This window comes from Salminus brasiliensis, chromosome 2, assembly GCF_030463535.1.
Source record: "Salminus brasiliensis chromosome 2, fSalBra1.hap2, whole genome shotgun sequence".
In the NCBI taxonomy this organism is placed as follows: Eukaryota; Metazoa; Chordata; class Actinopteri; order Characiformes; family Bryconidae; genus Salminus; species Salminus brasiliensis.
The window spans coordinates 39,325,692-39,614,049 of NC_132879.1; the positions used below are offsets into that span (position 1 = coordinate 39,325,692).

At 38.7% G+C, this 288,358-nt stretch overlaps 8 protein-coding genes and 1 long non-coding RNA gene across 19 annotated transcripts; 6 read left to right on the plus strand and 3 right to left on the minus strand.

The window, feature by feature from the left end:
- Positions 1–14,241: 14,241 nt before the first annotated feature.
- Positions 14,242–47,010, plus strand: LOC140549222 (monocarboxylate transporter 2-like). Its single transcript, XM_072672639.1, has 5 exons — positions 14,242–14,471; positions 35,078–35,310; positions 40,496–40,639; positions 41,931–42,731; positions 43,148–47,010. Exons 2-5 carry the CDS (start codon positions 35,097–35,099, stop codon positions 43,423–43,425), a joined length of 1,437 nt encoding a protein of 478 aa, XP_072528740.1. The 5' UTR covers positions 14,242–14,471; positions 35,078–35,096; the 3' UTR covers positions 43,426–47,010.
- Positions 47,011–101,820: 54,810 nt separating this feature from the next.
- On the minus strand, positions 101,821–145,397 carry LOC140549228 (chemokine-like protein TAFA-2). Of its 4 annotated transcripts, none has more exons than XM_072672650.1 (9): positions 144,812–145,397; positions 143,989–144,218; positions 143,706–143,769; positions 143,136–143,362; positions 115,574–115,674; positions 109,926–110,081; positions 106,446–106,570; positions 104,816–104,865; positions 101,821–102,466 (listed from the first exon to the last, which is right to left on the minus strand). In XM_072672650.1, exons 5-8 carry the CDS (start codon positions 115,671–115,673, stop codon positions 104,836–104,838), a joined length of 411 nt encoding a protein of 136 aa, XP_072528751.1. In that variant the 5' UTR covers position 115,674; positions 143,136–143,362; positions 143,706–143,769; positions 143,989–144,218; positions 144,812–145,397; the 3' UTR covers positions 101,821–102,466; positions 104,816–104,835. The 4 variants fall into 4 exon arrangements, with proteins under 4 accessions (XP_072528751.1, XP_072528752.1, XP_072528754.1 ...); XM_072672651.1 differs by having other exon boundaries at positions 143,989–144,042; positions 144,812–144,826; XM_072672653.1 differs by lacking the exon at positions 144,812–145,397 and having other exon boundaries at positions 109,926–110,078; positions 143,989–144,774.
- Positions 145,398–145,627: 230 nt separating this feature from the next.
- Positions 145,628–160,363, plus strand: LOC140549225 (NACHT, LRR and PYD domains-containing protein 14-like). 3 transcript variants are annotated; one of them, XM_072672642.1, is made up of 12 exons: positions 145,628–145,734; positions 147,338–147,435; positions 147,638–149,380; positions 149,729–149,893; positions 151,967–152,146; positions 152,658–152,840; positions 154,274–154,498; positions 154,751–154,789; positions 156,892–157,059; positions 158,018–158,191; positions 158,946–158,992; positions 159,067–160,363. In XM_072672642.1, the coding sequence occupies exons 2-12, from the start codon at positions 147,368–147,370 to the stop codon at positions 159,705–159,707; spliced, it is 3,633 nt and encodes a 1,210-aa protein (XP_072528743.1). In that variant the 5' UTR covers positions 145,628–145,734; positions 147,338–147,367; the 3' UTR covers positions 159,708–160,363. The 3 variants fall into 3 exon arrangements, with proteins under 3 accessions (XP_072528743.1, XP_072528744.1, XP_072528745.1); XM_072672643.1 differs by having other exon boundaries at positions 158,946–158,996; positions 159,067–159,146; XM_072672644.1 differs by lacking the exon at positions 158,946–158,992 and having other exon boundaries at positions 159,067–159,141.
- A 4,062-nt stretch (positions 160,364–164,425) lies between these two features.
- On the plus strand, positions 164,426–182,929 carry LOC140549226 (NACHT, LRR and PYD domains-containing protein 12-like). Of its 3 annotated transcripts, XM_072672646.1 has the most exons (11): positions 164,426–164,674; positions 167,033–167,111; positions 167,444–169,195; positions 171,315–171,482; positions 171,752–171,931; positions 172,607–172,792; positions 174,309–174,533; positions 176,390–176,551; positions 176,725–176,898; positions 177,668–177,714; positions 177,794–182,929. In XM_072672646.1, exons 2-11 carry the CDS (start codon positions 167,080–167,082, stop codon positions 178,411–178,413), a joined length of 3,546 nt encoding a protein of 1,181 aa, XP_072528747.1. In that variant the 5' UTR covers positions 164,426–164,674; positions 167,033–167,079; the 3' UTR covers positions 178,414–182,929. The 3 variants fall into 3 exon arrangements, with proteins under 3 accessions (XP_072528747.1, XP_072528748.1, XP_072528749.1); XM_072672647.1 differs by having other exon boundaries at positions 164,426–167,111; positions 171,833–171,931; XM_072672648.1 differs by lacking the exon at positions 177,668–177,714 and having other exon boundaries at positions 164,426–167,111; positions 177,794–177,878.
- A 285-nt stretch (positions 182,930–183,214) lies between these two features.
- Positions 183,215–210,624, minus strand: etv6 (ETS variant transcription factor 6). Of its 2 annotated transcripts, none has more exons than XM_072672640.1 (8): positions 210,260–210,624; positions 204,868–204,997; positions 190,423–190,587; positions 189,001–189,135; positions 187,169–187,789; positions 185,905–186,047; positions 185,693–185,793; positions 183,215–183,710 (listed from the first exon to the last, which is right to left on the minus strand). In XM_072672640.1, exons 1-8 carry the CDS (start codon positions 210,290–210,292, stop codon positions 183,608–183,610), a joined length of 1,431 nt encoding a protein of 476 aa, XP_072528741.1. In that variant the 5' UTR covers positions 210,293–210,624; the 3' UTR covers positions 183,215–183,607. The 2 variants fall into 2 exon arrangements, with proteins under 2 accessions (XP_072528741.1, XP_072528742.1); XM_072672641.1 differs by having other exon boundaries at positions 204,868–204,993; positions 210,259–210,624.
- Positions 210,625–213,727: 3,103 nt separating this feature from the next.
- On the minus strand, positions 213,728–226,242 carry LOC140549229 (uncharacterized). The gene is made up of 3 exons (XR_011978967.1): positions 225,467–226,242; positions 214,257–214,368; positions 213,728–213,793 (listed from the first exon to the last, which is right to left on the minus strand). It is a non-coding gene; the product is annotated as an uncharacterized lncRNA (long non-coding RNA).
- On the plus strand, positions 214,352–228,912 carry LOC140549227 (protein mono-ADP-ribosyltransferase PARP12-like). Its single transcript, XM_072672649.1, has 12 exons — positions 214,352–214,692; positions 216,245–216,380; positions 221,295–221,673; positions 223,566–223,616; positions 223,762–223,888; positions 224,419–224,584; positions 225,496–225,616; positions 226,087–226,183; positions 226,307–226,379; positions 226,585–226,715; positions 226,947–227,098; positions 227,978–228,912. Exons 1-12 carry the CDS (start codon positions 214,403–214,405, stop codon positions 228,568–228,570), a joined length of 2,316 nt encoding a protein of 771 aa, XP_072528750.1. The 5' UTR covers positions 214,352–214,402; the 3' UTR covers positions 228,571–228,912.
- A 2,612-nt stretch (positions 228,913–231,524) lies between these two features.
- LOC140549230 (protein mono-ADP-ribosyltransferase PARP12-like) lies at positions 231,525–241,998 on the plus strand. Of its 2 annotated transcripts, none has more exons than XM_072672656.1 (12): positions 231,525–232,260; positions 232,456–232,591; positions 233,801–234,140; positions 234,338–234,385; positions 235,958–236,084; positions 236,256–236,421; positions 236,520–236,652; positions 237,214–237,310; positions 237,460–237,541; positions 237,648–237,778; positions 238,583–238,740; positions 238,839–241,998. In XM_072672656.1, exons 1-12 carry the CDS (start codon positions 231,989–231,991, stop codon positions 239,924–239,926), a joined length of 2,778 nt encoding a protein of 925 aa, XP_072528757.1. In that variant the 5' UTR covers positions 231,525–231,988; the 3' UTR covers positions 239,927–241,998. The 2 variants fall into 2 exon arrangements, with proteins under 2 accessions (XP_072528757.1, XP_072528758.1); XM_072672657.1 differs by having other exon boundaries at positions 237,463–237,541.
- A 5,652-nt stretch (positions 241,999–247,650) lies between these two features.
- Positions 247,651–257,842, plus strand: LOC140550062 (protein mono-ADP-ribosyltransferase PARP12-like). Of its 2 annotated transcripts, XM_072673862.1 has the most exons (12): positions 247,651–248,240; positions 248,365–248,500; positions 250,582–250,867; positions 251,129–251,179; positions 251,277–251,403; positions 252,190–252,355; positions 252,524–252,644; positions 252,909–253,005; positions 253,236–253,314; positions 253,574–253,704; positions 253,974–254,122; positions 256,308–257,842. In XM_072673862.1, exons 1-12 carry the CDS (start codon positions 247,870–247,872, stop codon positions 256,985–256,987), a joined length of 2,394 nt encoding a protein of 797 aa, XP_072529963.1. In that variant the 5' UTR covers positions 247,651–247,869; the 3' UTR covers positions 256,988–257,842. The 2 variants fall into 2 exon arrangements, with proteins under 2 accessions (XP_072529963.1, XP_072529964.1); XM_072673863.1 differs by lacking the exons at positions 253,236–253,314; positions 253,574–253,704 and having other exon boundaries at positions 247,653–248,240.
- Positions 257,843–288,358: the final 30,516 nt, after the last annotated feature.

The window sequence follows — 288,358 nt, forward strand, 5'->3', positions numbered from 1 at the left end:
AAATATACTCTAAAACAAAGAAAATATGGGATCCCATCCCAATGTCAAGCTTCCGTTCATGCTACAGTTCAGTTCAAAATCCAAATTCTGTTTTTGGATGAATGTAATAAATCTTCCAACATCTAGTGTAAAGATTTCTCAGAAGTCTAAAAGCTGATACTGCAGTAAATAAGCGAATAACTCCCTATTTATCTTATTGACTTCAGAAGACATCCTGGAAAAGTCAACAAACTATTGGACATACAGGTTATGGGGCTGATTTCCTAGATGCAGATTCCGTCTAGTCCTGGCTTACATTTTTCTTTCGATGGAGACTAGGCTTCATCCCTCTTCAGGAAATCGACTCAGTGTATCAAGATTAGCAAAAACAGTGATATATGACACTTTAATGAAACTTCCATTGGAGTATTTACATTGGCTAAAGGAATGTTATAGCATGCAAAAGTATAGATTTCACCTCAAATGCCAAACCAAAACTGCAATAACTGGGTAACTGGAGATATCCAAGATGGAAAAAACAAGACTGAATCCCAAGTATTTTTTTATAGTGTTGGGTCTACTATATTATATTCTCAGACACAAAAAACTGTTGCAGGTAGAAAAATGTCTTTAACATTAACAAGTGTTTCTAAAGTCCTCACCTCTCAGTTCAAACAAAGACATCCTACCTTCCTGCAGAGTGCCTGTCACCTAATAAAGGGGTATCTGTAACAGTCAAATTCATTGATAAGAGGAGGCCAGCTGTTAAAACACTTTGTGAGAACCAAGCCCCATGTGGGCCACTGGTCATGGGGTTAACCGGCGGGGGTTGTTTAGAAGTGTAAACACACAAACAGCTTTTCTCAGTCATTAATTATTTGTTTTAAAATGGGGCTAGAGCTGTCTGAAATAGTCAAACATAGCGTCATACACTTTGGAATGAAAATTAATATTGTAAGACTAATGTTATTCAAGCCAACCTACTCTTGAAATGTGGTCCTTTTACCCTAAAATCGAGATTACAGCGAAATGTATTTAAGATATTTTGACCAGTTTTTAAACCTGAGCTGAAGTGGACTGAACAGGTGGATATACACAGATCAGCCTTAATATAAAACCACCAGCCTGATATTCTGTAAGTCCAGATGTCTGAAGATGTCCTCTGGTATATGACACCAAGACATTAGCCTTAGATCCTTTAATCCTTTAAAGTAAGAGGTGGGGCTTCTATGACTTGCATCAATGAGCCTTGGACACCTACGACCCTGTCGCCAGTTCACCGAATGTCCTTCCTTTCAGCACTTTTGGTAGGTACTGACCACTGCATGCAAGAACTGCTGTTCTGACCCAGTCATCTAAGCTATTACATTTGGTCCTTGTCAAAGTGCCTCTGATTCCTACACTTACGCCCATTTTTTTCTGCTTTCAACAGAACACATCACAGCATCATCACAAAGACAATGAGTTTCACTTTATTTGAACGGGACACCATAGCCTCCTACTGTAGACTTCATAGAGAAACTAGGTTCGTTCTCAGCAGGACTAGGGTGAGGAAGGTTAAGATAAATGTTAAAGGTTTAGAAAGATTAGGAGAAAATTAGGAGAGTTGAATAGATATTTAGTTGAATGCAAATTAAAGATAGGTATGTCTACAAAACATCTTAAGTGGACTAACCCAGTAAAAAAACACCAGCTTAGTTTCCATAAATGGACTTCATCTGCATGTGTAAGACTACTTAGTGTAACAGCACCTAACTAGAAGCCACTAAAGGTCATTTCAGCATATGGACAGAGAATGCTGTTTTACTCGGGCTGTTTTGCTTGGGCTGGTGCAGAGCAGAGAGCCTCCAGGAGACTGACAGCTAAATGATGGATCATCCCTCCAGCTGGCTGTCAGCGCTTATGTGGTGTTAACTCAAACAAGGCCTTGCTGGCAAAGTTTGCCACAGCTCTGGAGAAAGTTAACACCTTAGAACTTAAGAGCCATTGCAGATAAAAACAAAAGCAGGATAAAGGAATTTCAATATGAATTCCTCCTTACTTAAAGCTCATTAGCACAAGCAAAGACATTCAGTTAAAAGAGTGGACCCTAAACTCTCAGTCAGTAGTGTCTGTAAGTGGATTAGGAGACATTTTATTATGATTTGAATCTGATAAAAAGTTACTGTTGTGTGCACAGTCCTGTTGTGCAAAAGATGTGTATTTGTCATTGTTTGACAATGAAACAAACAGAAAACGCTTGAAGTACAGACTGTTGATACAGAATGTTAATGAAGTCCCCAGTTTAATACATAACTGTCATTCATTTTGTAGCTATACGATACCATTTAAATTTAATGGCAAATACAGTGACATGCAAAGATTTGACCACTGGGCAAAGTTTCTGTTTCTTTAAATGACTAAGCAAGTGAAAGATTTTTCCAAATAATTTCCAAATAGCCTGAAGTTACAAATGACACAATTATTAAATATTTTAAATACTTTTGCATTTGCATATTTTCCCAGTGCCCAAACTTTTACATGCAATTGTATATAGAATAGCTTTAGGCTCATGAGAGTAAGTCATGAGAGTAAGAAGCCTGCTGTAGTTCAACGTAAAAAGATGTCATTTTCCAGCTAGAGATTCATTTCAGCCTCAAAGATCCACATTATTTGACTTACTGCATGCCAGAAACATTCAGAGTTTAACCACTGATGGATCATGCCAGGATCTGCGTACTGCAACACATCATATTTTTACATGGTCGTGATCAAGGGAAAAAATCGGGTGAGCTGTTAATGGGTGGCTGGAAAAAACATGTGTCACAGATCTTAGGAGGGATATCATAAGTGTTTGACCTTGCAGATTTGCATGTTTCATCTAACCTTAACCCCCTAAAAAAGTTAAAGTGTTTTTACAAACTTCTATGATTAAAGAATAGTTCCAGTTTGCACAGAAGTCTGTGTAGTTACTGAATAATATGCCTTAGTGTGTAATAAAGTTTGCTATGTTCTTCAATGTTCTATGTATAACAATGATGACTCAAAGTCCTATTTCAATGCTAAGAATGCATAAATAGCTGTTATGCTTGTTAAATGGTTCTTCCCGATGATGAAACATTGATAACAGTGGCATCTTTGTGAGTGAAAGCATCTTAAATTTAATGACAACACTGGCGGCTCAAAAAAAAAAAACAACAACTAATAATAAAACAAAACAAAATGTGGCAAATAGTGTCTTTTAATATGTTGTTGATCTTACTCTGGCATTCATGATCGCCTAACACAGCGTTGTTATTTTTCATATTTCATATTTTTTATTTCCCTAAAAACATCTAAATGAACGACTTCCACACATTATTCCCTGCTGTCCACACATTCTATAGCAGTTAGATTATTCTTCTCCACACGCTTCCCAACACAATCCCACAAGCTCTCAGTAGTGCTTAAGCATTTAGATGTTAATTGTCTTGTTCATGAATTCACCTGAATGCCCTTCCTCCTCAACCTACTACCTCACTTTATGAGCGGTATGGTATATTGCATTGTTTTGTTGGCAGAAAAAGTCATTTTTTTGGGCAAAAAAGGCGAGATAGATCCTTCAAACTAATCCAAAACAGCTGCTGAACATCAGTGACAAAACACTGAGACTCATGCATGTGAGCAACTCTTCTTGACTACCAGTGAACGTAATATTCCTCATTGCATGACTGTACATGACTGAAGAATATTGGGAGGGTATTCAACTTATTTATGTTGTTGCTTATTTTTTACTTTACAAGTTCATCAAGATCATAAGATTACAGTAGTGTAACTAAGAAATCTAGAACTAGGTTGAATAATTTAAAACATAATAATATTTATTGGCTGTAGGTCAGATTTTGCTATGTAGGAGGGGATGGGCACTGGAGGGAATGAAAGAATGGAAGGAAGAAAAACAGGAGGGACTAAGTAAGTTGTGTGGGGGAGGGTTGGTGGGTGTAGAGACAAAAAAGCCCACCACCTGAAGAGCAGGGGTAGGGTTGAGGGGGTAGTTTTATTTTACTGAGGCTGTGAGGTTGGGGGTTGTGGGTGTGAGAGGGTGGTTGGTGGTGCTTGACCCCTGTAGAGAACTGATTATAGGTCACCAGTCTTCCCCCACAAACTCCTGCTGACATTACACCCCTATCCCCAAGCTTTTGTTAAAGTGTGAAAATGATGTTGCTGAGCTGTAGTCCGCCAAATGAAGCTGTTAGCTCCTCTTTTGTGTTTAAATGGCAAACAAAGTTTAAAGATGATGAAATGTCAGTGCTGGATATGCAGTGTGTGTGTGTGTGTGCGCGTGCTTGAGGTGCTGGGGAAAAACACAGCTGCTGGCTGTCTCGTCTCCCACCCACCTTGAGGCAAGTGGTGAGAGGTTTGTCTGTGTGTGAGTGTGTGCACATGCATACATACATGATTGAGTGTGTGTGTGTGTGCCACAGTTCAAACCCAAACATGGCTGCAGATTTTCCAGAAGAACACCCACCCACCCATCCACACATGCATGCACTCACAGACACACACACACACTTTTCAAACATATGTGACCACACTGAAATATATAGAGAAATTATCAGTTTAAACTGATATAAAACATTTGCTTTGGGTTTGAAAGAGATTTGCACACATTATTCAAAATATCTGCATAAATCAGCTGCTGAGTTCGGGATAGGTTGATGTGGTTCTTTCTAGAAAAAGACTCAGATTTCTTTACAGTGGTGGTGAAAGAAGCCAGGGGTTATATGGTCTACAGCAGTGAACATACATGCTTGTTTAAAAAACTGTAAAACAATAATTATTTAATGTAATGTATTTGTGAGCTTATAGAGGCACTATGTCCTTCTGGTTACTATCAGCACCACTGTGAACATTTTTGATTCAGTATGTTTCTCTAAAATAAGGCATCTAAGCGATATAATTATGCATTTATTATTAACATTTAACTGCATACCAAATGTAACATTAAAGCAGTATTATGTGAGAATTGGTATTTCTTAAACCTGGGCTTCCCCTACATTCCGGAAGTGTAATTCATAATTTAGGCCAACCCCTAAATGACATGCATTTCTGGACAAGTTAAAAGTGAAAGTAGCATGTTGACTGTTGACTGACACGATACAGGATTGTACATAAATATGATTCGGTGATGCAGCATCACGCAGTTCTCGTGAGCGTTCCAGCTAGCTTCACCACAGTTACATAGTGAAGTTAGCAGCGTGCCGAGCCCAGAAATGCAACAATAGCCACACTGTTCTTCCTATTACAGATCAGTGGAGCATCAACATGATTCTAAAGCTCATATTTTAATGTACAAATTCTACATAATGTTGCTGAATAGAGACATAGACAAATACAATACAAAAAGCACATTTTAAACTTATTAAATAAAATCTGAAAAAACAATTTAAATCACAAAAAATAATTAAAAAATTTTATGTATTACAGTACTGTGTTGTGCATTTGCTACTGGCTGCTAAATGTTCTCTGGGATCGGATCAATAAAGTATCTACCTATCTATCTATCTATCTATCTATCTATCTATCCAATTATCATATCATTTGGTAACGCTGATTTAATAAATTACAAGCAAATCTCATGCAAAACTTCAACCATTGGCCAATTTTTGACCCTCTGTAGCCAAATATCCGAGGACATTTGTGGATAGATCTCAAAGAAGCTGTGCATGCAATATGATCCAGGAATATCTCAGAGGTTCAAAGAAGAATAGGACAAAAAAAAACAAAAAAAACAAGTACAAGAACTGAAAAACATGTAAATACTACAAAAAGCATTTACATGCTGTGATTACTGGGTGTTACTAAATGCGTAAGGTGTCCAAACGTCTGCACATGCCACACTGGTGATTTAGATTTTAGGTTTAGGTTTAGGTTTGATGTTGGAAAAGACTGAATAACTGTGCAGGTTTTTTTTCTGCAGCATTTTTTTTGCAGTTAGATAACTGGATTTACTATTTCATATGGATTTACTCAATTAAACACAACACAAATTAAACACAAAAACTAAATGTTTCATTTGGCCAAAGGTGCCCAAATATTTTTTTCACATATTCTACGGTAATAATAAATAATAATATAATGTTCTGAACTTCTATGAATGACTCTTTCACATAGTGTTGTAGCTTTACTGCCTTACCTCAGCAGCACAGCACAGCTTCCTGTCTTCAGTTAACAGAACGTCACATGAATAGTGCAGTCTCTTGAGCTTAGTGACAAATGCTGCCACCACGTGGCGGGCACTAACACAGTCGTCCAAAAGACATTAGTTGAACACAATATAAATATGATGATACATAGCACCTTTCTTTTATGTCTGTTCAAAAAGGTTTTGACACATTGCCATCATCTGTTTAAGATCTTTGCTGCATTTTTGTTTGGTATTAAAGCATGTGAAGTTCATACCAGACATGTGTCTGTGAGGTATTAATATTACATATTTGTATTATACTTATTTGTATAATATTATTTTATTATATGAAAGGCTGAAAAGCCTTTTTTGGGACAAATTCTACTGCACAAAGCTGAATGCTGTTTGTTAACTTGCAAGGCCCTTATTCTGAGTTGGATCTGAGAAATATATGTCCACAGATGTAGCTACTATTCTATTTACTGCATATATCTAGAACAGCAGAGGGCCTAGAATAATTTAACCATAAGATCATGATCAAAACTCCAAATGCAAAATGTTTGGGGTCAATGTGAAACATCAATAGAGTCAACAGATAGTTAGAAATGGTAATGCTGATCTAATATATAAGAGCGTTTGGAAGTCAGACATATATAATAATCAACAGGGCTATGAAATCAATATATTGGTTGCTAACCCTGCTCCTTTGTTGTCTGGTGCCAGTACACAATACCTAATTGCTAGATTTATTCACATTTAAGATTTAGGTTGGAGCTGCAGAAAGATCCATGGTCTGGAAGAAGTGTTTTCACCACTGCATTGTTATGAAAGATTAATGGATGAGGGTTTGCCTAAAGTGAGTCTTTAGGTCAGGACTGAAGCAATCCAGAGATGTAAGCTTGTTCCACTAACGAAGGACACTGAAGCAACTAAACCAAGGCTAATGGTCAAGTCAAGACCAAAAATAAATTCCAACCCCACTTCATTCCAAAAGATCTGCCAGGACATACTTGCCATTTTCTTTTTTAGATTTGTTCTGAAGTTATAAAATTAAATATACCTAACGAACAACAGCAGAATCACAAATAAGAAGAATGTGGTAACTACTTGCCTGTATTGTCACACCAAGCACCAGGAGTCAGAACACACTGGAATTACACTGGAAGGTGCTACTGACCTTAATGGTATAATGAAAATCATGAGCACTTTGACAGATGCCCAAGCAAGAAACCCTTTGCCTTTATTTTTCTTATCTTGCAAAGGATTTGCCCATATCAGAAGGCTTAGATACAAAGAAATAGCTATCTAGTCTCACATAATGCTTTTACTATACAACAATTATATTGAACAGTACTGAGAATCAAGGTCAGACAAACCCCTTGCATTCTTACTATTTAGCAATACAATAATGTGCATACAGCTATATTTTTTAATTACAGCAACAGTGTTGTTTATGTACTGTCACAATTATCCTTCACATTATCACAGTGTTCAGGACTGCAAAAATCCTTGGGGCTGTGACTTGAATGAGACATTTTAACTTCTGGATATCTCATTTAAATGGAATGCTTAGAGTAAAAGCATGAATATGGAACGTACTTCTGCCCAAGCAACACTCCCCTCATACTTGTGGTCAAATATGCTCTCTGCCCAGTCTGTTTACCTAGTAATCCCAGAAAGTTACAATATATTTTTGCCTTCCCTTTAATTTCTTGCTCCTTACCTTGATTTTCAATACATAAGATTTAAAATATAAGACCTATTATTTTTGATTAACTGCTATGATTTATTTAGTAATGGGCTATTGAAATAATTCCACATAATTATGAAAGTGTGATAAAATTAGTAAAAAAAAAATGATATTAAGAATTCCTGATATCAATCACTAATATAGATATTTTTACCATAAAAATGACAATATCTATGACATTTTCCCATGTGTAAACTGAGTTCCTGATATAAAGTAAATTAGGATTCAAGGCTAAAACAGCAAGCCATATTATACATCTTATTTGTTTTTTTATAAGGAATTTAATTTGGTGTGTGAAAATTTGTTGGTTTCCCTTTTCTATGACTAAATGACCTGCCAAAACTCCACTTATTAAAAAAAAAACCCAACAGAATCCACTGACTCTTCTAGTAGCTAGGTACATGCAAACTCAAGTCAAGTCAAGTGAAGTCAGAGGCTTTTATTGACATTTTAGCTCTGTAGTTAGCTCTAGTACACAGAGCTACAAACGAGAAAAAAAAAATACAGAACGGGACAGACTGCAGAAAGTGCAACATGCAGACATAGGTGACAACATTAAACTAGAAAAACAATACAATAAAGACGACTCATTTCTGAGTAGAGGTATTGAGCATAAGGTGCACAGATATTTATGACAGATCTGAAAGATACTTCATCATAATGCACAGCTTTACCCTGTACACAGAATGATAATTTTAACTCCAGAGAATCAACATACCTATGCAGCATTTCTTTGCTAGGAAATGCCAATGCAAGTCTTACAGAATAAATGTACCTGTGCTTAAATTATTTTGCTCCAGGATCAACATTACCCTTAATGCTAAATTCTAGTGCTAACCTTTTAGAATCAGTATGTTTTGGTTCAGTTGTTCTCCACAAGCATTTACCTGCATACATTAAAATAATAATTCTAGCCTTATAGACGTGCTATGTCTATGTCTCTCCTAGTCCCCAAACACTGTGGACATTAATTCAATTCAACTTTATTGTAATGATAATACACTGTTAAGACAATAAATGCAATAAATACAAATATGTGCACGAAGGCAGATGTGTCATTTAAGGTGTAGCCTATGTTACTATAACAATAAATAAACTGTAATGTTGCAATAGGGTGACATCACATATAATGTCATGTAAACAAAGTATACAGTGCAAGTAATGATTATAGCAGCATAGTGTTCTAGCATAGCAGCTTAGTGTTCAGGTATGCTGCTTACAGCAAAATGTTCTAGTATAGAGGGCATATTGCTTACAGGATACAGTACACAGCTTAGATACAGTAAAAGGTGTTCCAGTTAAAAGTGCAGAGTGCATGCAGTCCCTAAGCTAGTGGAGCTCAGTGTGAATATGATAAGTGAACTGAAAGGATCAGAGTGATCATTACCAGTCTGTCTGTATGGAACCGGGAGTGACTGGAATGTATGGGGTCAGAGGAGATGTTTCACTTACTATCTCTTGTTGTATAAGCATGGTTTACACAACAAGATCAGCACTCCCATGTATGCAATATCTAAATACACTGCCTGCCCTAAAAGCAGCATGATAGACTGATGCACTAAACTCAGTTACACTTTACCTACACTATGTTGCCAAAAGTATTCACTCACCCATCCAAACCGGATGCAGTGGTGTAAAGCACGCCACCACTGGACTCTAGAGCAGTGGAGTCGTGTTCTCTGGAGTGACAACTCACACTTCTTCGTTTGTTAATCAGTTTATTTTACAAAAAACATTTATTTTATTAATCTCATCATGTGGTCATGCTTTAATGCTTTGGCTCATGAATGTATATGGAAAATCTTTTGGTCAGTTGAAAGTTGTCAACAGATCATACTTTGTGCAATGTGTATTGTGTTTTGGCATTAAAAACAATTACTGGACTTGTCCATAAGAAACAAGGAAATGGCTGCATGATTATTAGAACTGTCCATTTTAGGAGATCTCACTATTTGTGTCTGTCTAATTCAGATGCTGTTCAGAGACTGGCCACAGTTAGTGTATAGCTTTATTATGGTAATTTAGCCTAGGCCAGAACACATAACACCATCAGGGTTAAACTAATAAATACTTAATAAATGCATCCAAACTTCACCTATAGCAAGAAGATACCATGCTATTATTAAAAAATAACTTCATTTGAAGATAAGAAAATTAAGAAAAATAAAGGCTATATATCACAAACCAAAAGAACTGTTAAGAATGTTTAGATGTCCTGCCTTCTAGTTGGTCTACTATTATACTGTCGAATGTAAAACCACTGTCAGTTAAGTGTCAATAAATAAATTCAAAGTATTATTGTTTTTTTTCCTTAAATCAACAAATCAGAAGTTTTGATAACAAAAAAATGAGAATAGTTTTACTTTAATATAATTTTTTTTTTTTTTTAGCTTTTTATATGTTATATATATATATATTATTGTAGTGTTAATTCAAGTCTTAATTCGACAGGCTAAAGATCAAGAATATTAGTGTGGATTGTTCTTGCTTTTTTGCATAACATTACTACACAAAACCTTCTTAGCATGCTAACCCGATTAAGAGTGTCTGGGACTCAAATGACTGTGTAAGTAACAGGTCACATAAGGCCATAAAAAGTGAAAAGGGAGTAGGAGTAGGTTGGGCCGCCATGCGGTAAACCCCATAAACAGATTGTTTGTCTATTTTCACCATAGACAGATTGCTTTTAACATCATGTCTAGGCCTGTCACAATTATGACATTTTTGCTGATAATTAACTGCATTGTAAATAATTGGGATGAACAATTTAATTGTCTTTTTATTTGCTCATTGTCTGCAACTGTTAAAGTATAAGCATAGAATGCTTAGCTATAAGTTCTATTTGGTACTAAAAGATGGGTTCTATGACTTGATCAATAGTGACAGCAGACCAACTGTAGCTCATATTTGAATAAATAAACATTAGTCACTGCTGCCCTGTTAATGCACCAGAAAGGAGAACTTGTGGGTGAGGGCCAGGGTTGGTGACCACTGCTCTAGAAGTACAATATACTCCACAACAAAAATGTGTATTATGGTGTAATTTATCACACTGTTAATGAAATATGATAGGTAATTATTATTGTGATAAACAATGCCATAATACACTTTTACAATTCCTGTCCCAACACTCAAAAATGCTGCTGCTAAGTGTTCTTTACAGAATACCACAAAAGAACAAACTGAGATTGAGAAGGATATTATGACAAATGTAAAGGTTCTAGGTTTTATTTTTTTTACATTTACATGCATTTGCTCTAAGGACTAGACTGAACAACTTGTGTCTACCTTACCATCAACATTATTATTATCTGTGTGCTGTCTACTTACTAAAACAAGTAAGCAGTACTGTTGTTTAGTGCCTGAGACAAAGAGTGCAACTCCATTGAAACTTCCTCACCTTATATAGAGTTGCAAAAAAATGAACCCTTTAGAATGTACTGGATTTATTACTTATAAAAAAGTCTGCTTAAAGTTGGTCAAACACAATCTAACACTAACGGAAATAATCATAGATATTTGTGGACTAATTGGAGAGGGGTAAGAACTTTTCAGAATTAAAGGACACTAGACCAGAGTTGTGAATTAAATATAGCTGATTTACAAGAAGAGCAAACACTCCTTAAGAACACTGCCATACTCATTTTTCTTACCTAGCTTGAGACGTCTGTTAAGTTCAAGCAGCATTGTGTAAGAATTGGTGTTTCTTGCTCCTGGGCTCCCCCTATAGTCAGCAAGTGTAATTTGGACTGATGTGGTACAGTAAAATGACAGGTATTTCACATAAGTATTTCACATAATTCTGAAATATGTATCGGGTTAACAGCACACCAAGCCTGAAGTACCAATAATAGTAGAGTCATAATAATACTACTCTCTCTATTACAAGTCTATTACAAGTGGATCATCACAGTGGGTTAGAAGCTGTTATTATAAGGTACAAATGCTACATAATGTTGCTTTAAGATAACAGATTGGTATCTAAGAGGTTCTACTTTTCAGACAAGGTTACCTGCAGGTCACAAAATGGTCTCCTGCAGGTAACCAAAAGAGGCTAAAACACAGAATAAAATGCAGTGTTTCCACAATATGTGTTTCCATACAAAGTAAGTAAGTGAAAATAAATGTCTCTTCATCCTGGAATGACTCTCCTCTGTACCCTACTATAATATTAATTCAAAAGGGCACTTTCCTCTCACAAATCTACAGTGCATTACTAAAACTGATGCCGGTAGTGCCTTCCTGTATCAGCAAAAAAGATACAAAATGTTACAGGAATTCTGCATGATTTTCTAGCCTGCACTGTGGAAGTTTACACAACATGCTTAATAAAAGACATGTACAGTACAACTGCTTGAGCGTGATTAGCTCAGTCAGATCGTGTTTGTTTATATTTGTAGTAAATTCAGAAAAACAGGTAATGGTAACCAAAAAATTACTAAAATCTTCTTGCAATTGGCATTTAAACAGTCCTCCTCATCATGCTGTTCACATGTTGACATCATGAGACCAAGACCACACCTAACAATTGATCAACACTACCATTCCATTGTGAGGCTTTAAACAGGATGTTCTCATACGGACATGTCATAAAGTGGCATCAGCACATTGCAACAGAGATACAGAGAGACTGCAATAGTCACAGAAAGGCATAGAAGTGGACGTCCTTTGGCCACACCCCACACTGATGACCGCTTCATTGTGAACAGTGCGCTGTGGAACCAGAGAATGAATGCCACACAACTCCAGGCACGTTTAAGGGAGATGAGAGGCACTCAAGTGTCATGTCAGACCATTCAAAACCATTTACATCAGTGTGGTCTGCGTGCCAGACGACCTGCAAGCATTTACACTGGACCATGGACCAGTGGGCCTCAGCGCTGTTCACTGATGAAAGTCATTTCACGTTGAGCTGAAATAATGGCCACCAGCGATGTGGGAGACATCAAGGAGAGCGCTATGCATCGGCCACTGTTGTCACCAGACGAGCCTTTGGTTATGGTGGTGTTACAGTGTAGGCAGGTGTGTTTAGTCAATACAGAACTGCCCTACACTTTGTGAATGGTACAGTGACAAGCCCATACTACTTAAAAAAAACATTATTAACACAGTCATTGTGCCTCTGCATGAACAACACAGGCCAAATTTCATCTTCATGGACGACAATGCTTCAGCTCATTGAGGTCGCATCATTAGGGAAACGGCTGCTGGAGACTGTGGTACCTCAAAAACCTTTTTTGAGATGAGGAAATCACCATTGCATGCTACTACTTAAGTGCACTACTATCATGATATACTATCACTGTAGCATCAACTTTTAACATTTTCCATTAATTTCGCCCGAAGGCTAATTATCCCTAACGTTTTGTGAGTAGTGTATGGTAATTAATTAATTATAATGTACTGTGCTAACCTCTAACTTACACATTCATGAACCCCCTTCCCTGAGCCAGAGTAGTTTTATTTTAAACTAAATCTATACTTTTACTGAAGTATAAGATTTGTGTGGAGTGCAGTGTATTTATGTTCTCTGGAGTGAGTCAATCCAACACCTTTCGGGTGAGCTGGAGTAGTGTTTGTCAGTACGTGATCAGCATCAGTGCCTGAACGACAACATACACACAGCAGATGTTTGTGCAGGTATCACTCAACAGCAGCAGTCCTATGAGGATTTCTCGTGGGGTTACATTTCTCAAAAGCTTCTTAGTGTTAAGATAATCATTACATGGTGGGGAGAGGATTCAGATGATGTGGTTGGTTGACCAGCTTAGCTCTTGACCAGCATTGGGTATGGTTTTGTTGGAGTGTGATAGTTTAGCTGGTCTATAACCACGATCAACTTGACCAAGCTCAACAACTAGTATCAAATGCAACATACAGTATGATGGTCAAGAGCTGGACTTCCAGCAGGGTGACTGTTTAAGAAATCTCTGTGTGCTGGTAAAAACCCAGACTGGTTGTAATTCCAATGTGTAGCCATGAGACATTTGCAGTTGTCTATAACAGGTATACTGCGGTTCTGCAGTAACACAGCACTGACCATTAAAATGATATTGTCATTTGGTTAAAGGCGCATATGCAAAACTGGACCGACGACGTATGTTTACGAGGCTTTAGGCAGGCTAACTTCAACCTAATCCGGGATAAGCCGAACTGACCTACTTCGATTGGCTCGCTCAGTGGGACCGCGAAAGCATCTCGGAGGAGAGGTGGTGGGTGGATGGGTGCTAATAGCCCACATAAGGATCCAGTAAAACCTCCAGAAGGAGAAACATCCTTGAGCTAACCGCCCCCACCCCGTCTCCACCCATCGCAGTGCTGCTCCGCTATTGGAGCAATGCGCCTGCCTCGACTCCATACGCCGTTTCTCGCCGCGCTCAAGCAGCAGGTCCCCGTATACACACACACACACACACACACTCAAACACGCATGCACACGTACACACACACCCTCCCCTCGTCCGACGACGTCATCCTTTCCGTCTCGAAAGCGACGAATTCAAACACTGTGTTTAAAGAGTCTTCCTGCAACAGTGGCAAGGTCAGTCAGCAAAGCGGCGGACCACGGCTATACGGTGTCTCTTAACGGTTCCCAAGGTAAAGTCACCATTTCTATTTACAAGGATTCAGCAATTCTTCAGTCACTTCATTCGCTGGCTGACACTTCAGTTTGTGGCTTGGCTCGCTCCTGCTCTTGAATGATACTGAGAACTGTAGACTATCCTGACATTAAATCCTCATAAGAATTCGTCCACAGTGATGAGATGTTACTGTGGACGTAGCTACACTTTTATACTGAGCTAGCGACTCTACTTCTACGCATACTGACTGGTGTCTAAGAGCGTCATTGGTGTTATAGTTTAAGGCATCACTGCTATTGCATCATTGGGACGGACACTGCATCCATCTCTTCTCTTGAGCTGTTCTTTCCTCTGGCCTTCTCTAACAGCGCCAGACAACCAGTCCACACACAGTGACATACAGCTATGCTGAATTGAAATGAATGGCACCGGGTGTATTCTATAAATAATCCGGGATCTGATCAGGAGGCTGTGCCCTAAGCAGGTTTGGCACTAGAAGAGGATGTTCCATCTGGGTCAGCTGGTGGTGGACTTGCATTATTATAATATGTCATGTGATCCTGACTGCACAAAAGGGGCCCAAGCACAGAAGCCCTGAGGCAGGGCAGCCCAGATGCACAGTGTGGTTAAGATGAGTGTCTTTTGCACAAACACAGCTCTCCCTAATGGATAGTTACACTTGAGCGTTATGTTAGGCCAGACTTGGACGTATTGCTGTGCTTCCACACAATGGAGGGATGGCTTGGTGCAGATTTATGTGACCACAGCCCATCCACTGCAGAGGACAGGAGTGAGTGCCCAGCTCTACATCCTTAATTATTGATGACATTTAGATGTATTGCCCTGCCTCAGAGAAACCTGTTTCGCATGGACTCCATGGCCCTGCTTGCAAATTGATCAGACAATCAAGCACATGTGGAATCATCCGAAGGGGGGTTCTGGTGCTGAAAATTGTCCAGCGTACAAAATACAAAATTTAAATACTTATATAATACAAAATACTACAATTACACTGGGCAGATTTTTTTTTACAAAACGGTATGTCATAAAAGTGAGCTTGCTAAACATCTAAGTGATGGTGTGAGGCAGGTGAGGCAGACACAAAGACACAAAGTTAGCACAATGGCAAAAAACGTCTTACTAGTTTGCTGTGCTAGCTTTATAGATTTGCAACAAACTTCAGACAGCAAGCATGAATTTGTTGAGTTACTACATTTTAGATAAATCATATAAATATGTGTCTTGCTATTACTTAAGTGTGTTAAAAGACATATTTTCTTACATCCCTTGTGACAGAACAAATTGTAATAGTATGTTTTACAATTACAATTTAGTGCCTTTGACCATAGACTTTTCTATGGAAGGCGGTGGATATAAATGTTGATGTCATATAAGTTATATGGTGCCCCACAACACTGTTGTGTGGAAAAGCTAGTTAGCTATGCTCTATATAATTCTGAATAGCCTGTTGAAATGTTGGGTTAGCATAGCTAGCTACTTTATAATCAGTGTCCACAGCAGTAGCCTACTTCAGCCTGTGTTCACTTTGCATACAATACAACCATAAACCATTTCACATAATTTTGTTCCTTTTGAGACATTCAAAGATTGACTAGCTTGTGTGCTTCAGATCATTGTCCTGGTTCATAACCCAACTGAGCTTAAACTTTAGGTCTTGAAATGAAGGACGGACATTCTACTTCATGATTTTCTGAAAGAAAGTACAATTCGTGGCTCATGTCCTTCAGAAGCAAAGCCGTCCCAGATCATCACACTACCACCACCATGTTTGGCTGCTGGTATAATGCAGAGTTAAAACCCATGTCTTCCAAAAAATCCACCCTTGTCTCATCAGTCCAAAGAATATGATCCCAAAAGATCCCAAAAATACCAAAAGGTATTTTTTCTTCAGCCTATTCTTAAAGACATGTCCTTCTGATGGAAGACAGCTGTAGAACTTTAGATTTAAAAACTATATGCTAAAAGTTGAACTTGTGTTAAATAGGTCAGTGTGTAGGTCAGGGCTGAATTTAATCTTTAGTGTAGCTTCGCCTGCAGTCCAGGTATCCCACACATGAGTTCAAGTTTCATATGGACCTTTGGGGTGAGGAGGAGTGTTTTTTTTCACCAGACATTTCAGTGCACTGGTCTTGCAGGTTTTACCTGCTAAATACCTGTCAAATACTGCTATTTATATAAAACAGAAACTGTGTTTTATTCACATTTTATACTGTTTCTTAGTCATACTTCTAAAAGTGCAACAAGTACTCAGTATCGTCCAACAACCTAAACTCCTTAGCTTAGTTAGACTCTCTATGAAAACAAGACAACTAAAACAGCTGTAGGCCAGTCATGCTGTTCACGTAGGTGCATTCTCTGTTTTCACACCAGAGTCAAAAGAAGGACTTGCTCATTGGCTAATGATAAGTCTCAGGTGCAGCGGAAACACAAATGAGAACAAGTGGGCTTCCAGGAATGTAGCTGCACAATACTGCACTAGTATGTAGTAATGGGAATGAACTGTGCCTAATATTTACCCTTAAGGGACCATTTTGACTGTGATCTAGTACTTATTTCCCCCCCCAAAAGCAACGTGTGCTGTGATTATGTAGGTTGAATGACAGCTCATGTGATGTGTACGGTCACATGCTGACTGAACACCTGGCCCATTTTTGTGCCTTAAAAGTCATAACGGAAAAGTCATGCGTGGTCAGGCATTGTCAGTGCACTTTTTATTTATAGGTTCAATAACAGCTTATGTGGTTGTACAAGGATAACAACCCGTTGTATTGTTAGTACTTAGACCTACAGTAGGTCGGTAGAATTAAAAACACCTACCTTATCTACAAACATTGGACATTGTTTTCAGGTACACCAACCAAATGTAGCACTTTATACATTTACAATTACTCTCTCAGTCAGTTCATCAGGCCCCTTCTACAGCATCTATCAGTGGAAAGGCATCCACTGTGGGACCAGTGCTGACCAAACATTACAACTAAATTGCACAGTACAGTACAAGTATACGCACCAAGTAGGGAAAAGGTCAGTGGGAAAGGATCAATAGTACATTGATTAGCACAAGGAAAAGTTACGCTCCTTTGGCTTTGAAGTCAGTATTTTCTGCTGCTGTCCTCAATGGTACTCATTGTTCATCTGAAGTCATTCTTTGAGTACTTGTTGTTACAATTTTGCTTCAAAGCGGCCTGTGAACCACCCATCTAGCTGCCTTTCGTATTTCATCAGCATGATATGTAATGATAAAAGCTATTGTTACAACCCAGCGTGCTGTTATTGACCTACAGAAAAAAACAGTGTGATGTTGTGGTTAATGTTAAACTACAGCAAACATTAATCATCACATTTGTACAGTAGTTCCATTATTAACCAAGGTCACTGCTGAAGGAATTACAAAAGCCAGATGTTTCTGGTTGTAGTTATGTTACACATACTGGATATACTGTGTTAATATACTGTATAAGCCTTGTTTTAGCCTGCATTGCCTAGCCCATATCCTGGGGTTGTAATCCTCGAGTTATGAAACATGTTCTAATTATTTAGGAATTCTACTTTCAGTTGAGAGGCACAGATATGACCCTTGCTTTGCTATGTGTCCATATACTATACAATCAATATACAGCTTATACAGAGTATTCTTCTGTAACTATGCTGAATCTCACAAGACTTTCCTTTCTTAATCTTCCGTGAATGTATTCTGCTCTTATCCAGTTTTCTCTGGCCCAGTGTTCCAGTGTTTCCACTTAAGATTTTTGTTCAGCAGCGGCAACAGTCCCACACTTATTCCCAGCTTCGGTCCGCTGTGCCACATTAACGCAAAGGAGTACTAAAATTGAAACTATCAAATTTGAGATCAAATACAGTAAAACTAGGCCGCAAAACAAACTGTAAACTTTGAAAATGTATTTACATCCGTTTTTACATATGGCATTTTTCACTCACTATGAACTGGCTGTTTTCAAGCGTTAGCTAGTTTAATCTACCCTGATCTCTTCTCTCCTCTCTCTCCTTTTCTCAGGTACTTAGAGACAGCAAGGGGGGGGGTCTCAATACAAAGTATGCCAAGTGTACTTCGTGGTACTGACTTGGCAAGTTTCACTTGCGAGGACGCTGTACGATCATTTTGCAATTGGAACAGCAGCGTGGTGCGTAATGCATTCTGGGGTATTTGGCTGGGCCAAGTGCACACAAGTCACATCCTGATGCATCCTAGATAACACTGGCAGAACAAAAACGCATCTGGGCATTGGGATGGAACTTGGCTATTTAGTGACCTTTTAAATGGAAAAGTACTCGGGCTGCAACTAATGACGTTTCACAAGCCCACAGGAACACGAGCACAGACAAGGAAGCAGATTGAGTATTAGCCTGGATTGGGCGTCATCACACGTCTCTGCTATCTGTATTTGTTGTTTCAGTTTCACAAAGTCTTCTGCGAGCTTTTCAGATTTGTTTTTATTATTTTAATTTTAAACATCAAACAGATTGAGCTGAACTTTGCACAACATGTTGCTAAAGGCTTACCACTTAAAGCAGAAGTTTTCAAGCTTTTTTACCCATGTCATATCATAACCTGTTTACACTATACAATTTTACGAAGTATACTGTTCTTTTATAAACAATAACATTATTCTTCTTCAGCTCTGTTCTGCAGTTTACACAGATTAATCCAGTATTTAGATTGTTCTGATCTGTGTTGTCAGCTGGGTTTCTGTCTTAGCACAAGGGAACAAATGAAAGTGTGAAATGGTAGAGCGAGCTTTACACAAAACACTGTCTACCATGTAAGATAATCTTAATCATGTGCAGCTGTAAAGTTTCTTATGGTCACTCTTGCTTTCAGAATTGATTTCACTGGTGTGTTACTAGGTAATAACCAGTTAATGTAGACAGAAGGGATTATTTCTGATCTGCGTCCTGCAGCAGAGAGTTTCCAGTGAACGCTTCAAACATAGTTGCATCTCGCGTTGCATGACGAAATGTTTTGGTAGTGCGCCAAACTGTTTTCTATAAGCTATAACCTATTTGTACCTTGTATTCTTCGTGAGTCTGCATGCACCTAACCTTGATTCTCGTACTGTGGCAGTTTGGTACGAATGCACGTACCCTTACACCCCTGCTATCCACATATCCATGTATATGCACTTCTGTTCAATTCATTAACCTTTTAAAAAAAAAGAGCTTTTCGGAGCAAGATACTGTAAAACTGTGATCGGCCGTGTTGTATTTCAGTCAAATGCGCTGTTCAGATATTTTAAACTGATATTGGATGATAATGTTTTAATTTAACTCCAGATGAGCTGAATAGATTTAGCACCAATTTCTACATTTTATAAATGTATTGGCATCAGCAGCCTACACTCAAAATTTGGTGCATGTCTGATTTACCAAACATGTGAATCCCTGTTTAAATCACTGCCTATTCCACAACAGTGGCTCTATTGAGTTTAGGGGAATGCCAGGCTCAATCTGTGTATCAGGTAGAAAAAAAAACACTTGTGTTTTGAAGAGTTAGGAGTAGTGTACTGACGTCTATTTGCACAGCCTTTTCATTCAAGTAACACTGCCAACTGGAACAACAAATACAATTCAGCAATCTGCTAGTGTATGCAAACAGTGTGATGTGGATGTAAGAGCACTAAGTACAAAGCTTTTTTAGCACCTGAAATATAAAAACTATTTAAAAATGTTTTTTGGCACATGGTCATTTCAGTTATGTTATAGATTTTGATACACTATAATGGTAATTTGAGATTATTTCTTGCACATATCAACTGTATGTGTAGTTTTTCAGTTGCCCTTTTTATCTGGGTTTCTGTGTCAAGTGTCAAGACTAATGTGTCAGAGAACGTGAATTTGACTTTCCCAATCTGCCTTCACCCAGAGATAGGCTAATCATTATCCAATATCACATTTTGGATCCAATCTTTTTTCTAACACTTGGTTTTGCATGTAATGGAGCCCCTATTTTTTACCTGCTTCAGTTGTTTTAGTTTTGTTTTTCTATGCTAGAAAATATGGATGACTTTTATGTGAGAAATGCCACACTCCTACAGACAGTTCTTACAAAAGATTCTTCAAAAGGTCCTTTGGTAAAGCCAGGGGTTCTGTGTAGAGTGGAGTACAGAACTTAAATAATCATTTGGATGCTTAAGTGGTTCTTTGCCTGGCTAAAGGATTCTTTGGATTAATGAAAAACATCCAGATGGTTCTATCTAAAACTATTAAGCACCAAAAATAACCCTTTTTTCAGTACAGTGCAAAGTAGTCAAGTCAAGTCAAGTCAAGTCAAATTTATTTGTATAGCGCTTTTTACAACTGTTGTCGTCACAAAGCAGCTTTACATAATTAGTACTTAATAAAGAACAGAGACAGAGAAGAAAGAAGGAATAACATGAAGTGTCAAAGACCCCCGTGAGCAAGCCAACGGCGACAGTGGCAAGGAAAAACTCCCTCAGAGCTGGAGGAAGAAACCTTGGGAGGAACCAAGGCCCACAAGGGGGACCCATCCTCCTCTGGCCAGACTGTTTTAAACATTAATGATAAAAGTATGCTGTAGAAATATCGCAATCAAAAGGAGAAGCATGACAGCTTTATTTCACCCTCTCAAACAACATAATCAAGTCCAGTTTGTGAAACACCACAATGAGTGCAGTTGTCTTATGTTTACATATATATATATATATATATATATATATATCACCTAGATACACAGGTAGTTATTTACTATTTAAATATACAGCATGATGTGTTTTGGGTGTTACAAATCAAAACTGATACTTTAACATTGTACTTTGTTAAGGATTTTCAACATATCGCATTATGTGTTGCAATTTCCCCGTAAGAATATCGAGATATGAGTTTTTCTGTCATATTGGCCATGTCATGCTGGCTAGTGTCATGATCCACTCGGTCTGACAATGACCATAGACAAAACAGAAATGCAGCACCAATTACAAGGGATAAGGAAGAACTAAACAAAACTGTGACAAACCATACTGGGCAAACAAAAGGAACACACCTGGGGCTGGTGAGGCAGTAGGGCAGTGCTAGCTGCCGGGGCTGAGCCAATACCATTATTCAGAAACATAAACCTCCAAGCCGAGCCTGGGAAAGCTATGAACTAGGACATAAAGAGTAGCGCTAGTCAGGCGCATTGAACTTACTAGACTTGAGAGCGTGAGGAGTCAGCCACCAAACCTAGACGACTGTTCCGGTCCGACGGTGAGGAGAGCTAACTGCTGAACCGAAGAAGCCTGGCGAGAGATCGCCGCAGACCTGCAGTAGCTCCCTAATGGACCCTGAGATGAGAGATGCCTAGCTAGTTAGCTTCCCCTGCTAAGCTAGCTAGGTAGAGAGAGAGTCCTCTTGTACAAGGAAGCACTCTACAGACCAGACCGGTGAATACTGAGTCTCTACCGTTAACTGAATAACCTGGGTGCATGTGGTGCACTAAGGGTAATCCTCGGCAACCAGCAGCTGGCACTAGCCCTACTTAAATACACCAGCCCACAGGTATAACACATTAACCAGACAATGAACAGTCACATGACAAACAAAACCCGAAACCAAAATGGCGACGAGGGGCGTCAACCCGAAAGTCCATTTCAACATAAAAGTCCTTCCATGAATAAACATGACATGGTACATTAACAAATAGTTCATTATTTCCTGTGAGCCATGGCCCGGGACCGCCTCTGGGGCGGGCACAGCGGCGCGGGCGTGACAGTACCCCCCCCCCGAGGCGGCCGGGTGGGTCCCCCGACGGGGATGCCCCGGGCGCTGAACCGAAACCAGTGTCTCCGAACTTCCCGCGGAGGGTCCCATCCGGTCCGACGAGGCTGACGGACACCTCTCCCGACGCGAGGGTCTCCCACGGACGGGGGCTTGCGACTTCCTGGGACGTCCGCGAGGCCTGGGAGCCGGCTTACTTGGGAACCTTTCGTGGAATTCCCGGACCAACGCAGGGTCCAGGACGTGATCGGCCGGTTCCCAGGAGCGTTCCTCTGGACCGAACCCCTCCCAGTCGAGCAGGTACTGCAAATGACCCCCACGCCTTCGAGAGTCCAGCACTCGTCGAACCGTGTAGGTGGGAGTCCCCTCAATCTCCACTGGTTCCGGCGGTGTGTCCGCCGGGGTGGCCTCGTCCAGGGGTCCAGGTACCACGGGCTTGAGCCGAGACACATGAAAAACCGGGTGAACACGTGACTGTGGGGGTAGTCGGATACGATAAGCAACTTCATTGATTCTTTTTTCTATGACATAAGGACCAGAGTACTTAACTTTCAGCTTGTGAGAAGGGAGACTAGTCCGGAGGTCCTTCGTGGCCAACCAGACCTGGTCACCTGGTTGGTATGTCGGAGTCTGTCCGGTCCGCTTGGGCCTTGTAGCGTCGCAGGAACGTCTGGATGTGCTGGTGGGCTCCGGTCCAGACCGCTTCGCTGCGACGCATCCAAGCATCCACTGCTGGGACTTGGGTCTCCGTGGCAGTCCAGGGGGCCAGCCGAGGCTGGTAGCCTAGGTAACACTGGTTTGGGGTCAGGCCAGTGGTTGCGCACCTCAGTGAGTTCTGGGCCATCTCGGCCCAGACCAGATACCGGGACCAGTCGCTGGGGTAGTCATGACAGTACAGCCGTAAGACTGCTGAGGGCAATGCAGAGAATGGTATGAACCTAACCCCTCGTGAGAAACGGTCCACTACAGTCATCACCACTGTGTGCCCCTCAGACTTAGGCAGGTCAGTAATGAAGTCAACAGCGAGGTGAGACCACGGACGTTCAGGAACGGGTAGCGGCATGAGCTTCCCCGACGGGAGCGTCTTCGGGGTCTTACATTGAGAACACTCACTGCATGATGCCACTACCCGATGTATATCTGCCCTCATCCCCTCCCACCAATATTTGGGAGAAAGCAGATAGTACGTGCGGGCCTCACCTGGATGAACCTGCCGGAGAAGCGTGAGCCCAACCGATGAGCTTCTCCCGGAAAGCCCCTGGGACGTAGACCTTGTCCACAGGGCATGATGGGGGCACGGTGGTGCATTTGAGGGCCTCGTCTATCTCTGTATCCAGGTCCCACCCGATGGCAGGATGGGTGCTGGAGTGGTCTCTCCCTCATCCACAGACTGGTGAATACGAGAGAGCGTCCGCTTTGGTGTTGCGGGAGCCCGGACGATACGAGATCGTACATCTGAACCTGGCGAAGAACAGGGACCACCTGGCTTGCCGGGGGTTCAGACACTTGGCATTTCTCAAAAACTCTAGATTCTTGTGATCTGTTAATACCAGGAAAGGGGTAGGCAGCACCCTCTAACCAATGACGTCACTCTCCGAGCGCCATTTTGACTGCCAGGAGCTCCCTATCCCCTACCCCGTAATTCCGTTCGGCCCCAGTGAGCTTCTTTGAGTAGAACGCCACCGGATGGAGTCTATCGTTCTCCCCGTGACGTTGGGAGAGAACCGCTCCTACCCCGGTGTTGGAGGCATCCACCTCGACCACGAGCGGCTTACGGGGATCGGGGTGGCGCAACAGCGGGGCCGACGTGAATGCGCGTTTGAACGCCTGGAAGGAGTCCTCCGCGGCCGACGTCCACGTGATGCGCCGGGGAGCTCCTTTGAGTAACGACGTTATCGGGGCTGCCAATCTGCTAAAATCCCGGATAAACCACCGATAAAAATTAGCGAAACCTAGGAACCGCTGGACCTCCTTCACGGAGCCAGGTGACGGCCAGTCCAAGACTGCCTGGACTTTGGTCTGATCCATCTGAACCCCCCGCTCGCTGATAATGTACCCCAGAAAAGGGATCTCATGAACATGGAACACGCACTTCTCTAATTTATGAAAGCCTGGAAGACGAAGGGGCGTTAGCTAACCCATATGGCATAACCCGGTACTGGAAATGCCCCCTGGTGGTCATGAATACCGTCTTCCATTCGTCCCCCTCCCTGATACGCACCAGGTTGTACGCACTGCGGAGATCCAATTTCGTGAATATCCGGGCTCCCCGCAGCTGCTCAAGAGCGGAAGGCACCAACAGCATAGGAAACGGGTACCTATTGGTGATTGCGTTGAGTGCCCGATAATCTATACATGGCCTTAACCCACCCCCCTTCTTCCTGATGAAAAAAAACCCAGAAGCCACCGGAGACTTGGATGGAGTGATGTATCCCTGAGATAAAGCCTCTGAAATGTAGTCCTCCATTGCCCTCTCTTCCTCCCCCGTAAGGGGGTAGATCCTGGCTTTAGGTAAAGTGGCCCCTTCAACCAGATCTATGGCGCAATCGTAAGGGCGATGGGGGGGGGGGGAGTTTAGCGGCACTGGACTTACTGAACACATCTCGCATATCGTTATACTCCGGTGGCAGGACTACCGTGTTTTCGGGCTCGGGGCTCTCTATGGAGGTAGACATGACCCTAAGGGGGGCTAGGGTGAGGCACTTGTCACGGCAATAAGGGGACCAGGATACAATCTCCCGTTCAGGCCAGGAGATATGAGGGTTATGCTGGCTCAACCAGGGCAGACCAAGGTATCATCTCATGCTTGGAGACAGGTAGAACCAGCAGAGACGCCACTTCCTGGTGGAGGAAGCTCACGGCGAGACGAAATCCCTCAGTACGGTGAGTGATGGGCCGAAGACCCATGGGCTGTCTGTCCAGGGCAGTGATGCGGAGGGGCTTCGGGAGCGGCACGGTCGGGATCCGCAGATGCTGCGCAATGTCAGCTCGCAGGAAGCTGCCCACCGCTCCACAGTCGATCAGTGCTGAAACGACAAGAGACTGGCTCTGGTAGGAAACCCTGACTGGCAACGTGATCGACCGGGAAACGAGTCCCTGGACGGGCAGACTCACCGCATTGGCACGAGGGGTCCTTTCCTCGCGCTCCTCGGTGAATAGGCAGGATTTCAATGGGAGTCGTCGAGGACAGGCCTTCCTTCCGTGCCCCACAGCCCCACAGTAGTAGCAGAGTCCCTCTCGGCTCCGTCTACTGCGTTCTTCCTGTGTAAGGCCCCGGGAACCCACTTCCATGGGCTCGCAGGTCGTTCATGCCGACGACATCGGGGCAGTTCGTGCGCAGCAGGAGATCGCCCTTAGTGAGCCCCTTTCGGGGGTGTTGGAACAGCGCCTTGAACTGCTTCAAATAGTCCGAGAAGGGCTTCTCACTGAGGTCCTCCCAGGTGGCTGTGGCCCAGTCCAGAGCTTTTCCAGCGAGTCGGGATACGAGAAAGGCGATCTTCGCCTGGTCAGTGCCGGTTGGGTGATTATTAAAGAAAACCGCACACTGTAGCAAGAACCCCTCGCAAAGCTCTGGATCGCCATGGTACGTATCCGGTCTTCCAACCGGATACGGGCTAGGGGAAGTCGTGACAGGGCTGGGAGGACTAGGGGGCTCCAACGAAGTCTGAACCAGATTCGTGAGCCCCTGGATGCCACCCACTAGTTGGGCGACTTGTTGCTGCTGATCAGCCTGTTGCTGCACCAGGCGACCAACCGTCTCTGACACACTCTGTAACGTGTGTTGCTGCTGCCCCAGGAATTGACCCTGGGCGCAAACAGCCTGACCCAAGGCCTCCATCCCCGCTGTTCGGAGGCGGTCGGCCGAGGATTCTGTCATGATCCACTCGGTCTGACAATGACGGGAGAACACTCGCAGGGGATGGACCGAAGCGAGGAGTTTATTGATAACAATGAACCATAGACAAAACAGAAATGCAGCACCAATTACAAGGGATAAGGAAGAACTAAACAAAACTGTGACAAACCATACTGGGCAAACAAAAGGAACACACCTGGGGCTGGTGAGGCAGTAGGGCAGTGCTAGCTGCCGGGGTTGAGCCAATACCATTACTCAGAAACATAAACCTCCAAGCCGAGCCTGGGAAAGCTATGAACTAGGACATATAGAGTAGCGCTAGTCAGGCGCATTGAACTTACTAGACTTGAGAGCGTGAGGAGTCAGCCACCAAACCTAGACGACTGTTCCGGTCCGACGGTGAGGAGAGCTAACTGCTGAAGCAAGCTGGAGAGTCGCTCACTCCTGGAGCTCCAGGACCCCAGCTTGCTGAACCGAAGAAGCCTGGCGAGAGATCGCCGCAGACCTGCAGTAGCTCCCTAATGGACCCTGAGATGAGAGATGCCTAGCTAGTTAGCTTCCCCTGCTAAGCTAGCTAGGTAGAGAGAGAGTCCTTGACTGCCAGGAGCTCCCGATCCCCTACCCCGTAGTTCCGCTCTGCTCCCGTGAGCTTCTTTGAGTAAAACGCGACGGGGTGCAAGCGGTCGCTTCCCTCCTGTCTTTGTGACAGGACGGCCCCCACCCCTGTACTGGAGGCATCCACCTCCACCACGAACGGTCTACGGGGATCGGGGTGGCGCAACAATGGGGCCGACGTGAAGGCACGCTTAAGTGCTTGAAACGAGTCCTCTGCGGCCTGCGTCCATGTGATGCGCCGCGGGGCTCCCTTGAGTAATGACGTGATGGGCGCTGCCAAACTACTGAAGTCTCTAATGAACCTCCTGTAGAAGTTTGCGAAGCCTAGAAAGCTCTGTACTTCCTTGACCGAGCCTGGTGACAGCCAATCCAGAACCGCCTGAACCTTTGCCTGATCCATAAGAACCCCCCGCTCGCTGATGATGTAACCCAGAAAAGGAATCTCCGGCACGTGGAACACACACTTCTCTAATTTAACAAACAGCAGGTGGGACCTGAGTCTCGCCAGGACCAGGCGGACGTGACGCACATGGGTGATCAGGTCGGGGGAGTACACCAGTATGTCGTCCAGAAAGACCACCACGAATCGTCCGAGGTAGTCCTTCAGGACGTCATTGATAAACGACTGGAAGACGGAGGGGGCGTTGGCTAGGCCATACGGCATGACCCGGTATTGGTAATGCCCCGTGGTGGTCATGAACGCTGTCTTCCACTCGTTGGCGGACGGGACCAACGGCATGAGATAGGGGAAGCGCCTGGTTATCACGTTAAGCGCCCTGTAATCTATACACGGCCTCAACCCCCCCCTTTCTTCTGAATAAAAAAAACCCTGACGCTACAGGAGACTTAGATGGCGTGATGTACCCCTGTGCTAAGGCTTCGTCTATGTACTCCTCCATCGCCCGTTCCTCCTCCCCAGTGAGGGAGCAAAACTCGTGCTTTGGGTAAGACCGCTCCCTCCACTAGGTCGCAGTCGACGCAGTCATACGGGCGGTGGGGGGGAAGCTTAGCAGCACCGGACTTAGAGAAGATGTCTACAAGGTCCGCATGGACGGAAGGCAGGACGACTAGGGACTCTGGCTCTGGACTCTCCACAGAAGTGGACCTGACTCTAAGGGGGGCGAGATTGAGGCAGTGTGTGCGGCAATACGAGGACCAAGACACTATCTCCCTGTCAGGCCAGGAAATATGAGGGTTGTGTTTACTCAGCCATGGCAGACCTAGTATCAGTTCATGCTCAGAGGCCGGGAGCACCAGCAGTGAGGCCTCCTCCTGGTGCAAGAAGCTAGCGGCTAGGTGGACCTCAGTCGTCACGTGGGTGATGGGCCGAGGACCCATGGGCTGCCCGTCCAGGTCCAGTCGATCAACGCTGCAACACACACAGACTGGGACTGGTAGGTCACTAATACCGGCAACGTGATCGACCGTGACACAAGCCCCTGAACGGGCAGACTCACCGCATTAGCGCGAGGAGCCCCCTCCCCGCGCCCATCGGTGTTTGAGCAGGAAGCCATCAGGATCCTCTTCCGGCAGTCCCTGCGACGATGCCCTGCGTCCCCGCAGTAGAAACACAGCCCCTCTCTGGTCCTTCGACTGCGTTCCTCCGGGGCCAAGCGGCCAATACCCACCTCCATGGGCTCACTCTCCGGCGTACTTGGTGAGGCGGAGGCCGCTGCTCCTGCAGAACTGGAAAGTAATATACTGGCTGGCCTGCTTCGTGGGACAGGCGACCGATCCCCCAGCTCCGTGGGGTCTGGGGTGAGTAGGGCGACCTAAGAGCTGGTCCAGCCGGATCGCGAGCGCGATGAAGTCATCCAGCTCCAACGTCTCGCCCCGACAGGCCAGCTCCCGCTGCAGACGGGGATTCAACCCATTGCGGAACAGGGCCAAGAGGGCCGGCTGATTCCATCCGCTCCCTGCCGCCAGAGTACGGAACTCGAGGGAGTATTGAGCAGCCGACCGGGAGCCCTGCTCCATCCGCAGCAGCAGGTCGCCCTTGGTGATCCTTCGCTTAGCTCCGTCCAGGTGGCAGTGGCCCAATCCAGAGCTTTCCCTGCGAGCCGGGATACTATAAAGGCGATCTTCACCTGGTCAGTGCCGGTCGGAGTGTTCTTAAAGAAGACCTCACACTGAAGCAAGAACCCCTCGCAAAGCTCCGGATTGCCACTGTACGTATCAGGCTTGCCTACCGGATACGCGCTATGGGGTGTGAAAACGGGACTGGGAGAGCTAGCAGGCTCCAACGAGAATTCTGTCATGCTGGCTAGCGAGACAAGGGAACACTCGCAGGGACAGAGCAAATGCAAGAATATGGTCTTTAATAATGAAACCAAACAAACAAATACAACAAAAACGAGGCAGCAAAGTACAGGGTCCAATAAACAGAAACAGAAAACAAACAGGTGACAACTGAAATGGGGCTTAACCTGGAAGACCACCTGAGGATGGAAAGTAGTCCGGGAGCTAAGCGAGAGGGGACAAATCAAATGGGGGGAGGAAGGCTAGAACACAAAGGAACCAATGAAACTAGCAAACAAAAGCCTCACCCCAAAACCGCGCTCGTCAGGCACTGATGAACTTACTTGACTAGGGTGCACGGGAACCGGACGCCAAATCTCCCTGGCGACCAACCGGTGAACCAGACAGTGAACTCCTGAACATGAAACCGCTCCGATAGAGCATATACTACTTGAACTCGTAGACCTCCCTAGAAGTCTCCTGAACGTGAAGCCAACCTCACAGCTTGGCATCGCAAGAGTAATTCTCGGTGACGAGGCATCCGCGTTTGCTCACTTTGTACTCCAGCTCTCAGGTGAAACGAATCAGAACTAAACAGAAAACATGGCGTCTTACTTCGACCGCTGTCAACATAAAAGTCCTTAGTGAGAAAACCAACGGGAGGAACAGAAAGTACATGAACATTGAAATCAACCCAACATCGACTGAAAAGTCCCAAGGAGCCTGTGGACCGCGGCCCAAAGCCGCCCCTGGGGGGGGGGGGTGCGGCGCCGCAGGGCTGACAGGCCAGCCCTTGTTTGTAGTAATGCTGGACGATATGACCTTAAACCTGTATTATGTATTACTTTACCTCGATTGTGATTAATGAACAATTATTTTAGCTGCTCAGTTGACCCGAGTTGCTTGTTTTTGAATTGTCCTCCATGTTGCTCCATGAGGTGGAGTCACGTGACTACACATACTGTAGTATGTTTTTAAGGGGACAGTCCATGAACACAGGGGAAAGTACAACTAATCAAAAGTACAAAACCAAAAAAGAATTTACAGAATAAGAAATCATCGACAGGGCCGTGGTCAAAATAACATTGATTAGAAGTCCTGAATGTCGGTTCAGTCCTAGTATGTAAACAGTGCATGCAGCTCACTTGTGGAACTACTTTACTACTTATAACTAGATTATCCCTCTTTAATGCGAAAGTTATAAGAATTATTCCATATATGGCTGCCAGAAAAAAGCTCATTTACATATACACCAAATGAATGTATTAGGACACCTGCTCATTCATTGTATTCAAAGGTATTAAAAAAGTGTTTGTTCTGCTTTTTTGAAGTCAGCATATTGGTTGATCACCACCTCACCTCATCCCCAACTCCCAAAATTATTGGATGGAGCATCACCATTCCACAGAACACAATTTTACTGCTCTACAGCTCAACACTGGGGGGCTTTATACCCCTCTAGTCCACGCCTGGCATAAGTTGCCAGCTAAATGTAGCTGTACATTTGAACATCTAGTGTATCTTAAAGGTATAGTAACAAAAACAGGTTTTATTTTAAAGTATAAAAGTTATGGGCCTCTAAAATGGACCCTACAATTAGGATATTATCACTGTCACACAAAAACATGCAGTTCTTTTCACCTATTGACTTAATTTGAATCTGGCAGCTGTTCATTACAATTTTATGCTGAATGAACCAATATAAATGATCCAAAATGCTTGAGAATAAAATCTTTTTACAGACTTCTATTGAAAGCTTAAGTTGCTGTTTTATCCGACAGGGACAATATGGACCCTTTAAAAAGCAGTCAGAATATTAACAATAAAAACATATTCACAGTAATGTTGACTCTATTGATATCAAAACAGTGTATAGCTGCTCATAGGTCACAGGCCACAGGTCACAGCTATATTTCAAATATTCAAATTCTGCCTATGGAGAGATTTCAGATGGGCTGTAGTTGTACTTTGAAGCACAACACGATACTCTGAATGTTAATTAAAAATGCATGATACACTATCTTTGGTGTGAGTGTAGGCACAGTTCCAGGTTGCAGTCTCTGTATGTGACCTTGAAAGAGGGTGAAGACTACACACACACACACACACACATACGTTTATATGCTGCCATGGCCTTAGTCACATGTCTCAACAGAGGATTAGTTGTTACTTACAACATACATGTACACATACTTGGTGACAAATGAAAGTCAAAAACAACATTAATGCTTTAGTCACTGACTCCATTAAAACACAGGCCAGTTTAGCAGTGCTTGTAAGTAAAGTTTCTTTATCCGTGGCCTAGAAATTTCTCTCAAAGTCACAGATCTTTTCCTTTTGTCATCAACTGAGCTTTCTCTGCATTTTGCTACACGCCTGTATGGAAGGATGCCAGTTGCTTACCTGTATCATTACACCTGTCCCTAATCATTTATTCAGTTTTATCCTTAAATGTATCATCTGTCTATATGTAAACTGTCCAATATACATACACATTAATTTATATTGTTTCAAATAAACGTATATGAAATTGGGTACCCGCAGTTGATATTGCTGTTTTAAAGGAATTTTTTATTAAGCTCTAAATGCATTAAAACAGTGTACATATTCAATAGTTTTCAAATACAATGTTGGAATCAAATGGAAATGTTGGGAAAGAAAATAATCATAATATATTTTTAAAAATAATAATAAAAAAATATTCTATATAGTTAATAATTTTTTTGACTTCTAACAAAGGTGCTTTATAGAACTAATTTTTCTAAAGTACTACACTCGGCAACAAAAATGTCAGCTTACTGACCTTGTCCACTATTATAATAATTAAAGTATATAGTAAGATTGCTTGTTTTAAACACTACATTTAAATAGTATTAGACATGTTCTCCATGTTAAAACTGATTTATTCTGATCATCTGATCATGTAACGTTAAAGTTACAAGAATAAAGATACACATGCACTCTCCTTAATTATCCCAGCCTGTGGAATTACTTGTTTGGCATGTCGACATGGAATGTCTCCCCATGTCATTTTGCAGTTTAGTGCTTCCTCTTACTGTTGTTTAATCTTGAGGCGGGGTTTGTTTCTCTGGGGTGTGTAGTGACCTCTGTCTCAGCGAGTCATGTAAGAAGAGCAGTCACTTGCGCTCTGATGGGCACACTGTAATTACTACTGGTTGCTTGAGAGGGTCAACAATGGCCACAAGCCCGCAGCCACAGGCATTTCCTGCAACCTGACGCACCCCTCTGAACAGAGCATTTCATTGGTTCGCAAATTTCAATTGATCTTACTGTACTCTCAGCAGGGGTGTTAGGATGCAGATAATGCTAGTTTATGTCTGTATGTGTACACTGACAGATCCTGGTTGGCAAGATGCCATTTCTTGGAGCAGGGCCGATGTTTTCCCATGGTGTGTGACGAGGGGGAATAGTGTTCTTAGGTGTGAGATTTGGTCCCTTGGGTTCTCTGTTGAGATATTTTAGACTCTTTATTATTTCATTTGTATCCGTTTCAGGATAGGGCAGGCAAGACTTTAGACCTCTTCCTTAACCTGATATTGTCTTGTGAAGAGGGGTGGGGAATATAGCATTCATTCATCTTTATTGTGTTGAATTGTGCCTCAGCATGCTTGTCCGAATATATCCTGAGGATAATCACTACTTCTGAAACACTGTGGGTGTGATTGTGGTCCATTTCAGAGCGGAGTAAAATAGCAGGATAAAACCAGGAAATATTCATTATTTCTCAGTGACATGAAGAGCGCACGCCCACTCCTCTTTTGTTGTAAACAATGAAGCACCTGCCATTTCCATCGCACAGCAGTACAGTGAAATTCAACCACCATATACTAACCCATTTATGGCAGTGAATATTCAAGGATTATGTGTCTCGTCTTAAGCCGGCTTCTCGAACCTATATGCCACAGCTGCCCCCTTGTTGCCTTATAGTACTAAGAAAGGAAGAAGCTGTATTTATATATTGTTGTTAAAAGCATAGTTGTTAGGAGCATAGTTAACAAACCCCTTATTGAAAACAGTAATTAAAACACTTTACACACTTTACAAGACAATAAACTGCATACTGAAACTCTTTGTTAAGTACGTAAATTATCATTTTCAATACCACCCTTTAAAAAGTTATTATACTTCCACTTCACAATTAACTACAACTTGGTTTGCAATGTATTAATTGCTGCAGTTCCGAATATACCCCAATAGTAACAATGTATTAATACTGTATACCAGTAATAGTGCAAATGAACTGAAATCAGCCATCAATGTTACAGTGTTCTGTCTTGTTGCAGTTTTTTTAAGTGACTGTTTTGTAAATGTTTCCACACTAGTGATTTCTTACATTTTAGCTTCACTTGCCATGCAGAAAGCCATGTGGAAAGTTTTGCGCATTGCTCACATGGATGCCAAGCATGTGATTATGCATTTAACCAGCTATAACTTATTTATTTTTCATAACTTACTTCTATTTTCCAAATATTAACATTACAATTGTCAGATTAGGCTTACAAAAGACAAAGCTTCTGAAAACTAAATAGAAAATCAAAACACAATGCAAGTAACAAAAATATATATATATATATTCAGAGCAGCCAGGGCTGCCTGACTATTTATTGACTATTGCCCAAACAAAGAACTATTAATATTACAAAATATTGAATAAAAAAAATTTAATAAATAAAATCTGTCCAAAGTAACTGCCATTTACTATATCAGTGTACATCACAGCACATTGAAAAGAATGTTTGGATTTGAGGCACATGACAAACTTACCCAACACCAGCCTTTTGTTCAGAGGGGTACTGAATAATATGAAATTAGAGGTGAGTGTGTGTGTGTGTGTGAATATCAGGGGTGCAAGCCTCTAATTTCACATTCTCACAAGAGGTGTTGTTTGGTTTGTAAATACAGTTGTGATTCGGTTACAGTTATTTTGCCAGCCCAGATTTCCATGAGCTCTCACACTTAGGAGTGGAAAGCAAGATAAGTCGGAGGTGAGAGTTATACTACGGATTAGTGTTTCCGATTGGCTGCCGAATGTAAACAGTGTCACTATGGTGATTACATTAGACTGACTGACCTCAGTCACTTAGTTCTGGCTTAGTGGACGTCTTTTCCAAGACACAAATAGGCAATACAGTTCTGAACAATAAGACATTAAGTGAGAGCTCAGTTTCTGACTCAGTATCATCATGACCTGGGCCAGTCTATTGATCTGCCAATAGCATGGCCTAAGACAAAGCGCCTTCTTACTTTTCTTTCTCTCTATTGTCAAGGTCTTCGTTGTCTGGTTTCTTTCTACTTTATCCTCAAAAGACTTAGTTGTTATGTACCAATAAACAGAGAAATAGAAATGGAAACTAGATATGTCTTAATCCAGGTTTTTTGTACCCTGATCCGAGTACTTAACCTTAATGTTTCTGCTGATATCCATCTGATCTTTGTGTTTTTATAAATAATACCACAGAATTTATATGACAATTTAAGTAACCATGAAATTACAGCTTTAAAATCATTTTGATGGTCCACTGACTGTTAATAGAGAGACAATATAGAGAATCTATCATTGCTACCCTGGGTTTAACATGCTGCGAACTGCACTAAGTAACTGTGGTGAAGCAGTCAGGAAAATGCTTGTGAGAACTACATAACACTGTGTAACTTTATAATTTCTGTCGCATCAGTCCACATGCTTCTTTCACTGTCAATGCTGGTTCTGTATCCCTCAGCCTGCAGATGTACTGGGGGAAGTGGGGCACTCAAACCATAATCTTCAGTGCAGTGAATCTCCACCTGTAGGGGGAGCCTGTAAGCCAAAAATACCAATTCCCACAAAATACTGCTTCAATACTGAAGTAAAATCTCTTTTTCTTAATCTCTAATTTATATAATGTGACATCCTTTACATTATAATTACAGATGTTATGCTTTCATGATCCACTGTAAAATACTACAAACATCTAAACTGCTGTTACCTTTTGACAACAAGACTTACTGCTGCAGGCAATGGTGTAGTGGTACAAAACATGGGATTGCATTGCCTGGATCAGCCCCCATCCCAATCTACTGGATCATATGAAGAAATCCCTACTGGAAACGCAAAGCACTTCTAACTGTTATGTTTCTTCCTTTTTGTTCCCTGTCTATAGCAATAGACCTGGGTTTAGAATGCCACCCCCAGTTGGATCACCAGTTGTGCCCCCTCCAGATGGAGGCTGGGGCTGGGCTGTGGTATGTGGAGCCTTTATCTCTATCGGCTTCTCCTATGCCTTCCCCAAAGCCACCACCGTCTTCTTCAAGGATATCCAGAGGATCTTTGATGCATCATACAGTCAAGTAGCCTGGATTTCCTCTATCATGCTGGCTGTCATGTATGCTGGAGGTAGGGATTGATGCTTCATTCCCTAAAGATAGAGATTTGGGTTATAAATGTCATAAATTAAGAAAATTGATTAAGAAGATTGCTTCTCTAACGGACCACAAGGCCTTTAGAGTTTATAAATAAGGCATTTAACTTTGGTCTAAGTTTCAGTTTAATGTCAGTATCTTAAGTGTAAATCCTACAACACTTATAAATCTCATGTCTTTTGTGTGTAAATACTCGCAAAGAGAAATCTTACAGGTTTAGGGTTAGAATAGTGCCAGGGTAAGAGTTAGGATTAGGACCAGGGTAAGATTCGAGATTAGGTTTTTGGGTTCAGATTAGGGTTATAGTTAGGATTAGAGTCACAGCGAGGTTAAGGTTGGTTTTAAGATTAGGGTCAGGGTGAAGGTGAAGATTAGGTTTTGGGTAGAGATTAAAGTCTTAGCGTTAAGGTCAGGGTCAGGGGTAGACTTTGCGTTAAGGTTAGGGTTAGGATTAGTGTTTGGGTTAGAATTAGGTTTTACATTGAAGTTTAGATTAAGGTTAGGATTAGGGTCAGGGTAAGTAAGAATTATGGTGAATCTGATAAATGGAAGTAACATCTACTTAATATGAACAACACATCTACTCAGTGTGAGCAATGTATCAACACTACATCTTCAACATTAAGCTGTTTCAACAAACCTATTCACTACAGCTGCATCACAGATATGCTGTTGACATGTTACTGATACTGTTATTGATCATCTACAGAAGGCCACTGAAAATAAACTGAAATCTAGTAAATTACAAGGGGATTTTTTGAAAGCACTGTAAGTTTTAATGGCTTTCAGGTAAACACTAGAAGGGTTGTTATACCACCACCTTCAGAAGAAGTGACAGATGGTACTGGACCCTAAAAGCCTCTAAGGTGTGAACAAAAGCAACTTGAGCAGCCTAATTCAATATGCAGACAATGTACCCTGGCCTTACTTGCTTAGTTGTCATTTCTAATTAGAGGCTAACTTGGCCATGACATCATCATTGCTTTGAGACTGGATGGATGCAGATCCACATCTAATTAATTTTGAAGGCTGCCTGGTTTCTTGAGAGATTACAGTAATGATTTTGCAGCACTTTCCCTAATCTGGGTCTGACTTGATTCATCAGTCAATGGTGTCAAGGCATTAGGGTCCTCATCTAGTGTTTTTATCAGGCACTTCACTAAGACCTTCAGATTCATTCAATGTCTAGTAATCTCAGGAAGTCAGCTGTCCCAGGTGTTATGTCTGTCTTTTATGTGGGAAGCTCTACATAGCATCCTATAGATAAAAGTATCACAGCCCAATAGGTATTGTGCATAATGCGTTTGTAGAAGCTACACTTTTGAGACCTAGGTAGGGCTTTATATAAGGAAGAAGGGGCAGATTCGAACAAAAACTAGTGCTAAAGGGTTGACGAGTTGCAGAGGACCATTTAAACTATCATAAAAATTAATCATGAAGTAAGTACTCCACTAAGTATATATATATATATATGTGTGTTTACCATTACTTTGGTAGAAGAAGTGCTGTTTAGCAGTGGCTCAAAGGAAACTTGTTGTCCCCACTATAGCACTGTAGATTGCATTATTTTGTTGCTAACAATATTCTTTAAGCACTGACGGAGTGTCAAGGCTCAGTCTAGATGCTGTCATTCAATTACTTTCTTTATTGCCAAAGATCACGCTTTGTTACTGCTGCTAATTTATGCCTGTTTTTAAAGTTTATTCAATAGCTGAATTTTCTCTGGGGAATAATTTAATACATTGCAGTATTAAAAAGTATTAAAGTATTAAAAGTATAAACTGTTAGTGTGGCAAAACTATATAAACTGTGACTTACTTAGGACTGGTCTATGCCATGAAAAGGACTTTCATATAATTAGTATTAGTTTTTTTTATTATTATTATTTTCACTGTGACTACCTGTATCATATTTGAGGGTTTTGATGCTAATGTACAATGTTGTGAGTGCCACTTTAGTGCCCATCAGCTTCAAATGGTTCAATTCATGCTGGATATATTGGTATTTTCTAAATCTTAATGCCAGCAACTTAGTGATGATATAAAGCCAAACTGACTAATACAATACACATTCAGTTTTGGAATTGTTTATTTTTGTCTTAACTCAGGATGTGATTTGCAAAGTTGTTCCACTAATGTGAGAGAGCTTTTCGCTGCTCTTGTAGTTATGGAAAACTTTCAAAGCAAATTTCCCTCTTAGATACACATGAATCATTGATTTAATCTTGTGTACCTACCTGATTATATGCTAAGACCAAGAGACAGATTAACACTGTTGTGCATCTTTAATGTCACCAGGCAACGGGCTTCTCCTAATGTTTATATTGCACCAGTCCTTCAGTGTGCAACGAGCCACATAATACACATTCATTAGCCCTAACTATTGTCACACATGCATTAACATGCTATTTTTCCTCATCTTAGTGCTGTATCCATAATTAAACCATCTAGATGTGAACAGAATTGAACCCCTGACTACAAATGTGAGCAGTAATTGTTCAGTGTCCATTTGGAAATGGGCTGAATCAGAAAAAAAAAACTTCTATATATTCTACATATCTGTCTTTGAAGCCCAGTACAGTTTGGTCCCACTTATAGATGCAGAAGTTATAAGGATTGTTTCAGCACAGACATCTTTCTAAATGAGGTACAATATATGGCAGCCAAGCAGAACAGACTTATGAACGCTGTGCAAAAACAGCCTGCTTAATAGGCAGTATGGGGTAAGGAGGCTGGTAAACGGATAACCAGAATTCAGGCCTATGGATCAACAGTATGTCTGGAGAAGGAAGAATAAAGCATACTTTGAAAAAAACACCCTGCCAACAAATAAATCATGGCAAAGTAAATCATGGCATAGGCCCAGTGATGCCCTGGGGCTACTGGCACTGGAAACCTGCAGTGTGTGGAGGGCAAGATGGATTTAATCAAGTATCAAGAAATTCTAGGAGAAAACGTCACGCATTTCGTAAGGAAACTGAAGCTTGGGTGTCATCAAACCTTAAAACAGAAGAATTATCCCATGCAAACCTCAAAGTCCACCAAGGCTTGGTTTCAGTCCTGGAAGACTTTAAAGTGGCCATCACAGTCGCCTGACTTAAACCCCATAGAAAATCTTTGGAGGGATTTGAAGAAGGCAGTGGCAACAGCAAATTTAAGAATGTTAGTGAACTGGAGGCCACTGCCCTTGAAGAATGGGCTAAGATTTCTCAGGAACAGCGCCATAAGCTGGTGTCTGGCTATGCTTCACATTTGGAGCAGGTCATAACAGCAAATGAATACACTATTTACGCTTGTCATGAACGGGTTAAATAATTCTTAGACTTCAGTAGTCAATAAACGTGTACTTTTGTGTTAAATGTTGAGAAAGTGCTTTTTTTATTGTTTTGTTGAGCTATTTAAATTGTTCTTGTTTGACTGGTTTATTGCAAACAGCTGAAAGTGTGCAAACCTAATTTTCAATGAGGGTAAAATAATTTCAATTGCAACTATGGGTAGGTAGGTAGGTAAATAAGTGGGTAAGTCAATAGATGGGTAGATGGGTAGTATAGTAGACCAATATCTGGTGTGAGATATGTATACATGCATAAGTCAAGTGGCGGTGCATGGTCAAATGAGCAGAGAAGATCTAGGTTGTTGGCATACATTTGTGAGAAATAATCATTTAGCTACACATAAATACCTATCATGTCTGCCTACCTATTCAATCTGAAATTAATTGCTTTATTTTATTCGCTGTCCGCAGTTATGTACTCCTCTGTGTGTTTGGTAGCATGGGTATTTGACTAAATGGACTGAATTATGCTTGGAGGAGCATTTCATGCAGAAAGCAATGGTCTGTTAGCATGGGTACCAAAATGAAAAGCAAGATGTTCTGCATTCCTTACACCACACAGATGTGGTACATGCTATTAGTACTTATTGTGCTATATTTTGGGTGCTATTTTTTTTTACTTTTTTAACGTATTTTTTTTACTACTCATTAATAATCATGAAATAATTGGACAAAGTAGCAAACAAATATTTTTAGCCCTAAGCCTTTCTACAGTTTCATTTATGTCATTTTGTGCCACAAGGATTTAATGACTACTTCACCCAGCCAAGTGCTTCATGCTAATTTTAGCTTCCGTGAGTTCTATTTAGTTATTAAGCCACAAAGGAGGGCCACCTACATTAAGTGCCTTCATCAAACTCCAGAGCACGAAAGAGTGTGACATTATAAGCCCTTTAAAGCAGAGATCATTTGAAGGCCTGAGTGTAATGGCTGCCAGCGAATCCTTACTCTCACTGGTAAAACTCTCCAGCTGCTCTGCATGCAAATAAGGTGTTCCTGGTAGCTTAAGGTCTAATGCAAATTTATATGGGACAAATTAAGCGAGGCAATGTCTCACCTAACCTCATTTTGAGTCACACACTTTTTTTTCAGCAGAGGTAATAACACTTCTCCTGACATTACTGGGACGGTGCAGATTATTTTTTTCATTACAGTAGGTCTCTCCTTATGGTCCCATGCTCATTTTACTTTGAAATGTGCTTCACAGCAATTGTATGCATAACTATTCATGATGATGTGACTTAGGACCAGCATTACTATATTGAATAGCTTTTAGAATTTAAATTAATCCTTTATTCTGCATCAACTGTAGTAAAATTACCCCTGTGTATGCCCAATAAGCCATCAATAAAAAGCAGGCTTTGTTGATATAGTTGAGTGAGTGTCTTGTTGAGCTGAGTGTCATTCCTTATTCAATACTAAAGTGTTATTGTTAGTGTGAAGAGGCTTTTGTCCATGTGCCGGCTGTGCTTAAGCCGTATTCCATTTAAATCTGTACTAAAAGGACACATACCCTCCAAGGACACTTTTGCTGAGATTGACCCCCTTTAATTCCAGACCACCTTATAACCACTCTTTGTGTGCTGCTCATATTTGAACATTACACTCAGCAAAGTCTGTCCCACTTATTATTGTCCTTAAACTTGACACAGACTCATTTGCACGATAAATCTAGCCGAAGTGATATAGGCTTGCTGAAATCTCATTTTAAGGAATAATGAGCTTATGTCATTAACAAACCATGTTGTTTTTCCTCCTTCATATTCACAGGCTGGTGCAGGAAAACATCTGATCCCCTTCTTAATCATTTCTGTTCTGCATTTTAGGCCCCATAAGCAGCATACTAGTAAACACATATGGCTGCCGTCCAGTGATGATAGTGGGGGGGGTCTTGTGTGCGCTGGGTATGATCGCCGCCTCTTTCTGCACCAGCGTCATGCAGCTCTACATCTGCATCGGAGTGATCGGGGGTGAGTGCATGTAAATTCCACCTAAGCTTATTGCTAATTTGATTAGAGTCAGTGCTTCAAGGAACCCGCTGTAAACAATGCGCTCTCAGTAATGCTCTGGCAAAGCTGCTGAGCTTTGGAAGATAATGTGTCTTTGAGTTTAAACTTTGATTGACACTTTGGGGGATATTGCAAGAGCTTTGTAAGACTTTGCCAAAGTTTTTGTACCTAATGCAGTAAAATCTTAATAATGACAACAGAACTGTTTGTAATTGAATCTTTGGTTTATCCCACACAAAGTGTTCTGAAGCAGTTCTTTTACAAATATTAATACAACTTATTTTATTATCGACATGTATTTCTCATGCCTCTCATGCCTCTGTTCAAACGATATTAAAGCTTGATCAGTTATTCTTAAGGCTAAAGAATGATGATTGATGAATTCTTGATGATAAAATGTCATAAAGGGATACTCCAGTGTTTTCCAGCTTAGTCTCCTGCATTTGTATCATACCATCTATTACCATAGACAGTCATTTTTAATGCATTTCTCTTAAAGGACAGTAATAGAACAGTATGGGGCAGTTGCTAAATTCCATGAATGAATGAAAATATGACATAGTGTGTGAAATACATTGCAGTAAAGGGATATTGTAAGTGTTTACTCACTATAGTGTTAATGATGCTAAGCTTCTAAAGGCCAACAGTTTTGTTTCATATAGAATATTTTCATCACTTAAAAAAGGCCTATATGGAAATATAAAAACTTTCAGAACTGATATTTGTCAGCTTGAATTGCTAAAATGACAATGAGGATTACTGTTGCTATACCTGATAAACTGGGCTATTACTGTTTTTCATTTTACCTTAAGGTGAATCAGGATGTTATGCTCTCTAAATCTACCTCTTTTACATCAACCCTCTAAATACACTGAGATAAACTGAAGAATTAGAATGAACTATCTATAGTTGCAAATTAGTTAGCTGATTTGTTATCTTGGATTTGTGAGGTAATGTGGCTTCTGTGTCCCTGTTTAATCCAAATCCAGCACATTTGTTTGTGTATTTTCTTTAGGAAATGTGTAGAATTTCACTGCCCCTTCAAATTTGTAAGATTTATGTTTCTTTGAAAAATGTACTTTTTTTAAATATGTTGTTCTTGAACATTTACAATGTGTGTTGTCTGCGCTAATTAGTTGAATGATACAAATGCTGACAGACTGGGGCAGAGTTTAGGTTAAAAATGCTGGAGAATTTCTTTAATTAATGTTGACTAGAACTGTGTTATTGATTCCACGTTATTCTCTTAAAGGTTTTGGTCTGGCCTTTAACCTTCAGCCAGCGTTGACCATGATTGGAAAATACTTTTACAAGAAACGTCCCATTGCTAATGGCTTGGCCATGGCGGGCAGTCCTGTTTTTCTGAGCACGCTAGCCCCTCTAAACCAGTACCTTATCAACGCTTTTGGCTGGAGGGGCAGCTTTCTTATTCTCGGGGGGCTCTTGCTCAACTGCTGTGTGGCTGGATCCCTCATGAGGCCTTTGCCTCAGCCCCCAAAGAAGACCAAGGACGAGGAAACAGCAGTTGTTCCAGCCACCAAGACAGAGAAGCTTACAGCCTGGCAGACAGTCAACAAATACCTAGACCTTTCACTTTTTAAACACAGAGGCTTCCTCATCTACCTGTCTGGAAATGTGATCATGTTCTTAGGTTTCTTTGCCCCCATTGTCTTCTTGTCTCCTTATGCCAGGGATAATGGCGTGGATGAATACTCGGCAGCCTTTCTTCTCTCCATTCTGGCCTTTGTAGACATGTTTGCCCGACCCTCCATGGGTTTGCTGGCGAACTCTCGCTGGGTGCGCCCAAAGATCCAGTATTTCTTCAGCTTTGCAGTTCTTTATAATGGGGTGTGCCACATACTGTGCCCGCTAGCCGAGGGGTACACAGGCATGGTGGTGTACGCAGTGTTTTTTGGCTTTGCATTTGGCATGGTGAGTGCAGTGCTGTTCGAGACACTAATGGACCTTGTAGGAGCTCAGAGGTTCTCCAGTGCGGTGGGACTCACCACCATTGTGGAATGCGGCCCTGTCCTGATCGGACCACCACTGGCAGGTAAGGGAAATTTAGAAGAACTTGGTTTGGTAATGTTTGTAGCTGTTAGTAATGCTTTGGGAATTTGGGAAATGGCTTTACAACTGTGTTAAGATTGGTTACATAATGCATAATTTGTTCTTCTTACACAAATACTGAATTTGGCTTGTGTGTAATTTGTCTGCTAAACATGCATAAACATCAGCATTTCTAATAACACACCTACCAATTTATTATTTATTACAACGTCCTAGAATTTGTTGAGTTGCTGAGCTAAAATTGTATTAAAATCACTTAAAAACTCGTGTTTTGGCAGAAAGACACAATACCCGCTTTACAGAAAAGTTGGCATGGTCACAGCTTTGCACTAATGACTAATGAGTTCAACAGCAGTTTGTCACTGAATGATATTATGTTCTGCATTTGATATTTTGCAGGGAAACTAGTTGATGTCACTAAAAGCTACAAGTACATGTACATCTGCTGTGGGTCCGTGGTGATCTTTGCCAGTATCTGGCTCTTCATTGGCAACTTTATTAACTACCGTCTGCTGGAGCAAGAGCGCAAAAAGGAGGAGATGTACAAACGAACTGAAACTGAGGATCCAGACAGGAACAAGGACCAGACAGAGGCTGAGCCTGATGCTGATGCACAGGCTTCTGAGGATCTCTTTGCAAAGGAAGAAGAAGCCATGCAGCGGGAAACTAATATTTAAACTTCTTTCAAGTCGACTCTGCACTCTTATCCCCAACCATGTGACCTCACAGGTGAGGAGGCGATCACACTGGGGTTCACAAAGCAACGCAACACTCAACTGCCAAAGCAAACCTTAATTCCTCTGAGGGATTACATGGTAGGAAAGACATAACACATGTATGTTAGCGTTCAGTTATAGGATGTAAACCAAGAAATGTGAATGGGAGCTTATGAGGGCTTAGTGACAAAAATCCTGCATAATGCTGTATGCATTAGAAACTGTGGATACACAAAATCCACTCTATTATGTTTTTTAACTAATACTTAACAATAGGGATACAGATCTTGACCTTTTCTCTATCTGGCACATTTGTTTTATATTGTTGATTACCATGGACAGAAATTCCAACACATTTCCTTTTACTGTTAAAAGGACAGAAAACATGTTGACCTGAAACTTGCTCATAATAGAGCCATCGAGAATTTGCTAAATACTATACATAAACATTATAATAAAATATAGTATAGTTATAGTAAAATATGTGACTGCAATATAGGTTATTTTTACTTTCCTGTGCAAAATCCTCCTACATCACTGTGCTGGTAAGAAATTATAGAAATTCTTCCCTCTAGAACACTTAATTACATCTGTGAAAGAACAAATTATAAAGATTCATAGCTTCATAAAAAAACTTAATTAAGAAATAATGAGCGTTCTACAACACAACTGTGTGTTTTACACAAGCATTTACTTGGAATTCAGCAGCTTTTCTAGGAACATTTTTTTCTGTGGCAATCAGCTGTACATTGTAGATGTGCCACGTAAATATTAGATAGACAAAAGTCTGTGGTATTCCTTAATTAAAGGGGAATTCCACTGATTTTACTAACTTTAGGCATAATTAAATGGTTAAGATGTAAACAGTCATTCAAAGTAGTTTGATGTGAAATACTCTATTCTAGAGAAACTTTCTGAGACAGAATTGTGCACAGTGGTAGTGACAGAAACCAAACATCTGAAGAGTTAGTGAAGCTACATTACAGAAATATATTACAAGAAAAAAACATAAATACTCTGCCTAATGTCTGAAAGGTAACACATGCTACAGCACAGAATTCAGACAGGTGTTCCAAATCAACCGTTTCTATGAAACCTGTTTTGATGTTTTCTAAAGCATCGTAAAGTAAATGCATCTGTTCCAGCCTTGTGCTTAATGCCTGTGTAACTAAAAGGAAAAAAGGCAGAAGGCATGGGTACAAAATTAAGTTATACTAAAGATTAATCCAAATGTATCTTTCATACAGTTATAGCTTCTTTATGTGAGGCGAATGTTCAACTTTCCTTTTGTAAGGCAGATTAAGGCATGTAAAATTTTGGTTAAATGAAGAGCCTCAAAATATATTTTTGGGGGCTCAGGGTAGCACAGTGGTCTAATGTGCCACCACTATGGCGTCCAAGAGAGCACAATTGTCCATGCTTTCTCCGCTCTCTCATCATTCTTATGCAATGTTGTCTGGCACTGGCCAACTGGTGTAGTGGTGCTGGAGACCGGGCACCTTCCTCCAAGCGCAGTTCAAATTGAGGCGTTGGTGGCTCCAAATCACCAAATTGGATGTATTCACATTGTAGACAATGCTGATCCCAATTGCCATTGTTGGAAAGGAATCTGCATTGTTAAGTTTCTCTATAGTGCACTGTTTCACATCAAAACACTCTGATTCACTTTGTCTCCTTCTTTAACATTTTAATTATGCATACATTATTTTTTAAATCAGTTGAGTTTCCTTCTAAGACAAGCATAACGCAAATAATTTAGCTCAGGAACCTGTCAGAAACACTTTCCACCATAAAAGAATTTCAGAGAAACAGAAATCCCTCTGCTGAGGATTGAAACTCACTGTTCTTTGAGCACTGTGTCTAGTTTGTGTTACATGCTCAACCTCTGTAGAAACAGAGCTGCGTTCACCAGCGACACATCAACCATCCACTGCTATAGGTTGCACGCCCATATCTGCTGCATTGTAATCTATGATCTAGTTGAAATTGTTCTAATGTTCCTTCAGGCCAATGTAATATGGTTGAATGTAAATCATCATGCTTGTGGTTTTATTAAGGGCCTTACAACATTCCTGACCAAAATCCTGGAGGAAAAATGAATATTGCTGTGGTGTTTACCAAATATAGAACCTAATCATATTTTCTATACACCAATTACCCAAAACATTATGACCATCTGCCTAATATGCTGTTGATACTTTGTGTGGCACCAAAACAGATCCAACCCGTTGAGGCATTGACTCTGCAAGACCATTATAAGTGCCTTGTGGTATCTGGCACCAAGACACACTAGCAGATTCTTTAAGTCCTGTAGGTTCTAAGGTGACTTGTTGTCACCCTGGACTCAGGGTCTCCCCACAGTACACTGCCCAGAGTATTACACTCCCTGTACTGGCTCTTACCACAGTGCATCCTGGTGCCGTAACTTCCCTAGGTAAATGACACACATACAAATCCGCCCATGTGATGTAAAATACTATGAAGCTTCTTCCACTTCCAAAGTTTCTATGTCATTTGTAAGCACTTTTGATGGTAAACAGGGATTAGCATGGACACTCTGACCGGTCCTCAGCTGTACAGCCTCATATGTAGCAGGGTCCAATACACTCCTCCTATAACCATCATTAAACATTTCTGTCACTTGTGCCACAGTAGCCCTTTATTTGGTTCGGACGAGACAGGATAGCCTTTGTGCCTCGATGAGCCTGGGATGCCCAACACCCCATCACTAGTTAATAGTTTGCCATTCCCTGGACCATTCTCAGTTGATACTCTTTACTGCTGCCCAGGAGCATTCCACAGGACTTACAATCTGGACATACTGATTTGGCTCCTGTTAAAGTCGTTCATTTCAATGAGTCAAGAGTCTTTCCATCTGCCAATTTCTCCCACATCCAACTACAAGAACTGACTGTTTGCTTATCATCACTTATCTTCGACCTTGACATGCACCATTGTTGTTTTTAGATAAGGTTTTTCGCTTCACCTGTGGTGGTCATAATGTTTTGGCTTAGCCCACATATAATATACCTTCCATGCTCTAAATGTAAATACTTTATGACATACAGGGATATTCCTGCTATTTTATGAGGAGCTTATTGTGTGAGAGAGAGAGACAAAAAGTGTAAATATGTAAAACTAAGTATTTACAACATGCCTTGCCTTAAAAAGCATAACTAACAACAGGTTATAAACAGTGTATAAAGATCTCTATATCTGATGTGTATAGAAACAATTATTAATGTTACATACTAATATACTTACTAAATACTATGAAATTAGGACATGTATTAAAGGTTTAATTGAAAAGACACTTATTTTTAATTAATGCATTATCTTTAGCTGTTAACTAATAAAAGCAATTCTGTACTTGAATGACATTTCAGCTGTTTTGTAATTCAGTTCATACTTGTCATGGCCAATAGAGTATTCCTTTTGTTTTTTGTTGTTGTTGTTCTTTATGACCTACTTTTTGTCCTGCACACTGTATATTTAAGGGATTCTTTAAAATAAGTATATCAACCCTATGCAAGGGGTATTTTTTAAGTGTTTGTCTTTTTGGTCTTTTCAGTCTACATACCACATACACCATTGTGTTTGAGACTTGTTGCTTACATATTGCAACAGTAACAGTAAGTTCAAGTGATGTGAAAACAAAGAATTGTGTATTACCCTTTGTATGTACTGAACACACAGAAAACAACATGTATTCCAAGCATTGTCCATGTGACCTGTATGTTTCCTTGAAGTGTTTATGTCTGCTATTTCCAAGCTTCTACACCACCAGGGGTCACTAAAGGGAAAAATACAAAAGTTCAGACTTGTCAGACAAACAAGAAACAGGGGTTTGTTCTAACCATTTATTATGCCAATTAATCAGCAAATGAATAAACAGCAAACATAAATAGTTTCATATTTTTTCTCAGAATCATATGAATCAAGAATCAACAGTTTATGAGCAAAGGAGCATGGGACTAATTTATGCTTGGCCAGTATTAAGATCCTACATGACTGTGCTGAGGTTTCCAGTTACGCTCCAGCCATCTGTAACACTGACAGTTTAATTACATGAATTAGCACCAAAATATAGACACTTATTATTATAAGTATGTGCATTATGATTTAGCTGATTTAGCGCATAATGTCTGTGAATTACATTAGTATATAATTCTTCATGGTTTTACATGCAGTTTTTAGTTCCAGTTCTCTTGTTTTAAGGTTAGGTGAAAGAGTAAAATTTAGACACTGACTTTCATGACGCAGTGAAAAGTATCCCACATGTGTTTTCAGATATAGTATTAAACAGTTTGTCAATTTGTCAGTCTCTGAATTTGACAATGCCATATATAAGTGTCAATGATGGACATGCTATAACAATGTCAAATAAACTCAACTAATGTGGCATCTCTAACTGCACCCTGCTATATGGCCATGTGTTCTGCTACTGATGTAGCTTGTGCTCTGAAGGACTTTTCCCTTTTTATTATAAAAGGTTATGGTATACCTTGCAAAGAAAATCTGATATACAGATATAGTTGCTGATCTTTAGAAATTCAGTATGTGTATGTAATGACAAATCTTATTTGTTAAGTTTTAATATGTCTGGATGCGGTTCTTTTTCTTAGCACTTATGAATCACCAAATTTATCTACTTCAAAAGTTTATATTTCTAAGACTAAAAAGCATTTGTTTATAGTTTTTTATCAGAATTCTGCTGCATACAATAAAAACACAGTTTGGTATAGCAATTGATGTGATAAACACCAACTAGCCTTATCTAATGAAATATGAAATTAGCTTATATGCATTCTATAGGGTGTATTCATGTTTTATTTTGGAAAATTTATGTAATTTTTATTTACATGTACAATAATGTCTTCATTAATAATAATAATAATAATTACTTTTTTGCATTTGAAATTAAACTGCATTGCAACTGGTAATCTGGACTATGTGCAGATGCAGTCGGCAACATACTTACAAACTGTGATACTGCCTATTACATCCCTGTGTAAATTTAGCCTCCACATCTAATTTAAGACAAACAGTACTGTTTAAAAAATAATCTGATCATTAAGTGTTACATGTTAAGCAAATACAAATTAAATATAGCCTAATTTATGTAATTTAGGATAATGCAGTTCTAAGAATATAGGTTTCTCAACCCAGTCCTAAGGGACCCCCATCAAAGCATGTTCTATTCCAGATTCCAGCACACCTGACCATCAGCGTTCTACCTTGAGTGAAAATTATTAAGCACATAAGTAATTCGGAATTAAGTGATTGACAGCCTTGGCTGGAAGAGACCCTCTGCGTGACCTTTCTATTATGTAGCTCTTTGTAGTCAAGCTGTTCGGTAACTAGCTAGTTAATCATACTATTATTTATCATGTTGTGTTGTGCTATTGGTCACATTACCATACACTCTGTACAAAGTTCTTTTGGTACAGTTTTTTTGGTATGTCTGAAGTGCAAAATCACCAGTGCAATTTAATTAGTTGTGACCCAGCCAGCTAAAGTTAGTTAGATATGCTGGACTTGGTGGTATTTGTACTCAGCCAGCACTCTTGCCAAATTTATTTTCTTTCTTTTTTAAATGTGGCTTTTAACGGAACCAAAAGAGATGTTAAACTGCCTGTTTCCATAAACCAGATTTTACTAATGTTCTTTATCAAACCTCCCTGTTGGATTCCAACAAGAATGGAACAAATGAAAACATGGAACAGGAACAGAAGGAGTGTTTTCAAGGAAACAGAAGGTATGGGCTTAATGTTGCAATCCTCTGACACTACCTCCAATTACAGAGACCTCTGTAAATGCAGTTGCACTGTTAGTCAACATACTCCAATAAAGCTACTATATATTAATGCTGGTGTCTGAAGTGTTCATTTTGTCAGAGTTCAGATCTTCTCTAATGTTAGCATTATTCCTCTGTTGACTCCTCTGCTTTCCAAATATTACAGGCATTAAGACACCAAGTTTTTGACCATTTAGCAGATAAAGAAATTGTTTTTATGAACGCATGCTTTTAGACCACATCCAGGCCAGAATGATTATTGTAAGACTCCATTACTGTTTGTTCAGAACAGTTCATGTGTTAACACCTACTACTCCACTATTCACTAATTCATGATTACTGTAAAGTGAACAGACTGAAAAATAAACCCAGAGTGATGAAAATATTTACAGTTGAAAATTTATACAACAAGGCTTACAGGCTATATACAGGGTTGGTTACTTTAAAAACATTCTGATTACTGACATCAGCAACAGCTGGATTTCACAAACACATGTTTACTCTCTCTCTCTCAAATCAGCCACTGCCATAATTCACTGTAGACAGGGTGTTCTTTTCAGTGTATGCTTCATTCCGTCTCTTCCAGACATACTGCTGATCCTTAGGCCCGAAAAGTTTTAGTTTTGTTTCGTCACTCAACAGGACAAAATCCAAAAACTTCTATGGCTTATTTGAATGCTCTTGAGCACATTGTAGATGGCTTTTCTTGAGCCTTTGGGTCTGTAGCGGTGTACAGGCATGAAGACCTTAAGCGTTTAGTATGCGCCACAGCACTGAGCCGTGGATCTGTGAAACTGTAATCTCTGAAATGATGTTGATGATGGTGCTCCATCCAGTACTTTTGGGATGAATTGAGAAGTTAGGAATGAAGTAGGGTTGTGATCAAACAACATTACAGAAACACAGAAACAACAGTTTTGTTCATGAAGAACAGTTTTTGTGCTGTGCATAGGCAAAAGTCAACAGAAATTGACGCAAAAAAGACACCTGTTTCTCTCTGTGTATTTCTTTATTTTATTTCATTTTCTTCATTGTATTTCATTTCATGTGGTGTGTATTTATTTAAAACAGTGTTTGTTTATTAAACTAATTCAGATAATTCCAAAGGGGCCACAAACTGTTTCATACAGTTCGGAGAGTAGATTCAGAGTACTTAATTCATCATTCAGAGGGCTTGTATTATGTCTTTCTGGTGTAAGATAGCACATTGCTTAGATTGTGGGGGACAGGCATTGAGCAGACCTCATACCCTGTTTGCATGCACTGGTATTTAACATCTATGTAGGAAGTCGCCAACAATGGCTGCACACCCTCTGGCTATGTTTCAGGCTACATTTTAATGGGCTGTTGAGGGTCGACCTCGAGCGCAAAGAGCAGAGTGGTCTAAGGGATTACCTTTGAACTGTATGACAATGCTGGAGGCATTAGTGAAACAACAGGGGGACTTAAATGCAAAAGGGACTGACATTCAAACAGTAAGGTGCATTCATAAGGAAGCAATGTCTGTAGTGTCCTGTTGTTATTGTGTGAAGTCGCTTATTCCTCACGTTGTGAGTGTGCCAGGCTGCTCGTTCTGTTATAACCCCACAGAGGAGGTACCAAGGCTAATTCTGTGCTTTTTATGAAGGCTATGGTCAGTATAGTAATAGCAAAAGATGTAGATTCTGGAAGAGCTGCATACTGTGGTTCAGAAATCTGCATTGTTGATTCAATTCAGATTCAATTACTTGTTCAGTAGTAGACTTGTTGAGAGAAAGGGAACAGGTAAACGTGAAGCAGTGCCATTTTGGGTCACATGGGTGTCAGAAATCAGTATGCAGGAAAACATCCCAGTATGCCAATGAGTATAAGACTTTGAGGACCATGTTGTACCTTTGACGGGGAAGTTACATTCTTTGTAACTAAATAGTAGTTGCACAGTGCCCTTTTTCTGACAGTTATGTGAGCTATCCATTTGTGGCCATTTGCAGAAAACATATCTCATTCCCAGATTGGGAAACCAAAGATGAAAAGCACAAAAAATGCCAAAGTGCCAAAAAATGTCTTTTTGCAGAATAGTGTGTTCAAGCTATCATTCGAATTACATTTAAGACTGGGAAAAGAAACAGTGCTGTACTGAGCCCACAGTTTAGTGGGAAAGGGTATCAGTATGCAGGAAGCTCACTACAGGACTGTAAAGGGAGCAGGCTTGCAGTGGCCAGCGAGCACAGGAGGTGTTTGATGTGTCTCCCTAGCCTTAGGACTGCAGGGCCTTGAGCGACAAGCTGCTCCAGCGCCCTGACAAGCCTCACATTAACCTTCTTTATTTGTCTGGAGTGATCGCTCGCTTTCAAACGCTCCCCATTTAACCATCGCTTTCGCTTCCCATCCATGGAGTACTCCCGAGCACTGTCGTTCATACGACACAGGCCTTTAGAACTCTGGGACAGGCCTGCAGGGCAGTCACTAGCGTATTCTGACCACAGACATCTGTCTGTACCCACAGCGTTTACATTGCCCAATCAATTTGCATACAGCTTGCACCCAGTAGAGGCCTATGTTCATTGTAAGTTTAAGTCTAGGGGCAAGTGGATTCGAGATGAAAGCTGGTTGTGTGCACACATACATACATACACTCTGGAATGACCTGTATAGTAACAGGGAGCAGAATATTGTCAGCTGCGTGAAGGTTTTATGTAAAATAATGACTTAAATGTAAATGTGATATAATGTAAATTATAGAGGCCCATTGCTCCATGTTATTCCATTACTGGACTGTAAAGGATGTTTTTAAGATGTTAAAATGTGTGGTTGTCTGAAATGATGAATGAATGATAATAAAGATATCAGGTAGGGGGAGCTCTTCTCTAACTCATTCATTCTCTCTCTCCCTCTCTCTGTCTCCTTAAGTGTCAAAGTTCTTTTTCTGAAGACCACCATCAATAGTCCAACTGGAGAATGTCATCCCTCTCTTGGGGAAAAAGTGAATCTTGGAATTGAAAGGATAATGGAATATGCAGGGGTGTTCTGCACCCAATGCAAATGCAGTCTCTGTAAAAAAAAACATTTAAACAACTTATACTTACAGGAGGAGCAGGGGGTTGTCCATTTTGGCAAAGGCGAGTGTTTTAGACTCAACAGTCATTTAAATACAGCCCCTCCCTTCAAAACTCACCCCAAAACACATGTACAGATCTTTACAGATAAGAAAAACTACCACTCATTAACTACAGAAATCTATGAGTGCAGTCCCTGTTGTTGCTGGTTTGCTTATTTATGAAGAGGTTAAGTGTATACTGAAGCTGTTTTTGCCTGGCTGCCATATGACCTGCCTAGCCGGACTTAGAGTGAAGCTGGCCAACTATCATGCTCAGCAGACAAGAACAGACCAACTCCTAGCACACAGACTGCCCCCTGAACTACTACATGTGATATGCATGTCTGCCCTTTGCGTCCACGCAAAAAGGCTACTATAGGACCACTGCTGGCCAAATATTATTCGGGTGGTGGACCACTCTCAGCACAGCAGAAAATACTGACATGTTAGCGATATGGTTGTGTATAATGGGCAGTATGAGTGTATCAGGCACAGCAGCATGCTATGTAAACTGTGTACACTTACTGGCTGCTTTATTCAGACACAGACTTCTTAGTCGACCTTGTAGTTTAATTAGAGACTGCAGATCTTGGTGCAGGAGATCCTACCACCCTGGAGAGAGTTCAGATCCAACACACCAGGCTGTAATATTCAGATGTCCCTGAAGGTCTTCATTACCTGGATCAGGAGTGTTAGATTAGGATCCAAGCTCTACAAGGTGATAGATCTCCAGAACCAGAATTGGGCACCACTGTTGTAAATCACCCTTTTTCCATGCAGAATTTCTATTAGTCATTCCGTTACCCTTGAACAATGGTTAGTTTAAACTCATACATATACATATAAGTGTGTCATGAGAGAGGTGTTTCACACTGAAGCTCAGTCAGAATATGCAAATAGGCATATAAGCTAAATTAACAACGAACTTGGCTGTTGTGCCCTTGTAAACATGTTTATTGTGCTCTTTAAAAACTCCAGCAGTAGAACCATGATGCATTCGCTCAAGTGCAAAACACACTACCATATCATTACTTTGTCAGGGTCATTGCTGTATTTAAACATTGTCCATGTCCAATTTAAAGCAGCCAAGGTTTCTGCATTTAAAATGCTCATGTAATTACATTCCAGGTACACACAGTCATGTAAGCAGGGATGTACTAAGTGGTTACACCTTACTATAACTTAAGTATTATTTTGAAAGACTCCTGGTTTAATCAGTTTGTGAGACACACTTGCTAGTTGAGGTGACAAAGAGCCTATTAAGCTTGAGCCTGGCATAATAACATTTTACCAGGCTTTTAACAGCATTTGTTTGTACCCATTATATGTGCCCATATGATACAGTGTTGCAACTAAAGCAATGCTACACAAAAGCATTAATGTAATGACGTCTGAGCAGTGCAGTAGACTTTACCTGAACTCCTGATACCTTTCATCTGGCAATCTAGCTGTGTTTGTAGCAATAGGAGGTGAAGGATGAGCGAATCCTCACCACAGGGCTAAGTCAGGTAAGATTCAGATGGTAGCAGGTTGCCAGCATCAGTCCACACTACCGTATCAGTTTCTGCGGACTGTCTCTTTCCTTCGTTAACCTCACATTGTTTGTGTTAGCATAGGCTACCTCGAAGTATGTGTACTTGACATGACAATGTAAATTATATGGCCCAGCGTTACACTCTCTCATCATTTGTCACTCATGCACACAAACACTAGTGACTTAGTTAGCATATGGCGTATTCATTTGTGACCAGTTTGTGTTGACACTTGTTCTGCTAAGCACAGCTCAGAAAAAAAGGAACTAAGAAAAGAAAGGGAACAGAAGTAAACACCCTATGACCAATAAGCATGGCAGGATGTCTTGTTAGGACTGTCGCCTCAGGATGTGCACACGACCCTCAGGATAGACAGGCACAGAAGGTGAAGAGACATGGTGTGGGGAGGGAAATGTATGCTCTTTGATATTCTCCTTCTTTCCCTCTGTCTCTCCCCCGTTCAGCCGTAAACACGATATGTCTACGGGCCTAAATAACACTGAATATCAAATAGACTCCTCAGAGAGAGGGAAGCCAAGCAGAAAATCTTTGCTCCAATGTACCAGAAAAAAGACAAAGCTTCCCTCTGCAACTGGGTATAGTATGGTGCAAAACCATGAATGGAGATGGCTTTCACCTCCATAATGGAATACAGATACTTCAGTATTATTCCCCTATGGAAGCAGGAGCTATTCCTGTTCGTGGTTTTGGAGCTTAATACAGAATAACCATTTGCGGAGGGAAGCTTTGCCTTTTTCCCAGTAGACAAGTATCTGTGACCTTCTTTTTGCCTCACTGGATATTTTATTATAATCATTTATTGGTTTTTCTGCTGTTTATAAGGTTACGGTATTATTGCCATAATTTGTGGACTAGCATTCGAGCTGCTTCAGGTTTTATGGAATAAAATACTTTCCTGGTTGTCTGATGCGTCAAGCCTGTCGATTTGTTAATGCACAAGCGCTGATGTAAAATCAATGTTATTAAGGCGTCTAGGAGACAACATTTTAAAGTCGAGGAAAAAAATATAATCACTTCTAGGACACAGAAACGCAGGAGTGTGGCTGGCACTCCTTGTGCAGCTGCATGCGCATCACACACACACACACACACACACACACACACACACACACACACACACACATAAACACAAACTCTCATGGGAGATGCTCATTCCGTCCTGTAATTACGGCCCCTGTCTCTGAGAACACGTAGTGCATTGACTAATAAGACTGTCGGTGAGGTTCCTTTCCTCTCTATCCAGCTCTCCTCTTTCCTTTCACTCTCCCTGTAATGATCCACACACTATGGTATCTAAACCATAAAAGCAGTGTCTTTGCTTAACTATTTTCCATTTTTGGCAAGCTATTTCTATTTGTTTTCAAGCGTGTAAATCTATTCGTTTTATCTAGCTGTGCATTTCAAATATTTATTGTAGCCTGTCACATTTCCAGACCTAATCATAGAACATTATGCTAATGTACTAATGTTCTAACTGGACATGGCATATCAGTATTGATGGATATCAGAATTGATATTGCTGAAGATATCAATATGCAATATCGGTATCAATGACTAACTGGTGAGTTAAATCAAGTGTGCTTTAGCTGAACTGGGCAAAATTCTGGCTCTCCAGGACCACAATCATTCATCTCTGAACTACTATTAATCCCTGATCTACTAATATAGCTAATGTAGGTACCTAATGGTAGAACAGAGGTTCCAAATCACAGTCCTGCGGTGGGTCTCAAAGAGCTCCCTAGCTCCCTAGTTATTGTGCAGCTCAGGGAATCAGTGATGGTGTCCCATTGTCAAAATGAAGTGCACTTGACCTTCTATTCCCTGAAATTTCCCAAACAATACTTCTCTATTGGAAATAATGTCAGGTCTCCAGCTCAACCTTCAGAAAGGTGGAGGATAAATGCCATGTTCCACTCAGGAGCTTGAGCCCAGTTTCTGGTCCTGGATTTTCAGATTACTGGTAGATAACTGAATTGTTGATGTACTGGATTTGTGTCACACCTGACAAATCAAGACTGGGAACGGCACTCAATGTTCTTTACCAATTAAAAGGTCCTTTCCACTTCTCTATTACAAACACGGTTCTTTATGGAACTGAAAGTGGTTCCTCAATGTCATTGCTCAAAGAACCATTTGAAGCACCTTTATTTTTAAGAGTGTATACTTAAAAATGTGGTACAACTGTACCTTTATGTATATGCTTGTGGACTATTCCAATCAAGGACACCAAGGACACAGCAATGACTTTGGGATCTATTCCACACACCCTAAGCTAAACTGATGAGAAATTAATTAGTAAGACATTACAACGCTTGATGCCACTTTCCTAGATTGTCAGCCATTTTTCCAAGGTTATTTTTCACACGTTAATCATGTCAATTGAGTATCAAGCCACTTTTCAATTTTGCAGATGCTACCAATACTCCATCAATGCTAAAGGAATGGCTCCTTATTTATATGCAGGTTTATTGCAGTAAATAATAAAGAGTGACAGATTCCTATCTTGCTATTGATTATGTGCAGATGATGCTTCGGTATGTTCACATAATGTTGTAATTCCAATATTTCTGTTCAAACCAGTTTACAATGCGACACATTGATTGATGTCTTTTTCATTCCTTTTTAGTATTAAAGGCCAAAACTTGCTAAATTAAAATATTAAATGCTAGTGACTGTAGGGTAGTAACTTAAAATGAATTTTGTCTTTTTCAGTTCCATGTGGGGTTAATTTTTTTTTAAAAACAAAATATGGTCTCCCTAAAGTAATGACCTGTTGCCTATTATAACCACCTAGACAAATGTCTTTACTTTAGCAGTAATAATGACTAACACTTGCTTTACTAGTGCAGTGCAGGGTGAATATATTTTTTTCTACGACTTCACTTCTGCTAGAAAACAAAAGCTAGGACAGGCATCATGTGTATATTGCACTCATAAACACCCTCACAGTCCAGATCAGATAGGTTTTTTTTTTGTTTTGATTTGTTTTTTAGTCTATGTGAATCAAGGTGCATACATTTTATTTGGATTTTAAATTCACGTTTGCAACTTTAATTCATGTAACATACCTTAAGAAAACTAAAAACATTTATGAGATGTATTTAATATTTGCAGTTGAGTTGACAGCCCTTTTAAAGATTAATCTCTGTGGTGAACCTCACTGCACAGAAAGGATGTTTGGTTCGAAAGGCAGCAGAGATTTTCTAAACTGAGATTTTGTGAGGCGCCAAGGCTGTGCTGCTATCAGCAGTGGCAATCTCTGTGCTGTGTGTTGCGGGACTGTGTCTGGGAAAGCGGAGGGCAAAGCAGAACTCTCCTATTGCATATCAGCACCAACCGCAAGAGACCAGCTCAGCACTGATAACACCTCTAGAGGTGAGAGACACTGATCGTAGACACTGATAGACGCCCATTGTACCTTCTCCCTCTCTCTCTCTCTCCCTCTCTCTCTCTCTCTCTCTCTCTCTCTCTCTCTCTCTTTCTCTCTTTGCCTCTCCGAGTCTCACTTTCTATCTCTTTCCATTTGTGTGTGCATTTGTGATTGCTCAGTATATCTCCATAAAATACACACCCTTTCAATTTGTGTCAACACAGAAATGTAATGACAGCTGGAGAGGGGGGGGGGGGGGGGGATAGGAGAAAGAGAGAGAGAAAGAAAGAGAGAGAAAGAGAGAGGGATGGAAAGGGATGGGGTTAAGGTTCTAATGCATCCTCTGTAAATATTAGATGAGGTTCAGCATTTAATGGATGTTAAAAGCTCAAAAGCACTAGTAATGGTTTTGGAAATGCTCCTCTGGAGAATACATGGCCCATGATCATATTTTGCTAAAACTCTGACACTGAAGATCAGCATCTTGAGACGACTTGCATTTCTGCTGTGAACACTATGATACTACCTATCCTAGTGCATCTCCTTTTGTTTAAATCATTCCTGTTGTCTTTGTGTAAATATGTGTTAATGACTTATATCTATACATATAGGGTGTAACAGAACACAAAAGCCACAGGAAAAAACAGTAGTACAGTACAACTGTAAAAAAAAAGACTAACTTGGTTTCTTTTCAATTAATTACAACCAATGACTGTAAAGTATATGGACCATGGTCCATCCCTTCTATAGAAATAAAGTCATAAATTGTCTGCCATGTTGTCAAATTTTCAACCAGTCTCTGTGCAATACAAAACAGAAGCAGAGCCAGACTTGCCTACTCATTTGGTAGATCTCAAACCGCCTTCATTAAGCTTACGGCACAGAAGCAGATAGCCAGTTTGTCCGGTAAGTGTAATGTTTCACCAGTAAAAGTGCAGTTTATGTAACTGCAGTGGCACAACAACAACTCCAATCCACAATGATTTCATGAGTTAAAACAAGATGTTAAAGCCATATCAGTGAAATACTTGATTTAAAAAAAAAATCATTTTAATACCAAAAGGTGAGAAAAGAGAGATAAAAAGTAATTTGTTCGGTGCAAATTTTCCACACATTGAACGAGACTGTGCTACCTCTTCTCAATCTACGAATCCTGTCGCACAGCCCACAGGTACTTACAGCCCAATTATCCTTGCACAACGCTAGCTGCAGGAGTCTGAAGTTAGAACCATTTTAAATCTCACCACAGCTCAATCAGATTACTTAAAAAGACTTTTTGTCATCGGCATGAGCTATCAATCAAAATCTCTATTTCTCTTTGTTGGGATCTTGTAATGGCCTTATATACTGGAATCAGGGAGTCAGAGTCATGAGCCTTATGAGTCCTTTTTCCAAATATCTCTGTTTTCCAGAACGCTGCCAAGTGAAATAATCTTAGTCTATGAACATAAAACATTAGGAAATTAAGCAGGCTTCATTAGTTCCTTGATGGGGACTTTGATTGCTTCTGTACTGAACGCCAAAAGCATGAACATTCCAAGTTGCCCGTTTGTGCGCTTTGAAGTATTAAAAGGAGCAATACAACAGTTTAACAGGGACCACTGTGGTATTGCCCTGATAGGAACAAGTGTGCCTTTTTGGTACATATGAACAAAGGAGAAAGTAGTATGCGAGAGATCTAATGCCTTTGCCATGGCTTTGACCATTGTCATTGTGTCCTTGTCTCTGAGCCCTTAGCTTCAGTGACAGCACTATAAATTACTTCTTTCTGCACTCCCATTTCACAATGAGGAAAAAATATATGAACAGCGACCAAGGTACTCTAAAACCCGCAGAGCTTAAATGAGACTTATTTCTATTCTTGGGCTTTAGATGAGGTCCTGCTGTCAGATGTCTTGCTTCAGAATGAATTTCTGGCTTTGATTAAGATGCAGAGCACCTCCACCTTTCTGCTGAACATTAATCAAATATTACACGTCAGATTCATTAGAAAGAGCATGATGAACTTAAAAGAGCAGGTAGTTAGAAAAAAAGCTTTGTGCCCATTACTCTGTTCATCCACTCCAGTGTCATTTCAGTTCAAATCTCTCCTCCATATTGTTTTATATTTGTATCTAAAAGAAGATGCTGTACAGAGCCCCTAAGGAATCAAGATAGAAAAATAATATAAAAAAATAAAGCTGTTCATAATAAAAATATTAAAATGATATGTTTTTGTTTAACAATTGTAAATTCATCCCTTAGCCTTGGGCATGTACCCCAAACCCTTAAAATAGCAGTTATAAAACCTTTAATCAAGAAACCAAATCTTGATCCTAGCGTATTATCTAATTATAGACCCATCTCCAACTTAACCAACTGCTAGTTAGTCGGCAGAGGAGTGTAAAAGGCTGCTGACAATCCAGAGCCGGGACCAGGCCGCAGACAGACAGGCTAAACCGACAGTCTGCGAGCTGCTTTGAGGCGTCACCCAGGTTTCACTGTATTGAGACTGTGTCTGTGCCCCGAATTAAAGCCAAACATAGAACATCTAGAACAGCCCGTTTTAATAATTTACTCAGTGTTAAAATCTCTCATTTCAACGATAACAGCAGCACCTCAGAACTAAAGCTTGGTCTACTTAACATTAGATCACTATCCTCGAAAGCAGTGATCGTAAATGAAATGATATGTGATCAGAAACTAGATGTTTTCTGCCTAACCGAAACCTGGATTAGACCTGATCAATATATAGCTCTAAATGAAGCCACCCCCACAGGCTATAAATATGTACATAGCCCTAGATTATCAGGCAGAGGAGGTGGAGTATGTATAATCTATCAGAATACACTAGAGATTATTCAACAGCACTGTAACACCTTCACTTCTTTTGAGCTTATCTACATTAATATATCAAATCCGGCCACAAATAAAAATGTTTTCTCACTGATTAATATGTATAGGCCTCCAGGGCCCTACTCTGAATTTTTTAAAGAATTTAGTAATTTTGCTGCAGACTTGGCAGTGTGCAGCAACAAAGTTATAATAGTAGGAGATTTTAATATTCACTTTGAAAAAGCAGACGATCCATTAACAAAGGCGTTTGTATCAATTTTAGATTCTGTTGGCATTATACAAAACGTAACTGGACCCACACATTACTGTAATCATACCCTAGATTTAATCCTGACCCTGGGTGTTAGCATTGATCAGCTAAATATTCTACCTCAAAGCTCAGTAATATCGGATCATTATCTAATCTCCTTTGAGCTACATCTAAGGCAAAATGTTAATTATTCTCCCCAACACTGTCTAAAGCGCACAATAACACCAATGACAGCTGTACAGTTTACTAAAAATCTCCCACCCCTATCGACCTTAGCTTACACTCCGTCAGACCAAACGGAGCTCGTTAAATTAACAAACGATCTAGATCAACATTAGACAAAGTAGCACCGTTTAAAAATAAAATGATGAAGCAAAAAAGGCTTGCACCGTGGTACAGTGATCAAACTCGTACCTTAAAACAAACAGTGCGGACGACCAAACTAGAGGTGTTTCACTCTGCGTGGAAGGACAGCCTTAGTCAATATAGAAAGGCACTCATTAAAGCTCGCTCAGTGTATTTGGCCTCGCTGATCGAGAAAAACAAAAACAATCCCAGAATTCTTTTTAATGAGATCTCTAAACTTACTAAAAGCCAAGCAGATACTCAACCCCAGATCTCAACATCTTTAACCAGTCACGTTTTTATGGACTATTTTAATAATAAAATAGAAAATATTAGACAACAAATCCAACCCTGCTTATTAAATCAAACATGGCCGTCACCTGATGCAGTTGCTTTAGAACATAACTTAGTTGTAGAACAAAGGCTGGAAGCCTTCTACCCACTTCCACAGCCTGAACTAGAAAAAATTATATCCTCAGCTAATTGTACAACATGTACACTCGACCCGATTCCCTCTAAATTGCTAAAAGAAATTCTCCCAATTATAATCAGACCTCTTTTAACAATTGTAAATTCATCCCTTAGCCTTGGGCATGTACCCCAAAACCTTAAAATAGCAGTTATAAAACCTTTAATCAAGAAACCAAATCTTGATCCTAGCATATTATCTAATTATAGACCCATCTCAAACTTAACATTCGTATCTAAGATATTAGAAAAAGCTGTGGCCCAACAACTCTGCTTATACCTGAGTAAAAATTACATGTATGAGAAATTCCAGTCTGGATTTAGACCCAATCACAGCACAGAGACAGCCCTAGTGAAGATTACGAATGATCTCCTTCTTGCCTCTGATCAAGGCTACGTATCTTTATTAGTCCTACTAGACCTTAGTGCAGCCTTTGATACAATAGATCATACTATATTACTAGAAAGATTAGAGAAAATGGTTGGAATCACAGGGACAGCCCTATCATGGTTCCAGTCATATCTAACGGGACGCTATCAATTCGTAAAGATAAAAGATTTATCTTCAAATTACACAGAAGTAAGATATGGAGTTCCGCAAGGCTCAATTTTAGGACCACTATTATTTACATTATACATGTTACCACTGGGCTCAGTTATAAGCAGACATGTGGTTAATTTTCATTTTTATGCAGATGACACACAGCTCTATATATCAGCCAAACCTGACGATAAATTTATGTAAAGGATATAAAACCCTTTTAGGTCTTTTAGGTCCAAAAGACTCTAGAAATAAACTATCAGACTTAATGTTAGACTTGGCTGATGCTTCCATCATTCCTGGTTTAGCAGCTAAAAATCTTGGCGTCACATTCGATTTATCATTTGAGCAACATATAGCTAATATTAGTAGAACAGCCTTTATGCAGCTTAGGAACATCTCCAAACTAAGAAACTCCTTATCACTACAAGACGCAGAAAAGTTAGTACATGCTTTTATTACCTCAAGGCTAGATTACTGTAATGCACTTTTGTCAGGTTGTTCCAGCAGGAACCTCAATAAACTTCAACCGGTGCAAAATGCTGCAGCCAGGGTCCTTACTAAAACTAGAAAATTTGACCATATCAGTCCAGTTCTATCAGCACTTCATTGGCTCCCAGTAAAATTCCGTATTGAATACAAAATTCTTCTATTAACATATAAGGCCCTACATGGCCTCGCTGCTGAGTACCTGCAGGATCTTATTGTATGTTATGAACCATCAAGACTACTTAGATCTCAGGGTGCTGGACTCTTACTCGTTCCCAAAATTCAGAAAACCTCAGCAGGGGAAAGAGCCTTTTCTTATAAAGCCCCCCAACTCTGGAATAACCTTCCAGATAATGTTCGGGACTCAGACACAGTCTCAATCTTTAAATCTAAGCTGAAAATGTATATGTTTAGTTTAGCTTTTGGTAATTAATGTTTCTTAGATAAGGGTTGCAGGTCCAGGGGTTCGCTGCTTACACGCGATCACTCAGGTTTGTTGACGGTGGAGCAGATAGATGCTGGTGTTCTCAGGGTGCTCCCATGTCCGTGTTACCTTCTGGCTCTCTCCTTTTAATTAGGCTGTTATAATCAGACCTGCCAGAGTCGTCAGACATACTCTGATGCTGATGCTCAACATTCTCTGCCCTCCAAAAAAATTCCTCTCAGAACTAGCTTTCTCTTTCTCTTTTTACCTTCTCCGAGTAAATGGCCACCCAACCCGACCTGCTGGAAGATTGCCAGCTGAGGTCCCCTCTACCTGCGTCAAACCAGCTTCCACCTACCAGTCCGGCCAGCGGGCCCCCCCACCCGCCACCACCCATGGCGGACCGGCGGCTCACCCGCCTGCCGCTGCTGCCTGTTTGGTGGCCGTGTTGAAACCTAGATGGACTCGTGGCTGTCTGCCACTATTAATATCACCACTATTAACTTTCTGTTGTATCTGGTTTGGTAAATTTTATAATTAATGTTTAAATAGTTCTGACCAGAGGAGGATGGGTCCCCCTTGTGAGTCTTGGTTCCTCCCAAGGTTTCTTCCTCCAGCTCTGAGGGAGTTTTTCCTTGCCACTGTCACCGTTGGCTTGCTCACGGGGGTCTTTGATCCTTCATGTTATTTCTTCTTTCTTCTCTGTCTCTGTCCTTTATTAAATACTAATTATGTAAAGCTGCTTTGTGACGACAACAGTTGTAAAAAGCGCTATACAAATAAATCTGACTTGACTTGACTTGACTTTTAATAGAGCTTCCAATAATAATGTAATAGCTTTATTGGTAGGAGTACAAATTCCCTGCTCTCAACTCAACTTTGCTAGCTAGCTCGTTGTCGGTACAGAGAGAACATGATTACAGAAGGACATCATTAGCTTTTGAGTGTTAATGGCATTAATTGTGGCCATTTCCTAGCATGTCTGTACAGTGTAACTTAACCCTCTCCTGTCGTGGATTTAAACTCAATACAGAGGAAGAGAACAAAGAAGGAACGGCAACATTAGAAACAAGCGATACGTCATTATACACTCACACACACACACACACACCGATGCATATTCATCTTTCACCCAGAGCCATGTACAAGACTGCCCATTTTTCAGTCTCTCCCTCTGTCTTTCTCTCTCTCTGTCTTTCAATCTGTCTCTTTCTTTCACACTCTGGTTACTATATCAGGCATCAGCTGCAGTTACAGAGAGCAGCTCCCGCTTAATGAGAGGATGCAACAGAAACCATGCAAATTGATTTTATCTGAGACCCAGGCTAAGCAGCGAGATAAACAAGCTGACTTATTCTTGTAATAGATGCTCGCTGCTTTGTTGCTGCTGCAAAGGTTTTGTTTGCCTGACTCTTGTGTGGAGGGCTATGCTTAGAAATCGTTTCGAAACGTGTAAGCCTTGACTGTAAAGCCTTGCATGCCTTAAATAGTGTACATTTCAAGTGTTTGTTTATTATAAATAAAACATCTCAAACAAAACTCCATTTAGTTTGCCATTGCTGCACTGTGGTGATGTTGTATTCTTGACTGGATTCCTACAGAAAATAAGACAATTGTTTCTATTCAATTAATGAATGTTTAATTCATTTTTTCAACTTTTTGATGACTCAGCAAAGACAGTGTCCTGCTAGTAAGGATATTTCTTTTCTATAATTTGGTTCAGGGGCGTCATTAGTTGCTGTTCCCGACTACAATCACAGTGGTAAAAAAGTCAATTTTAGGATTGCTGAGCAGAACTACAGGACACACCACGCAAAGCTACTACAGGTACTACATTCCCTATAATGCCCCAGTGTCTTACAGAAAGTGAGCTGTTAACATTTTTACACAACAATACATATTATACCACTAAAGCAAAGCCATTAATCTAGCTAGTGAAGCCATCCATTACATTAGCATAGACTTTATTTATGCTAGCTGATAAAAGGGGCTTTGATAACACAAGCTTGCAAAACGAGCATTGTGAAATAACCAGTATAGTGGAAAACTACTTGTTTTAAATACCTGTGTTAGCAAGCTTGCATAAATTGATGATGCAAAGACTTTTTAAGTGTTTACATTTTAAGTGTAGTTTTATGCCACAAAGAAAATATTTTATGCATGTATGTGACAGTAATATGTCACATAATATAAAGTAATTAGTCATAGTAGTACTAACATTACCATTAACATATTATTAATAAAAATATGAATAATATAAACATAGTAACATTATTAGGACCATCAAAAGGATATAGCATAGAATACAGGGTAATAGGGTAGAATAATAGACAAAGAGCTATAAATATGTAGACTTGTGAGATAACTGAAGTGAATGCAAGAAAAGTTTGCAATGATCACCAAATGTCCTTGGTGAGATTTTTTTTGTGATCAAACAGATTTTGAGCACCGCTGGAGGACAGGGGTGAGGTCAAGTGGTCAGGCAACTTGGACAGCTGCTGGAAAAGACAGCTGGCAGAGAAGCAACCTGGCTATACACACACATACACAAACCAGGTGAGTATGTTATTACAGCACTGCACACACAAATTCCTAAAATGCACACATGGATGCCTATAAAGTATAATCACAAATACAAAATGATTCCTGACAACTCAAGACATTCAAGACATTCAATTGTCACATGCCATTTGTCATAACATTTTTACTATCCAGTCTGACTGCGAATCAAAGCTTTAACATCACAATCATTAAGCCTGCAGGGTGACTGTATGAAGATTGTGTACCTCAACATTTTAGATCCATACTGAATCCATGCTAGTTTAACTCTGGATAAATGTGCAGTTGCAATCAAAATGATTCAACGGCTAATCGCAAATTAGGTTTGTTAGTGTAACCGAGCTTCACAAGGGTTCGCCTACCAAGCTTAATATTCTCTGAAATGAAAAACATAGACACAGTAGAGTGGAAAAAACACAACTACAACTTTATCTTCTTTTTTTCCTGCCTCAATTTACTCTACAGCGCCCCTAAAGGGGCATCCACTGCACAAACACATTCAGTAACATATTCTGCACAAAGGTCTGTTACACAAGCAAAGTGTACAAACTTTCAGCTATTTGCAATAAACCAATCAAACAAGACTAATTAATAGCTTAATAGCTCAACACAACTAAAATGTTTAAAAGTGTTTTTTACACATTTAACACTAAATTCCATTTTTAATGATGACTGCGCCTTAATGTGCAGGCAGTGCTTGCTGTCACTTAGTCTTACTGAGAGTGCAGTAGTTATTAAAAGTGACATTTTGTGTTGAATGGGTAGAATATTAGTTGGGAGTTATAACGCCAAACCCCAAAACATAAAACATTAAGCACATGGACACCACATGGGGAAACAATGGTAGAAAGACAAGCAAGCAATGCAGGACTAAATGTGATTAGTCAAATTCACAGTTTGGAAGTTGAGTTGAATGAACTAAAATCAATTACTGCTGGTGAATAGCTTACTTTTTTCATAACATTTTTGTATTAATAAAGTTTTTTACTCATGTTGTTAAATCCGGATTGTGGTTTGTTCCTGCATCAGAGGTTATAGTAACTGTGCCTCTGTTTGCTCTAAGTAGAAGCTAATAATATCCAAATGTCCTTGTGTATTAATTAATTAGTATTTCAAATAATTGGATGGAAAGGCTCGTAGTCTGATCTACAGCTTAAACAAGAAACAATGTCTACTTCTATTGTTGTGTAAACACAGACTTACTCTGCTCTGCCCTAAACTTTAGCTAATCTCGCATCTCAGGCCAGACACTTTTGCCAACAAATCTAATGGTTGGACATAGCAAAGGATTATTTTACTAAACTTTATTTACCATAATTTTTTTACCAAATATTCAAAGCTCCCCGAATTGCAGGTTGGACACATTTTTGTAATTGTTTTCTCAGGATCAGATCATTGTTTTAAGATTATAAAGTAATTACACATTTAAAATGCATTATACACTATTACACTTTATTAATTCAGAGTTGCCAGATGAGGGTGAGATTGAGGCCATTTTCTGCTGTAAAAATATCACACAGACCACTGAACTAGACCCTGAGCTTAACTGGCACTTTGTAAGTGACTCGATCCTGTAACAGCCTCCTCTGTTCGGGGCCCAGACATTTGACTGGCAGGTCACGATCTTTCGTATGCCTGATGTGAGCGAAGCACGGTGGAACGCAGAGTGTGTGAAAACCGAGCTGTGGAGGAGGAAGAATCTGAGGAAGGGACTGCAGTGTTTCAAGTCAAGAGAGGACAAAAAGAGACAGGCCATGAAAATAGATGCTAAGACCTGAATCAGGTAGAGATGCCTTGGTGAAGGTCAAAAGCTGAGCTGAGCAGTTCAGTTGCTACAACCTCTTTATTATTAACGACAGAGTTCCAGAAATCATGGTTAGCTAAAACCGTTTCTTAACATGCTTCACTGATGACATCCTTGAGAGTGATAATTGCCTTCATCTTGGTTTCCTCTGGTTTTATGTGTCTGTGACAGGTAGCACAATCCCAATTTATCCTTTCCGCCATATCAATTTTCTCTTTCCAAAGAGCTCGCTCTCCATCGATCTTGGTTTCTGAGGATTTCACACAGAGTCAGCGAGGTTAATTGAGCTGTTCCGATGTTTATCCGAGAGGAGGTGAACCAGGCATAAAACCGTTAACTGAAATAAGCACAATTACCCTGTTCTCGGTGCTCCGCGGCGCTTAAGTGGCAAATGGGGCAAGCATGGAATTTTCAGCTCATTATGTGCCGTTCAAGAACTAGTGGTTGAGTCAAGGGTTAATCTGCAGAGTGTGCATGGAAACTATAAAGCAGCAGAAGAGACACTTCTCTTATGCAATACACATCCCTCTAGTGACAGTGCAAAATAAGAGTAAGTGTGCCATGGGAAGGACACAAGAACTTTTTCACGGGTTTAATATATATATACATACATAGGTATGACCTAAACAGTGTAATTAAATAATATAATCTATGCACCATTTTATGTGAATTATCTCATTTCCTCAAGATATGACCTCCGCTTCAGACACATACAAATACATCTGTTCAGTTCTTTGTGGAATGGTTGAAAATGCTCATTTGACATTCCGTTCCGTGTTGACATGCTGTTTCAGTAACACGTCCATGCTGCAAATCTCTCATTCTCGGCCCAGTGACTGAGAAGTGCACTGAAGAACACTAAACTCATTGGCATGGCAGTAAAACCAGTTTGAGATGACATCTGCTTTGTGACATAGTAAAATGCAAATAGGCTGTGCCATTTTACTGTTAACACAAGGCAGGTTGGGACCATGAAGTCATGCTTTTGAATGCAAATTCTGACGTTTGATCAGTCTTTAACTGTCCAGTTATGGTGAGCCTGTGCCCTCTGTAGCCTCAGCTTTCTGTTCTTGGCTGACTGAAGTAGAACCCCACATTATCGTCTGCGTTTGTAAACCATACCAGGATGTTCTTGCTGCTCACTGCACAGAGTGAGTTCTGTGTTACTGAAGCTTTTCTGTCTGAGAAAACCCTGTAGTTGTGCCTGAAAATATACAGTGTGCAAGGTCATCAAATGAGCATTTATCCCATGACATTATGATGGATAAACACCACCTATTGCACCAAAGAGGGCATGAAGGAACCACCCTTGAGCAGACACTACTCCCTCTTCTGCTTTAATGGCCATCAGCAGAGGCCATGGTCATTCTCCCGAAGGATCCATCTTTCCTATTATGATGAGTTTTTAATTATCCCTTTGTCATATTAAAGTGCATGCACAGAGGCCTCAAGGTGACATAGGCCAGGTTCTCCCACTGACATCTCATCTGTCCTCCTGTTTTACATCATATACACCCTCAGATACACACAAAGGCTCACACATCACTCACACAGTTGCTCAATAGATGATGGTGTCAGTTTTTTTTTTATGTTCATATTTTGCTCTAAATAATCCTTCCATAAAACTTCCATTGCACCATTGGCAACTATGATTGAATTCTAGTTGTTAGCACTTAATAGGCAGTAATGAATAGATACTAGTAGTAGTAGTAGTAGTAGTATAGTAGCAAATCACATGGTTGTTACTAAATAATAAATAAGTGATTTTAATACAAACAGATAATAAAATGGCTGAATATTATATATATAAACACAGAAGATATTTTTTAGTTATAGTAAATAATAATGATCTGCAACTGAGGTGAGTAATACTAAACAAATTTATTTAGCCATTGTAACATAATTATTACATTATGAACAAGTTATGATATATATAAAATGTTATTTTACAGCATAATTTCTACATAATTTGCATATTACACAGTGTATGATATAACATTATTACCCTAAAACAATGAAGTAAAATGATGTGGAATTAGAGCTGTGAGATAGTAATTAAAGAATGGTTCTGTTTTCTGTTTTAGCTCTATAAATGATAATGTGCAGTATAGCATACAAACACAATTGCAATGAAAGTAAATGGTACTAGAGCTCTAAAACTGAAAATGAAATGTTTTTGTGTTATTACATTTCATAGCAGGTCATCACTTTTTGGATAGTTGTCTTGAAAAGATTACTAATTAGCTTTTTTAATATAAAAATGTTTCTTATTGGGTTGTTTCATTTGCATTTTGTATGCATTGTGCAAAAAGATTTGCTATAAAACTTTTTTTTTTTTTACAATTGTCTTTAAATGTAAAGTACAGTACACTGTTTGAGTAACTGTACACTATAAAAATCCTTAGAAAATGGTTGCCAAAATGGTAAAAAAAAATATTTTTCATAAATTATGACATTTTCAGTAATGTGGTGACACTACATTGTGGAACATTTACATTATGTGGGGGTTCTTTAAACTTTAAACTTCTTTTAGGAAACCAAAAGTGTTTTTTTATGCAGAGAACCAATTTTTGCACTTTTATTTTTTAAAAACTGGCTGAAGGATCTTCAGGCAAATGTGCAAACTGGATAGGGCTTGCGACAACACACTGTGAGAAGAACATCATCCTTTGCACGGCCATGTGCTTGTGTAATTCGACACGTGCAGATCCTGTCACTTCAGGATTCATCAGTAAGCTGCGAACTGTGCTCCGCCTTAGGGGCAATCTGGTGTGCAATTGCGATCGATGGAAACATACAAGCCCCTGGAGTGGGTCTCTTAATAAAAGCTTTAACTAAGATCTGTGGATTACACTTCTTTCTGTATAAGGCCTCCCTAAAACTGCCTGTTGATTACTACCTAAAATATGACTGATTGGGGAATTAGGTTTTATCATCTCATGTAGCAGTGGCTATAGAAAAAAATGCAAAGAAGACATGTTGTGTTGATTTCTTCATTTGCCTGGCCTTAAAAATAGTAGAGGGTAAAATAATGACAATGACAAAAATGAAACATAAGTGGTTATCAGAGGATTTACACAGAACATGTCATCTGTGCTAATAAAATGTTGTAATTGCAACTTTTTTAAATATTAAGTATCACACTTATTTCTCACCCTTTTACTTTATTTTTCTTTCTAGTCATTTAGCAGCTTTTTAAAACTTCCAATACAGTTCTGGGACTGAATGTTCAAAGCTTGATGGAGGTGACTAATGTCAGCTGTCCTCATGGCCTTTTGACTCTCCTAACAGGTCTTCTTTGTGAGTAGGTATCAAACCTCTCAGTGATTCATTCCTACAATGAGCTAAATCTTACAGGGAAGTTGGCACGCTTCAATTTGCTTAACACACTGTAAAAAGAAATGTACAGTAACTTGCTGGCAGCAATTAGCTAGCTAGTATGTTGCTGTAGTACATTTCATAAGTACAGTGGGGGAAAAAAGTATTTAGTCAGTCACCAATTGTGCAAGTTCTCCCACTTAAAAAGATGAGAGAGGCCTGTGATTGACATCATATGTAGACCTCAACTATGAGAGACAAAATGAAAAAAAAAAATCAGAAAATCACATTGTCTGAATTTATTTGTAGATAATGGTGGAAAATAAGTATTTGGTCAGTAACAAAAGTTCATCTCAATACTTTGTTATATATCCTTTGTTGGCAATGACAGAGGTCAAACGTTTTCTGTAAGGCTTCACAAGGTTGGCACACACCATTGCTGGTATGTTGGCCCATTCCTCCATGCAGATCTCCTCTAGAGCAGTGATGTTTTGGGGCTGTCGGTGGGCAACACAAACTTTCAACTCCCTCCAAAGGTTTTCTATGGGGTTGAGCTCTGGAGGCCACTCCAGGACCTTGAAATGCTTCTTACGAAGCCACTCCTTTGTTGCCCTGGCAGTGTGCTTGGGATCATTGTCATGCTGAAAGACCCAGCCACGTTTCATCTTCAATGCCCTTGCTGATGGAAGGAGGTTTACACCCAAAATCTCACAATACATGGCCCCATTCATTCCTTCATGTACACGGACCAGTCGTCCTAGTCCCTTTGCAGAAAAACAGCCCCAAAGCATGATGTTGCCACCCCCATGCTTCACAGTTGGTTTAGTGTTCTTTGGATGCAACTCAGCATTTACTCTCCTCCAAACGAAACGGTTCTACTTTGGTTTCATCTGACCATAAGACATTCTCCCAATACTCTCCCGGAACATCCAAATGCTCTCTAGCAAACTTCAGACGCGCCCGAATATGTACTGGCTTAAGCAGGGGAACACGTCTGGCACTGCAAGATCTGAGTCCCTGGCGGCGTAGTGTGTTACTGATGGTAGCCTTTGTAACATTGGTCCCAGCTTTCTGCAGGTCATTCACTAGGTCCCCCCGTGTGGTTCTGGGATTTTTGCTCACCGTTCTTGTGATCATTTTGACCCCACGGGCTGAGATCTTGCGTGGAGCCCCTGATCGAGGGAGATTAGCAGTGGTCTTGTAGGTCTCCCATTTTCAGGTTATTGCTCCCACAGTAGATTTCTTCACACCAAGCTGCTTGCCTATTGCAGATTCAGTCTTCCCAGCCTGGTCCAGGTCTACAATTTTGTTTCTGGTGTCCTTCAACAGCTCTTTGGTCTTCACCATAGTGGAGTTTGGAGTGTGACTGTTTGAGGTTGTGGGCAGGTGTCTTTTATACTGTTAACGAGTTCAAACAGATGCCATTAATACAGGTAATGAGTGGAGGACAGAGAAGCCTCTTAAAGAAAACGTTACAGGTCTGTGACAGCCAGAAATCTTGCTTGTTTGTAGGTGACCAAATACTTATTTTCCACCATTATTTGCAAATAAATTCTTTAAAAATCAGACAATGTGATTTTCTGATTTTTTTTTCTCATTTTGTCTCTCATAGTTGAGGTCTACCTATGATGTCAATTACAGGCCTCTCTCATCTTTTTAAGTGGGAGAACTTGCACAATTGGTGACTGACTAAATACTTTTTTTCCCCACTGTACATTTAATCAAGCTGGAAAAGGCTTGTAATTGTTAGTTGTGGCTAGTAATGTTAGCAAGCTGAGCTAACTACCATATGCCTGTTTATCTAAAAGACAGGGTACATTTCAGCTACTTATCATCAGACTGTAGGCTTATCATCAGACTATTAAGGAGGATATAAAGACTCCTTCTGTCTAAGTTGGAAATAATGGAAAATGTCCTGTTAGCAAAAATGATCCCTGTTCAAATTGCTAAAAAACAATTCCTCAAAAAAGATTATGATTTACAGGATAAATTATGTTTACTGTAGAATTTAATTACCCTGAATTTTGACCAGGGTGCTTTGATCTGCAGTAACAACCTGTATTTAGGCTCTGCAGTAAGAATTTGTTCATTATACAGTAGCAATGCTATAAAAACTGCAGAAATGTGTTACAGTGTGGTTAGTAAAGGTCTAACTGTAGAGAAATCCTGGCTCCTTTGTTTTCTTATGGAAGGTCACGGTCTGTGCTCAATTGTTCAATAACTTCACTTCATCTGGCCAGGTAATGATGTTTATCAAAATCCAATTCTTAGTCAAATGTAAGAAGCATTAAGTTCCCCCGTATTGACGACATTCATTATATGACTTAATGAATGAGAGCTGTCAAACCTGTAAAACAAGACTGATGCTTCTTCTTCTTCTTCTCTCTCTCTCTCTATCTCTCTCTCTCTCTCTCTCTCTCTCTCTCTCTCTCTCTCTTGCTCCCTCTCTCTCACTCTCTCTCTTGCTCTCTTTCTCCAATTCTACATTTGTAAATGAACTTTCATTGTCACTTTTCCACCCAACCACTGCCATTATGACTGTCACAGGAGAAGTTATGGACCCATACGAATATATTTCTGTCTTAAAATAGCCCAGATTTAATTTATATGTAAATGCCTTCCTTGTACATTATTTGTCAGCAAATTATTGGTTGAATTGAGCCATGAAGGAGGGGTATCGGGGCTGGCAATACTAAATGCAAGCTCCTCACCATCAGCAAAAAAGGAAGAAGAGGCAAAAGAAGAAGAAAAAAATCAACATAGACATCTATGGACAACATGGATATCTGAGGAATGTATCATGGCTTTGAAGTTTAAAACTAATCTCTCAGCCTCAAATTAAACATCCAAATTCCTTCAGCTTTGCAGAGGGTAGAGAGGGGGAAAGGAGGAGATTACCGGCACTATTGCCTTGTGCTTTTGAAAAGGAGAGACAATGGCATCATTATTGAGAGAAATGTGTTTGATTGTGTGGTCGGGATAGCACAGAGGTAAATGAGCACTTTTAAAGACTAAAAAAGAACAATAAGCTTTATAACTTTGCTTCACCTCAAGCCCTATAACTGTTCAGTCATTTTTGAGGACATGGTGTCTGGAAAAAGATATGCCACATATTAGCTCAAGTGAGACAAAAAGGTCCTTAAATCTATAGAAACAAAGCTCCCAATAATCTACAAAACAGCTTTATGTATATCTTAATTAGGGTACAAATTAGGCTATGACATTTAGCAAGGCCAGATCACTATGTCTTTTTTAAATCTGTAGTTTTAAACCACAGAACGAACAGAATAGACATAATATTTTGGAAGAATTTGGAAAATAAAACAAAAACATTCTGCATTTTTGCTAGGTCACTCATATATTGTATAGAAAGTGTATGCCCTTGCACAAAATAGATGTGGATTTTATCTACTCTTCTAAAGGCTGCAAGGAGGGGAACTGCTAAAAATAATCAAACATATATACAAATAACAAGAGCCCAGTGTTCTTGATCTTCTATACCTATGAATTCTATATGAATATCTATAATAGTCATGAACAGTTTAAGCTTACGCAGCATTTTCATTACAGTGATTCCAAACCTCTTCCCTCCTTAACTATAAGTCACTTTGGTGCATATAAACACTCGCAATTTAAAATTGAATCATTCCTGTATGTCTGTGTGTAATTGTAGATTTAAGATGATATGTCTCACAAGTGAAACTCGCATCTTAAAGGCAGATATTGGGAAAGTTTGTTTGTGTAATTAGGACTTGGCCTTCTACTTGAAATTTTCCACACTAGAGATGCAGAACATGGAATGTGGAATCAACTACTAATGGAATCAACTACTTCATGTTTTCTCTCAAGAAAAAGGTTTAATAACTAGATCAACTAATGGGATAGAAGGGGAAATGCAGGTTTCTAATTCTCATAGCTAATGCTAATGCTATTTACATTCACCTAACTAGGCATCATTGCTCTAACAACAGCAGAGTGTGCAGTGCCTGGATTTTAATCTGATTATCTAAATGAGCAGGCTCTGATTAATCGAGGTAAGTTTAAATGTCAACCACTGCAAGAGTCCCCAAATGTCAGTGTGCTGAGGTAGATTTCATTCATGTAGATGAAATGTCATAGGCCGGAGATACTTCAGTGTTAATTAAGGGTGTACATGCAAGGGTGTGCATGCAAGTGTGTGCGTATCTACATTATGATTGAAAAGTTTGAGATCAATATTTTCAATGAGGAAACTTTATATTTGGTTGCAGATAAATGTGTACAATTATTATAATGCATTTTTCTTTCACATCAAACTATTAAACTAGTAAGTTGTAGTTCATAAGTCTAAGTTATATGTGTCCAAAAAAAACTTAAAGTTAAATAAACTGAATATTCAGATATCCTTGAATTTTAGAAGTTATGATTACATCTTATGGCAGGTAAACCACTGAAAAAGATTCACTGGTTTTGGATTTTGCTTAAAAGAAAAATGTAATCTGATACAATTAGGAATTCATAGTTGAAGTTGTCTTGGCCATGAGACAAAAAGCTCCCTCAAAGCATAATACTCCCACCGCTATTCTTCACCGTAAACATAAATAGCAGCAGAACCAACTTTATAAGTGATAAAGTAACTGATTACAGAGAATTTACGTAGTTTAGTAAAAAAGTTCTCCTCACACGATTTCTTTCTGCATCTCAGTTTGGTTTGATTTGAGTCAACTTAAAAAAACACTGCAGGTGAAATTGTTTAAATATAAAGAATTGTAGTCTGTCACCTTTACTTTAATTTGTTTACTTACTTCTGTAGATTGCAACTTGCCCAATCACATGTACCCAGACTTGAAGGTTTTTTTCATAAGCAGACAGTTAGACTGCCACTCTAATGCTGTGAAATAACACTACATAAAAATAGTTCTCAGTAAATGTATCTTTATGTTCTTTCTTGGACACAGAAATGTACATAGCTTCACAGCTCTGGGGTGGTGCAACAAGCTAACTGCTGTTTGCAGAGACCATAAATTCAAATCACATCCACACTGCATAGCTCACCATATTGACCTGCTTTTACATTTTTTACAGTATATACAGGTGGACAGTTGTTTTCTTCAAATGCAATTAAACATTACACTCCTTTGAATAATCAGATGCACTGGTCTGGTTGTCCTGTTTTTCAGCTGGCATACTGCACTTGTACTTTCACGTTTCTTTAGAGAGCAAAGGCTTTTTTCAGACATCCTGTGTAGTTTTTTTCTTACATTTGACTCATGCTATCTGACATCGACTGCAGCTCAAGTCAAGTCAAGTCAAGTCAAGTGGGTTTTATTGTCATTTCAACTACATACAGAGTACACAGTGAAAAGAAACAATGTTCCTCCAGGACCATGGTGAAACATAGACACAGTGCATACAGAACACAAGTGCAACACAATACAAGTGCGGACAGACAACACAACACAGTACAGACAGAGAATAATAAATAAATAAAGCTGCAGTTGCTTGTAGATTCTTGATGTTGTAGCTTAAGATTATTGGAAATGTCTTTAAAACCATTCAGTCAGTTTTGAATGACTTTCTTGGGAATTCCAAAGATTTTCATAACAGCAATAAATGTTGTTTTTATTATTTGTAGATGTCATTTCAGACCTTGGAGCTACATCAATTTATTTTGAAAATGCTTAGAAACCAGGGGTCTACTCAGGTTTTTTTTGTTCCTTGATATATCAATAATTAATCTACCCACCCCAGGTTTGATTGGTTATGCAATAATGTCCTAATCAGTTGTACCTTTTGGAGTACCTATGTCTCGTTTCAGGCAGTAAATTAGGAAACAATGTAGATTTCCTTTTTTTATGTGTGTGGAAAAAAACACTTTTTCCCCAAATATAGATCATACCAATCAGACTGAAGTGATTAGACAGGTGTATGCTTGCTGTAGCACAGCACTGCAATAATGACCAATCCACTTAATGAACACTATGTGACTAAGCTTTTGTTGGTAACGGAATCATTAGAATTCATTTGGGAAACAATATAAGAGGTTACCAAGCCCTGATGCTTTTTTTGTTGCTTCAGCTTTTAATTGACAAAAATAACTCCAGTGAACACTTTGTTCCAGATAATGGGTCCAGAGACATTAAGCATATGTCTTAAATATATATTACTAATATTAATAATATTTCTAAAAACATTTTCATCTAGTCTAGAGGGAAATATTTGTCCAATTAAAGAACATAGTAGATACACACACCAGGAAAGAAAAATGTGATTATAGTAGACAGTCATATTCAACTTGGCTGTAAAAACAGACAATTCTATTATTAATGCCACCCAAACTTTACCAGTCCTGATTATACAAAACTGAAACATGGCTGTTACCTCCGTGACATCTTTGAAGTTTGACAAAATTTGTTTGGATGAGTGAAACCTGATTCTAACTATTAACTATTAACTATTAACTATTCAACTAAATATGCATTAAATTCTCATTCATTTTACCTAATACTAAACCTGATTCTATTCCTAATCTTTACTTAAACTCAAACCAAAACCTCGACCTAACCTGGTCCTAAATCCATTTTAGATAATCTAGATCCATCTAGATAATCTGTAAATAAAGAAATGTTTGCTATCCATATTCACATTCATAAATTGCTCATCTCAGAAAAGTCTAAAAAACATTGAAAAAACCCAAGTGAGAGAAAAGTCACAGAAACTACCAGTAAAATTGTACCCAAACATAGCCCTATCAATGCATTCTCTCTTTCTTTTCTAAAACAGAAAAACAATGATGATAGAAACAAAAAATAAACATTAGAAACTTTCTTTATTCTTCTTTTAAGACATTTTCAACATTTCTGTTTTAAAATCTTGCACTGCTTTGAGACAGGAAGTACAAGCCCCTAGAACAGTTAGTCAGAGTATTACACAGCATTGCAGAGAACAACTGTAATAGTGAAACAGATGGCAATGTAATAAAACATTGATTTTGTTGATGTGCACCTAGCGAACAGATGACTTTCATACTGAGCTCTCCTACGAGAACCCACCCTTTCACACAAAAGAATGCACTTCACTCAGGCTCAGGTGGATCGGCCACTCTAAATTCTGCCCAGTGCTGCCCACCTCTCCAAGCTGCAGTTGTCACATCTTTTCCCCCAGCTGGGGCAGAAATCTTGTTTGACTCTGGCTGTTTGGCCCCGTATTCCTCCAGGGTCCGTATTAAAAAGCCATTCCGCCTGCTGCTGACAGAAATACGTTTATCGGGAATCGGGTCGCGTTTCAAGCGACAGCTGGGGGACCTACGAGTCGCTTTGCCACCACCATCAGCATCAGATTGGCCAGGCATCCTGAAAGCCTGCTCTGCAGATGCGTAGGATGAAATTCAGACAGCCAGGTGACTGGCAACAACAGAACAATTACGTTTAGTCCAAGGTTGATTTTTCTTTCATTGGTAAGGGGGATGGGACAATGTGTTATTTATTTTACCCAAATTATTGGCTGTCCCTGTTCTAACATATGAATAGCACTACAATAGAAATGCTATTAGGGATAACTGTCAAAACGCTGAATCGGAATGTGGCATATCACCCAGGAATATAGTAGGAAAAGACTTATTTTTTTTGTAGTGTCTAAGCATGGTCATATGTGTGTCTGAGTCAGAATAAAGTGTGAGTGTGGAAGTGGGAGGTAGAAAAGGAGAAAGTAGAAAGTTTGAAAAAGCTTACTGTAGCTTAAGTGCACATTCCATGTGCTGCTCTACACCACACAACAATACACTTATCAGAAGACACTACTATACACAGTGCTAAAACTGTGTCTAAATACGATTTGTCTTGTTTATTTATTCATTTCAAAGCTAACTTTACCATTATTTAATCAGTTTCCATTAGAAAAAGAACCAGCAATAATGGTCAGGTTTACTCACTGAAACTTTCAGTAATTAATTTTATCAAAAACAAAAAATCTATTACAAGATTAATTCTCAATACAGCAAGGACACCAGTATGGCAGAGGTATGATGATGTGATAGGTGGTTGCCATGGTGTTGATAGGTGGTTGCTATGTGATTGCTATGGTGTTTCACATGGTTGCTATGGTGAAATGTTATGACTCAAATGTTTTTTTAAACAAAAACAACATCTTCCTCTTTAGTCTGTGTTATGTCCTTTATACCTTTATAAGCATTGTTAAGTGTCAGTTGTGTGCAATTTGCTTGCTCTCCTCAGTGTGCTAGGTCTCTAAGAGCAGAAACATAAGCACCCCTGGTCTAGCTCCTAATCTGTGGTCAGTTTTGGAATGGATGTTTTTGGTTGTCAGACTTCTTCGCCTAGCATGATAGCAACACTGCTGTGTGTGATACACTTGAAACAGGGCCACACACTGATTTTTTAAAATCCCTTCCCATACTCATTCCTTCCCAGGCTCTTTGGATATCAATATTGTAATAACACTTACTTTACCAAGAGAAAACAAATGATTTTTAGAAGACTTTAGTTTGATGTGTTTCGTTATCTTAACCTCCATCTCTCAATAGTGTTCATGGAACGTTAAAATGTCCATGTGTTTAAGTATATTTAAACAGACAAAGGTTTTCATGGTGTCCTAACTTTCTGAGCAGTTTGTAGATGTTCCCTGACCACTACCTTGCACCCATGGCTTATGCTAGCAATTGGGGTGCTCAGTCTGAAGCAAGAAAAAAAGAAAAAAATCCATTCATGTTACTCTACATACTTCACAGCAGTGGGCAGCACCTCACACATTTTGTTAATTGCATATTAGAGTCTATAACAGCCATTCATATGTTGTACTCCATGCAGATTTATATTAAGTTAACATTTGTTTATATTCAGTTACTTTTTATGTTCATCTGGATAATAATTATTAAATCATTATTTTTGCTTTATTTGGTTTCATTCATTTTCAGAAACTAGTGAATCTAGAGATGCATGGAGTGTCCAGACCTAGTTGATATAAGCTAATTGTCGTGAGAAAGAGGGCCAGGGAAACCTGAATAAATAACTGTGTTCCAGCCTGGATACTTACCAGAACAACTTGCCAAATTAAAGTCCCTCTGCTACCTGCAAATAAATGCTTTTTCCATGTGTTGCTTAAATAAACCTTGCGTTGAGCATAGCTTTTTAAATTAGCCGTTGACAGGCCTTATCAAGACAGTTTTGCCTTGTCAGTATCTAGTGTAAAAAGGGCTTTAAGGTAAAAAGACAGAGCAAGGGATATGCCTGTTGGACTTCACCAAAATGTCCAGATGGCCCCTGATCAGAACACCTCATCATTCTAATAAGGAATCACTATACTGGTCAACAAACACAGTCATGACAGAAAATTCCCATTTAAATGTATTCATATAGTGCTTTTCACAACAAATGTTGTCACAAAGCAGCTTTACAGAGATCCGGATTCAAGCCTTGAGCAAGCCAAGGGTGATAGTGGCAAGGGAAAACTCGAGAGGGAGAAACCTTGTTGAACCAAGACTCAAAAGGGGAACCAGTCCTCCTCTGGTGGATACTGGATAGTACAACAATTAACCAATACCAAAAAAAAAAACCTGACTGGTTCCATACTGGAAAAGATGTTACATAAGTCTGAATACTATCACCCTATTTTTTCAATCTGTACACTGAATGTGTTATTAGAGGTTATTAGAGAAGCAGGACTTGAGGAAGATGAACAAGGAGTTAAGATTTGTTGAAGAGACATAAATACCTTTTCATATGCAGATGAACCAGTGCTTATAGCAGAAAATCAGGCAGACCTAAAGGCCCTTAATTGTTAAAGAGTTAAAAGATGATATTTCACCTCAAATAAAAAAAACCCCAAAGATTACAGGTTACAGCTCACTTTACCATTAGTAGTGAAGACTTGGTGGACAGCTTTTACTTGCTTGGATTAATTATTAACATCTAAGGATCTGGCAGTCGGGAAACACAGCACAGACTGCCACTTAGTAGAGTGAGCTTGAAAGAATCCTTAAATAAAAAGACCACAAACAAAAGTCAGAATTGTCCTGACATTTTTCTGTGTTGTTTCTTTATGGTTGTGAACCATGTACACTAAAAAAGAGGGACAGGAAACATGTTGATGCCTTTTTAGCTCTGGTGTTAGTGAGGACTGTTAATAGTACCCTAGACAGCATGCAAAACCCTTTTCAAAGCCCAGATCATTATTCTGGAGCTATTATGAAAGAAGCACTTCATTAGAAAAGACTATTATGCTTGGAACAGTTGATGTTAAAAGAGATATATTGAGTAGCTTCCCCTTCTTTCCCTCTTGTGTCTATTGCCGCCTCCATACTGTTATGGGAATGTGTTTGTGGCAGCTTACACCCATTAAGTTAAGTGTCTGTGAGGTCATTGGATCAGAAGGCCTGGCTTGACATTCTAAATAAGCCCAGAGGTGTTCAATGTCGTTGAGCTGAGGGTGCATGCACCCTTGTATAGATCCTTCACACCAAACGTGCCAAACCATACCTTTATGAACTTGTGTAAATTATCTTTTTTGTTGTCTAAATTGAATGCTGTAGCATTAACACTACCCTTCACTGGATGTCAAGGTAAACCCTGAAACCCCTGAAACCCTGAAACCCTGAAAAGACCATTATCCCTCCTAGACCAAACTTAACTCTTGGCACTTCTCCTGATAACTAGCAGGGCAGAACTTTCATGAACTGAATTGATGAAAGGTGACATGTTTAAAAACGACATAGCTCTTTAATGTGACCTATTTTACTAACAATAGGGATGGAGAGTGCATGGCTAAAAATGAGAGGTTTGCATATTCTTTTAGCTATATAGTGTACATCACTGTAGAACATTATCAGATTATTTATGTTTACATTTATAACGTTAATGAACCCACACAGCAGTTAGTTAGTGTTACTGTCAGTGTTAAATTTAACATAGTGCAAACATGATATAGTTTATTTTGACTGGCCTGATAAAATTGCATAAAAAGGGAACCTAATACAGTATCATAAACATTAACCAGAGACAAACTAATGTTCTAGGAAAGAAGTTAACCTCACTTAAAAAAATAAAAATAAATCTAAAGTACTCAGCAAAGTACATCAGGATATTATGTGTCGAACATACTACATAGAGATAGAAATATGCCAAAAAAAATTTGATTACACAGCTGCTTTAAAGACATTGTATTACTGATGCAGTGATTGTTATGTATCAAACAGATTACTAAAAATAAGTGAAAAGCAATATCAGGGAGTGTCAGTATCATGATATTCTGGTGTAGACAATATTCTGCCTACTTGATGGCACTTAATTGTAATGATGAATATTTTTTTGGCTTAAACCTACAGTACTAGGAAGAACTGGTACAGAACGTTCTTCAACTTCTTAAACTCCACAAAACTGACAGCAGTTCCTGACTCTTAACACTTAAATTAGCTTGCATTAATTTCCATGTAATCACTAAATAATATTCCTTTGGATGTATTCAAAACTTTTAAGATGGTTTTACAGTCAGGGATTAAGCCCAGTGTTGAACTACACAGCATTCTGAATGGAAATTCATGATTGAAAATGTAGCTTAATCCCTGTTCAGGAAGCAGAGATTTGTGAATTTAAGGGGCTATACTTTCAACCCTTTTCGATGGCTTTACTTATAAGAGCATGAGGTGATTCTTTTGTTCATATGATCAAAAAAAAGTCTAAAGGAACTTTGCAAAGGTGCAAACAATGCAGCCCTGCACGCTTATTAGAGAGTGCATCAGTCTGGTTAATATTAACAATTAATGGGGGCTGTAAAAGAGAGGGCATCTCAAGATACGGCCTGATCCCTGTCCTACTGCAGGAATCGATATTACAAGCTCGTTACTGTGATTAATTTTCCCCTCATCCTGCTATCATCTCACCCGCCTTTGCCCAGCCATGAGATCACTATCATGGCCTGTGTTCTGATTATTTCTAATTACTTTTAAAAGGTGGCCATTTCGATAGATATTAATTACATCCCCAGACATTTCTCTCTCTCTCTCTCTCTCTCTCTCTCTCTCTCTCTCTCTCTCTCTCTCTCTCTTCTCTCTCCCATATCATATCTCACCCCCCCCAGCATGTCCCACAAGGCTCAATTTAACCCAGCACAATCGTGTTAGAGCATGGACATGGTAAAGGCTATTCAGAAAGAACATGTCTTATCTCCAAGATCACATTCAGTCCCAAAGGAATGAAGAAATCTATTGTGTGAATGGAAATATGGTAGAGTGATTTTGAGGTGTGTGCGTGAGGGTGAGCGCACATTTGGGTGTGTGTGCGTGTGCTCTCTCTTTTCTCTGCCTGAGTGGCTGCCAGATCTGACAGCGGAGCTTCCCAGAATTCCCTGGTGTAGGACTCCAGAGGTTGGAGGTTCTGGTTGCTATGCGAACCGCACGGAACAATCTGTGCGATGCAAAGGGCTATTACTCATCTCACTCGCTTTTCTCTGTGCAGCAGGGCAAATATATTAGGCATGAAGTGTACCACCAATGTACACCAAAAAATCGGTGGCATAATATCAGGACTTTGGACTTTGGCCATTGCACAAGAGTACACACATTAACATTTTCTTCTACTTATTTTGGGTAATTGCATTTATGACTAAACATTCACTTCTGATTAAGTCACAGCAATGAAATGAGCTCCCACCACACACTCTTAAATAGTAATGACACCCCTACGGACGTGGCGGGTGCTACTAAGGCTAAGTCAGATAAGACGTCAGCCTAAGAGCTAACCTAAGAGCCTAAGAATGTTGTTAGTGCATGTGTGAACAGGGCTAAAGTTGTGTTTTATTACCCTGAATAAGCAAATCAATAATAAGCACTTATCTGAACTGAGTTCTAAATTAGTGGGATATCATGGGTTGCCGTGTCTTATAACAGCTTTAACATAACATGTCAACACCAGCCCTGATACCCTTCTGCCTAAAGAAAGGGCCAGACATATACATAAACTAAATCTGATTGGACTATCTCAGTGCCCCTTTTCTGTCCCAAAATCTGTGTGGAAAAAATGATCACACAGAGTGTCCAGTGACCACTTATTTTGACTTATACTACTACCTTACCATGGAGGCTATTAAGCTGTTTGCCATTAACTAACAGTGTGGTCAAAATGCTCAGAGAATATCCTACTATTAGGTTGCATCTTCTCAGCCATACTATTATTTTTCTTTATCACTCTGAATCAAATATGTATCAACTTGTTCTCTTGTTCTCAGTGTCAGGGTGCAGATGGTATACCATATAGTTTCTGTAATTTCTTCAAGGCAGATGTGAAGCCATCATGGAGAGTCACTGTCTCTGAATCTATCACAGGTAGCTTAACTAAATAGCTAAAGTAATGTATGTGGGAAGTGGATGACATTTATAATAACAAATTCTCTGGGAATTGAGAATATCGACCTACTGGACACAAAATGTCTGCTGGACACATAGATGTGGATCTTGTCAGGACCCCAAAAAGTTCCATTACGTCCCTGTATGAACTCTTCTTATGGCCTTGTGGTAAGGGAGCTGTGCCATCTACTGACTCTAGGCCAACTCTGACATCTCTTTGGCTTCATTTTGCATCTTGGAATCCTGTAAAACCTTAAATCATTATCCTTGACATTATTCTTGACATTATTCTGCATGACAAATAAATCTTATTTGTCCTGCAACTCAATACCCAAAAGACATATTTTGACATATTTGGCATTTAAGTTTAAAACCAGTAATGAGAAATTTTCAAGACGAATAAACAGAGTTGTTTCTCCTACTGCATGGGTGTGGCCTAATCACTCTGTCTCTAAGCACATGTTCATATGAGTTGTGGTTCTTTCTGTAAGCTTTAAGCTAGGCATTTACTGTACAATTTTAGCCCGTTTTAAAGCCAGAACTAGTTGTAGCTAATTGAATTTCAAGATCATACAGAATTTCAGCTCGATGAGCTGACATTTGACATGCAGTATGAGAGAAGAAGCAATGCTCGATTAACTGCTCAAACAAGCTCAAAGTAAGCAGTCGGAAGACCGGATTGATTTCTTAAATGTCAGAAATTTTGGTTGCTTGTCTTGCAGTTTGAGGAATCTCTTAATTTCTTGACATCATGGTCTGTTGGGGGAATGGGGGGAAACAAGCTCCATTTTCCCATTCAGATCAAGAATCAACTTATCAAAATGTAAGTAGAGCAAGCAACTCATACTGAAAATTCATTTGCCAGCTGACAAAATTCTGTAAGTGAGTTAAAATGTTTTGGACACCCCTATGCAGTCATCCTGGCCATCTGTGGGTTCATGTTCTTCTCTTCTTTTTTTTCATAGAATTTCAGTGCACAGCATGGCACAAGTTATCAAAGCTATGCACTTTCTCAACATACTGGGCATTATATTGTAATGAACTGAGTAAATAGGGCTTTGACTAGGGGCTGCGTTTCATGCTGTGTGTGCACCCATGTCTAACGATTCAAACATGTGGTGTGAGTTATCACCAAAGAACAAGATTTCCAAAATTAAACACAATGTATGTCTAGCTTTAGTAATATTAAAACTCCCCATCCTGGGGCCCTAAGTGGTCCAGTGAAGTAAGGCACTGTCACTATGACCAGAGAATTGCAGTTCAAATCCTGATCATGCTGCTAGCTATCAGCAGCCGGGTTCCTAAGAGAGCACAATTGGCCTTGCTCTCTCCAGGGTGGGTAGATGACACTTTGTGACAGTGATGTTGAATTGGCGGCAGTTCAGTAAAAGAGGTGCATTCATGCTGACTGGCTGCACTTGTATCAGAGGAGGAGTGTGTCAGTATTCACCCTTCCAGTGTCTGGAGCATTGCATGTGACCATACGTAAGTGGAAGTATTCAACATGTTTTGTATTTCAATTTGTTTATTTTAAAATGTACTGAAAGTAAAAGTACAAGCATTGTGGTATGTATTTGTTACAGAAAGCAGTAAAAAGGAATGTATAAGACAGAGTGCATGAACATGCAGTCTTTAATTAACTCTCTAAACAAACTCGCCCAAAAGAAAGGCTAAACAGAATTGACTCAACCTGCCACAAGTGTTTTATATGTACAAACAAATGAGCAGCTTAAAACACTGAGCTTAACTCTGTAAATACAACTACAACTAAAATATCTCAGACCATTAGGCCACATACAAGTATTTGTTATGTAAAAATAAAAGTGAGTTGTGCCACGTTCACTGGAAGTGGAAGGTGGTGAAGATGGTGTTTCTTCTGGTGGTTCTGGTGTTTCACGCTGTGGACTGACCTTAGACCATTAATTTGTTTATGGTTAAATAAATGTTCCTTAGACAATTATTAAGTCAGCTTGTTGGCAAGTCAGGTAGGCAGTAGCATTTAGCTTTGGTTATCTTACAGTTACATGGTTCATAACAGTTACATTTTTAAAATTTGATGAAACCTGAAACCTCACAAAGGCAGCCATGTATACAAGCAAGGTAGATTTTGTTCTACCTTTAGAATCATGTACAAAGTCAACTCCCATGACATTTTCAGTCACAAAACTAAATATCTGCTTCTGTTAACACATTTCCCAGGTATCGTACTAGTTTCATATATCTTTGATTACCCCTTAATTCCAATTCCAGGAAAGCGGAACTCACTCATCTACTGTTGACATGGTTTGTGGCACTTCAGATATGCTTATTCATCCTTTATCATCTTAAGCATATTTATCCTATCATCTCTTAACATGGTTTGTTTTTGTTGCAGTTCAGATATGCTTATTTATCTGCTATCATCTTAGAAGGACCAATGTTTTGCAGTGATGTGATCAGGCTTTGTAATTGTAACATTTGCATGCTTTAGTGTGATCATGTTTCTAGACAAAGCACTGACATTTTCAATTAGCAGGAAGTTGTCAGAAAAATGTGCATGTATGAACAGGGCTACGATGACACATCAGTTATGTTTTATTACCCTGAATAAGCAAATCAATAATAACCACTTATCCAACCTGCGTACTGAATGAACTCGCACACTCACTAAAAAAGAATTCAATAAAATTGAATTGAAGATTCATAATTATTTCAAATTAGTCAAGACAGAGAAGACGTATTTTGTATCTGATGTGTGTGTCTTATTCAAAACTGTAGTAAACATTTTATTGTTAATATTATCTGTTAAATTGAAATGGGAAGACCTTATATAAGCCTTTTTATTAGCGCTTAAGTTACTCAAATGGCCGCTAGACCATTCAGCTATGCGGATACATGATTTTTGATTATTGGCAAAAGCGAGTCTTACTATGTCTTTAACATTTTTTACATCAATTTATCTGCATCAAATAAATGAGGATCTGAATCTGTTTTAATCTGGTTGACAGATGTTTTTCGGGCATGTATTTAGCATCTCCAGTTCTAAACTACTGAAATCATAGGGTAGAAAAAAGTCACTGAGCATATGGGGTTAAAGAACAGTTAATTGAAAACTTCTCCTATGGCATGAAGAACCCCTATTTTGGTACCTCTTTCTCGGTTCTACTGTTCAGTAGAACATCATCCTCCTCATTTGATACAGACTTTTCTGAACCTGGATTTTGTCAATAGACTTTAACCTTTACCATCACGTCAAGGTTTAATATTCCTGAGTGGGCTTGCTATAGCAGTTTAATGCCTCGGTGGCTTGTACACTCTTCACTGAGCTCAAATGGCATGAATAAATATATGCCTTTCATGCAAGCCAGGGCCCATGATCCAGGACCACTCACCTGTATAATTACAAATCGACAAAAGGCAAAATTGATTGTGAGAAGTGAAAATGTGCATACTAGGAAATCTTTTGTTTACTCCAGCTAAAATCAATATTCTTGATCATTCTGTTGTCAGTGAATGCTCACTAGAACATGTCTTCATTGTGTGACCTTTGTTCTTGTCTCCTATTGAATTATAGATTATTCTACCCACATATAGTCCTATTTGCTTCTGCCTTAAAAAACAAAAAGTCAAAGCAAGAGGAGTGCATTTGCATGGTGGGCTTTCTCTGATATCATTTGTCATTAATGTGATATGGCTAGCCAGTGTTTTCTTATCAGAAGTGTAAAAGTCTAATAAGTTCTATTGATAAGTTGATTGAGTATGTGTGAAAGTATTAATAAAAAAAAAAGAAGCATTTGAGTAAGAGTAAATCATTTGTTTAAGGAAAAAAACTACTTCTACTACTTAGATAAGGCTAAAGCAGGCATAATTATTGACAATATTAAAATGATTATGTAGAGAAACTAGCAGATTGAAGTTGAAATTTTCTTGCAGGCCCTTTAGTACATTCCTGTGGCATCCCAGTTGGACAACTGCTGCATTAGAGTGTATTCACACTAGGTGATCTTTACTGTGCTCATGCATGTTTGAACCCTTAAAGCCCGGTTCATTTGAATAGTGTGATTGCTCCGTACCCTGCCCAAGCACGGTGCAGTGAACCAGGCACTTGAACTCGCTAACTGTGCAGAATGAGGGCAGGCCAGTTGGGGGGTGAAGAGGAGGAACAATCGTGCTCGGGCCCAGTACAAGGCAACCTGGCCTAGTGTGAATACACCCTATACACCCTACACCCAGAGCCTAGTATTGCTTTATTATTACTATCATGATTGTGGCTGGCAAATCATTTATTTGAACTCAGTTTAATCACACTGTCCTTTAATTGTCCTTCATCAACAGTACTATTGAAAGATAGTAGAAACAGTCAATCTATTAGCTAACATAGTGACATTTGCGTCACTTACATCATGCTAACTAAAGCATCACAACAAATGGCATCCAAATAGTCTATGTCTTTCATTCAGATTTTCTTTTGTTCATTAATTAAAACCCTCAGCCTGCATTTATTTGTTGTGGTAAAGCAAGCTCGTTATCATCCCCTATTGTTCTTCAAGAAAGCTAAGCAGTCAAAGAGAGCAGAGAAAAACACTTAATAAATTCTGCATGGAGTGATTACATTTAAACAGTAGGGGTCAAGAACCCTCATTATTTTCTCTGAAATATTAAATACCTACTAATATTTCAAGGGCCAAAAATGTGGTGGTGAATTAATTCTGGGAGAAATGTGTTTGCACTGAAATAAATGCAGAATTTAAAAAAAATAGCCAGAGAGAGACAAAGAGTTCAGCATAAAAGTGCATCATAGATGTTTTATCAGTCTAAATCTTCTCCATCGACTCTACTGATCTTACGAAATGACTCATCACTCACAACAGCTGGATTGCCTGTGGTTGTGTTCACTCTTTCCTCTCCTCCCACCTCATACTGCCATATTTCCTATGATTTCACACTTGATTCAACAGGTAAACACACAATTTCTGGTGCTTTTGTGGGTCGTAAATGTACGTACAAATTGTATTAAATCTTTAAAAATAAAAATGTCCAGTGGTTTCAGTTCACTCTTCCATGAATCCATGTGGTGACAAGCAAGTTAACAGGTTTTTAGTTAAAAAAAAATAATGCAAAGCAAAATAAATATGTTAGATAAACAAAAGTGATGTTTACCATCAGTTCAAACCTTATAAACACTGCCAAGATACATACATTTTAGCAAGTATAGACTTGCACACATTGCACACTCTGATATTTGGCCATGATCTGACTAAAGAAGCATAATTATTAATAATCAATAAGCATCATTCTTCTTCTGTGAAGTGAGTGCATAAGATAAAGTCAGCCCACATTTCTTACAAAACTGTCAAGACAACATTGAAGATAGACACCATTGTTTGCTTGCAAACTTGACATTTTACAGACAGATCTGTATAGTGGTGTGGTGTCTGGTGAAAAGATCTTTACTAGCAAATTAACTTTAAAAACCAGAAGAAATGAATTACCCTTCTTGCTGGTAAACCGTTCTGAACCTTCCTGAAAGTTAGCTAGTACTGCCTCTCAATTAGAACTTAAAGTTTAGTGTAAGTGTAAACTGTCACCTGGGGTCAACAGAAATAAAGAACCTTTAAAACTTGTTCTTTACTTAAATGAATTACTAAATCACTCCTCCATCAGTCTTAAAGTGTCTATATTGTCAGGCATATTTCTTTCTACAGATTTTAATTATATGAGATTTTAAAAATTCACTTTGAAAAAGTTTATGACCAATTTAAAATTTGGCTGCTTTTGCTTTCACTCAGAATGGTGTAGGGCCCACTCTCCAGTGTAACAATACTTTATTAGTATAGTTAGTTCTCAATAATGATTCCAACTCTGACCATTACCTTATCATGTATGAAGCTGTTCTAAACCGGTGTAGGGCCCACTCTCCAGTATAACAATACTTTATTAGTATAGTTAGTTCTCAATAATGATTCCATCTCTGACCATTACCTTGTCATGTATGAAGCTGTTCTAAACCGCAATATCCATTAGCTGCACCGCTATATTAGCAAGTGTATAAAGACCTCAACAGCAGATATTTTCATCCTTATTGACAACCTAACAGTCTTAACTATTATCTCGCTTCCATTGCAAACTGAAAATCTCCAATCTGTGCACTGTTCAAAGTTAGATCATGTCAAGATTAAACCAATTACAGAGAAAATGCTGGCACTGTGTTAACTTGTCCAGCCTTGGATGCCTAAATCTAAGCAATCATTAAACAAATGATAAATACCCCCTCCTTGACCCTCATAATCCCTTATGAGAGTGCTAATTATATGCTAATATAAAATCTTATTTCCAAATATTTAAGGGGAATCTAAGTTACCCTTATTTCCAAAATCCTACAGGAAGTAGCATCACACAGCTTTGCAACAACCTTCAAAAAATTGTGTTTCTCAGTCTGGATTGAGACCCAATCAAAGCTGATAGATTCCTCATTAATTATAAAATACTCCTCCTGACATACAGTGCTCTCATTGGCTTTGTCCTGCAGTACATTGGTAAATCCTACAACCTCATCATGTACACTTTGCACACAAGAAGTTTCTAACATTACAAAATAAAATGCAGAGTGAGAGCATTCGCTCTCAAAGACTCCCTAACTTACTAAACGTTATTATTGTATACAAGCTATTGTTAATCGTAGTTGGCTATTTACACTAGTACTACTGTTTAACTGTCTCAGATACAGATTTTGATTCATTATTATTCATATTTGGAGACTATATTATCACAGTCTCACATGCATTTTCAGCTTTGCCCATGAATTTTCAATAGGATTGAGATCAGGGCTTTGTGATGGCCACTTGTGATGACTTTGTTATCCTTAAGCCACTTTGTAACCAGTTTGGCAGTATGCTTTGGGTCATTGTCCATTTGAAAAGACCCATTTGCGCCCAAGCTTTAACTTCCTGGCTGATGTCTTGAGGTCATCATTATTTCCACATAATGTTCTTTCCTTATGATGCTATCTATTTTGTGAAGTGCACCAGTCCCTCCTTCAGCAAAACAACCCTACAACCTGTACTGCCACCCTGTGTTTCACAGTTGGGATGGTGTTCTCAGGCTTGCAAGCTTCCCCCTTTTTCCTTCAAACGTAACAATGGTCAAAAATTAAGATCTTTGTCCCTGTGTGCATTTGCAAACATTAATCTGGCTTTTTTATGTTTCTTTATGAGTAATGGCTTATTCCTGGCAGAGTGGCCTTTCAGCTCATGTCGCTACAGTACTCACTGTGGATAATGACACACTCTTACCAGCTTCAGCCAGCATCTTCACAAGGTCTTTTGCGTTTGTTTTTGGGTTGATGCACATTTCGGACCAAAGCACATTCATCTCTGGGACACAGAACCTGTCTCCTTCCTGAGCGGTATGATGGCTGAACATTCCCATCTTGTTTGTACTTGCATATAATTGTTTGTACAGATGAACGAGGCACCTTCAGGCATCTGGAAATTGCATCCATGGATGAGCCAGACTTGTGCAAGTCCACAATTCTCTTCCTGATATCTTGGCTGATTTCTTTTGACTTTCCCATGATGTTACACAAAGAAGCAGTGCGTTTTAGGCGTGCCTTGAAATACATCCACTGCCTCTAAATAACTCAGATGTTGCCAATAAACCAATAAATCAGAAGCTTCCAAAGACATGGCATCATCATATGGGCTGTTCCAAATTGTTTAAAGTCATTGTAATCTTAGTGTATTTAAACTTTTGACTTTGAAGAAAGTGTACGTTATTAGTGAATTTTTAAAGGATATGTGTGGTGTGACTAATATTCAAATTTGTTTGTTTTCCTGTCTAGAAACACAGACGGAATACAAATCTATGAATGTTCAAATATTAGACCATTACATTTCATTACATATATATATAAACAAATTTAAATTGTAGCGTGGTCAAATTGGTTTTAGCCTTAACATCACATCCTGAACCAATTCCAATCATCAGCTTCAGAAACATGTTTACTTCTCCTCTCATCTTCCCACTGAGTGAATCATGGAGATGAACATAATGAGACAGGCAATGTCGAGAGATGGAGTGGAAGGAATGAGTTGGGAGGTGTGGGGGGTAGAGGGCAAGCACACAGAGGAGTGCACAGGTAAACAGATAGAAAAATAATCAACCTGGGTGAGAATAGCACCCTGTATACCTCTGCATGATCAAAACTTCATTGGTTCTACAACCAAACAGCACAAACTTTTAAACTCTTCTGAAAGCCATTTACTTTTTTTTTTTTTTACATTTTGGTACAGCACATAGAGATAAGGAACATTAAGTACCACAGAATCAGAGAATTGTTCTACCTGTAGTTCAGACATAGTTCACCACTGATTTGTGAAAAGCTACTCTATGCTCTGTGATGTATATATATATATATAAAAATATATATATATATAAAAATAAAAAATAAAAATAATCTGTTTATTCAGGATTTAGCTTAAAGCAATTCAATTACAGCTGCTTTTCTTCAGCTGCTTTTCTTCCTAAATGTTTTTTTTTCCAAAAAATCACAATATGCTTACACATTTTCTGTAATTAAGTGAGTATTGATAAGCTGCACTGAAACAAGGCAACACTTGTCAAGTGTACCATATTGGTCTCAGACAATGCTTTCGAAAATTACACATAGTCAAGCCCATCGAAAAGCTCCTGGGCAAGCATTACAAGCAGACCCACCGAAATGCTCAGTGCTCCAGAGTATTAACCGATTATATTTTCTTCTTCACACTGAAACAAGCATTTCAACATTTCAACAAGGATTTCTGCCCGCCATTACAAGCATACAATATGTAATCATCTCCAATTCTCCTCATCTCCTTTCCCCAGTCACAGCAGCTGATAAAACCACGTTTTTGTACTTGACCTCAAATTTCTCTTTCATTGTTGAATACCCGCACATGCTACGGCCAATAGATGATACATTCGCTTTTGCACTGCCAGCACCAAGTGATCCAAGACATCATTTTGGGGGCAGAACAAAAGACTGTCTATGACTTTGTGCCCCATTTCGATGCATATAAATGAGCTCCACACATGGAAAGTGCTGAAAATGTTGCTGACCTGATGATGGGAGGGGGCCTTAAGTTGGAGAGAAGATGAGTTGGCCAGTGTTTTATGGGCCCGTTGAACCACCATGGAATGAGCACCAAACACAGCGGGGCTGCATCTGGCCTAAGCATGCTATGCAGACACAGCATTACCACCTTTATGATAAATGACCAGGACCTCTTGTTCTTCACAGGAGATTCAAATTGGCTAACAGGAAACTGCCCAACCACCAGCAGCAGATCGGTGTTAGAGTGCAGGCAGTTTAACAACTCTGTCTGAATAACTTAATCTCTCTGGCAGTTCTTCTCCTAATCTTGCAGGTTTCTCTGGCATATCTCCTCACTGGCTTGCAAGTAGACCGACTTTCTGACCAACCACAAAACAACCACTTCCACACTTCATAGTCCTGTGAACTGGAGTAAGCGAAAACATGCTGAAAACATTGTTATTGCTGTTGTCTTCTTTTAAAAGAAAGCACAGTCAGAATCCATGCTGCGTCTCACTGTTATAACAAAGATGCATATTTTAAATCAACAGCTGTTTTAAATGAAACTTGAATGTAAAATGACACTTTGTAATTATGATAATTGCTTGTACTACATTTTATCCTGTGAGTCGGATTTAACATTTGGATGGATTTTCCAAATGTTAACTGAACTCAGTTACAGCCTTAATCAAATGAATTACTTCATTTAATAACCTAATTAGAAGTAAATCACTTTTTGCAATATGATTTAATGATTGTATGAAATCTTGGCATAAATGGGTACATATGGATCTTTACAATTCACTCAAATTAAATGAAAATGAACATCACAAGAGAAACTCCTTAGATTAGTAAGACAAAGCCTTAAGATTGAATGTGTTATGGGTTATATTCATAGATGATCACCAACAATTCTTTTTCTGCTAAATTAAACTTAACCTTACTCTAAACATAAACTAACCATTCACCCAAAAAAAGCCTAAGCCTAACCATAATGCTAGATTAAATCATAAACTGAGTGGAATGTCTGGAAATGTCCTAGTGGTACAACTGTCTAATACCTTGTCTTAACAGCAAGCCACTAAAGACCAAAGCAACATCAAAGTCACAACACTTTCATTGCAATTAGTGAAGCTGTCTAATCTGTAATGTAGTGCAGTATGATGTGACTTTTTTGATGGCCATTGTCAACACAATTGTAAGTTAGGGTGGTTTCACATCTTTATGTTCATGTTTTTTTGTAAGGTTGCATAAATAGATATCCAGTTAGATTTGGCTTCACATTGCAATTTAGCCATCCACTGAAGAACTTTACACAATATACATATGTCCCATTATCATCATCTACGTGGGCTGTGATTTCATATATTTGATATTGATTTGATATTAAAAGAAGATGTGTTTAAACAGTATTTTTCTTAACGGTGGCAACTCGAAAGGCTGTAAAGTTAAAAGAAATTAAGTCCATATTTCATCTGTAGTATTTCAAAGTTAAGTGTTCCTGATTGCCTCCCTAAGTTGCTGATTATAGAAAACATGCCATATTCAGACATGAGGTACAGGGCTATATGTGTATTCAAAGGTCTGAGTAATTAAAGCTAAATTGTTGTTATTGTTGTGCTTTTCAGTAGTGGCAAGTCAGTACAGGGGCTAGGTGATTTAGCCAGACATAATTCAACACTAATATCCCTTTCCTTTCCATGACAAAGGCTGTGCTGCTGCGAGTAAGCAATTATTCAGCAAATGAACATGGAAAGTGGGTAAAGCCTGTTATGTTCTGATAGCCAGTGCATAATTTGTGTAGTAATTAAAGATTGGAAGCTCTTGTCTTGACTGTGGACATAAATCACCCTTGCGTATGTGTCTCTGGGTATGTTTGATGTGCTCTAACTTAAAACTGCTTTTATCCTCTGCCTCCTATTTGGATTTCTCTGGTCAAGTCTGTTCCTTTTCTGTCCGCATTCAAATTGAAGGCCTGGGTTTACCCTGGCAAATGACATATATGCCTTTGTTTCATGTTCCTTGTATGTGATTCAATTTTTTATCTTCTCTGTAAAAGGAAATTCAATTAAATACAATTCCTGTACATTATTAGTTTACCAATATATCATAAACATAACAGCATTCTGATAACATTGTTTTGAGAATGAATGTGTGCACCATAAATTAAACATAACCAAAACAGTTCAGAAACACAGAGCCATAGATTCTCAGTTAAATTGTATATTTTAGCAGCATATGCTATGACTTAATGATGAAAAACAAGCTTTTTACCAGTAGAAGCTCCATAGGCATTTAGCCCTTACAGTTTTGTCAAGTTGCCTTGTGTGACCCCTTGTGCACATTTTATTAGGATGATAGTGTTCCAAAAAATAAAGCTTCCTAAATGGTCCTTAACTTGGACCATAAACAAAATTATATGTAAAGCCCTAACTGGACAGTGCAAGTTTATTTGTAGCAAAACCTTAAACAAATGAACAGTACATTGGCCATCATTTTCAAAGTTGCATAAAAAGAAGCTCCAGGATTTTGATCAGTTGTTGTCTGATCAAAAGGTTCAAGAGAACAAGAACATTGGAATAAAATCCGCCCATTGTTGTCTGTTATTGCTGGTATGGTCTTCACAGGGTCCTAAGCAAAACTAAGCTGTGCTTGGTTAGCTTTGCTGATTTTTTATGTTGACATCCACATCTTGTTTAACTTGTTTACAAGTTTAGCTTGTAATTTTACATGTCATTTTTAACTTTCAAACACTCAGCATTAGAATCTTAGCCAGGCAGTTAACTATTGTTATCAAACTGATAATAAGGTCTGTTTAAATAGTTCCCTTTAAAAAAAACTCTTTGGCACTACTTAGATCATTTCTACACACACATAATGCATTATATGTTGTAGACGGCTGTGTAGCTTAAACACAAATGGCTCTACATTTGGGATTTAGAATCATGATTAAATTACTTAAGTAGTTTGAAGTCTTTTCAGATTCCCCCAGATGTTAAATCATTAGCCAGAATAGTCTCACCGCATACTCTAGCATAAACAAGTGATCTTTCAAAGATTGTTAAAACATTCTCAGACTTTAGTTAAGGAAGAGATCACGATAATTATGTAATTACATAATAATTTCAATTCAAAATAATAAATAAAGTAAATAGTACTGGTAGAGGAACAAAAGACGAAAACAATACAAGTACAAAATTAGAAAGCCAATGATTAAACAAGACATTGGCAGGGCAGAGCAAAGATCAAACAAAACAAAACAAGACAACAAAGTGAAGCTGGAAAACTGGGGAATACAGAATTTATGTATAAGCATAAACACTTACAGACATCTGAGCAAAAACAAGACAAATACAAAGGGGTATAAATACACTGAACACAGACAATGTTGAGAGGTAGTGGATACAAACTACTTATAGGTGAGTAGAATGACAGGAATGCAATATAGGGAAGAAACTACAAATCAAAACAAACCCAGATGATTTAGCAAGGTCTATATACTAATTTATCAAATAATTTAATTTTAGATGTCACATTTTGCAGTTCTTTGATTTGCAAGATAAAGGCCTGTTGACCTGGAGAGGTGCAGCAGAAAAACCTTTCTATATACGAAGCCCTGCAGCATCAACGTTCTTCACTTTAAATTGTGGCCATGCTCAAATAAAGTCATATAATGAGGGAGGGCCAGGCTTAGAGAACAAAGCAAAGTCTGGAGGCCCATGAGAGAGCAGTCAAGTCAAAAAGATTAGGGTTGTCAATCCTCCCCACCTCCCTGCCTCTTGGGAGCATAGAGGAAAACGTAATTGAACGTGTGGTAACTTTTATTTTTGAATCCTGGTTGAAATCAGGGTGAAGAGAGAGATACCTTGTGATGGGATTATGTGACTGGCTCTGAGGAGGACAGAGTTGTGAGTGAGACAAGAACAAATAGTCATGCTTAGTGAACTTTTGCTATTTTATTCAGAGTGTTTTTGTAAAAGATAAGTGTCTTCTACAAGCAGCTGTCAGAGAAAACAAAAAAGATTCTCCCCAAAAATGTAGTGTAAATGAGAATTTTATGAATTTGGTTACCTGCAAGTATCCATCATTTACAGTATTGCTTTGAAATTAAAAATTGACCCAATTAACTGAAAATTAAATTAACATGAATAAGCAATGTAAAGGCTTATTGTTTATCCTAAATCTTAGTTATTGTCTCAACTGCAAATAACAGTTATTGATTACTTTATTACACCAAGTACACACAATAAAACTAATTATATATAAAACTAAGATATCTAATTTAGTCTAATTTCCACCTGAAAAAGAGAAAATTGATTATTGTAAAAAATACATTTAACAGTGCACATTGCAAATCACTGTAATCTCAAGTGTCAATGTAAAGTCAAAAGTTACTTGGAGTCACTTTAATGGCCCACAGACATTTATCAAGTAAACCTGAAGTTAATCTTGTAAATAATAGTGGAGTTGTCAAATTAGGGAAGCAAAATACAAACTGGCCAAAAAGACAGGTTCATAAAGTTGCTAAATTGATACATATATTGCATTTAAGACATAGGTTGATAATAATGACAAATCACTTATTTAAACAGAAAAAAAGCTTTTATTGTGCAACTCATGCAAGCATACAGTGTAGCTTGAAGTTTGAAAATCTTTTAGAATTCTATATAGGTCTGCATACGTTTGACCTAAAACTTAATCAGATTTTCACACAAGTCCTAAAAGTAGATAAGGAGAACCAGATAAAACAAATTAGACAAAAATATTGGACTTGGTCATTTATTAATTGAGAAAATGATCCAGTTTCCAGTAACTTATTAGTCCTGCACATAAGCTTGGAGGAATTTTAGCCCATCCTGTATATATATATATATATATATATATATATATATATATATATATATATATATATATACAAGCAAACAATCAATATTGTACTAACAATCAATAAAAACTATTAGAAATTGATTAAATCAACAAAAGAGCTTTGTAATTCCATTAGCCCTGTGGCTAATGTCCTACAATCACCTCCTTACCAGCTCTGAACAGCCTGGTAAGCCCTAAAGATCTGAGAGCTGTGAAGCCTCACAGACTGAACCCAAATCAAAAAGAACTCCCCCTCTATGGCTGGTATCTCTTTTATCTCTCAGCCCCTCCCTCTCTTTAGCTCAGGGACAAACCAATGTAATGTAATTAACTAGAATGTGCACAATGATAATTTAGACATGTCATTCCATGGTCATTTGGACCATGGTCACTTGGACACTGCATACAATGAAGTGTATTTGGATCACACTCTCTCTTTGGAGATTTTGAACCACCTGCACCCAGGACATTTCTTTCACTTAATACTAATAATACTATGTGTTTTGGGGTACAGTGTTTAAAACTAACTTAGTGATGAGGCAGATTAGTTATGAGACAGCTTTCTGACTTTATTGCAGTTCCATTATGAGCCATATTTGTGAAAGAGAAAATAAAGATTTAAAGGGACACCATAAATGAAGTTTCCTAGAATAGTTTCGCTGCCATTGCCAATCCGGGCCGTAATGCTGCTACTTTAATTTTGGTGGAGCTGTAGGAGATCACTCACGAGAACTGCATTTACCCTAGTCATATTTGCGTAAAATCCTGTACTTAGCGATCAACATTGTTCTTTCACTTTCAATGTTGTCTTTGCTGCTTCTGTATCTTTAGCTTGTCAACAAATGTATGTGCACAGCTGGGGAAATGTGATTTGTAGTTACGATAGTATCTAATTGAATAGTTGCGATACTTACGATAGCAAAGGGACTTGATGTAAAGGTTCTTTACCAACTTAAAGGTTCCCCTATAAGGACCAAATGGGTTTTTATTGATATAGCTTACAGAACCCTCTTAAATGTCACTTAAAAAGAGAAAATGTGAAGAAGCCACAGCTGGAATGTCTCTCTGTATTACTCCAGAAAAACTTGCTGAATAGCTGCTGATAGTCCAAATGATTTACCATTACAGTGTTGTACACATACTAATAACTAGGCCTGCATGTGCAAAGAGGCTTGTTTTGTGTCAAATTTAATAAAGCCTCAAAAAGAAAGGGATGAAAGAAGCTGCCATATCTAACAAAAGGGCCTATGATTCTTCACAAGCTTTTACATGGCAAATGTGATGTTTATTGAAATGCTTCCTTTTTGGATCTGCTCTCATTTCATGATCAGCTTGTCAATCTCAAAGTCGTTAAGCCATTGTCTCTTCTGTGTTGCACTGCAGGGTCGGTGGTGAGTCACACATTTTATTAACTGATAACAATAGGCAAGGGTTGTGACGGGTTTGAGGCCTGTTGGAAGGGCCAGAGGACTCCTCTGAAGAATTTTTAAACTGGACACCTGCATTGTAATAACTGTGCTTTCATTTCAGTAATGAAATGAATGTTGACATCTAATTACAGGGCGGTCCCAGAAGCAGTTTGAGCAAATAATGACTGCTGTAAACACTGCAATATCTCATGCAGGACTATGCAAGACAAACAGAATTGATTTACTCATCTGTTATCTGGGAAAGTGTGTACGATGGGTGTGCGGTTTTGCTTTTCTTCACGTCTCTTTGCTTTGTTCTGTGAGATCTTTGCAAGCTTGGCATGGTAATATGCCTTCCAATACAGAATAATGACTTCATTCTTTCGGAGTTTGCATTTGTACACAGGTTTACATATAGCTTCCTAAAGGGTTATTGACTTGGATGTATGGTTTGAGGAAAAATGAAGACTGCGCATTTCTGGTTTAAGCAACGGAAGAATGTTGCAATGCTATTGCTGACACTATATGACAAAGACTGCCCCTGTCAAATCAGAGTCATCTAAAATTGGCCCATGATCTGTTTAGGAATCCCTCTGTGTCTGATTAGTAATCTCAGGCCACACAGAGAATGCAAAGATACCCAGAGAGGCCATTAATAGTCAGGGAGACATCACAACATGTTAAATCCACAAACACACTAAACAGCTCCCTTGAGGCATGGATTTCTCTGGCTCAATGATCACACAGTGTACATTTGGTTGTGTGATGGCAAGCCTGGATTTCAGACCACTAATGAATGGTTTATAGTACATCTGATCTAGACAGAGCTGTATAGTTGTGCGCAAAGATTTGCACACCCCTAGTTAAATTACCTGTTCTGTAAACTCTACATGTAACTTCATTTCAACTTTCATTTCAACATGATAAATACAGCAAATAAACTGAATGACATGCACACCAATCAGCCGTAACATTAGCACAGGCTAAACTATTGATTATCTTGGTCTTCAGTGGCATCTGTCAAGGGTCTGACAAGCCTAAGAGGACACTTTGACAAGAACCAGTTTGTGATGGATAGACGACTGGGCCAGAGCATCTCCCATTCAAATGTTTATCGTAGAAAAGTATTTTCAGGAGAATAGAACTCTATGAAGCATGTAAACACAAACCTATTGGCATCATACCTGGAATTCGGAGGGGTATAAAGCCTCCCAGCAATGAACTGTGGAGCACTAGAAATTCTCTTTAACTTTTAAAAGGATTTGTTAACTTATTTTTTTCTTGATCATGTCACTTGAACAGGGGTGTGACTGTACTCTATTAGTATGATCAACAATTGTCTTATAATCACCCCCCACCCCATGTGAAGGTACTGACAAAACTCTCAGTGCTTCCATTGCTGTGAATTGGCCCAAAAATGTTTTTTTTTTTTTTGTTGGTTTTTTTTGCTCTATTTGTTCTGCCTGTGAAATATTTGAGGTAGCAACCTCATTAAGACCAGTGGTTCCTAACCCTGGCCCCGGAGGCCCACTGTCCAGCACATTTTTGTGCTTTCCATACTCTCAGTACACCTGACAAAACGAATTAACTGATTAACAGAACCTTACAGAGTTGAAGAGGATAGTGCAGGACAGTGGGCCTACAGGACCAGGTTTGGGAACCTATGGTGTAGAGGACAAGAATTTTATTTAATATTTAAAAAATAAAATTATAGCGAGTGTAGCTGAGCCACAAAAGTAAGTTTTAAAATTGAAAAATACTTTTTAAAAAGCTTTAATGATTTCTTTATTGTGCAAGCTAATCCTTATGGTACCTCTGTATTTGACAGCTAATGAAAAAAAAACTAAAAAGGTTTTTAGGAAACCCATAGTGGTTCTTTTTGACACCTGTATTTTCAGAGGACAGGATGAATGTTGCTTCAGATTTCTACAACAGCTGGAGTTCACAAGTTAGGTGCTGAGCGTAGGAAGCATTACATGATCATACAGCTGCCATTAATGACCATTTAGCATAAACCCAGAATGAGAGTTTAGAAAAGAACTGGAGCAAGAGGCCCTAAATGCATTGAGTTATTTCTAACATTTTCAGTTGGTTATTATGAGTTAATATTAAGTTTAAAATGAAGAGGCATACCATATCAGTTCTATTTTACTGTTGTGTTACATTGAACGGCTGCTCATAATTTTCTGAAATCATAGCTATGAAAACTGCATTGTAGCCTCACATTAGTACAGAATATCGTATTATTTAATTAGACAGATTAATTTTGCAATTGCGATAAAGTCAGAATCTCAAAACTCACTGGTAATCCTTTGATGTCACTTTGGTTAGACAATGGCCTGCATTACACTGATCCACATTATTTTTCTTTGTGGGGTAATGTGACTGCCAGAATTCATCAAAACACTCACATAACTTTGTTACATTACTTTTTTCTTCATATCTTGGGAAATTTTTGCAAAACAAACTTTGTGTGGATCAGTGAATGTGATTTTCAGCATGCTAGGCAGCTGTTTAGGGAAGCCCATGGCTGCTAATTGAAATGGTACTGCAGAACAGGTTAGACTTTCCCTCGCTTTTTACATGTATTTGATGTCTCTCTAAGCATAGACAGAATGAAGCCCATAAAGTTCCACCTTTCTTGAAAACCATCACATGGTTCCTGCCCCAAGTTCCTTCTTCAGTTCCAGAGCATTTCTATTGCCTTTATGTTGTGTGTTTGTTTACTGAGCTTTTTGACTTTTGTTGTCTTGTGATATGCTAAGGCACAAGGCTTTTGTGACACCAGTTGTTTAACCGAATCTGACAATAGACACAGTAAGCCTACTTCACAGGGACACAATTATTGTAGTCTAATAGACAAGAAGAAATTTAAAGACAATCATAGTTTATTGTATCATTTTTGTTACTTACACATATGGGGAAGTATTGGCATGAGTGTATATACCTGCAACTGTCTTAATGTCTTATTTAATGCAATAGAATTAATGTCATTAATGTTGCATAACGTAACATAAGGTTACATGTACATTCACATCGGAACTTCTAGACCCCTTTACCTACAAAAACAAAGCTCACAAATATTCTCCAATATACCTTAGCATCTCTACACTGTGCTTACATAGTAGTCCAATTGCCATTACTGGTGTCTCAGCTTGACTAAAAGACCTGTGTTTTGAGGCAAAATAGTTGTTGCACCCTGTTTTCACCCTGTTATGCTGTGGATCCACAGAAAGGAAAGTCTGGAGCTGGGTCTTATGTCCAAGCAAAACTGTAAGCACTATTCACTGCAGTAATCCACTACAAGCTGTACAAAGATGTGGGGGACAAAGCACACAGCAGCGTCCAAATGTGCCCACGGTAGATGCCGAGTCAGATGTGCAAGACAAAACATTCTCCACTGCAACTCGTGAATGTTGTGTCCGGTTCAACGCATCCCAGTGGCGATCAGTCTTCAACTCCTCATAGAACAAACCCAGTGGCAAGGATGAGGATACTGCACAGCTTTAATTCAACCTGGAACACATAATATTTTTCACTTAGTTAGAATAAGGCTAGATGTTTGTGACATCATTAGATATTGTGTAAAACATCTTATAATTAAAATCCAGTGCAATTAAAACAACAATGTTACCATTTTTTAATACATTTCACCAATCTTTTTATGACAACGGACGGACTTTAAAAGCAAAATCTGTGGTTTTATGAGGCTGCCAGTGGTACGGGTAAAGATGCACCCTTTGCTTGCACAGTCAGTCATTTGAGCATGCAAGGATTGTACAATCTAAATAGAAACGCACTGTCAACAGAACGGGACACTCTGGAGCAGCTTCACATGATCCTAAGGTTACCTCACAACAATTCCCACTTTTGGCTAAAGGAGTATACAGCACCCCAGCATTTGGCTGTGGAGCAGTGGAACTGCATTCTTTGGAGTGATAAAGCTCTATATAATACCACTGGGCAGAGTACATGTTAAATATGGTGGTTTAAGAAAAAAAACATCTATCTATTCACAAATAACTTTCTGTCCATGCTGTTTCTTCACCTTAACAAGCCAAAGTTTGATGAGTGAAGTCTATAAGCTGTCATCTGGGCAGAACACTGAACCTCTACTATCCTCCCTGCCAGGCTGCACTGAGCGATTCACAGCAGTGCACTCATCAAGAGGGGAAATATTAAATTGGTGACGGATTTTCCAGGCCTTGAACTGTGACTGGGAATGAGTTTTTTGGTTAGTGCCTTCTTGCGGCCTCCTGAGCGGCAGAGCCGCTGCCTGAGACGGTTCTGCATCGATAACGGATTTGAGTGGCTTACTTTTGCTGAAGTTTTCTACTCCTCTGGGCTGATGCAGATACTCCAGGCCTGGATACTGCCGGAGATTAAATGACCTGTCGAGATTTGTGGATGGCACACACCATCCTCCACCAGAATTGCTCTCTGAGAGATTTCACCTCAGCATAGGTCTGTGCATCATTCTCAAATGAGCCTGCTTGTGGCTTAAATTTTTTGTTGAAAATATTCATTAATTTGTGCACTTTCCACATTGGCTACAGAGCAATGGATATCTTACCACTGACAACAGGTTGACTAATTTGTTTTTTGTCCTGCCTAAATAAGAAGCAAGTCAATTTCATTTATTAGAATCAAGTCATAATTGTCTACAATAAAAAATACCTTTACATTTTTAATTATTTAAATTGAATCAATTCTGTAATTGAATAATTACATGTAAAACTATGCAGTAGCAGCTGTGGGAGGGGCAGTAGCCTGAAAGCACTAATAAATGACCACATGAACAAAAACACCACAAAGGATAGAGCAGTAAGACATAGCAGTACAATTTTAACTTTCCACATTTAGTATGACATAAGCAAAGGTGCTTAACATACAACACTATATTGTGAATATTGGAATATTGTAAGATGGATCTAGACTTTGCATATGTGGTCATGCATTTTCTGATATAAAAATATAACAATAATTTTAAATAGGTTTTGCTTGGTTAACAATATTACTTTATATACTACTGCATCTCACAAAATTGGAATGTTGTGAAAAGGTCAAAATCTCATGGAAATTAAAAATACAAATTCAAATTATTCTCAACATTCAAATCATTCTCAAATTATTAGAATATTTCATAAGATCAAACATAAAAGAATATACAATATAAAAATGTCCAACTTCTGTGTTCGTCTATACACTTAGTACTTGCTTGGAGCTCCTTTACCATGAATTACTGCTTCAATGCGGCATGGCATGGAGGCAATCGGGTTGGAGCTAGGTTGAGGGTTGGGAGGGCCTTAGGATTTGGATCTAGGGTAGGGGTAAATATAGGCTTAGGGATTGGAGCTAGGGTTAGATGCTAAGGTTAGAGTTATTATAGCCTTAGAGGTTGGAGCTAGGGTTAAGGTTAGTATAGGGTTAGGTGTTATCATTAGTAAAGCCTTAGGGGTCGAAGCTAAGGTTAAGGTTAGGAGAGCCTTAAGATTCAGAACACAACACACTTAGGTTGCAGGTGGTAAAACTTTTGGTGTTCTGAAATGTTCTGAATGTGTTGTTGCAGACCAATAGCACATAACTGCTGCTTGATTGGCTAAAATGCAGTGATTGTATTAAAAAATGTTGACTATATTATGTATGTCTAATAGTAGAATATACCACACAACAGAATATCAGCACATGTCTAGCATGCAGTCAATGCCATGCAGGTGCAGCTGGGGTGATTAAAGCTGGCCATGGGCGGGTGAGTAGATGAAGCTTTGTGGGCAGGGGCTGTTACTGCAGCTAGTAGCCTTGAAACATCAATCCCACCTAGACGTCACCAGCCATCTCTTAATGTATAGTGAAGTGCGGCCTGACCTGTATCTGGTTTCCAGCGGTTACCAAAGCTGGTCCCGGTCAGAAGAGATCTGCCCCGAAGGTTACATGGGAAATGAAAGGAGGAAACAGGATTAGTTTAATATTTCATAGAGAATGAAAGAAATACCTTCTTTTGAGGTTTATATGTTTTATAACCGGGTCGATATAAAACCACCACAAACAACAGCAGCTGTAGGAATGTGCTCTGTTTTAAGCCGCTTAAGACTCCTAGAATCAATAATTAGGCTCCAGACAGGTTTGGTGTGGCAGTTTAAATAATTGATAGAATGTGGATGGAGAAGAGCAGAAGTGAAGCCATATAGTCATCATAACTAGGACAAGGGCATTGGCATCAGCTTACTATTAAAAGGTTCTAATTAAAGCAACCAGTATGTTAAGCATATGGGTCATATGGGCAGCCATACATATAGTTCCAAATACTACATAAACTCACACAAAGAAAGCTTAAAATACAATGAAATGTTATTATATTATTAATTTAAAGAAATCAATTGACTCCATAATATCTCTAGACTCCTATAACCAGGTGTACATTTGGTCTGCAGGCCTTCTAATATTTACAGTTATTTTATTTTGTCGACTAGCTTATGCAGGGCAACTTACAACTTAATAACGTTATAAAGGTAGAAGAACATAATGTCTAGCTTTAGAAACAATCATAGCACAATGCTATCAAGTGCTAGTTCCCTGAGGCATAAGAAATTGATAGTGATAATAGTCTTAGAATGACAATGAAGGGCATACTAGTGACAAAGCTGCTGAGTAGACAGGCTGCTAAAAGAATGCCAATAAAGACTATATAATTGGCAATAACCAATGACCACTATTTTTAACAAGATGGCTGGATATAGTCTCATACACTATATGTCCAAATGTTTGAGGAAACACTTTCTAATGCATGCACGTGGCTACTTTAAGTTACACCCATTGCTGGCACAGATGTGCAAACGAACATACACAGCTTGTATAGTCCCTGTAGAGAAGTACTGCCAATAGAATAGCTGATAAACATTAACCTATTAGCATCATGCCTAATGCCAGGCATAGGCTAGAGAGGTAAAAAGCCCTTCAGCATCGAGCTGTGTTCTCTAGAATGGCGGTGCTCCATCCAGTACTTTTGGGATGATTTAAGGGAATTTGGGATGAGGTAGGGTGATCTTCTCACTTCCTGACCTAACTGACCCTCTTGTCGCTTAATGCAATCAAATCCTCACAAATCACAACTAAAAAACTAGTAGAAAGCCTTTTCTGGATGGTAACTCATGTCCAGTCTCACATCCTGTATTTTGCCATGCAGAAAAAATGTATGATACATTCACCATACAGCATAATGCCATTATTAGGTTGCTGAACCTACATTCATTTTAAACCAACTGGACATGTAGAAAGAACTAGTAATAAGCACAGCACAGCAATATCGCAAAATATATTTTTTTTTACATACTTACAAAATATTGATTAAATACTGCAACACTATTCAGATTCAGGCAGATATTTCACTAAATTGTAGTTGTGTAAAAGAATCACTTTGTGGAGAAAGAAGCTAGATGTAGTTTGACCATCTTTAGTATGACACAATTTCTTGACAAGGGGCAGTGGTCAAATGTACCTTTGTTGTCTTGATCTTGTTCCCTGTAGCACAACTCCAGCCTTTAAGGTCAGGCAGAACCTTACACTCTTCTCCATCAAGGCATGGGTGCATCTGACACCACCACTTTTGCTCTACAATGGAGGCTGTGGGGAGGAAACAAAAACAGTTTCAATCCAAATTTATACAATTAACATAAACATTATTGACATTAAGATCCATAATATACTGGTAATATATGGGCACACTTTTAGGTAACCAAAATATTTATTTCAATAGCAAGTGTGTTTTGCCTGTAAAACACATTAGTCTATTTTTGCTGTAAAAATTCTAGTAAATATAAATTCAGTATTCACACGGTCAAATTGTTTTCAAAGCAGTTATAAATATGTAAGGTAGACAAATACAGGTCAAAGAACACAGGTTGGCTGCTCACTTCAGTTCCATCAACAGCTCTCCTGATTTACTTTAAATTTACTTTAAACACCCCAGAATGTTTTTGCAGCTGTATGTACCAAAATAGTTGCAACTCCAAGTAACCATTTTTCCATGTCCCTAGCACTCTTTATCTATTTAATTTAAACAGGCTGTTTGTATTAGTGTTAAGACCAATATATGTAAATGTCTGCCTGCTCTAATACTGTGTCTCAGTCAAAAAGTAGTCAAGGCTACAACTGTCCTTGTAACTTCATGAATAGCATGAATAGGTGAAGACAAACTTCTGCAGACTAAAACAGCAGATACACAGCCATGGTCTGAAGTTTACATAGTATACTCATCATGCACATGAATGCCATGGTATTCTATTCTATTTTTAACAAAAACACTGACTTTTTGATAAACAGCTTTACATACAATTTTTTCAGAAAGGTTTTTGCAACATTCTGAGTAAAGAGAGCTTGCATGCTAAATGACTGTTACTGAGGTATATATTTTCATACCTGTTTTCTCATGCAAGTTATGGAAGTACTTCCACTTACTTGAGTTACTTTGCAAGAGATTGTCGTGGAGAATGTATTGCATGTATATTGCTGTACCTTTCAGCCATTTAAATGAGAGAACTGTATTCTGTGTAAGAGACCAGTATCCCACAAAGGTCTAAGAAAAGGTGTAATATCTAAATATGTACTAGGGATAATGAAAAGGTTAAGTACTGATCGTTTTTTCGAGATTACCTGTAGTGCACTCCTGACTGAGCACATTAGCGCTATGCTTTAATTTGCAGAGAATGTCAGAGACAAAATGTCAGTGAATAGGTCAGACGGCACTGAGGGGCTAAGGCCCATCTCAGTGTTCTCTGATAGCTTTATTACAGCTTGTGTTGTAGGGCAATCATGAGTCAAAGCAGTTCAAAGCAGTATGGTGGCAACTTCATCTGGCCTTTTAACAGTTTTAGACCTCTCAGAGTGGATTAAGAAGAGATATTGATATTAGGCTTCAGTCGTGATCTATTCACAAAGCTATTGTTCTGCTACTCTGATTGATTGAAGGATTACAGGTGCTTCATACTGTATTTTCTACAGGGGTGAAAATACTTGAGTAATTGTAGTTTATTGTATGTTAGTATTATTTAAGAACATTTTTAGTAGTATTACTTAATATTTGTTTCTTTACGGGCAGTCAAATTCCATTTCATTTAATCACCAAAAACCACTAAAAACAAACAAAAATATTAAATCACCCTTAAAAAGATTAGAATCATTGAACTGACATGGCTGCAGTACAAAAACAACGCTGCTCCTTTCCCTTCCATGTCATTTGACTTGCGACGTTTTTTGCAGAGGCTTCTTTCTTTTGACTGACATCTTTAACATTTTAGAGTTGTTTTGGAGGCTTAAAAATCTTTTTGCATGGTGACGAGCCATTAACACTGCTGAGGTTCAGAATCAGTAAACTCTTAATAATCTCTTTTAGGATATCTTAGAGTAATCATCAGAGCGATTTTAAATATTCAGTAAAAGTTGTTTTGTGCATGGGTTGAGTAATTTGTAGGCAGTCAACACCAAGGAAAAAGTACTTATACCCTCAGTGGTTGGCAGTGTTCAGTTTCTCCATACTTCCACTAACTTGTTGAGATTTTGATACATTAATTAAATTGAAGCAGTTTCTATTTACACTGCTACAAATAAGGCTTGAGAACCATTTTGAAGTTGTTCAGTTTATTACATATGACAATGTATGATGGGTACTTGATTATTTTAGACCTAGAAACTGCAATTATATTTAAACCCTTTAAGAACCCCCTTTCATTGAAGAGTATACAAACAAAACTGTGTTATAAACATAGTCAGGGGACATAGAGCATGCTCTTGCTGCTCATTAAATGTACAGTATGGAATGTTTCATACATTACAGCTGGAAATGGGTAATAGAAAGTCCTATTTGTGTATAAACAAAAACAAACAAACAAACAAGGAAACAAGCTTAAACTCTATATTTTGTACAGCATAAGGCTTGGAGACAAATTCTAGCAAGGAAAGAAAAGAGCAAAAAATGCACAAAATGTTCACACATATTTAATAAGTAAAGAATCCCAGGAGTGATGAGTAGACTTTTTAACATTCGTGCTCTACCCCCTAGTGAACATGTATGTATATGTAATTTCACACTTATTTCATGCTAGCACCTTCAGCTGTTACTGAAAATGAGAAGCTTGGCGCTAAACAAAATTATGTCATTTACATCCCTGATTCAACAGTAATTTCACAATGTAACCATATGGGATTATTGTGCCCTCCTGTTGAAAAGGGAAAATACTTTAACATGGGTTCTGAAAGTAGACTATTTTATGTGAGAAATATTAGAATAATGATTAAAGAATTTAAGTAATTTCAAACACATGCACATCCAATTTTTTATATTTAACTTAAGTACTAAATTTAAAGGAGAGTGATACTTTACAACACATATTTATTTCCAGAGTCACATATTAGAATCATCAAAAAAATACCCTTACAGGGGTGTCACGCCCATTTGAGATGGGAAAACACGTGCCCCACCAGATTTTTAATACTTGTGTTTTTATTTTTATTTTATTTACCTTAAAATTTGCTATCATTTTATGTTAATGCCAATCATAATGTATTTTGTACATAATGTACTTTTCTAATGATGTCACAGATCATATATCAAGAACTAGCACACCCAGACACAGAAAGTGATCTGATTTGGAGTCTTGAAGATAGATACAGTATTAGGCATGAGAATTTTACGTTTGGCTATTGTTGCATCTGTAGTTGTATTATAGGTCAGGATTATAGGTTATATGTACAAAGGCTTATGGTTCTTTTAAGGAGGCAGTGTTGGAATATTTATGTAAAATCGCAAAAAAAAAAAAAAACACTATATATTGTTTTTTTTTTGTGCACACACTTTCCTATAATGTCAAGGTTGTAGGAAGAATCATTTTATTGTTACAAAATATTTACATTATGTTTTATTAATGTGTAAGTAATGTACCACGATGTATCGAAAAATTGTAATGTCTTATTTGGAACATACCATCTACGCAGGAGGGTGCTGCTCTAGTGGTCCCAGCCACTTGTCCTGGAAAGCAGGAGCATTTGACTGTCTGAGAGCGTTCCTCAATCTTGTTCTTATTGCAGCATCGGTGTAATGCTACAACCTCACATGTTCCGGTTCTGACGTGGTGAACTGCTAAATGAGAGCACAGGTTAGATAATATAATAGATAGATATAAAAGAAGCTTTTTTAGCAATTGAAAACACTTCTAGCTCTACAATAAAAGCAGACAGACTATGACTTCAACATTTACAGCAAAGCCTTCAGCCAGGCATACCTGGCATACCAGGCATATGTATTGTTTTGAACTGTCAGCTGACAGGCTTCTATGAGCAACTGTCCAAAGTTCCAATGCTCAAAGCCCACAAAGCAGGGAAGGGCTATAAAAGAACAACAAGAACTCTCATATTCTGGTCACCCCCATGGAATACTGGCCCCCATTTTAAAAAGTTGTGTTCAAATTCACTGTTAAATTCACTTTAAGTGTTGTGTTTATGAATGAAATGCAGCCAAGTGACAAGTTAGTTTTGGATTTAAAAGACCAAAGCAGAATTTAGAAAAACACTGACATGTAAAGACATTCAAAACACAAATACCAGGGTAACAGGTGAGGTACTTGTAAGGGCCAAAGAATATACAGGAAAAAGTGGCCCCAGATTCTATACCAGTGTCTGGCACTATGTACACTTTCTTTCTCTGAGTAAAAAGTGCAGTGCTCAGTATTTTTAGCCAGTTCCCTGCTCCCCCAGCATTGTATGAATTATTTAAAGACAGCATGGCTCTGTGCACTTTTAATTGCTCGTGACATTACCATGAGGTGTCCTCCTCCTGTGCTTGCAGTTTTCTTTTTTTTCTTTTTTTTGACTAATGTGGTAAACAACTAATTAGGAGAGTTTGGACACCTGCCCTCACACTGTTCCATACCAGAGCAGACAAGCTTATCTAATTATACTGCATTTGCATGAACTACTGCGTTTGCAGATTTCTTTTGTACTAAATTAGTTGATTGTAAGGATTTTTGGCCAAGGTTTATCAGAATCAGAATCAGATTTATTGGCCAAGTATGTTCACACACACACACAAGGAATTTGTTCAGACTGTTAGCGACTCTCTAGTGTTAACACTATACAGCTAATCTACATATAATTTACAGACAATACACAACATACAGAGAACAATAGTATACACAGACTTTTTGAGGACATTTCTATACAGTGTGCTTTACAGTGTTATTCACAGAACAGCAGTAAGCAACACTTTACAGATTAAATATTGTGCAACCACAGCAGTGTAAACATGAAATGAGTAATGGTGCAGTAATAGAGTAAATGTAGGATAAGAGTGATAAGAGTTTATCAGTAGTATCGATGGCCTGTAGCTGATGATGGTGATCAGCTATGTATGAAGGTGATGGCCTGAGGGTAAAAACTGTTGTTGAGTCTGACAGTCTTAGTGGACATAGTTCTGTAGCGTCTGCCAGACAGGAGCTGAAAGAGGTTGTGACCAGGATGCGAGGAGTCTGTAAGGATTTTCTCTGCCCATATGCATGTAATTGTCGTAGGTAACTGTTTTCATAAGGATTTTCTACATTTTTGTTTGGTAAAATATTATGTGAACGCTCTAAATGCAACAATTTTGGATCTTACGTTCAACGTTCAATCTGTTTTAATACGTTTTCTTGTTATATATATACATAACGTTTTATATACATAATATAATGTTTATTGGTTTATTCCCACAACTGAATACAAGCTTTTCACATTTGGAAGGCACATTTCTAAAAGTGAGGCAAGTTTGTACATTTTATTATTAGTGTAAATTCAGAAAATGTTCATCTTCCATGTTTTATGTTTTAATAAATGCTTTAATTCCTAAGTATGAAAAACATTTTATGACACATTCACTATATGTTATTTATCAGTGTAATATTAATGTGATTATGTATTTATTGATGTTTTTATGAGTTTTTAGTTACTTCGTATATTTACATATAGGTTTTGTTTAACCATAATTACATCACATGTTTTCACAACATTCTCTGAAAGTTATTTCTAATCTTCCTGAAACCTTTTGAAAACATTGCTGCATGTTCCTACAACATTATTTGATAGCTGGGTTAAAAAAAGACAACAAATAATTTTAACGTACTACTGATTTATGACAGCCTATTGTGGGGTAATCGGGCACAATCTTCTCCTGAAGTGTAAATTTGCTTGGGTAGATATATGGATGGATAAACTACCAAAAATCGAATTTGCCATGCCATGTTTTGTCAGCTTTCTGAATTGTATAGTTCAGAGGTACTGAGGGAAGTAGACAAGTAAGACATTGCATAGTGTTATTTCAAGTCATGTTTTTCATTGCTGTGAAGATAAGGTCATGTCTCCGCCAGAGGCCCGAAGTGTTCGCAGGTATGACTTCCACCAAGATATTTGGATAAAGATGAAGAACATTTAGAGGCAGAACAACACTGTGAGAACCCCCCCTCCCCGCCCCCCAACCACTTTCTTATTCACACTTTTAAGGGAAGACAGAATTACACAGGTATACAACACACTTCTGAGATCCTAAAGGTTCTGGGTTTCATGCTTTGAAACAACTTTGTTTGGATTTTAGGACATGCATGTATGACATACAATTACACAGTAAATCACTAACTTATATCCAATTCACTTTTGTTTTAAGGAATGATGTTGAACTTCTTTTGAAATAGTAAAGTAAATAGGACTGTACACAGAGAGGTCTGTAGAAAATGAATGGAATTAGGTAATTAATGTAAGCATATGTCTAAAGTATCAAATGTTGCTAGAAGAGCGTTGTATAAAAAATTACAAAAAACTAATATTAAAAATATTAATAATAAATAAATAAATGTAAGTGATTACATTAATATTTAATTATTTAAAGTAACTGACCTAATTCAACAGAGGTCCAGGCAATTGGTGCTAGTAGTCTTACAATGGAGATCACCAAAGAGGTGTCAGTGTGTCTCAACTGATTGTAGTATAAGGACACCTGTCTGGAAGGTCCAGTCACTGGTTATTACTAGCTACAAAAACACCATAAAGGCAAAAGAACAGTCCACCCTACCCAGAGAGAAGGTTATTTAAGAGTATAAGTCAGGGGATGGATACAAAAAAAAGTTACTGACCACCCCTTTGAGTACAGTTAAATCCATCATGGAAGGAATATGGCTCATGTGTAAATCTGCCAAGTCCTCACAGGCTGAATGATCATGCAAGAAGCAGACTAGTGAAGGAGACCAGCAAGACATCTTTTTAGGTTTTCCAATTCTACATTCTGAACATGGTTAATTTAGTGTGGAAAATGAAGACAGTTAATATTGCATAGGATATACCTGGGGTTTGTTTTTGTCAATTGCTATAACTGAGAAAACCAACATTTCTGTGCTAGGTAAAGCAGTCTTTTATTTTGTTTGTGATTTGAAGTGCACATTTATTTACTTCCTTTCAATTTTGAGAGACAATTCCACTCTCCTCCTTATGCTGCACATTCTCCATGAGCTCAGCTTGCTATGAATGATAAAAGGTGTACAGTTCCAGAAATAAAACCCATGGGAAATTAGAGTGTACAGACATTTTCAGATGGAAATTGAACTCATGCAAGATAATTCTGATCTAGTCCCTGCTAAGATGATGAGCATCTTGAGTATAAGTGAGCCAGAGCTGCTGCCACTTCACCAAACTCATCCCTAAATGACAGAAAGCTGCCTCACACCTGGATGTGCAAAGGACTCCCTGCAAAGTAAGCAGACTTACATATTATCCAGGGGTTTGTTGTGTGTACGTATGAGGATTAAAAAGTTTTTGCATTTGTACTTTTAAATTCATACATGTAAACAAGGTACACATTGGTGACACTATATTTCCTTAATCTTTAGGATGCCAGGGGTAAAGTTGATCTGATGTAATGCCATTTCCAGGGGCAGGAAACCAACCAACTTCAAAATCAGGAGCACTGGAAACCATTGTAAGGGAAATGACATAACATAATAAGGACAATAAGGTAAAAGACATTAAGAGAATAAAAGGCTAAAGCTTGTTTTAGGGTTTTTCCATTTTAGACATATGAAACATCATTGTAAACTCGAACAGAAACTCTTAAAATTAAGTATTTGTCTTGTAAAATATTTCATTAGTCATTTTAAAGGGGGCAGGCTGTTATTGGTGAGGTGGGACAGCAAATAGAGAGAAGCTTTAAATCTATAAATATATAGAACTTTAAGAATATTGTAGACCTGCACCAGGCTGGGAAGAGCGAATCTACAATAGGCAGACTGGTGTGAATAAATCAGTTGCTGTGGGAGCAATTGTAAGAAAATGGAAGACATACAAGACCATTGATAATCTCCCTCAATCTGGGGTCCCACGCCAGGTGTGTCCCCCTGCCTAAGCCAGTACATGTCCAGGCCTGTCTGAAGTTTGCCAGAGAGCATATGGATGATCGATAAGAGGATTGGGAGAATATCATGTGGTCAGATTAAACCAAAATAGAACTTTTTGGTCAAAACTCAACTCGTTGTGTTTGGAGGAAGAAGAATGCTCAGTTGCATCCCACGTCCCCCACCTACCCCTCCTTAAACTCCTCTTCTTCGTCTTCACCTTCATCCCCCTCCTACCCCTCCTTAAACTCCTCTTCATTAACCTTTCCTCTCCCACAGTTCCCAATGTATATAAGGCCCTCCCGAAATATCCCTAACCAGACTGGATTGGTTCAGACTGAATTGGTTTAGACTGGAATCGATCAGACTGGATTAGTTTAGACTGGACTGGTTTAGACTGGATATGGTCTGACTAGACTAGACTGACCGTGATTGATCGAGTTGTACAATTCTGTGTGTATCAATAAACTCATCAACACTGAAAATCCAGTCTCCTTACTCCTGAATCTGCCTCCTGTTTGCCGGATTTCTAACAGGGTAGAAACATTATGCTTTGGGGCTGATTTTCTGCAAGGGGGACAGGACGACTGATCTGTGTTAAGGGAAGAATGAACGGGGCCATGTATCGTGAGATTTTAAGCCAAAACCTCCTTCCATCAGTGAGAGCATTGAAGATGGAACGTGGCTCGGCCTTCCAGCATGACAATGATCCCAAACACACCACTCAGGCAATGAAGTGGCTCTGCAAAAAGCATTTCAAGGTCCTGGAGTGGCCTAGCCAGTCTCCAGACCTCAGCCCCATAGAAAATTTGTGGAGGGAGTTGAATGTCCGTGTTGCCCAGCGACAGCCCCAAAACATCACTGCTTTAGAGGAGATCTGCATGGAAGAATGGGCCAAAATACCACCACAGTGTGCAAACCTGGTGAAGACTTTTGACCTGGTCTCTCACAGTTGAAGTGTACCTATAATGAAAATTACAGACCTCTCTCATCTTTCTAAGTAGGATAACTTGCACAATCAGTGGCTAACTAAATACTTTTTTTTCTTTGATTATTTGAATTTATTGCCCCAACAAAAGGCTTTAAACATCTAAATGCTCCAATAAATGATTCCCAAGTAAAGGTTTCTTGCAGCATTGTGAAGCTGGGACTATGAAGCATGAGTATAATTACAGTTTCATGTGATAATGTCCTCTTTCTCACAATATTAGTTTGCACAACTCACCATTATGTCCTGCAGTGTTTGTTGGTGATAGCAAAAGTGTGACCATGCAGATGAGCAGCAGTACTTGTGTGAAAGCCTTCTGCTTGTGTTTTTTAATCATCCTGGAAAGAGAGAAAGAGATCAGAAGCAAAAACATATGCTTTACTGTGTGCTTTCAGCATCTCAAACAATCACAACTACAGCTGAGTCACATACACATGTGAACAACAAAAAGTAAACATACTATGACTTAAGTATAAAATATTTTTAAAAATAACTTGCAATAACAACGTAATTCTGCATATAACTGCAGTGACACTTTTAGTATGTATGTATCAGTATAGGTTAGTCTCTATTTTTAGTTAGCACCCTGTTTAGTAAAAAATGTTAGTAGAGTAATATGACACATCATGTGTCAGCCGTGTTTAATTCTGTACAGTACAGATGCTGGCACTAATGTAACATGAAATTTTCCACAAAATGAATTAACAACTAGTAGTCTATTTATGGCCATTAACAGTATTTTTTAACGTACAACAGGGTTGTTCTAGTCCCCTGAATCTTATAAATACTACTAATTACTAACTAATTAATTAAATTAATCAACTAACTCTTAGTCATCACCTATTAAGCCATACCTGTCCATGATCAGAACCCAAAAATGATATGTTTTGATAAATCTTCTACAGAGAACATATTTCAGCACATTTAAATCATACATACATAACATATTTACAGAATTTACCATACTGAGAAAATAAAACATAATATCTGGAATATACAAATGCTATATATTTTGTTTTATCCCCAACTTAACAGAATCTGCGCTAAAAATAAATTATATAAATAAATAATGCATCATATATATAAAATAAATTGCATCATTTTAACAGGGGTGTCAAACTATAAATTGTGTATGACTACAGCTTTATTTCAGCTCAAATGAAGCTGAATCAAAAAGAGTTCTATCCAGTACTGAAAAGGGTTCTTTGACTCAAAAGCCTAGTGGAATGTTTTTTGGTGCTTTATAGAATAATGTTTTGAAAGAGTCTGTAAGAATCTTTTATCTGAAAAAAATGTTTAAGAATTGGAATTACAAAAAACATTTATGAATTTAAATGAACCCTTAAAGCGTGTAGCAATGATATACAGATACATAATTCAAACTGAATACACTAAAAAGGAAACATAATACTGCCTTGTTAACATAAACACCTAACCTGTATTTCAGTTGCTCGAATGGATTGCGTTGACTGTTAATTGCTATTATTAATAATAATAATTTTTTTATTTATCAACATCTGTATCATATTGTATTTTATCAACAAATAACCTATAACTATGGTAAAATCATTGTAACACATGGCCTGTTGTAGCTTATAACAAAACTGGACAATATCCACTAAATCATATACTGAATACCAGTTCTCTGACTGACCCCTTTAATCAGCTATAAGTGATCTGCATGTGAGTAGGCTTTGTTCCTGAGGTGCTAGTCTGCGCTACATTTCTCAAGAAATTATGATCAAGGAAAAACACATTACATTAAAGGAAAAACAAACACATGGTAATTACTGTAATGGTTGACAGTTACACACCAAGGTAATGCTTTCCTTTAACAACACATACAGTAAATTACATATTTCACAAGGGGGGTGAAGGTGATAAGACAAGACAAGACAAGAATTCAGGGGTGTGTTTCTGCGCACATCCATTTTAGGATATCTATCAGCTGACTATCAAGTACTGATTAGTCAGCCCCTCAGACATGTAAATGAAAATATATATGAAAACATTCTTTTGATGCGTTATTTAAAACAATTCCACTCATATTCATAGTATTAATATAATAATATAATATTCTAATATTCTTACCTTGTCATCAAGCATTTTAAACAACTTATATTTTGTTATTTTTACTCCATCCTAAATACTAATATTCACCAATTAAATGGAAATCATATTATTGTTAGGTCATTGGTAAGGACCAATAAATGCTCCTCTGAGTGGTGTGAGTACAGTAAGACAGTAAGAGTGTGAGTGAATATTGAATAGCATGGCTTCTTTTCTGCTGTAAGCATAGCAAGAATAGATGTTGTGGTGCAAGACAAAGTAGTTCTCATAATCACATTTATGCCAATAAAGATTGTTTTGCAGCTTTTTATTTTGTCAATCTGGCAACCATGTTCTTACATGTTCATATGTCAGTATTTAATCAGAGAAAAAAAACTTCTCTGATTAAGACTCTGAGACAGAACAATAGAGAATTGTAGCTGCTGATTTTATTTTAATATGTCTTCATGTTTAATGCATGTTTTTTTGTTGTACTGTAAATCCAATACATGCATATTTGATACAGTTGATTGATGTGGGAATATAATAAAGAATATCTGATATACAAAAGAGTGCTGCAAAAAATAATAACAAATAAACACAGCCACCATCACGCTAAATAACTAAAAGGATGTAGGGTTTAAAAAGGACTCGATATCTAAGATTTCTAAAGCACTGTCTGTGTTTTTCTCATTTGTTTTGTGCTGGATGGTCTCATTCATCTTCATTATGTATCTCATGTGAGAAATATCTGTCAGACTGGAGGGAATTAGACTGCAACTTTGCACACAGTTAATACTTTTTTCTTCCATTTGTGTGTGTGTGTTTTTTTTTAACCATGCCACATTTGCTTTCTGCTTTTAATCCAAGAGTGATTGCTGTAGCTGCAAAACAGTGAGCGAAGGAAAAAATGTCTAGGTTACTTTCTGAACTCTAGAGTTTCTTACCCCAGAAGTCCTTTCCTTTTCATCAGCTCCCTCGCTCTACAACAAATTGAATAGCCACAGGCCAATGAGCACAGTTTCAAACAGCTTGCTATGACCTTGGTGCCTATGCACATCAGCTGTGGCAGCAGGCTTAACACAGCAGCTTTGCAATAAAAGTCCTCGGCGGATGGATCAAAAGGTGCACTAAAGAAAAACACAGAGAACTTTTGGATTTTTTGAGATGGCCACTAGGGCAAGTCATTTCTCTATGTATTTGACATAAATGAGGATATTTGTGCAAGGGTTGAAAATAAATGTGACAAAGGTACAGGGAAATGTGCACCCACAGCAAATACTAATGACAAGAAATAACAACAAACAGAAGGTTACTGCAACTAAACCTAGCATTTTACATATTCACAAAAATGTATGCGAGCCATGACAGATATGTTAAACTGCAGATATAAATAGATTCAGTAATAAAGCTGCAGACAACTGGGAATTCTCTGCATAATGATCACCTTGAGGTACACATCCAATAGAGACCAACCCATATACTGATTTTAAGAAGCTGTGTGTAGCCAAAATTGTAAAAAATTGTAAACTGCAAATTATACAATATGATTATCAGTTCTTATCTCAAAGTTGACATAATATATATGTAGTGATTCAATTACATTATTTCAATTATATTAATGTTTGTTGAACTGATCTAAAGTTTTTTAGCAAAGTACTGCCGAAAATACCCATTAACCAACAGGTTCCCAACCCCTTGGGCATCCTGCAGAGTTTTTGTGTGAGAAAAATTCATTGCAAATCAATTTGGACTTATTTACGTAATATAATCAGATAAAACACTTTGCAGACAACTGTTCTGTGTTAATCAACTACAGCACTTCCTAGGGCGGGTGACATACAATAATTCTGTACTTCAGTAAAAGTAGACATACTCCTGGTAGATACTCTTGAATACTTAGCATTATATCTGTATTTTTTTTTTTACTTCAGTAAAAATATACACCTATTATGTTTTATGTAACATTTTATGTAACCCTGTTTGGTAAAGGACTTAAGTCATGCTCTCAGAGTCTAAAGATAAAGATGTAGAGGCTGACAGCTGACACAGAAATGGTGCCTGCTGAAGTAGTTATGCTAACATGACCACAGCAATGCTAACACTGCAATAGCAATGCTAATATTGTGATGCCGATGGTAATGGGATGGTAGTGATGCTGGTGGTAGGTGTGGCACAACAGATAACACCACTACCATCCACTGCGCTACCACACCATGTGTCAGTAGTACACCAGGAGACGTGGAGGAGGCCGTAGGAGGGCAACAACCCAGCAGCAGGACCGCTACCTCCGCCTTTGTGCAAGGAGGAACAGGAGGAGCACTGCCAGAGCCCTGCAAAATGATCTCCAGCAGGCCACAAATGTGCATGTGTCTGCACAAACGGTTAGAAACCGACTCCATGAGGATGGTATGAGGGCCCGACGTCCACAGATGGAGGTTGTGCTCACAGCCCAACACTGTGCAGGACGCTTAGCATTTGCCAGAAAACACCAGGATTGTGCCCTGTGCTCTTCACAGATGAAAGCAAGTTCACACTGAGCACATGTGACAGACATGACAGAGTCTGGAGATGCCGTGGAGAGCGATCTGCTGCCTGCAACATCCTTCAGCATGACCAGTTTGGCAGTGGGTCAGTAATGGTGTGGGGTGGTATTTCTTTGGAGGGCGGCACAGCCCTCCATGCGCTCGCCAGAGGTAGCCTGAGTGCCATTAGGTACTGAGATGAGATACTAAGACCCCTTGTGAGACCATATGCTGGTGCGGTTGGCCCTGGGTTCCTCCTAATGCAGGACAATGCTAGATCTCATGTGGCTGGAGTGTGTCAGCAGTTTCTGCAAGATGAAGGCATTGAAGCTATGGACTAGCCCGCCCGTTCCCCAGACCTGAATCCGATTGAGCACATCTGGGACATCATGTCTCGCTCCATCCACCAACGTCACGTTGCACCACAGACTGTCCAGGAGTTGGCGTATGCTTTAGTCCAGGTCTGGGAGGAGATCCTCATCAGAAGCATGCCCAGTCATTGTAGGGAGGTCATACAGACACGTGGAGGCCACACACAAAACTGAGCCTAATTTTTACTTGTTTTAAGGACATTACATCAAAGTTGGATCAGCCTGTAGTGTGTTTTTCCACTTTAATTTTGTGTGTGACTCCAAATCCAGGCCTCCATTGGTTAATAAATTTGATTTCCATTGATGATTTTTGTGTCATTTTGTTGTCAGCACATCAACAACTTTGTACAGAACAAAGTATTCAATGAGAATATTTCATTCATTCAGATCTAGGATGTGTTATTTGAGTGTTCCCTTTATTTTTTTGAGCAGTGTATATATGGCATTTAGCTAATGCTCTTATCCAGAGCAAAGTTTACCCCAAGTACTCTTATTGGTGTAGCGCAGCATAGTCACCCAGACCGGTAATCGAACACCAGTCTTCCACATGGTGTGGTAGCTCACTGGCAGGTAGTGGTGTTATCTGTTGTATTATCTGTTGCAGTTACCACCCAGTAAGCAAAAACATCTGTTTTATTCAAGTACCGAAGTGCTGTACTTCCTCCACCTCTGCCACTTCCGCTGTGTTTTGAACGTTATGCCTTATGGTCCTTTTTCCACACCTGAGGAATGGTTTCTTTTTCTTATTATCTCTATGTTAATAAGAATGTTTCTCTATGTCTCAAAAGTCTGCAGGCTCTTCTGTCTAGATGTATGGTGATGCACTGTTCGCTAGCCTTTTATAATCTGGCCTGTGTACAAGGTTGCTACTCTAGAGACTGTAAGTGATTTCCATTACATTTTTCTTTGAAGTCTTTTAAGTCACATTGAACCTGCTCATCACTGAAACTTTTTTTTTTTTTACTTACTTTGTTTTACTTGTGGAGGATACTTTAGGTTATTTGTTTGGCTCTCGCTTCCTTCGTTCCCTGAGTGTCAGTCCAACTCCAAACTTGGCCCGTATCAAGGCAGAAAAAGCTCCTTGCCTCCTACAAGACTGATTAAAAATGTGCTCATCAGTGCTCAGGAAGCTGACTCTAGCTGAACGCTGAACCTCTGACATCCTGACAGAGCTACCTCCCCGCTTCTGGAGCTGATACTTGCATGGGTTAGCACTCAGGCAGCTGCAAAGAAATACAGGGGAGAACGAAGAGGTCTGGCAGTTGAATGCTGTAATTCAGCTAGAGCAACACAGCAGACCTCAACGTCTTTCGCATAAATTGGATTACTTCTATTTGTGCAGCTTGGTGTTGGTACATGTTTTAAAAGGTGATAGAATAACCAGACCTATGTTATTTCAATTGCATCACATACAAAATTATGTACAAAACATTTGACACAAATGTTGGTTTTACATAACAGAAGTTACATAATGTACGAGCTAGGGTGGTAATGAGTCAACTATAGGAGGCCTTAATACCTGTACTGATTGGTTAAAAACTCATATTCTAGTATTTATATCTCTCTCCCCTTCTTTTAATGTGACTGTCACATCAGACAGCTGTGAAGTTACTATTTTAGTGAAGCAAGCCAGATGACAACAACATTTGTCTATTTGTGTTTTCATGTGCCTGCACTTTGGATGGGCTGACTAGTGAAAGCAGTGATGCTATAAAACCTTTTCTTCCAGGCTCAGGATGTTGAAAACTAGTGGTGAAAACTGCCCCTCTGAGTAAAGGTTATGGCATCTCCGTCAAACCACTAAGTGCTTATTATAGCTTATTGGTCATGTTGTTAAAATGCTCCCTTTCATTTTTGATGTATGGTCAGCTATTTTTTCATGCATTGGATTTCTTAACAGTTATTTGCCTATAAAGTATCAACTATTTACCACAAAAACTGGCAACACAAAACCAAAAACAAGAACAAACAAAAAATCAAATATTAATGTTTGATGTCTCAGAAGACATTTGTAATCTCACTTACGTTTTATTTAGACATATAAACTTTATCAAAGATGTTTCTCCTAAAATTGCTTTGGAGAAATATTATTATACAAAAATGATATCTCATTGATGATGTCTCTTTCAAGACTTTTTTCTATTAAAATGAACAGGAGTTACACAGTAAAGCAGTAAAAATCTGCTAAATCAATCAAGTTAAGGACTAAAGCTTTGTAACTCTACATTTAGAGTGGCATTGTCCTGTAGTTTGTGATTTCCTGGATGCCCTGCCACATGCGCCGTGTGTCACTTTAAGGACACCGGTGACACACGGTGCATGTGGCAGGGCATCCAGGAAATCACAAACTACAGGACAATGCCACCGTCCTGTGACAGTGATGCCTTCCTCCCAGATGCCCTGAACGACTTTTATGCACGGTTTGAGGCACAGAACAACACGTTGGTGAGAAAGACCACACCCAAGCCGGACGAGCAGGTGTTGTGCCTGACTGCAGTGGACGTGAGGAAAACTCTGCGCAGAGTCAACCCACGAAAAGCTGCAGGACCAGACAACATCCCCGGCAGAGTGCTCAGAGAGTGTGCAGACCAGTTGACAGATGTTCTCACGGACATCTTCAACGTCTCCCTGCGCAGCTCCACTGTCCCAACGTGCCTCAAGACCACCACCATCGTCCCCGTGCCGAAGAAGTCCACGGTGTCCTGCCTCAATGACTACCGTCCCGTAGCTCTCACGCCCATCATCATGAAGTGCTTCGAGAGGTTAGTCATGAGGAACATCAAGAACCAACTGCCCTCTTCATTGGACCCCCTGCAATTTGCATATCGTCCCAACCGCTCCACGGACGATGCCATCACCACCACCCTTCATCTCTCCCTTACCCACCTGGAGAAGAAGGACACCTACGTCAGAATGCTGTTCATAGACTTCAGTTCAGCATTCAACACCATCATCCCACAGAACCTCACGAGGAAGTTAAGCCTGCTGGGCCTCAACACCCCCCTCTGCAACTGGATCCTGGACTTCCTGACAGGAAGGCCCCAGTTAGTCCGGTTCGGGGACAGCAGCTCCAGCACCATCACCATGAACACTGAGGCACCTCAGGGCAGTGTACTGAGTCCTCTGCTGTTCACCCTGCTGACTCATGACTGTGTTGCGAAACACAGTTCTAACAGCATCATAAAGTTCGCCGATGATACAACTGTGCTGGGTCTCATCAGCAAAGGCGACGAGTCAGCATACAGAGAGGAGGTGCAGCAGCTGACAGACTGGTGTACAGTCAACAACCTTCACTGGAATGTAGAGAAGACCAAGGAAATGGTTGTTGACTTCAGGAAATCAAGACCGGACCACTCTCCGCTTAACATCAACGGCTCCTCTGTGGAGATCGTTAAGAGCACCAAGTTCCTTGGTGTCCACCTAGCGGAGAACCTCACCTGGTCCCTGAACACCAGCTCTACAGCCAAGAAAGCCCAACAGCGTCTCTACTTCCTCCGGAAGCTGAGAAAGGCCCGTCTCCCTCCACCCATCCTCACCCTCTTCTATAGGGGAACCATAGAGAGCATTCTAAGCAGCTGCATCACTGCCTGGTTTGGGACCTGCACAGCCTCTGACCGCAAGTCCCTCCAACGCATTGTGAGGACAGCTGAGAAGATCATCGGAGTCTCTCTCCCCTCCGTCATGGACATTTACACCACCCGCTGCATCCGCAAAGCAACCAGCATTGTGGATGACTCCACCCACCCTTCACACAGTCTGTTCTCCCTCCTGCCATCAGGAAGAAGGTACCGCAGCATCCGGTCCAACACGACCAGACTCTGCAATAGCTTCTTCCCCCAAGCCATCAGACTCCTCAACACAACTCAACTTCTGAACTGATATCTTACACTCTCCCTCTCTCTCTCTTTCCAACCATTTATCCCAGATAACATGGGAAGCATTTTTTGCACAAGCATTTGCACTGATAACTTTACTACCTCATTGGACTCTATTTATCGCACATTGCACAACTTGCACACTACAGTCATTATTTATTATCCTCTGTCTGTACTGTGTTGTCTGTCCGCACTTGTTTGTTTGTGTTGCACTTGTGTCTTGTATGCACTGTCTATGTTGCACCATGGTCCGGGAGGAACGTTGTTTCGTTTCACTGTGTACTCTGTATGTAGTTGAAATGACAATAAACCCACTTGACTTGACTTGACTTGACTTGATTTAGTTCCATTAACACAAACAATTGTCTCAAAAAAAATTTACATAGTTAAAAATCTTATGAATAAAGTTTTTTTTCAGAACATCTTGTCCTCTATTTGTATCTTCAGATTTACTAATAACTCATTGATGATTCCTCTGTTTATATCCTTTCATCTTGTAGCTGATCATCCCCTTCCTCTTTTACGTTCAGCTGTTCTGAGCATAATTTCCAGTGAACTGGTTTTTCTCATAATGTGCCCAAAATTAAAGAGCTTAAGTGTGGTTATCTGGGCTTCCAGTGAGAGGTTTATTTGATTAAGGATCAGGGATACTGCAGAATTGCTGGATTGTTCTAATAAAATGTGAATTCATATATTTGTTGGATGTTCAGCTGTTAAGATGAGTAAAATCACCCAATTAAAACAGTAATTCACAGCATGAGAACTGAACAGGCTCTTAGTTTTGAGTTGAAAATGAATTCATTTTGAGACTCTTGTCTTTAGTAAATGAGTGTTATTATTGTTATTATTATGAGGTGAACCTTCATACAACCCACCACCTCCACCACTGAATTCATGCAATTAGCAACCACTGAAAGCACTGACTTCTCATATCTTTAATAGCTAATAGCTAACAGCCATGCACTTAACTTCAGCAAATTTTAATAAGCTATGCTAACATATTTATTAGCATGTGCTTTAGGCATGTGAAGTCACCTTGACTGCACTGAGCAAGCTCTGCGGATGTGGTAGGCAAAAGACTGGCAAGTGATATGACTGAGGACAGGTGACGGAGTCTTGTAACATGTACCTGCTGTCTCTGTAGGTTTTGCACAGCCGTTGCATCCTTTACTAGAGCAGACTGACAGAAGATAAGCCCCCAAGCTTTCACTTTTGAAGAGTGAAAAGACTTTCAGAGACTTAGCCTTTTCAGGTACTGGGTATTGGTTCAAGCAGTTTAGTCTGGCTTAACACTGCTCACAATTACAGCTCACACATAGTTGTGCTGAAGTCATTTGTATAACTTGTATAAGATTTATTTTATGATTTTTTGTGCATTGAGGCTTCCACCGATTTATTGATATTAATTTACAATCTGTGACTGCTCAGTCAAAAAGGGCATCAAATGTTTTTTTTTTATTTTAATGTTGTTTACACTGACATCCACACATGCCAACAGTGTTTAATGCAGAAACCTCACAATTCATTTGGCAAATAGCTTTTTTATCCTCACTAGCATGAAGCTGATTTCCATTGCATTAAGTTGATCCCTATTAATGCTATCCCTACAATGCTTTAATTTAATTTTATTTTTTCCTTGTGTTATGTTCGTGCCAGGCTATCAGCTGACATTAATTCTAAGCTATAGCTTACAAACCTGTAACAACAATTCAGGAAATATTTGTTCTAATAATAAGTGTAACAAGTCTAAGTGTAACATCTATAGCATGTGATACTGGATGATAAGCAGTATTAGATGTGTTACCAAAAATAACATGGCTAAGACTGTCTATTGTGAGACAAAATGGTGAAATAATGTGGTTATGACACAAAATGAAATAAAAGGTAAATGAAAATGAAAAGGTGATAACACAGACACACATAATGTTTTGTGTATGCACGGCCACATTCATCTTAATGAAAAAAATAGATTATGGTAGCCAACAACATGGTAGGTTGGTAGTTTTACAAAAAAGTCATTCTGAGGGCAACTAGCAGAGATGACCTTAGAGGACACTCAGCAGTTCCGCAATAGCAAAGTGTTAAGAACAACAATTAAGACTGAAGGGCCTTATTCATCTGATTCTGATCTCACTGTTCTGCCTTCCGTGAGCAGAGATACAGCTGTAATCACACTCCATAATGATGATCTGTCTCTGTTTTTTAACATCTGAGCCACTTGAGCTGGGAAGCTTTCAAGCCTTCCGTAACTTTTCTTTTGATCAAAGCTTTCTCCTTTCCCTTGCCTTCCCCCACCCCTTCTCTCCCTCTCTCGTTGCACCTAATACCAGTGTGATGTTTCAATCAATGTCCCTAAAATTCCGCCCGGCACCATTAGCTGTTCACCTCATTCACACCAATCAATCTGAATCCCTCACTTTCTTCTCACTTTTATGTTCCTATCCTCTTCAATCTGGGCTCGTAATACGGACAATCTATTTTTGATCTGGTTTTAATTGCTCTTTTCGCGACGGCCGCATCAATTATGAATATGTCTTAGAAATGCATCCTATGTCTCAATTTTTTTGTCAATCAACTTTTAAGACCAACAGCCAAACTCATTAAATCTACTGTCTGCTAGAGTTCTACAGTTTAAAGGTAATGTGGTTTGTGATGTGATTTTCCTTTCCATTTGTCATGCTTTCCTTGTGTTTCCTGTCCAATATAAGTGTAACAATTTCAGCAGAGAAGTGCCAGAAACAGAGCTCAAACCTTGGTTTCCTCTTGGTTCATCAAGCATTACACAATGTTTTTGAGCACAACACTGTTCCTCACATTAAGTTTATGGATTCCTTGAAGCCCTGGGGATTGAGATTTACTGCTGTAACATGCACACTAGTACATACTGACCTCAAACGCCCAGAAATACAAAAAGCTGTTTCCTTTCTTTACTTTGGTCCATCACACTGTCAATCTCATTGTTCAATTTACTTTTGCCTTTTACTCAGAGTGTGCAAGATGTAATGTACTGTACTGTAATTGTGCCATTATACCTGTAAAATTCAATTTCTCAAAGCTAAAACTAAACCCTCACTCAGTATCAGAGGAGAAGCTGCTAAAAATATATTAACTTTAGCAATGTGTTTTAGCTCCTGTCTCACAGAAAGTGTCTAAAGTTAGCTGTTTTCTTTTTTTTTTTCAGGGCATGTCAGAAAAGGAAATGAAAAAAAGATGTGTCTGACAAGTATTTTTCAAAGGTAGTCTCACTTTCATTAAGTTTAGACAGCTATTTCCTTGCCATAATGTTCGATAGGTTTTTAATTCTTAGTCTTAAAGTCTTCTGCTCTGTGTTTTGAATGTTTGATAACTTTCCTGATCCATGTAAAAATATACTTTTTGTCATTTATGCTTACCCTACAAAAGCCCTATTCGGAATGAAATAGTTTTATGTGATTTTACTACAGGATGTTTGTAAAATTTCTGAATGATTCACAATGGATTCGAAATCTCTGCAGTCAGTTTGTATGTAGGCTATAGGCTATGCTACACAATGACCAACCTAAAGCTGCCAGAAGTCTGTGTGTACAGTGTACAACACTTGAGGTTTGTAACTTAAATGACACAAGGTATCTGTGCCATGCAAAACAAAGCTAAATGCCACCTTGAGCTCCTCCATACTTGCTGTGAAAAATGTCTTTTGCATAGGATTAATATAACCTTACATTATTTTTAAGGCTAAGGTAAAAGGCATCGGAATCTTTACTGACATGGGAGTGCATAGTCCCTGAAAATGATAGACAAGGCACATTCATATGGTCCTAAAAACTGAGAAACTTTGGTAATAATTACATTACCCCCCTCCCCATGTAAAACAAATTCTCCCTGAACAGGGAGTTCATATCTCACTTCATCACAAATTACTGCATCAATGCAGCGTAGAATGGAGGCAATCAGCTTGTGGCACTGCTGAGACATTATTGAAGTCCAGGTTGCTTTGATAGTGGCCTTCCGCCCATCTGCATCTGAATGCTAGGTTGGGTGTTTTTCATCTTTCTCTTGACAATACTCCATAGATTTTCTATGAAAAAAAGTACATTTTCACCCTCCTTGACAATCCTCTCAAGGCTGCAATCCATGTTGCTTGTGCATCTTTTCCTACCACATTTCCACCACATTTTTCAGACAACTTTCATACACTTTGATACTGCACTCTGCAAACAGCCAGCCATCTCAGCAATGACCTTCTGATGACCATCTTCTGGACACCTGTCAAGTCAGCAGTCTTCCCCATGATTGTGGTTGCTTGTGCTGAACTACAGTGTGTGCAGAATTATTAGGCAAGTTGTATTTGAGAGGATTCTTTTTATTATTGAACAACAACTATGTTCTCAATCAACCCAAAAGACTCATTAATATCAAAGCTTAATAGTTGGAGTGGGTTTTTTTAGATTTGGCTATCTTAGGAGGATATTCGTTTGTGCAGGTAACTATTACTGTGCAGAATTATTAGGCAACTTAATAAAAAACAAATATATACCCATCTCACTTGTTTATTTTCACTAGGTAAACCAATATAACAACACAAAATTTAGATATAAACATTTCTGACATCCAAAAACAAAACCAAAAACAAATCAGTGACCAATATAGCCACCTTTCTTTACGATGGCACTCAAAAGCCTTCCATCCATAGATTTTGTCAGTTGCTTGATCTGTTTATGATCAACATTGCGTGCAGCAGACACCACAGCCTCCCAGACACTGTTCAGAGAGGTGTACTGGTTTCCCTCCCTGTAGATCTCACATTTTATGAGGGAACACAGGTTCTCTATGGGGTTCAGATCAGGTGAACAAGGGGGCCATGTCATAATTTTTTCAAAGGTGGTCGTTTTTCAGCCTTCCTTACCTTGGCCATGTCCCTGAGTATCGCACACCTTGTGCTTTTTGATACTCCAGTAACGTTGCAGCTCTGAAATATGGCAAAACTGGTGGCAAATGGCATCTTGGCAGCTTCACGCTTGATTTTTCTCAATTCATGGGCACTTATTTTGCGCCTTTTTTTTTCAACACGTTTCTTGCGACCCTGTTGGCTATTTGCCATGAAACACTTGATTGGTCGGTGATCACGCTTTAAAAGTTTTCAGAGTCCGTCAAATCTCTCTTCTGACCCATTTTGCCAAAGGAAAGGAAGTTGCCTAATAATTAAGCACACCTTATATAGGGTGTTGATGTCATTAGACCACACCCCTTCTCATTACAGAGATGGACATCACCTGATTTACTTGATTGGTAGTTGGCTTTCAAGCCTATAGAGCTTGGAGTAGGACAACATGTATAAAAAGGATGATGTGATCAAAATACTCATTTGCCTAATAATTCTGCACACAGTGTAGAGTAAAAGAGTCATGATATTCATACGGTTTAAATAGTAATTTGCTCAAACTCCAAATGAAATATTCTAATCATTTAAGTGAATTTCTGCCATTCTGATGAACACGTGTCTTAAAATGTGCCACTTTATGTGTAATGAATATAAAATAGGACAAGTTACCTTTTTAAAATAAATGATCAACAAAAAGGAACTGTTATACAATATAATATTCTAATTTTGAGATGCAGTTGTTTTTGTAATCAGGTTGTTCTAGTTCTAACAATTATTTTGAATATTAATTGAGGTTCCAAAAAAAGACAAAACAATAACAGAGTGACAAAGCCTTTCAATGGTTCCAAAATATCTATGTGCAATAGAAGAAACTAAAAGAAGGTATTAAAAAGACTCAAAAATGCTATGGCACAAAATGCATATATAATGGGTGTGCATTTCTTGTTTTAAATGTGTCATCCTCAACAAGTGTTTAAATGTTTAAAATGTTTTAGTAACCAAGGACATCCATCCATTAATATTTAGTGTTTGTTAAGTTATAGTCTTATAGCAGATTATTGTATCCTTACAGCCCATTAGTGATCTGGGTTCCTTCTGCAATAGCCAACCAGCAAAAGGAAACAGTAATTCAAACAGCACACCTCCAAAATCTACTCAAAATTGGTTGTATGTTTTTTTAAATGCCTCTCACCTTCAAAATTCCTCATTACAAGGGGCATTTCCTAGTCTGTAAACTGGTAAATCTCAATCCAAACACTATCCTGGAACCACTGCAGGAGGCAAGTACGCTCAAAAACTTTATGGCTCTATATATGGGATTATGTTTAAAAGGTACTTTAAATAATTATTTAAATAGTTATTTAAATTTAAATTAATGGGTTTTTGTTGATTCTGATTAGAGCTGTTTCAGGTTAGCACTCTACACAGTACTTCATGAACAGAACACTATTCTAACACTCTAAATGCTGAAAATTGAATATATGATGTGACATTCACAGCACTGGCTTGAAGCAATGACGAGTTAGCTTTGTAATTTGTGTCAAAGCATCAAAACAAAATCTAATTGCAACCTTGGAACTGGATTAGAAGCTCAGAAGTTGAGAAAAAAACACTTAGCCACCGAGCAGATCTTCAACCTGTACAATGCTGCAGAGGCAGGAATAAAGCATGCTCCGAAATTCGAGGCAGATGCTTGTTCTCTGACAGCAAGGACGAGGTGCGATGTGAGGTGTCAAAATGGGTTTCTATTTTTAGGGCCTGCACTGGAGCACTCTCATTCGCCAGCAAGGCCAGGCCCAGATGTGACAGTTGATTATGCAATGTTTTTAATTAACCACTGTGACTGATATACCTGTTAGGCAATTATCTGCGCAATGCTAGCCTCCACAGCTTCCATTTATGAGCAACACTCATAAATGGAAACCCACTTTGAGATATACATTAGGCCAGATGAGTTGTTTGATTTTAATTTCAGTTGACATCTTTTATAAATGTAGCAATTAATTATATTTTCATCCATTATGGTCAGTTTGTGAATTTCTTGGTATTTAAGCCATTCTTGGTGTAGTATCCTGAGTTTCTGAGAATGTCAGTACTTGCTATGTACAATTAAGCAGTTGGTCCAGCAGATGGTTTTGTTGGAAATCCATGTGATACATCTGGAAATACAGTGTGGTCTGATGCTATGATTGTATGTTGTGCTGGTCTGTTTTCTAATTCATAAAAAGTCTGTTTAGCCAAATAACATTTTTGTTATACTGTGCAAAAGTAAGAAATGCAGAATCATATCATTAACAAAAATGACACAGAAGCCTCCACAACTACATGTAATAGTAAGTATTAAATAAATCATAAACTGAACATCTCAACATCTCAACATAAACATCTCTTGCTCTTGTTGTTTGCAGTTTAGAGACAATGGGCAGGACAGGCCCACCAATTGAGGGCCTAAAATCATTTTTCCACCCTGACAATGTCCACCATACATTTGGGAGCCCAAATACACCAGACAATGCTGAGAGAGCAGTGCAGTGCAACTTTTCAAACAAGCTTTGGATTCTGCATTTCAGAATAAAAGCATACTTTGAAAATGTGATGATCAGGACAGCCATAGGGCCATTTGTTTCTTCAATCACTGGCAATGCTGAGAATCATGTGACTTATGGCATAATGCATTATTGTTTATTTGAAAAACATTTTTCTATGACCTTTTTAGTATTTTGTTATTTGTAATATCTTATCCTAGTGATTACCTTATTGGTGATTACCTTATCCTAGCGTAAATATCTTTTTGTGATTTTTGGGTAGTATGTTTTTGGGCTTCTTCATTTAGGTTTTTTGCATTTTAAAAATTTACAAAAACCTGGTGGATGGAAAATATTACTCACAATACACTATTTTTATCCTTTAAAGACATACTAACATTCCCAAAAGCAACTACTCCAACACACCTTAGCTGTCTTGCAGATTTCCTTCTCATGTGCATGTACTATGGCTAAAGGAGATACTCAAAAATGGTGTTCCAAAAAAAAAAAAAAAACAGCTTTCTTTCATTTTTTGCACTAGAACACTGGGGACCTGCGATGTGTTATAAGGTTTGTTGAGTGCAATTGTAAGAACTTAAAATTAAGAACATTACTGAATGTGTTTGGGATTATTTGGATGGTGCAAACAAATATTCCAACTTTGGAGGTGAAGACAAATCTCCCTGTAAAATATATATACATATTATACTGTATATTGAGGTTTTTGTGTAATTCACTGTTAAATATATTGCATATTTATCTTGGGTTTGTTCCAGACACTGCAAAAAATTTTCTTACTGTGTTACACAGCAGTTTATTCTGGAATTTGGATGTTGGAATTGAGCTTCTAAGTACATACATACAGAAAAAAAGAACAGATGACTTATAGGCTCTTCTATTTATATTTTACAGGTTTATACCATTTGAAACGGTACATATATTTCCTGGCCGTGCTCGCTGCTTTAGGAAAAGCTTGTGAGAGTGTATTTCAAGGCCTCTTTTTCTCACCTACCCGACCCAACCTTCCCCTCACCCAAAGAAGTGTGCTGAGAGCACATGCAGGGGGATTAAGGGGAAAGTCAAGGTGAAGTGCTGTTTATGCAGATGCTTGTTCCTAAAAATAAATTTTAAATCATGAGAGGCTTTGATTTTGATATTTGTACTCTGACTGTAATCATACATACTTTTGAATACATTTTGAATCAAGTAATATTGAAATAAGTAAAGACAACAAAGAATTTTTTTAATAACTCCATGTTTATGTTGGGTCCTTCAACTATTGAATCTGATTAGGTCAGCCTAGAGTGTATAGATCAGTGAATTCATATGGACGTACCAAGGTTATAATCTGAGGGGAGGGGGGGGTTGTGGTGGTTTAAAAAAATGATCTAATTACACCAGCTCCACTGGCAATTCAGTAGAGGTGTGTGCACACAAGCATTAAATGAAATTGCACCTCTTTTTCCCTTCTTGCCTTTTTTTTCCAACAATTGCTAAGGCAAGAGCAGCTAAGTTATTCCATACTCAATCTCCGGCGGGGGACTTAATCCCTGTTAAATGACAGGCTAATTTGTGAGATAGGATTACACTGGAGGCTCATTTATGCCACCTTTAGACACATGGGTCATGTGAGGCCGCTATGCTCCACTCGCCACAAAGACACTCTCTCCTTGTTAGCAGAGTGAATGTGTGTGCGCATGTGTGTAATATTAACCCCTTAAACTGCAAGAACCATTGATTTCTAACTGTTAAAGGAATGGTTTTGTAAAAAAAAAAAAAAGCAAATGAACATGATTCATTACTTATCCCATATGCAATTAATCATCCAAGATATGTTTAGTCCCTGAAGTTTGCTTCTGTAGTTTAGAATGGGAGATGATTGGCTAATGTTGCTAATAAAAAATTACTTAAGACTGCAAACAATCTCATCTCCATAAATACACATGTCAAAAATCTCAGATTTCTCTGAAAGTGATGTGGTTATGAATGCAATGTGACTTACTGACTAGTCAATAAAACAGAAAACCCTAAAAACAATTAAATAAATAAATAGAAATAAACCCACAGAGCTGAATTGTGTGGCGACAATTTTGAGTAACCAGAACCTGATGTTCCTCAACACAATATGGAGTGTCATTCCACGTATTACAGTCTGTTTGGAAGCAAAATAGTACTGCAGTCATACTTGTTTAGGTAGCTTTTTTGAATGAAACAAATGTAATTATTTGCAGAGATGAAATTGGTATGATTCTTATAAACTGAAGAAGTGTATGTTATAAAACAAATTTTGGCTGATTGACTGGACTAAGAGATAAAAAAAATATAAACCAAGTTTTGTTTTATTTTTTTGCAATACTGTTCTTTTTATGAACGACATAACATGCTCAAAAAAGAAATGACTGTGCTGATAGTTTTAATGAATTTACACAGTGTTAGGATGCCTTCCTTCTAGCCAGACTCAACTTGGACTCCCCATTAAGGAAAGATTCATTCCAGCTCTACCCCCACCCTGGCACCGCCTCTTTATTATCAGACACACTTGCAGCTAATTAATCTATCATAGTCTATTCTACTGTATATTTTCATGGCCACAAATAACCTTGTCTCTCAATTTTTGCCATTTTGACATGTAAATCATTCACCTTATATTCTGTTAAATTATCATGGTGAAGGGACCAACAACAGTTATCATGTTATCATGCAAATCTAAGCCTGAGGAAAGTATTGTTGTTAATCATTATTGATATAAGAATAGATAGAATCCTAGTCATTGCGGTAATGAGATTTCCATTAATATTCTGAAGGTAAGCCCTATTTTTACGATTGATACTTCCTGATTTAATAAGGAAAAACACCACAGTCACCAGTTAAAGATGACCATATAAGCTCATTGCGAATGCTTTCATCAAGCCGAGCATCTGTCCTCTAGGTCAAGGTCAGTTTAATAAAGAACAGCAACTTGTTCGACTATTTTGCCTTTCTTGGTGGTATCTAATTTGGAATTCCTCTCACTCTCCATCTATCTGTGTTTACACACACACAAACACACACTTTGGGAAATCACATCCCTCAATACAGAGTCAAGTCACTTCTGCTGCACTGCGTGTCAGGGGCCACAGCAAGTAATTAAAGCCAATAGAGAAACGAAGGATTAGTTTAAATTAATCCACAACTTTCCCCATTTTCGTGGACAGACAGATGCAGGGATGGAGGGGATATGGAAATGTAGCGGAGCGTGGCGGAACTAATGGCAGCGGTTTTCCAGCCGAAGCGAAAGGTGCCTAATGGGTCCACGGCTCTGACTAAGATGGCTGATGGAGATTTTGTGTGATTTTCTTCCTTTTTTCTTCTCTCTCTCTTTTTTAATGTGATCTCAAATCCATCTACCTTCTCACGAATTTGAGTAATGTATGAAAATATATGTTAAAATATGACGGCCCACACTTATGCAGTGCATCTCTGGAGCTTGTCAAAATGTAGGAAGGAATAGGAAAATGTTGATATGAAGTTTCTCATATGCAAATTTTGTTTCCATGTCCACTTAGTGTCCTCCAATGTAGATTGCTGCACAGTATCAAGTCTCAACCTCTCTCTCTCTCTCTCTCTCTTACTCTCTCTCTCTTTTACTGCTTCTGAGAAATATGAAATTACATTCTGCATTTGTTATTGCTGATAAAGAGCCTTTATTATTGAAAGATAAGTGTGTAAGTCAAAATATCATCCACATTCCTGCCTTCCACAGACATTGAGCCCCAAAGCCACTGATCTTTGATTATGATAATGATAATTAATGAATTATCATTAATTTCTGATGAAGAAACCTAAAGCAGTAGTATGCGAGCCACATGTGAAGAAAAAGACAAGTGTTGAGGAATAATTGGCTGGGTTGCCCAGTGGAAACAAGTTACAGCGATCTACTGCTACTCATTATGTTAGCTCTTGTGGAGCATGTCGAACTTCCCTGTCATATAGAGCACCATTCATGTCATCATTCACACAGTGAATACCATCAGGAGTGGTAACGACTAAAGGACTGTGATGTGATGTGGTAACGGCTGCTTGACTGTCCCCGATTTAGGAACCTGAACGAAATACAAATGTTAGAGTATGCTCTTAAAAGTAAGATAAGGTTCAATAAGAGTGATATCTCAGTACAGTGGTCAACCCTGGCCCTTGAGGTCCATTTTCCTGTAGACTTCAGCTCTGATTCTAACTGAGCCCATCTGATCATCATACTACTTTCTTCATGAGTGCTTGTTCAGCTGAAATAGGCATTAGATTTGGATAGGAAAAGGAACTTGGGTACAGGGTAGATCTCCCCGAGGATGACTGGTGACCATTAACATAGATGAACCATTTTTGAAAGAAGCGATGAGGCTGATGAAAATATAGAGAACCTTACACACATTCCAGTTATAAAAGACAGAGGCCATTCATGCATGGTCTTAAGATCCAATCGAGTGCAAGGACTTTATTTTCACATATTATTTTTTTCCAATGAGTGCACAGCTATGTAAAGTGAAAGTGCATTTTAAACCAGAAGCATCCACCACACCACACACACAGCACACTCCAGAGTACCTGTGTTTTGCAGCACACATTCAAAAATGCTGCTTGCCTTTGGAGGCTGTAGAAAAAATCTAAAAAAAATCTCACTCTCATAAAGTAACTGGTTGTAAAAAAGTCATTTTACTGCCATGCTATGTGGGTTTTATTAAGATTAATTCACGCTGTTAACAGCATTCATACAGTTTGATCATAAACAGCCTCAGTATGCAAGCTAGATATTAACTAATTTAGTCTAAGGCAAATATAAAGGTAAAGGTGCACGTATTTGTCACTGTACACTGTACAGCGAAATGTGTCCTCCGCATTTAACCCATCTGGTAGTGAACACACACTCACACACACACGTGTTAGGGGCAGTGAGTACACACACACACCCAGAGCGGTGGGCAGCCAACTCCAGCGCCCAGGGAGCAGAGAGGGTAAAGGGCTTTGCTCAAGGGCCCAACAGTGGCAGCTTGCCAAGCCTGGGAATCGAACCCACAACCCTGTTATCGATATCGATATATATATAACCATTTTCTTTTTAGTTATTTTAAATTCTTTTTTTTTATATTTTAGCATGTTATTGCTTTCATGCAAAACCCTTGTATATTCAAAATGTTTACAGGTTTAAGAAAAAAAACCTTCTTAACTTTCAATGGAAGCCAATGTAAAATATTTCATTTTGAGTCATTTTGGAGCATTTCTATTGGTCTAGTCATCATCACATGTTTAATACAACCTAGCAGCTGTCAGATTCACATTATGTCAAAAATGGACATCAGCAGCAGCAGTTTTTTTCAGTAGCAGTTTTTTTTTTTACCACTTTTGGTAGTTACGGACTACTGCATACCGGGAACACCCCACAAGATGCCACACAATTTGTTCCTTGTGAAAGTCAGTCAGATCCTTATGCTTGCCCTTTTTTACTGCATCTAACACATCAACAACTGACCATTTACTTGTTAACTAATATATACACCACCTTGGCAGGTGCCACTGTGAGGTGTAATGAGATGATCTATGTTATTTACTTACTCACATTCATAGTTTTCAAATTATGGCTGATCAGTGTATAAGTATGAATGCTAACATCATGCTAAACTGGAATCATTTCCATTCCTGAGCAAGATACAAGAACGGAAAGACTAACTGGCGCTAACTCATGCATTTGTCATGCTAAATGAATATTCTATGAATCTGGCAACCAGCAACCAGTCTTCCAGCTGCAGTGCTTCTTTAGACTTACACACCTGCTGCCAACAATGGTTAAAATACATAGTTCATAGTTCAAATGAACTCCTTTCAAATTATCTTCAAATCTTCCAAGGAGGATGAGTGAGCCTTGGGCACTCATGACCTCGTTGCCCGTACTGGTTGTCCTTTCTTGGACCAAATCCTCTGAGGAGGATTTGACAGTAATCCAACCATACTTCCTATTCCTTATATATCAAAACACACAATTCATCTTCCTATTCATTAAGATCAAAATCTTTTTCATGCCACTCTCCTTCACAAAGGTGATAAATCTAATGGCTTGAACATTTACGGTTCCCATTCTGCATAAATATTACAATCTCATCATTTGGTGGGGTGGGGGAAACATTGAAAGCATAGTTCATGTGGGTGTGAAGAGGAACACACTCTCTCTTTACAGTAATGACTCTATCAAATCTATACATTATTGATGTTGATACATTCCAAATTGTCCTTTTTTCAGCAATAACTTGTGATTCCTCCTTGAGATGTAACCAATCAGCATTAATCTACCGAACTGTCAATCAAACACTCACTCAGTGTGCTTGGAAAAGAGTGCTAATTGTAAGATGTGAACTGTAACAGGATCCCATCGCTAACTTTCTAAGTACATCTTCTGACATAAGTCTGACATGTTTTTTTCAGCCTTTAAAACTATTGTTTTCACAGTTATCTACTGCCTTTTTTTTTAGTATTATTCTTGTGGTGGTTCATACTGGGAAAAAAATTGTAATTGGAGAACTCAGCAACTGAATACACTTAAACAGGATTATAGAGATTAACTGGTATATTTTACTAATTTCACCGTAATGTGTTATACATAAGCTGCCGAACAAAAGCTAGTTCTTACCACATATTTAGAAAACAATAAGCTTCAGTTCTGTTGCTGAACTTGGGGAAAAAGCATTAGTACAATTACTATGGCTTTATAATGATCAGTAAGAATACAAGCGCTACAATATTTGCTTAATCTTTTTATAACACATCGTTTTCTCTAACATTACTCGTTGTACCCAGATTTAACAATAGAGTGCAGCTTATCATTTTTAAATCCATTCCTCATACACTTCTGCCCTGTATATTTTATATCTCTGCCCTGCTTCAGGTATCACTGCAGTCAGATAACATACTCAGGTTAAGAGCCACTTGGGCTGAGTAGGAGCTTTGAACTGTCGCTCTAGCTTTTCCTCTCGCTCCCTTTCTCTCAGATGAGAATTAGGGCCTGGATAACACTTAACTGCAATACTTAGATAGAAATCATCTCTGTACTTTTATAGATGGGAATGATGAACACATCTCTTAGAACAAAAAATGTATTTGTTAACAAAACAATGTATTGTTATGTATTATTTCTAGTAGAGATGAACGCAGTATGAGCACTACAGCAACAGCATAAATATCAACACCTACAATGCCAATTCTGCCTCACAGGTTTGCCTCACAGAATTCCTACAATCACATTGGTTGCCATAGCAATTTATTGAGAACACTGATTAAGGCGGAGCAGCGAAGCTTAGTTAACCAGTCAAATATTTATTCTTTTAGGTGTTGATGTGGAGCATTGCTTAATGACCATAGCGAGCTAACAGCACAATCACACTGCATTAGCTAGAATTGTCATCCTAAGAACTCAAGAAGCAACAAGCGAGGGACAGAGTGCTTTCAAACATTTTGATCGCTAAGTCACATTTTAATGAGACGAGAGACGACAATGATTCATGCAAGACTTATTATGCAACATGTAATCTGTATTGTGTTGTTTCCTCTCACTGTCAGCAACGTTTGTTTATTGTTTTGCTTTTTTTATTTTCAGCCTCCAATGGATAATGCTTCAAACCCATCCTGTCATGCCTGCCGCTGCTCTGTATGTACGGAAGTATAAAAAATAAAATTGTTCATTGTTGTTATAACTGACATGACTTAATTTGTAAACAGCCAAAAATGCTTGTTTGAATACTCTGCTCTCTTCAGCGGGTTAGGATTGTACTATGGGCTTATTTAATAAATAACAATAAAATAGAAGGCTATGTCAGCAGGCATAATATGAAGGCTTAATAGGCAAAAAACAATCTGCACAACTGCAAAAAAAATACTTTTCCACCAAGAAATTTAATTTGTTTAAGGCATGCTACTGTTGCCAAGACCTTAAATAAGAACAAAGACTGTAGAATACTGCAATAAAATGTAAAACTTATATTTTGAAATAAAATAAAGAGCATAAGCCATGTTAAATAAACAACCCTTTGCCTTAATTTTAGCACTTTTTAAACAACTTAATAAGTGTAAAAGGTTGATAGAATGAGTCAGTCCACCTGATGGTTCGTATAAGCAGCATAAACATCTATTACCAGCACAACTGATAATCATGTGACACATTAATCCAGAATTTAGCTGTTGTGAGGGAGTCATAGGTGAACATCGAACACCACCCAGCTAGGGTAGATTTTAGAACTGGATCAGATTTCTAAAGCGTACAATACCACAAGTCCAGGGTCCCTGACTTACTTCTGAGAAATTGCTGCATTGTACGTTTTGACGTAACGCCACCTTCTAGCACACTGTTTTTTATTGATTTAAAAAGAGTTAAAAGGGTTGTAGAAAGCAAATGTTTTAAATGGCTTTCATTGGTGGGTGTCCACTCCATTAATGCCGCAACTGAACTAAATTAAATAGTGTTTACATCATAGTTCGGGCAAAGCTACACAGATGAAAATGATTCTTATGACGCAGAGAAACCTGCTGCCTCGGATGAAAGAAGAAAGACCTGAGGTGTTAAAAAGAGCTTCACAATAATAAGAGCTTCTGTAATCCTCCCTCTCTGCTGGATTAGGAAACACTGACACGCTGTAATTAGAGTTTCCTGTCCTAAACCGTGTGGTGATTTCCAGGCACTGACAGTCATATCGTGCTCTTGCTGAGGCTGCCATCCAACTCTCAACTCTAGCCAAAGTGAGAGCAGCATGGTGTACCATTTAAACCATCATTCTTTTTATCTTGGGTATACTGTATAAGTGTAATCACCTGTAATCGCCTATCATTGTACTTTTATAGTACATGCCAGTATTTTTCTGCATATGAAGACTAGGCTAAGAACAGTGTGCAGGCCTACATTTTTAACTGCATGGATATTATAAAAATGATCAGTTACATGATCCAAAAATAATTAATAATAAATCTAATAATTTAAAAACAACAATTGTTTATTGTTACATTGTTCAAAACATATCCTGGGCACATTGAATTGGGGCTTATCCAGATGCTGCTAATGTACTGAATTATTGTGTTCACTCACAAAAATGGATCTGGAAATGTAACATGGATTTTTTTGGCCTCGTTTAATCTCTTTGGCATCATCTGCAATCTATGACTTGTGTCTTGGAAAGTCACCAAGTACACAGTCCTGTGTGTATATGTGTCACTCGGCCACAGACTGAAGGGGTGAAAGGATGGGTCAGTAGAAGACTGCTTATCTGCATCACCTCATCAGAGGCATTTGACAACTCCTTTCTGTATACAGGTGTTAACATGTCACAATTTGTAAATCGTAAAATGAAATAAATAAATAAATGCCACAGTTTCATTGTTAATCAGAGAATCAAACATTACAGGACCAGGAACGTCAGGCTATCCTTAGAGTAGCATATATATATATATATATATATATATATATATATATTAAAGTGTTGCTTTATGCCATGAATGCATAAAAACACCTGGTCTATTCTGAGGATATATACGAGGATATATGTTTAGCAATTTCGTACAGTTTGCTACATTTTCATTCATTTTTCATTTTACTCAGTCATAAACAGGGGAGAGTGAAACTTTCAAGTAGTTAAACAGGTCCTGGGTTTGTGGTCACCTAATATTCTCAATGTAATGTTTTCTGTAAATTCATCCTACCAGTGTCTCTGATTACTGATCCTGAAAAATCTGAACCTGTATTATTTTAGTCCCTCTTTTGGTGGCTGCAATACGGCATAATTTCTAAGCATGTACATACGTAACTCACAGTGAGATGCAGCCAAGCTCCCCTCTATACAGCAGGGTTCATTTTAACACTGTTACAACTAAGTCTCTCTATAGAAACAAATCAAATTTGTACTATGGCTGTCATAAAAAGCTGCCTGTCTCATTGTGCTGATCTTGCTGTTCTACCTTGTTTAAATGTCTAAGTAGGTTAGTTCTCCAAACTACATTGATGGAGTATTTCCGTGGTGCAGTTGCTGCTGTGTTTTAAAGAGATCCACTCACACATCTACTTGCACCAATTAGCAATGACAGTAAAACCTCTGACAGGTGAAGTGAATAACAGTGATTATCTTGTTACAATGGCACCTGTCAGGGGGGAGGGGGTATTTTAAACAAAAAGTGAACAGTCAGTTCTTGAAGGTAGTGTGTTGGAGGTAGGAAAAATGAGCAAGCATAAGGATCTGAGCCACTTTAACAAGAGATAATTTGTGATCAGATGATTTGGTCAGTGCATCTCCAAAAAATGTGGCAGGTCTTGTGGGGTGTTCCAGATATGCAGTGGTCAGTACTTACCAAAAGTGCTCTAAGGAAAAACAAATGGTGAAGCGGCAACAAGGTCATGGGCTCCCCAGGCTTACTGATGTGATCAGTGGAGGCCCTAACTTGTAACTTAACAGAATTGTAATGTTAAGGATTTAATGTTGTGGCTGATTTGTGTATGTATATACCTCATAAATTGTTATTGCACATATTTTATCTCTCAATATTACTACTAAGTCTTGTGTGCTGACATGTTTTGCATGCTGTATGTTGCACCCTGGCCTAGAGCTTTCACTGTCAAAAGGGACCAAATAGGTTCTTAGAAGCGAAGCCATCAAATAACCACTGTTGGTTTCACAAGTAGTCTTTTAATAGATAGTTCTTCCTTAAGCCGCTGATGTCCATGTTTTCCATATTGTTCTTCTTCACAGCAAAACGCAATTCACAGCAAGTTTATAGACCCAATGATTAAAGGTCAGTACCTTTAAGTTTATAGTTAGCAAGTTTATAGACCCAATGATTAAAGGTCAGTACCTTTAATCATTGGGTCTATAAACTTGCTGTGAATTGCATTTTGCTGTGAAGATCTGAGGTTTAACGGAAAACAAAAGTCCCTATTCTGAATATACTCACAGCTTTCACATTGATTGTACACCACATGATGGACTGCAGGACTTACTGCCACACCAATCAGAAATGTAGTCCTTCAGACACTAATGTGTGCATCACCAACTGATTAAACAACCAGGTGAATTCCAGGTTTTTTTTAGCATTTCAGTGCTTTACAAATGTTTTTACAGTCACGTGACACAATTATACTATAGCTAAAGTAGTCCTGTCTGTGACACACCGTGGTTATTTTTGTTAGGCGTGTCTAGTTGTTTAAACTAAGTAACAAGCAATACGCTATAAGGAAACCAAAGTGGCTCTTCTATGGCTTTACTCCAAAGAAACCTCTTTGGCACCCTTATTATGCGTGCGCCTGTCAGTAACTTTCCCTGGGAGCCCCTGTCTGATTTTTCATACTGCTGGTGTTGGAATAGCCCTGCCCTACCCAACCCAACCCAGTGCTTCTCATTCTGCAAATACACTTGATTTAGCTCATCAGCTCATAGAGCTGGGTGTGTTGGTAGGGGGGAAACTAGAATATGCACCCTTAGCGAGCTAAAATCCCACTAGCTTAAAAAAAACAAAAACACAGCACTGCTAGAAGTTAGACGCGTTAGGAACTTTTTTCCTCCGCGTTTCCTTAGTTCAGATGAAGCTGGAACCGTACCTGTGCGCTCCCGGTGCCTAGTCCATTGGATCCACCAAAGCCTGGCCAGTCTTCTGCGGCGATGTTCTACTCAGCATAGTCCGTCTGGGTCAGGGGCGCATCGCCGCGGCTCACATCGCCCTCTCAATCCGGACATGCGTTTATCCAGCAGAGGTGCTCGCAGCACGAACCAGCAGTGTTTTCCCTCAACGGCGTGTGTGTGTGTGTGTGTGTGCAGTGTATGTCGCCTGTTAAAAAAAACAGCAGTTACGAGCGCAATCGAGAGCAGCCCAGCAGAGCGCTCAGGAGGCAAGACAGCTCTGAATAAGGGTCACGCTGTTGTTGGGGGTAACAGATCCGCAAGCAGTGATAGGCTAGACTCGGTTAGACTCTAGCCCCTGCCTGCCCACCACTGACAACCTCCACACACACACACACACACACACTCAGAACTTCTGTCTGCGCTAGGCACATTACATTGCACTGCACTCCCTCATCTTAGAGGTTAAGAGGTCCACATCACCATTAATAATAACAATAAGAATAATATTATTTAATAATAAAATTATTTTAAAAATATCTTAAGCTTACCAGACACTTCATTAGGAACATTCCGGATAGGGCTTCTGTTTGCTCTCAAAAAAGCTTCAATTATCTGTGGATTCCACAAGATGTTGGAAACATTTTTCAGGTTTTTATTCTTAATAATTTCAAAGCAGATATTTAGTTTTATATTTATGTGTACTTTTACATTCAAAACTCTAGAATTAGTCATTCTCAATCCAAGTCTATGTAAACTTGTTTTATTAAATCAAACATATTGTGTAGTCTTTTTTGTGTTGAAAGATTTGGCATGTTGCACCTCTGATAGTACCCGATTAATGATGTCAAAAAAACAGATTTTTCCTGAATTGCTTCCATCAAACACCTGCAAAAAAGTGACAGCATTAAAGGTTATGCAAATCATTGGGGTACCTGTAGAGTTTGTTTGTGCAATAACATTTCTATATAAAACTTACATGTTTCCAATTGGCTCTTGGCATCATCTATTTGCATACTGGGCGTGCCCTACAGTCATCTACACTTACATCAATATGTTGTAAGCTGTAAGAGCAAGTTACAGTTTTCTGTGTTACAAAGTGTGACTCTGTGCTGGCTGTGCACTGTAGTGTTCACTCTTGTGCTGTCACAGGACAGATAAGTTTGGCTGCAGAACTTTGTGTTATTATTCTATTTAATGTGATTGATAATAGTAGAAAATAGAAATAGAAAATCTGCAAAATAATGGTCTCTAAAGAATATTTAATGAAAAGTTCTGTGAATGTTGTGCAATTTTCTACTAAATATGAATTACAATACATTAGAATTCCTGAGGTTTTGTTTGGCAGTCATTGTTACCAGACATTTGATCGACATTTCAGCGGTTAGAGCGCCGGGATATCGATAACAGGGTTGTGGGTTCGATTCCCGGGCTCGGCAAGCTGCCACTGTTGGGCCCTTGAGCAAGGCCCTTTACCCTCTCTGCTCCCCGGGCGCTGGAGTTGGCTGCCCACCGCTCTGGGTGTGTGTGTGTACTCACTGCCCCTAACACGTGTGAGTGTGTGTGAGTGTGTGTTCACTACCAGATGGGTTAAATGCGGAGGACACATTTCGCTGTACAGTGTACACTGTACAGTGACAAATACATGCACCTTTACCTTTACTTTATCTTTATCAGTGTGGTCTTTTTGTCAGCTCCAGCCACTCTGGCCATTCTTTATCGACCTCTTTCATTAAAAAGGCATTTCCCTCTGCAGAACTGCTGCGTACTGAGATCATCCTGATAGTTGGTGTGAAGGTTACCTGGAACTGCAGGATTGTTTCTGCGTGATTTTTTCTGCTGCCAAATCTATTTATGCAGTATCATTTTATTTCATGTCAGTAAAGAACTATTCCTGGAACGTGTTAAAGACATTGCTGAGCGTTCTTATAAATTCCTAAATATGCTACAGTGCTACAGTAACTATGTAATATAATCTGTCATAAATCACAGTCACATAGCGGCGATCATCTTGTCCTGGAACAGGCTATAGATTATTTATGTTCCGGTGGCGCCATCGTGTGGTCATAGTTTTTACTCATTTTTATGGTCATGTTTTATTACTCACTGAAGGTTGCACTACTTATCCCTAAACAAATACTTTTTATGCCGTTTTAAAATAAGTCCACGCCTTAAGTATTTCCACCTTTAGACAGTTTAGACAGATTTAGTTAGTTAGAATAGTTTTAATAATAATAGCAATACTACTGATAATAATAATAATAATAATAATAATAATAATAATAGGAAGAAGAAGAAGAAGAAGAAGAATTGAAAGTATTTTTTAAATTATTATTTAATTATTGAAACTTCCTATCAAACGTTACTTGATTTTACCTGATCTGTAGCTCACGGTCAGCTAAATGTACCGGCAGAGATTGCTTGCATGTAAATCCATAAGGCTAACAATCAGACAAAATCACAGGAGGTAGGAAATAAGGAAGTTTAACATCTCCTATTTAGGCGTAGCTCTAGTGACACACACTTACCACACAACCCAACGTTACATCTTTATTCTAGGGCTAAAAGACGATTTCTGAGGTAGGCAACATTTGCAGTTGTTTTCGGGTTAAACGATGTGTTCTAGTTTAGCGCTACATCCGTTTTAATGCCGTTGTCTGTAGTTCGCCGTCAACAAAACCACCCATGAAATAACTCGTTAAATTGTATGTAGCTCTGCCACCTGCAGACATTATCGCTTTATCCTTCCAATGTTTCTGCCTGTGTCCTGAAAACGTTGTGGGGTGCTTATGTCTGACTATTGAATAACTCGTTCATTTGAATCGACTCTTTTCCTGTCGTGTGCGAACGTGTGCGTTGTGTGTAACCGTGTGATTTCGACTCGTTTCTGAAGCGAGGACGAAATTGCGTGCTGATTGTCTTTCTGTGTGCCTTTTCTCGTTTTTGCCTGATGCGTAGCTCGTTTCATTAAATACACAGGTAAAGAGAAAGGGTGTCCATGCTACAACATAAAAAAACAAACTCAACGAAGGCAGTAGATGCAGCGTAGGTGTTTGACTTAAACCTGTAGCTGTGTGCCTAGTATATTATCGATCTCCAATCTAGATCTACAAACATCTACATCTACAAACGGCAAAAATGTGCTACGTTTTGTGTGTGTGTGTGTGTGTGGAGTTTCGCGAACAGTGACTCGAAGCCTTCCTGACACTGCTGTGTCGAATCAGTTGTCTGAAGAACTCCCTGCTCTGTAGCAGTCATTATAGTGTCCAGGGAATCGACCATTTTCCAGTCCATACATGGTCAAAATCTAAATTCAAACTGCGCCAGCCCTCAATCATACATCTATGTTGTAAAGAAGACGTTATTGTAACAGCTCAGCATCGGCAATCTTTGCCAGAGATGGCCCAACGTTTACATTTCGGATGTGTGTGCCACTTTGCCACGGTCAGTAGTCATAAAACCAATCAATCAGACGCAACTTTGTCTGGATTAGTGCCAGAGTCTGGACTTTAGGAGCCACTCTTGTTTGTATGTGGTCGAAGGGAGTACTAGGAGAAGATAAAGCAAATCCTAAAAACGTTCATATAAATATACGACCGTTTCCTGAACGTTATAAGAACGCTCAGTAATGTCTTTAAAACGTTCCAGGATAGTTCGCATGTAACGTTGGAGAAAAAACGTAAAAAATGTGAAAACACGTGACGTGATAGTGATTTACCTCACAAAGTTATTAGTTAGACAAACACAAACATCGGAAACGTTTCCTATATAAAAAAAAAACATCAGTTTTTTATACAATACAATCACACTGATATCATACTGATACATAATATATAGTAAATGTCATTTACTAGAAAATATTATTTTCAGAATTTACACAGATAATAAAACAGCTCAAATGAAGAACTTATATCACTTTTTAAAACATAACTACCAAATACAAACATTCTAGTGAACACTTGACAGATTGTCAATTGTGTTTATCCAGCATTAAGCCTAACATAAAATAAAATAATAATAAATAAAAATCAAGTGAACAATTATCCTAGTGGTGATGTAAGACAACACTTGCACTGCATGTAGACACCTTAAGAATGAGAAATAGCTCCTTAATTCTTTCTTTTTCTTGTGATGAAGGAATAGTCAAGGCCACAGTGTTTGATTCTTCTTCTGGTGTGAACAGGTGCAGTATGGGCCCAACCATACATCTTTAATGATAAAGCAGCAAGCACCAACAATGGCAGGAGGTCAATCTGATGAGCCTCTATGTGTCCATATAAGGTAAGACTGCATCACATACCTCAGAGAAGACTTTAGAACTATGACCTGCAATAGGTTAAAACATTTATGAGCACAGCTGGTGGTGTGGACACAATCTGTTAAAACCTACCAGGATACTTTCTTAGCTGGACTGTGTTCAGAAAGGATGAGTATAATGAACAGTTTCCAACATATTAATCTTAATGTTTTCCTTGCCTGCTAGTGAGGACTGCCTTGGTGAACGGACCCACGTACTCCGATCTTTGTTGAGAGACAGACTGAAGAAGAAGTACCAAAACACAGATGACTATGTTCCAATGAAACTTTATTTATCCCAGGGAAAGAATAAAAGAATCCAGACTGAACAAGTGCCTGAAGGCCTGAAAGTCACTGTAAAGGATTTTCTTAAAGATGAGAATGTAATTGAGTATGATGACCTCTTCAAACCATGCCCCGTCACAAATGAAGATGTCAGGACTGTTTTGATGAAAGGGATACATAGGGTAGGTAAAACAACTGCTTTGAAGATGTTTATGTTAGACTGGGCGGAAGGCAGAACACATCAGGACATCACTTTCGTTCTACCCCTCAGTCTCACAGAGCTGAGCTCGCTGAGGACAAAGAAATGCAGCTTCATGGAACTTTTAGGGTTGATCTTTCCAGAGCTGATGGACAGCGATATTCTGAAACATGCCAGAGTCCTCTTTGTGCTGGATGACCTGAAGAGCTGCAGGGTCAAACTGAACTTCTGGCACACAAAATCTTGTGGTGATCCAGCCAAGAAGCTGACGCTGAGCGCACTGCTCGTAAACCTTATGAGAGGGGACTTCTTCCCGAAAGCCCAGATCTGGGTAGCGTCAAGTTCAGAGGGATCTGATTTCATCCCGTCTAAATATGTGCAGCGAGTTGTTGAGATTCAAGGCTTGGATGATGTTCAGTGGGAAGAATATGTTAGAAGAGCTGTGCGTGACAGTAACGTAGCTGCAACAGCAATCGTCCATGTCAAGTCATCAAATAATCTCTACTTCATGCGTTCTCAGCCAGGCTTTTGTCAGATTGCTGCCACTGTGGTAGAAGAAGTTATCACAAAGATGTCGAACACGGAGCTACCACTGACTTTAACAGAGATGTACACACATTTCCTACTTATTCAGATGAGAAGAAAGGCTTCAAATGGAAACGCTGAGGCAAACCACATGAAGACTGATGCTGAGGAGATCCTAAAGTTAGGCAAACTAGCATGGCACACACTTGAGAATGACTATTTGACTGTGTTTAAAGAGGATCTGAGAAATAATGATATGGCTCCATCATTTGCAGCTGAACTCTCACAGAAATGGCCTGCATTTCTTAAAGAGGAAGAACTAACTCAAGAGAAGGCATATCACTTCACCCATCAAAGCACTCAGGCGTACCTTTCTGCATTGTATGTGGCTGTGAATTATGAACCCAGCCAAGGTAATGTGCTCCACTATACACTGACAGAGAGAGCAAAACATCTGTTAAAATCAAGTGATGCTCCCCGTGATATGCACAAAAGAGCCGTGGATAAAGCTTTGCAGAGCAAAGAAGGCACATTTGATTCCTTCCTCATCTTCCTCCTTGGAATATCTGCAGGTCCAAGCTTCAGGGATTTGTCATGTTTTCTTCCTGATTCTTTTAAAAGAGGGAGCTCAGAGACGATTGTCCCTTACATACTAAGGAAAATTAAGAAGAGCTCATCGCTTGATGTATCTAATACTCTCATCCGCTGTCTTGATGAACTGAATGTGTCTTACACTGTGGGTAAAAGTAAAAGCCAGAGAAAAGTCCAAGACAACTTAACACCCTCAGAGTGGTCTGCATTGTCAAAGACCTTGCTAAACTCTGAGGATCAGCAGCGAATATTTAATCTTAAAGAATATCTTAACCCAGAAATGGCTTTTGTGAGAATGTTGCCGGTTATCAAGGCCTCGAGAATTCTAAGGTAGGCAGAATTCTTTGAAAGACTGCTTTGAAAGTCCAGCAAACATTGTGAATGTTTTCCAGCAACCATGCAAAACTGTAAAAACTGAGCTTTGAATAGTTTTTAGTTGCAAAATGTCAACTATCATCTGTGCATATGATTCAAATGCAAATGATTTGAAAGAAACAATATATAGATAGTGGGTTTTATGTGGTTGCATAGTCCTAGATAGTCAAACTGTATATGTTGATTTACACAATTCACTTATTTCTGTTGGTTAGCATGGCTAGTAGGTGCTAGAATTCTCCATTCTAACATTTGTTTAAAACTTTTGATAAATCATGTCTCAACAATGTTTCTCTGGTTTAGACTCTGTGAATGCACAGATCTGTGCTGGATGTTACTAGCCTCTGCTCTGAGATCACCATCCAACAGCGTAAGAGAAATTGACATACAGGATACCATCTGTGAAAAAGGAAATATTTGGTTATCTGAAGCACTGAAAAGTCCCAACTGCAAAGTAGAGATCCTAAGGTGAGGTTATGAATATATATATATATTTAATATCACAATTTCAAAGGATGTTTACAGGGGCAATTCTGAAAATAATATTTATATTAATACATAATAATACATAATAATAAAGTACCATAGCACCTTTGCTTAACATAATGAAATGAAGTCTACACACCTAAAATAGTAGTTGTACTGTTGTTGTAGTTGTAATGTAGTTTGTAGTAGTACTAAAAATCGTGCCCAAAATTTTGTGCCAATTAACTGGTTATTTATACATGCAAAAACAATATATCATAGATGTATATACAGTGGGGAAAAAGTATTTAGTCAGTCACCAATTGTGCAAGTTCTCCCACTTAAAAAAAATTAAAAAAATTTGTCTGATTTTTAAAGAATTTATTTGCAAATAATGCTGGAAAATAAGTATTTGGTCACCTACAAACAAGCAAGATTTCTGGCTGTCACAGACCTGTAACTTCTTAAGAGGCTTCTCTGTCCTCCACCTATTACCTGTATTAATGGCACCTGTTTGAACTCATTAACAGTATAAAAGACACCTGCCCACAACCTCAAACAGTCACACTCCAAACTCCACTATGGTGAAGACCAAAGAGCTGTCGAAGGACACCAGAAACAAAATTGTAGACCTGCACCAGGCTGGGAAGACTGAATCTGCAATAGGCAAGCAGCTTGGTGTGAAGAAATCTACTGTGGGAGCAATAATCAGAAAATGGGAGACCTACAAGACCACTGCTAATCTCCCTCGATCAGGGGCTCCACGCAAGATCTCAGCCCGTAAGGGTCAAAATGATCACAAGAACGGTGAGCAAAAATCCCAGAACCACACGGGGGGATCTAGTGAATGACCTGCAGGAAGCTGGGACCAACGGTACAAAGGCTACTGTTAGTAACACACTACGCTGCCAGGGACTCAGATCTTGCAGTGCCAGACGTGTTCCCCTGCTTAAGCTAGTACATATCCGGGCACGTCTGAAGTTTGCTAGAGAGCATTTGGATGTTCCGGAAGAATATTGGGAGAATGTCTTCTGGTGAGGTGAAACCAAAGTAGAACTGTTTGGTACAAACACAACTCGTTGGGTTTGGAGGAGAGTGAATGCTGAGTTGCATCCAAAGAACACCATACCAACTGTGAAGCATGGGGGTGGCAACATCATGCTTTGGGGGTGTTTCTCTGCAAAGGGACTAGGACGACTGGTCCGTGTACGTGAAGGAATGAATGGGGCCATGTATTGTAAGATTTTGAGTGCAAACCTCCTTCCATCAGCAAGGGCATTTAAGGTGAAACATGGCTGGGTCTTTCAGCATGACAATGCTCTCAAGCAGACTGCCAGGGCTACAAAGGAGTGGAGTTTTGTTATTGACCAAATACTTAATTTCCACCATTATTTGCAAATAAATTCTTTAAAAATCAGACAATGTGATTTTCAGAATATTTTTTCTCATTTTGTCTCTCGTAGTTGAGGTCTACCTATGATGTCAATTACAGGCGTCTCTCATCTTTTTAAGTGGGAGAACTTGCACAATTGGTGACTGACTAAATACTTTTTTTTTTCCCCACTGTAACTTTTACCTTTAATTGTCTTTCACTATTAGGCGGATTGCTAATTTTGAGATACACTCATTATTTTGAGATGCTAAGTAATTTCTTTTGAGATACTAAGTTATACTTTTCTAACTGGTATGGGCTTTCATACGTTTGGTATAATTGTCCTGCTGGTATAATTGTTACTGTATGTCCTTCATAGCAATTGTTGGCCTATCTGCAGCTTTCCTCACAAGTCTACCTTAGCTGAGATGATGAGTTTTGAAGGGTGGCCTTTATAGACAGATATCTAGGTGGGGTATTTCAATCCTTTTAAGAGGTTCAAGGTATTGTGCAAATGTTTCCTGCAATTGAATGACTCAATGAATGAATCAAATGATAGTATAGCACTTAGTAATAAAGGCTATAGGGAACTGTGTTTATTCTACATTTGACTAAACATAATACAGGTGAGTTGCTATTAAAAAAAATGAATTAATTTGTTAATTTTTGATGCTAAAACACAATCATTTATGTGTTACTTTTAGAACACCACACTGTCCTAAACATGATGATTCAGAGACGTACCCTCCGATTTTGGCTCTTTTATCTAACCCATCACATCTAAGAGAGCTGGACTTGAACTTCAATATGATTGTTAATGACAAGACACAGGAAGACCTGGCAACATTATTAGTGGTGCCTGGAGCTCATCTGGAGAAACTTGTGTAAGTAAAGTTAAAGGCAGTGTACACTATTCTGAACTTGACAGCAAAACAAAAACACCCCCCTCCCCTTCAGTACTGCTTCAGAAGCTCCATCTTAAATTCATGAACATGCATTGCCAAGGTAACAAATGTATAATAAAAAAAATTGGGTAAAAAAAAAAGTAGGTTTAAATGATAAAGAGTCTGTAATATTTTAAAAAGGTCCTCATAAGGTACTGTGAGATGTTAAGAGTAGGTTTTTCCAGTGTGTAATATTAATGGAATTCCTGGTCTTCCAGTGATTAAGGATACTTTTCTTGGCCATGGCAAGTGCATTCAGTATGGGGGTGGTGCATTTGGTCGCTATTGTTTGTCATTAGGAAATTATGAATTTGAATATTAGGAGTGCCAGATGACTGATTTGACACATAGATGCCCTCTTACATATAATGTAAGATATAATTCAATACAAACTTATTTTACTTTGCATGTAAATCTAAATGGCTTGTTTATGTTGCTATGTTCTCCTCAGGGTTCATTACAGCAAGCTTTCAGCAAACTTCTTCAAGAACTTGGCCACAGCTCTCCGTAGCGATACATGCTGTCTGAATGAACTAGATTTGAGGCTCCACTACGGCTTTGTTGGTGATGAGCGTGTAATTCCACTACTGTCGGAAGGATTGGGAGACAGCTGCTGCCAACTTAGGGTTCTGAGGTAAAGTAAAAAAACAAGTAGGAAAGGTCATGTGCTTTCCATATTTTAAACACATGTTTTCAGATATTTGTTGTCACTACAACATGGTGAAACCTAGTGGCTCCAGAGAACCATCACACTGGGTCTGCAGAAGTGGGTGTTCTTATTAACCTACACACAGCTTCAGTGCGCAGGCACAGTCATCATCTGTGGTGTAGATGTAAGAAGTGTCTGAAGTCTGAAATATACTCATATGCATTTGTTTGCTTGTTTAAAAAAAATCACATCTCCTAACTTGCTTTACAGGCATTCATATCTAGTAATTTGTTTCACACAGACAAATCAATACAGTTTAAAGACAGTGGGACCATTATGAATAACTAGAAGCACTTTTATCCCAGTAAGTGTTATCACTCTAAATAATGCTAGAATGTTGTAATTTAGTTCCAACTTAAATGTTTAAGTAAGGTCTATCCATGTTTTTTTTTTTATTTGTTCATATAATTAATGCCATCATTAGTTGCCAATGATGCCAATGCCATGACCTCTTAAATGCCATCATTAGTTCCCGGCTTTTTCCCTCCCTGGTATAACTTAAGAACAACTCAGCTAGTTTGCACTGCTTCCCATGTAGTTACTGATAGTAGTCCTTAGGGTGTAATATGGAGATGAGACTGGTGACAATGTTACGTGCAGATAGCTGTCACAATTTGTCACGAGACAGAGGCGGACATACTTGCAGGATAATTGTTTTAATACAAGACAAGAAAACAGAAACCAAACAAGCACAAAGTTTAGCAAAATAAAGAACACAAGACTAACAGAAACACATGCACAACCGACCACATGCACAACCGAACACATGCGCAAGACCAGACAAGGAATGACTGAAACAAAGGGGTACCTTGGGAGCACATGGCAAAACCAAACAAAGGCAGACATGACAACTGGGGCAGGCATGGCAATAGCAAACATGCCTTGACTGATTAACTGCATCTGGTGTTAGTAATAAGTCTAATAGTAAGTAATAGTTAATTTGCCTTTGTTGGCTGGAACTGTACCTTTAAAATATGTTCATGACCATAGATATATATCACTGCTGTCCAAATAATAACATGAATCTCCAAAATGTAACCTTTACAGAAGAATGCTAAAACATTCTTAACTTTTAAGAATGTAAAGTGTCTTTATTCCAGTAATTTTAGATCATGTCTCATTTATATATTATATATATATATATATATATATATATATATATATATATATATACATTGAAAAAATGGAAGTGCTTATTTTTTGTGAACAGCAATGATCTGAACGTTTGACTTGGCTGGATCATATTATTTTTCACTTTAAAAATATTTCACATTTACAGCATTTAGCAGACACGCTTATCCAGAGCAAAGATTTGTCCTTTCATTCATTTGCCTTTTTTGTCTTCACGGTCTCTCCAGACTGGCAGATGGGTCTATAAGACAAACAGGATTTACTGCACTGGTCTCTGCTTTTTCCTCAAACCCTTCACACCTAAAGGAGCTGGACCTGAGTTATAGCACACCTGGACTTGAGGCTTTTCTTCAGCTTTGCTCTTTGCTGGGGGACTCGCGATTCAAACTGGAGACGCTGATACTGATTAACTTGGAATGGTGGGACCATACAAACCCAACTTTTACCTTCAGGTTAGTTTGCACACATTAATCTGTAATTTCATAGCACATTTCACCACTTAGTATTACTGCACTCTACCATTAGACCATCTTCATCAGCTGTTGACAGTAGCTGTTTAATCATATAAGTTATTTGTCTTCAAAGACAGAACATTTTTATGCTAACTGAAATATAAGTTTGGGATGGTTGTAATATGATGTAAAAAGGAACTCTACAATGAATGGATCCTTACCATGGTGTTTCACCTTTCCCGTTTCATCCAGGAAACCAGTGAGCACTCCCCATTTTGGAGGATTGCAGAGGTAAATGATCAACTTCCCATAGTATTTAACAAAGCCTAAGACTAAGACAATAAGACTGGCTTTACACAGTGCAATTTTGCAATTACACTCTTACACAAAAGTTGTGAGCTCCTGAACTTCATAAAATATATGTTTCATGAAACAATCAAAATGTGGTAATGCATCATGTGATCAAGTCAAACATTATTGTGTGAAACATTATTGCATAACATGGAAAAAGACAAAGGTTTTTAAAGATCCGGAAGCGGAGTTCACAAGTTCAAAGTTAAAGGAACACTGGCTACACTACCTGGACGTGACAGAAAGAGGAAGCTATCACAGGCTGCCTCCAGATTCCTGAGGAGGCAGGTGGTCAAAAACCCTTGAGTGACTACAAAAGACCTGCAGATTAGGTTGCAGTGAGCACTAAGGTTTCAGTTTGCACATTCAGTTCAGTTCCATATGTGTCGGAGGAAACAGGTTCTAGTCTTGGGGCTTTGCTAGTAATTGGCCTTCCTAATTTGGTAGAAAATGGAGATTGCATCTGTGTATATGTAAAATAGAATTTCAATCCTAAAATGCTTCTTTAATTACAGTGCTTGTAACACAAAGCATGCATTGTTATCCACTGGCTTCTTCTCCTTTTTATTTTTTCAGGATCAATAAGTCAGTGACTTACTGTATTTTCTATGTTTAATGCTTTTTAACAATATTAAAGACATGTTTCCTTTTCTCTTTAATATAACTGTAATGCTAGGGTCTCCAGAACCTCGTTCTGTGTGTCTGTGTATCTATTCCTCTCCAGCTCTTTGTCTGGCTGTCTATCCCTCTACAGCTCTATGTCTATCTCTCTATCTTTCTCTCTGCAACTCTATCTGCCTGTCTACACCCTACAACCAGTATTTCCTTCAGGAAATGAATATCTAGTTTGTATTTGTGGAAAGTAGCAGGTGCTAGCAATATAGAAATCACACTTTCGACCAGCTTAATTAAATAAACGTTTACACAGTCTTTGTGTCTGTGTAGCACACTGAGCATGGAGAATAAAGCAGAGCAAAACTTGTCTGAGGATGTGAGAACCAAAATTGTAATACAGTATGGATAATCCCAAGATTTTAAGTTTATTTCCAGAGAACTGAATGTTCTAGTGTCCACTATTCACAACATCAATAAAAAGTTTACAACCCATGGCACTTACCTAGCTAAACTCACCTGGATGTGGACAGAATTGATGATTGCAATCAAGCAGACCTGCACACAAGGTACAACAGTGTCAGCTCACATTATTGGTTGCCCTTTTAAATGAAATATGATGCTATGGTATGAGACTGTTGACACTGGCTGGAGTTTGCAGAATCTACCAGAAGAAGCCACAGTCCTTCTGGAAGAATTCCTTGACAAAAATAGCTTATTGGTAAAGCACATCATTGTACCATTTACAAGGTAAAACAAGGCCAGTCCATACAGTTAAACATGGTGGATATTCAAAGATGTTTTGGGGATGTTTTTAGTTTGTTCGATCAATCAGCATGCAAAAAGTAAAATATTTTAAACAGGCCAGCATTATGATATAATACAATAAAACATGACATCCTGTAACACAGTACAGTAATATGCACTGTGTTGTTGCAGCCAAACTAGTGTACTGTTTTTTTTTTTTTTTAAATGGGTTTGAGTAAATGGCAGGTTAAAATTATGTGGCATGCAACAACTGCTTGCATGAATGTGTGTGTATACCCATACATTTCTATAGAAATTGAATGAATGTGTAGAGGATATAATGTAATCCTTTTAAAATTATTGTGCACAATTATACTATTGCCACTATATGCATGCTTGATGACACCCTGAACACCACTAGCAGCAGCGAACAAAATCCTGGAAAGTATTTTTATGAACTACCACCTGAAAGACTGGTTTTTAGGATTATCTGTTCTTTAACCCATATACACTCTGTCGTTGTGCTGAATAAATTAAATGGTGATCCAATTAAGTAAACATTTTGTAAACATTGGTATTTGAAAATGTATGTATTATGTGTTTTACAAAATTCAAGAGAGACATTTTTTTTTAGAACAACTTTGATATTTATGCATTCTTTTGTGTTTTTGTGCTGCTGTTAGACAAAGCACTGTTGTCCTGATGAGTGAAGCATATAAAGCCCTGGCCTTAGCCCTTTGCTCATCAAACCTCAGAGTTCTGGACCTCAGTAATAACTGCTTTGAAAATTCCATAGTGGAGCTGCTTTCAGCAGGACTGGCCAATCCTGCATGTAAACTGGAGGTTCTCAGGTGAGTTTGAATGAAATGCAAAAAATAATTTGTGTCTTGAGGCAGATGGGCTACAACAGCAGAAGACAGTGACAGGTTCCACTTCTATCAGCCAAGATCTGAAAACTAAGGCTGTGGAATGCACAGGCTAACCAAAACTGGACAGTTGAAGGCTAGAGAAATGTATGGGTCAAATAGGGTCAAACCTGCCTTGTGTCAAAAGTCCATTTGCTTGCCATTTTTTTTCCCCAAGTGTTTTTTTGTCGGGAACACCCTGGGAATTTTTTTTTTGGTTTACTTGCTTTTCTTTTGCCAACAGAAAGCAAGTTACTGCAAACAAAAACAAAGAGTATTAACACATAGGTAATCAATATTTTCATCCAGAAAGAAGTATCAGTACCATACATCAGGGTTGTTTGTGGACTGATTGCTTTTTTCACTCAAATACCTACATGCGCTGTTGTGCTCTTTCTGCCTTTTTTGTATTTTTTCTGACAAGGGCCCCATTATGCTTTTCAAAGTAGCAGTTTTGTGATCATGGTTTGTGGATGGCTTGCTGCCACTGAAGGAACTTTGAATTCACTGTGAATTAAATGCACCGTATCAGAATTCCTCAAAAGAATGTCAGGTCACCTCTCCTTGATCTGAAATTTAGCCTCATATGTCACTATGCTGAGGCAGTTTTGTCAGAAGGAGTAGGTCAAAACAGAGTTGTCACATTGTTTTGTGTTTAGTTATATTACTTTCATTTCTCAATAATGTTAAAATGAAGTTCAAATGTTTATATGTTTAACACAAAGGTGTTCTCAGGGTGTGCAGGTTTTTTTTACATGACTGTATATGAACACAGTCGCTACTGGGTTCGGTTAATACAGTATTTAGCAGTAAACACTTCTAAATTGACATGAAAATAACTCGTTACTTAAAAAGTAACTTAAGTTCTAATTTGTCACTGATTGTAGTTGTGTGTCTTTTTAAGAATGGCACGATGCAACGTCTCAGGGGTGGGAGCTGCTACACTGGCAAATGCTTTGCTTTTGAATCCATCCCACCTGCGAGAATTAAACCTGAGCTACAATCCAGTAGAAGGAACTGGCTTTGAGCAGCTCAACTCTCTTGGAAATGACCCAGCAATCAAACTGGAGAAAATAATGTGAGTATGAGGAAGATTGTCAATTGTGTAGCTTGGAGGCAAAATAAATAACATTTATTAGCAGAAAAAAAAAAAAAAAAAACAGGAGGCAAAAACAAAGACCAGCAAAACTACAAAACTAAAACAAGAAACAGACTGAATACAAAGAAACCAAGCCGCCATGATGAACTATCATGACACATGCACACAGAGAGACTGACAAGGTACACATGGGGATGGGACCTGAGACACAATGATAAACTGAATAGAAGACTGGACCAGGGACACAACAGGAGCTGATTCAGGAGCCTTGAAAGGGGGCCTGACGAGGTTATACAGGAGGTTGGGCAGGGGGTCGAAAAGGTGACTGGACCAAACCAGACAGGGGAACAGGGACAGAGACAAAACCAGAAACGGGCACAGGAACACACACTGAGATGGGAACCAGCACAGGAACAGGTACAGAAACAAACATAGACAAGAGCCCAGGACTGGCAGTAGTCTGAGGTAAAGCCTGAGAGATGGGACGACCTAGGAGTCAGCACAGGAGCGGATGACCTGGCTGGGTCGTGGGTCTTTGCTACAGAGGCCCTGCTGGTTTAAGAAACCAAAGTCAGGATCTGCTTTGATCTGGAATTTCACTTCCTGTTTCTTTATATAAAGTTTCATTGTAAACTATAAGTCATTGTAGTGTTTGTTGTAATAAAACAGTGTAATTAACCAACAAGGCAATTTTGGGATAGCTTACTAAAGTGTTCTTGTCTGTCTCCTACAGTGTAGAGGGGTTTGGAGAACGTCGCAGCATAGAAGAGCTTTGCCGATGTAGGTGTGCATTTATATGGATTGTAGTTGTGATCTAAGCCATTTAAAACACATTGTCTCCTTCCTCTGCTTAGATGATTGCTCACTGACTCTGGATCAGAACACAGCCTCACAGAATGTGCAGGTGTCCAATGGGGACAAAGAAGCGTGGCACTACCAGCCCTACCATTTCTTATATGACCTCCATCCCTTTGACCTGCCTCTCCCAGAAAGCCCAGAGACGTTTAATGTGTTGTCCCAAGTGATGTGCAGAGAAGGGCTTGCTGGTCGCCACTTCTGTCAAGTGGAGTGGTTTGGAAGGTTTGCCACTATTGGGATGGCCTACAGTGACATGAGTAGGAAGGGATGTTTGTCAGCCTGCACACCAGGATACAACAAGAAGTCCTGGGCAATTTCAGTCAGCACACCCTATCCGTTATTGCAGGCACTTCATGATGGTGTGAAAACTCGAATTCCCGATCGCTCACCCTGGAGAGTCGGGTTGTACCTCGATTGGTCTGCAGGCATTCTGTCCTTCTATGACATCACACGAGACGAGGCTGAACTCATCCACACATTTTATGCCAAGTTTACCAGGCCACTCTACTTGGTGTTCCACATTTCTGCTGGGATACGCCTGCTGCCGCCAAACCCTGGCCCCGTCTGCATCCATGATCACGATCCCTGGGGTATGTTACGAGAGTGCAAGGGCTGCAATGGATCAAAGGCAGGATAACTATCACCAATAATGGAGTCCTACTCCTACTATTGTTCTTTACTCTTCTTCTGTTGTACAATATGTAGTAGGGATGGTGATAAATACTTCTGAAGAACAGATTTAAAATATTTGATACCATAACATTACTATGTCAGAAACATAAGGTGTGAAGTCCTATGTCCTATGCACTTATTCAGTAATCTTAACTGATCACACATAGGAGCACACACCTGGTATTAGAATAGTTACAGTACAACTAAAATGTACTGTACTAGCTATTTTGACAAAATTAATAAATGCCTTAAGTTCATTAGTTATTGTCATGATCCACTTGGTCTGACAGTGACCAGAGAACACTCGCAGGGGATGGACCAAAGCGAGGAGTTTGATAGCAATAAGCCATAAACAAAACAAATACAGCAACAATTACCAGGGATAAGGAATAACTTAACAAAATCGTGACAAACAATACTGGGCAAAACAAAAGAGCACACCTGGGGCTGGCGAGGCACTAGGGCTGTGCTAGCTGCCGGGGCTGAGCCAATACCGCTACTCCGAAACATAACCTTCCAAGCCGAGCCTGGGGAAACTATGAACTAGGCCTGTCACGATAACAATTTTCTGGACGATTAATCATCTCCTAAATTATCGCAATAAACAATAATATTGTAATATGCAGAGTAAAATGCGATGTCTTTTATCTCCTTCAGAATGCCGTCTTTCACTTCATTATATAAAGCTGGAATGGCAGAGAGATGCATGTTTTCTTTGGTAATTCGTACTGCCTGTCAAACGTTTTCAGCACGTTTTTGAATGCTGGTTTTTCCACCGTATTTAACGGCAGCATCTCTTTGGCTATATAGTCAGTTACACCATTTGTAAACGTGCGCCATTTTACGCCATCACGTTTATATTTACACTGTCGAGCAAAGGCATCCGTGATAGTCATCTGCTTGGACGCCCCCTCTCCAACCGGGTTCTTTGTTTCCAGCTCGGAAAATTGAACTGGATGGTTGTGCTTTAAATGTGCTCTTAGGTTAGTTGTATTACCACCTTTTGTTGCCACTGTTTTTAGACAAAGACGACATACCGCCTCGTTAAAGCTGATGGGCTCTCCGCGCTCATTTGTCTTAAAGCCAAAGTCAAGTGGGTTTATTGTCATTTCAACTACATACAGAGTACACAGTGAAACGAAACAACGTTCCTCCAGGACCATGGTGCAACATAGACCGTGCATACAAGACACAAGTGCAACACAAACAAACAAGTGCGGACAGACAACACAGTACAGACAGAGGATAATAAATAATGACGGTAGTGTGCAAGTTGTGCAATGTGCAATAAATAGAGTCCAGTGAGGTAGTAACGTTATTAGTGCAAATGCTTGTGCAAAAAATGCTTCCCATGTTATCTGGGATAAATGGTTGGAAAGAGAGAGAGAGGGGGAGAGAGAGAGAGAGGGAGAGTGTAAGATATCAGTTCAGAAGTTGAGTTGTGTTGAGGAGTCTGATGGCTTGGGGGAAGAAGCTATTGCAGAGTCTGGTCGTGTTGGACCGGATGCTGCGGTACCTTCTTCCTGATGGCAGGAGGGAGAAAAGTGTTCCCACACTGGAGCAGTGCAATGTGGCTTTATAACCAAGTCCATCTTGAATTACTTCTCCAAACTTTCTTTCTGGATCTGTGTAACTTTTTTGCAAATTCCTATTAGCCTCGAATATGTTCGCCAGCCAACACGCCTCCTCCTGCGTCTGCCTCCTCTGTGTGCAACGCACGCGTTTCCTAACCGATAGATGTCGCTGTCTGGCCCAGACACGTCTTCGCCTTAGATAGGGAGCCGGCGAGAGAGCAGCACTGTGCGCCTTGCAGAAATCTTGCTGCGTTTTATTTCTAATGTAAACAAACTCGCGCGAAAACCAATTGGCTATTATCGGCATCTGCTAAACTTATCGTGGACACGTCCATTTATCGTACGAGAAGTCGATAATGTAATTATCGCGGCAGGCCTACTATGAACTAAGACATAAAGATTAGCGCTAGTCAGGCGCGTTGAACTTACAAGACTTGAAGGCGTGAGGAATCAGCCGCCAAACCTAGACGACTGATCCGGTCCGACGGTGAGGAGAGCTAACTGCTGAAACGAGCTGGAGTGTCGCTCACTCCCGGAGCTCCTGGACCCAAGCTCGCTGAACCTATAAAGCCTGGCGAGAGATCGCCGCAGACCTGCAGTAGTTCCCTAATGGACCCTGAGACGAGAACTGCCTAGCTAGTTAGCTTTCCCTGCTAAGCTAGCTAGGTTGAAAGAGTCCTCTGTACGAATATGGACTCTACAGACTAGACCGGTGAATCCTGAGTCGTTTACTGAATAACCAGGGTGCATGTGGTGCACTAAGAGTAATCCTCGGAAACCAGCAGCTGCCACTAGCCCTACTTAAATACACCAGCCCACAGGTGTAACACATTAACCAAACAATGAACAGTCACATGACAAACATATCCAGAAACCAAAATGGCGACGAGGGGCGTCAACCCAAAAGTCCCTTTCAACATAAAAGTCCTTCCTTAGACTAAACATGACATGGTTCATTAACATAGAGTTCATTTTCGCCTGTGAGCCGCGGCCCGGGACCGCCTTTGGGGCGGGCGCGGCGGCGCGGGCGTGACAGTTAGCTATATTCCATAAGGAAATAAATTAATGAATTTATTACTTGTGTCTTGTAAAGAGTAAGACACACAAATGACTGGGCCAGTATGGCCAAAATATTACTCATTTTTGGTGGTATACGATCTAATGTTAAGCAAGCAAGTTAAGAATGGAAGAATATGAACAGTTCATTTTCACTTTATAAAAAAATGATACTGATTCTATGTTGCTCTTTTTGAGAGTTGTCACATTTCACTGTTATTCTTTTTCACCTAGATAAAAAGTTCCAGTTCAAGAAAAAATGATTTGTCATGTTCTGGTGTAAGACAATAATATCAGGAAAGGTATAGGATCTAGCAAAAAAAGGAAAAAGTGCAGTTAAAAAAAGTGAACTTACTGTTAAACATACAGATGTAATTTGCACACAGTTTATATCTGTTTAAATGTTCATTTTATATTCTTTTTTGTGTATTTTATCTCTCTCTCAGTATGTGTATTCATATCAAACCTTCACAGTACAATGTGCTTGCCACCCCGAGACCTTAAGCCGTAAACAATTGAATTTGCATAGTATTATGAAAACTGTAGTAGATGTAGGAGTAGTACTTCATGCTCCAATGCGTAGACAGAGAATCCATGTTCTCAACAGCAACTGGTTAATTGAGTTCAGATTAATTGAAATACACTACTCCTAAACCGCACTGACACTGACCTACTGGCATAAACAGGGAGACAAACTCAGCATAACAATTTAGAATCTTAGCTGTGGGTTGGACAAAGTCAAATTCAGCAGCATAACCAATCGTAATCGTTTCAGCTGTTGGCGGGACAGCAGAGAGTGAAACTCAAAATCAATCAGAATTTCCATTTTTGAAAGGGGTGGAACTTCTCAAAGTTCAGAGTGGCCTTTATTATCATTTACCCCATTCCGGTGCCATAAGCCCCGTGGTCCTGCTCCAAGTGCGCACTCGTGACATTACCAACACTCTTTGAGAGCGCCAGTTTTAAAAGCATTCAAGTAGAGCTGACTAGACACTCATACAGCTTTTTTATATGTATAACATACAACAACCAACAGCCAAGTGGTACCTACACATTAAACTAATCAAAATGTCAAAGTCCTTTTTGCCTTCTGGTTTTATATATTTCTTGAATATGAAATGTGCTATATTTCTTAATCCTCAAAATTAGTAAAATTTGGCCTATATTTGTCTTGTATGTAAATTACATTTACTCATAATAATTAAGAAAGGAAATACTTTAACATCTAATGTGTCCAAAGATCCAAACCCGTTAGTATAAGTACACTAAAGTACACAATTAGACTTCTAGAAGCAATTCTTGCCTGGAAGCAAAATTAATTTCATTAACAAGCCACAAAATACGCCGGAAGTCCATAACCATGTAACCAATAAAGCTACTCTCCTTCACACTATGGCATTTGGCATGTCCAAATGCAAGTACTTCTTTTGCCAATCATCTGCTTTGCGACCTGCATTCCAGCTGCACACACGCAGGTATTAACAGCTTAATCATTCTCATGCAACTCCATGAGGCCTGAAGGTACACACAAGGTGTCCACTTTCTGTGAATCCTATAAACTTCATTTCACTTCTTAAATATCACTGTGTTCGTCTGCTATATGATATATTTAACTGAAACTGCTGATCTGAACTGCCAATGATTTATGAAGGAAAATCATCAAAATTATCAGGGATGCCCAAACCTTTTCATACCACTGTAAACACACACACACACACAAACATCATTGTATTATAATAAATACTACATAGGTACCATGTCTTCTGTAGCTTAGAAATGTAGTGTTTCATGCTAAATGTAAGTATAAAATGTAGTATTTTCTCAATATGTCTATGATGAAAAGGAAAGACAAAATGTGCACTGGATAAAAAAGCTTGTCTTTGTAAGAGACCTTTTATTAATGATAATATATTATTATTATTATTATTATTCAATTGCGTCAGAGTGATCAGCACTTTCTGGGAGTTTGCCTCCCAGTTGATTGTATAACAGTGCTCTCTACTGGTCATGTTTTGTCATCGTAATAAAATGTTTGTAGAGTTCAGTGGAAACACTGGATTTGTTGCGCGTGCACGCGAAGGGGAGTCGGATTCGGCAGAACACCGGAAGGATCGTTACACGGTGCCTCTAGTTTTCTGATGCTACGGAACAAGCCAGTTATAGCTTCGTGCACGCTCTTGTCTTGGTTGTCACTGAAGTTCAACATTCACATACAAGGGCGGAACTCTGCTCACACACTCTCAGCACACAGCCCACCGTCATCACGTCTCTTCTCTGGGGCTAGAAGACGATTTCTGAGGAGGTATGCTGACTTTAAGCCGCACTTTTCACGGTTTTCAGAATAGTCGGGGATGTATTTCGGTTAACAGCTGTTCTTATGTTGTCACTGTCAACAAAACAGACTCTTGTGAAATACTTGCGTAGCGACTGTCTGCGGACACTAGCTAGCCCACTTTACCCCGACTAATGAACGAGCTGTTATTTTGAATGGAGGTTATTAAGCTAGCTAATAATAAGCTAGCTAGCTTATTATTTGCTTGAGTGTTACAAAAGTTTAGATTGGGAATAATATTCAATTAAAAAAACGTTTTCTTATCACTTCAAGCTGACCTTATCATTATCCTCTGATACAGAAATTTTACCTAGCTAGCTAATGGTTTATTTAGGCAGCTGTACTGATAAAGAAACACTATGTTAGCATGCTTTGGCTCTTCCCAGTGAATCCAACTGAACAAATGACTGTAATATCATATTTATATTAACATATTCATATTAAATCATATTAATATAATCATAGGTATTGTAAATTCCAAAGACAGATGGAGTATTTGTTTTAATGGATGAATACAGTTCTCAGGAAATTGAAAAATATGTCAGAATTCAGCTGACAGGGCTCCACACTGCGACTAAAATTGTGAGCCAAAATATTTACATTGCTAACATTTAAGGCATTTAGCAGACGCTTTTAAACAGAGCGACTTACAAAAGTGCTTTGCTATTTACCCAAGAATAACCTCAGCTAGTTTGAATAGGCAAAAAATTCAAAGATACCTCTAAGTTTAGATACTACTAAAGACAAGTCAATAAGGTGACCATAGTACTCTACTATTCGCCTATGTGTTCTCGGAAGTGGTGGGTCTTCAGTCAGCGTTTGAAGACAGCGAGCGACTCTGCCGTTCCGACACCCAGGGGAAGTTTGTTCCACCACTTTGGTGCCAGGACAGAAAAAAGCCTGGATGCTTGTCTTCCGTGGATGGGGATCAGGGATGGCGGGTCAAGCTGGGCCGTACTTGAAGCAAAAACAAAAATGTAGCAGCAAAGTAGAGAAAGATGAAGAAGTAAGAGAAGGAACTTTGATTCAGCTTTTTGAACACAGCCAGTGTTTGAGTGATCGTGTGACGAAACGTGACGAAACAATTAAAATGCCACATTTTAACACGCACACACGTTTTTCCAATGAGGTGATGACGCAGCTGTAACTGGTCCCACTCGTAAACGCAAACATGATTGGTTAATTTCTCTGTCAGTTTCTGTTTATGGATAATACAATGCATTAGGACTTAACCCTCATTTGTGAACAAATTGTCACAAATGGAAACCAAAGGGAGAGCTCAATTCACAGTATTCGCCTAGATGCCCCTGAAGAAAAAAATCTGTTTCGACTGTTTTGACTTTTTATCCATAGAGATATCTAAATGGCTTTGGATATTTGGCTACATAGACAAGCACAAGGGACATGTGATAAAAATGTATTATCACCCAGTAATATAACAACATAGCTTCTTTCGCCCACTTACAGCACCAACCATCATCAAGCAAGAAAGCCTGTCATTATCTCTGTTCCCATCTCCCTCTTCTCCTCTTCCGTCAGTATTTCCTTTCCTGCAGTACAGGTGCAGGTGTGGCGCAGCAGGAGGCGGGTTTTCCTCCATAGCTGACGGCAGACTAGCGTCCCGCTGTGACTCCATGTTTATTTGGAAACACTTGCTTTTCTCCATCCAAACAAATCAGTCAGTGACATGTCATGTTAAGGAAGGAAAATGTGTTCTGTTTGTGTTTCACTTTAACTTTAGATTTAAGCATGATGTGAAGACCATGTTTTTTCCCCACAGTCAGGAGCAAGTCAGGTGTTTACAGGGGTTTGGTTGGTGATGGTAAACGTCATATAATGGGACAGTCTCATTGTATAAACATTATATAATGGGAGTCCCAGTGTCCTTGATTTGTTAGGGCTGTATCCACATACCACTGACAAAACATCTATTTAAAGCTAATGCACTGTGGTAGACTGAAGTCTATGTTTACTTTTGTATTAATATATTTTATTAATGTATTATTATTTTATATAAGGGTTTAAATTCTTCAAATCATTTTGTTAGTGTGTTTATGTTAATACTGTGACACACTGGTATATAAAGCTACATTCTGTCCTTATTTTTAGGCAACATGGTATTGCATACAATCAGTTTTTCCTCAATCTTGACTTGATTGCCTGATTGATCTTATGCACATTGCCATTGGCTGGTGTACTTCTATGGCATAAATTGTTGAATAGCTTGCTGCATACTTGTTCTCTGTTGGTTTAGATTTGGATTCTTGACTAGTTTCAGAATAGTCAAGACCACAATGTGTGATTTGTCTTTCTGACTGATATGAACAGGTACATTAGGATACCAGACACCACTCTTCATTAATGATTAAACAAGAATGGCAAGTGGCCAGTCAGATGTCCCTAAGAGGTAAGACTCCATCACATACCTCAGAGTTTAGAAGTATGACCTCAAATAAAAGCAGTTGTACTTGTAAAAGGTGTGACAGTATGACCTGCATTTCTCAATTTAACAGTATTCAGGAATGAATATAATGGACATAGCTGTGGCTGTAATGCAAAAACAGTTTTTTGAAAGCATCTTGGCACAACCAACAATTCTTAAATGGTCAAGCAGGCATTACCCTAAAGACTCCCTCAACCATTTAAAATGATTGTGAGTCTAAGATACGGTCCGGAATGTTAATCTTGATTAACACTGCGGTTATTTTTATTTATGAATTCTTTTTTTTTCCTTGCTAGTGAGGACTGCCTTGTTGAACACACCCACTTACTCAGATCTTTGTTGAGAGACAGACTAAAAAAGAAGTATCAAAGTCTTGACATCACTGACTATGTTCCAGTGAAACTCCATTTATCCAAAACAAAAGAAATCCAGAATCCAGTGCTTGAAGGCCTGAAAGTCACTGTAAAGGATTTTCTTAAAGATGAGAATGTAATCGAGTATGATGACCTCTTCAAACCATGTCCTGTCACAAATGAAGATGTCAGGACTGTTTTGATGAAAGGGATACCTGGGGTGGGTAAAACAACTGCTTTGAAGAGGTTTATGTTAGACTGGGCGGAAGGCAGAACACATCAGGACATCACTTTCGTTCTACCCCTCAGTCTCACAGAGCTGAGCTCGCTGAGGACAAAGAAATGCAGCTTCATGGAACTTTTAGGGTTGATCTTTCCAGAGCTGATGGACACCGATATTCTGAAACATGCCAGAGTCCTCTTTGTGCTGGATGACCTGAAGAGCTGCAGGGTCAAACTGAACTTCTGGCACACAAAATCTTGTGGTGATCCAGCCAGAAGGCTGACGCTGAGCGCACTGCTCGTAAACCTTATGAGAGGGAACTTCTTCCCGAAAGCCCAGATCTGGATAGCGTCAAGTTCAGAGGGATCTGATTTCATCCCGTCTAAATATGTGCAGCGAGTTGTTGAGATTCAAGGCTTGGATGATGTTCAGTGGGAAGAATATGTTAGAAGAGCTGTGCGTGACAGTAATGTAGCTGCAACAGCAATCGTCCATGTCAAGTCATCAAATAATCTCTACTTCATGCGTTCTCAGCCAGGCTTTTGTCAGATTGCTGCCACTGTGGTAGAAGAAGTTATCACAAAGATGTCGAACACGGAGCTACCACTGACTTTAACAGAGATGTACACACATTTCCTACTTATTCAGATGAGAAGAAAAGCTTTAAATGGAAACGCTGAGGCAAACCACATGAAGACTGATGCTGAGGAGATCCTAAAGTTAGGCAAACTAGCATGGCACACACTTGAGAATGACTATTTGACTGTGTTTAAAGAGGATCTGAGAAATAATGATATGGCTCCATCATTTGCAGCTGAACTCTCACAGAAATGGCCTGCATTTCTTAAAGAGGAAGAACTAACTCAAGAGAAGGCATATCACTTCACCCATCAAAGCACTCAGGCGTACCTTTCTGCATTGTATGTGGCTGTGAATTATGAACCCAGCCAAGGTAATGTGCTCCACTATACACTGGCAGAGAGAGCAAAACATCTGTTAAAATCAAGTGATGCTCCCCGTGATATGCACAAAAGAGCCGTGGATAAAGCTTTGCAGAGCAAAAAGGGCACATTTGATTCCTTCCTCATCTTCCTCCTTGGAATATCTGCAGGCCCAAGCTTCAGGGATTTGTCATGTTTTCTTTCTGATTCTTTTAAAAGAGGGAGCTCAGAGACGATTGTCCCTTACATACTGAAGTTGATTAAGAACAGCTCATCGCTAAACATATCGATTTCTCTTGTCCGGTGTCTTGATGAATTGAATGTGTCTTACACTGTGGGTGAAAGTAAAAGCCAGACAGACTGTCAGAGAAAAGTACAACAGGACTTCACACCCTCAGAGTGGTCTGCTTTGGCAAAGAACTTGCTAAATTCTGAGGATCAGCAAAGAATGTTCGATCTCAGGGAGTTTCGTAACCCTGAAATGGCTTTTGTGAGACTGCTCCCAGCTATCAAGAACTCAAGAGTTCTCAAGTAAGTAATATTCTTTGAAAGGGATTAGAGGTTCTTTTTGCCTGTCCCATTAGCATATGAGCAGTTGTCTTTGTCTTCTGGAACATTTCTTGACTTCCACTGTTTCTTAATGTAGTTTTCTTAATGACTGGAAGCACTTAAATTAACATGTAAAACCTTTGAAAACAAGTTGATAACATTAAAGCTGCATAAACTAATGACAACCAAGTGATTGAACTTCTTCAAGCTAATGAGTGATTCTGTCATGTGTTGTATTGTTAGAAAACACAATGTACAAACCATGTATTTTCGTTGGGGACAAAACTAATCTAAACTACAGCTTTTCTGGATTCTGTTTGAGAAAGTGTGCATTTTGATTAGTTTAGTTAAGTATAGTTGTTTGTATGTTGCAGACAATGGAAAGCTAGAAATGTATAATACAACATGTGCATCAGAATCAAATAAATTTAATGTGAAAGAAATCTAAATAAATAGTGTGTTGCATGCTGTCTTATAGTCATATGCATGTCTTATTAGTCAAAGTGTAAATATGTATTTTCAGTGTTGACTTGCATTGCTAGTGTGTGCCACAAGTTTTTAGATGTTGCTAGTTGCAAAGTCAAGGGGTGCAAATTTCTGTCTGGCGATTCGATTTAGATTTTTGGGTCACAATCCGATTTAGAAATGTGAAAGGAATGATTTTTCTATTCAAATGGTCCATACATTGTGGTTTAATTATGTGATTGACAAGATGAAACAACAATGTAAACAATTTTTAGTATAATTTAAAACAATACTTTTAGGTTCCATACTGTCAAATATTTTAGCATCATTTTAAATGTATACCAAAAATAGGATTTTGCATAACATTCTGTAACTTAAATTACTAGTATTAGGTTAGCTTTGCTGCCTGTCTTTTTCTTCCCAAAAAAAAAAAGAAAAAATCCATCAATGAACAAATAGTTTAAAATATATTAATACAAAAGAAAACAGACTTCAGTCTACCATAGTGCATTAACCTTTAACTGAAAATAAAATTCAAGACTTTAAAGTCATAGTTTATCTCTGCCTTTAAGTTTTAAAACGTAGCGCTAGCCTTAAAAATAAAATACATATTTCACAGACTTTTAAACCATATTGCATATTTATACGACATACTTTGTGTCCAGCCTATTAACCATACAATTAAACCCCTCGCCTTCAACTGAATAATCCTTTGTGATATAGCTAGCAGGCGATGGAGTGGGAAATCTTCACAGCCCATTGGGAATTGGCTGGAGATTTGTTGCATTGCTCCAGAGGTCGCTGGTCTGCTGCTTTTGGCCGGTTTTAAAAACTTCTTTTAGTTTAGGATGATGTGGAGCCAAATGGGCCTGCGCATTTGTCGTATTTCCGAAGTGCATCAACTTAATTTTACACTCCTTGCGAACAATTAGGCTCATATCAAGCTCTCTCTTCCCCGGGACGTTGTAGAATCCGAATTGTGCCCAAGCACTGGCTTTTAGCGACGACGGGGCAGGTTGAAGCACGCTTGCTGTACGGTGGCATAGACGGCCACCTTCTGCGGTGGCCAAATGGACACGTAATGCGGTATGCAATGCGCTTGGGAGTAGGGGGGGAAATAGCGGCAAAAAATAAAACTTAAACGCATTTGAAATCAATTTTTACAACACCCCTACAAAAGTCACAGTTTGGTTTAGGCTGGTACAACGGGAAAGCAAACTCCACTAAATGCACAAACCCATTTGCATTATGGTTTTCTTTCTTTTCGAGTTTGTTCCAGCCTAATGTGGTTTTGTTCCCCCTGAGGTAGTTAGTACAACCTGTATTGTGTTAACTATTAGAGACAACAAAACTACCATAGCATTACCATAGCATTACTGGTAAAACCTCTGCACTTTCCACAATACTATGAAACATAATGTTTACTTGCTAATGGCTTAGAGCGGAAAATTTGTGGGATTTTTTTGGTACAAATTGGTTTACACATTACATTAATCAGTTGTAAACGTACTTGTATTTTTCATGCAACTGTGTGCTCAGCACAGTAACATCTGTACCATGACGGCACAAATACACGGATCGTTACACCCCTATTGTTAACCCCTGTCTCAAGGATGATGTTGTTTCTCTGGTTTAGACTCTGTGAATGCACAGATCTGTGCTGGATGTTACTAGCCTCTGCTCTGAGATCACCATCCAACAGCATCAGAGAAATTGACATAGAGCATCACTTTATATATAAAAAAGCAATTGATTTGTTATCTGAAGGACTGAAAAGTCCCAACTGCAAAGTGGAGATCCTCAGGTGAGATTTTCTACTAGATTAAAGTTACTTTTTGTTTTTCTGTGCAAAGTTTGAAGTTAATGAAGTTAGTGCTGTTTTGATTTCATAAACCTTCTAGTAGTTACTGTAGCTTTCAGTTGCCTCAGTTCTCTGATGCAATATATACCAGCCTGTACACTATTTTGGCTCTGTAGAGGTGCGTTTCTCTACTTAAAAAAGGAAGGTAAAAAAAAGTTAATTTTTGATACATACTTCCACTAAATGTATTACCTATATACATATGTTTTTAGAACACCACATTGCCGCTTTTGTGGCAATTCAGAGCCTGACTCTCTGATTTTGGCTCTTTCATCTAACCCATCACACCTAAGAGAACTGGACTTAAGTAATGCTCACAGCGTTCCTGACAAGGCACAGGAAGATCTGGGGAAATTATTGGTGGATCCTGGAGCTCATCTGGAGAAGCTTGTGTAAGTAAAGACATAAAGCATTATACCATATAAGTTTATGTTCTAAACTACCAAGAAGGACACCCGGGTTGTGTAAGTTCAGTAGTTTTATATCTCTCACTTCTAATTCAGTGTGAAATAATGTATATGGGTGTGCCAATATGGGAATAAGCTAATATTCTGTACTATACTGTGCATAGCTACCATCAATGCCAGTACATAAACATGTTTTAGAACTTTGGATGAAATCCACCTGGATTAGTAGTACAGAGAAATCTACCATTTACAAATGCAGTTAAATGAATAAAACACAGGTACAATGGCACAGTAGCCCAGCATCTACTAAACATTCTGCTTTTCTGGTGTACACCACATGCATCATCAGGATAATAAAATGAAATATTGGCCAAACTGAATCATTTGTCCAGTGATTTTTTTTAAAGCAATTATCTGATACTGATATGATTACAATATTATGCTACATTCCTATGACATATGTGTAATAAAAAGGATGATGGCCATTCCTAATACTAGGAAATTGTCTAGAAAAAATATTTGGAACAAAGAACTTTCAGAAAGAAACACATGACTGATTTGACACACATTATGTTCTCTAATTTAATTTTGCAAAGATGGAAAGATTGACATGATCCGTCTGAATGTCTTTTTTCTGTTGATATGTTTGGTCTTCCTCAGGCTACGCACCCATGGAAGACTCGAAGTAAGCTTCAGCAAGATCTTGGCCACAGCTCTCCATAGCAGCACTTGCAATCTGAAAGAACTAGACTTGAACCACGCATACAGCAATTGTGATGACGAGAGTGCAATTTCACTGCTGTCGGCGGGACTGGGAGACCAATGCTGCCAAATTAGGGTCCTGAGGTACATAAATTAGGATTCTGGGGTAGATACTTCTTATAATTTCCACAGATATTCCAAAAGAACCATAACAGTGTGTGTGGATGTCAAATTGAATGTATAAATGTGAATTGATCTTCAAAGTGCAGGGCACTCTGATGGTGTAGATGACTGCATTTATATTTTAAGTCATATGTCTGTTTTGCAATAAATGATTTAAACAGAAGCAGTAATAATAAAGGATTTTAAAGTGATAACAGTGATAATAAAGGACTAATAAATGATTATCTTATAAAACTGCCAGAAATGCAGATTCTGACTTTTAGTATAGATGTTTTAAATATATTCAATCAGAATAATGGTTGGGTGACTTGCTTTGGGTGTAGGTGATTTACTTGCTGAAATGAATAGTTCTGCATTAAAAAAAATGAGCTATTTTAGTTTAAAGTGGGCTATTCTTTGCTAACATTGCTAACAAATACTGGAGTGTAATCTTTGTAAATACAAGCTTAAAAATGGCTCAACACAGATCCAGATCTTCATTTATTGCATGCAAATCAATGTGGTTTAGACTTACTGTAGTTGATCAAAACAAAAAGTTCTCAGCAGAGTTGAATGGGGGTGCAACCAGTTTAAGTAACCAGAACCAGTTCTACCTCAGCACAATATGTGGTATCATTCTGCAAATCACGGCTCAGTATAAAAGCTGAATTGGACTACTAAATAGCACATTATGTGGAAGATTTTGTAGATTTAAACATTTAGACTGAAGTCTGTTTGTTTATATGTCTATATGTTTGTTTATGTTTTGTCTGTATAGGTTTTAGCGTTTTGATAAATCAGCATTTGGGATAAAATGATGTCATTGTTTATCAGCATTTGCCTAGCACCTTTTATTGAAAACTACACTCAAAATGACTGCATTTGTGGTAAATGATATGCTATATGTCTGTCCATATTTGTGGACACCTCTTCTAACTTTAAGTTGCTCCCACAGATGTGCAAATGCGCACACACACAGTTTGTCTAGTCCCTGTAGAGTACTGTCATTAGAATAGGAATCTCTGGAGCAGATAAACATGAACCTAATGCCGGGCGTAAGCTAGGGAGGTCTAAAACCTCCCAAGAGCTATGGAGCTGTGCTCTCTGGAACGATGGTGCTCCATTGAATATTTTTGATGAGTTGGGCAGTTGAGGATAAGGTGGGGTAGTGATCATCCAACATCCTGACTTCGCTAATGCTCTTGTTGCTGAATGCAATCAAATCCTTACCCAATATTTCAAACTCACAACAAAATCAGGATAAACTTTAATGACCTTGATTTCAGATGAAACAATGAATAAGCAGGTGTCCCAATACTTTTGAACACCCTTTACTACTTTCCAAAACAGTTATTTTTTGCAATTAAAAAAATATAAATGAGAAGTTTAAAATAAGTTAAAAATAATAATAAGTTAATTAAAAAGAGGGTTGCAGTCTCAGTCCTGTGACATTTAATGACTTTTATCCATCTTCCTTATTTTTTCACTGTCTCTCCAGACTGGCAGATTGTTCTGTAAGACAAACAGGATTTACTGCACTGGTCTCTGCTTTTTCTTCGAACCCTTCACACCTGAAGGAGCTCGACCTGAGTTACAGCACACCTGGACTAGAGGCTTTTCGTCAGCTTTGCTCTTTGCTGGAGGACTCTCATTTCAAACTGGAGACGCTAATACTAAATAAACTGGATTGGTGGGACTTCAGAACCCCCATGTTGGCCGTTAGGTTGGTGTGCACACATTCACCAATGCCATTTTAGAGCATATCTCACCACTTAGTGTTACTTCACCATATTTATCAGCTGTGAGGGAAGTCAATAAACAATAGGTCTGCCTATAACTGTAACCACCAGTGTGAAAATTATATTAGAGCAGGTCTTAAACACATAAAACACATTCCTTGCCACTGTCGCTTGCTCAAAAGAGGCTTGGACCCGGATCTCTGTAAAGCTGCTTTGTGACATTTGTTGTTGCTTCTAGTTCCCGATCTAGTCTAGTATCTACTGACAGACTTTAATTACAGAATATCTTTTTTCTGCAAACTATTATAACTATAATTTAAATAACTATAAACTAAGTATTAGTTTTTAGGTTTTGTTGAAATATGGTGTCATACCCCTGAATAAGGAACTTTTTCCCCCACTTCTCCTGTTTTATCAATGAGAAAACCAGGAATCAAATGAGAGCACCCCTTTCTGGAAGTTTATAGACATAAGTGGGTTCTTATAGTATTCTTTAGTTTTTTAACACAACTTTCAACTTGAAATGTACACAAAACTACATTTCTATTGAGCTGTGTAGTGTTCCCAGCTCACTCTGCTGCAACATTCGCAAGCCCCTCTGCTTTATTATGTCAAACACCTTATTTCAAATGACTGAATAAAACTAAAGATGTCGTATTGGACGAGATCCTCTTGATCCACATAATTCATGGTTAACAGTCATAGCTGCTTGTGCCAACATCTTTATTTGTTATTATGATCTACATAGCTAAATTAATTTTTTCCTCTGTTAATGTCCAAGGACAACAACTATTTTGATCTGGTTCTTTGTGTATACCTGGCACAGGATGATTGAGGCATCAAGTTCAACAGTTAGTAACATTGCGCCTCATTCATAAAACGCAAGCAAAACTAATTTACACGTAAACCGTGCATAAAATCTTTTTAGCGAAAGACCAAATCCATTTAAGCATTCGTAGTCTTCAGAAGTGAAGACTACAACCAAAATTTACACACAAAGTGTCATTTGATGTGATTCAAGCACTTTAATTTAAGTACGTACGATTTGAGTATCAATAATTAATAATAATTGTTCTGTTGGTTGGTCTGCACAAGCAGGCATGTCTGTGATCCATGCAATAACTAGTGGGATAAAATTAAAATAAAACCCTTTAAATCTAACCTCTGGATCCTTAAACCTGGCCCTTTAAATAACATTGTCTTCAGGATTAAAACGTTAAAGCTTTGAATGGTGCCTGGGTTTGAAACACTGTAGAGATTGGTTTTGGGACAGACAGAACAGAAGCAGAAGCGTCAGACAGAAGCTAAAGCAGAAAAGTGTTGGTAGGTCAGACGCTGTATCATTGGTGGGGCAAGCAGGCAGTGTTGATACTACATATAGCGGGCCGTGACCGTACCCAACTGCATTTGGTTTACTTGCAGTTTGCTCATGTTTCGAGGGGTTTATGAATGAAGGACAGATTAGAAAAGCCTAATATATCGTAAAGCGTCATATATATACACAAATTCACATAAGTTGTAACTAAATTATCTTCTGAGTTAATATAGTGTCTCAATTTTAAAACAGTAAAAATAAGGAGTAACTGAAAATATACCTTTCAAAAATATACCTTTTGAAACAAAAAACTAGCATTCTAACCATGTGCTAATATATTAGCACCAGGCTTACACACTAACCACAAGCTAACATGCTAGTCACCATACCATGATACATACAGTTATGCAAGACATGCTGTCACACAGTCCTGTACATTGGATTTAAGAGAATGTCAAGGCTACAGCTTTGATATCCATGTAACATTTTTTGTGTTTATTTTTTAAATGCTGCTGTTGGACAAAGCATTGCTGATCTGGTGAGTGAAGCTTACAAAGCACTGGCTTCAGCCCTCTGCTCGTCAAACCTCAGAGTGCTGGACCTCAGTATTAACCGCTTGAGAGATTGCTCAGTGGAGTTGCTGTCAGTTGGACTGGGCCATCCTGCATGCAAACTGGAGGTTCTCAGGTGAGTTCAAAAAGTTACATGGGATCAGCACAGAACTAATAGCTCTGTGTTGACCCTTATCAAAGTTATTTAAAGTTATTTAGTTGTCACTATTTGTGATGAGTGTTCTTGAATTGACAAGGAATTCACTTCTCTGTTTAAAATGCAATTTGTCACTGATTTTCTTTTTTAAGAATGTCGCAGTGCAAAATCACAGAGGTGGGAGCCGCTACACTTGCAAATGCTCTGTGTCTAAATCCGTCCCACCTGCAAGAATTAGACTTGAGCTACAATCCAGTAGAAGGTACTGGCTTTGACCAGCTCAACTCTCTTGTAAAGGATCCAGCATTCAAAATGGAGAAAGTAATGTGAGTATGGGGAAGATGTTCTGAAGCTGATAATAAGCAACTGTAGCCTTGAATATTTTAAAGACACTGGCTTATTGTTCTGCTAGGTTTCTGCAAAAAAGTACTGATCCTCATTTAAGGTTTTATAATAGATACCTACCCAGTAATTATATCAATTTTTAAATTCATTTGAAATGATCCAATAATAAACATTAAGCAAATTCTTTGAACCAAAAGTTCTCTTTGCGCTCCTCTGATCTTGGTTTTGTCATTGCCTGGTGGTGGACTCATGAACACTGTGCAACACATTAGCCAGTTTTTTGTGATCTCCAAGAATATTGTTCAGTTTGCTCTTTGAGTGCTTTTCGCTGGATGACTACTTCTGGCAAAGGTAACAGTACTTCTACACCCAACAGTGGTTTGGTTCAGCCAACTATTTAGAAATGGCTTTGTAATGTCTTGTAACTTTGTAAATACCAGCAGCTGAGCTGTGCTCTGAAATCTTAGACAGACCAGAGTTTTGATAGTGAAGGTGTTTTTGAAATAGGACAGGGCCATCCAAACTCACCCCCCAAATGTTTTGAAAGCAAACATGATCTGATCACACATTAGGTCAGATTTAGGCAGATATTATTTGGCATTATTGTGCCATACAGAAATGTGATAGATATAAAGTTTCATTGTAGACTGTAAGTCATGGTAGTGTTTGTTGTAATAAAACATTAGTGAAATTAACAAACAAGGCAATTTTGGAATTGTTTACTAAAAAGTTCTTGTGTATCTCCTACAGTGTAGAGGGGTTTGGAGAACGTCGCAGCATAGAAGAGCTTCGCCTATGTAGGTGTGCATTTATATGGTTTGTAGTTGTGATCTGAGCCATTAAACATTAACATTATTGTCTCATTTTTCTGCTTAGATGATTGCTCACTGACTCTGGACCAGAACACAGCCTCACTGAATGTGCAGGTGTCCAGTGGGGACAAAGAAGCGTGGTACTGCCGTGAACAAAAGCAGCCTCTCCGAGAAAACTCTGAGAGGTTTAAAGTGTCCCAAGTGATGTGCCGAGAAGGGCTTGCTGGTCGTCACTTCTGTCAAGTGGAGTGGTTTGGAAGGTTTGCCACTATTGGGATGGCCTACAGTGACATGAGTAGGAAGGGATGTTTGTCAGCCTGCACACCAGGATACAACAAGAAGTCCTGGGCAATTTCAGTCAGCACACCCTATCCGTTAATGCAGGCACTTCATGATGGTGTGAAAACTCGAATTCCCGATCGCTCACCCTGGAGAGTCGGGTTGTATCTCGATTGGTCTGCAGGCATTCTGTCCTTCTATGACATCACACAAGACGAGGCTGAACTCATCCACACATTTTATGCCAAGTTTACCAGGCCACTCTACCTGGTGTTTCACATTTCTTCTGGGATACGCCTGCTGCCGCCAAACCCTGGCCCCGTCTGCTGCCATGATCACGATCCCTGGGGTATGTTACGAGGTTTTAAAGAGTGTAAGGGCTGCAATGGATCAAAAGCAGGATAAATATCACCAATAATGGCCACATGCTTGTCAGAGACATATGCAGTGTCTATAAAGTTATTCACCCCACCATTCACCCACCATATATTGGATGGTTTCCCTCTTTGTTGCTTTAAAACAGTGTGTGCAGAATTATTAGGCAAGTTGTATTTGAGAGGAATCTTTTTTTTCAACCCAAAAGACAGATAAATATCAAGGCTTAATATTTTTGGAAGTTGGAGTGTTTTTTTTTTTTAGATTTGGTTATCTTAGGAGGATATCTGTTTGTGCAGGTAACTATTACTGTGCAGAATTATTAGACAACTTAATAAAAACAAATATATACCCATCTCACTTGTTTATTTTCACCAATATAATTTCAACCAATATAACACAATTTAGAAATAAACATTTCTGACATTCAAAAACAAAACCAAAAACAAATCAGTGACCAATATAGCCACCTTTCTTTAAAGGTGCACGTATTTGTCACTGTACAGTGAAATGTGTCCTCCGCATTTAACCCATCTGGTAGTGAACACACACTCACATGTGTTAGGGGCAGTGAGTACACACACACACACACACACCCAGAGCTGTGGGCAGCCAACTCCAGCGCCCGGGGAGCAGAGAGGGTAAAGGGCCTTGCTCAAGGACCCAACAGTGGCAGCTTGCCGAGTCCGGGAATCGAACCCACAACCCTGTTATCGATATCCCGGTGCTCTAACCGCTGAGCCACCACTGCCCCACTACGATGACACTCAAAAGCCTTCCATCCATAGATTCTGTCAGCTGCTTGATCTGTTTACGATCAACATTGCGTGCAGCAGACACCACAGCCTCCCAGACACTGTTCAGAGAGGTGTACTGTTTTCCCTCCCTGTAGATCTCACATCTGGGGTTCAGATCAGGTGAACAAGGGGGCCATGTCATCATTTTTTCTTCTTTTAGACCCTTACTGGCCAGCCACGCTGTGGAGTATTTGGATGCATGTGATGGAGCATTGTCCTGCATGAAAATCATGTTTTTCTTGAACGATACCGACTTCTTTCTGTACCACTGCTTGAAGAAGGTGTCTTCCAGAAACTGGCAGTAGGTCTGGGAGTTGAGCTTCACTCCATCCTCAACTCGAAAAGGTCCCACAAATTCATCTTTGATGATACCAGCCCACACCAGTACCCCACCTCCACCTTGCTGGCATCTGAGTCGGAGTGGAGCTCTCTGCCCTTTACTGATCCAGCCTCGGGCCCATCCATCTGGCCCATCAAGAATCACTCGCATTTCATCAGTCCATAAAACCTTAGAAAAATCAGTCTTAAGATATTTCTTGGCCCAGTCTTGACGTTTTATCTTATGTTTCTTGTTCAAAGGTGGTCGTTTTTCAGCCTTCCTTACCTTGGCCATGTCCCTGAGTATCGCACACCTTGTGCTTTTTGATACTCCAGTAACATTGCAGCTCTGAAATATGGCAAAACTGGTGGCAAATGGCATCTTGGCAGCTTCATGCTTGATTTTCCTCAATTCATGGGCACTTATTTTGCGCCTTTTTTTTTTCCAACACGTTTCTTGCGACCCTGTTGGCTATTTGCCATGAAACGCTTGATTGTTCGGTGATCACGCTTCAAAAGTTTGGCAATTTCAAGACTGCTGCATCCCTTTGCAAGACATCTCACAATTTTTGACTTTTCAGAGTCCGTCAAATCTCTCTTCTGACCCATTTTGCCAAAGGAAAAGAAGTTGCCTAATAATTAAGCACACCTTATATAGGGTGTTGATGTCATTAGACCACACCCCTCCTCATTACAGAGATGCACATCACCTGATTTACTTGATTGATAGTTGGCTTTAGAGTAGCCTATAGAGCTTGGAGTAGGACAACATGCATAAAAAGAATGATGTGATCAAAATACTCATTTGCCTAATAATTCTGCCCACAGTGTATATGGAATCATGGTCAGTATAATTTTCTTTGTATACATGATTTTTTTAAAATGTATCTTTAATGTCACAGTGGAAACTTCTACAATTTCTACAAAGTAATGCCAATTAAATTAAAATCTATAATGTAAAATAGATTTTAATATTCACCCTGACCTAATTTAACAGAGGTCCAGGCAGTTGGTAACTGGTCTTACAGTTAGCGAAATGGAGATCACCTGACCTCCAGTCACTGGTTAATCCTGGCTACAAATACTGTCAACATTTAATTGTGGACAATTACGACAAAAAACATTTAATGTATTTTAATAATAATCCTGACCACCTTACACCAAATGGGACTGTTGGGTATACTGTCTGTGACAGTAAAATTGCTTGAAAAGTAATTTGATGTTTTTATTGACTGAACTAAATTAACAATGCTTCGGTTCAGACTACTTTACACTCTTGTATTCTCTTAATCATGTTTCTTTTGTATGGGCATAAATATTTCAAAGTTTTAAAAGCTGTGTCTGGTTGAGTGATACTTTATATTTATTTAAGCGTTCCTTGATGTGACCTGATCTGTAGCTCATGGTCAAGTGAGGTTGAAGCTAAGGAAGTTTAACATTAACCAATCCTCATCTCACACACACACTAGAAGACATTTGTCATTGCAAAACTCATGAAATAACACGTGTGTAGCGAGTAAATCAGTCAAACTTGTAAAGGGGTCCTTCTGCCAACAGAGCATGCACCATTAAACAGCCTGATTAACTGCAACGGTTTGCTCTGCGCCAAGTCTTGAGTTTTATTCTATGCGAATCAGATAGCACTGGTAAATGGTATTGGTCCCATCCTAAATACTTTTTGTGTAGCAAGTTTGTGTTCCGATGACATTTACTGTGCTGCCCTTGAAAATTGCGACCCAACCAGAGAGCGCTGCATCTATTGTCACCACCTTTCATGAAAGCACCACACCGAGAGGAATGGCGATTTCAAGAACTAATGGATTTCTCCACCGTCTCAAGGTCACTAAGCACTCTGCTCATACTGAAACAATGGCGCAAATGGTGGGGTAGGAATAAGTGTAGATCTTGAACCCAGCCCTAAAAATCGAAGGGAATCAATGACAGAGTGAATGCCATCAGGACCAATAGACAGAGACTCTGATCACTGTGAAGGAGGGATGTGTAGAATGATAGAGTATGGTACACTTCTGGTACTTTGGCATAATTTGCATTAAATCCCAAGTTGAAAGGTAGGACACCTCCTGTGCCTGAGAGCCCTCTGCGAACTTACAGGACTTCTTAAAAGATCTGCTGCTATCGTTAGTCCTAATGCCAAATACCACAGGACACCTTCAAAGGTCTTGTGGAGTCCATGCCTCAGTGGACCCAAGATTCTTTGATCTTTTTGGCCACCAGACTAGACATTATGTTCACAAGCACACCATATCTACGGTGAAGCATGGTGGTGGCATTATCATGATGTGGGGAGGGTTATAAGATAAATGGTAAAATGGATGCATGGAAATATAACAAAAATCCTAGGGGACAATCTGCTTCAATGTGCAAGAGAACTGAGACTTGGGGAGAGATTTATTTTCTAACAAGACAATGCCCTAAAGCACCCAGCGATAGCTATACAGAAATAGTTTAAAAACAAGTTGAATGTTCTGGAGTGGCCAAATCAGCTTCTGACTTCAGTCTAATAGAGAATTTGTGGCTGGGCTTTAAAAATACTGTTCATGCAGAAGAGGATGGAGTAAAATTGCAGTGTCCAGATGTGCAAGCCTGGTTAAGACCTACCCACACAGACTTAGTGCTGTGATTGTGGCCAAAGGTAAATTTACTAAATAATAAGATGAAGGGGGTGATTATTTATGCAAACATTATATTTTGGATTGGTTTTATACTACTTTGTAGAAGTCTGCTTTCACTTTGGCCTTAAATAGTTTTTTATATTCCATTTTTTAGGCAATGTATGGGCAAAAGTATTGGGACACATGCTCATTCATTGTTTATTTAAAAATCAAGGGTACTAAAATAGGGGGTTACCTTTTGTTGGAGTTACTGTATCCATTGTTCAAAGAAGGCTTTCTACTAGATTTTGGAGCATTGCTGTGAGGATGTGATTGCATTCAGTGACAAGAACGTTGGTGAGGTCAGGATGTTTAAAAATCATGACACCACCTTATCCCTAACTCCCCAACTCATCCCAAAAGTATTGGATGGATCACCATCATTCCACAGTTCCACTGCTCCACAGCTCAATGCTGGCTGGCTTACCCCTCTAGCCATCTCTTGGCATTAGGCATTATGCCAATAGGTTCACATAGAGTCCCATTCAATTGGGAATACTCTCTACAGGGACTATACTAGCTGTGTGTGTGTGTGCGCATTTGTGCATCTGTGTCAGCAGTTGATACAATTTCATGTAGCTAAATACATTCATTAGAAGGTTACCACTAACACATAGTGTAATACAAACGTTAAACTCCTAGGAACAAAAGAGATAATCATCACTATTTCTGTTGTTAGGTAATGACCTCTTGGTGTTTACAATCATCAGTGTAAAAGTGTCAATATTGTTATTATTATTATTATTGTTGTTGTTGTTGTTGTTATAACATCATAAACAATAGAACAGTAATAATACTATGTAATATATTCATTAATAGTAAAGATTTGCTAATATACCCTACATACTTGGTGTCTGTCTGAGGACCATCACTGTGTATTTAGTGCCCATGTGAGAGCTTTAAATGTAGTGTGCAGTCCGGTTGGGGAAATTAAACAATGTCAACAATGTCTGTTACATCGAGGACCGCAGTGCTACTTTGTCATGCCAAACTATACGAATATCTGAAATAAATTACTGTCGCAGTCATTAAAATTTATTCTTGAATTAATCTCTTGGATGACTTTACACAAATTGCAAAATGTGTGTGCACAATACACACTTAACAAAAAAACAAGAAAACAAAAATCTTACAGAAAAGCTCAAAATCATTCATTGTGCCAGAAAGTTTAGGAGACAATTTAAAAAGGAATATTTATCAATAAAATGATTGTCATATTGAAGTTTGCTTTTTTAAGCATAGACCATCAGATAAAAGAAAGAAACTGAATTAGATTATCAAGAATCAGCATAGAAAACAGTGCAGTAAATATTCATGTCTCTTGCTCCCCAGTTAATCTATGCAAAATGTCTAGGCCTGCTTGGTTGATGCTGAAGTCAGCGAAACATTGGCGAGGCATCTACGGCTTTAAAAGTTCATCTCAATGTGCAGCATGACTCAGCACTCCTCTTTTACATATATCTGTTCATCTGTGTCCGACTCGAGATGTTCCAAACGGTCTGTCTGTCCACTCATGATCTCATCTGGGGTTTTCATGAACCTGTGGTAAATTTATACACACAAACAGACAAAGCGGATGAGTAATATAAAACATTCAGTATTTTAACACCATAGCCCCAAATATTCTATGCAACAAAATAATCCATCAGATTGAAACTAGACATGCTGAAAGTAGTACTTGCCTGTCTTAAGCAATAAGACTGATTCAAGATGAAAGTTTCTGCTGTGCACATGACTATAAACTCTAGCAGTTACACTGTACAATGAAATTCTTAGTTTGCAGTTCCTCCATTTACCGACATATTCTGTTTCTCTCTTTTTAGATTGATATTTATAAGAATATGTATAATACATTGTGTATAATACAAATATGTATACATACACACACACTTAAGTATGATAAAGTAAAGCCAAGTAAAAGAAAAACACAAAGTAAAGAAAGTTAAGAGTACAGTACAGTACAGTATGGATGCATATTCTGAACATCATTTATCACTAACCCCAGACGCAGTCAAGACATGTTTCAGCATATGTGAAATGCTTTTTTAGATCTTCATCCAGAGCTTTATTTTACATATCAATTTGGTTTAGAACAGTACCAACCAAACAAAAGTAAACTCCACAGAACCAAATAATGGGGCAGCCATATTGAGTAACCGGAGCCACTTTTACCTCAGCTTACTGTGATATTATTCCACACAAGATGACCAAAGACCTCATGTTTGGGAGTTTTTTCATTATTTAAGATGCAAATTCCAGCTAACTGTTTTACAGTCATGAAGGTTTAGCTATGCTTGCAAACAAGTGAAATAATACTACAAAGCAGGAAGGGTCCAGTCCATATTTGTTTGTCCATATGTATGCAATCTCCATAGAGAAATACTGCCCGTGTTACACTGAAAACCCCTGAGCTCACTTAAACCTTCTAGTTACTAGTATTTGAAGAGTGAAATCACTAGAGTGGTAGAAATTCCCTGAGTCTTGTCTTGTCAACAACTCTGAGAAACTCTGAGAACATATGGTCCAACATAAGTGCCCTACTCAAGTTCTTGTGGCTGAATAGAATCCCCACAGTGATGTTTCAACATCTATTATTGACCGTTACAGCAGCAGACTCATTATTAATGCCCATGATCATAATTTTCTGAATTCCTTGTTATTTGTATTTGTTCTTCTTTTATTATTAAAAATAAAAAAAGGCACACTTAAGTTGTATGGTTTCCAGAACTTCCAACCAAAATGGTGACTGTAGCCTGAGCTTGAGCCTTAGTGGAAGAGAAAGAGTCAGAACAAATCTGATCCTTTTGTACCTAATATGGTCAATGTCCCAATTCTTATTCCATTATTAATAATTCATTATTATTATTTGTGTGAAAGTCTTCACAGATGCACAGTCAAACGCCTAATATACTCAAATATGGTCAAAAACAACCAAATGCTGTATTAATGCATCAACACTCAAATCCATCCATCTTCTTATATGCTTCTTGCGAGTCAGGGTCACGGAAAGTCGGGAGCCTACCTGGAATCATTGGGCGTAAGGCAGAAATACTCTCTGGACCATCCACACCCACACTTACACCCAGGGATTTATCTACCATGTTTTTTATTGGGAGGCGGAAAAAAAACGTGGTGTACCCAGTGAAAACCCACACGAGAACACACCAAATTCCAGACCTAATTCCACACAGACCGTGACCAGAGCAAATACAAAACCACAACCCCAGGGCCCTGGAGCTGTGCCGCCATGGAGCATTATGCTGCTTTGCCACTAAAGCCTCCTTTTGCGTAATTATTATAATCAATAATTATACTACTTAGTGAACACTTGTGTATTTTTTCAACATTGCATCAGTACTAGTAAAACCTCTTAAATGCTGTGAATTATTTTCTAACAATAAATTTAAAACAAAATTTTAACTAATTCTATGAATTTAACATGTTTTTCATCTGTACAAAGACAGGGAAGTGTTGGGACAAGAAGAAGAAGTGAAATACAGCGCTCATCTTATTTCTCCTCACCTGAACAGCAGTCTCTGGCCTGGTTCTTTCCTGATGATGTTCAGTTTGTAGTAGTGTCTTAGTGCTCTTGACATTTTCTCATACGTCATGTTGGTCCTGTTCTGTAAGCACAGCACAGAGGATATTTCATGACACAGCCATATTCTGCTGAAGATCTCAATATCAAGGACAAATACATACAAATATAGGCAATGACTTATATAGTGCGATACCTTATGGTTCCCCCATAATCGAGCCAGGCCATTGGGATCAAGGATTCTGAAAACTTTGGTTTCACGGTCCTCCCAGCGGATATAGTTCTCATAGCGGCTGTCGGAGAGTAGCTGATACACATAGTCCCACAGCAGTCTGCAATCTAAAATGAAGGGGTCATTATTCTCACCTGAAAGTATCAGAAAGCATGTCTCTGTCTCATGAGAATTGCAAAGAGCGCATTGTGAGTCCTATGTGAAAGTCTGCTTCCATATATTACAGACACCATATATGTTGATATGGTGCTTCTGTGCATGTTTCAAAGTTAAACAGAAGCTGTTGTAAACTGTGAGGCAGAGGCTTTGTCTGATGCGTCAAGTTGTGCACAGCCTCCTGCATTCAGGATGAGGCAGTCCTAGGAAAGTCTAGTTTAAAGAAAGCCTCAGCTACCTTTTATTTTGTGAATATTTCAAAACAAGAGCCGATTTAGTTTTTTTTTCTAAAAACATTTTGTTAACAGATATTACCCTGAGGTTTTGTAAGGTTTTCTTAATACAACACAAAATAATTAATTACAATACAAAAACTCTCGCCAAAGCTTATTTAAGCAAAGGATGGTGGCATGAAGTAACCTCAGACAGGCCCAGAAAGTAGAAGTACTTTATCTGGGGTTCACCAACATTTTGCAGGGACCCCTTCCTGTGTGCAAACAATTCCAGTGTCTCATAGATTCCACAGATTCACAACATAAGTCAACTGTTTAAACTGTACTTTAGGCAAGTCATTGGAGCATGTTCTCCTCACCACTGACATGTGGCTTTTGACTTTTAGCAATTTTCTGATTCTTCTGACCTAACTTGTAGGAACCATCTATTAGCAGCTGCTATATCATTTGCTATTTCATAGAAAACTATTCCTTTAAATGTAGTGGCTAACCCTCATCTCACAAACAGGGATGATTTCCAGTGCAGCCAAGCATAGCTCTGGTATACTAAAAACAGTAATTGGGCAGATATGAGTGTCGGCTTAATTATTTAAACTGTTTACAAAAAGCATTTTTAAATCTTTACACTAACTTTCTATAACATTGTTAATCATTTAAATTAATGAATCATTTTTAGGAGTAGATCAGAGAATAGAGTGAGCTTTTTTGTTTCATTCTAAAAAAACTATATTAATGGTATTGGCCACAAAATTGTAATTACTGGTTTTTGCATCAGCAGAATTTTCTTTTGTGCACCCCTACCAGAACGTTTTAGTACCATTCACTGAGTGTGGTCTTACCAGCGATGCGTCCAATAGGCATGCCTTGCTCCTCTGGTGGAGAGACGGGCATGATGATCTGGTTGCGATAGCGGGTATCTTCCTGCTGGTGGAGCTGATGGGGCTGCTGGTGACTCGCCAAGCTCAGTGGGTGGTGAGAAGAATGATGGTGCGCATGGTGGTGATTGTGGTGGTGATGGCCTTTACCCTCACGGCCATTTTCCTGGGGCGCCACTCTGCCGTGCCTGTAGTCCCCTGGCACACCTCCTCTTCCGGGGCTGAGAAGCAGCGGGTGCATGATGGCACTGGGCATCAGCTGGATGACCCGTGGTGGTGCCGACTCTTCCTGGCAGGGGCTGCCTGGTCGCGGGCCCTCACGAGGAGCAGGACAATGACCATTTGGGGCATTGGGAGACACAGAAAGTGAGTACAGGTCCTCAGTGAGGTGATTGTTGCTGTCGGGCAGTTGGGAGGACGCTTGCTGAAGGTCCTCCCCTGAAGTGAGGGGATGGGGTTGTGTTGGATCTGCGGGCGAGCGTCTTGGTGCAGAGTGGTGGGGTGAGCGTGAGCGGTGCCGGAGCTCAATAGTTGGGGGGTGGAGGGGCAGGGCATCTGTTCCACGTGGGGTCCGTAGTACCGTTTCTAATGGACAGAAAGAGAAGGACTGCAATTATGCATAGGTGGTTACTTATGTACATACAGTCTTATTAAACAGCTTGGTCACCTTGGCCAAATCACACTTAAGCATACAAAACAATATTTTTAAACAAATATTATTGCACAGTTACTCTGTCTTTCATTACATAAAAACCTTAAAACGTGAACAAATCAATTGAACTGGTTTGAAAATGTTTTTTTTTTATTTATATAAATCACTACAATAACTGTGCAGTTCATGTGTATTCATCCTGGGTTTCCATAACCAGGGCTGCTGGTTAACACGTGCATTCAAATATCCACCAGAGGGCCCCATAAGCACTTATCAGTTTTTACCCAGTTCATACAAAAGTAAAGATGTTTCCTTAATAAAGTTAATTACTTATTTTACTTAATTACTTATTATATATACCATGTTTCACTAACAGGTCATTAAAGGTTGGGTCATTAGGATGACAGCAGAGTGTAAGCGAATGTATACGAACTCTAATGGCCTTCACTTGCCAATTCCTCCACATTTTACCATGCAATATTTCTACATGGGGTAATGTCAGTTTGTGTGAGAGGTCATAGTTTTAACACTGAATAAATGAAATGCTATATTTGGTACAGCTCTTAACTGACTTGTTTTGCCGTATTCATTAATTTGCATCAAATCCTATTTCATGCACTCTTTAACTTGGCAATAACCAGACGTGGTAGCTTTTCACCTACCTTCTGAGTAAAACATGAAAGACTACAACCTTGTGACATTCTATTTAAATATAGGTGCATTTCCTTGTGTAACAGGTTTTCCTGTCAACATTCCAAACCGCCACTTCCTCCCAGTACACCTGTTGATTCAAGCTACGCCCAGGGTTATATGCGGTGTCTCCAAAGCCCTCAATGATAGAGAGTTCAAAGTCAATTTGCTACACAGGGAAATGGGCAAATTCCGTATTTATAGTCCCTGGACAGCAAGAGATTAGGTTGGCTGCTAACTACTCGTGTTTACTACAATTGCGCCTAGTGTACAACATATTGAAGCACAGACTGTGAACAACAGAATATGATACATTAAATTTTATTTAGCTTATTAAACACCATGGTAATTCTGATACTAGTATAGGACCCAACACAAAACACCCATCACATCTGTTCTGCATTTTAATGAGACACTATAGATGTAGATATGTGACATTAATAAACACACTCACCCTCAAGTTTGTGTTGTTGAAGTGCTGCTTCAGGCAGTGAGTGGAAGGGGTTTCCGGGGTAATATGTGGAAGGGAAGGATGAGTGAGTCTTTCTCTGCTTCAGAATGTGTTGCAAGAGTTCATACAGGACATCTCCTGTGAAAGACCAGTAAAAAGCAAGACACAAAAACAGACATTTAGTACCAAGTGCCCATAAAGTATTAGGCAAACCTAGTGCTTCCCATAAAAAAGGTCAAATGCACCAAAACAAAGCCACTTTATCTGTGCATGGCTGCTTATTCTCTGACATTAGGCCTAAACCAGAAAAAGAAATAAAATAAAGCACAATAAGGACATCAGGACAATGACAGATTTAAATGTCTATGACCTCTACTTGTCATTTTAAGGACAGTATAAAGGACAAACTGATACAGTTTAAGGAACTTCCTCCCACATGATATCTTACGAAAATCTGTATTTTGAGCCACTTCCAGCAAGAATTTCAAGGAAATGACTCTCGTAAAGGAAGTCAGGCACACACAAACACACATAAACAAAGCAAGATACCTTTCAGTTCTCAGTTTCTGGTCAGCTTGATGCTGGGAGGGAAATTCCTAGTTCTACCAGGTGACAGTTGTGGCTAGCTTAACACTTCCTTATCAAACGTTCACCTAATTTTTTTTTACTTCCTCCCATGTACTATGCAGACAGAAAAAAGCCCCTGCTTCAATTCTATTGTAACCTTCTATTGTGTCTTCAATCCTGCACTTAGTTAATAATTTCACAAACACATACTTTAACAACTTGTGTACAAGTGTTCCCTACAGAAATTGTTGAACTTTAAATGTTCTAAAGTATCTACAATCAACAAGTGTAAAAGACCAGTAATTGCGGCCAGTAATTGCGAGTTTTGTACAATGTCAGACCAAAAATGTCTCAAATGTGTAGGAAACTATAAAAAACAGGGAAAATCTACATGATCAACTGACTAAGTGGTTGTTGTTTTTTTACACTTGTGATTCTACAATGATTCTTTTTTGGTTACTAAGATTCAGGATTGGGTTACTAGGCTTAGAAGTAGTTTTAGGCTTATAAAAGTATTGTTACATGAAGTGCCTAAAATGTATTAGTAAATATAGGCACCTGTAAAGCTATTAAATCATTATTCATTTTTCAATAACAACTCCAACATTAGTAAGAATGAAAATAAACAAATAAATAGTAATGTCATTTGAAACTCCATTATTGCATTTCTATTTCCATACCATTTCCAACTCTCTCTTTAAGGAAGGCCAGTATTTCAGTCTATTCTAATGTTAAAAAGTGGCAAAAACACACTCACTGCTGAGACGAAAAAATATTTGAACAATTGTTGTAACTGTGGAGTATTGCAGAGTACTGTAAAACAACATACAGTATATGGATGGCATAAGTATAGGTCACCTGAATGGGGTGAGCGGTAGCGGAAGTCTTCCTTAGTGAGCAGCAGGAGAGCTTTGCCATTCATCTGGAAGCTTCCACTCGAGATGGGCCGCAGTGCAAACTCTCTCTCTGCCCATCGGAGCCATTGCCCAACATCCTCTCTGCTCCAGAACACAGGCTGCAGGCCTGCAGGTATTGGCAGAGGCAGGGGAGAGAAAACGTTAATTACAAGGCACAACAGTGGGCCCAAATACTGAGTGAAGCAACAGTAAAATCAAATGGTGAGTGATAGTAGTGAAGCATGTGGAATGAAAAAGAAACGAAACAACATTTAAGTATTTTTATGTACCATACTCTTTAAAAACAGTAAGAATAATAATGAGTCAGGGGGTTCTCAATCATACCAACAGTACTGTGCAAATGTTGCAGGCACATAAGGTCATTATTGAACAGTTTAACATTTCGGTGTTCGGTGCAATTTTGTGTGCATTTTTCCTGGTAAAAGCTACATATATGGTTAGAATAGCCAAACATACACTCATTGTAATAGCTTGTTAGTCAGTTAGTCAGCTAAACAAAAGTTTGATTCCTCCTGAACATCCCCAGCCTTTGCACTGAATTTGTTAAATTTTGTCACCAGCAGCAGAACACCTAATTTAACAAGCTAAAGCATCAATTAGCCAAACCAAGTACGGTATGATAATTAAAATACATACTGGGCTTTCTTAAAAAGAGGTTTGGAAATGGGTAAACTTACTCACAAAACCACAACCACTTGTTCTAAACTCTTTTACTGATCAGCCCTTAAGGAGTTTTTCAATTCCTAGGTTCCTACATTTATTTATGTTGTCAAAATCTATTGCAGTATGTTTTCAGTGTTTTCAGTGGGCAACACCCCAAACACTGGTGTAATCACTTCGACTTGCAACATCCACCAGAAACAAAAGACCAAAACTGTGCAAATGAATCAGAGGTCCTGACCATAAATGCAAAAGATACATGTAAGTCGCTCAACGTACACTGACTGCACACCCACTGCACGGTCATATTCTCAATCGCCAGAGCACTTGGTTGCCTGTGTGTAAGCCTAGCTTCCTCTCCCAAAACTGAACTGCTGAACTTGCTCCATAGCATACATTAAAATTGTGTAGTGTATACAGGAACAGTTAGAACTGGGCAAAATTACCACTACTATGAGACACTTACAAGAATAGATCACACATGCCTATTATCCTGTTAGCTATTTATCTACAGAGAACAGAAAAGGCTGCGTTTAGCCGTGGCTTGGCTAAACTAGTCTTGCCTAGTCTTGTTCTGGAGGTTTTGTAAAATAATCACAGCTCAGAGTGACACAAACGCTTCCAGTAATTCCAGTAATTCTGCTTTTATGATGAGTATGGTATATGACACAGGATATGGCTAAGAATGGAAAATATATTTCACAACATGATGGTGTTATACGTGTATTTGTTTCTAGGGAAATCACAGAAGGGTGTACTGTATTTTAATGTAATCTTTTTTGTCTTATTGGCAGCATGCAACTCAGATCTCAATAATCACTGTTACAATTTATTTGGGGAGTAGATAATAGTAGGGCCAATATGGTAAGTAATCAAATAGGTGCAAGTATACCCGCAAGCAAGTGTTGCCAAACCCAACTCCTGGAGATTTACATTTATGCAGACTTCAGCTCCAACCCTAATTCAGGGCCCACCTTAACTGTTAAACTAATGCATTCAGAAGGGGGTTGGAGTAAACACTGCGGGAATGATAGATTTTCAGGAGGATTCAGCATTACTAATACTACTAAGAATATCAATGATTATATCAGTACATCTGTGCAAAACAACAGACCTATGCAGTGTGGTGATGCAACAATCCGACTTTATCTGTTTCTATATCAATACATAAATGCAGCCAAAACTCTATACAGATCCGATCCCATAGCTAAATTAATAAACCATATATCTCACCATGTGGAAGAGGCTTAAGGCATTGAATGATCAGGATTGACTTAAACATCACTTTACTAACTTTGTTAAACAAAAACAAAACAAATGAAAGAAATTAACAGAATTTCTATTAATTAATCACAAAAATAAATACTTTCTTGACCTTGACACAGTGTTGTCTGGGCTCAGGACTTTTACTCTGCAATTCAAATGTCCAAAGAAGCTAGCAGCTCCTCTGTTTTCAGTTATCCTTATATGGAAGATCAGCTGTGGCAGTGACATCATTATGCAAGTCTCAGATTGAACAGTTCAGCTCTAATTTCTCTCTTTCGCTAAAAAAACGTGAGAAACAGCATAGCTGTGGCTTTTAAAAACAGCAACAATTTCAATCTGACTAGACTGATACATCACTAATGTTGCCTTAGGGTGACTTTATACTTACATTATTATTATTTTGTGGTTTTGACCAGTTGAGAATGGGTCCCCCTTTGTGAGTCTTGTTTTCTCCCAAGGGTTCTTCCTTCAGCTTTGAGAGAGTTTTTCCTTGCCATGGTCACCTTTGGCTTGCTCACTTGGGATTACATGCTTTGTTGTTTCGTTTATTTTGTCTTATTTCTGTTTTTCTGTAAAGCTGTCTTGTGACACCAGGTTGTAAAAGTGCTATGCAAATAAATCTGACTTGTTATGAAGTAAGAAACCATTAATGCATCTCAAGTTTTAATAATTTATTTCTAATCTAGCTCTGATACAACAGCTACTAGGTGCCTGTGCTGACTAAAATTTTAACTGGAAGTGATGTGGGGAGGAAGTGCTATCAACCCCCTCTAAAAGAGCAAGGCCAATTGTGCTCTCTTGGACACTCTCTGGCTGCTGATGATCGAACCAGCGATCCTCAGTTCCTCAGATCATAGTGGTAGTGCCTTAATCCACTGGACCACTTGGAGCCCATGTTTTAAAGGTTTTTAATAGAGCATCCTCTCTTTCATCTGTAACGTGAAACATAGGACTGATTGGAAAAAAAACTTGCTGTTAGAAGGGAGTCCCACTCTCAAAAGACTGATCATTTTTTTGCAGAAAAAATCAGAACAAAGCAATCCTTAAATACTACCAAAATATAAAAACACTGCACATTAAACTTTACTTGCCAAGTGACATGACTCTATGACCGCTATTTTATTTGTGTTGTTTTTTTAGGTCTCTCTGGAATGCTTGTTTTTTTAAGTGTTTACTCCCCCCCCCCCGCATCTACATTTCAGTCAGTGTGGGAACATGACAGACAAAACATCTGCACTGGGGCATCGCCCAGAATTTTCAAGCACAATGACTTTCAAAACTCTGCATCCATGCAAATGAGAAACTCAGTCATAAACACTGCAGCATGCTTCGTAAAGCATAGCGTTCTACGGCATAAAAATATATTTTATTCATGTAAAATACAGGCTACACATGTACCGAAGCGTTCCCTGTTATGATGTATACATAACTATCTGAATTCCAAATGTTTACTCGATCTAATTTTGGTCGATGCAGCTGCTGTCCGAGTGGAACTGTGAGTGTGTGGACTGTCTTGGCATGCGGCTCGCTTATCGGTGGCAGCACTCCCACACTTCCTCCCTTGGTCCGACAGCTGGTATCTTTGACCCACAGCATGCATGTACTGTTATCATCATTAAAGGAATCAGAACCTCCCCACCCCCTTAAAAAAAAACCTTATGTTGGAACCATAACCCTTACCTACTATTGCCCCCATACCCCCTTCAAACTAGCAGTACTGTTCATGCACTTCATATTAATGAGACTTCATTTAGATAATGCAAGACGCACTGCAATCTTTAGTTAAAAAATAAAGGTTAATAAACATTGCCCCCATATATCTACATTGGAATAGGACAAAAAAATTAAAAATAAAAATAAAATGATGACTGATGCAGCATTTTACAATGTGATTAACAATCCAATGCTGCACTGTATTCTGCCTATAAACAGCTAAAATAAAAAAAAAAAACATGATCATTTGACTTGCAGCTATTATTGTATGAAAACATAGTCCAAAGAAACAATATATGCTCATATATGCTTCCATCAGTTCAAATAAGGAACAGCACATTTAGCACAGTTGTCAAGGTTGCATATCCTCTTTTTTCAGTATTAATTAAACGTGACTTATAACTTATAACTTATAACATCCTTCATTTTTATGTTACTATGTCCAACTTCTTCATCTTTCACAATTAAACTGTCTTTGTTGCTGTGTCTTAAAACTAGGATATGTTAATAAGCTTTGCTGCAATTGGTTACTTCTTGTGCCTTACTCTAAAAGTAGTCCGGGCTGAAACACTTGAGGGCGGGCCTAAGCTGCTGTTTTAATAGTTTCTGAGACCGTGAACTCAAAATGCTTTACAGTTTAGTTAACATATATGGACTATATGGAACACACAGTGAATTGTGTTGAGGAACGTTTGAAGGTTTTTCAATTTTCAAACTGTGAGGAAACCTCTTAAGAAAAGGTTTTTAGAAGAAACAGGTTCCTCAACAGAAACATCCTCCACAGTTTCCAGTTTAAGAACTTCCAAAAATTCCTTAATGACTTTTAACAGTGTACTTTTTGGAATAATGTTAACATACTACATTAAACTGCTTAATTAAAAAAAAAAAGTGAAGAAAGCTGAAGAAAGTATGATGAATGTCAGCCTGTAATTGCTCATTTCACTGTTCATTTTGTCTTAACAGTAATGAATGGGGCCAGGTTGAACCAATAAGTAATTATTCTACTGATAAGATACTACATTTAAACAGAGAGGTGTCAACACAGAGTTATTTGGCCTTCCAAAACTTCATAAACGTCATTTCAATTCCATATCTAGTGTATACAGCTGTATGTGTGTGTGTGTGTGTGTGTGTGTGTGTGTGTGTGTGTGTGTGTGTGTGTGTGAGAGAGAGAGAGTGTACAGTCAATGCAGAAAGCAATTCACAGTCCTGTTAAAGTCATAGGTCATGTGGTTAGCAGACCTATGAGATCCTGTCCCCGGGACTGGATCCAGCTCACAGCAGCGACCATCTGCACAGAGCCTTCAGAGAGACAGTTAGCCACAGGAGGAAGGAGAGGAAGACAGCCCAAACTTAACTTCCCACAACACACTCGAACAGGAAGCCACCCCCCTTCTTCCCCTGCCCCTGCACAAGCACACACAGACACACACACACACACACACACACACACACACACACACACACAGGCTCAGTTTCAGAACAGGAAGTCTCCTGCGGTAATGCTGGGGTGATGCAGAGGGTTTTATCAACAGTCAGCAATGAGGGAGCAAGCAGACAAGAAAGGAGGAAGGAACGGGGAGGTGGAGATGGAGAGTCAGCTTGAGAAGGCCACATCAGCCGAGACAGACTCAAGTTCAGATAGAAAAGAAAACATTTCAGCTTTGTACTTTGTAGGACACAACCAATACCAATATAGATTTAAGGAGCCAGAACTCAAGATTACCAATAAGATCAGTGAATATAATTTGTCAAAAATTAAGCATCCCCTAATAGTTTACAGATGAAGCATGCTTTACTTACATGATTGTGTATTGTCAGATATGATTACCAATTCTTAATGGTCATATTTCTTAAACTAAATAACCAAAAACTGTTACATAAAGATAGAGTAACATCTACATGACTGAACAGCTAAATGCACCTGCAGGAGAACACAAACTGGCAGTTCTAATGCATCAGCAGCATCAGCAACATACGCCCAGCATAGACTAACATTCTGTTTGGAGGTGGGGGGGCAGGGGGTGCTTGTGTTACACATCATTTTTGCCTCTTTTTCTTTCTGTCATGTTCTAGCGTATTATTTTATGATTACATTCCTCCTCCTACCTGCAAACTTGAAAAAGTGAGGTCAGTTGTGCTGTCTGGAACTCCCAGCCACGAATGGCTGTAACATCACTGGGGTTTAAACTTGATTGTCAAATCTTAAATTTTCAAATTTCTCAAACTAAGCAACACAAACTTTTAAATAAGGCAGAGCTTCCCAGCATTCTTAGCAGTTTTGTTAGTGTTTATTAATTAGCTCCTATGGTCAGTTCTTTTTATTTGCATTTTTATTTTTAAATGTTTTAACTAATGCTGTCAAAGTTAACACATAATAAAGCAATAAATTATTAATGGCACTAATGCTTTAAGTTGTTAATGCATTTTCTTTTTTTAACCCTGCAAACAATTTGCAGTCGCACAGGCTGAAGCCCAGTTCTGTTACTTCAGCAAACAGACATCCAGCACAGAATAACATTATGATAAGTGGTAGGGGGAGAGGAAGTGCTATCCCTGCCCTGCCTGGATTGCGTCCTTGTCCTCATGTTTTCTAAATGTCGTATGCACCACTGCACATGGCCGGTCGGTCGCATTGCTGTTTGTGTTTATATTTGTATTAGTGCTGCTGTAGTGCTGTAATAAATTATTATATATATATATATTATAATATATATAATATTATTATACTAAAAATCAAGCATCTTCTAAACACCAAATGGCATTTCAATACAGGCAAAACCATAAAATACAACTGGTTGAGCCAGAGTATGCTTTTCTGCTCTATATTCATTTTTGCAGAAACAACAAAGCAAGATGGAAGATACATCTCTCAGAACCTGCACCCCCTACCCCCCTCACCTACGTAGGTATCTAATCTGGTCTGATGGCATAATTCTCGCCCCACGGAATCATGGGAGCTCCAAACACAGAGCGCTCTTGACTCAAGGAGGTGCATGGTGTTGCCCAGGCAACCCCCAGGCTCTAAGGATGAATGGAGGAGAGTGGAGATGAGATCACTGCTATCTAGTTTCATTGTTGCTCTTGCAACTCCCCCTCCAAGAGTCTATTCACAGAGCACACTATGTGTTACACACATATATACACACACTATTTGACAGTGGATTGCCTATGCATGCATCATGTGTGTATGTGGGTAGCGGTATATGCTTTTTTTGGGCTACACTGCAACAGCATTGACTTAATATTTATTAAGATATTTTAAATAAGTTTTTATAAGTTATATATATAGTTATTAAGAATAACTTGATGTACATCAGACCTTACATACATCCAATCTCTTCCAAACACCTACTACACTGCAGAACTGCAGGCAATTCTACTCAAGAAACAAGACAAAGACTTTTTTACACAGTGCCACAGGACTGACTGTATGAATGAGTTTGTAAGTCGAGTGCAGGACCAGACATGTTGAATGGGAAAAAAAAAAAAAAATGGGACAGGCACAGTCAAATACATTCAGAAAAAAAAACTGGTTTTTGTAATAAATCAAAACTGCCTATGTTCAGAACCTAAATTACATCACAAAACTTTCATTACATGTAGCTGACACATTGTAACTATTTGGCCAAAGTCTACATAGCAAGGTTAATAAATAATAGTCTCTCTTCATTAAACTTCCTGTCATTACTATCATCTGACCTGACCAATGAAAATATTCTAACGTCAAATGCTCGTGAGATAGTGATTCAAATTCTGAAAGCTCACTGCACACAGACTGGGCGTTTAAGTGGATAAGGGGTTAACAACTATGAATCACGATCCCTCCTCTTCTGGTAAAAAACATTTCAGAACATATGCATGCACCATATGATCTGCCTGTTTCTACATTGCAGACAATGCACTTCCAGCTGGTAAAATGTTTTTTGCAGATGAATCTCACAAGATTCTATCAAATGAATGACCTTATAATCAATGCAAGTCAAGGACATTATAAAGTGTGGAACAAATTGGGTTGGAAATTACTTCAAATTACTGTTAGCCTTAGCCAAGGCTCTACACTCATGAAGATACATGTAAAGTTTAAATATCTGAAAAAGAATCATTACTTTCATGTTATATTCATGTTATATTCATGCATAAGCAGTCCTGTCTTACAAACAGTTAGGAGCATATTTTTTTATTATGAATATCCATTATTTAAAGCTTACATGTACATTACTTCTCAAAAGTCTGGTGCGACAGAAAATGATATTGTTTATTTGTGGTTTCATTGTTGATAATTCATTGTTAGATAGTTTCATTAATGCTATTATAGTATGCTTTTTCCTTTGTCTCTTAATTGTTTTACTTGTTATGACCATTTCACTACTAACTATGCAACAAATCCTGAATAAGAAGTAAGTATTTTCAGTTACAAAGCAGTCCTGCTTTACAGTAAGAAACTGTGTGTTGCGAAAGCACACTGTGCAGGAAGGAAGTGGACACCTGCCACTTAAGCTAAACGACTACACCTGCAACATTCTGCAACTGCTTTTCCTTCAGCATGAACAAATACTTGTTTAATAATAGTTCCATAACTATGACTATCAAACACAACTACTTGATGTACAGTAATACTGCTGGAAGAGCTCAGCTACTCATGTTGGATGTTTGGTCATTTACTTCATCCTAAAGGTATTGGATAGAGCTTCATCACAAAGAAAGTTCCATTGCTCAACACTGCGAGGGCTTACTACCCTTCTGGCTGCCACTTGCCATTGGTCACAGTGACCTTAGGCTCATTTGTGTGTAAAGTGCATTTCATTCTATTGGCAATGTTCTTCCATGGACAATATGCAGGCTGCATGTGTGTGCAACTGAAAACCTGTGTTTTATGAATGTGGCTTCCCATGTACTTTTGGACATTTTCTATCCATGTGTTTAGAATGTTAGATATGTAATCAGGATCATAGCTCTCCTGTCATGATACTCTCAGTTCTTCTCAGTTCAATTGTGGCACATAGAACAATCAAGAGCCCTTAAACAACCTTATAATATTCTCTCTCTTTCTTGCTCTCCCCCTCTTCCTCCCTAATGACATGTGGAGCCGGTTTGGAGCAGGAAGAGAAAAGGCTGCGCTCATTTTCTGGCCGTTGGCATGTGAGAACAGTTTCCCTTTCAGAGCAAGGGGGAGGGAAAGAAAAAAAAAAAATACACACAGCACTCAGGCAGGAAGCACAGTCTGCCCACTCAGGAAATTCCTGAGGATGAGAGTGGCTTCCAGGCGCAGGAAATTTCCCCTCTGAAAAGAGTGTGCTCATATAAACACACACACACATGCGTGAGCACACAAAGACAGAGAATGAGACATAGGCAGGCAGATACATTCATACTCATGCCCTATTCAAAATACCCTTCAATATCTAGAATTAGATAGAATCTTTCATACATTAAAACATCTCAATTACAATCTTAATTGTAACAGTGACTGGAATCAAACTAACTCCACTTATAATACTGAGTACTGTATGGGAGTGTACTGTGTTCTGTGCAGAGCACACAGACAACATCTTACATTTCTCATCACTGCTGTAACAAAATCTGGAATTCTGGAAACTCTGAAAATCTGGAAACAGAAACTTCACAGGAACAAGAAAACATCAACAAGTCCTGGCTAGCTGTACAACAAGATCTCAAAAGTTGCACATATACGATTAAAGTGTATTCCAATAATTGTTACATTTGCACAAAAGATATTCCATACATATTTTACAACTCATCCACCAACTCCCATTCACTAATTTAGCCAAATACACACATTCTATCTGAAAACATTGTCGCTACAGGTATATTCATGCTACTTTTCTGCAGAAAACTGTAAGAACTTTACATTCTACAATGGTTCAGTTAGGCTTAGGGCGAATGTCCAGTTATGTTTAGGTTAGGTTAAGGTAGGTTAAGTTTAGGTTTAGGCTGAGGTAATACTATTACACAGGCTAGGGTAAGGTTTAGAATAGGTTTGGGCTAGGTTAAGGGAGGTTAAGGTTTAGGCTGTAAAGACAGAGCTGCTGTACATTCCGGGAACTGCAGGACTTCACAAAAAAATCTTACCATTTACAGTATTTACATTTACATTAATGAAATGAGCTTCACTTTTACTGGTCCATTCATCATTAAATGTCCACACAACAAGTAAATAAAGAATTGCATAAATAATTGCAATTAAAAATGCTTGCAAAGGTGCTGACCAAGCCTACTGTCCGAACACTGGCCTCTTACAGTACTGCATTTGGGCCCTAGAAATTGTGTTATTTTAGTCCATGCTGATGACTTTAGCTGTCTTTTATGGCTCTTAAATTTTTTCCCCCCGTTTAGTCATTTTCCTTTTTAGCATTAGCATTTAGCTTTTAGCATTAGCATTTTATATGGATTCAAAGACAAAGACACCACAATTACCATTTCTGTAAATAAGTACAAATTAGCAGTGCATTGCAGATGGCATTTTAGGCTAAAACAGCTTGCCATATATAGGAAGTGTTGTTCTGTTAGCACTAGACTACTCTAATTTTTAAGGATGTCACATTACTAACTTTATAAAGCTGAAACAAAAGTTATTTGTCCACTGTAGCTGTGTATGTGTGTGTCTCAGCGTACAGAGGGTGCTGTAGTGTGGTTGTGGAGGGGTTAAGAGTGAGTGGCATTCTTTTAGAGTGAGGAACAAACTGCTGCTCTCCTCTCATCTAATCCACTTCCTCTCCAGGAAGCCAAGCAGGCCCACTTCTGCCCACTCTGCAATTTCCTTTCTCTTTCTATCTTTTTTCAACCTTCCTTCCTTTCCTTCCCCCAACAAAATTCCTCCTGACCGGTGGATTGATGGGAGTTTGCACTTAGCCACACACACACACACACACACACACACACACACACACACACACACACACACGTTCTCTCTTTTGCTCTCTTCCTTTCTTACCCTCCCTCTCCTTCTCCCTCCCCCCCCCCCTCTCTTTCCCTCTCTTTCCCTCTCTCCTTCCCTCTCTCTGTCTCCATCTCCATCTCCATCTCTCTCTCTCACACACAAACTTTGAATTTTCTCAAAAAGGAGATTTGCACATGAGCAATTTGATCAAATTTTGTGGGCATCACACACACACACACATACATTCGTACACAACAGTCACTGGTGACTGACATGTTTTCAGTTGAAATTCGTGCAGAAGCCTGCCGAGAAAAAGAAGAAAAAAAAATTCTATTGGTGTCAGGAAGGGAGATGGCCTACAGCCAAAATAGCTTCTCAACATCTCGCACTTCTTGCCCCCCCTCCTTACTTTCTCTCTATTTCTTACTGTTTCTCTCCCTCTGGGTAAAGCCTGGAGGTAACACAGGTGAAGGTGGAGTGGTAAAAAAGGATCAAATAGATGAAATGGATGGGAAAATGCTGAATGGCATAAAACAGTCCACATCAACACACCTGTGACAGCGGTGCATGGAGGAGGTCTTACATAGACGAGCGTTTTATTGAGAAGGCTGGTCTTTTACCCCTTGAAATCAATCAGTTAGTAATTTTGTCAACCACAATTTCATTACACTTATTATACAGAGTTGCATATAATATCTGAGGTAACTGCACACTGACTTACACTTACATTTAATTAGTGTTCTGCGGTTATGTGAAACAACCACTTCTACTAGCAAACACCTAAAAGTGTAGAAAGTTTTGAATCCACACATTACATTAATTTCTCTGCTTGTTCTTAGAAGTCATAGTTAAAAAATCATTCATATTGATTTACATTATGTGATTATTCACTCATCACTGAAAAATAAACACATAATATAGCTATATCAATTACAATTAATTACTTTTTAATTCTATCATTCCAAAATACTCTTTCAGATTGGTGCATTTTCACATCTCTACAAAAAAATAAATGCAATCAATGTTGTATTAATATTTCTTTAAAGAATTACAGCAGAAATCAACATATTACCAGTGGGGAACCCTCTCAGCCTTCTAGAGCTTCAGAGAAAGTACAAAAGATATGTGTATGTAAACTTAGTAAGTATTACAGTAGTAGTCTTATTCTATTGTTTACTTTAAACTTATATTAGAATATTGTTCAATAACAATTATGTTTTTGGGGTTACCTGGGGTAGAACACATAGGGCTTCAGTTTTACCACTGCGTTCTTAATGTTATAAATAAGTGACATTAATTAACCAATAACATTCTCATTTCCAGTGAGTGGGAGAAATTTCATGAGAAAATGTTGCTTTGGGTCTTTTGGCAGTCTTAAAGAAATGTCACTGGCTGTGGCTACAAGTGGTAGTCTAACCAGGATTCAGCCAGTTTATGCTAAAATACAACTAGGACACAAATTAGCATTATTCGAGAGGTGCTTCAAAATAATCCACATTTTTTCTGAGCATTCATCAATAAAAAGGCAGAAGTGATTATTGAGGATTTCCCTCTTCCTTTCACTGTGATGCTGTCTTACCGTAAAGTTAAACACACATAGGTTCTGCTTCCTTTACTTATTAACTTGGCAAAAACACAGATATGTCTCTTTTACACAATTGGGATGCTTTCCCCTTTCCATGTCTAAAATCTTGACACTTGGGTTGTACTGAGTCTCCTTTCAAAGTCAAAGTTTGATGATCTAGATGATCTGGTTCTTTTTTACCAGCCCTCTTTTCTCCCTGATTGTGCCGGTTGATGGGTGCTGTGGGTTCTTCGGGGACAGGTTAAAGTGACGGGAAAAAAATATTTTGAATAATCCCCCCACACTAATTCCCTTATAACTTCCCTTCTAACTAGAAATTTGATGGTATACCTTCAAAACCTTGCTATACACACAGAACTTTATAATGGTCTAAAGAGCTAGGCCATAAAATTTGAACACACACACACACACACACACACACACACACACACCAGATACTTTCTCTGATACTACTGTACAGATGACAGGTATAACAAACACACTTGGTTAAATATTGATGAGGTTTAGGGCAAGACACACACTTCAGTACACTTTCACCACAGAACGCTTTCCTGGCTCTCAGCCAGCTCCACCCTTTCTTTTATTGGCTCTGTCAAGGGCTGGTTCAGACCTGCACTCCAATTCCAACACAGACACACACTTCCTCTATATCGCTAACCTATGAACTGTGCGCTGACACACTGCTGAATGCTGCAAACACACAAAAACGCACAAACATGCATATGTGCACAGACATATACACACACGCACACATACAGAGCACCAGAAGGACTGTCTCAAGGTGGTCTCCAACCAAGTCTGTTTCAGTGACGTCAAGACTGAACGAAGGCCTACTAAGGTACATCATCCACAGCTCAAAAGCCATGGGAAGCAATGTGCTTGTGTACACCTCCGTGCACCTGTGTATGTGTGTGTTTTTGCTAAAACCCTGCTGGATATGTGTAGTTTCTGTAGCTGCTATATTACTCACTCTTTTTGCGTAAGCTGTGTCTGTGAGATGGCACTGCACCGTGACAGTTGATGAGAAAAGGTGTGTGAGGGACTTGTGTGACGGCGAACATGGGTGTGACTGTGTATAAGGAGTACTGTGTGTCAACACATAAAAAGAATCAGTGGAATCAGAGTTGATAAGAGACAATTTAACCACACACACGCACACACAAACACAGTGCAATGTGAAAGTCTTCGACACCAAATCAAAATGCTATAAAAGACATCTGGTCAATAAAGGTGTTTTTTCTTGTAACAAAACATACAGCCGTGAACTGAATCCAGAGAAACATTCTTATAGAAGGAAGTATGAAGGACATCTTGATTGTGACATATTAGTTGCACCAAATTAATAATTATTTACATGTGCAGATTGGCAGTAGGTATGCAAATGAATGCAGTAGGTAATAATAATGTGTTGTTTTTAGTAAAAAAAAACAAAAAAAAAACAGATTTGGTGCCAGATTTCTCTTCAACACCTCTAGCCATCCCAATACCATGCTTGACTTGAGTAAAAGTACTGTGATTAAATCACATATTTACCTGCTGTTTCTAGGTCAGTGGACGAGAGAGAGAGAGAGAGAGAGAGCAAAAATACCACCTTACTCATGCAGAAATGTATTGTCTATTTTTAACAATACGCATTTTAGTTTATTCTGCCTTAGTATGCAACATATTTAAAGAAAATAGGATACTGAACCCCATATTAGGGCTTAGACGTTGTGACAGTCAGGAATTTCCACAGACAATCCTCTCAGATGCATCCAGGATTTGCTGGCCTTTTGTGGAATCCATTTTTCTCCCATTGCCAATGCTACTGGCAGCAACACATCGATCCCCATGTTTTACAGTTGGCAAGGCGTTCTTATCAAGAAGTGCAATAACAGTGCAAGTAAACGGTGCATCACCACTAATCTATGAATCTTCCTGCAGAGTTTTGGCAGTCCTACAGTGCTTTTGTTGTATTTTTTTTTCCCCAGCATACAAGCTCTCAGTGGTCTTTGAGACGTCATCTTGACCTACACAGTTCCCCTGAACTGCTTTCAGACAGTTCCTTGGTAGGAGTTAGCACAAGGTTTGAAGAGTAAGAGAATTTGAAGACAGTGTCATAGAATTGCTTACAATGTCCAGAATGTTATTTATTTATACTGTTGTGTGAGAAAATGACAAATCAAAAATAACACGTGACAGACAGAGAAAAATAACAAGTGACAGACAGAGAAAAACAGAGAGAGTGTGTGTGTGTGTGTGTGTGTGTGTGTGTTACTCACGCAGGTGTCCAGGCAGTCTGCTTGGCTCTTCGTCTGTCCTAGCGTTAGCCACTGGGGGAGGGGCATGGGCAGGAGAGGAAGTGGAGTTTGGCAGTGGACTGGCAGAGGGACTAAACGCACTCCTCTCATGCTGAACACAAACAGACACACACAGGATAATGTACACACATAAATACAGACAAATGAATGAATTACAGACACAGACTTACTACCAAACCCTGACTCAACAAACCAAAGCCAAACTTTTATGATGACCTCTGTTTTAATAAATTAAACAAAGGTAAGACACATCTCTATCATGACATCAAGGTAAAACTGATCCCGTGGTGCCACGCTGGGATGTGCCTACAAGAGATGAACACGTTTCAGAACAAGTCTGAGTAAAAGTGTGAGGAAAAGGCCCATGTCTTATACAGCCTTATTTGTAATGCAGAGGCAGGTTTACAAAACACTGATTTAGCTAATATCTGCTGTGCTGATTAGTGAGAGCGTTACTGTTAGCGTCTTGCTATTGCTTACTTTCCTGGCAATGACAACAAGCAGGCTTCGCCTTCTAGGAACCCAGATTACTCTCCAACAGCTCAGGAGTCACACAGGGGTCAAAGGACACATGGCACTGTATAAGCAGTGTGGAAAGACCTAAAAGGACATTTCTGGTGGACAGTTATGCTACAGGGCTCCTGCTGTTGGGATTAGTGTTTGAGCATGCATCATGGAAAAACATTAAGCAGGAAAGCATGGCCTCCTCCCAACACAGGCAGCAATGACAGATAAAGTTCAAGAGTGATCAGAGTACTGTGGTCACATGCATGCAAACTGAATGGTGAGCAAAATGTCAAAACTAGTGACTATAATACTAACAACAATGGACAAATTAATTTTTACATATAATATTGTGGTAATTATGTGAGCATACCACCACAGCCCTGTAGCTACAGTAGATGTTGTATGTATTCTCGCCCCCCCCACCACCACCACAAGATGCTGGTGGGGATTAATTTCTGCTAAGCAAGGCTTTGAGGTAAGCCAGTTTTCACTAGGCTCTTTAACACTTTTTCTACAGTAGTCTTTTAAAGGTTCCTAAATGGTTTTTGGTTTGGACATTTAGCTCTAGGAGCTTTTATTGGCCTTTACAGAAAATACAATACACTGCCCTTGTAATTAATCTTTCCCCCAAGGTCCATGACATTTATGTGGGCATATGTAGTGAAGGCTAGCTCATTTAGTCCAATCAAACAGAAGTGCTACCATAACTCAAACTGCTTAAAAAAACAAAAAACTTAATGGCTGGCTATGTAGAGCCCATGTCCCAATGGGTTGATGGAACCTTGACAGTATTAGGCAGGTGGTTTAATTGGTGTGTGTATATGCAATGGTTTTAGTTACATGAGATGCTGATTTTACAGCTTACTTTATGTCTGCGGACTGTTTGCGCTGTGAAATGAATGGTAAATTTTGAAACTTTGACATATTTGTGAGCCGTTTTTAAACTAAGCACTTTTCATAAGATAAGCATCTAAACTGATCAGAGAATTACCACCTCTCCCAAACACACAAGGCAGACAGAGGTCTATTCAAATTCTGTTCAATTTCCACCAGCTCTTTGGAGCATTTATGCAAAATCAAAGCATGCAAAATCAAAACCAAGAAAACCACTTTTCTATGAAAGCAATTTGACTGCACTCTTGTAGCTAGACAGGTGGTCTAGCTCTCATCTCCGCTGTGCACTACTCTTACCTAACAATCAATAACACAATAACAATAGCAATAACAACAGTGGTAAATATGGGAAAAACCTATATCGCATGATCATCTGGCGGGTGTCCATTTTAATGTACTTTGTCAAGAATTGTCCTATGCATGTTGAACTGTTATTGCTTCTTTCATCCTCATCTGTTTAGTTTTATTACACTTATATATTTGCCTATCTGCTCATCTCATGCAGTACTTTAAGGAATGGTGGATTTTAAATGTGCCCTAGAGGGATGTAGTCATATCAGTATCCTACTAGTACAAAGAAAATGTATACTGCCTTGAAACAAGGGTTTGAAACTGATTTGCTATGATACAATAGTGTATCTAATACAGCATAAATGAGTGCCTGAGTCATTGTGTTCAAGTGATGGTGTTGAAATGGTAATATTCTTACCATTTGCACTTTTTGCATACTTGCGCACTATATAGTTAAATATGAAACATTTAAGCAAGGTTAATGTATTATGTTTGTTCTGTACAATTTTAGAATTAAATGGAAAGGTGCACCATGCAAAACCTTGGATCTCAGACCTTAATTAGCTTGTTAGGGCAACGTCTTGTTTAAGATTATTATAGGAAAGGCCAGGTAATGCAAATTGCAAAGCCTAATAAATATTCCACAAACCACTCAGCAGTCTTGGGTTCCTCTAAGCAGTTGTGTTTCACTCTGAAAATGAAAATAATCAACATCTACAAAGTACAAGAAGGTACATTAAGGTTTTTGGGTAGCTAATTCCTCAGTTGGGGCAGCGGTGGCTCAGCGGTTAGAGCGCCGGGATATTGATAACAGGGTTGTGGGTTCAATTCCCGGGCTCGGCAAGCTGCCACTGTTGGGCCCTTGAGCAAGGCCCTTTACCCTCTCTGCTGGAGTTGGCTGCCCACCGCTGTGTGTGTGTGTGTGTGTGTGTGTGTGTGTGTGTGTACTCACTGCCCCTAACACATGTGTGTGTGTGAGTGTGTGTTCACTACCAGATGGGTTAAATGCGGAGGACACATTTTGCTGTACAGTGTACACTGTACAGTGTCAAATACGTGCACCTTTACCTTTAGTTGGTAGTGTAAGGATGGTTACAGAAACCTACACAAGCAGAATAAGTGAAAAACAAATGTGAGAAAACTGTAGAATCTAGGTCCTTTAATGCATTTGACAAAAACAAAGACACCTGGTATGCCCATCTGCTCCACAGTTTAAAATTTTAAATCAAACCAATCAGACATGATTAAAATCCACATTCCAGACTCTAATGTACGGGTATTTGCATATGTCTCCATTTCAGCATGTGGACACTTCGAACCCTTTATAACACAGCTCTCCTCATTTCAGGACACTATAATGATTTGGACATAGCAATGATAGGTAAAGCAGTCTTGTATAGTACTCTGTTGAAGGTAGTGAGTATACTTCTTTGCTGATGCTCTGCCCAGACTAATGCACTCATCTTCAGCTTGTGGGACCTTGTTTCCTTAGGTTTTCTCTTCAGCATATGGAACGCAAATTGAGTGACCGGCAAGAACTTTTTAGAGGTTTCAGTTTGCACAGTAAGGCGCAAACTAAACTCTTTAGGTTACCATGCCTGCGCACCTCTACTGACCCAAAAGCACAAGAAAATGTGTTCAAACACATTACAATAAGCCACAGGCATTTTTGGGATTTTGTTCTGTGGAGTAATGAAACAAATGGAACTTTTCAGGTCTTTAGATCAGTGGTATGTCTGGAGGAGGACGAATGAAGCATGCCCTGCCTAAAGTGAACAATAATGGTGATGCTATGGAGCTGCTTTGCGTCATCTGGCACTGGAAATGTGCAGCATGATAAATTTTAATCAAGTATCCGGAAATCTTAAGAGAAAATGTCATGGTGTGTTCCTTCTGCGAGGAAGTTGGAGTTTGGGACAGTGATCCCAAGCATACATCAAAGACCACCAAAGCTTGGTTTCAGAAGTCCTGGAAGATTCTGGAGTTGCCGACACAGCCGAGTACCCCATTAATAAAATGGGTGGGATTTGATGAAGGTGGTTGCAGCACACAAAACAAAGAACAGAATTATTGTAGCACTTTGCAGTCCCTTAAATTACAAATGATTTGTTTCTCTGCATACTTTGTTTGGCTTCTTTCACCCTCTTCTTCAATGCTCAGGGCCACCACAGAGCAGATATTATTTGGGTGGTGTGTTAGTGTGTGTGTGCTGGTACTACTGGATCAGACACAGCAGTGCTGCTGGAGTTTTTGAACATCTCAGCATCACTGCTGGACTAAAAACAGTCCACCAACCATACCCTGCCAATAAAGTCCTGTCAAAGGTGTCCTGTAACCACTGATGAATGACTAGAGGATTACCAGGATCAATAGTGCAGCTACAGATGAGCTTCTTTCTAATTTTACATCTACAATGCAGTGCTGAGAATGACCAAATAATACCTTCTCTGTGGTGGTCCTGTGGGGTCCTGACCATAATAGAAAGACAGTGGTAGCAATGCAGTATTTCATGTCAGTAAGTAAACATCAAATGTTACCTGCAGTTGTGTCTAGTAACAGGTGTAGGGTGTGAAATGTACTCAGATGTTTTTGATGGTATTATTTTAATAGTCTTATTAGATGTCAGAATAAATCAATATTATGACAAACTCCTGAATTATCATGATATATATTTTGTCCTACGTGAGCAATATTGTACATTTACAGTACTTTAATGGTACATAACTGCCAGTAACTTGCTGTAGGCATTTCGCTTTACAAAATTCAACTCTAAGTCAAAAGGAGCGTTTCAGCCGGGACTGAGATGAGAGACATTTCTGACTGAGATGCAGAACAGAACAGAACAGAGCTCTATGTAAGGGTGAAGTGTCACAGGAACTTAACTGGCCGCTTGCATTCTAAGAGATAAAGAGAAACCTTTCCATTTTTGGTACAAAAGGCCACAAAAACATCAAGAAATATAAGAAAACTTAAAAACGTGGGCCCTTTAAACCTAGGGGTTCGCAATCCCCTGTCCTGGAACCACCACCCACATTGATGTGCTGTACTATATCCAGTTCACAAATAACACACTGCAAAATGTACAGTAAAATGTATGTTATTGCAGTGTTTTACAAGTGAAGCATGATGGGATCCCCAGAACTGACTTTGGAGGCCAGTGGCTTAATTTTGTTGTTTTTTTAAGCCATTAAAATGGGGGAACCAAATACAATGATTAAGTTAGCTCTTACGCTCAGTTCCTCAACCGTCCCTACATGTCGACTAGTTCTGCTGCTTAACCGAGATAGACCCTAATATGCAATGCAGTGCGTAGGAAGAAGTGTGTATCTGCGGCTGCTGCACAGGACGCAAACCTTCACTGTACCCGAATGAATGGGAACCTAAGCCTTTCGGCTTTAACCAGGTGGTATCTTTCCCTCGCACACAAGTAAAAGGCCCGCACTGTGACAGGAAAGCCTAGGTTAACTAGTGCTACCACAACAGACTACGGCACTCAGGACTCGCCACAGTGCTCTCAGCAACAGATGATGAGCCGAAAAGCAGCGAGTTTCTGTTGGTGACCAACGTGACAATAACAACAACAACAACACAGCCTGCCCTTCATATCTACCACTACACTCAACTTTAACAGCACGGTGGTGGAAGAAAAAGGCATAAATACCTTAACATTGACCTGCGAAGGGGAACTGGACATGTCTCGTTCAAATTCAGGAAGTTCTCCCGTTTCCACTTTCCTTTTCCCCCCTCCTCCTTTCTTTATTTTCCGCGAAACAGAGCTGTGAAGAAGCAGAGAGCATCCGACCTCAGTGTTTGTAGACCCGCCAGCGCGCCGCTGCTCATCACTCGGCCTCTGAATCCATCGTTGGCGCCGGTCCCGAAAATTACTACTAATAAAGGTTTCGTCCAACTTCGCTGTTCTGCTGTCCTTCTGCAGCAGCGCTACATTTTGGCGAGGCGATGGTTAACACCTTCCTGGAAGACTTGCGCTGCGCTCATTGATTCGGTCGTGTTTGGTGGCGAAATGACGTGAATTCCTAGCAGTGAGGCGCAGCCCCCTTAAAGGGAAACCCGACTCAGGAAATAAGACTGTTTGTGTTTGAGCTGCTGTGTTGTTTTTTCTACCTGTATTGAGACAGGTCCCGCCTCCTGCGCCTGAATTGGCCAACTGACCATAGTAATATGTGCGGACCATAGTAATATGGCTATATGTGCGGTCACTAAAGTGTACTTTCAGCTCCAAACATCCAAATTGAGCAAGCTTACAATGTGAGATACTATGCTCAGACATTCATTTTTGCACAGTTTAGCTGTACTTTTTTATTATTATTATTTTATTTTTTTACATAAAGTGAATCTGCCAGTGTTTTACATGTCCATATGGTTCCCGTATGGGTAGCCCAACTGGGAAACAGAATGTTTTGTCCTCTGCTTCCATGTTGGTCCCACATATAACTGCCCACCAGAGTCAGTGATGGGACCAGGGGGGTTAGGCATGGGCCTCATCTGGGATGTACACTGCACATGGGGCCTAAATGTGACCCATGGGAGATTAAGGTGGGCTGTAACAATAAGGTCCCATATATGTCTCAGTGCCAGTACCACCCATTAATTACCCTCCCACTCTGACTATACTACATAGACATTAATTTATTATTTACCGTACAGTGAGTCTGTTCAAATGTAAATAAATTTTTCTTCCAAAGTTAAAAGCTTGTAAATGCAAATGTCGTTGTGTAAACGAAAGCTGTTTTGTTACTTACATGTAGCCACTAAAGAAAACAAGAAGAAACAAAAACTAAAACCTACAAACGGAAAAAGTGATAAGATAAAGACCCACTCCTGCTTAATTTAGAATTTCTTTATGCTACATGAGTTTAAAATAAGATTTTTAATACTTGAGTCATTATTTCACAGTAGTAACACTTACTTTTGTATAGTTTCAGACTCCTCTCCCCACCTCTGCAGGCTCGTAGTGCCTCGTCTCCTGCGCTGCGATTGGCTGTTGATTGACATTCACAAGCAGTTGGCCAATCCTAGCGCATGGGGGCGGGCCTTGTCGCAATACGGGTGGGGGAAAGTTACGCGTCGTGTGCAGCGTTTGTGGGCGTGGTTAAGTCAGTAGCCTCTTTAAAGCTGTATCTGGATCAGCCTGATGGTTCACACGGCGTATTACCATGCTGTACTGCACCCACAACACTGCTCCCAGGCCAGCATTTACCCACAAATATCTTGTCTTCCCAGCATGTATGGAAAAGAAACTGGGAATTCAAGCCGTTGCACACTCTTGACACTCTAGAGTGAAAGGTTGCTTAATCGACTTTTTTAAAACAGTAAAAACCTGAAAACGGTGCATTGTTGCTAGAAAGCCACTTTTACACTATCACTGATGGCAGCTCAGGAGAAATGATGATCATATTATTAGTAGTAAGGCGGTGGTAAGGGCAGCTGTTCATTAGCGTCCTGGTGACAGTAAGCCAAAAGTAATAGTACACAGTCTTCAAGAGAACACTGACTATTAAGACATTTAAATAAGCTTTGGTATGGCGACATGTTCAATACTGTTAAGAAAATGTTGTATAAACCAAAGAAAATACTTTATTATTAAAAATTGACATCAGAGATCTGGCATTTTGTTTCAGCAAAAAGTGGTTGCCTTCTCTCTTGGCCACTGAGAGAAGAAAGAGTGGTTAAATATGTAATTCAGCATTTTCTATTCTTTGATAATCTTATGTTCCGTTGGATTGAGATCACAGTGTGACAATAACATCCTACTAGTAGTCATTTTGAAAGGATTTATACTCACATATTGTAATAGCAGGCATAGGGTACACTATTTTAAGGTATACATCTTAACATTTAGGAATTCTTTTATGAAACTGAGTTTCTGTCTTATTAAAAAAGAAATTCTACAGGAAATGAATTCAATGCTGGTGGAAGCTGGTTTATGCTGGTCTGATGCTAGTGCTGGTTGACCAGCATACCAGTGTCGAAAAGTTGCTAGTGATCACTATACCAGTGTTCAAAACACAGTATAGTTTCAACATAAGAAAAGCAATTCAAGAATGCGTGTCAGCAGATTCCAAAAAAAAAAAAAAAAACATGTGTTACATAACTGGAATGATTACAGTCTATGTTTAGAAATTGTTTAGTTTTGGTGAAGTTAATCTGATTATAAAATCTGGGCAAGCAAGTGCAACATTTGTGATCTTGTGAACTTTCTTGGACTTCCAACCACAGATGGTATTGGGGACCTAACTCACAGTATCCAAATGATGAGAGCAACACTTGGGAGTCACAAAATAAAATTCCAAATGTCTTGAAAAACAATAAAAGAATTTTCTAATTAAATAAACTTAAAAATAATGAATTTGACTTGCATGTACCATACGGATCTTTAAATACTTTTGTAATAGCTACTTTGCAACGTCCAGGACTCCAAGCTCTCTATTGAAAAATAGATTGGTTCGAAAGGTTTATAAATGGAGCCCTCTAGTGGCCTGGGGTCCGAAAGAGGGCAAAACGTATGCAGCCCATAAGGTGCAAACAAGAAGCTCTGTTTGTTAGCAATAACTAGTCATTAATAATGCCTGTCAGGATGTGTCTGTGTACATTTGGCATAAGTGATTACACCTGCTTCAGTATGACGAAGTGGAAACAGCCTTAATGTGGGTCTTCCTCATGCCTTACATTCTGTTTCAGGTGTTGTTAAACAGGTCTTGGGTATTTTTATCACTGTCGAGTCATTTTGGGGCATTTCTATTGCTCCACTCTTTAAGACATTCTAACACAATATCAAGAACAACTTGAAGATTGTCAAAAAGTTAAAAATCGATACAGGGTTTGGCATGACTCTTTTTTGGCCAACAATCAAATCAAATCATAATCAGAGAGTAAAGTCAAGTGAAAAGTGTTAGCTGATTTATTAGTGTGGTAGGGCCATTCATTCACATTGATTTATCAACGTTCAACAACATATTATTATGGGCATTTTCCTAGATTTTAGGGGCAAAACATATTTAATATTTGAGGCATTTTTGAATGATGAACCTGTTTGCTGCTTACAACAGCTGCAATAAACACAGGGTGAGCATTATTATAAACTACATACATACATAAATTACATCCTTACTTTCTCCGTATATCATGATCCTCCATCCCTCGCATCAACAGTGCTGCAGCCAATACATGCAATTGACTGGAACGGAAATTCAGACACCGGTCAAATTCCCGTAAAGCAAGAAACCTTTATTATTTTTATTATTTTTATGATGATGATGATGATGATTATTATTATTATTATTATTATTATTGTTGTTGTTGTTGTTGTTGTTATACTATCATCCACCTGCTGGTTACAACTGGTAGTGTATGTGCAATAAGAACATAAAATGATCATATAAAATAAAATAAATAGCGGTAAATACATACTGAATTTTGGCAACATTACGCATGACTTAGACGATCCAAAGAACCATAGACACTTGTGATTTTTTCACAAAATCGCAGTATATATATATATTAATATTACTTTTCATATTGTATTTCATTTGACATTAGCTACTGATACTGAATAAAAATATTACTCTTTTCCTTTATGTCACATTAAGACAAAAAAACAACAACAACAACAACAACAAAAAAACAATTCTACAATTCACCCGAAAATGAGGGATTTTGCCAACATGGCAACAGCGCTGTTTACCCTTCCCAGTCCTCATGGTTAGGTTTCGTTTTCCTTTCGTCAGTAGTGCTCTTGTACTCCATGTAAGTCTGAAAGCAACCAGATCTAACTTCAACTTCCAACATGACGGAGTCTGACTGTATGAAGCTGATATGTGCTCGAAACGGAGCTATGAGCTACGACGAGCTGATACCCCAGTTCAGAAACAATCCCGTTTCTCTGATGTTCGGCGACAGCGTTGAGAGCATTATAGAAGACAGTGAATCGCTGGTTACCGTTTTTCTCAACGGACAGAAAACCGTCGTCGCTAAAAGCCCAGTGAAGCTGTGCAGAGCAAAGGACTGCTGTGGCTGCACGAATTTACACCTGTGTAAATTTTTCCTGTTTGGGGACTGTCCTTTCAGCAGAGGAAGGTAAGGACACGGTGAGATACAGTCGAGGTTAGCGTCCGTGAACGAGGAACGTGTTCCTGTTTGTAAAAGGCTCGTCTCTGTGTTCATGGTGAGATTAGACTAGGTATCAGGCCATAGGTCTACCGTCTTCGGCCTACATTTCAGATAGGAAGTTCAATATGTTCAATAAAGCTTTGGTTTTCTGTTAAGGATCTATTGAAACTGAGAATTATTCACAATTTAACCCATTTAACCACATTATTGAATACTACTACTACTGACTACTTCTGACATTACTTGTTTTCACTGTACAAATCCTACTTGTTATTTTACAGTAATGCAGAAGTCTGACCACCCCTGTTCATATGACGTTTGTCCTCTACAGAGAACACACTTATGCACATTTAGTGCACAATTACTGTTTATTTGCTTAATTGACCATATTGAATGAAAACAATAATACACATGAAATCAGATGAGGCATAAACAATGGTTATGACACTTTTCATATACATTTAAATATGTTTAATTCAGAAGAAAAATAAAAACTGCTTGAGGTTGAGGATGTGTAACTTTGTAATTTGTTTTACTTAGAAACAAGACTTTTTAACAGGTTTAGGGTTCCAGACATTTGCATATTACTGTATATGCACAGACAAATGCAAAGATTTTTGTAAACTAGCCATAGTACTGCCCTACTCGAGCTTCATTTGCTGGAGCAGGTTGTGAAAGTTGATATATGGCATATGAGTGATATATTTGACAGTGATTCCTAAAACCTGTGGAATCACCACTCAAAAACCATGAACAGAATTGAAGTTCTTCTGTTGCGTCAGAGAAATGCTCTAAATGATCTCCAGTCCTATGTTCACAGGGCTCGTGAATAACTGTGAACCACATGTTCATGATTTCACTGCTGGTTCTTTCATCAAGATCAGCTGGACTGTTGAGATAAAGGTGGATAAAGTGTGCCAGAGACCGTGTTATAATGTACGTGTCTTGTCGCTGTGGCATGTTCTCTGGTCTAAACTTTATTTTTATTTGAAAACTTGTTAGTCTTATTCTTATACTCTTATTACTCTTAAGAGTAGACTAATGCCAGGTGGAATAAAAACACTTTCAAATTATGGTTATTTGTCTTAGCTTAGCTTATTGTATTTACTCAGTTGCATGCTCCTCCACTTCTCAATCTGACATGCTATAAACTTAATATCTCTACCTACCATGTCACATGACAAAGTTTCCACACCCCACCACCACTCTCTCTTGCCCTTAATTTACTCTTATCTCAGGCACGGCTCCATTTATTATGTGTGTGTGGTTGGGGGGGGGGGCATAGTAGCAGAACTCCAGTCTAAGTTCCCTCCCTCTTACAGTCGTTCTTTGTGTCTGCTGTACCATGTCCTCACTCTTACAGCCATACTTTCTTCTCCCATCATATGACATCCCATCGTAAACCTTTCAGAATGTTTTCTCCTTCTGCAAAGCAACCAGTCTGGAGATACAACAGTGACATCTTTCAAAATTAAACACTGTCAAAATAACTCCTAAAATAACTTGTATTGCTCTGCAGGCGAAGATGCCGATTTTGCCATGACCTGCACTCAGAACAGAACAGCCACGTCCTGCTGAATAACGGCTTGAGCCAGTTGGACAAGAGAGAGCTTTGCATCCTTCTTCTCCAGAGTGACACCAGCCTCCTACCTCCTGTAAACATCATACACCTTCACTTCAATCATACTTCTCAGTCATAATTAGCTTTCTTTAAATGTTCAGCTTGGGGTACACTTTTTGAACAGCCATTCTGAACTGTTCTAACTTGCATGTTGTATGCTTCTAAGGAAGTGATTTGGCATGGGAAAAAGCCCCAGCAACAAGGTGGAAATGATTATTGCTTTTAAAACTAATACACTACAACTCAGTATACCGTTAAAAATATGTAATACGTTTGGCATTTCTGCTGTTCCACTGTTCGTGGTCTGCAGCAAAAAAAGCACAGAACATGTCCAAAATGTCTTGGTACACTGAAGCATTAAGAGTTCCCCTCACTAAAACTAAGAGGCCTATAGGCCAGCCCTTGAAAAATAAAGTTAGACTTCATAGCTGGCACAGTTCATTCAAACATTTTCCTGACATTCTTTAAACCCAGACTCGTCCACTGTAACTTTACGTGTTCTGAGTTGTTGTGGTACCTAAGCGCCTCCACTCTTTAATAATACGACTTACAGTTGAAGGGAAGAAATTTCATAGAGTTACTTGTTGCCACGGTGGCATCCTATTACAACACCGAGCTGAAATTCAGTGAGCTCTTTAGAAATACCCAATCTTTAGGACACAACATGGGTTACTGTGAAAGGTAAAAATGAACAAAACTTCACTGTGTGGCCAGTAGCAGCCATTTTAGACATTTAGTATTTTACTGAATTTCTTTTTGTGAGCATGGATGTCACACAGGCATATGCACTTATACACTGTGTGCAGAATTATTAGGCAAATGAGTATTTTGATCACATCATCCTTTTTATACATGTTGTCCTACTCCAAGCTCTATAGGCTTGAAAGCCAACTATCAATCAAGTAAATCAGGTGATGTGCATCTCTGTAATGATAAGGGGTGTGGTCTAATGACATCAACACCCTATATAAGGTGTGCTTAATTATTAGGCAACTTCCTTTCCTTTCGGCAAAATGGGTCAGAAGAGAGATTTGACGGACTCTGAAAAGTCAAAAATTGTGAGATGTCTTGCAGAGGGATGCAGCAGTCTTGAAATTGCCAAACTTTTGAAGCGCGATCGCCAAACAATCAAGCGTTTAATGGCAAATAGCCAACAGGGTCGCAAGAAATGTGTTGGAAAAAAAAGCTGCAAAATAAGTGCCCATGAATTGAGGAAAATCAAGTGTGAAGCTGCGAAGATGCCATTTGCCACCAGTTTTGCCATATTTCAGAGCTGCAACGTTACTGGAGTATCAAAAAGCACAAGGTGTGCGATACTCAGGGACATGGCCAAGGTAAGGAAGGCTGAAAAACGACCACCTTTGAACAAGAAACATAAGATAAAATGTCAAGACTGGGCCAAGAAATATCTTAAGACTGATTTTTCTAAGGTTTTATGGACTGATGAAATGCGAGTGACTCTTGATGGGCCAGATGGATGGGCCCGAGGCTGGATCAGTAAAGGGAAGAGAGCTCCACTCCGACTCAGACGCCAGCAAGGTGGAGGTGGGGTACTGGTATGGGCTGGTATCATCAAAGATGAACTTGTGGGACCTTTTCGGGTTGAGGATGGAGTGAAGCTCAACTCCCAGACCTACTGCCAGTTTCTGGAAGACACCTTCTTCAAGCAGTGGTACAGAAAGAAGTCGGTATCGTTCAAGAAAAACATGATTTTCATGCAGGACAATGCTCCATCACATGCATCCAAATACTCCACAGCGTGGCTGGCCAGTAAGGGTCTAATAGAAGAAACAATGATGACATGGCCCCCTTGTTTACCTGATCTGAACCCCATAGAGAACCTGTGGTCCCTCATAAAATGTGAGATCTACAGGGAGGAAAAACAGTACACCTCTCTGAGTGTCTGGGAGGCTGTGGTGTCTGCTGCACGCAATGTTGATCGTAAACAGATCAAGCAGCTGACAGTATCTATGGATGGAAGGCTTTTGAGTGTCATTGTAAAGAAAGGTGGCTATATTGGTCACTGATTTGTTTTTGGTTTTGTTTTTGAATGTCAGAAATGTTTATTTCTAAATTTTGTGTTATATTGGTTTACCTGGTGAAAATAAACAAGTGAGATGGGTATATACAGTGGGGAAAAAAGTATTTAGTCAGTCACCAATTGTCCAAAAGTTCTCCCACTTAAAAAATGAGAGAGGCCTGCAATTGACATCATAGGTAGACCTCTACTATGAGAGACAAAATCAGAAAAAAAATCAGAAAACCACATTGTCTGATTTTTAAAGAATTTATTTGGAAATAATGGTGGAAAATAAGTATTTGGTCACCTACAAACAAGCAAGATTTCTGGCTGTCACAGACCTGTAACTTCTTCTTTAAGAGGCTTCTCTGTCCTCCACTCATTACCTGTATTAATGGCACCTGTTTGAACTCGTTAACAGTATAAAAGACACCTGCCCACAACCTCAAACAGTCACACTCCAAACTCCACTATGGGGAAGACCAAAGAGCTGTCGAAGGACTCCAGAAACAAAATTGTAGACCTGCACCAGGCTGGGAAGACTGAATCTGCAATAGGCAAGCAGCTTGTGTGAAGAAATCTACTGTGGGAGCAATAATCAGAAAATGGGAGACCTACAAGACCACTGCTAATCTCCCTTGATCAGGGGCTCCACGCAAGATCTCAGCCCGTTGGGTCAAAATGATCACAAGAACAGTGAGCAAAAATCCCAGAACCACACGGGGGGGACCTAATGAATGACCTGCAGAAAGCTGGGACCAACGTTACAAAGGCTACCGTCAGTAACACACTACGCCGTCAGGGACTCAGATCTTGCAGTGCCAGACGTGTTCCCCTGCTTAAGCCAGTACATATCCGGGCGTGTCTGAAGTTTGCTAGAGAGCATTTGGATGTTCCGAAGAGAATGTCTTATGGTCAGATGAAACCAAAGTAGAACTGTTTGGTACAAACACAACTCGTTGTGTTTGGAGGAGAGCGAATGCTGAGTTGCATCCAAAGAACACCATACCAACTGTGAAGCATGCTTTGGGGCTGTTTCTCTGCAAAGGGACCAGGGCGACAGGTCAGTGTACATGAAAGAATGAATGTGGCTATGTATTGTGAGATTTTGAGTGCAAACCTCCTTCCATCAGCAAGGGCATTGAAGATGAAACATGGCTGGGTCTTTTAGCATGACAATGATCCCAAGCACAATGCCAGGGCAACAAAGAAGTGGCTTCGTAAGAAGCATTTTAAGGTCCTGGAGTGGCCTAGCCAGTCTCCAGATCTCAACCCCATAGAAAACCTTTGGAGGGAGTTGAAAGTCCGTGTTGCCCGCCGACAGCCCCAAAACATCACTGCTCTAGAGGAGATCTGCATGGAGGAATGGGCCAACCAGCATTGTGGATGACTCCACCCACCCTTCACACAGACTGTTCTCCCTCCTGCCATCAGGAAGAAGGTACCACAGCATCCGGTCCAACACGACCAGACTCTGCAACGGCTTCTTCCCCCAAGCCATCAGACTCCTCAACACAACTCAACTTCTGAACTGATATCTTTCTGGTACATGTACACTCTCCCTCTCTCTCTCTCTCTCTCTCTCTCTCTCCAACCATTTACCCCAGGAAAAAAGGGGAAGCATTTTTGCACAAAGCATTGCACTAATAACTTTACTACCTCACTGGACTCTATTTATTACACATTGCACAATTTGCACACTACCGGCAATTATTTATTATTCTCTGGTCTGTACTGTGTTGTGTTGTCTGTCCGCACTTGTTTGTTTGTGTTGCACTTGTGTCTTGTATGCACTGTCTATGTTGCACCATGGTCCTGGAGGAACGTTGTTTCATTTCACTGTGTACTCTGTATGTAGTTGAAATGACAATAAAACCCACTTGACTTGACTTACCAGCAACGGTGTGTGCCAACCTTGTGAAGACTTACAGAAAACGTTTGACCTCTGTCATTGCCAACAAAGGATATATAACAACATATTGAGATGAACTTTGAGATGAATTTTCCACTATTATTTGCTAATAAATTCTTTAAAAATCAGACAATGTGATTTTCTGATTTTTTCCCCTTATTCTGATTATTTTTCCCCTCTCATAGTTGAGGTCTACCTATGATGTCAATTACAGGCCTCTATCATCTTTTTAAGTGGGAGAACTTGCACAATTGGTGACTGACTAAATATTTTTTTTCCCCACTGTATTTGTTTTTTATTAAGTTGCCTAATAATTCTGCACAGTAATAGTTACCTGCACAAATAGATATCCTCCTAAGATAGCCAAATCTAAAAAAAAAACCCACTCCAACTTCCAAAAATATTAAGCTTTGATGTGAGTCTTTTGGGTTGATTGAGAACATAGTTGTTCAATAATAAAAAGAATCCTCTCAAATACAACTTGCCTAATAATTCTGCACACACTGTAAACAGATTACATTAGACGCTTCATTTCAAAACACATTTCACACGACACGAAGGGGCTCCAAAGTCAGCACCACGTTGATCTAAAATGCTAGCCACTGTAAAGTGCATTTTTATAGCCCACAGTACATCATATTGTATCCTAAACCACACTGACTAGTCTGCACAACGGTAATGATGACCTGGATCTGGTTTGAGTGGGCTAAGAAAAGTCTTTAACAATTTGAGTGACTATTGACATCTAGTGTTTGTCACCTATAATAGCCTAATAGCTCCAGTGCTGTCTCCAAGATGCCAATTTTCTGTCTTGTCTGGTCGACTACATCTGTGTTAGAGACCTTTTTGCAAGTTTTAACTCCAACTCAAATATAACATTTCCCATTCAGCCAATCAAGACTAGTAAATTGATGTATCAGGTGGGGTTGGATCTAAGGTCTGTGGGAATGTAGCTCTCTAGGAGCACTGATGTAAACTCTCAGGTGTTATCATCTCTCTGTTTCTTTCTCACTCAGGTGTGCCATTCCTACAACAATGGCACAGGTCCGTACGGGCGATGTCAGGATGGTGACAACTGTAAGAGGCTGCACATCTGTGAGAAATACCTCAGAGAGCCGTGCCAGTGTCCACGCTCACACGACTTCTATGAGCCTCATCCTCTGAGAACACTGCAGGAGAGGGGTGTGCCCCATGAGCTCCTGCCATGTATGAAGGATGTGTACGCTCACATTGAAGTCTTAAGGAGCCAGAACAAAAACAGACCACCTCGAAACAGTTGGCAGAGAACCAACAAAGGCTCTAGCCAACCACAGCAGGCATCAGCCAATGCTAATATTAACGCAGAGCAGAGAGCCAGTGTGAGTTCAAACTCCAGAGCTCCTCAGTACTCAGCAGGTAAAGTTACAGTCTATTTATTAGCTTCCATCTTATTAAATTATGAGGCTGTTCCTAAACAAGTGGGAGCCAGGATGGGCTCTGTAATATTCACAAGTTTGGCATCAAGTGTAAATGTTGATACAGTGAGCTATGTAGTGTAGCATATCGCACATGAGTTTGCATCCTGAAAAAGCAAGTATACCAAGGCTCTTAGAGCAACGGCAAAAAAAACCTGACTATTTGCCTTTTTCTGCAAGCTCCCTAGAGCACATACTGCTGGCAGATTAGAAATTGACTGGAAATTGACAGAATATTTTCTTACTGGTTTAAACGCTGCCAGAGGTGCAACATTGCATGCATGTTTACACTGCACATAGTAAAATTTGTAAAATTGTTCATGAGTGAGCATGCAAGCTGTTTCTGAGTGCACTCTGAATCAGTAAGCCCTTATTATTCTGTATTTTAATTAGAGTACCCTTAAAACATTTTTATTAATGTGTTTTCATATTCAACCTAAGAGTTTCTGACAGGTTATTAATAGTGGAAAGTAGATTCAAATGCAGAAATAGTGGTGAGACAAAACAGCGAGACTGACCAGCTATGTGTGACAACCTAAACCCAACAGGCACTTTACCCAACATCCTTTACTAAATGCATGTGTCCACTGACAACAGGAACAACTTTCGCCAAGTGAAGACTACTAACGGCATCCAAATAGAACAGTGAAGTTTTGGAAAAACAACAAAAAAAGCTTAAACTCAAAAAATCTCAGCCTAACAGGCTAGCTACTGCCATGGTAGGCAAGTGACATAACTACAATAGCTCTAACTTTCATTCCCAGTGATGAGACTTCTAATGTTAATATCTGTTTTTAGTAGTTAAGTTTAAGTAAGTTTGTGACATAGCCCCACTTCTGTTTATTTATTTATTTGTTTAATTACTGTGTATGCATTAGTTATTTCCGTATTCTATGCTTTTGCTGATATTTGTTTTGTTGTCCGGTGTCGATCAGGAAAGGATCCCCTTTGGAGTCTTGGTTCCTCTTAAGCTTTCTTCTTCTCGTTCTGAGGAAGTTTTTTCTTGCCACTGTCACCAACTTATTGACAGTAACCAACCTATTTTATCTGTAGTATTACCAAATTTAAGAGCTTTGTGTCCTTATGTGCCAGTCTGTATGATGAACCTGGCATGATAATCAGTTTGCTTTCCAGTGAGTTTTTAGATTTCAAAGTAAACAGTGCCTATGTAAAGTGCATCATGCATGCAAAACAAGCTTTTTGCTTGAATGGGAATTCTACATACTAATTTAACTAAATATCCAAAATAATGAAATGGTTAAGATGTCAACAAAGTCAATAAAAGTGTTTTCCAGTGTGAAAGATTTTGATCTAGAGAAACCTCAAAGTACCGCCTGATGTCTAAGACATGATTCTACAAAAAGATTTTAGACATAATGTATTTTTAAGTGAATGCATGTCAGAAAGGACAGTAAGGTTAATATTATTAAAACTCATCACTTGTAGGTTCACTAGTGGATGTGAATTGTGAGTAAAATACACTTGCTTTGAAGACACAGAGACCCCAAGGTCCTATCATCATCACTGTATTTTCTCTCTAAAAACAAAAAAACACATTTCACATCAAATCAGTCACAATGACTTTGTTAACATCTCACTGATTTATTTATGTACAGGTTTTGAAAACATGATAAATATGAGGATTTTTTGTAGCAGCTATATTGAATACCATCTCTATGGAATATGTCATACAGGAATCACTGCCCTTTTTATATGATTATAGAGAGGGTAGTTTCCCAGTTAAGCTCTAGATTTTGGAATGTAGCTGACCTTTACATGATTCTAGGTTTAATCTCATTGAATGAAAAATTACACCTCTTTCTGTTTCCCCAGAAAAAAAAGAGATCTGCATGTACTTTGTCAAAGGAAGCTGCAAGCATAGTGGTAAGTCCAACATCTATTTTTTAAATTATGGTCTGAATAGAATGTAAACTTTTTTTTAAAAAGTTCATGTTTGAATTCAAAATGGATGATAAAATCTCTCAAAAAATAAGTTCATAATCAGATCTTAATATTTACTTTCCTGCAGATAGGTGTATAAGGGAGCACTCAAAACTGCCCTACAAGTGGGAGTTTAAAAATGGGGATGCCTGGGCAGCTCTTCCTAACAATGAAGAGATTGAAAAAGATTACTGCAACCCAGCAAAGACATACAGGTAGGATGCGTTTGGACTGTTAAACCTCACACAATACTTTAAAGGAATAGTTTGGGGGAAAATCTGATTTATTACTATTACTTACTCCAAATGCTGTTGATCAGCCACAACATGTTAGTGTGTTAGTATAGTATAGAAAGGGAGATGCTAAGGTAACGTGGCTAACCAATACTGGACTTATCTATCTCATACCAATCTAATTTCCATAACTACACCGCCTAAACGTCTCTCTCCCGTTTAACACACAATAGTAGCATTGGTTAGACTCATTCTCAGCCAGTTAACCGACACAACGGTGATAATACTTGTGTTGGGAGTCCACAAGCTTGAGTATAAAATATGTAAAAGTGTATCCACCTTTCCATTCTCTGTGTGTTTTGCAACCTGTACTTATATTACTCAGCTATGCTGTTACTGTACCTTTAAGATTTAAAACATGCTGCAAAATTGCTGAGAAATCAATTTATCCTATACATTTTCAAGACTCAGACCCTGAGGTAAAAAAAATCATAATTTGCTCTTTGTTAAAGCTCTGGCCCTGATCCAGTGTATTTCGATACAATGACCCGTGGATCTTACACCGTGAGGCGTCTCTCTACAGTCTCCTCAGTTGTCCAACCCCACTTCATCCTCACCACCACCTGGACCTGGTATTGGGAGGATGAGTTTGGGAACTGGATCCAGTACGCATCAGCAGTAAGTTACAGTGTTAAGATATTAATTGGGGTTCAGTGCCAGCAAAAGATAGCAATAAATAACAACATTGTCTCACATAGAAATATGATCATATAGGTTGATTGTTTCAGTTCAAAAATACAGCCTATTTGGTCCTATTTCTGTCCATCCTCTAGTAGCGAACACAAACACATGGATGAAGAACAAGTGATAAAACAGGAGATTGTGTCGAAGAAATTCCTGCTATTTATGAATGTTTTAATGGACCAAACGTACTAGAGAAATAGTATGGATTCATCAGTTGAGTGTGGTTAAGGTTAGAATAAAGGTTTAGAATAAGTGTTAAGATTAGGTTCAGATTAAGTGTAGGTGTGGACATATAGATGTGAGTCCCTTGTAATTTTTTCTTTGTTGCCAGAGGTCACGTTTCCCCTTAACGTAAACATGGGTCATTTTACAAGATGAAACAAACGATTAATGTGGACATACATAGTACTGTGCGAAAGTCTTGGGCAATGACAACAATTGTAAAAACTGCTGTGTTAGCAGTTTTGACTGTAAAAATACCATTACAGTAAATGTCAACATTAGAAAAACACAGTTAGAAGAGTTTGGTTGCTGCCTTATCTGTTCACTTAGTACTATTTATTGGATGGTAACTGGAGAAAACTTGAACAAAATAGTTAAGCTCACACATTAAATCACTTTGGATTGTTTGTGTTCTTTTGTGTTTACTCTAAGGCTTTTCTTACATATAAATACTTTCCATATAGTAGCTTTACATATCATGTATCAGTTTCTTAGAAGACCCTAAAGAAATGTCAACAATGCTGTTAGAGTGCAACCAATGGGGGTGTAAGCATATATAATGAAGGTGTTTTATAGAATGGAGTTCAGAATCACCTGTTCCATCATATGTCTTTGCTTTTCAGAGTGGAGGCCACAACACAGCTTCCATCACCAGTGAGGACCTGGAGCAGAAATATATACAAGACAACAAAGCAGTAGTGGACTTTACTGCTGGCTCACAATCATATACGCTCAGCTTCCGAGGTACCATAAAACACTGTTTATCAGAATGTAAATAATCTTTACAGTTAATGAAGCTAGTCTGTATTTACTCCATGATGATGCATACACAATTGCTTATAATTCTTAGATGCAGTATTTCTGGTAACACAGTATACAGATATACAGTATATATCATGAGGCATGGGAAACATTGTTAATTGCCACAAAGTATAACAGTAACAGTATAATAATACATAGTTTGTAGCTCACTCTGACACATGGATGTTCTTGCACAGTTGTTTCTTTACCTAAAGAGTTGATCACCATGTTACCACATACAGCATGTTCATACAGAGATCATTTGCAAAATAATGTTCTCTTCAGCAGTCATTGCTGGTTAAGATCAATGCAACAGTAACAGCAACATATGTGCAGAAAAGCTGACAAATAAAGCAAATGCTTATAGCATAGGTGTTTATGGTTGAAATTAAGAAAGATATGATATGGTTCAGATATGATACAGACCAACAAGAACTATGGGACCAAGAAGCTTGTGAGGCGCCGGCCTGTATTTGTGTCATCGGTAGATGCGCAAACAATCAAAACAAGGTAAGAAGATTGAAGATGTTTTGACATTTAAAAGAGAATTTTGACAATAAAGTGATGTAAGTCCCTTTAGCCCAAAGTGAATCAAACTGGTAAACACTGGAAATGTGTCGTTCTTGTTCTCAGCAAGAGGCAGATCAGTTTTAAAACTCTACCAAGCCACTGGGATAAGGCACTGACACCTGAGACTGGCTACAAGGTGTGTTTGTGTTAAGCACATCAGCAAAAATGGTTTATATCTCAGTTTTGTTCATTTGCTTCTTTTTTTATATAGTCTTTCGTTTGAGCATTAAGTTTTACGTAAATAAAGTAACACTTTTCTAAGCTACTGTGCCTTCATTAACTTAACTACTACTACTACTAAGTAGTACTACTAAACTCATTAATTTCCTGTTTTTACACAGAGAGTGCAGCTGCAGAGCACTTCTGTAGAATACAAGGAGATCCAGAACATGTTCAGTGCCACCTTGCATGGTTTTACCATTCTCCAGATAGAGAGAATTCAAAACAAAGCCCTGTGGGAAGTTTTTCAGTGGTATGTTTCCATGCTCTCTGTTGCAGTACATGTTACTGTGCTGTGAGAATGCTGACAAATCACAGCTGTATTACACACAAGTGTATTTCTGGGTGTTTCGATGAGGTTATTTGAGTACTCCAACAAAAGTCAACTATTTTGGTTCAAATCCTGTTCACCAGTGTGAAAGTTATTTCAGTAGAAATTGTGCTCATTCTATTGTGGTGCATTTGGTTTGGGTTGTCCTTACAGGCAGAAAGATGTTATGAAGAAAAACAATGCGGGGAGAAATGTTGGAGAGAGAAAATTGTTTCATGGAACAGATCCCAAGCACATAGATGCCATCTGCCTAAATAACTTTGACTGGAGAATCTGTGGAACACATGGCACAGCCTATGGGAAAGGTTTGCCAAAATATATTTATATAGTTATATATATTTATATAATGTACTTAACCTTTTACAGATTTAATAGTAACAGTGACGTTTTTATAGTCAATTACAGCATGTGCTGTGCAACTGATTACATTGTTTACATCTGTTATATGTAATATAGAGTGATACACTGGTAGTAAGAGATAATAGATAGGTATATTATTGGGGACTAAATGTATGTTTTATGTGTTGATGTGCAGTAAATTTAGATCTCATCTCATGACACATTTTAGTAAAAATGTAAATGGAACCCATGCAAACTGATGCAGATTTAATCTAGACATAAAGCACATCATAATGCAAAGTGTGAACAGCTTCTTCATTTTTCAGATGTTTGTAAAGTTGGAACAGCATTGTGACATTGTGCTTTGACTATTCATGTTGTTGAAATTGGAGCCTGAAAAATTGGTCAGAAATTTCTGGTCAATATTGACGGTCCATGGTGATTGGATTTTGAAGAGAAATAGGCTGATAATGCATAACTATTAACAGTCTGTTTGGTTGTGCCATTAACAGGATTTAAATACCCCATGTTACAGCAAGAGAGATTCATTAGGCAGTTGTTCCACCTGGGATGTATATATACTTGTGGTGGGATGTTTACATGGACTCATAATGGACATGAATGCTGTATTTATGCTTCATTCTATCTTTATTTCCTTTTAATACATTCATTCTGCCCCAGAAAATAACAATTCAAAGCAATCACTGAAAGCTTGATATTGCAATGACATTCATGTCCATGATGAGTGTATATAAACGTCTGATTACAACTGTACATTGTATACTGCAGTTTTAAAATGTTGCCCAATACATTCTAAACCAAGATCAACATTTCTCTTACCTCAGGAAGTTATTTCGCCAAGGATGCAAAGTACTCCCACAGCTACACTGGAGACTCCACAGTTCGAAACATGTTTGTCTGTCAGATTCTGGTGGGAGACTACACTGTCGGCAACTCCAGCTATGTCCGGCCTCCTTCCAAAGATGGAGGAGATACCGTCTTCTATGACAGCTGTGTGAATGATATCCGTAACCCATCCATATTTGTAGTGTTTGAGAAGCATCAGATCTATCCGGAGTATCTGATTCAGTACAGAGAGGCACATACATCTTACTCTAGTTCACCAACTTACCATTACCCTGCTGCAGTTAACAGAGCATCTTATACTCAAACAGCTCGGCCATCTGCAGCTGCAACAACAGCTACTTCTGTCTGGCCCACAACTGCACCAGCGTCTACATACCAGTACACAACTGCAGCAACATCTACATACAAGCCCACCCCCACACCAAGATCTGTACATCAGACCACACCTGCAGCAACATATACACCTAAGACCACAGCAGCATCAATGTCATATTATGCACCCACATATGCATCTACCAGACCTTCTACCCCAAATCGTTCCAAATCAGAGTCGTCCTGCATTATCTGCTGAAGCTGTAGCAGAAATAGGCTGTCTTAAATGTTAACTATTTTAATTGCACAAAGATTTACACTGTGTAGCACTTTAGCTGAACATTGTGACGTTATTATGATGACATTTAAATCTTGATGCAGTTAACATGAGTTTTTCATGTACTGTATGCCACTGTTGTTATACTGCTTTATAAACAGGACACTCAGGTTTCTATGCAGGACTTTATTATAATATATTATTGAATACATATTATAGATCATGGGGGTCTTATTATTCAAAGTAAGAATTGTGTACCTGAACTTGTGATCCACAGCTTTCCACATCAAGGATAATAAAAAAAATTGTTGAAAATTAAATAAATGTTTTTTGTGATCAATTTCACAAATTCATTTTCACATTAAATATTAATACCATATTCATTATTTTGCATGCTTATAATCACTTGTGAATCTTCTATACACACACAACACCTTATGCAGTATACTCATCTTGAAGATGCTGTGTGCCAGACACCATACCCTTCAGAACCGATCATGCATGTCACCGCTGGAAACTGTAAAGGAAAATATTTATTACAAATCCTTTGTAACATTTCTATGGGTCCATTCATCATTTTTGCCACAATGTAAAAAAAGCAACTGGAAGATGAAGAAAGTCAAAAATTGAAAAAAATAATTACAATTGTCACGCCCGCGCTGCCGCGCCCGCCCCAGGGGCGGTCTTGGGCCGCGGCTCACAGGCGATCAAGAACTCCTCCTTCAAAGTCATGTCATGTTTAGTTATGCTCTGGACTTTTATGTTGAAAAGGACTCTTGTGTTGACACCCATCGTCGCCATCTTGGTTTTAGGTTGTGTTTGTCATGTGTCTGTTCATCGTTTGGTTAATGTGTTACACCTGTGGGTGTGTATCTGGTGTATTTAAGTAGGGCTAGTGTCAGCTGCCGGTAGCTGAGAATTACTCTTAGTAAATCCAATGCACTCAGGCTACTCAGCTAATCTTGGGTACTCAGGGTTCACCGGTCTAGTCTGTAAGTCCGTCTGTATCTAGAGGACTCTTCTGGCCGTAGCTAGTTGAGCATAGCAAGCTAACTAGCTAGGCAGTATTATTCTCAGGGTCTGTTTGGGGGCTACTGCAGGTCTGCGGCGATCTCGCCAGGCTTCACGGGTTTAGCGTGCTCAGGTTCTGGAGCTCCGGTAGTGAGCAACTCGTACGCTCGATTTGGCAAGTAGCTTCCCCTCCGTCGGACCGGTTCGGTCGTCTAGGTTTGGCGGCTGACTCCCCACTTCCATGAGTCGTGTAAGTTCAGCGCGCCTGACTAGCGCACCTCTTTTGTCTCAGTTAAGAGTTTTTCCCAGGCTCTGCTTGGTGGTTTATGTTTCCGTATAGCGGTTCAGGCTCAGCCCCGGCAGCTAGCACAGCCCTAGTGCCTCGCCAGCCCCAGGTGTGTTCTTTTGTTTTGCCCCTCTTGGTTGTCACGGTTGTTTATGTTCCTCTTTGCCCCACGTAATTCTTGCTGCTTTTTCTATTCTGTCCCACAATAAACTTCTCGCTTTGGTCCATCCCCTGCGAGTGTTCACCCATTCTTGTCAGACCGTGTGGATCATGACAGAATTCTCAGCCGAATACCCCCGAACAGCGGGGATGGTTGTCAGAGATCTGGCTGCTCGCGCCCAAGGACAAGTCTTGGGGCAGTAGCACCACTCTCTACAGAGTTTCTGAGGCCGTTGGTCGCCTGAGGCAGCATCAGGCGTACCAACGGCAGCTAGTCGCCCAACTAGTGGGTGACACCAAGAGGCTCACGAAGCCAGTGGTTTCTCCCAGCCAAGTCACTAGTCCGTATCTGATGGACATTTCGGATACGTATTCAGGCGATCCAGAGCTTTGCGAGGGGTTCTTGTTTCAGTGCTCGGTGTATTTATGTAGTCGAGGAACCAGCACTGACCAGGCAATGGTCACCTTTCTTTCTCGCTGGAGAAGCTCTGGATTGGGCCATGACCACCTGGGAAGAGCTTAGCGTGGAGCCCTTCTCGGAGTACCTGAAGCACTTCAAGGCGGTGTTTCAGCGTCATCGAGGGGGGCCTCACGTCGGGCGACCTGTTGCTGTGACTGGAGCAGGGCAGCAGGTCGGTGGCCCACTATGTGCTGGAGTTCCGCTCCTTGGCTGCGCGTAGTGAGTGGAGTCACGCTGTGCTTGCTGCCCAGTTCCGCAACGGGCTTGCCCCCCGTTTGCAGCAGGAGTTGGCGTGCCGAGGTGAGTCGCTTGAGCTGGATGAGCTCATAATGCTCGCCATCAGGCTCGACCAGCTCCCAGGTCGTCCTACCCCACCATGTCACAGCCAAAGTCACAGAGAGCTGGGGGTTTAGCTGCCGGGCCTGGAAGGCAGACCGGTCCGGTTACGCAGCGTCGAGGTGGGTTTACGGGTCCAGAGTCGTCTGCGGTACCTGTCAGCGAGCCCATGGAGGTGGGCGTGTGCCACCTCAAGCCGACGTCTGCTCCCGAGGTTGTTTCTGTTCCTCTGGCCCATCCCCTGCGAGTGTTCACCCGTTCTTGTCAGACCGTGTGGATCATGACAACAATATGCAGTTGCATATGTATATCAAATTATAAACAAAATCGAAGACCTTTTTAACAGATTTAATGAACTTGTTTAACTTACTCATTTAACTAGGATAAAATGCATTTGATTTTTCAATCCTTGAAAAGCCCCATGCCAAACACCCCATACGCCTTTTCCGAACGTTTTTGTTCTCTCTGTGACAAGTAGGAAACTAATGCCCTCATTCATACCATACATTGTATATTAAATATATAAACTTTTTTACATAAATATTGATTTGAAGAAATAAAAAAATGAGAATTTATAGAAAACTGATACAGTCGACGTACCTATGTAATGGTGTGACTTAGTTTGACACAGTAATAACTCATGACTTTCTGTGAGCATGACCGAAGTGCCACGATATTAAAACTTATCTAGATATGAAAAGTAAACTACATATTCCTAAATCTTATCTACATATTCAGATGCTTAAAAGGTTCATTGTCTGATTAAAGCGTTCTTTGGTTGATAATAGAACAATGATGCGTGAGCCATTTTCAATGCTTTCCAGTATTTAGTTACCATCAAATACGTAGGTTATTTAGAGTTCTCAACACGTGGAAATCACATGACTGCAATCACATTTTTACTAATGTACTATTTTGTATAATGTAACTAGTTTTACGTAATTTACCGGATAACTACAACCTGAACAACGTTTTAGCCGAGGGAAATGGGGAGTTCCCGATTATTTGGCAACCGCTTTAAAATCACTCGCTAAGTTTCGTTTTCCCTCTAAACGCTGCTTCATGATTGGCGAAAGGCGCGCGCGTGAGTGTGTGTGTTTCTAACCAAAACCCAACTCCCAAATTGTCGTGAACATCGGTAGAAGGTTATGATGGCTTTGGAGGCAGTTCTTAAATCAGTGTGTGACAACAGCGGGGCAGTGGAGTATGAGCGCCTTCTGGACATCAGCATACCAGGAACAGACAGGGAGGAATTCGACACTGTGGTCGGGAACAGCGACTACTTCACTGTTATTCAGCGAAACAACGCCAAACACGTTGTTCTGCGAACCAGTCTTAAGCTCTGCAGTCCAAATGAGTGTGACAAAACCTGCAAAGACTTACACTTGTGCAGATTTGACCTCCTGGGAGAGTGTAGAAGGTAGGTGTACTGTCTGGAATATATATATATATATATATATATATATATATAGAGAGAGAGAGAGAGAGAGAGAGAGAGAGAGAGAGAGATTTAACAGACATTTTACCTCAAGGTTGTCCCAGACACACCTATCCTTACTAGCTAGCCATATTAGGTTATGTCCTAAAAGCTTGACATTTTTTGCTTGACAAACAGACGAAGATGCAACTACGGACACAGCCTGGACACAGAGCACAACTCTGGAGTCTTACGTGAACGCAACTTGAATGGACTCAACAAATGCCAACTGCGCATTCTCCTGCTGCAGAGTGATCGCTCTCTGCTTCCGCATGTAAGATAAACATGACACTGCGTATTAAACTGGCCTACTGTAGTCATGTGCACTAGAGAGCTTTTTTTTATCAAAGCCTACATGCCATAGGAGAGCAAGAATCAGCGTATAATACAATACTTACCTTCAGATCACACGTCTCATGTAAGTTACTTAATCCTTGGCAACATAACACAGCTGCCAATTTATTAGGTTCTTTGTACTTAAACTTCTTGGTCACTCTATCAGGTACAACTACCAGTACTGGAAACTGGGTCCACCATAAGATGACCACTGACCAAATTCTCAGAATACCTGCAACGTTTACATTGTAGTAGAAGTAGGGGGCATACAAGTGTATGGCCTCCCTCAAATGATCTGGTCAGTGGTGGTCCTGCGGTGGTCATTTTCCATTGAAGGACAGGGCTGAGTGTGATTAACAGCAATTGATGGACTAGTAATTCTAAACCTGTGAAGTACAGCTACGTGATAGTTATAATTAATAATGTATGCAGTGTTTGTAGGTAGAAGGTGGGTGTAGCTAAGAATAACCTCTAATGTATGATATATATATATATATATATATATATATATATATATATATATATATATATATATACTTATCATACAGACTTATTCCAACAAGCGTCAGTTGTTAACTTTTAATTGGTGAGGTTAGTTGTTATCAGCATTGACAAAATCAGCCACTATAATGACTTATGATTGGCTAAATAAGAAAAAATAAAACAAGGCACTCTTCTTTCCAAAAACTTTATTGTTTAAACAGAAAAGTTTAAAACAAGGACAAGGAGACCGACTAATAATGGCCTACAGCCTGGATGTCCGTTTCTTTCTCTCATCCCTTTCCAAAGGGCACCTTTGTTATTATTTTCTGTTGGAACTTATACATATGCTGATTTAGGTTCATCAGTTGTCATATACATTGTATATCGGTGTCATGTTGCTTTAGAAATCCTGCCCTTAAATAAATTTTTACCTTCTGCTGTAACTGGTTAGACAGTTATTTTAAAATTTGTCCTATAGGGGGTGACACATACTGCCCAAAATAAGTGGCACCTCTAATGACGAAGCTGCATACCTTTACTATATTTAGTGAAGTATAAATAAGTAACATAATCTGTATTGAAGGTGGACAGTTTCTACAATTGTATTGCAATTTCTCATTAGGTAACAATTTACTTATTTACAATCTTTACTTACTGACCACAGGTGTGTGTCTCATATAACAAAGGCAATAGTGCATATGGGAACTGTCCTGATAAAGAGGCCTGTGTTAGACTCCATTTGTGTGAGAACTACATCAGAGGAACCTGTGACGGCAGCGCTGAGTGCAATCGATGCCACGACTTCTATGAGCCTCATCCAGTGAAAACCCTCATGGCCAAAGGAGTTCCAAGTCAGCTGATAGGATCGCTTTTGTTGATCTATCAAAACATTTTGGCTCTAAAGGATTGCAGTTATGCCAGGGGTGAAACTGGTGCCAAAAGAAAAGTGGACACTAAGTTCAGCAACAAGGGCAGAGTGCCTGAGTCCTTACAGAAGAAAGCAGGTAACTACTCATTACCTAAGCTGCTTTCATTAGGCTTTAGGCATTAACATGTTGTTCGACCAAGATATTTTTATCTTTTTTTACTCTATACACATTGTACATTTAAACATGAATACTATTCCTAAATAAGCAGATTATTGTTACTCTAAGTAAAGCCATAACACTTTGTGCTTTGCCTCTCTGTTCTTTTATTACAGATAATGTGATTTGCCTCTCCTTTGTTAAAGGATTCTGCAAATATGGAGGTATATTTATCTAAATAATTACTGAACACACATCAGCAAAACGCTGTGTCTGAACTTTGTTTATTTACCTTGGTGGTAACTGATATCAATAATACTATTATTCACCTGTTATCACGTTATCATTCGGTTCAGTTGGTTTGACATTGCAATTTCTAAAGTACACCAAATAATGCACACCCGTGTTTGGGTGTTCTTTGACTGGCATAGATCTGTTACATGTATATATATTTATTCGGGTTCTACATTCTGTGATCTGTTTGACAATGTTAAATGTCTGCTGTTATTAGCATCAACTCGAGCTGAAGGATGCTAGAAGCATCTGTACAGGAGTCAAATACCAGCCAAGTTTAAGTACAGTGATGGCATACACAGAGAAAATTATGCTCTGATGTTGAATTTCCTTGTTTTATTCTAATTGACATATGGTGCAGGCCTTGGTTTTTGCAATGCTTACATTAAAGTGTTGTCCGTTTTTGGTATGTTTTGATTAAAGCAACATTTGGTAGCCTTTTTTCCTTAAAATAGGAGCTTCCAAATTATGTTGATGCTCCGCTTATCCGCAATAGGGTGAATAGCGTCTTTGTCGTTGCTATTGTGAGCTCAGCATGCTACTAACCACACTATGGGGCAGTGGTGGCTCAGCGGTTAGAGCGCCAGGCTATCAATAACAGGGTTGTGGGTTCGATTCCTGGGCTCGGCAAACTGCCACTGTTGGGCCCTTGAGCAAGGCCCCTCACCCTCTCTGCTCCCCGGGCGCTGGAGTTGGCTGCCCATTGCTCTGGGTGTGTGTGTACTTGCTGCCCCTAGTTCACTAGTGTGTGTGTTTGTTCACTACCACAGATGGGTTAAATGCGGACACATTTTGCTGTACATAGTACAATAACAAATACGTGCACCTTTACCTTTATGTAACTTTAGTAAAGCAGGCAGGACCATGCTCGCTAGAACTGCGTAATGCTGTGTAACCAGACTCATATTTGTGTAAAATCCTGTAATATTACAGTGTCAGTCAACATTCATCTTTCACTACAGATGCCGGTGTCTGTATCTGTCCAGAAATGCATGTCCATAAGAGGTGTCTCAAAGCGCAAATTACACTGCTGGGGGAGCCCAGGAGCAAGAAATGACAATTTTCGCACAAGTCTGCTTTAATTTTTAATTAGTGCCTGCCTTACACTTGCTGGCCAGAGTACTGTAATTAAACCTAGCTATTTACTCATTATGGGGCAGTGGGGGCTCAGCGGTTAGAGCGCCGGGATATCGATAACAGGGTTGTGGGTTCGATTCCCGGGCTCTGCAAGCTGCCACTGTTGGGCCCTTGAGCAAGGCCCTTTACCCTCTCTGCTCCCCGGGCGCTGGAGTTGGCTGCCCACCGCTCTGGGTGTGTGTGTACTCACTGCCCCTAACACGTGTGTGTGTGTGTGTGTGTGAGTGTGTGTTCACTACCAGATGGGTTAAATGCGGAGGACACATTTCGCTGTACAGTGTACACTGTGCAGTGACAAATACGTGCACCTTTTGATGCCTACGTAACATGCCCCGAGCTAATTATTATTATTATTATTATTTCAGATAAATGTTGGCGAGTCCACTTTGATATGCCCTACAAATGGGAGGTGAAAGTGGACCACATGTGGATGAACTTACTAGACAACGAGGCAATAGAGCGAGATTACTGCGACCCAGCTAAGATGCACAGGTGGGTACACACTAAACACCTGGGTTCAGTGTGAGAAAGCACCTGTGCCTTTAAAATTGTTTAAAAGTTTTAAAAGTACCTGAAACAAAAAAGGTATTACATTAGCAGACAATTATTTATGTTTATTGAAACAAATGTGCAGACATTTTCACTAACCCTCTTTCTTGGTAGTGAGGGGACAGAGCCTGTGTGCTTTGACACAATGTTCCAGGGGCTTCACAGAGTGCGGCGTCTCTCTACAGAGTCTTCGGTGCTTGAACCTACCTTTGTCCTCACCACAAAGTGGCACTGGTACTGGGAGAATGTGTACAGGAATTGGATACAGTATGCGTCAATTGTAAGTTAGAAACCAGTAAAGCCCTCCTGATAATTTTTTTATCCACTGTATTCTTTGTTTTTAAATTCACACTGCATTCCCCTCTTTTCCAATCACAGAAGGAGATGCACAGATTGTCCTCCATCACCAGCGATGAGCTTGAGCAAAAATATCTACAATTTCTGAAAGACGATAACAATGCTGTGGCCACATTTACCACTGACAAGCAGTTTTACGAGCTGAATTTTAGAGGTATGATATCCAATTTGTATCACTGACTGTTTTTATTTGTATTTGTGATTTATTTTACCCCTGTTTTTATTCCTTAAATCCCATTTTCAGTGTCATTGAATCTATCCTTGGTTTATTTGCAGAAGATCTTGTGAAGCACTTTGAGCTACATTTTGATGTATGAAGGAAACTACTACTTCTAGGACCCTCTATTATATATACTACTATTGCTACTACTACTAATAATAATAATAATAATATTGATAATAATAATAATCATCATTTTAATTATACAAATAATAATTAAGGTGGTTTAAAGTTAAAAATGTGTTGTTTGTTTTTGTTTTTTTGTTTTTTTTTGTTTTGTTTTTTTTACATTTTCCTAGTTTGACCCTTCAAACTGTCTGCAGTAGATTGTGTAGCTGTATACTGCTATGGTATAATCCGCAATTGTAGCCTACTCTTTCAAATACAACTTTTAATAATTTTTCTTTCTCAAAAAGAATAAAGCATGGGTGTTCTTTAATATATACATACATACATTGAACAAATTAAAATTATTATGTGACTTTTTTATCAAAGACATGAAGCAGAGAAATGAAATGAGTGGCACAGAGAGAATGGTCAGACGACGGCCACAGTTTCTTTCCTCCTTGGATGTCCAAAGAGCCAGAACTAGGTAAAAGAATCCACAAACCATAGTCATTATACCATGCATTACTTATGTGACACTTAACTGTTCACTGTTAACTTTTTAAAGAAATAACAATGTAAAAGAACACTGCTTCTGACTATGAAGTAACTTTTTTTTTTTACTTTTTCCTTTAGTAGAAGAGGTGCACAGTCCAGCTCTTATAAAGGTGTCCCTGGCTTTTGGGACAAGACTGCAACTCCAGCCTCTGGATTTCAGGTATAGCATCTAGTTAGTGTTCCAAGCCTATTTTTCATTCTTACCCACCTGTTTCATAGCCTTAATTTTGAATTTTACATATCTGCTCTCCTCCATGCGATTACAGAGGGTCTTCCTTAGTCCTTCTGACAAGGATTATGCCAGAGTGCACGTACATTTTCACAAGACCATGAAGAACTTTAGCATCCTGAAAATCGAAAGAGTCCAGAACAAGAAACTGTGGGAAGATTTTCAGACGTGAGTACCAGATATCAGCACCATTAAATTCAAGACTGAACTGACAGAGCAGCTGTTGGACAAGCCTTAGAAATATTTAAATGTAATGATAGTCAAGGGAGAAATGTGTTACAAAACACAGTGCAATGCACCTGCTGTGTATGGGCTGCATAGTTGCAAACCTCTCATAGTGCCCACGCTGACCCCTGTCCACCTGCCAAAGAGCCTACAATGGACGAGCAAGGGTCGAAACACCTTGGACCTTGGAGCAATGTAAGGTCACATGGACGTTCGGGTACAAAAAGTCCAATTTGCAGCAGCACCACCTTCCAGTTTTGTGGACTTGGGGGATCTGCTGCCAACATCTTGGCGCCAGATACCACAAGGCTGTTAGAGTAAGCTGTTGGCTCTGTTGCCAACAGAATAATAGGCAGATAGTGTATATTTTCTGGGTCAGTAGCATCCTGCAGAAGGTTTTCTTTCATCAGTGTAAAAACTGAAGTTTTACTTTTGACCGACAGCAGTGTCAAGGACTTCTGGTGTTGGTGTAGTTATGACCTGGAGTGTTAAACACCCCAAAATGAAGAATACTAGTGTGTTCTTTTTTCAACTCATTCGTTCATATTAAGTCAAGTCAAGTCGAATAGCGCTTTTTACAACTGTTGTCGTCACAAAGCAGCTTTACATAATTAGTACTTAATAAAGGACAGAGACAGAGAAGAAAGAAGAAATAACATGAAGGATCAAAGACCCCCGTGAGCAAGCCAACTGCGACATTCACGGCTCCAAAAGTGTTAATTCACCACTGCTGCCTTTTGTTTATAGAAAAAGAGAGCAAATGAAAAAAGTGAAAAAGGACAAGAAATATGCTGAGGGGGAGCGGTTTTTATTTCATGGCACCAGATCCATGCTCATTGATGATATATGCCTCCAGAACTTTGACATGAAAGTATCCGGAGCCAATGGGACAGTGTACGGGCAAGGTAAGACAGTAAATGTGCTATTTAATCCAAAATGTCTCTTGGATTAGTAGTTTAACAAATTTATATGCTCATACATTTTTCCTTCTGATTTCTTGCAGGAAGTTACTTTGCAAAGGATGCAAAATACTCCCATGATCACACTGATAATTTGGACAGGAGATTTATGTTCATGTGCAGGGTACTGGTTGGGCAGTACACTAGAGGTGCGTCCCATTACAGCTGCCCCCCAGCTAAAGATTCCACAGGCACTCTTTATGACAGCTGTGTGAATGACGTCCGAGAGCCCACCATTTATGTTGTGTTCAATAAAACCCAAGTCTACCCAGAGTTCCTGATCACATACGAAGAGAACAAATACCCACAGTCTGTAGTAAATTCTTTCCAGCATAGCGTAGGTACTCTTGCTCAAAGTTTAGCTCAGTCAGCAGTAACAGATATCACCCCAACCTCTACACCCACAGCCCTTGCAGTTACCAGCCAAACATCTGATGTCTCTGAATCTCAGAACCAAACAGCAGAAACTAAAGCTTCACCTAAGACCAGCTTACCAGGTTACACCAATCAGTTGGAGAATGCTAAAATTCAGACAGCATCTGGGTCATCTTGCAGCTCTGACGTGATTCAGGATTCATGGAAACCAGTAACTCTCAGCAGCCTAGACTCAGATTTTTCTGATTTGGAAACTAATGTTTTGTATTCATTTATTACACTAAGCTCTCCAACTAACACAAACACGGTTCCCTTTAATCATTCCCTCCCAAGTTCCTCAGCAATGTCCAGAAATGTCAAAAATTATTTGTCAGGGAACACTCTTCACTCAGACAGGACAAAAATACAAATAGCAACTCTGTCATCTTATGCTTCTGACATTACTGAGCCAACAACTCTGAATGTCCTTCAAGATTCTCAACAATCAGTGCATCTTAGCAGCTCCCCAGAGGTGTCATATTTGCAGAAAGATATTTTGGATGAATTTACAGTTGAACAAAGATTTTCAACCCAAACCAAACCTGCTGTCTTCGACCAGTCTCCTGCCTCCTCTTTCTTAGCAAAGGAGAGTAGTTCCCCTTCAGCTCATAAACAGTCTTGCTCTCATTGTTCCTTCTTAGACTCCTCAGACATTGTTCGCCAGTCTCCACCCCAAACACCCCAAGAAAAGCCAAAATCAGACTGTACTGTGCAATGATTTATATGCACATGTTCAATGTGATTATTACCCAACTTTGGCAGGCACTAAACTAAAGTGCTGATGCTTCTAAATTGTATTTATGTTTTTGCTGCTTTTGTTGGAAGCACTTTCTGATGTACAGGGAAGGCTTTTGTTAATAAATTTTAGGGGAGCATTGCTGTGAAGATTTGATTGCCTTCAGCAACGAGCGATAGTGAGTCACCAGCCAACCTCATTCCCAACTCCCCAACTTATCCCAGAAGTACTGGGTGTAACACTATAATTCCAAAGAACACAGTTCTAATGCTCCACAGCTCAATCCTTTATACCACTTTAGCCTATGCTTGGCACAAGGCACAATGCCAACAAGGCACAATACATGTTTTTCTGCCTCAGAGAGCTCTCTTCTACTGGCAATACTTCTCTACAGGCTGTGTGTGAGCATTTGCACATTTGTGTCAGCAGTGGGTGCAACTTAAAGTAGATGCATTCATTAGAAGGGGTATTCACAAACATTTTTGACATATGACCTAGAAATGTGATTGGCTGGGATTACTCTGCCAGTGTTTTACCTTATTTGTCTAAAACAACAATTATCAGCCATAAAAACAGTTGAAATCGACAGTTAATGAGCATGTGAAGGAATAATATATGTAATAAATGACACTGAGTTCAGGCAACAAGCAATGCAAGCAATCAGCAGTGACGCTCTAGTTACAAAAAAACTAAACATTGTTTTTTAAGCATAGCATGAAGCCAGACATCCTTTCATTTAAACATTCAAATTAGCTACAAACAGACGAGGAGCAGCAAAATCATATGATACAGACTAGAGAGCTGTGTGACTCTTCCTTGGTGTTTAAATGCAGTAGCGCTTGCTTAAATATCACAGCTATATTTCTTTGCAAACGTAAGTCAATCTTCTTGTCAATGAGTGTTTTGTGTCATCATAGCATCACATTTCAATAATAAATATCACGATCAGAACTGAATCAGGGTAGTGTCATACCTTGAAAAACTGGCACTAGTGTGCTAGTAGTAGCTTTGTACCTTCTGCCTTGTATCTCAGGGTATAGCCCTCCCTCTCATGTGTTATTGCTTGAATCTGATATTCGTTATTTTCCTTCTACACATGTAGAAGCAGTGTTGTGGAAAAACTTAAGTCAACCTCAGAAGGTTTGTAATCCGCAGAAGAGAGCTCTTAATTTTTGTGTTGTCAAAAGAGAAATTCACAACTATGTGATTTAAGAACTTTAAGATCTTTTTTCTAAGCTAAATCAAAGAGTCTTCAGTTTCAAAAAAGTGAATTAATATATAAATCTTGGGTGACATGGTGGTACAGCAGAAAAGTGGCTTATTTTTTAAAGTTGTAATAAATAATAATTGAATGATTAATATCTACAAATGACTTATGTTGCTTACAACAGTGTGGTAGAAGGGGTGGTGTTTCGGACAGTGTCAGAGCTGATACGGCAAACTGGCTTCTTTCAACTACAACTGACATGTCAGAGGAGGTATTTGTATACATATTGTCCGGTCCGTGTCGCCGCGCCCACCCCGAGGGCGGTCCCGAACCGCGGCCCACAGGCTTCAAGTTCAAGGACTTTTATATGTTCACGTATATGTATCATGTTTTGATTTGGATCACCTGAGTGCTGGGTTATAAAGGGAGCAAACGCCATCTTCTCGTTGCCGAGATTTATCCTTGCTACGCCAAGCGGTATGTTGGCTTCGCTGGTCGAGAGGCTCTAGGTCTGTTTCTGGTGTTCTCTGGAGTTCGCTCTGTAAGAGCCGATTCATGTTCAGGAGGAGTTCGCTTCTTGGTTGACCGGTTGGTCGCCTGGAGGATTCGGCGACCGATTCCCTAGTGTTCGAGTCACGTAAGTTTAGTTGCGCCTGACAAGCGCGGTTTTGGGTTTTTATTTAGCTTCCCTATCCCGCCTGGCTCCCTGGCTACCAACCAGCCTCAGGTGGCCTTCAGGTTTAGCCCATGTTAGTTTGTCTTTTGTCTTGTTTATCCGTTATCCCTGGATATTGCTGCACTCTTGTGTTTTCCCCTGTTTTGTTAATAAATCATGCATCGCACCGTCCCTGCGAGTGTTCACCCGTCATTGTCTAGCCTAGCCAGCCTGACACATAGCCTTGTTTAACATGTTTTTGTGCTGTTTCTAGAGCATAATATTAATTTTTCACTACCATTTGTTTTTACTTCACTCATCTTTAATGTTATGGCATCAACATAAGGCCAGATGTTAAAAGCCAAAAAGCAGAATCATAACTGTTATAAATGAGACTACTGCCAATAAAAGGCAATTTTTATTACTTTCTTCAAAGTCAAAAGTTTACATATACTAAGATTATTATGCCTTTAAACAATTTGGGACAGCCAATATAATATAATGATGTCTTTAGAACCTTCTGATCTGCTCTGATTTCTGGTTTATTGTCAATATCTGAGTTAATTAGAGACACACCTGTGGATGTATTTAAAGGCACACCTGGAATGCACTGCTTCTTTGTGTAACATCATGGGGAAGTTGAAAGAAATCAGCCAAGATATCAGGAAGATATTTGTGGACTTGCACATGTCTGGCTCATCCTTGGGTGCAATTTCCAGGTGTCTGAAGGTGCCTTGTACATCTGTACAAACAATTATACGCAAGTACAAACAAGATGGAAATGTCCAGCCATCATACCACTCAGGAAGGAGACAGGTTCTGTGTCCCAGAGATTTGGTCCGAAATGTGCATCAAACCAAGAACAAAAGCAAAAGACCTTGTGAAGATGCTGGCTGAAGCTGGTAAGAGTGTGTCATTATCCACAGTGAAACAAGTTCTGTCTCGACATGGGCTGAAAGGCCACTCTGCCAGGAAGAAGCTCAAGAATTACTCATAAAGAAACATCAAAAAGACAGATTAATGCAAATGCACACAGGGACAAAGATCTTAATTTTTGGAGACATGTCCTGTGGTCTGGTGAAACTAAAATTGAATTGTTTGGCCATAATAACCATTGTTGCGTTTGGGGGAAAAAGAGGGAAGCTTACAAGCCTAAGACCACCATCCCAACTGTGAAACACGGGAGTGGCAGCATCATGTTGTGGGGTTGTTTTGCTTCAGGAGGGACTGGTGCACTTCAGAAAATAGATGGCATCACGAGGAAAAAACATTATGTGGAAATACTGAAGCAACATCTCAGTACATCAGCCAGGAAGTTAAAGCTTGGGTGCAAATGGGTCTTTCCAAATGTATAATGACAAGGCGGCCAAACAGGATCTAGGAGACCTTATTATGGTCTCCATGTTGACTTTTGTTTAGTATCTAAGCTAAGGTGTCTTTGGATTCTAGTCTATACAAACTAGCTAAGGGTATTTTTCTGAGTAAACAGTGAATCACTTGTATGTTGCTCTGGATAAGAGTGTCTGCGAAATGCCTTAAATGTCAATGTAAATGAAGACCTGCCCACTGAAAAGACCCTTCACCCAGAAAGTGGTTCAAACTCCGAACAAGCTGGCAAGCATGTACTGTAGTTAGCAGCTGGCTACGTGTAGCAGCTCTTTGTATTACACACACCAGTGATTTTTGTAATATTGATGCTATTATAATATTGATTTAAAAATATTAATGTATTATAGTCAGAATATTTATTATTTTGTTAATAAATCATTTTATTGTAAATTTGTAAATTATGTAAATTTTATTTGAGGCTCCCGGGGGGATATATTAAATTCTATCATAATATTTATGTTTTCACATTTTCAAAATACTAAAAATCATTATTTTTTTAGTGGTAGTTACACACTAAAGAAAATATAACACCGTGTGATATTCCATTACCATGACCTAGGTTTGGGCTGCATTGTTTTTTTTTTTTTTGTATTCTAATTACATTGACAAATAACAGTCAGTTTGTAAATTATTATATGCAGGACTGTGCAGAAAGTTTACACACTTTTGAAAATTAGACTAGAAAAGCTCATCTGGGCACTAACGTGAACAAACAGAAAAAACATTTATATAAAGCGTAGTGGTTTTACAGCAGTGTTTATTAACACAAAACCTCCCTTCATGGGAGTCTAGTGTTATTAATACACCTGGTTTGGTAGATCAGGTGAGCTGGTGATGGAATTGAACACATACATGTGTTAGCTGGGGGCTTCTGGGAGAAATCTTTGTTCTTCAAACTAGCTATCAATATATCAACTACTTTCTTCAAAATGAAAACTTCTAGTTACTTTTGACTGCATTTATATTTACCTGCATCTGCTCTAATGTGATGTGATGTTTTTACAAAAAACAAACAAACAAAAAAACACTTATTGCCATTGCTTGTGTGTTCATGGGTCATGTCTTGGCTTATGTAGGTCATATGTGTCTGCCTACTTTTGCCTGGTGCAAGAAACGCCCTAGTTTAGTACTGTCATCTCAGACAAGCTGAGGATTTCCACTCCTCCCACAACAACATGACTGTGATATCCTTCTCTATGAACTATGATTTTGTAATGTCCATAGGTGTATTTATTATGTAAAAATGTTCACAAAAACATTTTGTTAATATTCCATTTTATTTGGAATCGGAGGCTTTCCACTTCTCTCACTGGCATTTAGTGTTCACCCGCATGTTTATATTAGACTAGCTGTTTGGATCGCAATAATTATTTCATTTCAAGAATCACCCAAACAAGAAATAAACACTCTTAACTGCCCATACTTTTGCAAGTTACTGTGTATGTGGTGCAGGTGTTCCAAAGTTCATAACCTCGCCCAATAAGCCTGTTTTTTTTTTTTTTTTTTTTCCCAACACCTGCTCACAGTCACCTGTCCTTAACAAGCCTTGTTGACATGTGGCAGTTTCATTTCCTTATAAGCTCTGTACACACGTCATCAGTCCCGTGTCTCATTCAGACTGCAATATCCCCTTCCTTCAAGGGATCTTTTCACTGGTACAGATTATTATGCCTTTAAACAATTTGGGACAGCCAATATAATATAATGATGTCTTTAGAACCTTCTGATCTGCTCTGATTTCTGGTTTATTGTCAATATCTGAGTTAATTAGAGACACACCTGTGGATGTATTTAAAGGCACACCTGGAATGCACTGCTTCTTTGTGTAACATCATGGGGAAGTTGAAAGAAATCAGCCAAGATATCAGGAAGATATTTGTGGACTTGCACATGTCTGGCTCATCCTTGGGTGCAATTTCCAGGTGTCTGAAGGTGCCTTGTACATCTGTACAAACAATTATACGCAAGTACAAACAAGATGGAAATGTCCAGCCATCATACCACTCAGGAAGGAGACAGGTTCTGTGTCCCAGAGATTTGGTCCGAAATGTGCATCAAACCAAGAACAAAAGCAAAAGACCTTGTGAAGATGCTGGCTGAAGCTGGTAAGAGTGTGTCATTATCCACAGTGAAACAAGTTCTGTCTCGACATGGGCTGAAAGGCCACTCTGCCAGGAAGAAGCTCAAGAATTACTCATAAAGAAACATCAAAAAGACAGATTAATGCAAATGCACACAGGGACAAAGATCTTAATTTTTGGAGACATGTCCTGTGGTCTGGTGAAACTAAAATTGAATTGTTTGGCCATAATGACCATTGTTGCGTTTGGGGGAAAAAGAGGGAAGCTTACAAGCCTAAGACCACCATCCCAACTGTGAAACACGGGAGTGGCAGCATCATGTTGTGGGGTTGTTTTGCTTCAGGAGGGACTGGTGCACTTCAGAAAATAGATGGCATCACGAGGAAAAAACATTATGTGGAAATACTGAAGCAACATCTCAGTACATCAGCCAGGAAGTTAAAGCTTGGGTGCAAATGGGTCTTTCCAAATGTATAATGACAAGGCGGCCAAACAGGATCTAGGAGACCTTATTATGGTCTCCATGTTGACTTTTGTTTAGTATCTAAGCTAAGGTGTCTTTGGATTCTAGTCTATACAAACTAGCTAAGGGTATTTTTCTGAGTAAACAGTGAATCACTTGTATGTTGCTCTGGATAAGAGTGTCTGCGAAATGCCTTAAATGTCAATGTAAATGAAGACCTGCCCACTGAAAAGACCCTTCACCCAGAAAGTGGTTCAAACTCCGAACAAGCTGGCAAGCATGTACTGTAGTTAGCAGCTGGCTACGTGTAGCAGCTCTTTGTATTACACACACCAGTGATTTTTGTAATATTGATGCTATTATAATATTGATTTAAAAATATTAATGTATTATAGTCAGAATATTTATTATTTTGTTAATAAATCATTTTATTGTAAATTTGTAAATTATGTAAATTTTATTTGAGGCTCCCGGGGGGATATATTAAATTCTATCATAATATTTATGTTTTCACATTTTCAAAATACTAAAAATCATTATTTTTTTAGTGGTAGTTACACACTAAAGAAAATATAACACCGTGTGATATTCCATTACCATGACCTAGGTTTGGGCTGCATTGTTTTTTTTTTTTTGTATTCTAATTACATTGACAAATAACAGTCAGTTTGTAAATTATTATATGCAGGACTGTGCAGAAAGTTTACACACTTTTGAAAATTAGACTAGAAAAGCTCATCTGGGCACTAACGTGAACAAACAGAAAAAACATTTATATAAAGCGTAGTGGTTTTACAGCAGTGTTTATTAACACAAAACCTCCCTTCATGGGAGTCTAGTGTTATTAATACACCTGGTTTGGTAGATCAGGTGAGCTGGTGATGGAATTGAACACATACATGTGTTAGCTGGGGGCTTCTGGGAGAAATCTTTGTTCTTCAAACTAGCTATCAATATATCAACTACTTTCTTCAAAATGAAAACTTCTAGTTACTTTTGACTGCATTTATATTTACCTGCATCTGCTCTAATGTGATGTGATGTTTTTACAAAAAACAAACAAACAAAAAAACACTTATTGCCATTGCTTGTGTGTTCATGGGTCATGTCTTGGCTTATGTAGGTCATATGTGTCTGCCTACTTTTGCCTGGTGCAAGAAACGCCCTAGTTTAGTACTGTCATCTCAGACAAGCTGAGGATTTCCACTCCTCCCACAACAACATGACTGTGATATCCTTCTCTATGAACTATGATTTTGTAATGTCCATAGGTGTATTTATTATGTAAAAATGTTCACAAAAACATTTTGTTAATATTCCATTTTATTTGGAATCGGAGGCTTTCCACTTCTCTCACTGGCATTTAGTGTTCACCCGCATGTTTATATTAGACTAGCTGTTTGGATCGCAATAATTATTTCATTTCAAGAATCACCCAAACAAGAAATAAACACTCTTAACTGCCCATACTTTTGCAAGTTACTGTGTATGTGGTGCAGGTGTTCCAAAGTTCATAACCTCGCCCAATAAGCCTGTTTTTTTTTTTTTTTTTTTCCCAACACCTGCTCACAGTCACCTGTCCTTAACAAGCCTTGTTGACATGTGGCAGTTTCATTTCCTTATAAGCTCTGTACACACGTCATCAGTCCCGTGTCTCATTCAGACTGCAATATCCCCTTCCTTCAAGGGATCTTTTCACTGGTACAGCAGTGACTGAGACCCTCAGCTAGCTTAATTTTTATGCGGATTTTTTTCAAACAAATTAAATCTTTTTACTGTGTACTTATATATTATTGACTAAGTTTAAATACGTTCACTTTTTGACATTTGATCTCACACCAACCTGACTGTAAGGGAAAGGGTGGGGAGGGAAGGGTTTACTAGGTAAAATTTCCCATTGGTTTAAGGTAGCACAGATAAATTTAACAGAACATAATTAATTTTACATAATAAATGTGCGTCTTGTCAGACCCATTTATTTTCTGTTAACCCATTGTCCATTTGAGGTGGGAATATAGCAGTGATTAGTGATTTGTGTGATTTGCCCTACCTTAAGCTGCCACCATTTTCACAGGACTACTCCCTGGGGGCAAAGTAACATGTACACCCAGCAAGAGCAGTACAAGTGAAATGGGACACAGCCCTAGTTTTGTATGTCAGCATTTCACTCAGTTACAAAAAATAGGCTACACAGAGACAGAGGCAAAACGAAACTTAGCAGTCATGCAAACCGCAGCTCTGGTTAATCGACTTTTATGTACCCACGATGGGCGAATGGAACTTGAGGACTTGTATGGGCAACTATCTGGACTGGCATTAAAGGATGAAGTAGAAAATTTACTTAAAGACACAGACATGTTTGTGACCACGGGTGAAGAAAACGAAGTGGTGGTTGCCAAAACCAGGCTGAGGCTGTGTAGAGCCAGGGAGTGTCAAGGCTGCAGCCACCTCCACCTGTGTAAAATGTACCTGTTGGGAGACTGTCCTTATGGTAAAGGAAGGTAAGGCAGTTTCATTTGCCAGGCATGTTTATGTCTATCATAGCCATATCCATGTTTAAACAAAGAGTAATAGAGTAAGAAAATGTTTGGCAACATTGGTAGAAATCAATATTCTCCCAAACAGGCGAGGGTGCCGCTTCTGCCATGATCTTTACACAGGACATAATGTCAGTGTGCGACGCCAACACAATCTGCTGGAACTGGATCGCAGCGAGCTGTGTGTTATACTTCTTCAAAATGACAACAGCCTATTGCCTCAAGTAAGACTCTTCTTTAATGTACTATTTCTATGTGGATAACCTGCAACCAAATCAGATTTCACCAACGTCTAGTAAAATGATTGTTGCTATATTGTTGCTATTAACTTTGTAGTTATATACTGACTGTATATGCAATATTTATCAGCAATGCTCTACCACCTTTAAACAGCCTGGCAGCACACACCTGGACATGGTAGAGCCATTATAGAATCAGGTCTGCCAATTTGGGCAACTCCTGGCAAGGGGGCTGATGCCTTCCTCTTATTAAATTCTTAGTGTTTTTTTTGTTTTTTTCTCAGTTTACAGTTCACAAGTCCAACAGTGCCAACAGGCCTATTTGGGAAGGCCACAAACTCATGTGCTGTTTAGCAATTGATCCTGAATAATAAATGAGTTGAACCATACGATGGTCTCCAAACAACCTTGAGACAAGGAGAATTTCCTGATCAATTAAGTCAATAATTAGAAGACTGTATCTTCTAAACAGAAGGGCTAATTAATGGGCTATTGCTTTATGGTTGACTTTGCTCAGGGATTTGGCCTCAGAGTAAACAGACAGTTACACTGTACAATGTAATTCTCACTTTGCTACTTTTCCACTAACACACTACTATTAAGACATAAGTATAAAAAAAAAAAAAAAAAGAAAGCAATACATAAGTAAAAATAAATAAATAAATAACTATATAGACACTAAAGGCAAAACTGAACTAGAGGCAAAATATATGTAAAAAAAGAACTACAGACATATAAAGAGGTAGACATCAATAATTAAACTTATAAAAATGGCATAAAAGCCTAGTTATAACATGCACTGTGCACTATTGCAAATAGTAGTAAGACATCAGTGAATGGACGAGTTTACATTTAGTTGAGTAAAGTTAAATAACTATATTTTTGTGTGTTGGCAGGAGGTTAATCAGCTAGAGTGATAGGAAAAGCGGCAGTGTTTTGATGGGGTCGTTCACACCTAAAGCCACACCTGATGGCCTGTGGGTAGAAACTGTTTGTGAGACTTGTTGGACTTCACAAGCCTGTAATGTTTGCTTGATGGTAAAAGTGTAAAGAGGCTTGTTTAGGGTGGCAATCTCATCCACCTTGACGGGTGGAGCTATGTTGACAGACATTTTGATGCTCTGATGCCAATGAAATCTATCCGAGGTGTTTTATAACCTAGGTAGCCACTTAAAGGCCAGAGTACACCAACCAAACATATGTAAACAAGCATGAGTAAACACAGGTACCTGGTTGCCGTGCCATGCTTATGTTTGTGTTAGATACTAGGACATTCTCTCTCAATTCCCTTTTTAATCTGTCTTGTCTGTGTAATTGGGTGTTATCGGTGAGTGTGTTCCAGATGCGTTACAGCATTAATCTTTGAGTAGGGTAGCACAAAAAGTATGCAAGCCTGTGGCAAACATAAGTGCCGTTACTTTAAAAGTCTTTATTCCCTATAAATAGTGTTTTTAACATGATGTGGAAGGGGTTTAGAACACTATGATTCTGTTTACACTTGCCATTAAAATGAATCCACAGTGTGACCAGTTGATTTTCCTTTCTCGCATAAAAAAAGAAAACCAATCATTTCCCTTTTAAAACAAAATCCACGGTAATTTTCTCATATTAATGTTTTTGTCATATTAATTGTTTACCGCTTGCCTGACGGAATCCCAACACACCTCCAAATGTGGTTTCAGTGATCAAATCATAATACGATTACACCTGGCTTTTCATGTAGACAGGTGAAATTCAAACATGATTCCACCACCATCTTAATGCCAGGTGTAAACAAAACACCAAAGCATCTGATGAATAAAGTTTATGCTTATAGTTTACAGCAAATTGACCCGGCCATGTACGTACGCAAATGATTTGTTGGACTACTGTTTTTTAGTGTTTTAGTGTTTTTTTACAGTTTTAGCTTTGTAGAAGTTGCACTATACCAAAACACTGTACCTAAGATTACAGGAAAAATGCTGTATATTTAAATTTGAATAAATTGTCTCTGAGATTACAGACTGACCAGTTGTAGAGCTGTACTGAAAATGACATTAGTAACCAATGGCACAATGTGCACTCAGGTGTGTTTTACATATAACAAAGGCAGCGGTGATTATGGGCACTGTCCTGATAAAGAGGCTTGTAGAAGACTTCATGTCTGTGAGAACTACATCAGAGGAACCTGTGATGGCAGCACTGGATGCAGCCGATGCCACGACCTCTACGAGCCTCATCCAATGAAAACCCTCCAGGCCAAAGGAGTTCCTAGCCAGCTGATGGGATCTGTGCTGACAGCATACAAGAATATACTTTCAATCTGGGATTCTAATAGAGCTAAGAGCATGAGCACTCCAATCAACACATCAGGTATTATATGCAATAATTAATCAGTGTTATAGTCTAAGATGTTGAGGTCATATACTATCAAATAATAATGATGATAATGATGGTAATAATGATAATAAGCACAGCACAGGGGTTGGGTCCCAAAGAACCAGGTTCTTGCCAGGTTTTGTTATTTTCCTGAAAAAGCACACCAAATTAAAGTTTCCCATGAATTGAGAAGTTTTGTATGTTAATGCAACCCTCATTTAACACATCACATTTTCTGTTGGTTTTATATTACAGAGAAATCAGAGATATGCCCGTTCCACCTCAAAGGATTCTGCAAACAAGGAAGTAAGTTGTGCTTCTCATTGACTATAACAGCATTTTTGTAATAGACACAGAGTCATTTTTAATCCTGCTATTGTTCATGTTTTTTGTTTTTTTACAGACAGATGTCGGCAGGTTCATTTCTATTTGCCTTATAAGTGGGAAGGCAGAGAAAGACACGGTTGGAAGGTTCTGCCAGATAATGAAGAGATAGAACGAGCATTCTGTGACCCTACTAAGAAATACAGGTGTTTACTGCAAAGCTTTTTATTCTACATAACATATTACAGCTACAATCAAAAGCATTCACCAAGTTCAACACAAAATGACACTAGTAATGACTACTGCAGTCTTAGAATTATTCAATCCCTCCTAAGAGCACACATTTGCAAAGCAGGTAGCAAATCAGGGGCTTCATTTGCATCAGGTGTGCTTATGACTAAACAAATACAAGTAACTTGGACTGGCTAGGGATTTGTTGACTGACATTTGAGTGCATGGTAGATATGTTACGAGAGTTGTCTAGAAAGTGCGGAGAAATAATTGTTGCCTTGCACAAACAAGGAAAAGGATGCAAAAAGAGAGCAAAGCACTAAAATGTTCCTAGAGTTAGAGTTGGAGTAGCTGTTGGAGGCCCACTAAACGCTGAAGGTCTCCATGCCTATACACCTCTCCTGACCCAAAAGCACAAGAAAAGTCAGCTCCAATCTGCTCAAAACCAAATGAGTAAGCTTTGCTCTGTGGAGCGATGGAACAAATGGATCAGCTGTATGTCTGAAGGAGGAAGAATAAAGCATACCCTGAAAAGAACATCCTGCTTACAGTGAAGAATGGCTGTGTTTCTAGGGCTGCTTTGCTTCTTCTGGAACTGGAAACCTTCAGCATGTGGAGGGCAGGATTGATTCAATGATGTATCAGGCAAAAAAAAAATGGGACAGAAATTATACATTAGACATGATGAATTAAAACTGATGAAAGATTGCAATTCCAGTTTCTTCTAAAGTCAAAACCTCTCTTGTTTTGTGCATTCTCAGTGATGGTACCGCACAGGTATACTTTGACACTATGACTCAAGGTTTCACAGAAGTCCGTCGTCTCTCCACTTTTTCGTCAGTGCTTAATCCCACCTTCATCCTCACCACCACTTGGATCTGGTACTGGGAGGATGAGAATGGGAACTGGATCAAGTATGGATCATCTGTAAGTGTCACTCCAGAGAACTTTTAAAATACAAAATTTGCGTAGAGCAGATGTAGTGTCACTCACTGACAATTACAATTCTAAAAGATGCCAAAGAAACTGGATGTTATTAATTCATGTAGATCCAAAATGCCATTACTTATATTTATGTTCTTTTATTGCTACTAGAATGGGGCACACCATTCATCTTCCATTAGCAGTGAGGACCTGGAAAGGAAATACCAAGAAGATAGCAGCGCTACGATCGAGTTCACAGCAGGCCAACATTTTTATGAGCTCAACATGCAAGGTTGGCTAAATAGTCTTTTGTTGTTGTTTTACCTGCTACATTTATCAGAACATGCTGTACACTGCATTTTAGGAATTTTAGACTTGGTAAGAACTCTTCTTGGTAAGAAGAATGTATGTATGTATGTTGACGAATGTATCAGACGAATGTATATGAATATGTTGACGAATGTATCAGAAGAATGTATATGATGACCAGATTGAAGATAATGTTTCTTTTACATTTTCTAGATTTCAACAACTTGGTTTTATGTTACTTTTCCAGAAATGATTCAGTCTAACAAAAACATTGGCACTAAAAGGCTGGTAAGGAGGAGACCTTTGTTTCTCACAGCAGAAGATGCACAAAGGATCAAAACAAGGTACACAAATCCAACAAAGGTTTATTTAAACACATATTGCATATGTCAGCTTACTGAAACTGTACTGTAAAACCTCACTGACAGTATCTGAAAGGGAATCCTTTAAATATATAAACGTGCATTCATTTAAGTCAACAAAATGCATTTTGAAGTAATAATGTGCATTTACATACTTATTTAATATTCAGGTCATATTAAATGTGAATATTGAAAAGTATTTTTTTTCTTAGTCAAAGGGAGTTCAGTGGCCGTTTACAAAATTTGCCTCGTCACTGGGATAAAACCAAAATGCCTGAAACTGGTTTCCAGGTAAATCAAGCCTTCATTACCAGGGTTTGAAACATTAAGACATTTGATTCAAATGTATAATGAAATGAATATTCAATAGAAAACTAATACAATTCATTAAAATGCATTTTGTTGTTTTCTCAGTTCTGCCAAAATTCTTTGTTTTTCCCCAGACAGTTCTAGTATAATATTCCAGCATAATATTCTATCCAACAACAGTGTCAAAACGAAGCCTATAAGGCGTCATGAGCTGCGTTTTAATGCATGTTTTTCTTTCCAGAGAGTTCTCCTGAGGAAACCATCTGAGGAGTATAAGAAGGTTATTGAGCTCTTTAATCAGACAATGTCAGGATTCAATGTGAAGAGCATTGAGAGGGTGCAGAACCAGGACTTATGGAACGTTTTTCAATGGTAGATGATGTGGTCTTAAAATCATGGATCCCTTGAAAATGTTGTTACTTTTTCTGTTTCATGACACTGGATTGGTCCGTTTCTGCCTGTTACAATTTTATATAAGCTCATCAAGCTGATGGTGAGCTAAATCATTAGGACAGGAGAGACACTAAACCGTATAGTGCATGAGACAGAATGGGACAAGTCCTATAGCATGATGTAGACAGTCATTGTCTATGAGCTCAAACAAGCTTTGACTTTAAAGGTCTTTTGTGTGTCTCATACAGGCAAGGTGACATCCTGAGTAAGAAAACTGCGGGAAAGGAAAACACAAAACTTCTGTTCCATGGCACGAAGTCTAAGCATGTCGATGCCATCTGCCAGCAGAACTTTGATTGGAGAATATGTGGAGTTCATGGAACAGCATATGGAAAAGGTGGGTTACAGATATACACACGTGGACAAAATTGTTGGTGCCCCTCGGTTAAAGAAAAAGAAACAATGGTCACAAAAATGAATCTGACAAAAGTAATAATAAATAAAAATGCTATGAAAATGAATCAATGAAAGTCAAACATTGCTTTTCATCCATGCTTCAACAGAATTATTTAAAAAAAATAAACTCATGAAACAGGCCTGGACAGAAATGATGGTACCCTTAATATTTTTTTGCACAACCTTTTGAGGCAATCACTGCAATCAAACGATTCCTGTACCTGTCAATGAGACTTCTGCACCTCTCAGACAGGTATTTTGGCCCACTCCTCATGAGCAAACTGCTACAGTTGTCTCAGGTTTGAAGGGTGCCTTTTCCAGACGGCATATTTCAGCTCCTTCCAAAGATGCTCAATAGGATTTAGGTCACGGCTCATAGAAGGCCACTTCAGAACAGTTTTCCACAGCACATTTCTCTCTAGAATCCCTTGATAGTCTTGAGATTTTATTGTACTCTGCAAAGATTAAAGACACCCTGTGCCAGATGCAGCAAAGCAGCCCCAGAACATAACAGAGCCTCCTCCATGTTTCACAGTAGGGGCAGATATCCTTCATTTTTCCGCCTGTGAACATAGAGTTGATGTGCCTTGGCTTCCATTTTTGTCTCATCATTTGCATCAACATGTAGTTTGGCAAATTCCAGTCTGGCTTTTTTATGAATTGTTTTCAACAATGGTGTCCTCCTTGGTCATCTCCCATGAAGTCCACTTTGGCTTAAACAACAACGGATGGTGTGATCTGACACTGATGTTCCTTGAGCTTGAAGTTCCCCTTTAATCTCTTTAGAAGTTTTTTTGGGCTCTTTAGTTAACAATTGTATTATCCATCTGTTTGATTTGTCAATTTTCCTCCTGTGGCCACATCCAGGGAGGTTGGTACAGTGCCATGGATCTTAAATTTCTGAATAATATGTGCAACTTTAGTCACAGGAACATCAAGCTGCTTGGAGATGGTCTTATAACCTTTACCTTTAACATGCTTGTCTATCAGTTTCTTTCTAATCTCCTGAGACAACTCGTTCCTTCACTTCTTCTGGTCCATGTTAAGTGTGGTACACACCATGTCACCAAACAGCACAGTGACTACCTATAACCCTATATATAGGCCCACTGACTGACCGACACCTGTGTCGCTAATTAGTGGACACACCTTGATTTAACATATCCCTTTTGTCACATCATTTTTGTCCAGGCCTGTTTAATGAGTTTATTTTTTTTAAATAATTCTGTTGATGCATGGTTCAAAATCAATGTCGGATTTTCATTTGTTCATTTTCATAGAATTTTTATTTATTAGTACTTTTGTAGTAAGTTATTTCTGTGACCATTGTGGGATTCAATTACCCCAGTCTAAAACATGCCTCAATCTGCTGTGTTTTCTTTTCCTTTAAGAAGCATTTAGCAAGAATTGGTATATTCTCCTACAGTTAAGGAGAATAATCCATTCTTATACAGTTGCCATTGATATAACTCTGAGTACTATGAAAACTATAAATATGAAAACAATGTGGTAAAAATAGCTCATTTTGAGTTTATTGATTACTTCATGAGAACCCACTCATTTATATATGTCCACCAATTCAGCCTACTACAGTAAGCCATTCAATTTAGTCTATTTTTAGTTCTCATTTAGCTGTCTTGTATACTGTGTAAATGATTCTGAATGAATAGACCAACAGAAATGCTCTAAATAATTTGGAATAAACTAATTTACACTTGCATTCAAAGTTAAGAACATTCTTGCATTCTCCTGTAAAGTCATTATTTTGGAGATACGTTTTTCATTGGACAGCAACTTTATATTTAATTATAATATTTAATTTAATCATCCTAGAAAAATATTTAGAACATTTTGACATAAACCTTTTGATCAACATGTCTTTAACATGCAAAAAGTATTATTTTGTCAGTAGTTTTTCACTGGCACTACATATTAGTACTCTGAGAACTAATTGTCCTTTATCTAATTTAAACTTATTATTTAATGTTAACTATTATTGTACTATTATAAACTCTTTCAAGGCATTTTTAGAAGCTTTTTTTTGCATCATTAGTGCATTAATTTGTACAGGAATATTAAATCTCAGAAAATGCACAGAATTAATATTGAATATTGTATTCTTACAGGGAGTTATTTTGCCAGGGATGCCAGCTACTCCCACAGATACACTGATGATTCTGGAACTCGGTGCATGTTTGCTTGCCTGGTACTGGTAGGAGAATACATCAACGGACATTCCAGCTATGTACGTCCTCCCTTGAAGGATGGAGAGGATACCGTTTTCTATGACAGCTGTGTAGATGACATCAACAACCCCTCCATATTTGTTGTGTTTGAGAAGCATCAGGTTTATCCTGAGTACTTAATTCAGTATGATGATCAGCATGCAGTTATCCCTCCGATTATCCAAAACCCCCCAAAAGTGGCCCCTCCTGCCCGCACTCTCCACTCAGCCCACCTGTTGCCATTCAATCAGCTATCCAAACCCATTACAACCAGAGGTTCCGCCAGAACCTCACAGCCAAAAATGCAAACTTTGACCAGATCATCTCGAGCATTTGGTTCAATGACATCTTTAGCAAACCTTTCCATTAATGCCAGTGACTCATTTGAACAACAGAATCCCAGACCACAAAGGTCCAATCTGACACATGCAACTAGACAGTTTGGTTCTTTAACAAATTTGTCAATGCATGCTGGTGCTTTGCCCACACTCAGCCTGCATTCCAGACCTCAAGCTAGGTTTCCAAGGGCCAGGCCTGACACTAAGAGCTCTACAGTGAATCATCAGTCTTGGGTGGTCTAGTAACACGGTCAAAGAAAGACTACTTGACCAACCAATAAAATGGTAAATATTAAAACTATTGGGCCATGTGAAGCCACAAAAGAAGTCACAATCCAATGAGAATACAGACATCAACACTACACTAAGTTTTTTTTCAAACTTGACATGGCAAGATGCTAAAACATTAAAGAATGGAAGGTCATTCAGGACATTCTATTTATAATAACTTTTATTTAATATATATATATATATAAATAAAAAACATATATTATGTTTCTTATTGCTAAGGCCATATACTTTTCCCATATACTCTCAGTTCTCCAGGCTTTTCTGTCTCAGTGTCAGGCCCTCGTATCACGCTCTCCCCTGGGCGATCCCAGGACTCCACCCACAGGCCCATATGAGGACTTACCCCTCTTTTCGTGATTTACGGCACCTGAGACTGCGGCTTATTAAACCCAGTCCATGACTAGAGGGTGCCATGAATTAGCTGTGCTGCAACCTCTGTACTGCTGCAGTCCATGGGCAGTTCAAGGGGAAAGTATTCTGATCCTGGCATTTCCTGTCTGGTCTAATGTCTGGTAATCTTGTTTGTCATGGTAATTTGATTCTGTTTTTGTTTATCTTGCCCCCCCACCCCTTTTCGTCGAAGACCTGCTTCAAGATTTGGTTCATTGTTTTTACAAAGCTTGTTTTGTGTTTGGTTTACCACCACGTCCAAGCCCCTGCCTAGCAATTAGCTTTTCTTGTATGTTTTCTTTTTTCCCCTATATCTTGCTCAGCTTCCTCCCAGTCCCAGGTGTGTTTTTGCTGCACCCCTAGTTAAATTCTGTTTTCTGGTTATTGCTTGTTACATGGCCCTGTTTTTATTAAAGTCTTGCATCATTCATCCCTGCAAGTGTTTCCTTGTTTTCACTGCCACGCCTGACTCAGCATGACACTCACAGTTTGAGGAGTAGGAGTCATGCCAGTGTTTTGAGTTTATTACATTGTCATGATTTGCTCAGAATTTTTTTTCAGACACCAACCAGATATACATATTTAAGCATGTGCTCTAAGGCCTCAAACAAGTATATTTACACATACATAACTTTTGCATATTTTCTCTGATGTCTGAGCAGTCCAACACTTAATTTGTACAGGCCTTCCTAATAATCATTCAAACAATTATCTAATCAGTTAATTTTGTTGCAGCATTAAATACATTAATGCAGATACTGGTCAGCGGCATCATGTTATATTCATATCACCCCTCAAAATAGGGAAAATGTGATCTTGGTGATTTTAAGCATGGTGCAAGTGTTGATGCCATAAGGGCTCCTCTAAGCAGCTGCCTAGCTCTGTAAATTTAAATAATTTAGGTCCACAAAGCAGGGGAAGGCTATAGGAATATGGGGTTTAACTGTTCTAATCAGCAGTAACACATGTACAGATATCTTCAAGTCATCCAAAGAAACACTCAACAATATTCAGCATCAGAATTTTTAAAAGAACATCTAAAGTCTGTTGAGTCATGTGTACTGATAAATGTAAAAATATGTTTTTGGCTACAATATGCAAAGGTATGTTTGGAGAAAAAAGGGTGCTGAACTTCATGAAAACAAAACCCCAACTGTTACGCATCACAAGACAACCACATTCACTATTAGTGTTGGACACAGCTGGAATTTGGCCTATGCCTTTTACCCCATACACATATGCATACTAGTGAACAAAACACACACAGTAATACAGTGAGCATGCATCCTCAGAGGAGTAGGCAGACACTGCTGCAGCACCCAGGGATCAGAGAGGGTTAAAGGCCTCGCTCAAGGGCCCAACAGTGGCAACTTAGCAAACCAGGGTATCAAACCCACAACTCTGTCATCAATAACCTTGTCATCAACCACTGCCCCATGGGATCATGTGATCATGCTTTTCACTTGTGTTACAGCCAGTGGTACAAGCAAGAATGGATTTAATTAAATAAAATTCAGGAAGCAAACAAATCATCTAATTAAAAAAAAGGATAAAAATACTAAACAAACTACACTGACCTAGTGTACACCAAGAAGCACAAGCTGGGCTGTTTTGTGCATAAATGCATAAACATGCAACCATTAATGAAATGTGTGGGCTAAGAGACCATAAAGGTGTTTTAAAAAATTGTCTTACTTGTCCTACTAAGCAATCCAAAGAAGGGTGCAACAAACATACTCACATAATGAATCAAAATCACCAACAATTAGTTATTAGAAGCAAGCAAGGGCATTCAAGAACTTCAAGGAGAGAGGTTCAGCTGCAGTCAATAAGGCTTCAGGATGCTTAAAAAGTACAGCAAGCGCTAGAATCTCCTAAAAAAGGATGCAGCTATGGAATCGGGTCACCACCAGTGCAGAGCTCAGAAATGACAGAATGCAGGTGCGAGGGCTTCTGCACGCAGTTAGGCGAAAGCTTTTGGAGGATAGCTTGATGTCAAGAAGGGCAGCAAAGAAGCCACTTCTCTTGAAGGAAAGCATTAAGGACAGACAGACATTCTGCAGGACGTTTAGGAATTGGACTGCAGAAGCCTGGGGTGAAGTTATTTTCTCTGATTAAGTTTGGGACTTCTGGAAAATTGATTCTCCGGAGAAGAAAGATAACCACTACTATGAGTCTTATCATACCAACAGTGAAGCATCCTGAGATTATTTATGTGTGGGTTTGCTTTGCATCCAAGGGAGTGGGAAAATCTTGCCTAAGGACACTGCCATGAATAAGGCGTGGTCTCAAAACATCCTCCAAAAACAATTTCTCCTAATGATCCAGGAGCAATTTGGTGAGAAACAAAGTTTTTCCAGCATGACTGAGCAACATGTTACAAGACATAAAAACCTGTGGTCAATCCTCAAAATGACAAACAAAAACACAGAAACTGTGATCAGCTCCAAGCACTAATTAGGCAAGAATGGGTCAATGAGACTTCTGCGCCTCTCAGCAGGTATTTTGGCCCACTCCTCATGAGCAAACTTAGTCCAATGTTTTCCTCTTCCTCTATATTCTTGGGTGTTTTTAGGATGTGTTTTGGGTCATTATCCTGTTGCCAAAACCCATGACCTGCGACTGAGACCAAGCTTTCTGACACTGGGCAGCACATTTCTCTCTAGAATCCCTTGATAGTCTTGAGATTTCATTGTACTCTGCTCAGATTCAAGAAACCCTCCTCCATTTTTCACAGTAGGAACAGTGTCCTTTTCTTGATATGCTTAATTTTTCCATCTGTAAACATAAAACTGATGTGCCTTGGCAAAAAGCTCCATTTTTGTCTCATCTGTCCATAGGACATTCTCCCAGAAGCTTTGGGGCTTGTGAACATGTAGTTTGGTAAATTCCAGTCTGGCTTTTTGATTTGTTTTCAACAATAGTGTTCTCCTTGGTCGTCTCCCATGAAGTCCACTTGGCTCAATAAACGACGGATGGTGGACCTTTAATCTCTTTAGAAGTTTTTCTGGGCTCTTTTGTTACCATTCATATTCTCCGTCTCTGATTTGTCATAAATTTTCCTCCTATGGCCACATCCAGGGAGGTTGGCTACAGTCCCATGGATCTTACATTTCTGAATGATAAGAAAAGATAATCCTTTATTAGTCCCACAGTGGGGAAATTCTCAATATATGTGCAACTGTAGTCACAGGACCATCAAGCTACTTGGAGATGGTCTTATAACCTTTACCTTTAACATGCTTGTCTATAATTTTCTTTCTAATATCCTGAGACAACTCTTTCCTTCACTTCCTCTGGTTCAGGTTGAGTGTGGTACACACCATGTCACCAAACAGCACAGTGACTACCTGTAGCCCTATATATAGGCCCACTAACTGATTACAAGATTGTAGTAACATGTTTCTTTGGTCACATTATTTTCAGGGGTACCATCATTTTTGTCCAGGCCTGTTTAATGAGTTTACTTTTTAAAATAATTCTGTTGAAGCAAGGTTCAAAATCAATGTCGGATTTTCATTTGTTCATTTTCATAGAATAATTTTTATTTATTTTTATTTATTAGTACTTTTAGCAGACTCAAGTTATTTCTGTGACCATTGTGGGTTTTTCTTTCATTAACCGAGGGGTACCAACAATTTTGTTCACATGTGTACAGGCTCATAAAATATGAAAACACAACATATACATAACTTTATGGCCTCTCAAGAAAAGCAACCACATGACACTTTTTTTATAATGCACTTATTTTTTTAAATGGATGAAGTATGTTTGTGCTAAGCTTGGGACATTTACTTGGCTGTTCTACATTAAACGTGGACATGTAAAGCTTATAAAAAATGTTGCAAATGGTTTATTTGAAGCTTGTAACAAATTTTAACACATATTATACTTTAACAGTTTCACAAAGACTCTTTCAAGAAAGTGTCCTGTCACAATGATGCTTCAGGTGTTTTCCAACGAAATCCTGCCTACACTACCACTCAAATTTACAGTCCATGATGCTTTCAGAAGGTCCAGAGGTGGCCAGGATGGTGGCTAATTTGGCCCATTTGGCCTTTAGTTATGCTTAAACATGTCAGAACAAAAGGAATACCACAGAAAAAACTATATTCTGCTTAGTGTTTTAAAGAATTTTGCCCTTTTAACAAATCCAAATAATAAAATAATAACAGTACTGCAAGACTGGCAGCATTTCAGGGCAATAAAAATGAACAATAACAGATGTATACTCCAGGCCAATGGCAAATCACATTGTATTCTGCCTTTGCTTGTAAAGTAAACAGAACATATTAGAACATATGTGAATAAACATAAATACAAGAATTTCTTAACTGGAAGAAATTGGAATTTTCCTGGATGCCCACTTGATTGTCAAATTTTATTACCAGCACACCTGATTTAACATAACTAAATAGCAATGACATGTCAAACCAGGTTATAAATGATAACTATAAATAATACTAGACTGGTAAAGGGATATTTAAGCAATTACTTTTTGGATTCATATTATTTCTATTTATTGTAATATTGTTTTACTGAGCAAACACTTACTGCCCAGACAAGGAGCTTAATTGGAAATTTAACAGGTAACTAAAACATTTGGACAGTTGTCATGGAGGGTTAGGCCAGACACAGAGGGATGAACACTCGAAGAGATGGGTCCAATGAAAGTAATTTATTAACAGAACTCAGGAAAACACAAAGGGGCAAGGTAAGCAAAAAGGCAGCAACTACAGGGCACAAAGACAAACTAAATACAAACGTGACAAATCAAAGGGCCAACATAAAACACCTGAGACTGGGGGGACTCTGGGAGCTGAGCTTTAACGAAGGGCAGGAAACGGGTAGGGAAAACTAACAAAAACCAGCAGGAAGGGCCTGGGGTGAACAGGGGAGAACAAAAGCTGCACTCGCCTGACGCTGAGTCTTCTAAAATAAGAGGAAACGAGAGCTGGGCGACAAGCTGCAGAACCAAAACGGCAAGGCCTACCAAACCTGGCACTGCTACGTGAATGTGGGTAGTCGAGCTGGAACGAGAGTCGTGGTTAAATCTTAGCAGATAGTGAGCGAAACTCAAGCGAGTACTTGAACTGCCGAGTGGCGTACTTGCAAACGAGGAAGTCGAGCCAAAGCTGGCCTAAACACACCGTGGTCAGAGATGGGAACCTCTCGGGCAACCTCAAGGTTCCAAACCATTTAGTTCTCGTGTGTCGAACCCCCTTAAGTAGCCCCAGTCTCAGGTGAAACACATTAACTAAACATGACGTGATGAGCCTGAATCAAACACTGAACCAAATCAAGACACTGAACTGAACATACATGAACGTATATGAACAAGAACCGAATCCATGAATCAAAACCAGAATGGAAACACAACAAAAGTCATTTTGTGAGCCTGTGGGCGGCGATACAGAGGGGTTGACAACAGTACACTAAAAAATAAAGCATTAGGCCAACAAAGAATTAAGGCAACATTTTGCATGATGAATCACAAATCAGCTTTTAAGCTATTTAAACAACAAAACAACTTAATAACCATCAACATGAACAGATATTTTTAAGTTGACTGCATTTCAACATTTTTTATATTTACAAAATGTTAAACACAACTATACAACTTCCTAAAATATCCTAGGATCATTATTCTGTACTGCATTTTCAGTATTTTCAGTATGACAGTATTACAGTCAAATTATAGAGTTTATATATATAACTTTATTGCAATCAGGTACTTATTTGTATGTATTTGAAATTAATTTAAATCAATTTGCTATTAAAAGACTATTTCTCTTAAACAGCGTAAAATACACAAAATTCACTTTCCTAATAAACAGTCAAAAGGTCCTTACAGGCATCATAAAAAACAGCATTTCCTCCCTTTGACTGGGCTAAGGTCATCACTTTCGGGGTGCACTGGTCAAGCTTGGCAAAAAAGGTAGTAGTTCACCTTGAGTGTGAGGGGGTGGGTAATTTACTTCAGCCTTAATTTTTTGTTACATTCGTTGCAGGAGCTAATGTGCTGCTTTTCTCTTGAGTGAGTTTGAATCTAATTCAGGAGAGCGGAGACCTCAAGGTTTGGATCTGAATTTGTTCCTTTTTTTAGGCGTTGCAACCATCCATAACAGCCATTATATGACCCTGGCTCTTTGAGGTGGTGCTTTTGAATCAGGGCCTCAGGGACTATTCTAATAATAAAATAGAAAATATTAGACAACAAGCTGCTTTAGAACATAACTTGGTTGTAGAACAAAGGCTGGAAGAAGCCTTCTACCCACTTCCACAGCCAGAATCAGAAAAAAATGATTTCCTCAGCAAATTGTACAACCTGTACACTTGACCCAATTCCCTCAAAAATACTAAAAGAAATACTCCCAAATATAATCAGACCTCTTTTAACAATAGTAAACTCTTCACTTAGCGTAGGGCATGTACCCAAAACCCTTAAATTAGCAGTCATAAAACCTCTAATCAAGAAACCAAATCTTGATTCTACTGTATTGTCTAATTACAGACCCATCTCCAACTTAACATTTATATCCAAGACATTAGAAAAAGCTGTAAATAGTAGAGTAGGTTATTTCTAGTGTCTTTTGGACCTAAAATAAGAATGTCGATTTTGTTTCTGTTAAGAAGTTGTTATGTGACATCCAGAGTTTTATATCCTTTTGTCATGGCGGGTTAGGCCAGACACAGTGGGGTGAACACTCGCAGAGATGGATTCTAAGCAAGTAGTTTATTAACGCAACTTAAGAAAACACACGGGGCAAAATGAAGCAAAAGAGACTGGGCATAAATGTGAACTTAACAAACCAGAAGGCGAAAACACAAAACACACCTGAGACTGGGGGTTTAACTGGGGGACCAGCTACTAGGCAAGAACGGCTAGGCCGACCAAACCTGGAACTGCTGCGTGAGTGTGGGTTGCCTAGCTGGAACGAGAGTCGTGGGTATATCTTGGCTAAGAGCGAGCGAGCCTCGCTGAATCCTTGAACAGCCGGATAGCCTGCTCGTGAACGAGTAAGTCGAGCCGAAGCTGGCCTAAACACACCATGAGCAGTAACGGGAACCTCTCAGGCTACCTCAAGGTTCCATACATGCAATTCTCGGCAACCAATGGCCCTGTCGAGGCTCCTAAAATACCCCCAGATCCCAGGTGAAACAAATGAACATAAAACGAGACACTAAATCGACACAATGAACCAAACATGAACACAAATGAGGAGAAAGTCCTTATTTGGGCCTGTGGGTGGCAGCTCGGAATCGCCCCCGGGGGAGGGCGCGATACAGAAGGGCTGACACCTTTACAGTCCTCAAATTTCTTGATCTAGATTTATCATCAGGTTTTGCTGTTATAAAGAGCTGTGTGTCATCTGCATAACAATGACAGCCACCATGGAAGCCAATGAAAAGTTCAGTTTTCTCTGTAACACAGCCCAGATGATGGTGAAGCTATTGCATGACAGAGTTGGAGCTCAATATGAGTGTTGTGAGGACAGGTAGAAAGAGGGTGTTCTTACCAGCGAAGCAAGTTAGCACAGTCTACATCCATGCCCACATAAGCTTAGTACCGGTGTCAAGAAATGTTGTTCACCAGATGACCCAGTGCAGAAAGGCCTCATCTTTGACGAAGTGCTAGTAAAAGTCCCAGACAGAAGGGTGATATATGTGCCAGTTTCAGTAGCAAACACCACTAGACAGCAGCACAGTATAGAAGCAATACTCAAAAATACAAAAAAGCTGACATCACAGATCTACACACCAAAGATGCTGTCAAGGGAGTCAAGAAAACTGTACAACCATGTCAGTGGGACCAATCGGTGAATCTTGCAGAACCTTACAGAAACACAACAGCAAGCTGTAAGAAAATGCTTAAAGAGGAATGCTGTGCTTTTTCATTTGATGACAGTGATGTAGGCTGCATCCGTCCCTCAAAATGCACATAATACTGCGTGACACCAGTCCAGGGCAGAAAACCTGTATGTCAGTCCTAAAACCTTTGCATGAGGAGGTAAAATAACATTTGCAAGACCTGCTTAACTGTGGGTAGATCACACCATCCAGATTCCCATACTCCTCACCGGTGGTCTGCATAAGAAAAAAAGATGGAAGTTTGCGACTCTGACTGAACCGCAAATCAGTACCTGACCGCCACCCTATCCCTCGAATACAGGACATGCTTGATGCACTCAGTGGAAGTTCATGGTTTTCTGTGCTTGACCACGGAAAAGCCTCTCACCAGGGTTTTCTTGATTAAGAAAGTCACCCACTGACAGCATTTATTGCACCCTGGCCTGAGCTCCGCCCCCGCAGAATTCCAAAGAAGCATGAAGCACTGTCTAACGAGCCTTAGGGACAATATCTGTCAATCATATTTAGATGACAACCTAGTACACAGTGACAGTTTTGAAAACCATCTGGAACATGTAAGGTCTGTATTAAAGCAATACCAGGAACATGGAGTTAATCTTACCCCAAAGAAGTGTAAGCTGTTTAAACAGTTACGTTGTGGATGATTATGAGTTGCTGGCTATCAAACTGTCCTTAGAGGAGTGGAGGCACTGGCTGGATGGAGTCAATTACCTCTTCCTGGTTTGGACAGATCACAAAAATTTGGCCTATATCCATCAGGTCAAATGGCTATACCAAGGCAGGCGGGTTCACTGTTATTTGCCTGTGTGAGAGAATGCTGATTTTTTCCTCTGCCATTTGAAGGCCTCCCCTAAGGCACGGTCACCAGCAACCACTGTCCCAAAGGACCACATAGTGGCTCCCATCCAGTGTGGGGTAGAAGTCACAGTAATACAGGCCCGTAGGGATGAGCCAGATCTGGGAGCTGGCTCTAGTCATAAGAGGCTGTATGCCCCATTACAGACCAGTTGCTGCAGTTGGGGCACTTTACTGCACACCTGGGGTGGCCTGTACAATTTAGTTCTTGAGTAGCAGGTTCAGTTGGCCACGCATCAACCAAGATGTATGGGCCTACGTGGCGGTTTGTTGGGTATGCGCCTGCAAAAGGATCCCAGAACCAAACTGTCAGGTTGGCTCCACCTGTTATATATCTCCCTGGACTTTGTCACGCATGCTTTCTTTCCAGGGGCAACACTGTAATCCTAGGCATAGCTGACTGCTTCTCTAAGGTGAGCAAGTTAATTCCTCTGCTGACACTGCTGTTGGTCCTTGAGACAGCAATGCCATTACTTAAGCATGTCCCATGGGTTTGTAAGAGAAGTGTTATCAGAGCTCATACAGAGCACCCCTGTTTGGCAGAAGGTTCAGCGGAGCCTTTTACAGGTTTATAAAGGGTGGAGGCCAGCCTCTCATCAGGTTTACCCCCTCAAACAAATGGTCAGACCTAGAGGGTCTATCAAGATCTAGAGCACACCCTCCAATGTCCAGCCTCTACTAACCCCTCCTCCTGATCAGAACACCTGATGTGGGAAAAGCACATATGTGTTACAAGTACCGCATGGCAGTACCAACATAACAGTTATACTCCTGCAAAACAGGAGAGAACAGAGAGTTCTCTGCAGTTATTTATTGAATACACTTTTAAATTTACATGCATTACAACAGATCTTTCTTTTCAAGACACTGAAACTTCAATGACTTTTTATGAGATATCATTCTCGGTTTCTCAAGATAAATACAAATATACCAAATAAAAATAACATAGTAACAAACATATTCTGCTTTCCTTTCATCAACTTCTTCTCTTTTCTGTTATATGCCATGTTTTTATACTGTACACCCTACATTTACCACTTAAGTGAGCTCTTAACAGAATACACTTTTAACTGTATCATTGGCACTTTCAAATATTACATGTATGCATTTATCCTCCATTCACATACTGCAGTTACTTCAGAAAAACGGCTGTGTTTCAGTTCAACATGAAATATTTCTACTGCATTTTAAATTAAAACACACTTCAATACAAGCTAATAAAAACACATTAAATGTACGGAGCCTAGTTGGAGAAAACGACCCATGCTAACATGAGTTATTCTAACAAATACATGTGGCGTCGCTGTTAGCTAGCTCTCGGCAAAGCTTAGTTTTCAAGAAATTTTCGAGAAAATCACTACATGAAAATGGCTGGGTAACAACACAGTGCTTTTAAGGGTGTTTTTAAAGTGCTTTTTACACGTTACTAACCTCCAAAAACAGGAGAGAAGGCAAGAGGCAGGGCAACAGCTCTGAACGTTCCGAAGTTCTTAGAAATTTCAGAAACACCCACGAGCCGACTCGCCACCTCACCCTGCCACCTACTGGTACTGGAAAAGTATTTCTTAAAGCTAGAAACACAGCATCTGGCTGTCCAAACACAATCAAATATCAATGTCCAAACCCAAATTAAATATCATCTTTGGCACACTTTAAGGAAGTAAAGAAAATAAACACATTTTCAATTTTCACCAACAAATGTGACAACACTTTTGTGGGCGTCACATATGCACATGACAACTTGGATGTCTGAGTTCGCCTCATGGGTCGCTGCCGATAGGCCTGGAGCTTCCTTAACATTCTATGTTTCCCACCACCGCCACTCATTGCAGCATCATGCAAGGGGCGCCTGCCTACACATCTTGGACCCCAAAACTAATCTGGCCATTCAGACAGAATCATGCCGTGAGGTTTGGGAACTGGAAGAGCTAGGCCCATGGTTGCCTCGTTTTATCCCCCAGCTCACTTGGAGATTGCCTGGCAACCCCTAGCAGGAGCTCATGCAAGTGCTCTATTGCCACCAACACCCTGAATTCAATTGTGTTACTAGAGGGAGAGTAACATCACTCTTCAGTTAGTAAATCATATATTAAATAAAGTGCAGTTTGAACATTGCTAATTTACTACAGTATTCTTTCATGAATGATGTTTTTAAGATACAAAGTTTGAATTCGGCAAAAAAAGAGCCTTGGATATCATCTAAGAAGAAGACTGATGGAAAGCTTACTGCATGCAAGAAAAATAAGATTTGATTTTTAAAGTAGGCTTTAATACAACTTGACACTTGATGTCAATGAATCTCACTCACTTCGTGAGGCATACAAATGTAAACATCATTAACAAAGTGTCACATCAAATTAAATGAATTTCTTTCTCCATATTTAGGTAATAAAGTGTATTTTCTTGTCATGTAATCTGAGTTGTTTCAATGAAGTATGGTGACCTTTACGGTGTGCTTTATATTTAGGCAGTGCAACATTGATGAGTAAAACTTTTCCCATTGGCTCCTGGCGCCATCTATTTGTATACTGGGCGTGTATTTACCCACTCACCCACCATCAGTGTGAAGTCATTTACACCAGGCCATCACCCTATATGTATGCTAAGGAGTATGGCTGGCTGATGCAATGATGCAATGATGCAATGATGCAATGATGCTACGATGCTACCTTACTCAGTCAGCTGTAATGATTTCTGTAGATGTTAAAGTGTATGATGTTAAAAATAATGCAAGGTGTAATGTACTGATACAGTTTAAAGTGTGATTAAGTTAAGTTGCAGTTAATCTTAAATGGAGTAGCATGGATATAAATGTAATATCAGCACACAGTAGTGCATTTATAACACTTTAATTATAGGAACAATTGTGTTTAAAATTTGCATACTTAAATCAACTTAAGTTTGCTTTAGTTCAGCTTGCTTATGGAGAGAGGTTCATTGTAAATATGCCTGAGAAAGGTTAACCTGAAGTCATTTTTTTTCTTAATTTCTGCAGTAAACTTACACTCTGTATTACTTTAATCATCAGTGCATTTTTTGCAAGTGTGGCACTACATGCATGTTCTCTATTCCCACAGAAGAGAAATCAATTATGTAATGTTTCTTTCACTTTGAAGTATTAGGATGTTTTCTTTTGTAGGACTGTCAGTAATGACTATTTTTCTATTGATTAATCTAGTGATTATATTGTCATTTAGTCTATTAATCTAAATGATTAATTTCCTTCCAAAAAAGTTAAATTAAACATACAAAAATGTCTTTTATTTAGAAAAAAACATAACATAATTTCAGGTTCTCTCACACTTTTCATGCCTTGGGTCTTTGGAAACCCTATTTTGTAACAGAGTCGGACTCCAGTTGCAGTGCCAGTTGTTTTTTCTTTCAAACTGCTTTGAATGGAGACAACCAGACTGTAGACAGAAACACTTGACTTCATGGAGCAGTTTTTTTGTAGTAAAGAGAAAAATTTGTTTTTTGAATTGAAGTGTTTTAGAGACATAAAGAGCTATAAAAATGAATAGAAGGTATTTAAGAAATTAAAATACACTGCCTGGCCAACAAGAACAAAAGCTTTAGCATGTATTTGCAATTCAATTCTCAAGTTAATGTAATGATTCAGTAAAATTCTAAATGTTCTAATTATTCCTTGAAACGTATTATGATATTTTCGCCAGATGTAAAATTGTGGTTGGATCTCTTGCAAATGCTGTGGTCTGGCCCTGGTCTGTAGGGATATTGGAAGGCAGTTTTTGACACTTTTGCTGGTGTCACCAAAGTTGATATAGCTCAAATACCAAGACTTACCTTACTAGATGAGTTTGTTTAACCACAACAAATAGGGGTAAACTTATTACAATAGCACTCTTTGCTGCTAAAACAACAAATACTGTTAGACGGAAATCACCTGAGCTCTCTAGCTTTTCTATGTAGATACAAGACGTGTCTATCTATATTGCCCCAGAGAAAATATTATTACATTTTCCAGAAAGACAAAAACACAAACTGTGTGACATACCAAGGAGAATTTCTTGTCTACCTTAAACCCTGCACTACATAAAATCTTTGTTAACATATACACATTATTTGCAAGTAAACTTATGACCACACAAAGCAAACCAGAAAATTGAAAATGGTTTTACCAGTCATTAAGATTCATGGCAAACAACCAACCACATAAACTAAAGATGCAAAACTGCACAATCTAAGGAAAGGTATGAAGGTGGAATGATTACACATTGATGGTGACTGAGGGTGCATGACACGCCCAAAGGGCAAATTAATGATACCACGTGCAAATTGGAAAAGTTTGAGTTTTACTCAACAAATATCTGAACTAGTACCGCTAACTTAGTTACTGGATTTGTTGAGAAACATCAACATAAGAGAAATGAGAAAAATCCAACATCAATGCAGTTTCTATTTTTGTGAATTTTTGTCATTTTTAATAATGCATGGTCTACTCACTGTCCATCTGACAATGTCAAACTGTGTTAGCTCTATTATTAAAAGTTGAATCAAATCAAAGAACCCTTTTCAACCTGCAAAACAAAAAGAAACATTTGCAAAATTCAATATTGTAGAGTAACATGAGATATATTCAGTTTTATGTGCAACAGACTAAGATGACCACACAATTTAAAGGGACATGTCCTGTGGACTGGGCGTTTGATAAGTGTGGATTTTGTATTCGCAAATTCATTTAAACCTTTCAATTTTCACATAATGTCACATTCTAAAGGAGACAATCAGCACAGTTGAACCAATTCCTACACTGAAAAAAAAGGTACTCTGGATCAACTTTTTTAAAAATTACACTACATTTTGGACCTAAATATATTGGTTTTTCTCAAACTGTATGTAAGACTTGGTTGAAATCATGCATTTTGATTTAATACCAATGAAAATATTTCTTTACACAAAAGCAAAAACATCATCCAAATAAGGTAAAAAGATCATTTATTATTAAGAAAATAACAGTTTTTTTACTTTCTTAGAGATTTTTTTTCATTCTTAGTACTACAACCAAGTATTTTTTTCTTTTGAATGAAAAGATTTACAAACTTCAATTTTGTTAGTTAAATTAACTAACTTTTCTCAAGTTAATGTTATGATTCAGTACAAATCTAACATTTCTAATTATTCCTTGAAACTTATTATTAAATTTTCGCCAGATGTAACATTGTGGTTGGATGTCTTGCATATGCTGTGGTCTGGCCCTGGTCTGTAGGGATATTGGAAGGCAGTTTTTGACACTTTTGCTGGTGTCACCAAAGTTGATATAGCTCAAATACCAAGACTTACCTTACTAGATGAGTCTGTTTAACCACAACAAATAGGGGTAAACTTATTACAATAGCACTCTTTGCTGCTAAAACAACAAATACTGTTAGATGGAAATCACCTGAGCTCTCTAGCTTTTCTATGTAGATACAAGACGTGTCTATCTATATTGCCCCAGAGAAAATATTATTACATTTTCCAGAAAGACAAAAACACAAACTGTGTGACATACCAAGGAGAATTTCTTGTCTACCTTAAACCCTGCACTACACAAAATCTTTATTTACATATACACATTATTTGCAAGTAAACTTATGACCACACTAAGCAAACCAGAAAATCGAAAACGGTTTTACCAGTCATTAAGATTTATGGCAAACAACCAACCATATAAACTAAAGAAACAAAACTGCACAATCTAAGGAAAGGTATGAAGGTGGAATGATTACACATTGATGGTGACTGAGGGTGCAGGACACGCCCAAAGGGCAAATTAATGATACCACGTGCAAATTGGAAAAGTTTGAGTTTTACTCAACAAATATCTGAACTAGTACCGCTAACTTAGTTACTGGATTTGTTGAGAAACATCAACATAAGAGAAATGAGAAAAATCCAACATCAATGCAGTTTCTATTTTTGTGAATTTTTGTCATTTTTAATAATGCATGGTCTACTCACTGTCCATCTGACAATGTCAAACTGTGTTAGCTCTATTATTAAAAGTTGAATCAAATCAAAGAACCCTTTTCAACCTGCAAAACAAAAGGAAACATTTGCAAAATTCAATATTGTAGAGTAACATGAGATGTATTCAGTTTTATGTGCAACAGACTAAGATTAAAGCTGACCACACAATTTAAAGGGACATGTCCTGTGGTCTGGGTGTTTGATAAGTGTGGATTTTTTATTCGCAAATTCATTTAAACCTTTCAATTTTCACATAATGTCACATTCTAAAGGAGACAATCAGCACAGTTGAACCAATTCCTACACTGAAAAAAAAGGTACTCTGGATCAACTTTTTAAAAAATTACACTACATTTTGGACGTAAATATATTGGTTTTTCTCAAACTTTATGTAAGACTTGGTTGAAATCATGCATTTTGATTTAATACCAATGAAAATATTTCTTTATACAAAAGCAAAAACATCATCCAAATAAGGTAAAAAGATCATTTTTTATTGAGAAAATAACAGTTTTTTTACTTTCTTAGAGATTTGTTTTCATTCTTAGTACTACAACCAAGTATTTGTTTCTTTTGAATGAAAAGATTTACAAACTTCAATTTTGTTACTTAAATTAACTAACTTTTCTCAAGTTAATGTTATGATTCAGTACAAATCTAACATTTCTAATTATTCCTTGAAATTAATTATGATATTTTCACCAGATGTAACATTGTGGTTGGATCTCTTGCAAATGCTGTGGTCTGGCCCTGGTCTGTAGGGATATTGGAAGGCAGTTTTTGACACTTTTACTGGTGTCACCAAAGTTGATATAGCTCAATTACCAAGACTTACCTTACTAGATGAGTCTGTTTAACCACAACAAATAGGGGTAAACTTATTACAATAGCACTCTTTGCTGCTAAAACAACAAATACTGTTAGATGGAAATCACCTGAGCTCTCTAGCTTTTCTATGTAGAAACAAGACGTGTCTATCTATATCGCCCCAGAGAAAATATTATTAAATTTTCCAGAAAGATAAAAACACAAACTGTGTGACTTACCAGGGAGAATTTTTTGTCTACCTTAAACCCAGCACTACATAAAATCTTTGTTTATATATTCACATTATTTGCAAGTAAACTTATGACCACGCTAAACAAACCAGAGAATTTAAAACGGTTTTACCAGTCACTAACATTCATGGCAAACAGCCAACCATATAAACAAAAGAAACAAAACTGCACAATCTAAGGAAAGGTATGAAGGTGGAATGATTACACATTGATGGTGACTGAGGGTGCAGGACACGCCCAAAGGGCAAATTAATGATACCATGTGCAAATTGGAAAAGTTTGAGTTTTACTCAACAAATTTCTGAACCAGTACCGCTAACTTAGTAACTGGATTTGTTGAGAAACATCAACATAAGAGAAATGAGAAAAATCCAACATCAATGCAGTTTCTATTTTTGTGAAATTTTTGTCATTTTTAATAATGCATGGTCTACTCACTGTCCATCTGACAATGTCAAACTGTGTTAACTCTATTATTAAAAGTTGAATCAAATCAAAGAACCCTTTTCAACCTGCAAAACAAAAAGAAACATTTGCAAAATTCAATATTGTAGAGTAACATGAGATATATTCAGTTTTATGTGCAACAGACTAAGATTAAAGCTGACCACACAATTTAAAGGGACATGTCCTGTGGTCTGGGTGTTTGATAAGTGTGGATTTTGTATTCGCAAATTCATTTAAACTTTTCAATTTTCACATAATGTCACATTCTAAAGGAGACAATCAGCACAGTTGAACCAATTCCTACACTGAAAAAAAGATACTCTGGATCAACTTTTTAAAAAATTACACCACATTTTGGACCTAAATATATTCGTTTTTCTCAAACTGTATGTAAGACTTGGTTGAAATCATGCATTTTGATTTAATACCAATGAAAATATTTCTTTCCACAAAAGCAAAAACATTATCCAAATAAGGTAAAAAGATCATTTATTATTAAGAAAATAACAGTTTTTTTACTTTCTTAGAGATTTTTTGTCACTCTTAGTACTACAACCAAGTATTTTTTTCTTTTGAATGAAAAGATTTACAAACTTCAATTTTGTTAGTTAAATTAACTAACTTTTCTCAAGTTAATGTTATGATTCAGTATAAATCTAACATTTCTAATTATTCCTTGAAATTAATTATGATATTTTCGCCAGATGTAACATTGTGGTTGGATCTCTTGCAAATGCTGTGGTCTGGCCCTGGTCTGTAGGGATATTGGAAGGCAGTTTTTGACACTTTTGCTGGTGTCACCAAAGTTGATATAGCTCAATTACCAAGACTTACCGTACTAGATGAGTCTGTTTAACCACAACAAATAGGGGTAAACTTATTACAATAGCACTCTTTGCTGCTAAAACAACAAATACTGTTAGATGGAAATCACCTGAGCTCTCTAGCTTTTCTATGTAGATACAAGACGGGTCTATCTATATTGCCCCAGAGAAAATATTAGAAAATTTTCCAGAAAGACTAAAACACAAACTGTGTGACATACAAGGGAGAATTTCTTGTCTTCCTTCAACCCAGCACTATGTAAAATCTTCATTTATATATACACATTATTTGCAAGTAAACTTACCACCACATGTAGCAAACCAGAGAACTGAAAAAGGTTTTACCAGTCATTAAGATATACGGCAAACAGCCAACCATATAAACATAAGAAACAAAACTGCACAATCTGAGGAAAGGTATGAAGGTGGAATGATTACACATTGATGGTGACTGAGGGTGCAGGACACGCCCATAGGGCAAATTAATGATACCACGTGCAAATTGGAAAAGTTTGAGTTTTACTCAACAAATTTCTGAACTAGTACCGCTAACTTAGTTACTGGATTTGTTGAGAAACATCAACATAAGAGAAATGAGAAAAATCCAACATCAATGCAGTTTCTATTTTTGTGAATTTTTGTCATTTTTAATAATGCATGGTCTACTCACTGTCCATCTGACAATGTCAAACTGTGTTAACTCTATTATTAAAAGTTGAATCAAATCAAAGAACCCTTTTCAACCTGCAAAACAAAAAGAAACATTTGCAAAATTCAATATTGTAGAGTAACATGAGATATATTCAGTTTTATGTGCAACAGACTAAGATTAAAGCTGACCACACAATTTAAAGGGACATGTCCTGTGGTCTGGGTGTTTGATAAGTGTGGATTTTGTATTCGCAAATTCATTTAAACCTTTCAATTTTCACATAATGTCACATTCTAAAGGAGACAATCAGCACAGTTGAACCAATTCCTACTCTGAAAAAAAAGGTACTCTGGATCAACTTTTTAAAAAATTACACTACGTTTTGGACCTAAATATATTCGTTTTTCTCACATTGTATGTAAGACTTGGTTGAAATCATGCATTTTGATTTAATACCAATGAAAATATTTCTTTATACAAAAGCAAAAACATCATCCAAATAAGGTAAAAAGATCATTTATTATTAAGAAAATAACTGTTTTTTTTACTTTCTTAGAGATTTTTTTTCATTCTTAGTACTACAACCAAGTATTTTTTTCTTTTGAATGAAAAGATTTACAAACTTCAATTTTGTTAGTTAAATTAACTAACTTTTCTCAATGTAATGTTATGATTCAGTACAAATCTAACATTTCTAATTATTCCTTGAAATTAATTATGATATTTTCGCCAGATGTAACATTGTGGTTGGATCTCTTGCAAATGCTGTGGTCTGGCCCTGGTCTGTAGGGATATTGGAAGGCAGTTTTTGACACTTTTGCTGGTGTCACCAAAGTTGATATAGCTCAATTACCAAGACTTACCGTACTAGATGAGTCTGTTTAACCACAACAAATAGGGGTAAACTTATTACAATAGCACTCTTTGCTGCTAAAACAACAAATACTGTTAGATGGAAATCACCTGAGCTCTCTAGCTTTTCTATGTAGATACAAGACGGGTCTATCTATATTGCCCCAGAGAAATTATTATAAAATTTTCCAGAAAGACCAAAACACAAACTGTGTGACATACAAGGGAAAATTTCTTGTCTTCCTTCAACCCAGCACTATGTAAAATCTTCATTTATATATACACATTATTTGCAAGTAAACTTATGACCACACCTAGCAAACCAGAGAACTGAAAATGGTTTTACCAGTCATTAAGATATACGGCAAACAGCCAACCATATAAACAAAAGAAACAAAACTGCACAATCTGAGGAAAGGTATGAAGGTGGAATGATTACACATTGATGGTGACTGAGGGTGCAGGACACGCCCATAGGGCAAATTAATGATACCACGTGCAAATTGGAAAAGTTTGAGTTTTACTCAACAAATTTCTGAACTAGTACCGCTAACTTAGTTACTGGATTTGTTGAGAAACATCAACATAAGAGAAATGAGAAAAATCCAACATCAATGCAGTTTCTATTTTTGTGAATTTTTGTCATTTTTAATAATGCATGGTCTACTCACTGTCCATCTGACAATGTCAAACTGTGTTAACTCTATTATTAAAAGTTGAATCAAATCAAAGAACCCTTTTCAACCTGCAAAACAAAAAGAAACATTTGCAAAATTCAATATTGTAGAGTAACATGAGATATATTAGTTTTATGTGCAACAGACTAAGATTAAAGCTGACCACACAATTTAAAGGGACATGTCCTGTGGTCTGGGTGTTTGATAAGTGTGGATTTTGTATTCGCAAATTCATTTAAACCTTTCAATTTTCACATAATGTCACATTCTAAAGGAGACAATCAGCACAGTTGAACCAATTCCTACTCTGAAAAAAAAGATACTCTGGATCAACTTTTTAAAAAATTACACTACGTTTTGGACCTAAATATATTCGTTTTTCTCACATTGTATGTAAGACTTGGTTGAAATCATGCATTTTGATTTAATACCAATGAAAATATTTCTTTATACAAAAGCAAAAACATCATCCAAATAAGGTAAAAAGATCATTTATTATTAAGAAAATAACTGTTTTTTTTACTTTCTTAGAGATTTTTTTTCATTCTTAGTACTACAACCAAGTATTTTTTTCTTTTGAATGAAAAGATTTACAAACTTCAATTTTGTTAGTTAAATTAACTAACTTTTCTCAAGTTAATGTTATGATTCAGTACAAATCTAACATTTCTAATTATTCCTTGAAATTAATTATGATATTTTCGCCAGATGTAACATTGTGGTTGGATCTCTTGCAAATGCTGTGGTCTGGCCCTGGTCTGTAGGGATATTGGAAGGCAGTTTTTGACACTTTTGCTGGTGTCACCAAAGTTGATATAGCTCAATTACCAAGACTTACCGTACTAGATGAGTCTGTTTAACCACAACAAATAGGGGTAAACTTATTACAATAGCACTCTTTGCTGCTAAAACAACAAATACTGTTAGATGGAAATCACCTGAGCTCTCTAGCTTTTCTATGTAGATACAAGACGGGTCTATCTATATTGCCCCAGAGAAATTATTATAAAATTTTCCAGAAAGACTAAAACACAAACTGTGTGACATACAAGGGAGAATTTCTTGCCTTCCTTCAACCCAGCACTATGTAAAATCTTCATTTATATATACACATTACTTGCAAGTAAACTTATGACCACACGTAGCAAACCAGAGAACTGAAAATGGTTTTACCAGTCATTAAGATATACGGCAAACAGCCAACCATATAAACAAAAGAAACAAAACTGCACAATCTGAGGAAAGGTATGAAGGTGGAATGATTACACATTGATGGTGACTGAGGGTGCAGGACACGCCCATAGGGCAAATTAATGATACCACGTGCAAATTGGAAAAGTTTGAGTTTTACTCAACAAATTTCTGAACTAGTACCGCTAACTTAGTTACTGGATTTGTTGAGAAACATCAACATAAGAGAAATGAGAAAAATCCAACATCAATGCAGTTTCTATTTTTGTGAATTTTTGTCATTTTTAATAATGCATGGTCTACTCACTGTCCATCTGACAATGTCAAACTGTGTTAACTCTATTATTAAAAGTTGAATCAAATCAAAGAACCCTTTTCAACCTGCAAAACAAAAAGAAACATTTGCAAAATTCAATATTGTAGAGTAACATGAGATATATTCAGTTTTATGTGCAACAGACTAAGATTAAAGCTGACCACACAATTTAAAGGGACATGTCCTGTGGTCTGGGTGTTTGATAAGTGTAGATTTTGTATTCGCAAATTCATTTAAACCTTTCAATTTTCACATAATGTCACATTCTAAAGGAGACAATCAGCACAGTTGAACCAATTCCTACTCTGAAAAAAAAGGTACTCTGGATCAACTTTTTAAAAAATTACACTACGTTTTGGACCTAAATATATTCGTTTTTCTCACATTGTATGTAAGACTTGGTTGAAATCATGCATTTTGATTTAATACCAATGAAAATATTTCTTTATACAAAAGCAAAAACATCATCCAAATAAGGTAAAAAGATCATTTATTATTAAGAAAATAACTGTTTTTTTTACTTTCTTAGAGATTTTTTTTCATTCTTAGTACTACAACCAAGTATTTTTTTCTTTTGACTGAAAAGATTTACAAACTTCAATTTTGTTAGTTAAATTAACTAACTTTTCTCAAGTTAATGTTATGATTCAGTACAAATCTAACATTTCTAATTATTCCTTGAAATTAATTATGATATTTTCGCCAGATGTAACATTGTGGTTGGATCTCTTGCAAATGCTGTGGTCTGGCCCTGGTCTGTAGGGATATTGGAAGGCAGTTTTTGACACTTTTGCTGGTGTCACCAAAGTTGAAATAGCTCAATTACCAAGACTTATCGTACTAGATGAGTCTGTTTAACCACAACAAATAGGGGTAAACTTATTACAATAGCACTCTTTGCTGCTAAAACAACAAATACTGTTAGATGGAAATCACCTGAGCTCTCTAGCTTTTCTATGTAGATACAAGACGGGTCTATCTATATTGCCCCAGAGAAATTATTATAAAATTTTCCAGAAAGACTAAAACACAAACTGTGTGACATACAAGGGAGAATTTCTTGTCTTCCTTCAACCCAGCGCTATGTTAAATCTTCGTTTATATATACACATTGTTTACAAATAAACTTATGACCACACGTAGCAAACCAGAGAACTGAAAATGGTTTTACCAGTCATTAAGATTCATGGCAAACAGCCAACCATATAAACAAAAGAAACAAAACTGAGGAAAGGTATGAAGGTGGAATGATTACACATTGATGGTGACTGAGGGTGCAGGACACGCCCATAGGGCAAATTAATGATACCACGTGCAAATTGGAAAAGTTTGAGTTTTACTCAACAAATTTCTGAACTAGTACCGCTAACTTAGTTACTGGATTTGTTGAGAAACATCAACATAAGAGAAATGAGAAAAATCCAACATCAATGCAGTTTCTATTTTTGTGAATTTTTGTCATTTTTAATAATGCATGGTCTACTCACTGTCCATCTGACAATGTCAAACTGTGTTAACTCTATTATTAAAAGTTGAATCAAATCAAAGAACCCTTTTCAACCTGCAAAACAAAAAGAAACATTTGCAAAATTCAATATTGTAGAGTAACATGAGATATATTCAGTTTTATGTGCAACAGACTAAGATTAAAGCTGACCACACAATTTAAAGGGACATGTCCTGTGGTCTGGGTGTTTGATAAGTGTGGATTTTGTATTCGCAAATTCATTTAAACCTTTCAATTTTCACATAATGTCACATTCTAAAGGAGACAATCAGCACAGTTGAACCAATTCCTACTCTGAAAAAAAAGGTACTCTGGATCAACTTTTTAAAAAATTACACTACGTTTTGGACCTAAATATATTCGTTTTTCTCACATTGTATGTAAGACTTGGTTGAAATCATGCATTTTGATTTAATACCAATGAAAATATTTCTTTATACAAAAGCAAAAACATCATCCAAATAAGGTAAAAAGATCATTTATTATTAAGAAAATAACTGTTTTTTTTACTTTCTTAGAGATTTTTTTTCATTCTTAGTACTACAACCAAGTATTTTTTTCTTTTGAATGAAAAGATTTACAAACTTCAATTTTGTTAGTTAAATTAACTAACTTTTCTCAAGTTAATGTTATGATTCAGTACAAATCTAACATTTCTAATTATTCCTTGAAATTAATTATGATATTTTCGCCAGATGTAACATTGTGGTTGGATCTCTTGCAAATGCTGTGGTCTGGCCCTGGTCTGTAGGGATATTGGAAGGCAGTTTTTGACACTTTTGCTGGTGTCACCAAAGTTGATATAGCTCAATTACCAAGACTTACCGTACTAGATGAGTCTGTTTAACCACAACAAATAGGGGTAAACTTATTACAATAGCACTCTTTGCTGCTAAAACAACAAATACTGTTAGATGGAAATCACCTGAGCTCTCTAGCTTTTCTATGTAGATACAAGACGGGTCTATCTATATTGCCCCAGAGAAATTATTATAAAATTTTCCAGAAAGACTAAAACACAAACTGTGTGACATACAAGGGAGAATTTCTTGTCTTTCTTCAACCCAGCGCTATGTTAAATCTTCATTTATATATACACATTATTTGCAAGTAAACTTATGACCACACGTAGCAAACCAGAGAACTGAAAATGGTTTTACCAGTCATTAAGATTCATGGCAAACAGCCAACCATATAAACAAAAGAAACAAAACTGCACAATCTGAGGAAAGGTATGAAGGTGGAATGATTACACATTGATGGTGACTGAGGGTGCAGGACACGCCCATAGGGCAAATTAATGATACCACGTGCAAATTGGAAAAGTTTGAGTTTTACTCAACAAATTTCTGAACTAGTACCGCTAACTTAGTTACTGGATTTGTTGAGAAACATCAACATAAGAGAAATGAGAAAAATCCAACATCAATGCAGTTTCTATTTTTGTGAATTTTTGTCATTTTTAATAATGCATGGTCTACTCACTGTCCATCTGACAATGTCAAACTGTGTTAACTCTATTATTAAAAGTTGAATCAAATCAAAGAACCCTTTTCAACCTGCAAAACAAAAAGAAACATTTGCAAAATTCAATATTGTAGAGTAACATGAGATATATTCAGTTTTATGTGCAACAGACTAAGATTAAAGCTGACCACACAATTTAAAGGGACATGTCCTGTGGTCTGGGTGTTTGATAAGTGTGGATTTTGTATTCGCAAATTCATTTAAACCTTTCAATTTTCACATAATGTCACATTCTAAAGGAGACAATCAGCACAGTTGAACCAATTCCTACTCTGAAAAAAAAGGTACTCTGGATCAACTTTTTAAAAAATTACACTACGTTTTGGACCTAAATATATTCGTTTTTCTCACATTGTATGTAAGACTTGGTTGAAATCATGCATTTTGATTTAATACCAATGAAAATATTTCTTTATACAAAAGCAAAAACATCATCCAAATAAGGTAAAAAGATCATTTATTATTAAGAAAATAACTGTTTTTTTTACTTTCTTAGAGATTTTTTTTCATTCTTAGTACTACAACCAAGTAATTTTTTCTTTTGAATGAAAAGATTTACAAACTTCAATTTTGTTAGTTAAATTAACTAACTTTTCTCAAGTTAATGTTATGATTCAGTACAAATCTAACATTTCTAATTATTCCTTGAAATTAATTATGATATTTTCGCCAGATGTAACATTGTGGTTGGATCTCTTGCAAATGCTGTGGTCTGGCCCTGGTCTGTAGGGATATTGGAAGGCAGTTTTTGACACTTTTGCTGGTGTCACCAAAGTTGATATAGCTCAATTACCAAGACTTACCGTACTAGATGAGTCTGTTTAACCACAACAAATAGGGGTAAACTTATTACAATAGCACTCTTTGCTGCTAAAACAACAAATACTGTTAGATGGAAATCACCTGAGCTCTCTAGCTTTTCTATGTAGATACAAGACGGGTCTATCTATATTGCCCCAGAGAAATTATTATAAAATTTTCCAGAAAGACTAAAACACAAACTGTGTGACATACAAGGGAGAATTTCTTGTCTTCCTTCAACCCAGCGCTATGTTAAATCTTCGTTTATATATACACATTATTTGCAAGTAAACTTATGACCACACGTAGCAAACCAGAGAACTGAAAATGGTTTTACCAGTCATTAAGATTCATGGCAAACAGCCAACCATATAAACAAAAGAAACAAAACTGCACAATCTGAGGAAAGGTATGAAGGTGGAATGATTACACATTGATGGTGACTGAGGGTGCAGGACACGCCCATAGGGCAAATTAATGATACCACGTGCAAATTGGAAAAGTTTGAGTTTTACTCAACAAATTTCTGAACTAGTACCGCTAACTTAGTTACTGGATTTGTTGAGAAACATCAACATAAGAGAAATGAGAAAAATCCAACATCAATGCAGTTTCTATTTTTGTGAATTTTTGTCATTTTTAATAATGCATGGTCTACTCACTGTCCATCTGACAATGTCAAACTGTGTTAACTCTATTATTAAAAGTTGAATCAAATCAAAGAACCCTTTTCAACCTGCAAAACAAAAAGAAACATTTGCAAAATTCAATATTGTAGAGTAACATGAGATATATTCAGTTTTATGTGCAACAGACTAAGATTAAAGCTGACCACACAATTTAAAGGGACATGTCCTGTGGTCTGGGTGTTTGATAAGTGTGGATTTTGTATTCGCAAATTCATTTAAACCTTTCAATTTTCACATAATGTCACATTCTAAAGGAGACAATCAGCACAGTTGAACCAATTCCTACTCTGAAAAAAAAGGTACTCTGGATCAACTTTTTAAAAAATTACACTACGTTTTGGACCTAAATATATTCGTTTTTCTCACATTGTATGTAAGACTTGGTTGAAATCATGCATTTTGATTTAATACCAATGAAAATATTTCTTTATACAAAAGCAAAAATATCATCCAAATAAGGTAAAAAGATCATTTTTTATTAAGAAAATAACTGTTTTTTTTACTTTCTTAGAGATTTTTTTTCATTCTTAGTACTACAACCAAGTAATTTTTTCTTTTGAATGAAAAGATTTACAAACTTCAATTTTGTTAGTTAAATTAACTAACTTTTCTCAAGTTAATGTTATGATTCAGTACAAATCTAACATTTCTAATTATTCCTTGAAATTAATTATGATATTTTCGCCAGATGTAACATTGTGGTTGGATCTCTTGCAAATGCTGTGGTCTGGCCCTGGTCTGTAGGGATATTGGAAGGCAGTTTTTGACACTTTTGCTGGTGTCACCAAAGTTGATATAGCTCAATTACCAAGACTTACCGTACTAGATGAGTCTGTTTAACCACAACAAATAGGGGTAAACTTATTACAATAGCACTCTTTGCTGCTAAAACAACAAATACTGTTAGATGGAAATCACCTGAGCTCTCTAGCTTTTCTATGTAGATACAAGACGGGTCTATCTATATTGCCCCAGAGAAATTATTATAAAATTTTCCAGAAAGACTAAAACACAAACTGTGTGACATACAAGGGAGAATTTCTTGTCTTTCTTCAACCCAGCGCTATGTTAAATCTTCATTTATATATACACATTATTTGCAAGTAAACTTATGACCACACCTAGCAAACCAGAGAACTGAAAATGGTTTTACCAGTCATTATGATTCACGGCAAACAGCCAACCATATAAACAAAAGAAACAAAACTGCACAATCTGAGGAAAGGTATGAAGGTGGAATGATTACACATTGATGGTGACTGAGGGTGCAGGACACGCCCATAGGGCAAATTAATGATACCACGTGCAAATTGGAAAAGTTTGAGTTTTACTCAACAAATTTCTGAACTAGTACCGCTAACTTAGTTACTGGATTTGTTGAGAAACATCAACATAAGAGAAATGAGAAAAATCCAACATCAATGCAGTTTCTATTTTTGTGAATTTTTGTCATTTTTAATAATGCATGGTCTACTCACTGTCCATCTGACAATGTCAAACTGTGTTAACTCTATTATTAAAAGTTGAATCAAATCAAAGAACCCTTTTCAACCTGCAAAACAAAAAGAAACATTTGCAAAATTCAATATTGTAGAGTAACATGAGATATATTCAGTTTTATGTGCAACAGACTAAGATTAAAGCTGACCACACAATTTAAAGGGACATGTCCTGTGGTCTGGGTGTTTGATGAGTGTGGATTTTGTATTCGCAAATTCATTTAAACCTTTCAATTTTCACATAATGTCACATTCTAAAGGAGACAATCAGCACAGTTGAACCAATTCCTACTCTGAAAAAAAAGGTACTCTGGATCAACTTTTTAAAAAATTACACTACGTTTTGGACCTAAATATATTCGTTTTTCTCACATTGTATGTAAGACTTGGTTGAAATCATGCATTTTGATTTAATACCAATGAAAATATTTCTTTATACAAAAGCAAAAACATCATCCAAATAAGGTAAAAAGATCATTTATTATTAAGAAAATAACTGTTTTTTTTACTTTCTTAGAGATTTTTTTTCATTCTTAGTACTACAACCAAGTATTTTTTTCTTTTGAATGAAAAGATTTACAAACTTCAATTTTGTTAGTTAAATTAACTAACTTTTCTCAAGTTAATGTTATGATTCAGTACAAATCTAACATTTCTAATTATTCCTTGAAATTAATTATGATATTTTCGCCAGATGTAACATTGTGGTTGGATCTCTTGCAAATGCTGTGGTCTGGCCCTGGTCTGTAGGGATATTGGAAGGCAGTTTTTGACACTTTTGCTGGTGTCACCAAAGTTGAAATAGCTCAATTACCAAGACTTACCGTACTAGATGAGTCTGTTTAACCACAACAAATAGGGGTAAACTTATTACAATAGCACTCTTTGCTGCTAAAACAACAAATACTGTTAGATGGAAATCACCTGAGCTCTCTAGCTTTTCTATGTAGATACAAGACGGGTCTATCTATATTGCCCCAGAGAAATTATTATAAAATTTTCCAGAAAGACTAAAACACAAACTGTGTGACATACAAGGGAGAATTTCTTGTCTTCCTTCAACCCAGCACTATGTTAAATCTTCGTTTATATATACACATTATTTGCAAATAAACTTATGACCACACGTAGCAAACCAGAGAACTGAAAATGGTTTTACCAGTCATTAAGATTCATGGCAAACAGCCAACCATATAAACAAAAGAGACAAAACTGCACAATCTGAGGAAAGGTATGAAGGTGGAATGATTACACATTGATGGTGACTGAGGGTGCAGGACATGCCCATAGGGCAAATTAATGATACCACGTGCAAATTGGAAAAGTTTGAGTTTTACTCAACAAATTTCTGAACTAGTACCGCTAACTTAGTTACTGGATTTGTTGAGAAACATCAACATAAGAGAAATGAGAAAAATCCAACATCAATGCAGTTTCTATTTTTGTGAATTTTTGTCATTTTTAATAATGCATGGTCTACTCACTGTCCATCTGACAATGTCAAACTGTGTTAACTCTATTATTAAAAGTTGAATCAAATCAAAGAACCCTTTTCAACCTGCAAAACAAAAAGAAACATTTGCAAAATTCAATATTGTAGAGTAACATGAGATATATTCAGTTTTATGTGCAACAGACTAAGATTAAAGCTGACCACACAATTTAAAGGGACATGTCCTGTGGTCTGGGTGTTTGATAAGTGTGGATTTTGTATTCGCAAATTCATTTAAACCTTTCAATTTTCACATAATGTCACATTCTAAAGGAGACAATCAGCACAGTTGAACCAATTCCTACTCTGAAAAAAAAGGTACTCTGGATCAACTTTTTAAAAAATTACACTACGTTTTGGACCTAAATATATTCGTTTTTCTCACATTGTATGTAAGACTTGGTTGAAATCATGCATTTTGATTTAATACCAATGAAAATATTTCTTTATACAAAAGCAAAAACATCATCCAAATAAGGTAAAAAGATCATTTATTATTAAGAAAATAACTGTTTTTTTTACTTTCTTAGAGATTTTTTTCATTCTTAGTACTACAACCAAGTATTTTTTTCTTTTGAATGAAAAGATTTACAAACTTCAATTTTGTTAGTTAAATTAACTAACTTTTCTCAAGTTAATGTTATGATTCAGTACAAATCTAACATTTCTAATTATTCCTTGAAATTAATTATGATATTTTCACCAGATGTAACATTGTGGTTGGATCTCTTGCAAATGCTGTGGTCTGGCTCTGGTCTGTAGGGATATTGAAAGGCAGTTTTTGACACTTTTGCTGGTGTCACCAAAGTTGATATAGCTCAATTACCAAGACTTACCGTACTAGATGAGTCTGTTTAACCACAACAAATAGGGGTAAACTTATTACAATAGCACTCTTTGCTGCTAAAACAACAAATACTGTTAGATGGAAATCACCTGAGCTCTCTAGCTTTTCTATGTAGATACAAGACGGGTCTATCTATATTGCCCCAGAGAAATTATTATAAAATTTTCCAGAAAGACTAAAACACAAACTGTGTGACATACAAGGGAGAATTTCTTGTCTTCCTTCAACCCAGCACTATGTAAAATCTTCATTTATATATACACATTATTTGCAAGTAAACTTATGACCACACGTAGCAAACCAGAGAACTGAAAATGGTTTTACCAGTCATTAAGATATACGGCAAACAGCCAACCATATAAACAAAAGAAACAAAACTGCACAATCTGAGGAAAGGTATGAAGGTGGAATGATTACACATTGATGGTGACTGAGGGTGCAGGACATGCCCATAGGGCAAATTAATGATACCACGTGCAAATTGGAAAAGTTTGAGTTTTACTCAACAAATTTCTGAACTAGTACCGCTAACTTAGTTACTGGATTTGTTGAGAAACATCAACATAAGAGAAATGAGAAAAATCCAACATCAATGCAGTTTCTATTTTTGTGAATTTTTGTCATTTTTAATAATGCATGGTCTACTCACTGTCCATCTGACAATGTCAAACTGTGTTAACTCTATTATTAAAAGTTGAATCAAATCAAAGAACCCTTTTCAACCTGCAAAACAAAAAGAAACATTTGCAAAATTCAATATTGTAGAGTAACATGAGATATATTCAGTTTTATGTGCAACAGACTAAGATTAAAGCTGACCACACAATTTAAAGGGACATGTCCTGTGGTCTGGGTGTTTGATAAGTGTGGATTTTGTATTCGCAAATTCATTTAAACCTTTCAATTTTCACATAATGTCACATTCTAAAGGAGACAATCAGCACAGTTGAACCAATTCCTACTCTGAAAAAAAAGGTACTCTGGATCAACTTTTTAAAAAATTACACTACGTTTTGGACCTAAATATATTCGTTTTTCTCACATTGTATGTAAGACTTGGTTGAAATCATGCATTTTGATTTAATACCAATGAAAATATTTCTTTATACAAAAGCAAAAACATCATCCAAATAAGGTAAAAAGATCATTTATTATTAAGAAAATAACTGTTTTTTTTACTTTCTTAGAGATTTTTTTCATTCTTAGTACTACAACCAAGTATTTTTTTCTTTTGAATGAAAAGATTTACAAACTTCAATTTTGTTAGTTAAATTAACTAACTTTTCTCAAGTTAATGTTATGATTCAGTACAAATCTAACATTTCTAATTATTCCTTGAAATTAATTATGATATTTTCACCAGATGTAACATTGTGGTTGGATCTCTTGCAAATGCTGTGGTCTGGCTCTGGTCTGTAGGGATATTGAAAGGCAGTTTTTGACACTTTTGCTGGTGTCACCAAAGTTGATATAGCTCAATTACCAAGACTTACCGTACTAGATGAGTCTGTTTAACCACAACAAATAGGGGTAAACTTATTACAATAGCACTCTTTGCTGCTAAAACAACAAATACTGTTAGATGGAAATCACCTGAGCTCTCTAGCTTTTCTATGTAGATACAAGACGGGTCTATCTATATTGCCCCAGAGAAATTATTATAAAATTTTCCAGAAAGACTAAAACACAAACTGTGTGACATACAAGGGAGAATTTCTTGTCTTCCTTCAACCCAGCACTATGTAAAATCTTCATTTATATATACACATTATTTGCAAGTAAACTTATGACCACACGTAGCAAACCAGAGAACTGAAAATGGTTTTACCAGTCATTAAGATATACGGCAAACAGCCA

Coding starts and splice junctions, on each gene's coding strand:
- LOC140549222 (XM_072672639.1), top strand. CDS start 35,097: ATGCCACCCCCAGTTGGATCACCAGTTGTGCCCCCTCCAGATGGAGGC. Junction 35,311..40,495: donor GGCTGTCATGTATGCTGGAG/GTAGGGATTGAT, acceptor TCTGCATTTTAG/GCCCCATAAGCAGCATACTA. Junction 40,640..41,930: donor CTGCATCGGAGTGATCGGGG/GTGAGTGCATGT, acceptor ATTCTCTTAAAG/GTTTTGGTCTGGCCTTTAAC.
- LOC140549228 (XM_072672650.1), bottom strand. CDS start 115,673: ATGATTAAAAAACACAAGCAGAAGGCTTTCACACAAGTACTGCTGCTC. Junction 110,082..115,573: donor AAACACTGCAGGACATAATG/GTGAGTTGTGCA, acceptor GCTCTCATTTAG/CAGTTCACCACGTCAGAACC. Junction 104,866..106,445: donor ACAAGATCAAGACAACAAAG/GTACATTTGACC, acceptor CCTTCGGGGCAG/ATCTCTTCTGACCGGGACCA.
- LOC140549225 (XM_072672642.1), top strand. CDS start 147,368: ATGATAAAGCAGCAAGCACCAACAATGGCAGGAGGTCAATCTGATGAG. Junction 154,790..156,891: donor CATTTTGGAGGATTGCAGAG/GTAAATGATCAA, acceptor TGCTGCTGTTAG/ACAAAGCACTGTTGTCCTGA. Junction 158,993..159,066: donor CATAGAAGAGCTTTGCCGAT/GTAGGTGTGCAT, acceptor TCCTCTGCTTAG/ATGATTGCTCACTGACTCTG.
- LOC140549226 (XM_072672646.1), top strand. CDS start 167,080: ATGGCAAGTGGCCAGTCAGATGTCCCTAAGAG. Junction 176,552..176,724: donor TGCAAACTGGAGGTTCTCAG/GTGAGTTCAAAA, acceptor TTCTTTTTTAAG/AATGTCGCAGTGCAAAATCA. Junction 176,899..177,667: donor TTCAAAATGGAGAAAGTAAT/GTGAGTATGGGG, acceptor TATCTCCTACAG/TGTAGAGGGGTTTGGAGAAC.
- etv6 (XM_072672640.1), bottom strand. CDS start 210,292: ATGTCCAGTTCCCCTTCGCAGGTCAATGTTAAG. Junction 190,588..204,867: donor CAGACTGCCTGGACACCTGC/GTGAGTAACACA, acceptor CAATACCTGCAG/GCCTGCAGCCTGTGTTCTGG. Junction 187,790..189,000: donor TCAACAACACAAACTTGAGG/GTGAGTGTGTTT, acceptor TCTGTCCATTAG/AAACGGTACTACGGACCCCA.
- LOC140549227 (XM_072672649.1), top strand. CDS start 214,403: ATGACGGAGTCTGACTGTATGAAGCTGATATGTGCTCGAAACGGAGCT. Junction 216,381..221,294: donor ACACCAGCCTCCTACCTCCT/GTAAACATCATA, acceptor TTTCTCACTCAG/GTGTGCCATTCCTACAACAA. Junction 227,099..227,977: donor TGGCACAGCCTATGGGAAAG/GTTTGCCAAAAT, acceptor CTCTTACCTCAG/GAAGTTATTTCGCCAAGGAT.
- LOC140549230 (XM_072672656.1), top strand. CDS start 231,989: ATGATGGCTTTGGAGGCAGTTCTTAAATCAGTGTGTGACAACAGCGGG. Junction 237,542..237,647: donor CTCCAGCCTCTGGATTTCAG/GTATAGCATCTA, acceptor ATGCGATTACAG/AGGGTCTTCCTTAGTCCTTC. Junction 237,779..238,582: donor CTGTGGGAAGATTTTCAGAC/GTGAGTACCAGA, acceptor TTTTGTTTATAG/AAAAAGAGAGCAAATGAAAA.
- LOC140550062 (XM_072673862.1), top strand. CDS start 247,870: ATGGGACACAGCCCTAGTTTTGTATGTCAGCATTTCACTCAGTTACAA. Junction 251,404..252,189: donor GACCCTACTAAGAAATACAG/GTGTTTACTGCA, acceptor GTGCATTCTCAG/TGATGGTACCGCACAGGTAT. Junction 253,705..253,973: donor TTATGGAACGTTTTTCAATG/GTAGATGATGTG, acceptor TGTCTCATACAG/GCAAGGTGACATCCTGAGTA.